The sequence below is a fragment of the Strix aluco genome, chromosome Z, assembly GCF_031877795.1.
Source record: "Strix aluco isolate bStrAlu1 chromosome Z, bStrAlu1.hap1, whole genome shotgun sequence".
NCBI classification, from domain to species: Eukaryota; Metazoa; Chordata; class Aves; order Strigiformes; family Strigidae; genus Strix; species Strix aluco.
In genome coordinates, this window is record NC_133971.1 from 24,224,448 (window position 1) to 24,456,909 (window position 232,462).

Below are 232,462 nucleotides of genomic sequence, written 5' to 3' on the forward strand. Positions count from 1 at the left end.
GTCCCTTAGGGCCTTTCAGAAAGATTACTGTCTCCACTTCACCCCAATGGGGGACTTTTCCTCTACGTGGGGTAAGTGCAAACCCCTTCCCCCTGGACACTGGCTTCTCCAGTTCACCCCTCAGGTCATCCTGGATGACTGTCTGTAACACAACTGAGAGACAAGAGATACAACATTTCCATCAGGGTGTACTTGGAATAAAACCCTTCAGATGTTGTGCCATGAATATACATGTACGTACCAAGGCCATTTTCTATCACATGAGTCATATCCCAATATAAACCCAGATGTCTAGTGACGAGGCTCCAGACAGGCTGTGGCAGCAGTCAGCCTGTGCAGAAGCTTTCTTGGTCTCTCCACCAGAGCGATATCGGACTCTGCAGCCAAGCAGATCAACAATTCATTACCCCACTTTTAGATCAAACCAGAAGGGACTACCAGATCTGACATCTAAATACCAGGCCCATCCAGATGGCCTGTGCTGAGACCAAAGTCTGCTGTTAGACCACACAATACCCTTCCTGTGAAGATTAAAATGCATGATACAGGCAGAGACTTTTTCACCAGTCTTTTAGCTGGCTAAGCACATCTTGCAGGCAAAGTAAAGCTGAGTTTATAGCTTGATCCAACAACCGCAAGGAAGCTGAGTGTCTCTCCACTGACTTCACTGAGCTGTGGATGCACTTTTGTGTCCACAGATCATCCTCTGCAACTTTGACCCTTCAAGGGACTGAGCAGGAGCAGAGAAAAGAACAAGTCTTCACCAGGCTGGCATTCACATCATTAGCTGAGGCAAGGTTAGCTAAAGGGAAAACGGTCCAACAAAGTCATCAGTTGATTACAGATGTGTTTTTCTCAACTGGCACAGTACAAAGTCACATCAACATCAGTAGCTTCCCTCTCTCAGACACAGCAGCATCCACACTTACATTGTCAACCACATTGTATTCGTGTAGTGCTCGTTAGCACTTCCCATACCTATGGGTGTACCTGGTTTGCCATAGCTAATCCTACTACAATTAGGAACACAGGTTATGAAGTTAGGGAATGGTTCTTGGTCAAAAGCCATACAGTTTAGCACTTTTGTTGTCCCTCTTTGGCACAAGTTTAGAGCTGGCCTAATGTTTACTAATGAAGTACAGGTGTTAGACTGCAGCAGGGCTTTGATCTTAGCACTGAGGCATTATGAGGCACTCCATCCAGCTCATCACAGGAAAATTCACATCTGTGGTGGATTTCCTCTACACTTTCCCTCTCTCCTGCCTTAAGTTCTCTTGAGGGAAGCCAGAACTCTAAATTCAAAATGTTAATTCAAAATGCACATATCATCCCTGGCTTAATTGATAATGCCCTTTTCCCATCTGGCATCAAGGTCAAGTATTTGTCTAGATGTATGTGAGATTCCCAGCTCAAACAGGGCCTTGTGCTGAATGCCGATCAGACAGATGGTACGGCCATTTTCCTTTCAAAATAGTTGATAATCTAGATATCACATGGAAAATGTCAGGTAAGCAGAACTGACAAGCGATCACAAAATGAACTGGAAAAATAAGCGTGAGGATAAAACTGAGAAGTTGCTGTATTCGCAGCTTTAAAAAAAAGGTTATTTTCTCACAGAAAATATATGCATTGTCTTTTGCCATACTGCAACTCACTCATCAGGCATTTCTGCTACTACTTGAATTTTTAAATTAAGGATACATTATTGAGTGACTTCAGCAGAATGAGGATGAACTCTCCATATTCAAAACTGGCTCTTCATGGGTAAAGCAGTATCTGCTTGCTTACCTCTGGGCACGTGCTTGAGCTACACAGACACGCTGCTTTCCATGGATACACTTCCATGCTGTTACACAAGAATTGGCTGATACAATGCAGACAAAAAGAGTCTGACATTGACCAGATGACAGATTTTACTTTCTCATTACAAATTTGAAAATCAAAACAAATGAACCTTTTCTTGTGGTATCATTCAAATAATAAACCTCAAACACCCAAATCTAAGTTCAGTATCTCTTTTTCACTGTAGTAACAAGGATGCCATGCAGTTGTATCCACCAAAATGAGGACATCAGAAATTTACTATGCAGCTTCTCTGTCTCATTTCCAAAAATAGATATTCCTAACATACTGAGTGAGAAACAGAGTGTATGCGTTAATAAACTGGTAATCCAGGATATCTAACTAATCACTGATCTATGAATACTCCTTAGGAAAAAATGGTAAGGGTTAGAAAAACCATAAAACAAATTGTAGGCTAGTGGTATTTCTGTACCTTGATAAACAATGCTGAAAATGTGCAGTCATAGCTAGATCAATGGGAAGTGAAAAAAGATAAAAATGCGAAGTGTTTGAGCTGTCTCACTCATGCGCAGAGCACAAAAAAGAAGAAAATCAGGAAAGCTGATGAAAATTCAAGTATGTCCTGGTCTAAAAGCAAAGACAAGCATATAAAACATAAACCCCAGTTACAGCTGTACTAACAAAAATTAGGGACTCGTAATATTAGAGGTTTAAGAAGGTTAGCAGAAATATTACAGGTTTGAGAAGGTTAGCAGAATCTGGTTCAAACAATCCAGAAGACATTTGTCTTCAGTTTCTAGGCCTTTGTTTGAAGTGTGATCCATGTAAAGGTACCAGTAGGGCTCAATTCCTAGGACAAATCTTTAGCTGCTCTAAATCAGCATTGCTGTTTCTGCTTTATGATGGGTTCTGAGATCCAGAAAGTGATGGTAATTGTAAATGAACTTTATAAGATATCCAGTTGTTTAGTTAGTTATAACTTATTGTTATTCTCAGAAACCATCAAATACCAGGTAGAAGTACAATCTAAATTGTCTGTAAAACGACCTCTGCAATGCTTCCTCAGGTAGGTACACAATCATTTCCATGTCTATTACCGGAGCTTTTGCCACTTTCAAGACAACAGTGAGATAAACATTTGAAGAGACCAACAGAATTGAAGTCCATTAATTCTTCTCTTTGCACTTACATCCCTGCAGTGATCAGAGCTTTTAACACAACTATCCACAAGTGCTGCAGATACCTCTATCGATGTGCTCTTGCACCCTCAGCTGCAAACATACAAGGCTTTTACTGCAGGACTCTGACAAACTCTGCACTTTGCACACCCTTTCATGTAAAGGGTTTCTTTCCCTCTACTCCACCCATACTTCTAGCTCCATTTTCTGGTATTTCCAAACCTTCATAGATGTTTGCCTTCTTTTAGGTGATTCCTGCAATCACACTGTTCTCTCCTCCCATAAGTCCACTCTCCTGTATCCCTTCTGTTGAGATATGTTCATGACTCACCACTTTCTTCTTGCTCTTGCAGTTTATTGCACAACTCCAGACTGGTGAGAGAATAACCCCCCAAAGGCATGTCGTTTTCTTCCTTTTCTTTGAAAAAAAGAAATACTGAAGTCATCCAGCTGCTCTCCTTTGGCAGTGGTGATGACAGTGATAATGAGAGATCAACAACAACAATGCAAGGTCAGTGTTAAAGAGGGGAAACATGCAGTGGAGTTATCCAGCCAGGAATAAATCTGTGACTGTATGAAGTATACATGTGGTGATCTTTTATAGCTTATATAGACTTCAACCTTGGAATAGGACAGCTGAAGCATCACAATACCAGACACAATTATGTCAGTGATGTTTGTTTAAATTTGGCAGTCTGTAGTTACAACTCTGTACCCATACAACAACTCAACCCCAACTCTCACCCAGAAAGAAGGAATCACCTTGCTCTCCTTCTGCAGCTACCAAAACCACAATGTAATTATTACTTGTCCTACAGCCTAGTAAGTTGCTAGGTACCTTCAAACAGCAAGGAAGCAAACACTGGTTAGCTTCTGTTACCATAAGCGATACTAAAATTACTTATGCTGGGTTGACAATGCACTTACAGACCCACCTTGGCTCAATGGTAACAGCACTATTGTAAATCTGAGATCCTTGCTGCTCATAGAGTTAGTTTTCATTTTCTCTTGCAATGGGACATATCAGAGGAAGATAAACAGCTCTGAAAGCAAGTCTCCTTGCCTTGCTCTCAGTCTTGGCATCTTCTGTCCTGAAAACCACCCTTCTAATCTGCTCTGAAGCTGCTAAATTACTGTGGCATTCTCTTGTTGTTTGTCTGCAGAAATAAAGATTTGCATATAAAAGTACTTTATAAATACATTTATGAGGGAGCTGTTTGTCTCGTATGGAATAGTAGAGTGATTCCATTTGCTGACTGACAAATTGTGTAGAGTCAATAAAAATGGACTTTATGAATGTGAACTGCAGAGCAAAACAAATAATGTTGGTATAAATGGCTTGAGATCCCAGCTCTAGTATTGTTAGCACACCCAGATCACCTTTTTCAGAAATCATTCATGATGTCAGTCTTTTGATTTCAAAGGACCTGTTTTTCCAGAGACTGGTATTTTCTTTAATTAAAAGAAAAATAAATCAGTCCCTTTACACTGTTTCATGATCTGCAATGAAAACCTCCAATCACTTTTTAAAATCTTCACTTTAATCTACATAAGAGGACAGAAATATTCCTATTCATGTCATTATCTTGTTTCCTGAGTAGACTAATCAACAGTGACTGGAAGAAGCATATCCTTAGTATCCTTAGTAATAAGGGCATGAAATTTTTGTTCCACTACAGCCATGTTAACTTTAATTCAGAGGAACTACTCAGAAATTTCATGCAGTGCATATTTTCAGGTAGCTTGCTAGGTCAAAGCTAAGTGCCAAACATTCAAAACCCATCCCTATTCAACCGAGCCTGTGGCAATAAATTAATTATGAAGGCAGAAAAAGGCAAATGTATTAGGAAATGTCCATTCAGCAAATCAGAAACACTCATTTGACAACAGAAAGGTAGTTCTGCCATAAGGGTGATGACATGTATGAAAAAACTGAGACAAGTGATTTTCTACCTGTAGTTGGAAAACAATGAACAAATACTACATGAAAATAACATCTGCACTTATTCTTGCCTGCCTTTCAATCACCTGCCTTTCAGTAAGATATTATCCTTACAGATCTGATGTATTAATGAGACTTTCTGTTTTTTCCATGACTGCTTTGGGATCATATGTTTTAGCTTCATGTCTGCTCTTCAAAGTACATGCCATGCCCCTTTCTGAGCAGAGATTATTTTACAGCTGGGAAGCCATGTGGTGTTTGCAGACAAAACCCATCACAAAACAACTGGCCCAGGAAGAACTACTGGGCTTGGCCCAGTCAAGGATAATTGCTTTTCTTCCAGCTGGGGTGAACAACTACATGAAGGGGGGAAGGTCATCTAGGAGAGTGAGTTGTGAGTAGGCTCTTTTGGGGAGACTGTTCTGAAAAAACAAAGAGTGGAGAGCAGTATGGTTGAGAAGGCAGCTTGCCACCAAGTGGGCTGATGAAAGGGACTTGATATGGTGAATTTATTTTCCTTGGAGAAATGATGCTGAATGGTCAAAGGAAAGAGTCTGAGCTGAACTGGAGAGTGCCTTTAAACACCTAGTGTTGTCAGTTACTTTTGCCTGGTACTTCTTATGAAGAAAATAACTGTTCCCCTCTCCAATCTGACCCTTAGCAGGTATGTAGCCAGCTGGGAAATGTTTCATAGCCAGAGCTTTTTCATTTATTTGTTAGCTTCTCTTCTGCACAGCTATGGTATAAGGCCTTCTGACTCTGGAAATCTGGTTTTGCAGTGCCATAAGCATTTGTATTCTATCTTAAAGGCTCCTCAGCATAAGATAAGATTCTTTTTTTCTTTTAATGCTGTAATATAGAGTTTGTATAATATAGAGATTTTTCTGTATTATCTGGGAAAATAGATAAAAACAAAACAAATTGTGTCCTTCCTGATGGTCCCAGAGAAGCTGTGCTGCCCCATGCAGTCAGTTCTCTGATGGAGCATCAGCAATGGCCCTTCTGGAGCCAGTAACCTGTTTGCCTGTTTAGATTATCTTCCTTACACAGAAATTAGAATACAGAGAAGGGCCTTAAATGTCTATCTGACTAAAGTGCAGCTGGGGTCCAGCCCCAGGAAGTGGTTCTGAGCTCCTGTGTCCAGCACATTGTCCCTAAGAAGCTGGTCATGAGGTTAGCAAGCTCTGGTCTCTCTAATGCCATAGTCCCACTATGGGCTGCTGAAGATCCGCTCCAAGACTGAGGACTCTTGAGATTTTGTAGTCACCTGCACAATGTTGAAGAGTCCCTATGACGCTGAGCTGGCCAACAGGGAGTGGGTCTGGACTTGCTCTGTAAGAGGATAGGGAGGCCCATTTATACATTTCCTTTTCTGCAGAAATGAAGTCTTCCTTAATTTTGCAGCCAGTGCTGCTCAGGAGAGCAAAGTTGATAACCTGATGCTGGCCAAAGACAAAAGTAAACTGTTTCTCATGGGAGGAAAACACTTGCAGGGGAGGAGTTCTGACACAAAGTGTTTTAAAATTTAAATCTTCATCAAATAAATTCTTAGGAAGCAGTTAAGGGAAAACTATTGGCTTAGAAGCAAGCCCTGAATTTCAAAACATGCCAAGAAGTACTTACTAATTGAGTTACACAGAGGGAGAGGCTTATCCTGAAGGGCATGAGCAGCTCCATGCCAAAGCGTATTACATTCTCAAAGAGTGAGGAAGGAAAACATTTCAAATGGTCCCTACTGGGGAGCAGCAGAAATTCTGGTTTAGCTGTGGAGGTTGTGGACATTTGTGAGCAAAGGACACAGGGGACTTTTTCTTAATGATTTCTGTTTTGTTTGAACACCTGATAAAAAATAGGTACTTCCAATTTACAGGTAGCAGAACTGTTTTGAGGTCTTGGGAGCGTTTTTATGCACAAGGGAAAGAAATGTCTATCTGTGAACTTCCAGTATTTCATGCATCACAGAGCTAAAGGAAAAGATTTCTTTCCTTCAGAGCAGCACCAATAGCCTCATTTTGCACACTGTTCTCATTTAAAGCTGCCTTCTAGAAGGGGAACCATTCTGCCTGCATTACACACCCATCTACATGTCTGTTAGAAACTGAAATAGGACTGTTCAGTTTTGGGCAGCTCTGCAGGCCAACAGTGTTCCAAAGCTGCGTGTACTTCTCAGGTGGAAACTGTGACAAAATAGGTATGTTCACTAAATAAGGGCTCTCTACAGAAGAAATAGGAACTTGTGCCAGGTCCTTGCACAGTGATTGAAAACTTGTATTCTGCTTCAAACCCCCAGAGATCAAAGCATAAAGTAACCCATGTGATTTTAAACTCTCCCAGGCCTGCTAGGCATTACAGACTACTACGGACTACTACAGACTATGGCCTTGTTATCAGAAGTCCTCTTAGCTCACCCCAAAGGATTCAGGCCTGTGGATGGAGGTTCTGTAACTGGTTATTACAGCTGCATTACCTGAGGACCTTCCAGTTCTTCGCTGCTGTCGTGAGCTACAAGCTCTAGTAGCTCTTAGCTACCAGCTCTGAGTGAGGGCTAGATTCACAAGAGGATTTCGGTGTTGCCAGGATGTTCCCACCTCTAACCAAAAGAGGAGAGTCTACCTGGGGCATCCTTTCAGAGAGAGGGCTGGTATGACCCTCTGTCTCTCAAAATAAAGCACGACGTAGTACTGTACCCCCACCTTTCCAACCTTATACTCTACCTTGGATGTTAGGAGTACCCCAAGATGTGAAGGAACCCAGGTTCAGCCTCCTTTTATTTCCTGAATGGATCTTGAGCTTGTGTTCCACATTGCAATTCATGAACCTGGTTGTCTTTGAGGGCAGGTAGGCCATAGACACACTGGGCTAGTGTCACAGAGTATGTAGATGAAGGCACTCGAAGCTGATGGCAAGCATGGAACTGACCTAAACATATTGGTTGGATTACTTTTACCTTCCCACATGTCAAGTTGGTTTTAATATCATTTCAGTGTTTACTGATATCTTTCAAAGCAGTCCGTAGTACTGATACTCTAAGACTTGTACTCAGCAGCTGCTGCTGAGAACAGCCTGTGCACATAGGCACATGTCTATGGCGCACCTCACCAACTGACAAATGTGTATGCTGTCATATTATTGTTTAATTTTACAACTCTTTCCCATCTCCATCTGCACAACTGAGGAGGGCTGAGATCAAAGGTGATGTGAAAGGGAAAACAGGAATTTGGCATGGAAAAACATATGAAAGTCTTCCAAGACACTGCAGCACAAATTATTCCAACTAGGGTATGATGGGTATTAAGCAGTAAAATGTGGCAGGTGGCGTATTAGGTGGAGTAATACCTCCTCTTAAGATAGCAGAGAGCAAAGGAAAATAACCCCTGTGTATAAACAGAGTGGAAAAATTGAAAGTTGAACAGTAATACCAAAAACCCCAATGTACAGCACATTAGAAATGTAAGGAGTGTGGGGATATCCATAGGGTTGTGGAGTGGAAAAGGATTGAGGGTGAGAAGGATGTGAGACAGAACTTTCCTCCTTTGGTGAAAGTGGAGCTCCTGTTACCTGCTCTCTGCTCTGTGCCAGGCTAAGGCACTGTGACAATTACACTCTCTGTCTGCATGCTTCATTCTTTTTTATTTTTTTTTTGAGAAAACAATCCCAGAACGCTGATAAGCTTTATCATTTATCATGTCAGTCAGGGCTCCAACAGAAGCCGACTGTCAGCACTTTCAAAGACGAAGCAAAATTTTCAAAACTTTCTAAAATCAAGAAGCTTGCATAAATGGAAAGGTTTGAAGCTCTACATCTGACACTCTCTACTTTCCCTTTGAGTTGATAGGGTTAATGCTTTTAACAACAATGTTGGATGAACAAGGAAAGTGGAGATTCACACCTAATCGCCTTGTTTCAGGAGCCTGGGATTTAAGATGAGCAACAAAGGACAGTATTAAACTTGCATGAAATGTGTTCATTAAAATGACTGTTTTACTTTTGTAAATAACTAGCTCCTTCACCATCTAATGTCTTCGCAAGGCTCTTCATGATCTGATTTCTTTGTGAACTTTGACAGTCTCTTCCCCTCCATTCCTCCCCTGCATTTGTGGGAAGATATATGCTCCTTCTCAGATAATTTAATATTCCTCAACGCATATAAATATTAACCAACACTTCGTAGAGTGGGAGATGAAGTGTTTACCATTCACATCAAAGTTAGTCAATTCATGACCCATTTACACTGAATCCCTGTTGGGGGTGAGGGGAAGGAACAACAGGATGAGGTAGAAAACAGCCCTCTGTGAATGTCTTTAGAGCACATGTTTATAGCAAACCTTTCTTGCTACACAAATGTATTTGCATATCCATAAGTAATAAGAATTAAGATACGGGCTTTGTTTGAACTCTTCTTGACATTTGATTTTCCATTAACAGGTGGGTCGTGGTTTGCATACTACGTTCAGCATTATTTGAATTCCCCAATCACTTTACCAAAATAGCTTAATAACTGCTTTCTGGGTCCTTTCGACTCCATATATTTTAACAGAAATAAATTATCAAAGATAAATCCTCTTTCCTGAATCTGTGTATTTCAGGGACAGCAAATGATTTGTTCAGTAGTGATTCCCATGTGCTGGTGGCTCTGAGAGTTGCCTGGGGCAGGCGAACATATCTGCTACGTGCATAGGATGACATTGAGCAAGTTTCTGCATTTCTTTGTGTTCAGGGTTTTTCCCCCATACTTGTAGGATGGGAATAATGTTGATAATGGTAATAAATGTTGAGACCTGGAAGGGCAAATGTTCAAGAGAGAACCAAGTAATTATTGTAGAAAGAGCAATCTTATTAATTTATCATTCACTCCACAAGCAAGTAAGTAGATGGCCAAAATTGCCAAAAGAGAACGAAAACCAGAACAGTGACCTCACTGACTTCAAACCAAGGCTGTGGATTTATTTCAGCCTTTAACAACGTACCTTACAGTCTGCATCTGCTTTCATCATTCAACTCACATGCACAGTGCAAACGAATGGCATGTTGACAATTCTGTTTTCTCCAGAGCATCCTTCCCTACTCAGCGATTTCAAGTAGTATTTGAGGTACCTAGGCTTAAAAATACAGCAAGAGATTACAAACCCCTCACTTTAAAAAAGTCCCAGCATAAGAGTTTACAAAGAAAAGAAAGCTGTTGCTCTGATTCAGATTCTGTTTTTATTCAGATCATCTGCTGGTAGGCAGGAAAAAAAACATCAACCCCACCAACCTGGGTAACATCTTTCTCCTCTTAAAACCACTGAAATTCCAGTCCTCCAACACCTGATTTTGTGGAGGAACATTTAATCCCTCGCATTTCTAACAAATTCTAAATTTGCATCTTGCAAATAACTCTGTTTTGAGGGGAGTGTCAACATACACAGACTCAGAAAGTCTGAAGAGAAGCCGATGTAGAAGCACTCCAAGTCCAGATTTGTGCCTTCGCCTCATTTTCAGCCACTGGTAGAAACGAAAGTCTTTACTTCCCTCTCAGAAGTTAATGCAGGGCAGGCGCTACCTGGTAGGCAGCGGTGCCTCGGAAGAGTTCTGGAGAGGTGCAGAAACACACGGCACAACTGACAGGTCTTATTGTTGACTAATGGTGCTTTTTTATGGTGAAAATGTAGGTGGCATTCATGCCCTAATAACAGACCAACTCGGCTGTTTCATTGTGCTCACTGTCTCAGCCTGAGCTCAGTCCTTAAGTGCAGGGGTCAGGAAGACCTCTCCTACTCCTTCCAAGTGAAAGTGGTTCCAGGAAAGCGACAGGACATTTCTGGGGGATAAAATAACACAGCTGCAATCCTGTCCACCCTCCTCTACTAGCCCTGAATTACATGAGCACAGTATTCATTTGCTGTAATAAAATTAAGGTGTAATCATGCTAGTGCTACTCACTTTCTTTTTGCCAGCAGGAAACTATCGCAATGACCCTTTCTTTCCTGCCCGCCTTGCTCCCCTGCGGTGTCAGAGGAAGGTGCTGGGTATGACCTTGGGGCAGGATTACAAAGAAGCTGGACGGCAGAAACGTCCCCTTTGTTATAGAGTTGCCGGGTTGCTATTGAGGTATTCATGTCTCGGGCAGGTGTTTAAGTTTTCTCCTAAGCTGCAGGAGGCAAAGGGGCATCCGTTTGTCTTTCTGGGAGACAGTGCCACAGCTTTGTCGAAGCAGGAGTCTTCTGCAGAAGCTGCAGTCTTCAGTGTCCAAAGCAAGCAGAGCGCAGGCTTCTGCCACTCCCAATTTCCATCTTTCATTAAACAATGACAGATTTTCTTTTGGGATTCAGGCTAGTGTGTGTCCAACAGCTCGTGGTGGATGTGTGGAGAGGTGGTATGGAAATGCCTTGGTCTTTTTCAGCATAGAGGTGCTGGCACAGGGGCATTGCTGGAGATAGAGAAGGGAAATTGGGTTGATGGAGGTCTCTGTGCTCTGTCCCATCTTGTCTTTCCAAATTAATTCAGAATCAGCCAGTGCTGAGGACTCACCTCCATGGCAGGAGTCAAGGCTACGCTAGGAGACAATCGGTGGCACCAGTCCTGAAGCAGCTCAGGTGGTGTCTTGTTGCCTGTCACCTTTCCTTCCTCATCCTCTCCTCATTTGAAGAAGCCAGGTGTTTGGCTCTAACTTGGCGCTCCTAGGGGACCTTGAGGCTACACAGTAGAAGAGCTGGAGAAAATCTTGAGATGTCAGTGAGCTGCCAGGAAGCTCCTGCTGCTTGTATAAATGCAAGGCTATTCTGACTTGTGGTAAAAGTTCAACTTTGCTCTTCAGTGAGGACTGGGAAAGACAGAAGGGTTGGAGCAGAGTAACAGTACTACCTGCTTCTACTCTGCCTGCTCCCTTAACAGTTAATCCTTTGCATTTTCTCTCTCATTCCCTGTCTATTCATTTCCCCTTCTTTTATCAGTAATCCGAACTTCTCTAAAATGGGTGAATAAATCATTACTTGGCCTAGGATTGTATGCAACAACCTCAGTATCCAAATTCTTTATATTCATCGCTTCCAAACTGATCTCTTTATCTTGGAGGAGTATGTGAATTGAGCTTGTCATTATAGAAACTGGGTTGTACTTCCTTTTCAAAGCAAGCCCCGCTTCTGGGAACACGTATCCGAGGAGCCACTCTGCAAACACTGTGTGTATTAACTTTTTTTTTTGTTCTGTTTTCCTTTTTTTTTAACTGACATTTAATATCCATTCAATTTTAGGAGAGATTTAGGGCTACAGTTAACTACTTAACTCTTTATCCCCCTTGGTATTGTCCAGCAACACCACTCCTGTGTCTCCCAAGGCCCTGGCTTTCCTTTCCCAGTCAGAAAGGAAAGGACCACAGACCTACAGGCTTTTCAAGGCTTGAAATCTAGACCCAAGTCTTGATTGGACCCTGGTTTTCTGGTGGCAGAGAACAATTTCTGTGTAAATTATTATGTATCTATTATGTATCTAGTAGATGTAGGGCTTGTGTTGATCCTTTGATCTGATAAACTCAAGTTCTCTTCTGATTCTGATGTCTCTGATTCCTACAGTCATGAGATACCTGGTCATAGCAGGGTCTCTGGAAGATCCACAGACAAATCTGATTGCAATGACCTAAAGAAGACACTTCTTTTGAAAATCCTGAGGTATTATAAAGCACTAGGGTATCAGGTTTTGGTGCATATCCTGAAACTGCTCTAAGAATCAATGTTCGGAAACAGCTGCTCTGTTCAGACTGTTGAGTAGGGGGTGTGAAATTTCTGATTGACAAGGATGAATCACCACTGCTTGTGACAGGTCTGTAGGAACCTGCTTCTGTTGTATCTCTAAGCTATCCCAGGAGATTCTGCATACCCTTGTGACACATCTGTCCATGTGCCAGGAAACAGTTCTTCTGGTCCAGATTGTACATCTGCCCCTTCAAAAGCACAATAGTGGTTGATACCAAAATGGACCGTGCCTGCCTGTGAAATGTAAATATGTAATGTCAAGGTGCTTGAAAAGCTAAACATGATCCTTTTGAGAACAAAGCAAGGAATCACATATATATAATAATTACATAAACTAGATATTTTTCCTAATATTTCTAAACTCTTCTAGGTATTCTGAATCTAATGAAGTCAATTCAAAGTAAAAGTATTTGTACCTGATAAAATTCCTATTCTGTGCTATTTGATGCTCCTGTATCTTATATTAAACCTAGCAGGGCACAAGGTGCTGATGAAAAATATGTAGGTTCTTCTCCACCTTCCCTCCTCTGTCTTCTACCCCAGCACTCATCAAAGAGAAGTGGCAGGGACAGTACATAGTCACTATATTTTTCACAAAGGAAGCATTTTTTAACCGAGGAACCAAACTTCAGTGGAGCCAAATTCTCTTTATTTTCTTCTTGCTTTCCTTCCAAACATTGTGGATGACCCTCTAACATCAACGGAATTGCTGAAGCGAATAAGGCAGAGACGTCTGATCACACTTTGGAGAAACCCTTGGAAGTCTCTCTAATCAAGTCAATGGTGTATTCTCCTCGTTCTTAAATGCACACCTTGGCAAGTCACAGTAAGATCAACTGCATCACAAAAAACCTAGAGAAGCCTTACATATGAAGCTGTTCTCAGAGGAAAAAATTCTTTCCTGCTTCATGCTTGTAGCTTGAGTCTTTTCTGAAATACAATTTTTCTGTTGACTGATAGCTAAACCTACCCATCAAGTCTTTACAATTTACCCTTTTCTTGATACTTAGACTGCATTAGCCACCTCCACAGGGCAGTAGGTAGTTGTTGGCAGCCATCTAAAGTGCTATGTAGCTACGATTGCATTTCTTAGTCTGCCTACACTTTGATTTGGCTGGCAATGGCTTGTCACCTCCATACAAATGGTATGAGTATATAAATACTTTCGGGGGTTTTTTAAGACCCCATTCACGGAAGGACATGGACCTGTTGGAGTAGGTCCCGAGGAGGGCCTCAAGAATGATCAGAGGTTGGAGCACCTCTCCTATGAGGACAGGCTGAGAGAGTTGGGATTGTTCAGCCTGGGGAAGAGAAGACTCTAGGGAGACCTTATAGCAGCTTTTCAATACTTGAAGGGGACATAAGAAAGATGGGCACAGACTTTTTAGTAAGGCCTGTCGCGATAAGACAAAGGGTAAACCTTAAAAGAGGGTAGATTTAGACTAGATGTGGGGAAGAAATTCTTTATGATTAGGGTGGTGAAATACTGGAACAGGTTGCCCAGAGAGGGGATTGATGCCCCATCCCTGAAAACATTCAAGGTCAGGTTGGACGAGGCTCTGAGCGGTCTGATCTGGTTGAAGATGTCCCTGCTCATTGCAGGGGGGTTGGACTAGATGACCCTTAAAGGTCCCTTCCGACCCAACCTATTCTATGATTCTATGATTCATCATCATGCTGTTGTTCAGGGTGGCATGCAATCCCTGCCTGGTGATGAGCTAGGCTGGCTCACTTTTTCCCCAAAACAGGAGACAGTCAAATGCATATCCCTTATTTAATAAGAGCTCTGAATCAGGCCAGAGTCAAAAATCACTGACTTTCCTTGTTTCTTGTCTCTGATTAACCAACCTTCTTGTTACGCAATGCATTCTGTTGTCTTTCATTTCTACTGAAAATTAAATACTGCAAAAAAACAGACGGAATCTTACTTTTTTTCCATCAAAGATGCAGTTTTCTTTGAAAGGAAGAGAAAGCAGAAACTATAGATTTCTAGTAAGTCACTTTCACAGTTACCACAATTATTTTCAGACACTGATGTGGTCAGTCCTGTGGGAACCCTGTGCTGTAAGGACCCCATGCATAGCTCTGCTCATCCAGGAAATATCCATGCACCTGGCCCTAAGTCACAGCAAGGCTGGCTGTAGAGCTGGAGGGGTTGTGCAGCTGGTTTACATTGATACAGTGCAAGATTTGGTGCAAAAATCTAGGTATCACAGCTGCAGATAGCAATGCAATGGACAGTAAATCTGAAACGGTCTGTAGGAACTCCTTTTCTGGCCCTTTCCTTCCTTGTAATGGTTTTAAAAATAAAAGTCGGTGCCAGTTCAGTCATCACTCATAGATAATTTCTTGAAGCGGGAAGTAAGCACTGAGGCTGGCTTTTCTGCTCTCCTGTCGTGATGAGCACTCGCTGACAGAATGAGGTTATTCTCAAATCATACCTTCTAAGGAAGTTATTGTTCCTGGCTGCATTTCCAGTTGTTAAACCCCCAGACTTCACAAGCAGCCTTTCTGGAACTCCATTCCTCACGCCTGATGGAAAATCTGCTTTGCCAGAAGAGTGAGCAGGTTAATATCAAGCCTTGTAAAATGAAGCAGTTACCCTGAATGCTCTTGTGTGTGTGATGCCACATTTCCCCACCAAACCACACAACCTCTTTGACATAAGCATTATCCAACTGCCAGATTAGTTCAGGTCCCAGGTTCCTGATCCACCGAAATGATCACTATGACTTCTGTACCTGATTCTCAGCTGCTGCACATGGATGTAATTGGACTTAACAATAATGACAGATGACAGTGTAATTAAACTCAATAATTACATCCCTTCTTAATAACCTACTTTCTAGAGAGCTGTCCTACAAACTTCAAATTAGTTTTAAATTTCAGGATCTGTACTATTGCATGCTAATCCTGTTGTTAGGCTGAGCACATGGAAACAAAGAAATTTACCTTGGCATTTGATCTGGTGTAAAGCTTGCTGCTTGGACGCATCACACTCACCTTTGAGCTCTGCTGCAGAGTCATGAGTAAGCAGATGAGCAGAGGGGGGGAAGCGCCTGTGCAAGAAAGAGGTAGAGTGAGCAGGGGAAGACGAAGTCCTTGACTGATATAAAGGCAACTCCTTTTAAAATGGCAGCAAGTGATTTCCTTGCTAAAGGGCTTTTAAAATTACTCCTACACTGGAGAAAAAGAAAAGAGTAATAGACACTGGCTGATATATCTAACAACAGTTTGTGACCCTAACATTGGCACATCAGGCTTTCCAAGCTGCTCCTAGTCCTTAAAAGTCTCATGCTTCATCACTGCTGCAAATGACTGACAGCCTGGACCTGGAACCATGAAACAGCAGGCACTGAAAATGGGTTAGGAGTCAAGGACATGGACGGTGGGATGGCAGAAGTGCAAATCTCTTGGCCCTTCCCTGGTGCAGCATCAGAGAGCAGGGGAAGGTCAGGCAGGTGAGAGCTCTGCTAGGGAGTGCTGCGCAGCCCCTGTTGCCGCCAGAATGGGCACCCGCATGGTGATACAAAGATGCTTGATTTGGTCCACCCAGGAACAGGGGTGGACCACTCCCACTCAGTCCTCCTGAGGTTGAGACCAGGCCGCACTCATATGGTGAAGGTGTAGCTTACGGGCTTTATTCACTGTCTTGCTCCAGCTACCATGCCCAAGTGCAGGTCTCCCTAACAGCTACCCCTGGACAGTCCCACTCACATTGTCTGCAGACTTTATTATGCCTTTTCCCATTTCTTAACCCTCCATTTCACCGCTCTTGTACCTTATGTCCACATCAGTCTCCTCCCAAATCAACAATCCACCTCAAATTACTTCTTCCCCACAGACACCAACTTTGGTATTTCTGATACTGTTACCTGGATAATCTTTACCTGATGTGATATACCTGATGCAGTAACCTGGGTATGGTAGCTTTTCAAGACTGCATTTCGCAAAAGGTCCTTAGCGCTCCCCCCAGTTATCTGTGGAGTTTGGCCATGTCTCATACAACTCTCCCTTAGCCACCTGTGAGACATGATCATCCTTTGTGGCACCATCTGTAACTTCTGTCAGTGTCTCAGACTGCTGTTTGTTATGTCCAACAGTTTCCTCATGTCATGTCCAACATTGTTCCATGTCCTGGTTAACCTCAGGCCAGAGCCCAGTCTGTGCTCTCATCATTTGCCTGCAGCCCTAACAGTGATTTTTTAGTGCAGGTCTTGTAGCATGAGTCTAAACAGCTCAGTAAGAGTGCTCAAATGCTCATCCTTGGAGATCAGACTAAAATGCACTTAGAAGACCTGTTCCTTTTGCTTTCCATCTAGCATGAAGAGGTCCAGGGATACATCAATGGATTTCATGATCAGAAAGACTTGCTCGACTCATGAGTGCTGCTGGACTTTAACTTAAGGTGCAATTGCAGCATGAACACATACAATCAAGTGAAAAACACTAAATTACAAACTGTGGCTTGTTTAGGCCACAAGATTAGGTCCCTTTGTTTTAAAATTTCATTGATACATCAAAATTAGTCAGCTATCTTTTGGCACAGGGGCTGCTCAACCTCCAAAAATGAAATACACTTTTTAAAACAGTGTTGAAAGCAAGCAAAGTGATGGAAAGGGAATGGCTAAAAAAGGATCCCATTGAGTATGAATGTTACCTGAAGAGAAAGTGCACTTCAACACGTTTGTACAAGAATGAAAAAACCTAATGTAAACTGAAAACACATGAAGATATACTGGGGGAAATCTTGCATAGCTTGGTTAGAAACTAGCAGCTGAAATCTAATTCAGCAAAATAACACAGTCAAGCTAAATTACTGTGAGCTGATACAAAAATATATAAATAGCAGGGTTACTATTAGCTAAATTGGTACATCGTTCTGCAGGACAATCTCTCCTATTTCCAAGGTCTGCAACTCTGACGAATCTGAACCACCACAGAACAGACCTACTCCCAGAAAATCAGGAGGAGCCTCATTTGTTAGAGCATTGAGTCTTGCTTGTGCTTTGAGACTGATTCTTATGCAAAAAATTAAAAAAGGCTTGACCAGACACTGAAGGTTTTATAGAGGTGTTCACATTTCTGAAATCTAAACGCTAGACTGGAGAGCAAACAGCTGCATGCTATGCTGACTCATTTACTTACTTGTGAGCTAGGCTGAGGATGTAGTCTCCACAGATTTGAAACGGTTGTTCTGAAAGCATAAATTTGCTTATTTTGCTAATGCCTCTTCTCTTGTGTAGAGATGTTACATTTTTGCTTGTTTGAATCTCCCTAAATGCTCATGCCTAAGAATGTTAAGAGCCTATGAGGCTTTTCTCCTGCCCAGCCAACTGTTCAGGGCATTAGGTCTAGCAGAAGTTTTCTCATTTAGGAGGTTAAATCCACTGCTCTTTAGTATGATGGATGATATTCAGAAAGCTTGAAGAAAATAATGTATACCATCTCAAAAAAGCTAGAATTTCACTATATTCTAACTTTTAGCTCATGTCTGAGCAATTAATTGGTGAGACATTCAAGCTGTACTGAAATAGTTTTAGTCTTCATGGCTGTCATACAGGTGAATTCCTTGTCCTTATTCCGGTCAAAAGATTTTTTGTCTATACGTCAAGTGGCCTCATTAAGGCTCCAAGCAGGTGGCAAGTGAAGTAAGTACCCAGCATCAATTTGAGAACTACACCTTGTGCTGAGTTTGTGTGGCACAGTTTTTGGTAGTGGGAGAGGGGGCTACAGCAGTGGCCCCTATGAGAAGCTTCTCTAAGCTCCCCTGGCTCCAAGTCAGACCCGCCTTCGGCCAAGGTCCAGCCAATTAGCGATGGTGGCTGCGCCTCTGTGATAACGTATTTCAGAAGGGGAACATGGGAGGGGGCTGGGACTTGTGAGAAGGAGTTACAGGAAGGACACCTGTGGGAACACTGAGGCTGGTGGAAGAGAGGGAGGTGTGCTGGAGCAGAGACCCTCCCTGTATCCCGTGGTGAGATGGCAGGGCTGCCCTCCTGCCACCCATGGAGGTCACCGGTGGAGCAGATGCCAACCTGTGGCCTATGGAGGACCCCCGGGACTCTGTGGGAAGAAGAAGTCCCTGCTGTTGTAGTTCAGCTCTGGGAGGACTGCAACAGGTGGGGGTGACCCACACCACAGCATCTTTACACCAGAGCATTTCTTTACAGAACAGGTTGTTAGTCATTGGAATGGGCTGCCCAGGGAGGTGGTGGAGTCCCCATCCCTGGAGGTGTTTAAGAGTAAAGTTGACTTAGCGCTTAGAGATATGCTGTAGTTGGGAACTGTCAGTGCTAGGTCAATGGTTGGACTGGATGGTCTTCTAGGTCTTTTCCAACCTAGACAATTCTGTGATTCTGTGATTCTGTGATCTTGAAAAGAATGTACCCCAGGACTCACAGGGGAGAAAGTTCATGGAAGACTGTCTCCAGTGAGAGAGGAGCCACGTGGAGCAGGGGGAAGAATGCAGAAGTGTGCTTTCCCCCCTGCCCCTTGCAGCAAGAAGTGGTGAACTGACTGCACACCCCATCCCCTGCCACTGCATCACTGGGAAAGGAGGTAGAGATATTGGGAACAAAACTGAGCCTGGGAAGAAGGGAGGGGTGGGACAGGTGTTTTTTAAGATGTGGTAATACTTCTTCCTGTCCCATTCTGTCTGTTAAATGTTGTTGTGTTTTGAATTAGAGTGATGTCTTTTTTTTTCTTCCCCTAACGAGCCTATCTTTTGCCTGTGACCATAATGGGTGAGCCACCCCTCTCTGTTGTTATCTCAACCCATGAGGGGTGGTTTTTTTTGATTGTTTGTTGTTTTTTCTTTTTCCTTCCAATTCTCCTCCCCATCCCACCAGAGGGGAGGAGTGAGCAATCCGCTATGTGGTGCTTTGTTGCTGGCTGAGCCTAAACCATGACACACCTGCAAAAATTAAGCACTGCATATTTCTGAAACTGCCTGTATATTTTTTTGAGTCTTTCAAATCCTATGTGGAAAAGCAGTTTATTCTTAAGATACCTGAGTAACAGTACCTGAAATAGTTCTTAGCCCCGAAATGGCAAATAGGTATTTATGTATCACTCACCCTGCTTTCTTGGGTGTCTTGGTCTTTGTCACGTTCCTGGACACACAGTGGGCAGATGCCTTCTGAGGTGTACAGCAAACGCCCCGGTCCTTGTGTGGCATGTCCCAGCCCACATGGACAAGGACTCTGGTGGGAGGAATTGCTCAGTTTTTCTGGAATAGGAGGTCAATGGCCAGAAATGTTTGCAAAATGATGGGGAAGGGGAGTTAATGAGATAAATCTGCACCTCTCTGAATCTTACACAAATGTGTGGGGAACTTTTCCCCATTGCTATTTTTCTGAATGTGCTGGCTGCTAGTGACCCACACAGGAGGAATCCCATGGATCTGTGTGTTAGGGCAGGACTTACCCAGCGCGGTTAACAATGCTGACCACAGAAAACAAGTTGACAAGAAAAAAAAACACAAACAAACAAAACCTAGAAGTGTACACAGGCCAAAAAAATTAGTTTAAGCAATGTAAAATTTGAGTTCAGATACTGTCCAAATAGAGGGTGTGTCCTGATTGGCTTTAAGCCAACAGATAAAGGGCAATGAAGAAAACTGTTGCAGTATGCATCTTGCTGTCAGACATTGTGGATTGTTTGTCTGGAGTGCTGGTTTTAGGCACATACCAGAAAAAACAGAGGGCATCTCCACTGAGGTGCAAATTCTGGTTTGTTCATCTCTTCCTGTACAGTAATTATGAACTTGCTGTTACCCAGATGGAGATAGTATGTTCTCTCTTGTTAACAAGATGATGCCAGAAAATTTAAGCAAACTAAAAAAAAAATATTTGAGGCATATAAACTCTTCACATGTGCTAAAGAAACAGCTAAGTTACTGCTGAAGCGTACTACCTGGCTACACCCACTCAGCTTGAGTTTGCCTGCCAGTACACTTCATTATTCAAGTGTAAATTGCTATCATAAAGCTATGAGATTATCTTCCCAAATTTAGGTATATCATACCCTATCAGCAGCCTTGTCTGTGTGTGTGTATGTATGTGTATACAGGTTTTCTTGCTAGAAAGCATCAATCTGATGTTGAAAAGCAGAAAGCTTGTTCCCCATTCCTTGAAGAGTGAATAATTTGGATTACTCTGTGTTGCAGGGTGCATTGCTCATTGTATTCACAGCCCTCTTGCCAGGTTGCTTTGTTACCATTCCCCAGGAATATTCTCCGTGGTGAAGGCTTCTTCTGTGTCACTGGCAGCTAAAAGATTTTCATACCAGTAGTAGCAATGTAACATGTTAAAAATTTGTCTATTTCCTCTCCGTGGGCTTTAACTTGTTCTTTATGCTTGAATCCTTTGTTCTCAGATAAGAAACTGGTCTTTGCATTTAGCCTACCAAGTATTTAATGAGGAATAGCAGCTCCCATCATATCTCCCTGTGGCTAAAAGAGTCCATCTTACAGGAGGTTTGGGTATGGCATTGTTTATGAAACTGGTCTTCCCTGAAGCTGAAGTGGAATACTGTTATCTTACATTGACGAAACAGATGGTGCATTTTCCTGCAACTAATTAGCTATGCAGTGCCTAGTCTGCAAAGAGTGAGAGGAAATCCTTGATGCCTCTCTGCTACTATGTCTTCCTGCCAGGTCTTCTGCCTGTGCAGCACACTGCCGTAGACTGTAGTGGTTGAGAGCTTGTTGGTCAGATAGTGTCCAGTAAAAAGTGGTGCTGACCTATTTCAGGACTTTGGCAATTTGACAGATTGCTCATAATTAGTCATGAGAGGCCTTCTGCTCGACTCAGGCATATTTGGCACGCACAGCTGAGATGGGAAGCCTCTCAGGCTGTCTGCTATGGAGACAGGCTTATGGTACCTCTACAGTCCAGCGAGGGCCTGGTGTGGAGTTTCACATCATAGCAGGGATGTTGCCTCCTTCCTGCCCCCTCAGGAAGTTCTTGGATGTGATGGTGGCCTACCGAGGTCCTCTCAGATCTTAGAGAAACTGAGTTTTCAAGCTGTGATCTAAGGAAGCTGTGTAAATCTAGATTTTAAGAGACAGTAGTACTACAGCAGTGTGCCCTGCTATTGAGACTATGATGACTGACATATTTACAAATGAGTACACTGAATTTTGTATCAGAAATATCTGACACCGTACAATTGGTATGGTTAAGTCTCTGGCTAGCGATGAGAGGTGTGTAGTGTAATTTCAAGACAGTGGGAGAAAATAAATCATAGTGAAAAGGACTCTCCCAAGTTTGAATTCAGTCCAGCTGTGTAGCAGTCAGCCACAGCTTTCCAGAGACACACCTGACTGACAAACTAACTGCTGCCTGACGTGCCAGCAATGGGCACCTGCTTAGCTTTAGGTGCTTTGCGGAGCTGTAGCCTAAATTGGTTAGGCAGACCTGGGATTGGTAACCTGCCAGTTCTGCTTGACAAGCACTTAGCAAACGTGATTCTTAGACAGAATGTACTCAGCTAAAAAAATCCCTAAATAAGTCCAAAAATTATTTTTTGTTGTATTGGTTGCAAACTTTGCATCTCCATGCCTTTAGACATAAATCCTGCAAATGCAGTTTGGTCTATGCATATGTTTGTTGTCATCTTCTCGCTCTGTGCACAGATAGGTGTGGGCATGAATTACATGCAGCTGTTCTGGTCAGTGAAACACTTAACAGTCTAACTGGATTCAAAAAGTTTTGTGGAAAGTCTATCCTTTTGCACACTGAAGAGAGTGTTGGGGCAAATCTATTGACAGATTATAACAACGAGGCCTTATGTTGAATTCTTATGCACTAAATTCTGATGTGACTTTGTCTGAAACCTTGTATGTATTCATAGTGGTGTGGAAAAGAGTCAGATGGGGATATCAAAGAGGTGTTTATGAATTAGAGGAAAAAAGCAAAAAGTGCTGATTCTTCTTTTTGAGGAAGTTGTCTCATGAAATTAACAGCAAGTAAATGCATGCTAAATATAGCAAACACTTTTGTTGTCACTATGAGCATACTACTACAAGACATGATGGAATGATGTATGATTGTAGGACTTTGGTAGCCATATGTCTCCTGACAGAGACATGAAGATTCATTGTGATCCCCTGTATAAACGGGAAACTGCTTCCAGCCTACAAGTTGTGCTACACAAGATCAGCTCTTAAAGGCTTATGGTAACACAGATTGTTCTGAATTTATGGACTGGATCTACTCAAACATTCAGGCAAGCAAACAGCTTTGAATGTGTCCTGCAATAAGCTTCAATGGAATGACTCACACTTTAAGAAGAGTCAGAACGTGAGATGTCTTATTGGGACTTCTTCTGGAACGAGGAGAAACTACTACCAGAAGCTAAAAAAATCAGTAGAAACTGGCTATGTGAGTCTATGTGGGAAGTACCCATGTGCTTGTGGTGAATGTCATTACACTCATTCTTCCATGAAGATTTACTGACTGCTGAAACATTGCAATCTAGTCTTCCAACTCCAATGCTAGATGAAGGAGCTGACAGACATCTGTGCCCCCCACCGAATTATCATTGATTAAAACCTAAAATTTGTTGCTTTTAGCAGTAAAAAATGAATCTTTTATTCTATAGTACATATCCTTACCTCTTTTTTTCTGCCTACTGTAGAGAGCTGCACATAGACCTTGCCCACAGGATTTCACTAACAAATGTGGGCAGGTATTCTCTCAGCAAGCTGGGCAACCAGTTTCAGTGCACTTTGGGTACCAGCTATGCTCCGAACATAGATCAAAACATAGATATCTACTGAACTCTAAGGAGATTAATACCTATCTAAATTACCAGTCTAGGTGTGCTTTCTCTGGGAAATGAATGCATACTGAAAGGTAGAGAATAGGGAATCTCTAAAAATCCCAGTCCAGATGTATGTGCTAAAACAAGATACTTTGATTGTTCTGAAGGCAACATATACTGTTGAGAGTTTGCACTTGTTTTTTGTGGGGTGGGGTCATGTCCCCCTGAGATGCAGAATGCAGTTTCTGCATGTTTACTATTTAGCAGGTAGAAGATTATTCTTGTTTACATTTCTCAGTTTGTTTTCTCTTTTGTTTGCTTGTTTTGTTCTCAAATATTCCTCCTATTAATATGTCTTCTGGAACTGCCTGGCCTACTTTAGGCTAAAAATAGCCCTCGTTGCTACTGCTATAGCTCCATGCAAACCACACAACACCCAAACTAGAAGAGAAAACCTTATGCCCTGCTGAGCTTCCCTGAAACGACTAGCAGGTCAGAAACCCGTATGACCAAAAAGCAGGAGGAAAAACAAATCCTGCCTTCCTGCTCTGCTTCTACTAGACTTCCTGATGGTGCAAAGTGACAAAACAGCAGAAAGGCGTGTCAGTGTTTTGGTTTCCCGCTGCCTCCTCCACATCCACCAAAGACAGTAGATACCACTTTTCTTAAGGAGAGCTGTGAAAGAAACAATGAAATTGCAGGAATGTGAAGCTGCAAATAAGACATTTTCATGTTAGTTTCCAAGCAGCCATTCTTTAAATTAACTTCATTGATCTGTTGAGTAAATATCGGTCTTTAGGTACAATCAGACTGATGCTGCCCATGCTGTTGCAAAACGAATGGGAATACCTCTCTCCCACAACTGAGACGACTTCAGTGGGCTGTGCCTGTGCTCCTGATGTCTTACAAAGGCAAAGGGCTCTGGATACATAAATGTTTTCCTCTGCATTGCAGCAGACAAAACTTAACACTTCTCAGCTTACATGGATGCCATTATATGACTTGTCTGCACGTGCCCCTCAGTCCATGTGGCCCACGATGCATGCTGGTGAGACGGGAACAGTCTGGGCTTTCCGGTGACCTTGGGCACATCACCTCGCTGCCATGTGGCACCGTGCTCGCCACCCATGAAATAGGGGTAATGAAGTACCCAGAAATGCTTCTGCACCCACCTTGGCAACTGAGGACCGAAACTCCATTGCTCCACAGACACCGATCGGGTTGTCCTGATTTACTCTAGCTTGCGGCTGCTACTTTTTTACACTTTACAGTGAAGGTGCATTGGCAAGAGCGCTTCAGGTGCAAGGGCCCGCAGGAGCGTGCAGCGGCCTCGGTCAGCAGCCCTGCCCGGCGCCCTGCGCGGCTGCGAGGAGCCACGGGGCCGGTGGCACACCAGCGAGGGGCTGGCCAGGGCCCGCACCCCGCCCCGCTGCCCTTGCCATGCCCCGTGCTCCCGGCTTCGAGGATCCTCTAAGCCAGAGCATCCCTGGGCTCGGGGGCACCGAGGCCGTGCCGGGTCCCCTCCATCGCGCGTTCGCCTCGCTCTCGGCGTTCGTTCCCCTCCCCGCCCCCTTCTCCTGGGGGTGCGCAGTCCAGCCCGTGGCGGTGCTGGGGGAAGCCACCGGAGCTGCGTGCTCCCCGCGGCAGGTCCGGGGCAGGGAGGAAGAGCAGGAAGGGGGCTGCCGGGCCGCGTCCAGCCTCTGCCTGGCAAGGGCCGACTTGTCCCTGGGAGGGGGGGGGGGGGTCGCGTTGCTCCCCGCCCCCGCGGCTTGCGGGATCAGGGACAGCCCGGGGCGGGGGGGGAACCGGCGGCGCCGGCACAAAGGAGGGTGCTGGGCCGGGCGGGGGGAGCGGCGGCGGGGCCGGGGGGGGTCTCGCTCCCACCGCTGCCATCCTCTTCGCTCCGCTGCCATTCCCTCCGCTCCACTCCCCTCCCCGCCGACCGCCCCTCCCCAGCCGGCCCCTGTCCCCGCCCTCCGCTCCGCAGCCGGGGCGGGCGGCTGGAAGCCGGGGCCGGCGGCGGGAAGGCGGGCGAGGGCAGGGAGCCGCGCCGGGGATCCTCCGGGCGCCGTGCGGGAGGAGCCGGCGGCGGCGGCCGAGCAGCCCCAGGCCGAGGGAGGGCGGCCCCGGCCCCCCCCCCTCCTCCCGTTCCGCGCCGAGGCGGGAGGGCGGCCCACGATGCCCGGCCGGCGGGCGCTGCCCGCCCGCCCGCACGGAGACCGGCGCCCGTAGCGGGGCTGCCGCGCCGTTCCGCACCGCGGGGTGAGCCGGGCTGGGCGGGCGCGGGGAGGCCGGGGCGGGCGGCGAGGGGCGGGTGGGAGCCCGCGGGCGGAGCTGCCTCCGGCCCCGGCCCGGCCCCGGGGGCGTTCGGGCGGCGGGAGCCGGGGCGACGCGGCGGCGTTGCCGCTTCCCCGCCGCCCTCCTGCGCGCCGCGACGGGCCGGGGCGCGGGAGCCCGCGGGCGCGTCCGGCAGCGCCCCCGGGACGCCCCGGCAGCAGCGCGGGGGCAGAGCCCGGGGGGCGGCCCCGGCCCGGGGCCGTGCGGGGCCGGGGTGGCCCGCGGGGGCGAGGAGCGGGCCCGGAGGCGGCGGCTGCGGGGTGGCCTCCGCCCCGAGAGCGGGGACGGAGCGGCGATTCCCGGCGGCGGCCCGCGGAGAGGCGGCCGTCGGGGGGGGGGGGGGCGGACGCCGCGTTCCCGGCCCTCCGTGCCCCGCCGGCGCTCTGCTTGCCCGGCCGCTCGCCCGGCTGCGGAGTCGGCGGGAGCTCGGGAGGGGCCGGCGGGCGCGCGGCCGCGGGGCGGGGTGGCTGCACTGCGTGGAGCGGCGATGCGAAAATGTCACTATACCGTGTCCCTGTCGGGTTTGGATGCTTTGAGAGACCTGACCCTGCATCTTGTCTCTCTAGGAAACCTAGGTGGTACCAAAAGGCAGAAACGCAGGCATTTTGATCAGCTGTCATTTAAAGCTTGCGGGTAGTGTGATGAGATTTCCTAGCTGGCATCTGAGGTTGTACAATAGTTTTCTTCATCCGTCTGGGTGAAGAAATAAATGTGTAAGAGTACTGGTCCTGCATGTTATATGGTCTTTGTGGGGGCATGAAGACACCTGGGGACAGATCAGGGACTTCAGGTGACACCCTCCCTATTGCGGATGAGATCGGAATGGTGAGGTGGTGGCACTGTGCTCAGAGTTTCTACTTGGGCACAGGCAAGGATGTTTTTTAAAGCCTTTCAGTTTTGTACAATGGGCTCTTGTGCTTGACTTGGGAGAGAAGGTTTCCGGAGGAGTTACTGCAGAAGGGGTTACCTCTGAGGCAGAGGCTACTCTGTGTGACTGCCCTCAGCCTTTGAATTTCAAGATCCAGTTTAGTCCGAGGACATTGCTTGGACCTCCCTTTTTTTTAAGTCATCTTTAGCTACTCTCAGGTGTGATTTCTTGGGGGGCTATTCCTAAAAATAGAGATGGGTAAGAACTTAGGGGAAGTCTTTTCTGCATTTGTCCATAGGTAAGTTTGAATGTATTGTGCTGGAGGAGAACTAGCTTTGGAGTCTTGACATAGGGGAGGAAAGAAAGGACAAAATTTACATCAGCTGAGGGCCTGTCAAGTACAGGGAGCTATGACAACAGCTCCCTACTACCTCCCCTAATTTATTTGTATTCCTTCCTTTCCTCAGCTTTCATTGCTAGCTCTCACGTGGCATATTTCAGTGTTGGCTTATGCTCACTCTGGGTGGAAAACCAGTGATGCTGAAAAACATGCTAAACCCACGTGTATCAACAAGGATGATAGTGCTATTTCTCCTTTGATGGCAGATGCAAACTTGTTGCAGAATATATAGACTTACTGGGCAAAACTGTGCTACGTGTTGATGCTTATTAACCTGTTTCAACACACAATAAAGACCATGCTTTTTTTTTTTTTTTTGATTGATGAGACATCAGAGGAGGAGCTGGTGGGGAACCGTATCCTTAATCCCTCAGCCATGCAGTCACATCTGCTCAGTTAGAGAACCTTTTGCTGGGTGTGTAATTGGAGATTTATTTTGACTGAACTGGGAGAGTTCAGTAGCAGAAGGAGATTTTTGAATTTGCAAGTACATCATAGCTGTATTTTTTTTTTTAATATTGTACCTTAATTTTCTTTGACAGCTTTGATCATCACGAAAAACTTTGCTTTTTTTTTTATTTTGCTCATTCTTCCCTGCCTCTTTGTTCAATGGTAGGAGTCTAGACACGCTTTGCTGTTTTGAGGGATTATTTTAAATTGGAAAACATTTCCATAATTGTTACTTCATCAGATCGTATGTCGTACTGATTAGCCTACTTTCTACTGCTCTAATTTTTCTTCTTAATAGTTTCTGCAGCCACAAATATCTTGCAGTTTTGTAGCTAATACAACAGCATGAAGGACGCGTCTTTTTCCAGTTGTCTTCAGGAGGACCTATTGTGAATATCACTTGACTGGGATTTGATTGTGAAATTGTCATTTTGTGGAACTAGGCCCTCAAGATATGCAAACTTCTCTAATGGAAACCAGCTACATATCATCAATGATTAAAAGAAACATTTTTAAATCCACTAATGCTGGCCTGCTTGTACTGGTTGAAGTTACGGTGAAAGACTTTTTATGTTGGCGACTCTTCAAGAGTAAGATCTGTCTTCAAGATTATTTTTCCCCGTCGTTGGTTCCTGAAAATGAAGGTGGAACAAAGACAAATTCTGTAGTGCTGATGCTAGAAACCCTTGTGAACCTCTCTTTTCTCTCTCTAGTGGCTTATGCCAAGCAAATCTGTGATACATTGTCAGTTCTCACTAGTTTTCACAGAAAGGTGCAGAAATCAGCTGTGCCACCTCGTTCTGAGAGACTGAAATCACAGTGGTTATTTCTTAGGAAGTGCGACCACTGCTGCTTATGACAGCTTAAGTCTTGAAGCCTTTGCTTGGCTTTCAGTCCATTCTTTCCCAGGTGAGATTCCCATCTGAATTAAACAGGTTCAGTTTTGTTGTGTCAACTTGGTTGGCAGCTGGGAAGTTAGTTCTCCAGAACTTGCTGCTGTGGCTCTGAGATGCTCTGTGCTTTGAATTTCCCAACTTTAGAGGAAATCCGTGCTCTTCAGATAGCCTGGCTTGATGTTACATTGAGTTCTGCAGACTTAGCCCTCTACTCTTCATAGGCCATGTTTTCTTTCTTTTTGGATTTTTCTTTTTCTCTTTATTTTTTTTTAACCTGATCACATACGGAAAAGTCTGGGTGCAAACATCAATCTGCAAAACCAGTTCTCTGAACACCCAAAGTTCTTGGGGTTTATAATAGGTAGATGTTGGGATGGGGCATAAATACAAAACTAATGACCAGCATGTTTATTGCTACTAGTGTGCGAATTTGGTGCTGCAGCTTACTCATATACCCTCTCTTTTAGGCATTGTTTGCTGGGTTTGCATATCCAGGGTGAAACTTGTTTTTCAATGGTGCTTTTCAGAAATGCTTGCTTAGCAGCATCTGAGAGCACAGTTGTGAGTGGCATTGTTGTCCATGATGCATGTCATGATTCTGAAAATCTCATGCTTTTGTTAAAACCATGCTACCTCCAATGTCTATTGGGTGGCATGAACAAAGGTTGAAAAGGAGACTACAGAATCAGTAGCTACTCTGAGTAATTGTTAGCTGGGTTGTTAGATATGGGGTCAACATTCACTCATTTCCTCCCTTTTTGGAAAACCTGCTCCCTTGGTAGCCTGTACCCTGCGCACTGTCAAAACAGTGATGAACAGCCTGTCTGTGTTGTCAACAGTCAGACCTCCTTACAGTCAGTAAATGCCTGAATCATCTGTAACAGTGATGGGGGCAATTCCGTGCATTTGTAGGGAGTAGAGGGTAGCATCATTCATATGGTAATCTTTGTTGTGCTACCTTTTTTTCTAATAAGCATGTGGATCACAGTCTGTTCATCCTCTTGAAATACCAGGTAACTTTCCTTACCCAGGTGGGTTTCTGTGTTTTATTTCAGAAGGGTCGAACTCTGCTACTGTGGGGTGCAGGACATCCCATGATAACGTCTGGTGTGTCTTGTGCAGCTGCCATTCTTTCTGGTTATAGTGAAAATCATACGGGAGTGATTGAGGACATAATTAGTCGGAGAGGGGTGGCCACAGGTGGGGGAATGGGGACAGAATGGGCTTATGTATATAAGGCAGTGTTTTGATCTGTTTTTCTGAAGGATTCATGCTGCATTATTCTCATATCTTAACCAGAACAGGAATTAGCTTCAAGGCAGATCCACATGCACAAATGTGCTAATCACTGATTTACCATGTCCTCTAGGGATCTGAGGACTAGCATAAATGTATAAAGGCATGCCGTTTGTTGCCAACTAACAGAATTGTATCTGCCAGATAGAGGTTTAAAGTTACCCATGGGCTTGGACATCCTTTGCATTTGGACTGAGGTTTCTGATTTTCTTGTTTTAAAGGTGTCACTTTTATTCATGACAATACAGTGGTTACGTTTCCACACATCCTTTACTCCTTTAAGCCACTTGTTTAAATAGCCTTGACAATGCACCTGTCCTTTGATTTTTATTTTCTTTTTGTTGTGCTCTAGCAAGTGGAGGGCTATTCTTTGCTCAGAAAAGTTTCCTATGGAGGAGCAACATTTAGAGTTAATGGCTCTTATTATTGATGACAGAGAGGGTTTGCAGAATTCAAGGCAAATGTCTGTGAGACATTGACTCTTTGAATTGCTCTAAGTCCACTATTAGAATCTCAGAAGGTGGAACTAATTTTAAAATGGAAGTTGAACTCTGCCCAGTTGCAAAGCCTCTCTGAGGACAGATGCTGTGTAAGTCTCAAGAAGCATGTCTGAATCTCATGCGTGGTGTCGCTGACATAGTCTCATCTGAGTGGACCTCAATGCCTGCTTAGAATTTTTTAAAGCTAATGGGCTTCTAGAGAAGTTGAGGGTTGGACCCTCTTTAGAAGAGCTGCCCTGTTCGGTAGCTCAAATGGGGGCATGAAGTTTCAGCGTGAATTTTCATATATGTTTCTTGTGCTACTTTTTACTGCTTTGCTGAGGCACTGGTGAACTCAGAATCCTACTTCACCATCCATCAGTATAAATCAATCAAAAGGAGAGGAGGAGGAGAAAAAAACCCAACTTTGATGGAAACATGCATACTGCAAAAGGCAGTTGTATCACATTTATATTCTGCTGTGTGCTTCTGTCGCCCACACTTGTAAAATACTCACTGACAACAAAATGAAGTATGTTTGGTTTCCACATATACAATAATTTATTGTATTTGCTGAGTAATTACGGGTAGTTCTTCTACGGTAACTTATTTTTCTACTTATTCCAGCCCTTCTTCCATTCCTAGTGCATGAAGGGGGGTGTTTAATAACGCATGAACTGAAGAGAGACTCAGTGTGTATTAGCTACGTATTTTTAAATTGACTGAAATATTTAGCAAGAAACTTGAAAAATATAATTTCATAAAACACAGCTGGGATTTTTGGAGCATCCCATGAGAAGCATTTATGGGAGAAAGGAAGAGTATTGGAAGAATGAAGAGTCATTGTAAAAGCATGCCTCTTCTTCCCTGAAACACCTAAATCATGCTCCTTTATGCTCGAAGCTTCGTTGTAATGCCAATGAAACTTGCTCAGTAACTGTCAGAATAATGCAGTTCCAATAGCAGTGCCAGATTTGGTTAAATGAAGCCAGAACTGTTTGCATAGTCTCATGCAGGAATCTCTCCCTCTCACAGAGCAAACCTGCTGTACACACTTGTGCTCTCCTATGCTAAAACTCTCTCGTGCCTCTCAGAGTACCTGGGCCCTGCTCATGAAATGCCATGCCACTTCAAGCAGACCTGACGACAAGCAGGACAGGGCAGCCTACAAAATGCAGGGCTGTGGGATGATGGCCCCAGTAGACTGCAAAGTGCCCCAAAATGTTATTTGTTTCTTTGTAAGCGTCATGTCCGCTGGCTGCTCTGAGCATGATTGTGCTCCTGATGAAGAGGTACCCTGGTGGGGTGTCTTATCAGTCACTGTGCTGGTAACGCTGTCCACAGAGGAGGGAAGATACACATGTATATGGAACAGAAGTGTTTGCACATCTTTTTGGTGTGACTTTGAGATAATGTCAGGTAGCTCAAAACCTTTGCTAGGTTGCAGAACTCTTGACTGTAATCTACCAAGCAGAAAGTGGAACAGATTTTAAAGAACTTTATATGAAAAACTAATTGACAGTGGATCATCTTCACAACTGGGGTATTCAGGGATTTGAGTTGCTGGTTGAAAGGGCTCCACTTTAAGAAATATGTGGTGATAGTTGGTATATTTCTTAAGAGTAGGACCAGGTCAGTCAGAAGACACCAGTCTCCAGTGTTACGCTTCTAACACTGGGCTGAATCAAGGGAATTTCAGGCCTCCCCAGTGTAAATGTAAGCCACAAGCTGATGAAGGTTTCATATCCTTGCATCACTCAGACAAATTAATCTTGGTTATCTCGAGAATACAGTGACTGTTATTTGGAAAGACATGAGAAGATGTAATGCAATTTGTCAGTCATGAAAGGCATTAGGAGTAGGTAATGTCTTTCAGCAAATACCAGAAAAATAAAATACTCTTCAAGAAATACCCAGCTTCCTGAGGCTTTCATTGAGACGCTGCTACTTGCTGGCTGCATGGGGCTGTGTAGTGCAAATGCAGACAGTATGCAGACATGGAGTGGTATCCTGGCTACTTGGTTGCAGGTTGGTTTTCTGTGCCGATGAGCATCAGACAGAGGGCAGCCCTTTGTAGGAGTCTGTGGTATTGGGAAAATGAGAGGTGGGTCTATGGGTTGTAGTAACCACATAGCTACTGTGAGGCTGCCAAAAACACAAGAGAAAAATCTTTGGTACGTAATCATTGCAGGCACTGCTACAGCAGTGAATGGAGAGAGGCCATTGTTTATGTGGGCTTATCACATATCGTACATCTTCTTCTGCTCTCATGCGTGCCCTTGTGCGTGGAGCCAGTGACCCAAGTATCTGAGAAACAACTTGGAAATTTTCAGATAGTTTAGATAAGGACAGAGGCAACTGGAAGGAAAGAAAATGAGAGGTTTGGTGATACTCGAGCATTATACAGAAGCTGTAAAGGCAATGCAGAGATAGCGTAAGGCCACATTAATCTGTCCTGCCAGCTGTCCTAAAGGAGATGTAATTCACATAAGCAAAACAGCACCTGACCCACCCACAGGCTGTCACTGCGTTCAGCTCACCTAGGGGATATTGGAGGTGTACAACTTACATCAGCTAACAGATTATGCAAGGCAGTTGCAGCATATAACTAATTCACAGGTGTTCAGCAAGAAAAGGACTGTCTGTGCTACAAGGAATGATCTTTAAAGAGAAGCTGTTCAAGGACTGTATGCCAGTCATTCATTTGTATGATTTGTATGAAAGTAGAGGAAATTTTGAGTAGAAATGGCAGGTCTATGACTTTGTTTTTCTTATGCAGGCAGTTTCCATAGCAAAATAGAATTCTGGAACATACACATTTCTGCCAAAAATTACTCAGTTCTGAAAAGTTTTGGCCCAAAACACTGAGCAGAAACATTATGCATACAATTTTGTTTTTTGATGTAGAGCTGTTTTTTGGAGGGCTTGTTTTATGTTTACTTAAAATTGCAAACATAAAATGATCCACCATTTTGTGTTGCATTAGGGGTTTTTTTGTTTTCGTTGTTTATTTCCAGTTGAGAGTGTGAGGGTTTATCTGTTTTTCTGTGTTTTGTTAGTGTCTTGAGTTTGGCAGAGATGAATGTACTTTTGACTTTGGTATCTAGAACAAGAGAAGGGACACGGACGTTGAAGTAACAAAAAGCGATTAAGGATCCAGTGAAGGTCCCCTATGTGTGCTTACTCTGTGTACATATCTGGGTTCATCAATTTGATTCTTATGGAGATTTTCTTGAGTTTGTGGTTCTATGATGGAAATAAGAGTTAAAGTAGGAGAGCTGGGAACTGGGAAGGAAATTGTTTTGGGTTGACCAAAGCCATAAACTGTTTTTCTTGCTAACAGGAAGAAAACAGGTGTTATTTCAGACATAATGAAATATTTTGTTTGTTTTGCACCACTGTTTTGTCTCTTTATGGTTTGCAGCTTCTTTCTGTAAAAACTTTCTTTTAGTTACCCAGAGTTCAATTTTGAAACTACCTGCTGGAGTTGTTGACCAAAAGCATGTCCCCAAGCCCTTTCACTGCTCTTTCCTTTGGATTCACCAGTTCCCGTAAGAGAAGGGAAAGCATGCAGCAGGTGTTCAACAGAGTAGCAGTTGTGTGAATTCGATGGATTGCATTTGTTTAGTATTGCCTGTGATTTCATAGGAAGTGACTGCATTCGTTCCTACAGAACAGGGACCAGACGGATTTTCCTGCCACTCTGTTAACAGCTCTTGAGATGAAAGATTGAGACAGTCTTTTTTTTTTTCAAAACTTGTAATAATCTTGTTGCCTAAGCATGACATCAGACCTCATCTCTGATCACCACAAGAGTCATGAATAAACTATTTGCATGAAGAAGTATTAATGTCAGGCTAAACAAAGAGTAACAGAAAGAGACTCTGGCTGGAATGGCAAAAAAATGAGTAAATATCATTGACTTTGTTGTCCTCCTGCTGGCTTTGTTCTCTAAATAAGAATATATAGGTCAAGGAAATGGTAAATAAACTTGCTGACATTTTTTCAATACTGTTAGCTCTGCATTTCCTGGCATGATACTCCGTATTTTCTAGTACATAATGATCTGCAATTAATCTGCAGTCATTTATCCAATCAAATGCTCCTGTCTTTGGAATCAACACCACTAGGGTGCTCAAAGGAAAACCAAAGCTCTTAGAAGATCAGCTAATCCATTTTGAGAAGGCGCTCATCCTGTAACTTCTTTCAACCCAACAACCCTATAAATATTTTTTCAGTGGTCAAAAAAATTTAATTATTATCAGATAACTGATGTTATTTGAAAATAATTAATATTGGTAGTATGTATTAATAGATGACATAAACTGTATTCCAACTTAGGTTAGACCGAGTTAACTTGGGGATGGATGTTAGTACCATTCCTGGTGATCTGGAGTTAGGACAAAAGTTGGAATATGTTGTTCCTTCAACACATGACTGAAATTTGTATTACTCATCTGTGTCCAGGATACTATAAATGTGCTGATCATCGTTACTCTAACTTACACTGTTGAACTGGGTTGTGGGAGATACTTGCTTTGAAAATTACTGTGTTGCTCATTGCCACGCTTCTGGCAGTAGCTGGAGATGTTAGTCTGCTATGTCAGTGCCCTCTTAGGACAGCACTTTCTCTTTGGTCTCTGGCTGATGCAGCATTGCAAAGGCAAGTTGACAGCCAAAGGGGAGAATATGGCAGTGATGATGATGATGATGATACACACTCAGTGACTGAAGTTTTCCACTGTGGACTTCAGCATTATCAGGAAGGAAATTTCTGACCAAATTTGCAGGGTTTTTTTTTAAAGTATTTTAAGTTGTTTTTTGATACCAGAAGTACCTACTTGATTGGTGTTTCAGAACAGACTGTTTTTTTTCTCTAAGTCTTCATTTGCTTACCAGAACTCACCTTGGCTAATGTACAACCCTGTTTTCCTCAGTCATTTCTTCTTGGGAAACTAACATCTTCATATCTTAAATTATTAATGTTGCCATCCTTTTGTAATGGTGAGGTTTCATTTATCTTAAGAGGAATTCCTCCCCTGGCTTCATTTATACAGTAGAGACAGTTGCTGCTGCTGCTAGAGACTTGGTCTGATGGATGTATCTCACAGTCCTTAAAGATGACTTAATCTTGTCCAAAGTTATTCATGGGGTTCTTGGCTGAATAACTCAGTGAAATGGCTTCACACATCTAAAATGCATGCACCAGAGAGCAGATGTTTGGTTGCATTACTCTTTTTATGGGGCAGGAAAATACGCTTGTGAGTGTGAGCGACATGAGTTCCAAAGACAGGAGGACTTCAGAAAATGGTAATTGTCAAAAGAATGGAATGATCTGTTGAGTAAAGGCTACTTTTCATTATTCTTTTGATACATATTTGTCTGGCTTCTAAATTCCTGCAGGGATCATGCTGATTCCTTATTTCAAGATGTTTTCCCGGGGATTGACGGCTAGCAAAAAAGCTGTTCAGCTTTTTTTTTTTTTTAAATCCCATTACACAGGTCTCATACTAAATTTTACCATGAAGTGCATGGAGAGCACACTTGTTAGTTGCAATGATGTGATGTGGAATGATTTTAAAAAATCTTATGGTATTGTGGAACAATAGAAGGCAATCATTTTAAAGCTGCCATTCCTCTTCCTTGGTATTCAAGGTAGGGATAGATAGCCATAGCAAAATACTGAGTATTACTGCTTGTAGAATTTCATTTAGCTCGGTGACCTTCAGCAGAAGCCGGTCAATGATGCAGGTAAGGGGGAAAAAAAAAAAAGAAAAAGGGAAAAATATTTATCTCTATTATGAAGCATTCAACAAGGGAAACAGGCAGGAATAAAACCTACGCTGTTTAGCTAGGAGAGGTGAGTGAGTCAGGCAGTAAATGGAATGTTAATCAGAACAGAGGGAGCACAGTAAGCATTTCAAATAAAGCTCATATCAAACCATAGGACAGAAAACCACACTTTGAGACTTTTGCATTCTGCGCCTCAGTGAAGAGGTAGTGTCAATACCTAAATGGATTTTGTTTGCATTGAATGACTCCGTGGGCAGAGAGAGATGATAGGAGGTCAGGATACCCGAGTCCTAGACCATGAGTGCAGGCCAGTGCATTTTATGTGGAGCTTTGTCCCTTGTCATCTCCTCCATCCTCTTGTAATAGAAAAAGCCATTTTTTCTCCTCTGTCCATGCCCTTTGTCCTGAAAGCAGAGGTGTCCATCTCAGGACTCAAATGAGTCATGTTTTTCTCCTTCATCCTCCTCAACAACATTCCATGTACCTGAACTGCAAGCTTTTTCAGTTTTGTATGAGTACTTGGGTGTGACTCAGTCACACAACTCTTCTGGGGTTTGTTTACTTATATGTATTCAGTGACAAAGCCTTCAACGGCCTGGCTGGCAAGAGTCAGGTCCTTTTCAGGTTTGTTCCCATCTTGGCTACAGGAGTTGTCTGATGTTTTCTCACCTTGCTTGGGTGTCCAGCCTTGGCCTTCCTTAATGTACTGGTCTTCTCAATCCTTATTTACTTTTCTCTCATAGAGTTTTGATTTCAGCTACCTGTGGTGATGACAGAAGGAGTAAACTGAAACTTCCTCAGTAACTGCATTATGTCAGGAAAGTAAACTGAGATTACTTGAAAGTATTAGTTGCAGTTTTGAGTTTGTTTTAAGCCTTAACAGCCTCAGCAAGAGACTCAGAGTTTTGGTCAAATCATCAGTGATTCAAGATTGGTATGTTTTAAATTATTTGCTTTTAAGCCTTCAAACAATCCTGCTGGAAGGTTTTCCTGATGAGTTGTGGAGCACAGAAGGTAATGGAAATATTTCAGTTCAGGTGAGTGACAGATGGGGATTAGAAACTAATTTTCAGAACTTCTATCTCCCTCTGTATTAGTGTAGCAGAAGCAGTTCATGCCCTGTTTTATCAGTTTGCTGTAAACTTTAGCTGAACAGTCAAGCAGTGACAGCTTGCAAACAAATGCTGAGGTGCTGGGAGGGCGTCGCTGTTATCCTGAAAGTTGTGCAAAACTCTAATGTATGCACAGTGTATCCATGTATGACGAATATGTGTTACCACAGATATAGCTGGACTTTCAGTGGGAGGGCAGAAAGCAAGTGATGTGATGTGAAGTGGAGGTGGAGAAGGAAGGGATTGAAATGGTGTAAATGGTAGTGGTTCTGTGACCAGCAGTTGTTGATGCTCACAGTGTTACGGGATGAAAGTTGGTCTCTGTTGCCATCCTGTTTTCTTTATACCTTCTAAGCTGAGCAGAAGACGGGGTCCCCCCACTTGGTCCTGGGGTCTGTACTCATGAGTATGTTAACACAGAATGTCATATCTCTAAACCAGTCCTACGCTGCAGAGCTGTTATATTGGGATTAAGGCCATGCAGCTTCTTACTAGTGTGTCTACAGCACTTTTATCTCTCCTCTGTTTCTGCACTTGGAACATGCTCTTGTTTGACCTCCTGTGCAAACAGTCAGGGAGTTTCATTCACTGGTATTTCAAACACTATAATGTATGTCTTGTCTCAGAAACATCTTCTAAAAAGGTAGCTTTATAAGTATCTTCCAGAGGAGCATACATTTCTCTTTCCCTCTTTCTGTCCGTGCATGAAGGTACAGTTCATGGAACTGATCTGTTGACAATAGCTTGGTTTGTTGCAGCTGGTGGAGTTATACGGTTTTATAGCAGAGGATGGCATGTCTCACTTGAAAGGTGAAATATAAGCCTGTGCAAGTAGCCTAAGTTTTATGTACCACACAGCAAAAGGTAGATTGAGTGGGGTGAAGTTAAGTCAAATAGAAAAATAATTGAGGCTTTTTTTCTCATTTCTGGTTTGCTCAGGTTAAGCAGTGATTAATGCAGGCACTTTCTGGTGGCTGTATTACTTAAAAATTGTACACCCCCCCCCCCACCCCACCCCCCCCCACCCCAGTTTTATCTTGCTTAACATAAAAATGGCTAATGCCTAAAACAATTGATTAAATAAATGGACGATCTTGCCTTGATTCCGGAAGTCTTCCAGGGGACAGTTCCACAGTGTATAGTTCTTGTGTTTGTTTATAAGCACTTACGCTGTGCATGCTGACATGAAATGAACACCAATTTATTGAGGCATTTCTCTTCCAGCCAAATGTGTGTTTGGCTGTTTTGAGTCAGCCCTCAGTATTTGCTCATCTTTTTTTCGTGTCACCTTCCACTCTGCTTTGCTAGCTGTGTCTCCCAGTCTCACAACCTAATGGAAAAACAATCAAATCAAATTAGCTTCTCTGACACAAAAAAAGACCTGGAGCTTGCTCAAATGTGTAGTCTTACATTGAAGAGCGCTAACACCAAGAGACTTCTTCAGGAAGTTTCACTTCTTGGTGATTTGGCCAGAAAGCAAGTGGTGAGGATACAAATTAGCTTGACAGAAGTAGAAAGGATGGGTACTCTGGTGCATTTAGGTCATGAGTCTTTACCTGTCTGTCCAGGGACTAGGAAGAGGCTGTAGGTAAATTTATTATTGTGTATTCGGGTACTGCCTGCTGAGCATCTGGAAGCTGCTGCTGTCAGGTGGGATATTGAGTGTGATATGTGACTGCTCTGATGTCTTTATACCAGTCCCAATATCTGTGGTTGGAAGAGAAGCTTATCTGCTGCTGAGTGGATACAGATCAGGCATCCAAGCTACTCACATTTTCAGTAACTACCTGCCTAATAATTAGCATCATCCTGAAGAGGGTACCTGGGAAGATCAGTCATAGTGTAGTCTGTCCGAGCTTGAAGAAGCCAGGGCCTTGAGATGAGTTGCTACAAGTGGTGTTTTGGTTAGATGCAAAGGGAGACACTGAATAAAAGAGTTAAAATGCTCTCAGTAAAAGCAGTGGGCATGTAAGTGAGAGAGATTTGGCTGAGGAATGGTGTTTTTAGCACACCATTTACCATAGGACAGGCTTCTGTAACCCTCAAAGGTTTACATAATATAAAGAAAATTAGCCTAGAAATGAAAAGCACTTAATTAAAATATTAGTCTCACTTTGCTATCCACTTATTACTATCATAGCATAGCTAAGTTTGTTAATGAGATATGCCAATTATAGATGTTTTCTTTCTCAAAACTGTAGGAAAAAAATATTTTTGAGGTCAGTTGCTTTGTCTTTTTATTTGTTTAAAAGAAGCTATACTTTTTAGGCTGGTTTTGAAAAATAGATTTTGAGGAAAGGACAATTACCATGGTCAAAATGAAGGAAAAAAAAAAAAAAAGCCAACTTTAGTATTCTTTTAATGCATGTATTTTAAACACAATACATTAAATTGAAATGTAGTTCCCTTCTGTGCATGATGAAAAGGAAGAAATGGTAAGGATTTGAAATTGAGAAAAAAATCAGTATTATGTGAAATTTGATCATGTGCCATACAGTCTTCTCTGATAGATTTTCTCTGAGACGAGGGTGTGTTCCTAACTAGCAGATTTAATTTTTTATCATAAGGCTGTTACATTAGTGTACACGATTGTCATACCACTCTTCACATGAGCACATACTTCAAGTAGAAGCATTACCCAGTGTCAGTTAAATTGCTGCTCCTCTCGAAGGCCTGTGATCTTTGGATAAAAGGTGGGAGAATATCTTGACACTCAAGTTTTTTTATTATCTCTGCTGTTCCTTGTGTGGATGGTTTCCTTTTTTGTCTGAAAGCCTGCTCTTTGACCTTTCTCCGGCAGTCCCACGAGGGCTGGCTCTGTGACTGTTGTTTTCTGCTGCCAATCAAGATCTACCTTCTACAACCACAACTGCACGCAAGCCTGGCTGGACACGCAGGGCCATGCTCTCCTGACACTTGCATCCGTGTAATTTATGTGATGGCTTGTAAAGAAGAGCAGAATTTAGCCCTTTGCATTCTCTAATAGATTGCACTTGCCCGTGTCATGGGATTCATTTTGTCTCTGTTTCAACCTCACCCTGAACCCTCTCGCTGCTCTTACCATCTAGCCTTTTACTTTGACTCTCTCTGTAAAGGCATCAAAGCTAACATCTTCTGTCCTTCTTGCTTCACAGTATGAGTTTGTTTGCATTGTCCTTCTTTTAGAGTGATAGCAAAGCTAATGTCTACAACTTATGCTGTGAAACATTTCGATTTCACCACAGTCACAGTGGGGCGGTCTATAGGAGTCAAGCAAAGCAAAGTCTGGCAGCTGTTTGCTTTCTAAACCCAAAAGAGGGAAAGTGTTGCCAGCGATGACTGTTTTGGAGATGTACAGCTATCTCTCTGTAAAGAGTAGCAGTGCTTCTTTACTCGTTTCATCACCCCTAAAAACATTTCACAGGAAATATTCCTGCAGCCAGCTAGAATCTTAAAGGTGAGATTATTGGTTTTAGAAATGCACTTTTTCAGAGAGTTCAAGTTTCTCAGTTACAGTTTCTAATTTCTGTGTGCTTGGGTAAGCTCATCATGCAGCAAAGAGAGGGATTAATAGGTGGTTTTTACCACCTGTTAAAAGGGTGGTTTTTACTGTCCTCCTCTCCTTGGTATTTCTGTGCTGTTATGCCTCTGTCCAGACAAAGCCTCCTGTTTCACCCCAGATTCCAGCAGCTAGCTCAGGTGGAAGTATCTGCTTATAGTAGTAGCAGAGGGCCCAAAATGAAAGAGTATTTACCCTCTGCTTGGGTGGTTTTGGTAGCGTCCCAGGAAGTGTCTCAAACCTGGTTCAGGTACATGTGTGAGGGCTGAAGTTGCTGGGGTGGTGGATGTGGAGGCAGCCTGAGGTACCTGCAGCTGGTTGTTCTGTGCAAAGCCATGCAGTGCCACACAAAGTCATGCAGTCTTGGGAACTAGGGACACGGTAGTTACGTTCCCCTGGGCAGGAGATAATGCTAGTGGAAAACTAATGGTTGAACCCTACCAGTGACCTTTTTTGTGGTTATGACTGTTGGATTGAGTATCCGCATAGGATAGTGGTGGGAGCCTTCGTCTGGGAGGTGGGAGAGCTGAGCTGAATCTTCACCTGCCTGACACTGCCTTGAAAACAGGCCATCTCAAGCAAAGGCAGTAAGCAGTGTGTGATTTGAGGTAGAAACAGAGCAGACATAACTCCAAAACCCTTTCTCACCTCCCCTTGCCACTTCAGTGTTCTGTGAGCATGCCCCTAGGTCTTTGGCCAGGCTCATCAGTAGAACAGCTAGTTTGAGGACACTGTTCAAAGCAACCCCAGCCCTCAAGCTGCTCTAAATGCATCTGCCCAGGAAATGGAGGTGTTTATAGGAATGGGAGCCCATCAGGCTGCATCATAGCTAAGCACAAGCTCAGTTGAAATGTCAAAGTCAAGAATTAGACCCCAGAGACTTGCAGAGAGGACGTTCGCCCAAGAGCATAGTGAATGCAGGAGCCAGTCACCTAGAGGTGAATTTTGTCACATGCTCTATCATGATTTAACCAGTCAGCAACAGGGTACAGCAGCCCTTGAAGGTCATCTTAATGCCATTTCTCGCCAACTTTCTTGTTTGACAGTGATGGCACCACTGGATGTTAGAGACCAATGTTTGGCTTACAATTCAGCACACCCTGGACTGTATCAGACCCTTGAAGTCTAATCCGTTATGCTTGCTTAACTTTAAAATAAATGTTTCTTCCATTTTGACAAGCTTCAGGACTGACATTGCTTTGCAACCTAGCAAATAGAAAAGCAGGTGGCTTGCTGCATCCATGATGAAAACCATTGAAAGGAGTTGTAGCTAATTTTGTTCCTTGTCGAGGACTTGAAATTTTTCAGTTAAGTGATAAAGGCCCAAATCTCAGTCAGGAACAAAGCCCTGGCTTCACTGAAGCTCTGCCAATAAAGAGTACAGCCCTGAGGATCCAAAAGCTGTACCTGGTCATAACAGGTTTGTGAAGAAGAAAGCAGGTGTAATATTTTGATGAGAGGGAATGAGAAGGTTAGCAAGGAAGGCTTATAGCACAGGGTAAATTTCTTGCTATCCACTTTCTTATCACTCTCAAGGAAAAACTGCTTGATTTAATCACTTTAAATATTTCTTGCATGAGGTTGTTCATTTGGCTAATTACTTTGGAAGTTTCTGTGTTGTCTCAGCAAGAGAGAGACATGCATTCACTTGCAAGTATATAGATAATAATAAAATCCTGTATCTGAACATAACCTAACCTTTGAGTGCCGTTTAGAAGTATGCTTTTCAGAAATTCAGTGTCCTTCTAAAAGCGGCTGCTCCATGGTCAGCCATCCTCTGTAGTGCACAGTGTTAAGGGAGTGGTTTAAACTTAAAGTGTTGTTTGTTGCTGAGTGGTGTGTTTGTAGAGCCAGTTGGTAAGAGGTGAAAGAAAATCTTGTTTCAGTGTGAAATACAAGCATTGACATCAGATGAAGCCTTCTGCTGTATAAAAAGATAAGCTAGGAAAACCAAATGGAGAGGAAAGCAAGGATTTGATCCAGTCAGATTTAAGGTGATTGAGAAGAGACCATTGACTCACATGGGGCACTGGGTGATAAGATGCCATCGGGGGTCCAATATTTGATGTGCTGGTTCCTTCACTCAGGTGGATGCCTGAGAGTGGTGGTATGCACTCGGGCTATTCTCAGTTTCAATACAAATTCCATTTCTCAGATTCAGTATTTTGGTCTCTGTCCTGTTGTCCTCTTTATTTTTCTAACCATCCAGCAGACTCACTAGATCCACTGAACTGCCTTATTTTCTGGTCCGGTTGTTTTATAGTCTCCATTCCAGAGCTCTGCTGCTGAAATTTGTTTTACATTGGCTGGGTTGGTATACCTTTTGTACCCAGCAAGATTGAATTTCATCTCCATTATGTATTCTGGATTATGCTTATGATGAAATATATTACATTTTTAAGAATCCATAACGTGTCATGTTAATCTCTTGATACCTAGCACAAGTGAACTCCCACTGGCTTCCATGCATATGCTCTGAGTCTTGACTGCATGGATTTATCAAAAACAAACATAAAAATATATGTAAATGGTAGGGTGCTTTTTTACTTGCTGTTACTTCCTTCAACTTTTGTATTTTTTTTCTATCTGAAACCTTATTTAAGGAATGCTCTAACACTATATGCTTAGCTGCAAAGAAATTGTGACATGTAAAAAGACAAGGCTACAAGCTCTGGTGACTTGCGTAGCGTAGGGGTAGCCTAGGCTGTGTGTTCTGTTTCAGGTGTGTCCAGATAGATCTGTGATACTGTACAGAGACCACTTAAGCAGAAAACTGCTCCTTGTTGTGCCGCTCCACTCCCTCATTCATACTTGGCTTGGTTGAACAGAAAGGAGATCTCTGGGAAAGTATCAGTCTGGGGAAGGAAGAACAGATGTGGTGATCAAAATACTGCCTTCAGAAGCAGAGACTCAGCTACTAACTCTGCTTCTGACCTTGCCAGGTTGTGGGTGTCATAGTCCTCTGATGGCAGTTGACAGCTATCTTCATAGGTTTTGGCCTCTGAAAAAAGGAGTTGCTACCACTGTCTTAGCTTGCAAGCTGTCATGAGGATACATGGAAGGGAGAAAGTCTTCATACTCTATGGACAATAAAGATGTGGTTATTGGTTTTACCTGTTAGCTGCGAGATTTTGGCAGCTTATAGCTGCTAGATTTTGCACTGGGAACTTAGAATAGAGTCCTTTTTTTCTTGGCTGGATTTTCTTTGGCTTTCTCTTACACATTCTCTAGGGTTTCTGTTACTGCACATTGTCTCTCCAACTGTGAGTTAGAGAAGTTGCTCAATTTCACCTTCCTAATAATAACATGAATCCAACAGCTGTAGCTTTAAAAAGAAGCCAGACTAAGTAGTGCAGGGTATGTGAAACTGCAAGGTAGTCGCAAGACAGGTGGCAGAAGGTGAGGGTGAAAGTGTCATCAGCCCAGATTGCCACTGATGGATGCATGCACAGACTGAAAGCAGGTATTGAGAGTTGGATTTTTTCCTGCCTCATAATTTTCTTCTATCCTAGCAAATAGATGTCCATCCCCCACACAAGGTGCAGATAAAAGCTAACTACTTCTGCTGGCTGATCTCCTGACGACTTTGCTTTTGTTGATGCTACTGCTCTGTCTTATTCTTCCTTCTTGTTCCTCTGCTTCTTGCTTCCAGAAACCACATATGCAAAATTCACTTGCTCCGCTGTTAAAGTGAGAATGCTATATGCAGGGTTTTTTAATGAACACTGATGAGTATTCTAGACTATCTGAAAGTACAAAGTCAGCCTTCCTGGTGTAAAAAAATTATTTTTTGTGTAATGGCTTTTTGAAAGATAAATGTTTTGCTTTCTTTAGAAAGCATTTTGTTGTTTAAAAACTGACCATTTGAAAAACAACTTCTGTCTGGAACTGCACTCATTTTTTTTGGTGGTCCGGAGTTCTTAACCAGACTATATCCATGTAATGCAGTAAGGCATCCAGGAAAGGGGGACATGCTGCCCTGAAATGGCACATATACAGTACTTCTTTATAACATTCTTTCACCTTCAGCCATTTCAGTCCAAGGATTTCCCAAGTTGGATGTGATTTCTGTGTACAGAGAAGAAAAGCAAGCATACTTCTACTAGGCTTTAATTCACTAGAGAGAGACCCACATGAGCAGGGAGAAACAGGGAAATAGCTGAAGCAAATTTATCTTCGAATTGGAGGTGACATCCATGAAAAATGTTGCGTGCTTTTTTTGCCTGGCCAAGCTTTGCCTACCAGTGTCTTCACAGCATTAATCACAACTGAAGGGTTCTGTGGGAAATCTTTTGCTCTATGTTAAGAAATACTAATGAGGATATGGACTTAGTGTTTTGTCCCTCTTCAGAGGGTTTACTTGCTGCAGACAGGGGAAGTCTGTCAACAGAGGGGTTTAACCCTGGAAAGGAAGCAAGTGCCTCCTGCTCACAAGATGTGTTTATTATCTTGTTGTTAAGGAGCCATAAGCATGAGATTGGCCAATGCTAACATTTCCAGTGGCAGAAGAGGCAGTTGTAAATAGCCTGACGTGTGGGCAAAGGACCTGTCTGTGCTCTTCTCTGGGATCTATGTTAATAAGAAGAGCAACCTTACACGCAAATTCAACAGTGAGAGAGAAGTGGTTCCATGTGGCAGTTGTGTGGTGACACAGCAGGACTCGCAGTAACTGGACATCTTGGATCTAGTGTCAGAGGGCATGCTGTTTCCCTCCTTCTGGGCAGGGAAGAAAGGAGGACAGGACAGCACTCCAGGGAGGGCAGGGAGACCAAAATGTCCATTATAGGGCTGTGATGCTGCCTACCTGGGTAAACTTTTCTTAGGTGCAGTGATCTGTAAGGCTTTGTGGAGAAACAGGTTGAATGTGTTTGCACTTAGGAAAGTTTTTCTGGTTTTCTGGTGTTTTGTGTGCTTAAGTCTGGAGCTTGAGTACAATGCAGATATAATTGTTGTCCTCACATTGCTTTTCAGATCACAAAAGGCCTGTCCTTACAATCCACAACCAAGAGTATGTAGTCACCTCTGCTGTGACCTCCACATAAACAAATTGCAAATGAGTTGGGGCCAGCCTGATTTACAGCCAAAGGCCAAATCCCCAGAATGATGCACTGATTATTCCTTTTTATCTCCAACCAGTTTCTGGTTTGTGTTTGCAATAGTAACAGGGTAACAGAAAAGTTTTCTTGTCTCTTATTCAAACATCCGTATGTCTGAAAGACTCTGTAAATCAGGCATGTTTAAAGCCAGACCTTTCTGGTTAAATGATGAGAGCTGAAATCTATTTAGAAACTCTGTTACAGACTTACAGCCATGTCAGTGTGCAAAAGCCTGCCTATAGTCTTGGAGGCATTATTTCATCTAGTGGCAAAGAGTGCTTTGGGGTGCATGTTGCTATTCACAGCACTGTCACTTGAGCATGCACGTGGAGCTTTGTGGGCAAGGTTTTCTGAAGCATCCAGCCTTGGCCTAACCTTCCTCCCCATAGCAATTGATGGTACAATTTGTACAGATGCCAGTGAATGAAGAGTTTAAGCCTAGTGCTGTAGAAAATCCTATATAGAGAAGTATTGTCACAATAGGGAAGCATTGTCACTGTCATCTTAGACTGCCTCATTCTTAACCATTTGTAAGGGAAGACTGAACCAAGCACTCAGACAGCATAGCAACGAGTGGAGGGAGAGACATCTGAAATCCCTGCATGGTAAATGCAAATAGCCAGCACAGTATTGTCAAAAGAAAGACCTGACAAAAGGTATTCACTGTCAAGTAATAGCATAAAATACTGTGGTGGTTGGAGTATGGCATATTGAGATGTTAACAATATTATGTTTAACAAACTTCTTGAACACATCCTAACTTTAAACTTTGTAATAGTGGACTTAAACAGTCGCATCAAAACAATGTTTGTTTCTTGAATTACGACCTTTGTAAATGACAGAGGTAGCAAGACCAAGGACAGTGCTACAATGTTCTGTTAGTTTTAACTACCTTTCCTTTGAGATTTAATAATGAGAGACATTTTATTTATATTAATCATCCCTAGCTGTGGCTGAAAATTGGATTTAATCAGGTCAACCCAAACTCACTAGTGCTTCAGTATTAGGCTTACTATTAGGATTAGTGCAGGCGCTCCATGTGCTTGTATTGCAAATCATCTTGTCTTTAATACCACACAGGAGTCCTTTGTGAATAAAGCCACAGTGTTAATCCATTCCTTGGCTTTTCAGGTGCTTGTTGGGACATAAGAAGGCAGCCTGTTGCAATGTGAATCCTGAGTGGGACACCGTGGTTCCCTTGAAGTCAGTGAGTGAGGTCAAAATCAAAACTTCCAGGCTCCTCTGCAGTTCTCATTGGAGCAGCACAGGCATTGCAAGCCTCCACAGGTACAGGTCAGGCAGAGCAGCTGCCTCAGTGGCTTCAGCCCTTGTTTTGGCCAGTTCTGCCTTCTGCAAATCTGCAGCTCCATCATTGTTTATGTCAAATCCAACAGCGATGCAGTGACCCAAGGAAATGTCTCTTCTTTAACTACAGAGACATAGACTTTGTAGTTGTCTTTTTTTTCTTTTGTCTTGTTGAATATGGCTGAAACTCAGCATCACTCTTCAACATCAATGGAAAGAAAATTACCACTATCTCTGTGCCATGGAGACATGTCACCCATTTCTCCTTATTCAAGGGTAGTGCGATTTCTTCCATCTCACTGAGGTGAAAAAGAGCAAGGAGGTTGCCACCCTGTCCCATCTCCAGCTTTGGGAAAGCTTTCCTGGGACCAGCAGATGGGGAATGGGAGAAGGATGAGAGGGCCAGAGCAGATGCCAGGGAAGCAGTGGGGCGGGCTGCCTGCCTTCCTCTCCCTGCAAGCCCTGACAGGGTGGACAGGCATGAATCAATGCCCTTGGAAGTCTAAGGCCAGGGAGTAAGTAGGTTGGGAACTGCTGATTCCTCCATTCCTACTGGTATCTGACCTGAGCGCAAATAGCTGCACGGTTTAGCTGACAAAAATACACTAACATCCCTTGCAAACAAGGCTTGCAACAGTCAGCTTGATTTTTTTCCTTCCCTTCTCCCCCTCAGTCACATCCTTTGTAATGTCTAAATAATAGACATAATACACATCCTTTGTAATATCTGTGTCAGCTTAGTTTCAGGATTCTGCTGAAGGTAGACCAGTGTCAGTGTCTCTGCTGGGGGATGCCCAGAGCTAGTCATGGCTGGTTCCAGACATCTCCAACCAGCTCCAGGCCTGGCAGTGGGTCCTTGGAGCTGTCTGGAACCAACCATGACCAGACCAGCCCCTCAAGCCACAGGCGCGGCTGCCAAAATGTACGGAAGAAAAGGCAAGAACACTGAAGGAGCAGAAGAGTGAGGAACAGGAGGTGGAAGAGCAAGGAGGGGCAAGCAGCCTGAGCAGCATGCAGGGCTGGAGCAGATCTGCCCTGCCACCTGCGGAGAGCCTGCACTGGGGCAGATTTCCTGACAGGTACTGCAGCCTGGAGGGAGAGCCCAGATCAGGGTAAAGAGTGAGCGGAAGTAGTGGCAGAGAGAGACTGCCATATTCTGACCACCCCGTGCCGCTCCAGGGAGTGTGTGTGGGAGCAAAGGTGTTGGTTGGTTTGTCTTTGTTTCTCATTACCTGAGTCTATTTTACCTGGCAAATTAATTTCCCCCCAAGTCAAGTTTGTTTTGCCCACCACAGTAATTGGTAAGAAATCTTCTTGTCTTTGCTGTGACCCACAAGGTTTCTCATCCTGTTTTCTTCCCCCGTCCTGCAGAGGAGGGTGAGTGAGTGAGATGCTGGATGGGAATTTGGCCCTTGACCAAGGTTAACTCACCACAGCACTATGCCAAGGAAGCACCTTTAACTCTCTACATAAATATCTTTTTCATTCTTAGGGCCTCTGTTAGGGTACAGTAAAAATCTGATTTCAAATTTTCTTTAGCAGTAGGAAAAAATAATCTCAACCAAGCAAAAAACTGATGAATTATTACATAAGAGCCAGAGGATATGGTTCTCCCCTCATCTGTGTGAGGAAAGTCAGAGTAGGTGATCTCAGTCATCTGCCCTGGCCTTTGAAACCAAAACTTCTGACCAGTGGCTGCCCTGAAAAACGTGCATAAAGGCTGCCTGGGTCTTCAGAGGAAAAAGTCTTGTTGTTACTGATTTATGTGAAACTCTTCTTCAGAAGTGTTTAAGGATTCTGTAAATGCTGATACTGCCAAGGCAAAACACGTCCCTTTTCCCAAACAGCTCATGATCACAGGCAGCAGTTTCCAAATAAGTCTGGTCATGAAGCCATTCTTAGGAACAGACTGGCCATGTTGACCAGATGTATCTCCTTCAGCACCCACCTAGCATCTGGGAAATGACCCTTGTGTACCTGTTTCATGGTTTAAGTGTTACTGATTTTTAAATTTTTTTTTCCTATTCTTTTTTTTAAAGAAAAAGAATGCTTCTTGTAGGTGTTCTAGAATCTGGCTAGTAAGAAAAATACCTTGAAATCAGAAGAGACTTAAATACAGATTTTGCCTTTTTATAATTCAGGGTTAGACACAAAGAAAGCAGTGACTTTTTAAACATATACTTTCTCAGAGCAATTAATTTTTGTACCCCTGGATCTGCCATTGAGGCTATGTCCTAGTTAGAGGGCAAGCTCTGTACTCTTACTGATTAGAGGGCAAGCTCTCTACTCTTATCTGTGCTAGAGAACAACAGACAGACACTGTAATGATAGTGTTACTCTGCATCCACAGGAGGCCTGTAAATAGATCGTGATTCAGGCAGTGATGCATGTCTAAATGCAGGCTCCATGGTCTCTCCCATTTACCCTTTGGCTATTTTGCAGTTGTGTCCTTTTGCAATGTCAATTACAGACAGTCTCAGAGTGTGCAGGTGGAAGTAGAAGCAGTATGTGATCCTAGTGAGAGGTGTGGGTTTTCTGCCAAGCGCCTGTCTGTATAGTCACCTACAAGCCTGCTGTCGTACTCTATATTGCTAGTATGTAATTTTTTGAAATACCAAGTTTTCAGCTTGCACACATACACACAAATCCACTAACAGCCTCCATCTATCCAAGTGTAAATTTCCAGAAGTATGAAGTTTCTTGACAGCTGATGTCAATAATATACTATTTCAATCACGAGAGTGTTCAAATGGGAGTGCTAAACATTGCTCAGCAAACCCTCTTTAAACACAATGGTAACAGAAACGTTTTCACTGAGAGACAAAAAAAGAGCTGAACTGCTGTAAATTGCAGTGATGTAAAGGAATAGCAGTAGGACATTGCTGTCTTCTTAAGCTGCTAGAAAATAGTAACTTATTCTGGTCTCAATCACAGCTCAGGTCTGGAATTCCTTTCATCTCATTACCCTTTGCTGAGTAAAAGATAAAGCAGTTTCAAATTTCAAAACAGATACCCTGCTGTCAGACTGGGGTAATGCCTTCTCAAATCTAAAGTGGAACATTCTTTAAGTGGGTCATTCTTTATCTTCAGACTTTGCTTGCCTTCAAATGCAAAGTCAGGCACCTGTCCTTACCCTTCTGTTGTTGAAAAAAAGCTTGACTGCATGTGGAGAAACTTTTGCATCTGTTTGAGAAGGTGAAATCAGAGTGGGATGTCAAAACTCTTTTTGAGGTGTATAGCTATATTTGGAGACCAGTACAGCTCATTAAAAGGTCTCTTTGTGTTCATATTTCAGTCCTTTCAGCAGTGCTGTAGTAGAGTTCAGAATTTCTATAAAAATATGGTAAGATATCTTTTAAAACTGGCATCATTGTTGAATGACAACAGCAAATACAGTCAACTGCCATTACAGTTAGATACTCAATCTTGTAGTGGTATTTTTTTTTCTTCTATTGGGTAGAAGTATTGCATAGTGCTGGGTTAGGAACAAGCATTATTGTGTTTTCAAGGTGGTAAAGAACTGACTATTTTTATTCTGATCATTAGTAGTAATCCAATGTGGTCTTTATTAGAGTATTAGCCTTTCTTTGTAGCCTTGTTTCCATGCAGAAGAGACATCTCTTGCTTTGAGAAATGTACAAGTCCATATACATAGGGTGTGAAGCATAGTACTCCCATTGCATTGCTTTTGTTGAGGCTTCAACAGAAAAAAAAACACAGACTACTTTCAAATCTTCCATAAAAGGGCATTAATATTAAGATTAGTCTGCCCTTGCCAAAAACATTTTTAAAAATCTGTGTTATCTTTAATAAATTCTTTTCTTTCTTTCAGTGAACACTAAGGTGTATTGGAGATTGTTCTAAAGTGTACCAGACAGAGCCTCAACCTTCAGTATATGTGCTAACAGATCCAGGTATAACTCCAGTTATTTTTGTGAAGCTGTCATTGATTATAGTGGGTGTTTTGTACAGCAATTGAAAGGTATGGTAATTGAAAGGTATATTGTGACCTGAAAAGAGTGAGTTACAGGCTTGCTATGGCTAGGTGTAGACAGTTGCCTGATCTTAGGCTGCCTATAAAAAGCCCAGTACTAGACCTATCAGTCTTGTCTCATGTCAGAACAGTAACTGACTGTAATTGGTTTAGTTTTGAGTTCAGGTCCCATCAAAAATGAAAAAAAAAATATTAATGCAAATGTCCATTTAATTTCTGTGGTTTGGACAGGTGAAATCTTGAGTTTGCGCTTTGCCTTAAAACAAGAGGAGTGCTTTCTTCTTATTCAGGTTTGTCACATAAAGAATTAGTTAAGGGGGACAAACTTTTGAACTTAAAAATCTCTTACAGGAGAACGGTTCCTCAGCTATGTCTTCTCGTTCTTCAGAGAGCCATGCCTCTTGTGTCTCCTCCTGGTTTTCTCATGAAGAAAATCTTACTCCGTATCATGGAGGAGATGCAGTGCAACTAGCAGAAGGTTGCATCTGTAGTTTAAATGTTTTTTGCAGGCAAGTAACTTAGATGAGCCAAGATAGAGTGGGATTTTCAACTGACAATGGCCTTACTCTTTTGTGCTTGCAGTTTCTGTAATATGAGTTAACAGTTCTGAGATTCTGTGTTTGTGTCTGTATTGACTTTGAGACCCTCATTTTGTCCAAGCTGGCCATATAATTTTCAGGAATGCTTATGCTGCTGGACTTCAAAATGAACAATCACAGTAAAGAAGTCCTTGAGCATCAGTAAGAAGCAAGGGAAAAGCTACAATGCTTCGTAGACCTCCCTAAAGGAGAAATTGCTTGTCATTGAGAAAGAGGCAGGCTAGGTTTATGGTACTAGACTGAAATACGGTTTTTCATCTTCCCTTTGGAAATGAAACAACTGGGGAACAGATCACTTCTGCCTGCTCCCTCTCAGGACAGGCCTTAGACAAGAAATCTCTCCAAGGTCTACTAAGAAATGAGTCTTTTGTAGACATGAGATTTGTTCTCAGCTCTGTCGTAGCAAATGCCATTTCATGGCATTCTCCAGCCCTTGATTCCAGCCCCAGCTGCCCTGTTGTGTCCCTTGCAGCTTGGTGGCACTGCTTTGCCTCGAGTACCACAAGGGGAAAGTACATTTCAAAATACACTCCTCTGTGCTAATCCTGTCCCCCAGGAAATGCCGTGCAAGTCCCTTGTCCTCATGCCCACTCCTTCTTGGCTTTTGGCCATGAGTTTGGGTTCATGTAAGCCAGTGCAATACCTTGGTGACTGCCTGGGATAATATCACGCATATGTTTCAGCCCTGCTTCTGTATTGGAGGAGGAAGGGATTTTAACCTGGGGTTGCTTCTCATGCTCAGGTTTAAGCTGTGTAATTCTGAGCCAGGACTGTTGAAATGGAAAAGGAGAGAAAAGAGGATTTTGTATAGCTATGTATGATCAACTTAGTCTTTCATGTTTCACTTCAATAAGAAAAAAAAATCCATGTAGGTTATGTTAGCTTCATTTTAAGACATGGAGAATCTTATCCCACTGGTTTGGTTGGAAGCATATTCTAATCCAATATGATTATATTGGTTATTATATAAGGAAGGTTATAACTTCCTTATGTTTCATTTGGCATAGTACACTGGATCTTGTGAATAGTACTTCCATGGGAAGTTGGATAAAATATTTTTGGTGGGATGGGTAAATGATATCATGGCAGGAGGATGACATAGAGCAGAATGACTTTTGTGAGAAAACAAAAAATTTTGCATTTTAAAAATGACAAATTTGACTTCATACCCTCTTTGGTGACTCTGCAGGGCAAGCAAATACAGCCAACAATAGCACCTGCTGCAGAACTGACAATGCAGCTCTCACAACCAGGAACTGAATCCTGTTCTTTTACAATGTGTGGATTAGGTGCCTGCTGCTTTTCAATTTTTTATTAATAAGGTGGAATGTAGGGTATTGAGAATGCTTGCTGTAGACCAGAATAAAACCGTTTAGAGAATGCCAGAAGTAAAGCATATTTCCAAAGCAAAAACCCAGCAGAAGATAGAGATCTGCTAAGTGTAAATTCTTTTCAAGCTGCCACAGATGGCCCAGCCTCACAGCAGCAGCAGGATGGGAACAATACTGTGTTTCCTTACAGTGCAAACAATGATGACAGCCTTCTTCAGTCCTTAAACCAGGCTGAGGAGCAGCCCTGAAGGGGAACTGATTACAAGCTGGGAGATATAAGGAATGCAGTCAGTGCAGTGTGAACACTTGCACAACACAGGTGTAATTAACAGCTTTTATATTTATGGACCTTGTTAATGAACTAGAATGATGAATTGCCATTCAATGAATTTCCAGGAACCTATAATGCAGCAATAGCAAGCAAATCTGTAAGACTTCTGATTTGTCAGAGTCATCTAGCCTTTGTCTGAGGAAGTTAGACTTTGGCAGTGTGCTGTACACTGTAGTCTCTTCATGATGAATATGCTTTGGGCACTGTGCCAGGATGTAATTATTCAATATGATGAAGTAGAATCCTATCTATTTATCCTGTTTATGCTTCAAAACTCATCCTTTCATTTTATTTTCCCACATGCCAAATGAAATTTAATGTGTTGTTATTTGAATATAATACTACAGTTCATATTATTAAATTGTACAAAAACATTTGCAGATGATAAGCTTATTGTAGACTGTCTTTGAAATGTCTTAATGGGAAAAAAAAAAAAGAGGTCTATTATTACTAATGGGTCCGTGTAGAAAGAAAAAAACCCATCTCATATCAGTGAACTAACAGGTGGCTTAATAGGGCCATGATCTGAAACAGGACAGGCTAGAATACATTGATTAAAAATCAGCAGTTTTACTCAGTCAGTACAGTAGCTTAAGGGCAACATGGTTTGTTTTTGCTTTAAACTGGAATGGGGCTTTACATTCTTTACGAGTTACAGGATTACTGTTTTTTTTAGAATGCAGAATGTTGCTGACATTTAAAAATGAACCAGCATAGAGCATCATCTGCATGCACTTTGTGAGAAACCGCATTCTCTAGCTTCAGTACACTAACTGTTGGTCACAGTTAATCTGAACTCTTTTGTCTGGTTGCAAAATCACTGTTAGCGTGAGTACGCGGTGTCCTTATCTATTGCACACTTTGCAGAGATTTATTTTCCCTTGTTTGATGGAGAATACAGCAATATAACCTTCACAGAGAATGAAGGAACCGAGTTTTGTCAAATATGTGGGAAGGTAACTGTGAGAAAGTTAATCCCAATTGATTTAAGCAAATGAGTTGGTGTTATGTCTCTTAGTCACTTTTGGCCATACCTTACTCAATTAAGTGGTTCCATGAACATTCCTGTGGAGTGCAGTTTTACTCATGATGCCACAGTGTGGCCATGACCTGCTTAGACTTGAGTATTTACAAAAATCTAGGCATACAGTGAAACTAGCATTTCACACGTGATGCCAGTGTAACATGTCCTCCACTGTCACTTGCTTTGTTAAGTAGTTTGAACAAGGAGCAAGATGAGTTCTGGTTATGTAACTGAGGAGAAGCATATAGAAAATAGTGCTGTTCCATGAGTTGGACAAGATACTGGTTCAAGTGGAGAGGTACACCTAAGTGTACTAGGGAAAGGGAGTAGCTGTGTAGGGTGGGGTTTCCTTTGGGGCTGGTTGTTTTTTGGGGGTGTGGGTTTTATGCCCCCAGAAGTTGAGCTTGACCTTTTTTCCCAGGCATTTTGAAAGGAAGGGGTCTGTGTATTTAAAAAAAAATAAATAAAAAATCTGACTGCAATTTAGAGGTTGGTACAATAGAGAATATATGCTGCATATCTATGTTTCTTCTCAGTATGGTATGAATTTTTTTCATCTTGAGCAAGAGTTTCTTTTCATGCTTTCACAACTTACCCTTTTAACTTTGGCTGTTGTCTCCATGTGTCAGACAGACAAGATCGGAGCAGTCACATAAGCAGGGCTGCAAAGGACTTGCTTTGTTGTTTTGTTTGCAACAATGTAACCCCAGTAATGGGTCACAAGAAGCCTTGTGCTGCAATGATGTTGTTGACTACTCTGAATTTTTTTCTAAAATAATTTGGGAAAAAAAACATCTTACCATTCCCTAACAGGTCTGTAGTGAAGAAAGAGTTTGATTGGGTTTAGTATGCCTTTTGGCATACAACCACTTGGCTGCACGTCAGTCAGCTTTATGGGAGTTGAGTAGCCATAGCCTAGCTGTTGTAATGTGCTTTTCCTTTTCGTCTGAGGGATAATGGTGTAGTATCTATCTCACAGAACTCTTTGGACAAGTTTCTTTAGACTTACAAATGCTGAATTATTAAAACATAAAATGTCATGAAGCTCAGAGATGAAGTGATGTACCTGAAGTCAGTCACCTGTCAGTGTGCTGCCAAGGGTAGGATCAGATACGGGCTTTCCAGAGTCCCAGTCAGATGTCCCAAATGCATAGGAAGAGCAGGCCGTTTAGAAAAAGTGCATAGCATTGATTTTGAGAGCATTGACCTCTACCTACAGAAGTGAAAGCCTTGTGCATTAATTTCCTTCCTTAGCAGCGGCAGGTGCCCAGCAATTGCGCAGGCAGGAGGATTCAAGGCAGGCAGGAACTCCCAGAGGCTGCTGTTGCTGGATGAGCAGCATAATCAGGTGTAAGCCTGAAGATACTTGGTTATGTTGTTCACTAGTTGGGTTGGGTTTTATTTGAATGCATTATAGACAATGTGCCAGCACAGCCATTTCCATGGAATGCCAAACACGTCAAAAACCAGAGGCCTTACAGTAACAAGAGGGAATGGTAAATAAATGTGTTCAAGAGTTTCTTCACTGAGTGTCAAACATGTAGAGCTGAAGGATTATTCATTTTCCTTTGTCAAATGTAGTGCTGTTTTTCTAAATAAATAGTCACTTCTTTGTATTGTAAGGGAATATGCAAATCTGAACACCATGACTTAGTGCACCCTCAGCAAGTTTGCCAAAGACACCAAACTGTGTGTTGCAGTCGACACACTGGAGGGAAGGGATGTGCTATCCAGAGGGACCTGGACAGGCTGGAGAGGTGGCCTGTGCAAACCTCATGAAGTTCCATAAGGCCAAGTGCAAGGTCCTGCCCATGGGTCAGGCCAATCCCAAGCACAGACACAGGCTGGGCAATGAGTGGATTGAGAGCAGCCCTGCGGAGAAGGATTTGGCGGTTCTAGTGGATGGAAAACTGACTATTAGCCAGCAATGTGTGCTCACAGCCCAGAAAGCCAATAGTGTCCTGGGCTACATCAAGAGAAGTGTGGCCAGCAGGTCGAGGAAGGTGATTCTCCCCCTCTACTCTGCTCTTGTGAGACCCCACCTGCAGTGCTGTGTCCAGCTCTGGGGCCCCCAACATCAGAAGGACACGGACCTGCTTGAGTGGGTCCAGAGGAGGCCACAAAGATGCTCAGGGGGTTGGAGCACCTCCCCTGTGAGGACAAGCTGAGAGAGTTGGGGGTGTTCAGCCTGGGGAAGAGAAGGCTCTGGGGAGACCTTATAGTGGCCTTTCAGTAGGGAGGGTGGGGGAACACTCTGTATCAGGGTGTGTAGGTATAGGACGAGGGGTAACAGTTTTAAACTGAAAGAGGGTAGATTTAGATTAGATATAAGGAAGAAATTCTTCACTGTGAGTGTGGTGAGACACTGGCACAGGTTGCCCAGAGAGGTTGTGGCTGCCCCCTCCCTGGCAGTGTTCAAGGCCAGGTTGGACGGGGCTTTGAGCAACCTGGGCTAGTGGAAGGTGTCCCTGCCCATGGCAGGGAGTTGGAACTGGGTGATCTTTAAGGTCCCTTCCAACTCAATTCATTCTATGATCCTGTGATATTTAGCAAATTCCACTGGCTTTTCTTTCATGCTTGGAGAAGATACCTGTCCTCTCAGGAGGAGGGGATGCTGTCTCTCTGCTTGTGGAAACGAAAGTGCTTCCTGTGGAGCTGTTAAGAACCCTGTTCCATTAAACCCAAAATATTTCATGAGATACACTGGCGTCAGTTAAGCTTTTATTATCATATATTTTACAGTTGGTCACTTCTGACTAGGGTTCGAGGGAGAAAAAAAGTCTCTGTGAGTGCAAACATGATCCTGAACTTCTAGAGCTGAAAATGAGCTATTTTAAGAAAATTTCATCTTGAAAATATAGGCAATTTCAAATGCAGAATGAAAACACAAGTTTACTGGTTTGCCAGGATACGGTTCATTTTGACCATTCTATTTCTTGATCTAGTGCATGGATATTAGAGAATCCTAGCTGTCTTACCTCTGTTGTGCTGTTGAGAGGAAAGGCTAATCCTGATTTGAGATAGAGAATCTTCTAGTATAGAAAGGATGGGAAATCACAGTATGGAACAGTTCTATAATACAAACATTGTATGCAAATACCATAATGTGAAGAAACTTCAGTAATTCAAAAGAGAATATAAACAGAATGAACATACAGAGATCTCAGACTGACAGGTCTTATTGATACATGAAGTGCTAACTCAGATAATATTTTCAGGCCCTTTCATTTTCAGTGCAACTTAAAATTTCAAAACCATCATCCTTTCTAACCTCCCTAAAGATGTGAAAACCCTTCAGTCACTCATAAGAATTAATAGCAAGATTTGCTTGGTGTACATATCTTCATGTGGGATGCCATCTTTTTAATTCAGTCCCATGTTATCAGATGAGGAGTGATAAGGGGTTGCATTTAATTCTGAGTTGTGTGCCTTTAATGTCATCACACGCCTGAGGTTTGAGCCTTGTACTGAAGCTGAAAAGTGTGGCTTCTAGCTGTAGAATATTTAAAAAGATTAATTCATTGTGTTCTGAAATTGTTAACTACAGCATTTCCATGTTTACTGCTGTTTCTTGCATTGTTAGCAAGAGGGATTTCTGGGAAGCTTCACACTGCCAGAAGCGGCTCTTTCTGAAAGCAATATATTTAGGGTTTCACTGGATATGATTGATACCTTGATCACGTATAGTCTCATCAGCTGACAGGTATTTTCTACAGACGAAGCTGTATTGTTGTACTGAATATAGTCCTGTTGTCATAGCTCTTTTTCCAACTGATTTCAGCAGGCTCAGGAAATGTCTGCTGTGTAGTGACCGGTACAATCAAAGGCATCCTTTTCAGAATGTCAGCATCTGTTTCAGACCTGAAAAAAACTGTGTTCTAATAGAAAATAATAGATTTGTTGTTCAGAAATTCCACTTGGAAACAGTGATTTGACTTTTTAAAATGAAGTGGCTTAGAAGAGTAAAAGGGGGCAGCATGTTGCTGTATTCAGAAGTGATTTACCAGGTGTGTGAATGTAATTATCCAACTTCTCTGATTTTTATAGAAAACATTAATAAAGATTGATGGACTCCACTGCATCTAATTACTGTGTCCAGTGGTTCCTAAGATGGTGAGCTGACTCAAAGCATAGCTGACAGAAGTCAAAATTTCTTTTTCTCTTTTCCCCTCTTAAGTTCTCCTAGTACCTGACTAATAGAAACTTGCTTATTACACCTGCTGTGTCCTGTTTAGGAAGGGCTATATGTGGCTATAAATGAAGGTATTTGAAGGAATTGTGATACTGGTTGTCATTTGGTTGCCTAACAACCACGTCTGAAATTGAGTCTTAGAATTTACAGGCAGTGACTTAAGATGATAAGTGAATCATTAGGATGAAAGGTCTTACATCTTCATTGTTCTAATGAGATGTATGTAAGAAGTTTATTATTTACTAATGTCTGCTTAGTTACAACTGTCAGAAGCAAGTCAGTGATAAGAACACATGGGATGGAATGCCAGCTAGCATATTCATTTCTACAGCGTTGAATACCAAAAATCTCAATTTGTTTGAAACCTTTGTAATTTCTCCTGAAATAAGAACAAATTTGGAATGACATCCATTCTGTTTTGATTTTTGGTGGGGTATTTTTCCAGTCACTGTATTTATTGTATTTTTTCCATTGTTATCTTTTTCTCTTTACTGGAGAACTGTGATTTAAGGAAAGAATGCACAATAAAGGTGGAAAAGACAAAACAAAAAGTTGGCAAGTGAAAGACAGTTTTCACAAAATTGTTTGGTAAAAATTGCCCAAAAAGTAACTTTTTTTGCACACCAGCAAAAAATGGCAGGCTTCCAAATTTCAGATGAAAAATTGAGGAAAATTCCATGAAAGCCTCTTCCAAATTCTTTCTTCCCCACCTTTTTCTTTGTTTGGAAAGCGTTCTGGACAATGCTTGAGCTATACAAACTGTTAGTCAGAAGGTGAAGATTAGCTAGAACTTTGTACCAGAGCAGGCACAGGGAAAGAGGGGCATTGGGTTCATCCAGTTGCCATCCCCAGGCTGGCAGCTCAACATAGGAGCATGTGAATATCATGTTTGTTGGAAGTTACTGTAAAAAAACTCTGTGGGAGATCTTAGGGAAGAGAAAGACTGTATTTATTTACAAAACTTCTGAGTAAGTTGATTTTAGTTGTATTCATTCTCTCATAGTTTTCATTTACTAATGTTCTCACACCCATGTATTTGCAGGCACCAAGACCTGCATTGCCAAGTAGTCTGTCCAGCACCACTGGTGTGCAACACGCAGGACAAGGGCAGCCAGTGTCTGACACTGCGTTACATCCCTAAGATCACTCTGGACTGGAGACAACACAGTAGATTTGGGACAGGTCTTTCCTAACTTTTAGGAGGCTGCACTTACTATGGAAATGTTCTGTGCAATCAGGATTTTGCTTCCTGAGGTTTCATTAATCTCAAACAAGGTTGCTGCTTGTTGTCTGTTTTCCATTGTTTGTTTGGAATATTTGTCTGTTTCTGTGGTAGGGTGGAAATTCTTCCATTGTTGGAGAAATGGCCTAGGCAATATTGCTCAGTCCTGCTGCCATCTTCCTGATGTGGGGATGGAGGTCATTGGTGCTGTGTGTGTGTCAGGGTGCAACCTTCTGGGCTCGGCAGAAAGCAATGTGTTCCCCACTTTTGCTCCTGGAGTTCATGTCCACTCTTACCGATACAGGGTCTCCCTTTGTTTATTCCCGTCCATCCAGACACACACGTTTATATTCTTATGTCATTTGTACCTACCTTAATGCTTATGTTATATGTCCAGATACATTCAGTCTAGCTGGCCATCCCACAGCTCTGTCAGTACACAAATTACTGCACTGTTTCTCAAACTTTTCTAAGTCAGAGCATTACCCTCTCTCCCTCCATTCCTCTTCCTCCCTCTCACTTCTTTCTCATGGTACAATCCTTTTACAGGAAGACCTTTGCAGAATGTGGTAATTTAAGAGAGTGCTATGCCTGGAGCTCTGAAAGCATTTTACAGCTCTGACTTCTGAAATATCCACATCTTAATTTACCTAAGTGTGTACTGCACTTTCCACTATGTCAGCAAAACAAAAAAAAAGGTGAATAGATTTAAAAATAGGCTTCTTTTATTTTTTCTTGTCTGATTTTTGTGGTAGCATAGTGGTGGGGTACTAGACTAGGATGTGGGAGACATGGCGTCTACTCCCCATGCTGCTCATCTCCTAATGGGAACTGTTGTTCAAAAATTAAGAATTATACTTATAACTGTTGTGATTTGGTGTGTTTCTTAGGAGTCTGTGAGTCTAAAATTGGGAGATAACACTTTGCCTGAAACATTTCATCTACTTTAGCACTTTTTTGTTTGCTTTTTAATTATGAAGTGGCTGCTTCTTCATGATGGTCTTTGCAAGTTTCTAATCATATGGTGAGGCAAAGCAGTTTTGCAGATCGACCCTCCTGGACTTGTATGTTATTTCTGCTTTGGGTCTTCATTTGTTTCAGGGATTTTTTTAAAATTTTAGAAACAAGATTTTATGGATTGGTTTTCTCATTTCCCTGATAAATTGAATGCATTTGCAAAATAAATGCTGACTTTAAGAAGTTTTGGGTTGCCTTTTTTTTTTTTTTTCTAGTTTTATTGCAGGCTAAATGCCTGGAACATATGGGTAAGCGCTGATCTTACTGAACATTTACATTATTCCCATGAATATACATAACTCCCATGCTGGATTTTATTCTGAAAACTTGCAGAATGATGAAGCCTTTGTTTTAAATGAGCTTATGTGTCTTGCATGAGAGGGCTAGTATTACCTTAAGGATCTTTAAGAACATATCCCATATATGAAAATCTTTTGCTGTTTAAAGATTGATCTGAAGTCTGAAATCAGCTGGAGCCTTCACTGTGTCCTCATGAGTGTCAAGAGACCAGCAATGCAGCAGGCAGGATTAAGCAACAAGCCCAGCAAAAAGCAAGGGAAAGACAGCTGAAACTTGCTCAGTGACAGCTGCAATTACTTTGTGTTATTAGACTCCTACAGCGTGCTGTAAAATCTGGGACGGCAGCTCGTGGTCAAAAAGAAGATCATATAGCTTTCATTAATGTGCCACAGGGCATATAAAGGCCTACTTTATCCCAGATAATATGTAATTCGTTTGTACCATTTGTGGCCTTACAGGTGCAGTTGCTCATAGAACATCACGTCCTGTGCCTTCAGTGCATTGGTGTAACCATGGAGTAACTGCAGATGTCAACTCGCTCATTTTACAGTTGTGTAATGCAGATCTGAATTACATCTACAGGGCAGAGGCTGCAATGATACTGCAGTTCACACAGAAAGATTTAAGCTGTGCTTTTGGCTTCACTGAACAATGTGATGGATAAAAGTGATAATATAAAGTGAGAGCAAGTTTTATACTTTGCAGGATTGTGAGACTGCATCTATTTAAAGCAGCTAGGGCTGAGAAGACTTTTGGAATGCAGTCTCTGCATTTGCTACTAGCTCACAGGATTTCTGCCTTCTTCAGGCAAATACATTTGCACTGTCTGAATACACTAGCTGCAGAAATCATTACTATTGGCAGAGTGAAGTTTGAAAAACTATTATGTGGTAATGAAGAGAAAGTAGTAGGAAAAAAATGCCATTGCTGCTGGCAGGCAAATGAAAAACATTTGGAAATGACACTCCAACAGAATCCTGCATTACTGTCCTTTAATTCTTCATTGTGATAGCAAACACTTAAAAAAGCACCCAGCCTTTTTATAATCAGGACTTTTTTGTGCTTTAAGGACTTCTCAGTACAGAAGTTGTGCATAGGGACATGGAGAAGAGGAGAGCAGAAGTAAAGATAATTTAAGTTATCCAGGGAAGCATATGGGAGCTTGTCTGTATGCAGCAGTTCTTAAAAGCAAAACTGAAGCGTTATGAGTCTATCAACGGTTTCTTTAATATATTTCCATTGCTCAGTAGTATCTGATGTTACATAGTTCATTAAAAAAGTAAGCCTCTGTACTGATTTTCTAAAATCTGCTATAAAACACACCTTCATATTCTAATTCTGTTGTTTCTAATTGCTTTTTTGTCCTTTCAGTTACTCCTGAGACAGAGCAAGTATTAGTAACCTCAAGTGACTTTGTCTCAGCTTAAATTGGGAAGTCTTACCCCTTTATTCCTGCTAAAACAGTTTTCATTGTTGGTAATTTGTCAAAGAAAGATATTATGCTTCTCTGAGACCAAATCAGATAAGTTGTAAGTCCACGGAGTGTAAAGAATCCAACCTTTCTGTGTGTAAGTACTTTTCCTTGGAGCATCTGACAATAATGATAAGATAAATCTGAGAAAGTGAAAGACTAGTAGGATCCAATTTCACTTTCCTGAAAGTTTTGCAGTCTTCTCTATTACAGAGCTCTATTTTTAAGATTATTCTTTGATTACAGGTCTGATCTGGCCTAAGGTCTGACAGCAAAGGTTCCTTGTTAGCTTGAAGGAGGGTGTATTTCATAATGAGGATCAGAGCTGAAGTGATGCTGAGCTCCTGCAGGTTCTCCTGGCATTGCCTCAGTGCCCGTCTGTTCATACCACATGGCCCAGCATTTGGTTTATGCTACCTTGGCTAAATGAACTCCTGGGATTTACAGTGTGGCTTCAGAAAACAAGAATCATATGTGAGATATTGGCTTTAAAGGTTTGCACATTTTAATTTTTCAAATACTAAGCTTGAGGATGTATTTGCTTACTGGCAAGTCCTTGTTTTGTTTCTGCCTTCTGCTGGGGGGTTTCAGTGCATGCACAAAACCCACAAGACTGACTCTTTAAAAAGGTGCTCAATTCCCTGTTGCTGACAGTAAGTATCATAGTAGGTGTTACCAGTTGCAGTGCAATGGGAATCTGGGTTCCTTGCAGGGTGGAATAAGTTGTATCACCGCCACTGCGAATGTGCTCTCAAGGTGACACATTAATGGCTTTATGCGATAGAAACCTGCATAATGCAAAAAAGGGATGTGTTTAACACAATGGTTATTCATATGAGAAGTGTATTTAGATGTCTTTTACCTTGCTGCAAACCCTTAAGTTGGAAAAGGATGCAAAGCTTGGCTGCTACTGAATCTGATGGTAATTTGGGTTTGAGTTTAACTAAGGTAGCATTAGGCCTAATATATTGTTCAGTTTGACTCCTAAACAAAGCCAAAATTCTAGGATAGATATGCTATCAAATATGTAGAATGTGTTCGCTTCAGTTTATCATCAGAAATGAGCAGCAACTGCTTTTAAAGTATACCTGGTTTTCAGTGCTGGAGAGCATTTTCCAAAACCTGAGTGTAAGGGATGTATTAGTCTCCTTGATTCAAAAATCTGAAATCAGGATGCTGCTAACTGCAGGACTGAAAAATGAGGGAAATGACCTTATCCCCAGCTCTTGGGGACTGATTTGGGTTTTCACTTGTCAGTAACCATTTCTGCGAGGCAGGGATGGCAGTCACCTGAGGTCATGCCTCTATTAAAGAGGATGGATGGACAAAGGGGATTGGGCTTTTATTGTTTCTTTCTATACTTGCAAAATCTAGGGACTGCCTTGATGTGGGGTAGAGTGGTGCCTGCCTTATTCAATCTGAAGAAAATAAGGAAAGATGAAGGGATGGAAGGATAGGAGGAAGAGAGACAGAGAGATTGGAAAAGACAGAAGAGAGGGAGAAAGTGTGTTTTTAAGTGAGACAGGAATGTTAATAGGAATAAATATAAAATCTTTATATTAATGCAGAGAGTATTTTGAAAGACCAGGATGTATGGCATATGTGGAGACCCCTTTGGTTTGGCTTTGCCTGTTTTTGTTAGAGCATTTCATTTGCTGTTAGTTACAAATCAAATTCTCCAAGGAGAACTGTAACAGGAGTAGAACAAGCAGAGAATTAAAACCTGGTCCCAGAGGTATATAGCCTACATTTCACTGGTAAGGGAAGAGAAGGGGGGAATATTCTGTGTTTGGGGAAGGGTGAGTTTTTTTCCATGTTTGCCATGATGCACAACAGCTGAAACAAGTAGTCTTTTTCACTGATGTTTGAGGCAAGACAGTATATTTACAAATACCAGCTAGAAGAACCTCTCCATTAGTCAAAACTACCTTTGCAGAACAAGTTACCCTTTTAGAAAGCGATCCTAGGGTTTTTTTGTTTCTGTTTTAACAGCCCTCCCTCTGCTTTCTAGAACCAAAGTGAATAGGAATCATAAAATATTAATGCTAAATATAGACAGAAGGCACATTCACCAACCCAACTAAAGGTTTACTGAGCTTGTGCTTATTATTGAGAACCTGTGGAGTCCTAAATATTTAAACTGAAAGAGATTAAGGGAAATGTGAAAAAATTGCTATTTCATGTACTCAGAAAACCCTGTTGATCCACAGATACCATGGTTAAACCCTCAAGAGGAAAGTGGAAGAAAAGGGACCGGGGTGAGAACTATGCTTATCTGTTTAATTTTGTATTTTGAAAATTAGAGCTTACTCAATCTTTCAGGGATTTTTGTTGCCTTTTTTTTTTTTTTTTTTTTTTGCTGATTAGAAAGGCTTTCACCCATAGTAAATGTACAGAATGTTGAAGCTGAAAATTAAAATGACTGTTTTGAAAATACATACTTCCAGGGGTTTGAGTTCCGTCTGCCTCTGACTTCTTTCCTCTCTTCTTTTCTCTGACAAGCACACACAAAACATGCTCTCTGTCAGCTCAGGATAGTAAAAAGGGTTTTTAACGTCCAAATAGCTTTCTGTTGAAGAGTTCTGTTTTTGAAAAGAATGCTTTTGCAGAGTTAAACTCTTCCTGACTTTAACGGCACTGTGTAATTGCAGTATGTTCTCTACTCTTTTACCTGATCTAATTTTAGGTGAGGTTTCCTCATGGCTCTTGGGAGGCTGTTTCACAGTCTACAGTGTGCAAGCCTACACTTACACACATTCTGTGCTTGCACCTAAAAAGACCATAAAAGAAAGCATGCAAAGAAAATGTAGCTGCTACAAGTTTGAGATTGACAACCAGTTGGTTTCTGTCACCTTTTTTTCCTCACTGCCAGTGTAGGAGGCAACTAAGTATTTGAACAGCACCGTTTAGCTCATTACCTCAAGGAACAGAGATCAGTGTCTTCAGCTGGAAAAGTTTCTTTGGTATAGGCCAGTGAAGGCTGTGATAGTGATGCACTCATTTCTGTGTGCCTTTTGTTTCTTTTGGCTTAGAAAATAGCGCTTTTTAAACCATGTTAAGCTTATCCAAACTGAAAATGAAACAAAAGCATCTGTTCCCTAAAACTTGCACTGATTTTAACTAAATTATTTTCCCATCACACCATAGGTTTGTTGGTCTGTGTGTAAACAAAAGATAATTTTATAAGATTGTCTGGGTAATGGGGCTTATTTTCCATCTATTGTTCTACTGCAGTGTCATACTAGCAAGTCAGACTGACATTCCCCCCCACACCTCTCTTCCCAGTTAGACCTTTGTGATTATCATCATAACTGGAGGACAGCAGGTTTTGTTAGTCAGATGCTGTTTTGGTAAATGTGGATGAGAGAATGAAGGCATTTGATTTGTATGGAGATAAACATCATAATAATCATGTTTCACTCCAGTGGTTTTAAATCAGCTAGGCAGCCTGTTCTTGGCAGCTCATATCCTGAGCTGTCTTCTGCAGTGTCGCAAAACAAAATGTCATTTGTGAAGCTGGTGTTAAATAGCCATTCTTCTATGCATGCAACAGCACTAAACTTGTGTATGGGGCTGGTCAAAACAGCTGAGCTTTAACAAAAACATTTCTGATTGCACTAAAAACCAAAAAGCCTTCCTGCGTTGCATCCACTGAAAGACAGGCAGAGATTTATTACCATGCAGAACAAAATGCAGGCATCTCCATTCTTCTTCTAGCCACCAAGGACCATGTGTGTAACATCTTGTGTTGATGATAAGGTTACACAAAATGGGTTAGCAGAATTATACTTCATGCTTGTCTTAAAGCCTTTGCTCCCAGAGTCCAGTGGTTACGTAAATCCCGGTCTTGCTCTTGTTTTTTATTTAAGTCCTATGCACAGTGCTTTCAATTAAGACCTTTATGATAGGAAAGTGTGCATTCCAAAAGCTCAAAAACCAGGAAAAGCTGAATCAAAGAGTGTTACATTAAAAAAATTTTCAGGTAAATATTTGAAATTATGAGCATCTTTCTCATGATTTTAGAATGCCAGTATCTAGTTTGCCATTTCTTACCTAAGGGCCCTTGAAAGTGCATCCAGCTTGCTTTGTCAAAATTGTCTAAAATATTTTGATTTATGGATAATAATCAAGTTTCATTACTTAGCAACAAAATCAATAAACATGGCAACTAAGGCAAAAAGTGGTGTGGAAAATGCATTGGAGAAAAGAAGACTTTTAAATCAGAGACAAAAATTATTGAGGTGAGAACAAGCTAAAATACCAGGGGAAAAGGCATAAGGTCCTGCATACCACCAAATCCTCCCACACCACTTAGTGAAATATTCTGTGACTAGTAACCTCAGATTGAATTTTAAAAAGTTAAAAAGAAATACGCATTTCAGGCTGATCAGATTTTTTTTTTTTTTAAATTCATCAGATGATGGGTTGTTTCCTTTTGTTACTCTGCAGCTTATGTAGGGTACAGGAATATACCTTCTATGCAGAGCCAAAAGTTTATTTTCTAATCTGTGTCTTAACAGTTTAGTCACCATGCATTGGTTGTTACTACTCTGCTTGAAATGATACTAGCAGTTCAAATTACCTATTTTTTAAGTAATTCCCTTTCATAACTCACATAAAACTGTTGTGTATGCTCTTGCCAGCACCTGCCCCTTCCCCTATGTTACACTGGGCCTTCCAATGCCCCTCTGGGTCCTTTGGTCAGTGGCTTCAGTCTTTATCAAGAAGAGCAAATGATGGTAAGCCATCGGCATCTCAGGTCTCGGCTGAAAGGAGAACACTGACATTGATGGTTTCATCTTGGACTTGCTTGGGGTTGTTTTTGTACCTCTCCAAACACAAATACTCGCTCTTTCTTTATGGGTCTGCAATTTCACGTTACATCTGAATTTATTCTCTGTGTCATGTTTCTCTTTTGTTCCCTTGTAACGCTGATAAACTGGGCTGCCTTGCTTTAATGGCCCACGACTGTTGCTGAGTTGTTTACAGCCCTGGCACCTCCAATATCACCCTGTGCCTGTGACTTCAAAGTCTGCTGTCATTCTGCAACTGTACTCCTCTGTGCTGCGATTTTATTCTAGGTTCATAGATAGTCTGCTCTACACAAAATAGTTTAATGTTAAGACTCTTAGTTGTAGAAATATAACAAAAGTGTTGTAGTAGTAGGCATTGCATCACACAATGGTGCAAAGCTGAGCTAAAGTGGATCAGGGGAACAGTTACCTCGTTGTTACCTGCTGAGACAGCCATACAAGATAAATCAAAGCTCCAGGCTGGCCAAGACAAAGCTGGACAAGACTGGAGGCATTGCTGAGGTCATACGAATCCTGTTGGCCTGTCACTAGTTATGACAGTATCACATTCATTAGTCTACACTTCTTCCTTCGGTTCTGTAATGCTACCTCTTTGAATTTATTCTTCAAGCTGCCTGTTCTCTTTATAGTTCTGTATTAACTGAATTCCTCCTAAGCTTGTGGATTTATTGAAAATTTGTGTGGATGAGTTACATGCATGTTAGGACTTTATTTATTGTTAGGACTGTGTGTTTTCACTCAGTTTAATGGGAGAGTCCTTCCTCTGTAGTGGGCCATTGATTAAGGGAGGTTTGTGTCACGTTGTTAATGAGAATATTAAGCAGCATGGATCTTGTGTGAATAGGACTGGGGACCCAATTATCACTGCTGAGTCCTGCTGTGTCTCTGGGGCTCTGCTTGGCTGGCAGTGGTGAATGGGGTTTAGACCTACTTTCTTTCGTAATCTTTAGGAGTGGGTGCCAGTTTGGATCTTTCACCTAATTTTTTTTTTTTTTCCACCTTTTCAACCTTTTTATAAGTCTCGGGCAAAGTCCTTGAATTTCACAAATCTTATGTCTTCCTTAACTGGGTATGTTCTCTCTCTAGATACGTTCTTCACCTTCTTGGCAGCTTATCTTTTCTGTTTCAGTGAAACCATGCTTGCAGTGCTCTCTGGCATTTAATGCATGCCTTACTTTTTAACCCTTCTGTTGTTTCTTCTGGCACCTTCCCTGTTTCCCTCCCTCTTTCCTCCACTTACTTACATCCATACTTTCCTCATACAAATCCTGATAGTTCTGTTGCAACACTCTTAACTTTCCTGAAAATATTGTCTGCTGACAGGCCTCCCCTTGCCCTTGATCCATGCAGAGATTATGTTAGTGTCAGAAGTATCAAACTGACCCATGTTCAAAATAACTTTGCTTAATCCATTATTCTGTATGTTAACCCAGAGCTCACTCATGGTTTAGCTACAACGCTCACTTTTGTCTTAAGTAAAAATGTGCAGTTGGTTGCTGTGCTGCTCTGAGTGCCCTTAATTTGATTTGAATTAGTGATAGTGAAGAGAGTTGATTGTTAGCAGTCACATGAATGTTTGAAAAAAGCTTCTAAAACTTAATTTGTTTTGGAATTACTTTGGTGGATTATCTGGTCTGGCAACAATCTGATAGATTATTCCAGGGAAAACAAAGTACTCAGAGAAACCCAGGCTTCTGTTGATTAGAATTTATTCCATTTGACCTTGTGCATACCTATCCTTGACAAGCAAATTCAACTGTGCTGACAGAAACACAGCTATAGCAATATAGAGGGCTTTATTTTTATACCCTGTGTGACCCTCTGGCATGTTCCTATCAGTAAGAGTTCACTTTTGTTGCTGTGACCATATAGGTGGTACCATGAAGGACAACTGAGACGTGGCCTAAGAGTGAAGTTGTGCATATTTTTGATGTCTGGCTTGTTCAGACTGCAAACTTCAAAAGCTGAGGTTTTGTTCCGAGGAACGCATCCTGCTGGTATCACTTGTGTTGATTTTTAATGATGTTTTCACATGAGAATGCTGAGCTAAAATTGTCTAATGTCTGTGAGGAGCCCTTCTAAAACAGTGATATATAAGCAAGTGTTTTATTCTTGTTTCTTGCTTTCTAGTCTGTACAGGGAGGACTTCTCCAAGAAGAGACCTGGACAGATGTATAAATCAGGTTGTCTTTTCCTGCCCCTTACAAAACCACACCTGATGATAGAGAACATGCTAGTTTAATAGTCGAATGAATTTTACTCCTCTGACAGCAATGTCTTCATAAAAAGACAATCTCACCCATCTGAAGTCACTGGCAGCCACTGGCAGTGGCCAGACTGTCCCAGTATTGGAACATGGAATGTCATGGAACTCCTTCTTACCACATCTTAAGATTTTGTGGTTTTCTGTGAGTCCTGCTATGTCCACAAGTCAGCACTGAGAGAGACAGAGATAACTGGAAAAAGCACTGTCAAGTATTAGGTTTGGACAGTGATTCTGCAGATGGCTTATAATGGCCATGGGGCTTATTTTGCATTGTAATTTATATGGATACTGCCATGGTGAAAACAGTATGCAGAAAGGGTTGGTAGCCCTTTCAGCTTTCTCAGAGAGATGAGAACATTGTTACTTTTCAGTTGTTTATTTATTTGTATATCCACTGTTGATTTAACTGAGTTGAGGAGATGTCAGACTACATGCCTGATCACTCAAGTTAAAAGATGGGAAAAGGCTATATGCTCGTGCATGTTAGCAGCCATTGCTCCGGTGCTGTATGTTTGGTATGATTGGCTGGAGGTAGCAGTTTCAAGTGTACTGAAATCTTTCCAAAGTTTTCCGTGCTAGAAATATGTGATGTATTAAATCTGATACTTCACACAACCCTTCTTTCTTAGATTCCATCCTGCTATTTGTCATTATCACTAGCACACTAAGTACTTTCACTCCTTTGTTAGAGGAGACACATTGTTGGTTTGCATCTTGGGGCTCAAATATCTCTTTGCAAACAGGTCCTGAAATGAAAAGATCCTTTTGAAAGTAACTCTCAAGAGAACAAAGCTGAAAAGTAATTTATATTTCCAAAATACTTGAAAAACTCTATCTTATGTTCCTCACTGTTTGGGGAAGCTGGCTGTGTTTAGCTGTCACAGTCATTCTCTTATGAGCAAATACCTCCTGTTGTGATAATTGTTGTATTGCTGATCTTGGGACTCTTTTATGCCAATCATTATTACTGTGAGCTTTGCTCCATGGGACCAGACTCATTACAGTGGATCTCCTCCTCCCCACTGTCATCCATCTCACTGTCAATTTCCTGCTGATTTTTTTCCTTTGTGCCAGGATGTGCAGGGAGGTGGGGTTTGGAGACATTCCAGTTTTGTCAGTAGGAGCAGGTAAAAATGTTCAGCTGCTGCATATAAGGAGAGGTCCTCTGGGTCCAATTCATATTTGTCAGCACTGGGAGAGTGGTTGCACACTCATTAATACCAGATCAGTGTGCTGTGGATTGCCAAGCAGTGGTAAATTCGTCTGGGTAAGGTGGTGGGCACGTGACTGCGATTCTGCTGAATTCGCTGAATGCACAGTCTGGCTTTTCTATGGTTTTTGGCAGCTGTGAGAGGACAGGCAATACTTGATTCAGAATACACCCTGCAAATATAGTTAACCAATGATCTTCCTTTCAATAATTCTCAATTACAGCCATGCTTAGTACCTGAACAATGCACGGAGACATGTAGCTCTGGTAACCTTGATCCAAGTATTTGGAGACTGAAAGCTGAATTTTTAGTTAAACTGAGATACAGTATTAGCTGTTGCTGAACTCTGTTATTTGTGGAAGTTTTATCCCTGCCATCAGTGACTGTACAATTAGCTCAGCAGTGCTTTGGAAAATTCATCCCTGGCCATTTTTATGGCAGCTGTGCTCTCTGCAAAGATCATTAATGCATCCAACTGCAAGAGGAGCAGAAGCATCTCCCTGTGGATGTACCTGTCAGTGGCAGTGGAGGGCAATTATTTGGTCTGTGTTTGGCCACTTTTAAATGATGAGCAGCTGAGACCAACTGGGGAAAAGTGTTTCACAAGCCCCTTGTGTGCCTGATCTACAGAGCTTGGATGTCTTTTGCAACACTTCCTGTGGAGAAGTTGACGCAAGCTAAAGCAGCTTTTTGTTTTGGAGGAATCAGAGTCAGTCCCTGGTCTGTTGGCCAAAATGCCAGCCATCAAACAGATGTTGGTTGTTTCTTTCTCCAAATACAAAGGTACGTAGATGCGTAACCGTGGCTTTTAACCTAAGCTGTGGCCATGTTGTGTGACTGATGCCTAGCTTAATAGATGGGATGGTACAACATCACATGGCTCCACTGGAAGCTCCAAGAAGAAACTTGCAGCTCTTACGATCCCGTCAGCTATTGAATAATCATAATTATGATGGAGTTGTGAATGGATAATTGACACATGACATTAACAGCTAAAAGACTGAGCCTCCATTTATGAAGTGCTGGTTTAAACTTGTGAAGAAATTGTGAATGGGACCTACTACAGCTCCTAATGTGCTCCATTCTATCCACTGCTAGTGACAACCCACAGACTGAAGTAATTTAATATTTTAGTTAGGGCAACAACAAATTCCTGAGTTGATGTAAGGTATATTTCTTTGGCCCATATAGAAGACACAAGTTCATCAAGTTGGTGGAGAAAGCAGGCAAGCCATTCTGGGAGCCTTCATGGCATACTGGGGCATCACTGAGGACCAGGTTATGTGTGTGTCTGTGGACCTGACAAGTATGTCACTTAAAATGTAGTAACTGATTTTTGGACAACTTGGATGATAAAAGGATCACAGGAAAAACACAGAGGAGGGAAAAGATGGTCTTTGCCTCCTTGTATTAATCTGGTTGGAACTCAACCTCAGCAAATTTGGGTTTAAGTAGGTGTCAGCCTATGCAGTGTGAGCTGACAGAGTCTGATAAAAACAGGTGAGAGTCTGAGCCAGGTGGAGCCAGACAGAAGCCCAGCCTTAGCTGATACTGGTTTAAAACGTTCTCATTATAGTCACAGGTGAACAGAGGTCTTTCCCTGCATCTCTCCCTCAATATACTTAGGTCCCAAATTTTATTTTTATTTTTACTCTGAGGAAGCTTTTCTACAAAGTTGGATAAAGAACAGAAAAACAAGGAACACCTATAAGAGAAAGGCAAAACAGGTTTACATCTTTTTACTGTTATGACTATTCAAGAGTGAAAGTGGAAGCTTGTTCATGCAGCTCCCTAAACATTCACTTTGTTGGTTTTCATAGGAAAAGATGACACACCTAGGGATGGGGGTTATACAGTGGTGTACTGACTCAGAATCCAGAGTCTTGCAGGACTGTCCTGGATGCTGACCAAGAGATTGCAAAACTGCAAGAAAAAGCAAAACCAAAACTGTCCTGTGAAGGAATTAGATGTGCAGGGGAATGGTGGTGAAGAGGCCGGATGAGGAACTTCCAACTGAAGGACAAAAAAGAGAGAGAAAATGAGATGGAACATGTAAATTGGGAGAGAGTAAAACTTAAGAATGGTTTGCAGTGAAATAGTAAGGTAAAAGTGCTATGCAGTACCAAAAAGACTGTCAACAGCTACTCTGAGGAAGCAAATGCTGGAAGAGAATGAGGCGATAAAGGCTGCTTTACAAGAGAAAGGGCAGTTAGTACATACAGAGACCTATGGTTTGACCTAGTTCAACCCAATCCCTCACTCAGAGTAGAGGGTCACATGTCCCAGTGCTTTTGTTAATGAGATACTGATAATCTTGAAACTGAATTTTGGAGCACCCTTTGCTGCTGTAAAATGAGAAGGTTAAGGAATAAGGGAAGAAAGGGTAATGTGCAATCAGAGACATATCAAATTGTTGTAAAAACTACTGAGCTGACCCCAGAATTTTAAACAGGCTTGACTGCAAAATTAGGCCTTTAAAATGTGCACTAAATAGCTTCTTAAAGAAGTATTTGCCTTACCATGGTGTTGTGATTTAATCCCAGCTGGCAACTCCAGCTGCTTGCTCACTCCCACCTGGTGGGATGGGGGAGAGAATCAGAACGGTAGAAGTGAGAAAACCTGTGGGTTGGGTTAAAGACAGTTTAATTGGTAAAGCAAAAGCTGCATGCAAGGAATTCATTCACCACTTCCCATCAGCAGGCAGGTGGTCAGTCATCTCCAGGAAAGCAGGGCTCCTTCATGTGTAACAATGACTTGGGATGACAAATACCATCACTCCAAATGTCTCCCCTTCCTTCTTCCCCCAGCTTTATATGCAGAGCATGATGTTGTACGGTATCGAATATCCCTTTGGTCACTTGGGGTCAGCTGACCCAGCTGTGTCCCCTCCCAGCTCCTTGAGCACCCCCAGGCTCCTGGCTGGTGGGGTGGTGTGAGGAGCAGACAAGACCTGGAGGCTGTGCAAGCACTGCTCAGCAGTATCTAAAACATCCCTGTGTTATCAACACTGTTTTCAGCACAAATCCAAAACAGACCCCCATACCAGCTACTATGGCTGAATGAGAAAATGCTGTGCAAGCTTCCACTACAACTGCTCAGTGGGTGGCTGTAAAAGCTGGGTTAGATGTATCCCCTGCAGCCACAAATCATTCTGAGGTGGTGCATTGACTTCTGCAAGGTTTAAAAGGAATATCAAAACTTACGTTGGAGGAAAGAGTATATGCCACACAAAAGCATATTTGGGTCAGAAGAGATTGTCAGACTGTCTGTGGTCTTATAAACCAGTGGTCTCCAAAGTGGGGTGCATGCCCCGCAAGGGGTGCATAAGAGAGTCCATTGAGGTGTGGAAGAAAATGTATTTGTACCATTAATTTTTAGAACACTGTTTATCTCATCTTTAGCTCATCCTTTTTATTTTCTATTTTTCTGTATATTTTGTAATTTACATAACATGTTAGTACAGTAGTACATGTATATGATTTATAAATTACATACATTGGGGGTGTATGCTTAAAATTTTTTTAGTGATCAGGTTCAAGATTACAAAAGTTTGGAGAGCGCTATTCTAAACAATGGCTGTGGATGAGATCTGCATATCAACTAGGCTGCATATAGAACAGCTGTGGTGAATGGAGTTGTTCAGGGGGGGCCTATAAATATGTGAAGTACATGTTCTGAGGCAGAACCCTGGTAAGAGAAACAGGAGTGTTTGGGAGGAAAATAAATGATTGTAAGCTAAAGAAAAATCCTAGCGCTAGGAAAGACAAAGAAGCAGTACAAACTGCTACCTTTGCAAACTGACTTCCCACTACTCTTGGTGAAAAATGGTGTCAGAAATGTGCGTGGAGGAAGAAGGTTGTGGCAGGAACCTTTCCTTAGCATGAAGGTCGCGGGGGGAATTGAAGCAGTGGGGCAGTACTTCAGTATGTGTCATTCTGGACCTTTTGGTGGAGGTCAGTACAAGAAAAGAAAGAAAACCTGGTGCCCCCAACCTCTCAGTCTCAGCCTAGAGCCATCTCTTGTATTTCTGGGTTTTGCACAAAGTTAAAATGTGGAGACTGGGGAAAGCCTAGAGTTCTGGTAGAATTAAGAGTTGATCAGGAATTAAAGTGCCTAGGAGCTGCTGGGTACTGTAATGTCTATTGATACAACAGAAAATACTGGATATCAGGAGCAGACTGCGATACCTGCAGTTAGGACAGCTATTCTAAGGAAGTAAATAGTGAAAGAGGATGAGGGGCTAAGGACTTGGGACCAAAGAAAGAAAGAAGAGGTGCACATAGAAGTAGAAGGAGCCAGGGTGCTGTGATTGCTGAGCTACAGCTGCAGGATCACACTGACCATGAGAAGCAGCCTACAGAGCAGGTGGTGGGCAATACACTGAAACCAGTTTAGTCTGAAACATGCCCTAAATAAGGGCTTGTGGGAGCATGGGCTGCTGCAGGGAGGGCAGAGTCTGCACAATGAAAGCAGGAGCCTCCATTGTGGTGTGAGCCTTGCATGTAGAGAAGCAAGGAGTAGGAAGTGTGGCATTTGTGGCTCTATAGCTCCTCTAGCATGCCTTCCAGAACGTTTTGGAAAAAAATGCAGAAACATTTACAGAGAATATCTGAGTGTTTTCAGAGGTAAAGCAACTACACTAAAATAAGAATCAAGCAGAGCAAATGCCAGTGATGCCAATATGAAAAAAAGGAGTTTACGCTCTCTCCAATCTTTGCCATTTTTGTCTTCCATAGTATACAAGAATATGTAATCCATTCCAGTGCTATGGATATTGTTAACTTGGCATTTCTTAGCTTTGCTTTCACTGTTTTTGTTTTGTTTGTATTGTCATATATACATATATTTGAATAGAATGATGCAATACTTATAGGTCAGTTGTCATAGCTGAGGTGACAAGAGAAAAATAGGAGCAAACTAGGGGAAACAGGAAAATGGATCAATTTTAAAAGCATGTCAATCTCCCAAACAGAAAAATGCTATCTTTGTGAGAATAGATATACTTCCTATTATTAATAGTGATCATGCTTAATAGATTAGTAAAATATGAATGCAGTGTTTCAGTATGTAGTCAAAAAAAGGTGTGTAAATGTGTGTGTGTGTATACATATCTTAGAGAAATGCCATTCTGTGCATTTATAAAATGTGACGTTTTGAGCACTACAAGCAGCAACTGTAGATCAGTTAAGTATAGAACTGTTTTCCATGATAAACTGAATTTCAACAGATTGCATAAGTATAGCATTACAACGTTAATGTGGTAACTGCACCTTTGTCTAATATTGTATATGGGATATTTTAAAATAGCAGTGTATAGATCAGTGGCCCTCTGATGGGCAAAAAATAACAGATGGTAAAAACTAGTTTCTTCTGTTATGCAAAACACTGTGTATGTGTATGATATGTAGTTCTACACAAAATTGCTGTACAAGATTTTTTTAGTTTTAAAGAGCTTATCAGGTAACTTTGGAAAATTAGAGTAATAGTATTTTAGAGGTGAGAGCTTTGCATCAGCTCAAGACACGATGTTCCAAATGGTCTCTTTAGAAGGATGACAGCAAACAGCACAGGGCAGGATGGGCATGTTTATAAGCCTATATCAGCTTTTAGTGTTTAATCATTAATCATATGCTCTTTAATCATATTTTGACCAAGCCCACTTATGAAATTGTTCCATTTATTTCCAGTCATCATCTGTCATGCAGTTTGTAGGCTCCAGTTTTATTTGAGTGTATATGAATTTGTATGCACATATACACTCATATGCGTATGTGTCCACAAAATATTATATCCTAACTTTCTGTATACAGTTTACCTGATAATTGGTGTGTATCTCATGAAAACTCTGTTAAAGAATGTGATTTTAATCACATCACACTCTTAGAAGTAACATTGCAGTCTCAGCTACAGGAATTTCAGAATTTGGCTTTGTATGCCACAGTTGCTATTTTATTTATAACAGTTTTGTTGTTTGTGCAGACCGTATTGGCTTTAAAAATCAAATGCTTAACAGGTCGGACAATGACCATGTGAGCTTCTCTGAAAGCTTTACAGGTGTCATGAGACAAAATCACACAGGGAAGAGCACAGGCCTCCAAGAAGACCAGTACTTGGCCCTAATCAGGAGCTTAACTCCATAGAAGGGTTTGCAACAGCCTTGCTGGATTCATAAGTGAAAGCCTGTGTTCTGCAGTCTGTCAAAAGCTGGGGAATGGGATTGTGGCCTTGTAGACAGACAAATGCTGTATTGCCTTTTCTAGTAACAGAACACAATTCTGAACTAAACCTGTGAGGACAAGGTTTTGTCAGATCTGCATTGTCAGGGCTTGTTTTGGCCTGCCTGAAGCTTTTGTTCTGGTCTTTTTAACTGTAACAGCAATCGTCTAACAAAGTGGTAGCTGTTATCTAAGCAGTTATTGCTTTAGCTTACTTTTATATGATTGTATAATATAGTGCCTATAGTTGGGAGGTGTTAATGTAGGGTTGATGGTTGGACTGAATGGTCTTCAAGGTCTTTTCCAACCTAGACAATTCTGTGATTCCGTGATTCTGTATTTGTCAACCTAATAGGTGGAACTAACAAGTCATTGTTCTGTGTAAAATGAACTGTCTGAACCTAGGATAAAAATGCATTGTGGAGAAGAACAAACATGGTATAATAGCAGAGGCCTTAAAACTGTGGGCACAAGGTGATAACAGAGCCAACAGAGCTACAGCCAACCAACCCACCAATGATCTCTAAAGGAATGCAGCCGTGGTGTGGGTCAAGCTGGTTTTAGGTGTTACAATGAGAGCAAAGACAGAATATGTAAAGTATACCACGTATAGCAAATACGAGTGTAACAAGGAATTGCAGAAGACTATAGAGCAAGCAAAGTGTAAGGTATATTAGAAAATGTATAAAAATAAGCCCAGTTGGATCCAAGACTAAAGAGGAATAAGGTCCCACCATCAGCATTGATGCCTTCCTACTGGAGAAAAGCTCAGGATGATGACAGCTTTCCATAAACCTCTCCCATCCCAGACTAAAGCCATCAGCCATAGGACTCAAGGAGGGGTCTGTGATGAGCATAACACCACAGAGAAGGAAGAGGTATTACAAAGTCTGTAAAAGATTTTTAACTATTTTTGGTTTAGTTTGCTGAATTTTCTTTTTTTCTTTTGGGTTTTTGTTTTTTTTTTTGGTAATAAATAGATCTGGACTAATTGTGTTTCTGAGGCCCACATAAAGTGCATGAGCTGTAGTACAATACTGTACTTAGAAGTGGACAAATTACATTATTCAGCCTGTAGCAGTTGTACTTACTTCCCTTGGGCATATAATGGACACAGAGGTAAAAAGAGGAAAGCAAAAAAATAGAGCTATTTTTCTTCACCCCGTCCTTTTTGTTTGTTTGTTTGTTTTGTTTTTGCTGTTAAGGAGAGCTTCTACCATAGTGTTTTGTATGAGGGAACAGAGCAGGTATGCCAGAAATCCTTTGTACTCAGTCCTTGCAAGAGATGAAGATGAAGGTGATGTTTATAAACCAGGTGAACAGATAAAAAGTCCGCATAAGATTGAGCTTGCTGCCAGGTTTGCAGAAGTGGGAGTCCGTGCAGTCCTTGTGTATCTCTGGCAGCTCCACTGCCAGTGTGAATACGGGAATATCAGAGGCAAGAGGTTGTGCCTCTGAATCTCAACACCAAAGGCTACAGTGTGGTGAGGCAGTTGCTTGTTTACTTTTGGAATATTACAGCTTGCAATCAATACTCACATAGTTTTGCTTGCTTGACCCTGAGGGGACAAAATGAACACATTTTTTTGCTGTGTAGAGCTCACTGGCTTGTGCCTATTACATGCCTAATGTCTACTATCAGCTCACCATGATTCTGAGTTGAAATTTTCAGTGCAGCATTCATCCCCTGAAAAAAAATTGGAAATAAATAGAAACATATTACTCACCCCATTTTCCTCTCCTCACACCGTATCTAACATAGCTGTACTCTGTTCATTCCCGTGCTCATCTCAATATTCCCACTGTTTTATCTTTACACTATGACCTGTATGAACACTCTCCCAAAGTGTTGGGTTCCTAAGTTATTGTAGCAGGAAAGTGGGAGGAGAGGAGTCTGGAAATTTTGTTGGAGATCTCCATCTGAGGCCTGAGAGTAGCTTGCACCTTGCACAAGCTTCTTCCTTCAAATAAAGGAGAAGGATATGCCATTGCTTGTTCAGCAAGGAGAGGTGTGAAAGGGCCATTCATTTCTTCTTGGTTCTCTTATAAGTCAGAGCATCCCATTGACTTTTCTTTCACATCTCTGTCAGCTGGATTAGTTGTACCCTGTTGGGAACTGAGAAGGAGCAGGGGCAGACTGGTGCTGGGACTGGTTGTGCTAGATCTGTTCCAGTGCAAGCTGCTCATGGCATCAAGGAAATCCCTGCTGGCCAGCTAAGGTGAGACTGTAACTGCTCAGTTCCTCCTGCACATAAAAAGGTCATTACTCAGTGATTGCACTCAAATGAATGAATCAGCGGCTTGCTTGTACTTAGGCTCAGCAGGGATGGCGTACAGAAAGACCATGTAGTATATATATTTGAAATATGTTTTTAATATTGGGATTTGCAAAATTCTTTCTGTGTTGAGCTGTAAAACTGTATTACAAATAAAGAACCATTACTTTATTCTTGCTGACACATAAGCAACCAATTGTTTTTCTAGTAGTGCAATAAATTTCAGTAGGACTGTTGACTGAGGATGTTTTGAAAAGAAAAAACCAAAACAACACTAGCAGTTTTCTGGAATAAAGTACAGATTTTCATCTGAATTAGGGAAATTTCTTTGGATAATTTTTTCTTATATTAAAATTAATTTTAATAATTTGAAAATAATGTTTTATTTAATATTAAAATATCTTCTGCAAAACCCTGAGAAATTTGGGAGGGGAGAGGAGGAGAAGTGTTTTCTAGAATCTATTATATTGATATCCCTTTATTAGGGTAGACAGAATTTTCAGTCTTGTGGTTTCCTGTCACAGGCAAAACTTGTGGTCTGTTTTCCTCATCTGCCTTCTATCGCATAGCAGTTTTTCTGTAGCTCATCCAGTTTTCCTCTCTGCACTGTTGCATCGTTACTCTCTGTATTCCATAACCTGGTGTTACAAAACTTAAGGTTATCTTCTGTCTTCTTCCTTCTCTTCAATGTCTTCCTCCTTTGCCACGAGTTCGCTGTGATAAGAGCCTGAGGAGAAGGCTGCTCTGATTTTTTCCTGTTGAAACTGCCCAGAGTTTCATCGGTGCCTGTCAGTGCTTTGCATGGAGAGGCACCAAATGCAATGGAATTGGTTTCAAATGGTGAAAGTCAGTCACAAGCCCTTCATGATAGTATCCCAAATATCAGGGGGGTCATACTTTAATATTTGGTTTCCAGCCAGAGCCTTGCAAAACTGACAGCTGTAAATAAAAAGGGCTCTTGACTCTTTTATTTGTAGGTTGTGCAAATGAGACAGTGAAATTAGAACTCTACAGTATTTTAAGACTGGTGATTACCATAGAGCTAAACAGTGTACCCACGTCTCAAGCCCATAATTAATACGATCAGTTGTGGTTCTGGATCTTGAATATGTTACTTCTGGAACTATAGACTGATACATTTTCCTTAAACTAAGCCTATTACTAATCTCTGGAATTCAGAATCCCTTGTGTCTATAAACTGCTACTTTATTGTGACCACACCTGCCAGTCTATTGCTATAAATGTCCTTAAAGATACATGGAGTTTTAACCAGTTAGAATGAAAAGAAATGACCAGTTGACTTTTTCATTTGTTCTGAAAAGCTCACAAGGCAAATTAATTAGTCTAAATCAAGATGGCGTGCGTTCAGGTGGATGGGTAAAGGCCAGAAATAGTCTTTTTCTTTTGCCTAAATAATGCATAACGATTTCACTTAGATTTACTTTAAAGTTTGAAGGGATGAAATGAGAGCTAGAACAATTAGCTTTTTTGAGTTAAATGAAAGTTAGGAGAGGATCAGTCTACTTAATTGCACAGATAAATTCACTGGTTTGGTTGGTTTTTTTTCAGACACTGCTTGTTAGTTTTTTTTCAAGAATTTCCTAATGAATCTTGTCATCAGATTGTTTCTTCATTTATCATGCACTGCTAATCCTTTTGCAAGAAAGAGAGAAGTGTTATCAACTATAGTAGGTAAAACTTTTTATTCACACTTTTGCTGATGTGACACCACATTTTAGTGGGTATCATTCAAAGCAATGCTGAGTAAGTGATATACTGAACATTTTTGCAAGGAATTCAGTGCCTCACCAAATGAAACAGGTCAACTACGATGACACTTTCAGACCTGCAGGACAAGGAAGGGTTTGTGGGTGTGAGAGAGTTCAAAATAAGGCTTGTGGCCATTTTGTTTGGCTTCCTGGATGTTAGCATGCACATACCTGCTATTTACAGTTACCTTTTGGATTCTACTCAGACAACACGTGTGAAATTCTGGCCAGGTAGCATCAATGTAAATTTTGTCACTAGCAGCTGTGGCATCAGGGTTTCACTTGCCTCCCTGCAGGGAGAAGTTGTTATGAAGCCTATGCTGTGCTGACATAACACTTGAACTCACTTGAAGATATAAGTGGTGCATATCAGTTATCAATCTGCCTGTCTATAGATTTTATACTGCTGCTTGTCACTCAGACACGGGATAATTCTCTACATGAAATTAAGAGCAAGGGAAAACATCCCTAACAGAATTCTTAAAATCTCTGGCATCACTATCTTCTGTGACTCAAACCCTGCTTTGCCATCAGGGATTCAGCAACACGTTTTTAAGAGATTTGTAGTTTAGGAATCCAGAGAGCTATTCATGTAGCTTTCTTCATAACAAGGTGGGGTTTGTACCAAGGATCATAATTTCAGATATGCTGTGAACTATCTTACTTAGGTATTGTTTGCCATAAAATGGTTCGCTAGTATGAGTGCAGAAATGTTAAAATGTGACCCCTGCTAGCAGAAAAAAGGCCAGAACTCTCATCAGAGAAAGTGGTTTTTTTTTTTGGCTTAATACTGAAATGCTCCAAAATTGTTTATTATGATGGTGAACATGTGTGGGTTTATTTTGTGTCCTGGTGACAGATTTTTGTTCTTTTACTCTCTATCATTAGTGATATATAGTTAATTTCTTGTCATTGAGCCTTGGAGACACATGTGAGAAGCACTTTCACTGACAGGCCAATTTCTTTGAATGACCATAGCTTAGATAGAAACCAGGTATTTATGCTGTTAAGAAAGTTTATAATAAATTTTATTCTGTGGTGAGATCTAGATCCAGTAAGCTGAGCTCCTCCTTTATCTGTTCTGCTCCTCTTTTCAGTGGTCATGCTGCTGATACAGAAGCGCTCTGGGAGACAGTCACTGACTAAGTCTTGAAACTTAGAACAGACATTTGCTGGTGATCAGCTACTAAGCAATTTCTCAGTTAACAACTGAAAATCAAGTATGACTCACACATGTTAGTCAGGGTTTGGACATACAATGTCATCAGTCTGACACCATGTTACTGGTCTGGTAGCCGTGGTGTTGGTGGCTCGTTGCCTCTCAGTTTATGGTGGATGGGCTAAAGAGTTCTTTGATGATGGGAAGCCAGAGCTAAATGAGTGTCTTCCCTCTTGCCCAAGCTCCATTGTGTATATACACATTTCCATAGATCAAGGGCAACTTGATCCAAAGAATAACTTTCTCATTTGTAGGTCAAAATCAGTGTGTTCTGGTTCATTGAGACAGCAAACTGACTGCCAGTTGTCTGATACCTTCTAATTGTTGCAGACATGGTACTATTTTCTTAGTTTTACTATTTTTATGCAGTAACACCAAGGAAACAGTCTGTTATGTTTCCATGCAAGGCAGACAAACCAAATCACAAACAGGTCTTCATGCTACAATGTCATTTGTATTTTTCCTCACACAATTTGGGTTTTGGAATGATTCATGCCACCACTCAGTGTTTCTTATTACTTTGAAAATACTAAAAATGTCTGTACTTCAGCCAGGAAAACACTAAATAGCCATGACTGCCTTTTGCAGGAAAATCTTACCTTTGATTTCTTAGGTCCTTTTGTACGCATTGATTAGGTTTATGTGGAAAAGAGCTTTGGGAAAGAGATTTTAACCCTCTATTATACTGTTGCAACCTGTTCAAAATTACATGCATGTTCATGTGAGGGTTGCACTGGGATAATGAGGTGCCTTTGGACGTGCCAGGGGGGAAGTTATGTAGAGAGGCTGTCACGTCTTGGTGTATGTTTGATCGTTGTTCTTGCAAAGTTGTGATGTGCATTCTGTCATGGTTTCAGTAGGGAAACCCAGTTTGCTTTCAATAGCAGGCTAAGGGAAACCTGTATTACTTAAATGGACAATGAGAACTGCGTAGTTCTTGGGCAAGAATTAGCAAGTACATTTCAAGTGTAGAGATTGTATAGTCAAGTGGATGGACCACTTGACAGGACTCTGAGAATAATAAGTCTTTCTTCAGCCTAGACATTGAATCATTGTGTGACATCTGGCAAATTGCTTCAACACTTCTGGCTCTGTTTCCCCCACAGGAAGTAGAGAACTCCACTTTAGAATGAGATCTGTAAGGGCTAGTGTAATAGATAATGGTTATAATGATACAGTTCTCTGCAAAAGCTTGGATAATCATCTTCAGCAGTGGCATTAGTTTGAATTTGTTTTCTTAGTTGAATGGAGGTTTGACATGTGCAATTTCATGTTTCAGTTGGGCAAATTAATCCTTGATGGACTGGTGGAGAAGTCTGAGTGATTTTTTCTGACTATTTTTCTGACTATTCTACTTTAGAATAAGTATTCTAAAGAATACTTATTTTAATGAGAATAAAGATCTTTATAATTTGAAGCCAATTGCCAACAGAAGGTTGCAAATTGTTAATGCAAGGTTAAACTAAATTACAAATGGGGAAATGCTTGCATTTTAAGTATCTTTTACATTGTTACAGAAATAACTTTGTGCTTCCTCATGTAACATTTACATTTTATTTTGAAACAATGTTAGCTGCTGCTGAAAAGATCATGAAATTGTATAGGTGAAGAGAGACAGGAAATCCAGTCCATTTTTTTGTGCTTGCATCACATGCTGGTACCAAATGATCAGTGGTTGCCCTCCTCAGCTTTGATTTGAGCAGATTTGGGATTCTGCAGTGATGTCCCACGCGTGCCAGTGGCTACGCTGCTGTCTTAGTCGCAGCAGTCACTGTATTTCAGGTTGGCAGTCTCTGAGCTAATAGCAAAAGAAACATGCATTGGTATTGATTAAACAAAACATAGTTTGAAAAATATGATAAATGGTCCCAGTTTGCTTTTCTGGATTGTTGATTTTAGTATTTTCCACGAGTTCCCAGATATCCACTGTAGCAATATATAAAGCCATAATGTTCATCTTCTCTTCTCGCCTATGCAGGACATAGCTTAAAAAACATAAGGGTGACCACTGTCTCCTGAGGAACAGAACAGCAATTAATTGGTTTGAGCACTGCTTACACAGAACAACGATGAGCTGTACTGTGTCTGCTGCAGAAGCTTATACTATGAAGGCTCAGCAAATGCTAGTTTGTCCTAGATATGTCCTTTTTGTTGTCTGCCACATGCTTGCATAAAAAGCTTTAAAACATACCTGAATGGGGCTTTTAGAAATTCTTCTGCTGGTTAGTAACCTGTAAGAGAATTCCTTTTTTTAGAACATTCTTCTTTCCTCCACTCTTTGACTCTCATTTTTCTTTTTCCCCTGGATGGATCCCTGCGGCAAGAAAATCTCTTCAGCTTGAAATCTTTTTTCTTTGCTGTCCTTTTCAGTTAATTTTCAATTCACTTATGTATATTCTATGTCTCCACTTGTTCTCCCGGGAGATATCAGACAATAACCTCCTACGCTGTAGATCAGGGGCTTTCTGAAAATGCACGTGGGGTAAATTGAGCAAGATGAAAACTAACTAATGCTAATTAATTCACAGATGTTGTATTATACAATTAAATATATTGTTTAAAGAATAGAAGCACCTGATAATACCAGAGCTACAAATTATTAATATTCCCTCTACAGTGGTCCCTAATTAGTTAGAGTAGGTTTGACCAATTCTACTCTCATGCAGTGCTCACATACCAGGCCTTTAAAGGTCACAGCTAGTGGGATCTACAAAGCCTCTTATAGTTTTGCTAACATGACTTCCTTAACAATTGAGTCAAATTGATAAAAAAAATTGAGAAGGCGATACCAGATGCTAATATTATAGCTGTAATTTCCTGTTGCTTTAGCCAGAGGCTTTGCACTATGAAAATTTGTTCAATGCAAAGAGATCTTCATGGATCGTAAAACAGGACTGTCACTAAACACTTGTTTTACATCTTATTATGGTTCCCTGATTCTTTGGGCAAAAGCGGGTTATCTCTGACTGCTCTGCAGACTGAAGCATCTAGGGATTGCTATAATCTGTGTTTTGCTGTCTGTGTTGCTAGAGAACTCACTGCCAGCTGGAGAGAGACAAAGATGGTGCTCCCACCAAGATCACACTGTTCCTCCCCTCTCCTCTTCTGTCAAGTGAGATGATGAAAAGACTTGCTATGACAAGCACAGGCTAGCTAAGGGTTTTCCCACAATCTGGGAATTAGCTAACCTGATCAGGCAACTATTTGGGCTCTTACTACTTACGTCTGACACAAATGTGTCATCACATAGGAGAGAAGATGACACATAAAATGCTTTCCCATAGGCAGTGCAGTTTTTTAAACCAGTGGTGCACAATAAGCTTAAAAGAACAGACATGGTGATACATATTTATGCCATCAGGACTCCCCTAGCATTAAATTAGGTGATTTTATATGACTACTAAGAACCCTCAGCTTCTTTGCTAGTCTGTGCAGTTGCTTTCAGTTGCGTGTTGAGAACGTTTCTTAAATTTTTGGGTTGGCTTGCAGCCCTCTGCTTTGATTAGGAGCACACAGCAGTCCCAGCAGTTGGAACTGAAGGCACGGCTTCAAGTTAGAGGACAGCGTTATGGAAAATCTTGGTTATTTCTAAGCTTGATCTGGCAAAGGATTCATGAAGGTGCTGAGGTATTAACATCTTTGCATTAAGCCATCTGAAAAACAGGATTTACAAAAAAGGTGCTGACAGAATATCTCCAGGATACAAAAACAGTTTCATGGAATAATGCTCTGTAAGCTGCTCTAACTGTTTAACCTACTATTCTACCAGGCACCACATGTTTGCCAAGTTAAAGGGAAAGCCACATGGCACAAGAGCTGGTGGTATGAAAAGTGTTGTTAAAAAATGAATGGTTGGAAGTTTTTTCCACAGACCAAATGGGGGTGGATTACTTTGTCTTTTTTCTAAGCAATGACCCTAACCTCTGAGATAAAACCCATTGTATCTCCTAAGTAAAGTTGAAATATGTTTGGAAAAACAGGCATTTTGAAGGTCCAGAATATTTGTATTTCAGAACTGGTATACAGTGTAGGGTGGGAGTGTCTGAAGCATGTCACAGGTAACATTTCCTGAACACTTTGTTTGAGGTGGAACTGCATTTTTCAATGGTTAATAGTTCAGAAGTCATTCTGACACAGGATCTGGCTTCACTGGAGTCACTATAGCTGTGCTGTGCCTAGAACTGTATTACAAAAACCATCATGTACATTGTGTATTTTACAGCTCTGAGTCAAATTGTGAAGAGCTGAGATAAGAAATACATTAAGTAGTTCATAGGTGGCAAGACAAGAGCCTGTGTCATGGTGCAGGTGGCAAGCACTGACAGCTGATCCAGCTCCTCAATCAAGATGTGTAACCTCTGCTGAACTCGGTGCTCTGATAATAGTATTTCTTCCAGTAACCCTGCTGAGAGCTGGTGAGAAAGCACTGACCCCTTCATGAACCTCACAGGCTCCATATGCCAAGGCTTGAATCGCCACTGAGATGCCAGTGAGGTCAAAGAGCCGGGGAAAGATGTTGTGCAAAGCATCCTCTGGAAAATACATGAGCTTCACCTCCTTCCTCTCCCCTGGCCCTGACCTGGGGAGATGCTTATGATCAGGGCAGGGCTTTTAAGTGAGTGTTGGAAGTGAGGCTGGGCCCACCTATATCTGTGCTCTTGCTTATGTGCTCACGGTAAAATTGATAGCAAAGGATTTCTATTCTCTTCTGTGCCTCATGCTCTGTGCAAGCACCTGGCAGCTCTGAGCTACATGCTGCTTCTTGCAGCCCCTCCTTCCCTGCTATCCTATTCCTCTTTCTAAAATCATTTAAACCAGACAGCTTCCTGATGTGTTACCCCATGCATGCAGAAAAGCACATGCACTCTCAGTAAAAATTCTCCACATTAGTCTTCTGTTCTCTCCTTTCCTACTTTTTGTGCTGTAGAGAGAGATTAAGTGTCTTAGTGCAGAGCATTATAAGGTTATGTTAATTAGAATAGCCAGTACCCTGAAGTAATGCTAAGTAGATAGGGTTTTGTGGGTTAATGTACGAATTTATAGCAGGCTAGAAAGGCTCTGCAGCAAGGGCCCAGACCTTTGTTGCATTTTTGTTGTACTTGTTGTTAGGGGTTTTTTGTGCCTGAGGCATGCTGTTGTCTTGAGCAGGTCACACTTCATGCAGATAAACATTTTGGTCATGTGTACAATTACTGTACTCTAAGTGTGTCTTTTAAAGTACAAGTTCATAAGTCAATTGCCAAAATGTCTTGATTTAGAACACACTGAAAATGTGATTTTACAATCCTGGGGAAGAAGCCTTTGTGTGAGAGTGGACTGTAATTAAGGAAAATAGTTGTACTCCTTATTGGTCCTTGCTCTGTAGATGATGCATCTTGTAACCTGTGTCTGTCTCTTGCTTTTGTGCTGCAAAGGGACTGCCTTCTTAGGTTATTTTGTATGACTATAGGTTAGACCTTGATGTTCTTTTTAGTCTGTATCCCTAGTCCAGTATGTCAGTGCTCCATGTTACGAACCTCATTGTGTTAAATATGGAGTTTGCAAAATATGTGAAACATACTGAAACACCTCTGTCTTTTCTTTTTCAGGATAATAAAGTTTTGAACAGTGCCTCCCCGAAAAGTGTGATGAGAAATGGCTTTAGGAAACAATACCCAGAGAAGTTACTCCATCATCCCCTGCTTCATCTTTGTTGAGGTAAGTGCAGCATTCAGTTGCCAGGCCTACATAGAAGGTAGCTCTGCCCTGAAGGAATTAAGTAATTTGTTGGCCATTTTGTTTGTAAGGAAGAATGGTTTCTTACTTGATAACATGAATATCCATCCTCGTACTCAGTGCCTTCAAGTCCTCCTGAAAACAGTCCTGCATGAGTTAGCCAGATCTTAGGTACAAGCATGCAAGAACAAGTAGATGCTCTGTTTTCAAGACTTGCCTCTACCCAGTTTATCTGCTAGTCCTGTGGTATTTGGTAGAGACTGGGCAGGAGCTGCAGATGTAGGTCAGCAGATGTGACTGCTCATCTTCCCATTTTTCCTCAGACCTGTATCCATCTTGCTGCTGCACAAGGACTAGACCTTGTTTAAGGAAATGTCTGATTTCACAGTCTAATGGTTCGTAGGCTTAGGAAGCAACACTCCGCTCTGATTTCAGTTCAGGCAGAACATAAAATTTAGATGAGGCATGCCTCTCCTTTAAGTGTAATGAAGGAGCCTGGGTAGCACAAGGGCTGTGAACTGACTAGCAGTGAAGTTACAGGAGTGGTTGTTCCTACCATGGAGTATGGCTCCACATCTTTGTTAAGGGTAGATTTGGGTTTTTTAATTGGCTTATTATTTTACTCTGTACAAATTGCTTTTTTGTGCTGCTTCTTCTACTTACACTAACACTGGTAGACTGGCCCAAAATCCGTATCCAAATCAATGAATGTTCAACTGGTGCTTAAAGTCTGGGATGGTTTTCCTGGCAAGTGGGGCAACTCCTGGTTTCTAAGGAGGGTAAAAGTTTCCATCAAATTTAAATGGTGAAGAGGAGATAACTGCCTGTGACTGACCGTCTTCAGAGCCTGATGTAGCTTGGATGTAATACTCACTCTTTGGCGTGAGTATTATGAGGTGACTTGTGCTCTTCCACAAGAGAAGCACTAAGAACAGTCAAAAGACTACTTGTGATGCTGGGTGTTGTGTAATACTTACCCCATGTCCACTGAAATCTTAGAAAGGTTTGAGTCTGCTGCAGCAGCAGGTGTAAAGGACACTGTGAAATGTTGCTTTCCAGAGCTCCTGAGCACTGATCTTTCCCCAGGGGCATCGGAAAAGCATGCAGTGGTATGCAGGACCTCTCTAACCCCAACTCACCTGGAGTCCCCTCCTCATAGCATCTTCTCCAGCCAGGAGATACAGTTCTCTTATATGCACTCCCTACTTTTTGTACTACCAGTTTAGCCCCCAAAACACAGTCAGATAATCCCTGGATGCTTAATCTAATGTAAGTAGTAGTTTTCCTTTTGACTTGGATGGGCCTTCCTTGCAGGAGGAATCTGACTGGTTGGAAGGTGGACAGAGGAAAAGCATAATAAAACCACTAGTAAAGCTTGGCATAGGGCCTTCCCAGCTGCAACTATGGCAGAGACCAGTGTGGGAAGGTGATTGAGCCTTGCAGTACTTCACAGGGATTTGTCATGGGCATTATGTTCAGCTTCCTGGAGAATCTCTGTCTCTGCTCCCCAGGGAAACTGAGGGGCTGTTCTGGCTGAGACAATGGGTCACTACTTTATCCCATCAGCTAGAGAAAGGAAGGTTAAAAAAGGGGAAAAAACCAGTAATAAGCTCAGAAGAAACCCAATAAACACCATGAGGAATAAGATGTCTCAAATTTCTTGCTTAAACAAGTAGCTCTGAAGACTTTTAGTCTTCTAAATGTATGAATGATGAGACTGGTTGGCAGCCTATGACAGAGATATAAATTGTCCTTACTGCAGACAAGACTAACATGAATATAAGAATAAGTCTTTTTACGGGAGGAAGAGGAAAGGATTTTTTTGCCCTGTAAGTGTACTTTCCTTGTCCTTTCATATATTTACCTTGCTGATTAAAGCACAATTTTAAATTAAAAATGAGTCAAAAGCAGAGAGGTAGTGTCTGAAAAGATGTTCTCTCTGCTACATTTGATGAAAACATGTATTTCTTCCCCTCTTTGTCCACAGTATTGATTTTTAATGTAGCACTACTGGAACTGCAAATTCATAGACTTATGTCAAGCATTGTAGCATTAAACAACAGGAAATCTAATTTCCTGCTGGGAATGCAGAGATGATTGATAGTAGCCATTTGGTCTGAAAAGTCCCTGTAAATCTTAAGGCACGCTGAAGGTGTTTTTCTACTGCTGTGCTTCTGAGACTAAAGGAAGTGCTTTTTAGATGAGCTACCCCAGACACCGAGCCCCATGCTGGATTGCCTGGGTTAGGATGGTCCCTATTTTTGTAGCTTTGAAGCAACCATGAGAATTGATTAGCTGTGTGACATCTTGCTGCAGTTGCTAAAGGTGCGTACAGGACAGCTAAAAATAAATGTTGCCTGCTTTCCTGGTAATACTTTCAATCTTGCAGCAGACATGTTAGGTGATCATGAGGAGGAGAAGAGATGGTCAGTAAATATTATCATAGGCCTGTTCCCCAGAATGTACTGTCTCCCCTACTGTCTTCCATGGAATGTGGTCCTGTGATTAAAAGCTTTGAGATACTTGCTCTTAAGAAAAAAAATGCTGAGCCTTGATCATCATGCCAGATGCCCTGCCAGTAGATGTTTGCTAACTGCCCAGTATGCAGTGTGCATTCAAAGAAGTTTTGATGGCAGTGGTGGAAATGAGGTGTCACAAACAGTTTGGACATTTTAAATACCGTTATGTTTCAGTCTGTACGAATGTGACACTTACTCACATTTCCTTTTTTTCCCATTTCATTTTCCCTACACTGAACTAACTTGTAGCAGTTAGTTATCATGAAACTTGACCTGAGGATAAATGTCTCATTATAAAAGCTTAAACCTTGTGCCTGACTCTACAAATTCCTTTTTATGTTCAAAGTATGAACTTTTTAATAATACAGCAATAGCATGTGTTGTCTAATCTGTAATGGCAGAAATGTTAAATCAAGGTTTTCAGTCCCTAATTAGAAACACAATGTCACATTATGAGTAGATTTAAATAGGGAATCATTAAACTAATTTTTAGCCACTTACCAAATCTGAGTCCCTCTCCCAAATAATGCAGGCAGCGTTCTAGATGGTTCTCTGTTGTGTTATAAGAGGTATGACTGTCGTGACAGTCTGTCATTTGTCACCAGATGAAGATTTGGTATTACATTTTATTAAACACATAAGCAAATAATTTGGACGTACAGAAGATTAATATTCTACTTTTCCCTGCCCCACTTTGCAGCATTGCTTGCAGCCACCATCAGTGAAAGGAGCCATCAGGCGCTCTCACCCAGCCTTGGTTTACATGTAAGAGGTTGCAAGAAGATGAAACCAATTTCATTCCTCATTCAGCTGAACATGTGCCACTGCTTTGAGCAGTGTACAGACTGCTGAATACCTGGTCCATGAGAACTGATGCTGTTAGCTGCTGACTGTTGTTAAATAGAAGTGCAAAGAGCAGAATGCCCTACTCCAGTAGCTTCCAGAGCCCTTTGGAACCAGTGATGGACACAGAGCATGCAGCAAAGGCTGTAAAGCTCCTAGCTGTTGGTATGCCCTGAATCCATTCCAGAAAATGCAAATAGTGCACAGCAGCCTGTTTGAGGATTTGTTGATGGCCAGGACTGATCACTAAAGTGGTCTTATGTATTGTAGGCAAGCATGAGAGAAAGTAGGAGAAGCAGCATCTGGGATGACAGGAAAAATTTTCTCACATAGTCTTACTTTTTCACATACTTTTAACTTATGGTGGCATTTGTTGCCAAAACTCTTTGTGGAGCACCTCCTCCCTCTTTCACCTGCTGGGACATGTGTGATAGAGTCCTGTCAGAAACATCTTTAATGATGTTTCAGCACAGCTGTCTCATTATTTTGCAACCCTGCTTTGCAAGGTTTGATCCAAGGAGTGTTATGTTACATCCTTCGACATAACATCCACACGTGTACTGACTGAAGGTGGGGACAGGTAAAATCACAACTGGCTGAGGTGTGTTTTGTACACAGTGGGCCCAGTTTTCTGGAAAGATAGTTGCATAGTATGAGTAAACAGCATCCCCACAACTATACATGACTTCAGGAGGAAGGCATGTGAACAACTTTTGAGCCATTGTGTCTGTTTGAATGGTGATTTTTAAGGAAGCAATAAGCAAGTGACACTTCCTCTTTTTCCTGCAAAGAAAACCTTCTCATCTGTTCTCTGTCAATGGCAGTTATAACTATAATGGCTCTCTAGATAATAAAAGGAGAAATTTATTCTGGAATTTCTGCTGATGCGGCACTTTCTACTTCCTTTTTCCCTCTCCTCCTTCTCACTGGTTTGAGGGCTTGAGTTGTTTCAGGATGTGAGGAGTCAGGTGCTTCTGAGGTGTGTTTTGCGCATGAAAACACTTCAATTTTCTGGCACAAGATTTAATTAAATTGTCTTAAACTGATCAAAGAGTTACTGAATACCAAGTGACTTTAATATGAGTGATGTATGTGCCACATTGTGCTTTATTGTGGATTATTGTAATCCTGACGTTGACAAGGTAGTAAGGGTATACTCCAATAAGCAACACCATTAAAACTTCAAACATTGGACATCTTTCAAATTCTGTAACCCGAACATTCTACTTTTTCACTCTAAATCCATTGTTCTGCCCTCAGGAAAGCTTTTGCAGGCAGAGTGGAAACTGTTTCTTCTTGACAACTTGATATATAGCACATTGCAAAGAACTGAAGATTTTGTTAGAAAAATATCTTCTCCCCTTTTCCCCCATGAATAAAATGAAAAATGCTGCAGAATACAAAGCTCTAGTCTTACGTGTATTCTGATGTAAACTTTGATTCGAACTGTAGATATGTTACAGTCTCATAGGGTCTCTTTCTACAATAAGTGGGGTAAATTTTCTTTTACTTTTTGGTTTTAGTTTTGGACAGATTGAATCATCTTCAAGTATCAGTTCAAATATAATTTTTAAAAATGTTTCTATTTATAGAAGCACAGAAGGAATGAATTCTTCTTTGCCTGCCTCCATTTTCCTGCCAGTATTTCATGTAGTCAAGCCAACAGCTGAACTACTCTTCAGCAGGAGAATTTCTGCAGTACTGAAATCATTTGTGTGAAACAAGTGCCTCTTGAACTCCTGTTTGTCATCAGCATCACAGCAGGGTTTAGGGAGCTCTGAAAAATAACTAAATTTAGAACAGTCATGACATATGCAGCACATTTTAATTCTAATTTTTTGTTTAGGTGTTCTGAAAACAAAAGATTTTGCACATTTGGGTGACTGGCTGGTGCCTTCTAATTTTGAGCAGTGTTCAGGGAGTGTGAAATGTCTTCTGTGTGCTGTGGTCCTCAAAGCAATATTTGAAAGAGGCATTGGATGAATTGGGAGTGACTTTCTTATTTGTGTTTCTTTTAGAAAAAGTCACTTCTCTCATAAGAAAAACCTGCTGACTGCATTAGAGCTTTATTGATTTGATTAAAATAGCATAAAGGACATACAAACATAGGATCACAGTTTTGAATATTCAAAATACAGGTTTTAATATTGGCAAGGTAGTGCCCAGTTCTAGAAAACACCAAAAAAATCCAGGCAGATTTTAATATAAACATTAACTAAAAAGGCATCCCAAGTTGAACTAACTTCGAAATAGTTGCAGTGATCAGTGACTCTGTTCTGTAGCAGCATCCAGTATCCTCCATGTGGGGCTTTTTGATTTTGTTTCCTGATGAGGCAGAAAAGAAGAATTTCCCGGTGGTTCGTGTGTGCCGGCTCAATCCTTCCCCTTGCTATAGGTGTCTTGCACATAGCTATTTAAAGCTCTTGTGTTGTTTCTCCATCTGTGCCATGCAAGCACTAGTGCTGTGCTGCTCCACTGGGATGCTGTGAGGACAAAATGCCCTGAGGGATGTGTCATGTGCGGGTGTTGTATAAAGTGCCTGTCATTAGATCCTCTAGTTAGACTGACTGTGTGAATTGATGGTGACAGATGCTGTGAGTTCGTAGGAACTCGTTTTATAGCACGGTGATGTTTCTGCATAATCCCCATGCTTCAGTCACTTCTGTTTCTTGGGATTCATTGTTTTTTATTTTATTCACTCAGCATTTTGTTGCTCTTTCTAAATGTGTCTTTATGTTCCCCATTTGCCACTCATTTCTGATTGTTTGCTTTGTGTCTCTACCACATACATCCTTTGTTCCAGATGACTGGATAACTCCATGTTGTAAAATTGGTTTAATCTCAGTGAATAGGTGTCTTCTGAATGTTGGATTAGTTTTTTTGAATTGCTAGACAGTTTTCATATTACCTGACTATAAACTAAAAATTTTTTGAAACAATAATCCTTCTAGGTGCTTCACAATTAGGCGGAGATCACAGAAAACTCATGGCCAAAATGGGCACTCTGAAAAAAGCAGATTGTTATTTGATTCTCCTTAACTTCTTGAGGACATCTTAAAATTAACATTAAGGGACTGCCCAAGAGGGATTAGCTGCTTTACTGCATTTTTCTTTAAAACGTAAGTGAAAGAAGGATTGTGTTGTTGCTTGCAGACACATAAAACCTATTTTGTATCCTCCCTCTTCATCCTGAAAATTTCCCATCTCAAATAATCCCTTTCACAGCCTGAATAGCATCTTAGGGTTTGCAGCAGTGAATTTGGTGCAGTTTTCAAGGAAGAGATGAAAGGTATCAAAAATTCTTTGTCTTTGAGTAATAAAAAAATTCACTTGGTAGTAGAGAAAAATGCTATGAACATACTGCTTTATCTGTTTCACTGTACCCTGAAACTAGCCAACACTTTTGAGAACTACTGAAATTTATATGATGTTGGTCTATATAGCCAGGTTTGTAAAAGAAGGAATTGTGGTTTTTTTAATGATGCAGCAGTTAGGGAGATTGAATTTGCTTTGTTTTTTAAGTAGAAATGCATTTTGCCAATGCATAAGTTAAAAAACCCCATAGCTCTAGTCAATTACTGCTAGAAAAACCAGTAATCAGAATTGATTGTATAGAAATGTTAAGAAAATTGGTTAGAAAACCCAATGCTATTTGTGCAAGTTTTTTGCATTGTATGTGCAGAACTCTATAAGCCAGGTTTGAAGCCTTCTAAGATGGAAGGTATTTCCAGCAATGACTGGGCAACTTTAATTAGGCTTAAAATAGATAACAATGTGAAGATACATATGACACAATATGTACCATGGGCAGCTATCTCCCAATGGGAACAGAGTGATATTATCAGTGAAAATTACTGCTGAATTTTTCCCTCCTTTCTTTTCAGAAGCATACTTAGATTTTTATGTTTCTTGCAGATTGTGCTAGAGCAGTTGATGTGTTACTTCGTGTTTGTTAGCATACTTCAAAGACCTGAGGGTTTTTCATATTTTCTCTCCGAAGCACACAATGTTGAGCTACTTATTTGCTCAGATATATGAAAATTTGGAGATCATTGCAGATGATTGCATTGCATTAGATCATTGCATTATGATATTATTGACTCTTCTGTGACACAGTTCCACTGTTTCCTCTGGTCTGCATCTGTGACCAGTTTTTTTCTTTGGTCTGTAGGAATATCCCTGCATTTATTTAGCATTATATTCAATTTGTACATTACATGAATTTTTTAAAAGGGTGAAAAGGAATTAGCATGGACTCACAAATCCATGCTAAGTAACCCAACAATCAAGCCTTCCCAGAACTGATCAGTAGGAAGAATCTGAGAAACCTCAGAGCAAAGCAAGATGCTTAAAGCATATCGCACAATATCAAACCCGTTCAATATTTTTGACAATGGTGTTGACATCAGGAGAATTTTCAAAAGTTAAATAGGTCTCCCTTAAGCATCATGTCCAGTTTCATCAGGCTTGCAAAGGACTTGTTTTCTGGCTCCTGACCAGCCACTCCAGACATCGAAAAGGAGGGGTTTGTTTTGGCAGTCTTACAAGGGTGACGTCAGGATCAGTCTTACAGCAAACAGATTCGTACAAATGATTTAGCTTTAAGGAAACTGGCATTTTCTGCCCTCTAGAAATTCCAACAGACCAGCTTTAGGAATCAGTCTGACAAATCTTGTGCTTCCTTTACAAACCAAAGGTATTACACCAACCTGGAACTTCCCAAGCTGCTGACAGAATGTTTTGTTGCCTTTGTGTGGGAAGCAAATAGCTATGAAACTGTGGTGTCTTCTCCCTCTGAAGCGCAAATGGATAGTCCAGTTACCATCCCCTGAATAACACAAAATAAATAAAGCTGTTATGAATGCAGCAGAATGTGGCAACAAATAAAATAACATACAGCTTTCTGGAGAAATTATACTGTATGTTTCCATATTTCTAACTCACCTGGCTGGTGCACCTCAGGTTTCATGATTTATTTCATGACTTCTGGGGCAGTCTGAAGAGAGGCCTGCTACTTCCCCTCAGTCCATCCCCACATACCAATGTTTTAGCAGTAAACATTTTTTGTCTGATGTAGTTTCTTATAGTGCACTTCAGTAATGTATTTCACCAGCAATTTCTGTGAGGTGTTGGATATAGTACAAGTAGGTCTGACCATATTCCTAAAGTCCAATCATATGCTCTTACATGGGTAGTTTTGCACGTGTCATGTATTTGTTCACAGCTGTACACTCAGTGGAGCTGTTGAAGAGACTATATCAAAACTGATCATATGCAGATGTGTTTGCAGGAAATATGTGAAAGAGTGGTATTGCTGGGAATCAATCTTTTGAAGGTTGTTACATCTTGTGCACATGATGCTAAATGGGCAGTCAAGTCTTAACACACCAGAAATCATCACTCGTGATGATGATTGCTTACAACAACGATTAGAGAGTGACCCTCAGTTTTAGGGTTCATGAGTCTTCATGGATTATCTTTCAGCTTGATGCCATGCCTAAAATAATACTTCTGATTCAGAAGTTCGGGCTTCATAAGACTTAGGATATCTGTATAAATATACAATGATAAATTGTATTAGATCTTCCTGGAACACTCCAGTTTTAAGTTAAAGAGTCAGGAATAAAAATGCATCTTCATCTTGAAAGTGATTTAATGGTCAAGATTTCTATTGCAGATAGATTTTTAGAAATGGTTGTTAGATGAATGATTAATCAATATTTTACTAAGCACATAGTCGATTTTTAAAGAGTTGTTGCACAGTTCGAGAAATCAAATGGTTGTTCATAATGGTCTGTAACTCTTACTTTTGGGTGATGTGTTTATAGTACCCACTGGGATTAAGATCTGCATCAGACTAGACATACATAGAATTCCGTGGCTGGCTGTGATCTCTAGCAGCCTTGCAGCAAAGCTTCTGCATGTTTTCAAAGAGTCAGTGCAAAGAGCCAGTGCAAAGAGCCAGGCTATTTTGCCCAAAAGTTATAAGCATACCCCAAGCCCCTGCTATACACTTCTCTCTCATGTCATTTCCTTATATGACCTGATCACATGAGCAGATGAATGGGAGAGCCCGTGTAATAGGGCACGTGAGGGATAGGCTTTTAGAAGTTTAAAATAAGTTTGAATAATTTATTAACTTTTCATAATTTTACAGCATTATTAATTTTTATAATTCTACAGTAATTATTGATGGGGTCTACCAAAAATGTGATGCAATGACATTAAAGCAGCTTGGAAATAATGATACAATTATTACTGGAGTTACTGTCAGTTTTGTCACAACTTCAGTAGAGTGAATTCTACAATTTAAAGGATAGACACATTCGGTCATGTAATGGCTGGATTATGCCTGTATTTCCTTCTCCCAGCTATTAAATGCTGCATGTGTGTCCTAAAATAAATAATCTATTATTGATCATGACTTAATGTCTTATTTCTGGAGTGTAGACTTTGCATAACTGAAAGGAGCAATAATACTAATACTACTACTAATAAGAAATCAATACTTGTTATATACTTCATTAAAACACAGAAATTTAGTGTGTGATTATTTTGTGCAGATGTACAACATTATTGAACTAATGCCACTTTTATTTAGTTTCAGCTATGTATAACAGTCTACTTGATTTTTCAAGACTCATTGTGAGTTTTGCATGCTTCATAGAGAGAATGAAGTTGGGCCTTTAAATCTCCTGTCAAAATAGTTTGTGGTACCTTGTTTTTCAATATCAATAATGGAACTATTGATCGAATTTCCATTTGATTTATTGTAGTCTCTAATCAATACTGCATTTTTTATAAAATTAGAGAAAAAACTGTGTAAATGTACCTCATAAATGTAATCTAGTTTCTTATTAGTGCCTGACCAATATAAGATTCCAATTATAATGGAGTGAATTAACCTTTCAAATAAATTGGATAACAGATTACACTTTTATTAGTTTTATAGTTGTGCTAATCTTTGACTTGGAACTAGTTAAATCAGTAGTCATCAGGGATCTTTATGATTTTATTTAAGCCAGCCAAAGCAAAAATCAGCGCAGCTCTGTTATAAAGGTAGGAAACGTACTGAAACTCTCAAACTGAGGAAGTTGTGGGAACAGAATGCTTTATACAGTGTTGGTTTCGTATGAATACATGCCAGCACTGGTTTATCATGGTGAGTTTCAGGCTTTTCATTCTTATTGAAAATGGCTTTCTGTAGAGGGAACAGTTTGGGACTTGGAAAAAACACAGAGTAGATGTGATTTGAGCAAGAAAAGCAACCAAGTGAGTAAGAGACCTAAGTCTATACTTCGAGTTAAAAAAAAGGTCATAGACTCACAAAATAATTTAGATGGGAAAGGATCTCTGGAGGTCTCTAGGCACAGCAAGGCTCAGAAGAGCAGAGGCTAGATTACGTTGCTCTGGCCATGTCCAGTTGAGTTTTCCTATTACCTTGCTAAGTAACCTGCTTAGTTTTTGAGTATCCTCATTGGAAAAACACTTGTCCTAATATTCTTTCTAATAAAGTGATGTAATATGTTGTGAAGGAGAAAGTGTCTAGGCCCAGTAGCAGTGAAAAGAGAAGGTAGGGTGGAACAAAAAAGATGGGTATCAGAGAAGCAGTAAAGGAATGAATCATGTAAAAAATCCTCCTAAATTTTACAGCTGTGTGCAGTTGGACCCTTAAAACCAGTTTTGTCTGCCCAGTATGAAAATGTGTGTTGATTACTAATAGTCAGTGTGTTGATTTTCCTGTCCACATTCTTTGTTGTAGAACCCAACAAAGCTTCCTGTTCCAAGCCTTGCCACCTCAGTCTGTTTTGTAAGTCAATGAGCTATATCCCTGTGCTGCTTTTTCCTAACATCTGCATCCTGAAGTAATTTCCATGGACTCTTCTCCATGCTATCCACTATTTAGCTTCTTACAAAAAGCACATATGCATCTTAATGCCTTCTACTACTGTGTCTTTGTTTAGTAAGACTGAAGGAGGTAAAACTGCCCTTTGTGCACATGGAGACTTGTTAAAGAGAATCTTGAGGAACATCAGTAATGTTAAATCCAGGTTCAGACAGACTATTCTTGAATTAAAACCAAACCTTGTCATGATAAATAGCAAATAGCATGATAAATAGTAAATAGCAAATAGCAGTATTTCTACTTGTTTTGACAGGGCTAAAGTTTAAAATAGAATGGTATCTTTAAGTGAAAAGTACAGAAGGGAGAACCAGAATCTAGGGATCTTATGAAAGTTTTCAAACTCAAAAGTTCTCCCTTCTTCCCTACCCTGCATTCACAGTTATGTAGCAAGGTGATTACAGATTCTGAAAAATGAAGTGGTTATTATTAATTTTTAATATGACTGCCCAGTTGTATGAAAGGATTGGCTCAGACACAACATGACTTGCAAGCAGCGGATGAGATTCAAAGTGATAAGGTAATTGTTTTTTTAAAAGCTTCCTGTTGAGTTGAGAAAATGTTGAACGTAAATAAAATGGCTTTTATAATGCGTTATACATATTAATAAGACTGTGTCCATTTATGTGAAGTAAAATGTGTTGGTAGTTTTCTACTTAATTTAAAACATTGTCTCTGTTTGATTCTTATGATTGGTCTAAGAATCCTGCAATCTTGATATCAACAGATAGTTTAATTTGGCAGTAACTCCTGCATTCGTCAATGTCTAATGACTGTAAACCTGCACTTCTGTATTAAATAACATTGGTCTGAAAGTACAGGCAAGTTTTGTGAATTTTAATGGATGCTGTTCTATTAATGTCAAAGATTCAGACCTCCAACTGCCTCCAGGGTTGTTGACTTAGAGTGAAGGCTTTTATGCGTGGAAGAACTAGGCAACGAAACAAGCATCTAAGAAGGTGATAGGGTCATTGTTAGAGCAAGACTAGATTTGATTTTCCATGTTCTGTAGATGGTTTTGGAATGATGAATTCTGGACTGCCTTGATACCGAGGGACTTGGTCACTTTTACTGGTCACAGCAGTCCAGCGCCAGGCTATTAGAAACCAAAATACCTCAATACAGAACACATCAGGAGATTTCCATCAGAAAACATTGTTTGGAACTCAGTTTTTTAATGCAATTTTTAATTTGGTATATTCACTGAAACTCTGGTAGTACATAACATGTTCCTCAAGCCCAGTTAGGAAGCAACTAAAGATCCTGGATTTTTAGGATTCACTGTTGTGGCACAGCTTGATACAAAACCCATACATTTACCCAAATCTGTGCCTGTCAAGGCATTGTCACCTTAAAGATTTCTCCAAGATGTTGAAGACAACAGGAAGGTTAGGGAGCTGCAGTTTGGGTTTGTGCAGCATGGCTCCTGCTTCTAGAAGACAGGCCCCCTGCAAGTCTGGAGGCTTGGTTTCTTGATGTTAACAGGGAAGGCAAACTGGGCAGGTAGGCTTGCAGGGTCTGTGGCTTTGTGAGATTTCATGGTCTGAGGCAGGTCGGCTTCTTGTGGACTTGGAGGTCCCCAGGTGCTGTAAGAGAAGCCGGTGACAGAGAAGACCACCCTGGCTAAACAGGGAGCTTTGGCTGGAACTCAGGGAGAAAAGGAAAGTTTACAGCCCTTGGAAGAAGGGACTAGCAACTCACAGTGATTACAAAGATGCTGTGAGGCTATGCAGGGTGGAAATCAGGAGGTCTAAAGCCCAGCTGGAAATTAATCTGACTTCAGCAATCAAGGATAACAAAAAATGTTTCTATAAGTATGTGAGCAGCAAAAGAAAGACCAGGGAGAGTATCCATCCCCTGCTAGATGCAGGAGGAAACATGGTAACAAGTGATGAGGAGAAGGCTGAGGTGCTTAATGCCTTCTTTGCCTCAGTCTTTAATAACGAGACTAGTTGTCTTGAGGGAATCCAGCCTGCTCAGCCAGAGGACAGAGACTGGGAGAACGACCCCCCTGCAATCCAGGAGCAGATAGTCAGTGACCTACTGCATCACATAGACACACACAAGTCTATGGGACCGGATGGGACACACCTGAGGGTGCTGAAGGAGCTGGCTGGGGTGCTCGCCAAGCCGCTTTCCATCATTTACCAGCAGTCCTGGCTGACCGGGGAGGTCCCCACAGATTGGAAATTGGCCAATGTGACACCCATATATAAGAAGGGTTGGAAGGATGATCTGGGAAATTACAGGCCTGTCAGCTTGACTTCAGTGCCCGGGAAGCTGATGGAGCAGCTCATCCTGAGTACCATCACACAACACATGCGGGACAACCAGATGATCAGGCCCAGTCAGCATGGGTTTATGAAAGGCAGGTCCTGCTTGACAAACCTGATCTCCTTCTACGACAGGGCAACCTGCTTATTGGATGAGGGAAAGGCTGTGGATGTAGTTTACCTTGACTTTAGTAAGGCCTTTGACACCGTTTCCCACAGCATTCTACTGGCAAAACTGGCTGCTCGAGGCTTGGATGGGCACACGCTTTGCTGGTTAAAAAACTGTCTGGATGGCCGGGCCCAAAGAGTGGTGGTGAACGGAGTTAAATCCAGTTGGCGGCCAGTCATGAGTGGTGTCCCCCAGGGCTTGGTTTTGGGGCCACTCCTGTTTAACATCTTTATTGATGATCTAGACGAGGGGATCGAGTGCACCCTCAGTAAGTTTGCAGATGACACCAAGTTGGGTGGGAGTGTTGATCTGCTCGAGGGTAGGGAGGCTCTGCAGAGAGACCTGGACAGGCTGGAGCGATGGGCTGAGGCCAACTGGAGGAGTTTCAATAAGGCCAAATGCCGGGTGCTGCACTTGGGCCACAACAACCCCCAGCAGCGCTACAGGCTTGGGGAGGAGTGGCTGGAGAGCTGCCAGTCAGAGAGGGACCTGGGAGTGTTGATTGACAGCTGGCTGAACATGAGCCAGCAGTGTGCCCAGGTGGCCAAGAAGGCCAATGGCATCCTGGCTTGTATCAGAAATAGCGTGGCCAGCAGGGACAGGGAAGTGATCTTACCCCTGTACTCGGCACTGGTGAGGCCGCACCTCGATGACTGTGTTCAGTTTTGAGCCCCTCACTACAAAAAGGACATTGAATGACTCGAGCGTGTCCAGAGAAGGGCAACAAAGCTGGTGAAGGGTCTGGAGCACATGTCGTACGAGGAGCGGCTGAGGGAACTGGGGGTGTTTAGTGTGGAGAAGAGGAGGCTGAGGGGAGACCTCATCGCCCTCTACAACTACCTGAAAGGAGGTTGCAGAGAGCTGGGGATGAGTCTCTTTAACCAAGTAATGAGCAACAGGACAAGAGGGAATGGCCTCAAGTTGTGCCAGGGAAGGTTTAGACTGGATACTAGGAAGCATTTCTTTGCAGAGAGGGTTGTTAAGCGTTGGAATGGGCTGCCCAGGGCAGTGGTGGAGTCCCCATCCCTGGAGGTGTTTAAGAGTCACGCTGACATAGCGCTGAGGGATCTGGTGTAGTTGGGAACTGTCAGTGTTAGGTTAACGGACTAGGTGATCTTCAAGGTCTTTTCCAACCTAGATGATTCTGTGATTCTGTGATTCTTGGAGATACCAACAAAGAGTCTTGTAGTCAGAGAAAGACCTGGAAGACATAACTTTTCAGAAGCAGCATGTAGCCTGGAAGCTTTGAAGTTGAAAGATATCTCTCAGTGAAATATTTTTTTGGTTTGAAATTAAATTTGTAGATTGCTTTTCAGCATGCTCTGCTCCAGTAGGATTTAGGTTAGGATGTAGAGTAGCATCAGCAAGCAGGTCTGTCTGAAGCTGTAAGACACCAGCAGTGCATATTCATGTGCTGCATTTCTGCACTCAGGCAGTGTAAAGCAAAGGCAGGACAACAAGGGAGCCACTGTGCACTGAAGGGATAGGGTACCTGCAAGACCTGCAACACAGGGGTCCTGCACTGTTTTCCTTGTGGTATTTTCAGTTGTCTGCTGTCCTTACATGAAAATCAAATAAACAGCAAGGCTGATCACATGCCTGAGCTGACCATTGTCTTGTAACCTTCTCTGCACTTCCCTGTTAATGCTAATTACACTGTGATTTGCTTGTGCAGTGCCACTGGAGATCTTTCTGTCTAAAGACATCAAAGTGCTTCACAGCTATTAAGAGGATATAGAGCTGATTTAGAAGAGAGATGAAAAGAGCTGCATTGACCCCAACCCAAGCAACCCTTGGACCCAGGAGGATGACATTTTTCACCAGTAGGATATAAGGCAGTTGTGAGCCAGACCAAAAGCATGTCTTGGCAGCAGGGCTCTGAACATCTGTGGTAAGCAGGAGAAAGCTAGGAAGGGATATAAAATAGGACTGTTGTATGGTGACTATCTCTGACATTGTGTTGGTACTGTCCCTGGTCAGAGGGAGTGTCACTGTATTTAATAACTTGTGATAGGTTTTTTCTTCCAGTTTTTTCTATAGTTGCTTTTTGAGCCCTTGTAAATTGCACCCATAATTCCTATGTCAGGGACTTTGACAGCTTACCTACGCCATCTATGTTTTTTTTTAATGTCACCCGATAGCTTCATTTAAAGTCTCCTACATCTAATGCTTGAAAAGACTGCAATCTTTCCCTGTTTACCTGTGCCTCTATGCCAGACACAGCCATTTGCACAGCAGTTTCTGGGCTCTGCTTTGAGACTTTCTTGATCTTCTGGTAACATGTTCTGGGACAGTCAGGGGAGTCCTGGGAACCCTTGGAGGAACATTAGGGTGCCAGTGAAGACAGCTAGATGAGCCCATGGCTGCTAGCATGCTCCAGCAGCTTCTGGCAAGTTCTGCCAGCTGCTCATGATCAAAGGGGGCTCTGAGCTTGCAAATTTTGAGTCCTGATCAAGAAGCGTCAAGCAGTCTTCCAGCAGGTACTAGGCAGAGGCCTCTGTAAGTCCTGGCCCAGAGCACAGCTCTCAGAGGCGGCTGTTTGTGCAGCAGCTTGCATAGAAGGTCTTTGGTAACTCTGCTCACACCAACACCCCTGTCCTCGGTGATGATGGTGATATGTAACAGGGTCTGGTCACCATCAGCCACTGGAGCAATTTCCTGTGGACAGTGGAGGCCTTCACCAGCACATGGAGCTGCAGAAGGAGGATGCAGCTTTGCAGGTCTTGGGCTGCAGAGGCACCTGGGGCCTCTTGCTGTGGCTGAGTCAATGGGAAATGGCCTTTTGGCCAGCAGCAGGGTTGTTCTCATTGAGGATCTCTGTCACCAAGTACATGAGCTGTGGGAAGACTGCTTGGAAGGGGATCAACTTGACCAAATGAAGCAAAGGCGTCTTTGCCAACAGGCTGGCCAATCCGGAGAGGAGAGCTTAAACTAATAGTGATTGGGGTGGGAGGGGGCAGATAATGACCAATAGTCATGTGAAGAAGTGAAGGAGCACGTTGGAATGAGCAGTGAAGGAGCAGGACTGAGCAAAGGGCCCAGCACCATGTGAACAGGAGGGACACTAATCAACAAAAGAGCAGTGAAGTGGGATCCCAGCAAACATAAGCACATAAGTAAAAAATTGACAGGGAGAGGTCTCAAGCCATTTCAGGGAAATCAGCACAACTGGATGCTTCTCTGTCACGCCTCATTTAATAGCTTGTGACTTGGGTTCATTGATTCCCCTGTGAGAGAACCAGATCTCTCTTCTCTCTCTCTCTAGCCCTCCCCCATTCTCGCCCCCCCGTCCCCCCACACTGATCCCAATCAACATCCTCTCAGTTTTGCAGGAAAAAGTAGGTTTTTTGAGCAGCAGGAGGTATCCCTGCCTGATGGTGGTAACAGGAGCCCCTCTGCCAGCAGCCTGTTCCCAGCACCAGCACAAAGTGTTAACAAAGAAAGCTCAGATTTGTAGCTGGTTTCCTGGCAGGCAGTGCAGGTCATACTATGAACAGGTTTTCCTTGTTTAGCTTATTGGCAGGTGTTCTTTGTCCAGCAAGTAGCGGTTTATTATTGGATTCAGTGTTTCAGCTTCACTGTTGCTTAGTTTGGGCAACATTCAAGACCAGCATTGCACACTCCAGCTTTGACAGTATTCAAGGCCAGGGATGAATGCACGGTCACACTCTCTGAAGTGGCTGTACACTGATGCACACACTGTGGGAAGGAAATAAGAGAAATTAGAGGTCTGTGTGCATTTGCAAGACTGTGATTTCCTTGGTGTCACAATGGTGAGGTGGGATAGCTCACGTGACTGCGTGCTGCCATGGATTGACAAGCTTTTTCAGGAAGAACAGGGTGGGACAGCAAGAAGGGAGAGTTGCACTTTATATAAAGGAACATCTGGGACACATGAAGCTTTGTCTTGGGATGTGTGATGAGCCAGCAGAGAGTTTCTCAGTCAGAATTAGCTGATTGACCAAAATAGGTGACATTGCTGTGGGTGTCTGCTGTAGACCATCTGATCAGGAATCAGTAGATGAGGTGTTCAGACAACCGGAAGAAGCCTCACTTCCACAGGCCTGGTCCTCATGCAGGACTTCAGCCACCTTGATGTTTGCTGGAGGGACAACACAGCAGAGCCCAAGCAATCCAGGAGGTTTATGAAATGCATTGATATCACCTTCCTAACACAGGTGATCAAGTTGCTCTACTAGACTTCATACTTACAAACAAGGTAGAATTTGTCTAGGATGTTGTCCTGAGTTCAGCTGGGATAGAGTTAATGTTTACAAGAAGCTGGGAGGGGGCACAACCAGCACAGCTGACCCCAGCTAGTCAAGGGGATATTAGATACCATATGATGTTATGCTCTGTATGTAACTGGGGGAGTTGGCCAGAGGAGAGGGAGGAGAGATCATGACTTGGGAACAGGCTGGGCTGAGCATCAGGTTCTGGGTGGTGAGCAGTGGCATTGTGCATCACTTGCTTTATGCATTCTTTTATTAGAATTGTTATTATTTCTTCTTTTCTTGTGTTGTCCTATTAAACTGTCCTTAACCCACAAGGTTTTACCTTTTTCTTCTGATTCTCCTCCCCATCCCACCAGAGTGGGGAGGAGTGAGTGAGCAGCCATGTGGTGCTTAGTTGCTGGCTGGGCTTAAACCATGACAGTTGTGAAGGTTGAGAATTCAAAGGTCAGGGACAACCTTGGCAGCAGTGCCCAAGATACAGTGGAGTTGAGGATTTTGAGAAGAGGGAGGAATCCAAAAAGCAGGATCACAGACCTAGATTTCAGGAGTGCAGACTTTGGCCTGTTCAGGGAACTGCTATGAAGAATCCCATGGGATCCAGCCTTGCAGAGAAGAGGCATCCAGCAGAGCTGGTTGATTTTCAAGGGTTACTGCCTCTACGCTCAAGATCAGTCCATTCTGATGAGCAGGAAATCAAGCAAAGGCAGCAGGAAGTCTGCATGGATGAACAAGGAGCTCCTGACTAACCTCAGATGCAAAAAAGGATGTACAGAAGAGACATAAACAGGGACAGGTGACCCAGGAGGAATACAGAGGCACTGTCTGAGCATGCAGGAGTGGGGTAAGGAAAGCCAAAGCCCACCTGGAGTTGAATTAGATGAGAAATGTGAAGGGCAACAAGAAGATTTCTACAGGTACATCAGCAGCAAAAGAAAGGTATTTAGGCCGGCTCCTAAATGGGTTAGGGAATCTGGTGACAAAGAACAAAGAAAAGTTTGAGAGGTACTCAGCGCCTTTCATGCCTCAGTAAGACTAGCCTGCAGGAATCCCAGGCCCTTTAGATTGGTGGGAAAATCTGGATCAAGGAAGCCACCCTCAGTGGAGGAGGGTCAGGTATGGCAACATTTAAACAAACTGGACAGAACAAGTCCATGGACCCCAACGGGATGCACACATGGGAGTTGGCTGGTGTCACTGCAAGCCACTCCTGAGTATCTTTGAAAAGTTGTGGTGATAGGGAGAGGTTCTTGAGGACTGTAAGAAAACAAATGTCACTCCTGTCTTCCAGAAGGGAAAAAAGGATGATCCAGGGAACTATAGGCTGGTCAGCCTCTCCTCAATCCTTGATAAGGCAATGGAACAACTAATCCTGAAAACCATTTCTAAACTCATGAAGGACAAAAAAGTGATTGGGAGTATTCAGCATGACTACTGATTTCCTAATTCTGAAGGGGGAAGGACCTGGGGATGCTGGTGAGAAGCTGAACATTATACAGCTATGTGCCGTTCTAGCAAAGGTGGCCAACAACCTCCTGGCTTGCATCGGTAGGAGCACTGCCATCAGGTCAACAGAGATTATCCTTCACCTCTGCTCATTAGTGGTGAGATACATCTGGAAAGCTGTGCTAGGCTCCCCAGTACGCAAGAGACTCTTCTCTGTGGTACCCAGGGAAAGGATAAGAGGCAGTGGGCACAAACTGAAACAGGAAATGGCATTTAACAGATTAGAAAGCTTTCTTCCTCTTGAGGGTGATTGAGCACTAAGACAAGTGATGCAGAGAGGTTGTGGAGTCTCTGTCCTTGAAGATATTTAAAACCCAACTGGACATGGACTTGAAAAACCTGCTCTAGCTGACCCTGCTTTGAGCCAGGGGGTTGGACTAGGTGATCTCCAGAGGTGCATGCCAACCCAAGCAATTCTGTAAACTACAGGTGACAGCCTGGCACCTTGTTTGTAGCTGCTGGCTTCATATAACTTATCTCATTCACCAGGTTTTCTTGATGCTGAGATAACTACTGTAACATGTGGGTTATAAGGAGAGCTGTATTTCAGTTTTACAGATTAGGAAACTGAGGCACAGAGTGACTTGTCCACAGTCACTCCTTTGGCTAGGGTCAGGATCTTAGCATCTCCATATGAAGTCTTTTATCCTGACCTTTGCTTCAGTCTGAGATGTGACTGTCTCAGATTTGTCTGAGAAAACCCGTGTGCATTTCAGTAGCTGCTAGTTGAATACTCACCTCTTCTCTTCTTTGTAAGTCTTTTCTTTCTTTAATGGCCCTGAACTATCAGCAGAATTTTTCATAACTAAAGAAAATAGTTTTCTCTTAGAACTAAACATTTATCGAGTTATAGCTCCACTGCACCAGCACAACATTTTAAAATATATTTTAGTAATAAATAAATGCAGTCATCTGTAAAGCTGCTGTCTCTGAAAGACAATTACTCAGCCTTTCCCCTTCTTCTTTTCCTCAGCAGGTAGCAGAATAGGAATATTGAAGCATTAGTCATTTAAAAAGGTGATAAAGTGTTTTCATGCATATGGTAAAAGGAGGGGGATTAAACAGATGCTTAAAATGTGTCAGAGTGCCATGCCACTATAGGAAAGAGAGGGAGAATGTTAGAGAGACTGCTGTAAGAAGTAGTTAATAAAAGAAGAACTTGGCAGTGGGGCGAAGAATTGAAGATTGTCATTTGTTGTAATTGGTGAAACTATGAGAGCGTCATTTATGAAGGAAAGAACTGTCCAGGCACACATAAGTAAGCACTCTCTGACTGCAAGGAGAGTAGAGATATGAATGCCTATCAGATTCTTCCTAACAGAACAGTAGTTTGAGCATAGCAAAAGAGCAATAAAATGTGCTCCTTTTTGGTATGAACCTGAGTGACTTGTGGAGTTACAACCAGTCTAGTGGAGGGAGAGCCCCTGCTGTGGAAAGACAGCTATGGCAAAGGTCTGACTGCAGCCTCTTGTCTCTGCACACACATTTACTGCTGGGAAATTATTTGCCCACTTTTAATGCCAAACACCTACCCAGACCACTTCTATCATTAATGAAGCTTTCAGAGAAAGGTCTAGCTGTTAAATCAAACAGCTTTCAAAATCAGTGGCAACATGGCCATTTGTTTCAAAGGCAGCAGAAAGGGGCCCAAGAATGTAGTGTCTAGGTGTTTGGCTTCTCTGAGGCTTTATATTTACCATTGGATTTTCTGAGTTGAGAAATATTGTAGAACAATAGTTCTGTTCTACCCAAGAACAAAACAGAAGTTACTGCTGTTCTTCAAAACCTCACAGCTCTCCAACTTGCCAGTCTACCTGCAGTGTTCGCTAAAATACAAATGTGAGTGTATGTACTGATTTGCTTTGGAGTTAAGCTTCCTTACTGCTCACATTTACATTGCCCAAAGTAACACCTTTTAAGAACCTGACAGGATTGGTTTATGATTGAGATTCTTTCCTAACAGGCAGATTGATGACCAGAACAAAAGAGATGAAAGTATGGGCAAAAATGTTTGAGAGAGCAGATTTGGAAAGTATTCTTGGTGTGAGGAAGGTGAGAAGATGAGCTCTCTGATGAGCTGTTTTTCCTAACCATGCACAGTTACTCTATGACTTTACTGTAAGGTTTCCCTCTCTGGAAAGGTTCTTCCCTGAGTCTTCAAGGCAGGGATGCTGGGGAGTGTAAAAAAAGTTTTCCCTTCCTTTGGTCAGATATGATCCCAGCAGCTTTCACATCTGCCAGCCTGATGGGCAGCTTTTTTTATAGCTTCTTTGGTCTTCCTGGAAGAGTAATGTGTGGATGAGGCGATGGCCTGTGGACCCCACGGCAGGTCTGCAAGAAGGTACCTCCTTTCTTCCAAGTAACGGATCAGGAATGATCTTTAGGAAAAGAAAGATGCACGGGGTACAAGAAGAAACAGCTGTTTGTTGAGAGGAGAGTATGTACTACTATGCAGAAAGCTATTCTGCTGTAGCACACCTTGGCATTTGTCTAGAAGTCAGGGTGGGCAAAAGTCCCCTCTTGACTATGTTTTCCCTTGAACATTCCTCAGATATATTGCTAGAAATGTTACCCAATCCATCATTAACATTTAAGTTTACAGTCTGAAAACAAGCACAGGGAAAGTAAGCATTGTGTTTTGGTTTTCACTTTCTTCAGATCTTTGTTTCTTTTGTATTTTGCTTTATCCTAGTTCTCCTTTTCACCTTATTCTCCCACTGTCAGTCCCTTCAATCTTCAGAAGGATGCTGGCTTTTCTACCTACAAGGACACATTAGAAATCAAAATACACCTCTGCATCTTCCAGATGAAAATCATACTGAAAAGATATATTATTTTGTTGTGCCAGAATCCTATGTCATGTCAGGATCTGTTGCTTCTTGTCATTTGAGAAATAGATTTTCCTGACATCATCTATAAAAGTGAAAGTAGTCGTTAGATTAAAATGCTTTTAGAGTGCATGATGGATTTAACAGCTTTTATGAGCCATTTGTACAGCGAAATACCATCAGTCAGTGAACCATTCTCAGGTTTGTATGGCACCTTGGAAATTGTTTTAGCTAAGGGTAGCATTTCAACTTTCCAGGGCAGTCCTTGTATAGGACACTTCTGGAGCACACAGTCTTATGCAAATAAAATGTGTGTGTGTGCCAGTCAAGTCCATATTTTGCATGGTATGACTGTGGTACTTCAAAACTAAATAAGCTGCATTTTTGAGTTTTGGTTACTGAAATTAGTCACATAATGAATTATGACAAGGTTTTGCAGTATTTGTCGTGCACTGGTTTATTCATGTCAGTATAGTCCAAGTTAAGAACTGCTGTCAAAAAGAATTAAACTTAAAACAGCCCTTTCACAGAAGAACACATCTTGTTTCCAGTTAAAGACAACTTCAACACCAAATTCTCATTAAACTTCTTGGAGTTGCTCTGAGTTTTACAAGACTTATTATTTTGCTCTATTGCAATATTTAAGTATTCCAGCAAGTTTCATGAATTCAGGTATTTCTGAGGCTGGAACAGACCATGCGGTAGATCCAGAGTGCTCTTCAGCAAAAAGCAAGCTGCATAACTTTATTCAGACAACTTTTTCTTGAATACAATGTCTTGTTCATGACTAAAGCACCTCTTTCATAACAGCCTCTCACATGCTGTGAAGATGTCATAAGGGGACAACTGTCTGTCCTGTCCTGTCCTGTCTACCCCCCCAGTGTATACCTCATTTGGGTTCTTGTGCATTACCCGAGTCCTGTGCTGCTGTAGCTGATCGCTGTACTCATAGGAGTGTTGTTAGGCTTTGTAAGTCATTGTAAAATCTGCCCTAAGCTCAGGGGAGACAGACTGAAATCCATTATGAGGAAGATAACTGGGAGAAGATCTGCTCTCCAGATACATATACAGTGCCTGGACTTACTCTCCAGGGAGCAGTTTACTGTCGTGTGTGCTGAGATACTGGACCTACTGAAATTTCGTAAAACATGCTTTCCATGAGGAGCCTGGGATAGGACATAGATTAGAGGGAAAAGCCTTGGTTGGCTCAGTGTTAGATGTTGACCTATTGTATTTTAGAACAGAATCTCATTTTTTAGAGGAGCAAACCCTGAATCCTTTGAAGCACAGTTTGGAGAACGGTTCTTTGAGGACATCCCAACAGACTGTTTACTGTTTTCTCACCCTGTGGGCAGTTTCATGAGATGCCAAGAACTCAGCTTGCACTTAGAAGAATCAGCGACAAATGTTCCAAGTCCAATCAAGTTCTTCCAAAGCACCTGTTTCTAGAAGTGGCTGGTTATATGGTCCTTGAAACATAAAAGTTTTTACTAACATGTCAGATGCTGGATTTCATGGAGTTGGAAGGACTTCCCTGAGCAAGTCCTGAAGATGATCCCAGGATTTTGTACTGTTTGTTTTGGGCAAGCCCTAGATATGCAGGATAACCAGTCCTGGAGTGTAACTTATTTTCACTCAGCCCCTGGTAGTCATATGTATCTGCCACCTCAATATCTCTCCCTTTCCTCTCCCTCCCTCCCTCCCTCCCTCCCTCCCTCCCTCCCCCTCTCTCTCTTTTGTTTGCACCAGCAAGTCTTTAAACTTGGGGAAACCTGGATAGGGCTGCTTTGAAAAAAAGTGCCTGTTCTTGTTATTGGAGGTGCTCTGTAGGTATTATTGGTGCTTGCACATGCCTGAACACTACGAAGCTCAGTGATGTTCTCTTCATTTGAAAATGCTGATTCTGCAGATGCCTTGATGGGCAAATCAAAAGAAGAGAAAAGAAAACATGTCCTTGGCTGCTTCTAATTTAATATCAGAGTAGTCAAAATATATCTATGCTCTGCTTCTGTTGCTAAAAAAAATCATTCAGAACAGATGCCATTTTAGTGCAGCATTTTTCTCCTAAGAAAATTACTTTCTGCCATAGTTTGTTGATCATTTTAAGGTGTTAAGTGCCGGAAGCAGCAGTTTCCTGGCTGTGTGCCATTTGGAACTGGATAGAGCATTAATGCCACCTGCTGTAAAGCCTCATGGGACCTGCTTGAGGGAAGATAAACACTATACTTGGGGCTTGGAGGTTTTAATAACACTTCGTAATAGTGATAGCCTTCTTCAAGTACAAAATAAAAATAAAAAATTAAAAATCTGATACATTCTCCCTCTTGACAGATGGAAGTTTAATTCTCTTCTCCCCTTGCTTGTATAAATGTCATCCTGACATTTATTAGGAAGGCTATCAGACTCAACATTACTCCATGTTTCTGGGGTCTTACAGGAAGATTATAGTACAAGCATCAGGTTTTGCTAAGAGAGGATACTTAATTTTCACACACAGAAGATAGCTGCCAATTTCACGGGAAGTTTAGAAGGCCTTTATTAACTATAGCTGTTTGAGGAACACATTTTGTTTTAATATTGGATAACTGGTTTTTGCCATAACAAAGGCAGCAGGCTGCATGTACCTGAGGAAAATATGTTAAGTGAATTACAGCATATGTATATGAGAGACAGAAAAAGTATAAGGCATACCGTAATGTCCCAGATATTGGAGTCAAAGCTAGAGGGTCTGGACCTGAAAGCAAGACCCAAGTCATTTTAGAGAGTAGTTTGCTACTGTAGCAGACAAACAGCTTAATGATCCCCATCCTTAATGTGGGTATCATCTGAATGTTGCTTGAAGTTCCAATGTTACTGTATATTTAAAACTATTCTTCATTTTTCTTAAAAATTACACTCCTGAAGTCAGGTGATGATGTGACAATCTCAACTTTAGTTTAAAAACATTAGCTAAATCTCCAGCTTTTTATTGTGGAGAAAAAAAATTACACTGCTAGCTCAAGGAATGTAATTCCTGTCAAAATTTTAACTTAATGGCCCGTTATGCTACCTATATGGACATACTGTGGATTATTGTAAATGACACATAGGTTTTAATACAGGAAGATCAGACCAGATTCAGTAACTTTTATACTAACAGTGCACAAAGTAAGAAGAAGATCACGGTGTGCCAGAAGTAAGGATCAACCCTGTGTAAAAGACCAAGGAGTAGAGCCAATGCACTGGTTATCTCTTCCTATTTAACTTTGACACCTTCAGTCACCAGCTCACTGCTAGATTGACCTTCTGATAGAGAAGCTTTGTGAATTGCCTTTAGTAAGGTTTAGGAAAAAAAGTGTATTCCTTCTGTTGTTTGTTAGTATAGGAACACTAACAAAAGATAAAATTCTACTGACATGAACACCTAGATTTATTCTTCGTAACTGATAATTGAAATTATCAGCATGGTTACTTTTCCCTCAGTCAGTGGAGAGTGAAATGGGCACTTTGAGGGAAAAATGATGCTATTTAAAAATTGCATTCTGGAAATACCTCTCTTCTCCAGGTTAGTAGTTACTGTCAGAGTGCAAGCATAGGAAAGTTAGGTATTGTCAGCCATTTCCTCAAACGTGCACTATCTGGTGTCAGGGAGCAACTGATGCTTGTGACCAGATATTCTCCATGGGTGTTGAGCCCACCTATTCTTCCTGCTGGACATAATTCCCTTTGAAATTGCTGGCTGCAAATTTACTGGTGATAAAATCAGCCTCTCTTTTAAACTACATAACACAGGGACAAAGTCTTCTTTTTAAAATCAGGATGAAGCCCCCAATAGGTTATTAAATGAATTGCTGCTATCAGCAAATGGCCTGGAATTCCAGCTGTACTTTTAAAAATGAGATGATCTTGTGAAAAATACAGGGGAGAAACCAAACATATTAAAAACATAAAACACTGCAGACTATGCATGGTTGTTTGTAGTTTGGCATTTGGAATTTAATGTTGCATTAATGCCCCCTGCTGTTAAACCTTCAAAGATCTACTCTGGATCAAGCTCAGTATTTAATAGTACTGTGCTGCAACACTTTCCTTAAATTAAAAAAAAAAAAATCCAGCATATATCTCATCATAACTGGATTCATTGTAAATAAATCACATTCCTTTTAACTCTGCTCCATAACAAGGCCTGTGCTGTCACAAAAAATGAAACAAAAAAGTCCTTAAAATTGTCACATATGAACCCTTCCTACTGTTAGTTTAATAAAACGGTCAAAGTGATGTAGCATGACTGTGTAGGAACTAAATAAAGGAGAGAAGGAATCTTTAAAATTTCATAAAGAAAGCAGATTATTTTAATGAAATATAGCTTGCCAAAATAGAGAAATTGAAAGAAGTTGAACAGATGTATTGCAATTCAGGGTTATACAAGTGGGACCTAAATGATAGGCCTTTTCACAGCATTTATCTATTTTCTAGCTAAAGAAAAGATATCATTAGTATTGATTTTTATAGAGACTGTCTTGCATATGGCAACACAGGTATTACCTGATTCCATAAGAGAGCTGGGGATTCATTTCCTCCCTCTTCAAGCCATGGGGGAAATGCTTTTCCTCTGCTTTTAGTGATTAAAAAGACACTATTGTGTTTTCTCCAGCTTCCAGCACCTGTGCTGCTGAATATTTCCTCTTTGTCCATTCATGTCCCTGCCTCCCTAGGTACATAAAATCTTGTGCAAGTGTCCGTAGCATTGGCTGACCACCTAAAACTTGTAGGGACATCCACCCCTGTGTGTCATTCCCTTTGAAGAGAGTGAGGAGACCTGTGTTGTCCCTTTCAAGCATCAAAGTGTTTAGCCTTTCACAGGCAGAGCCCGTGAAAAGAGGCTGTCCCAAGGCAGCCCAGCTCGTCAGGAGTGTGATGAATGCAGAGAGAGCAGGGTCAGGCTGTTACAAGACAGAGTATTGGGCCCACAAACCCCTGGGTGGGAGCTGGGCAGTGGTGGGAGAGAGACACTCCTGGTGTCCTGTCCTCCCTGTGTGCAGGGTCCCAGGCAAAGATTGGGCATTCTGCAGGGAAACTTGATACCTGCCCAAGCCAGCACTGCTCCCAGTCATCAATAGCTTGCACAGATACTGCCATATTAGTGCACAGAATTGTACATTTTTCCCTTTCAGCAGGAATCCAGAGAGATTGTGAAGGGAGGAAGACTGTTGCAGCTCATAGCTATGTGGGCATGTCATGCAGCAGTGGTATATGCACATGCATACGGTACACTTCTGTATGTACCATAGTATTGGAAAGTTAGTAGAGCAGAGCATGTAGGGAAGGGCCAGAAAATTTTGTAGCATGAAAGCACTGATGTTTAAACAGTGAGAGGGGTCTGTGGGTTATTGTTCAATGGTGTTCCAGCTTTACCATGAAAACAGAACTAGGAATGCTAATACCCCTAACTTCTGTGCATTTGGTACAGGATCTGATGCATTAGCCTGTGGTTTAAACAGCTACAAAATAGGTGGAAGTGCAGACCTGGGGTTATGTAGATGTGTACAGCTTCTTGTACTCAAGTCACTAACACCAGGAATTAAGAGTAAGGCAGGACTGGTTGGGAATTACCCACTTTACACTTAGCTTGACATACAAGAGAAGGCAGCAGTCAATCAGGCCTACAATATATGTGCTTTCCCTTAGTGGCTCTTAAACAGGCAAGGTAGCATCATCATTACCAGCATCCTCAGGAAACAGCGTGGCAGACCTATAAAGAATTTTCCGTTGTTGTTTGTAAAAACATTTTTAATAGTCTTTGAATGAATTGGCCCTTTTCTTATAAAGGCAGTGGTCACAGATTACAAGTCAGAAAAGGAAAAAAAACCCAATAGGACAGAATTGTTCATCCACTATTTCGTCGGAAGCAGGTATGTGGTTCTTGGACAACTGCAGCATGAGATGGCAAATGCTTGCACACCCATTTTGGCTGTAGCAGACAGTCAATAGCCCAGGATTTGAAACAAGGTATGTACATCTCTTGAATTTTCCCCATCACAAAGGAGGAATGTACTGAACAAGTAGGGTATGTAGGATAGAGAAAGGAGGGTAAAATGCTGTTGACATCAGTAATCTTTCTCAGTTGATAATGTCGGTGTCAGATTTCACTGGATCTCGGAATATTTGTCAACTGTCTGAGGTTTTTTTGATAGGGCAGTATCATGTGATGCATTGATCTGGTACCTTGTCTCCTCTCAAGCTTACACAACTTTCAGTGCTAATGTCTGAGGAATCAGCCTAAAGGTTAGAACATGCTCTAGCATCTTTGTCAGCAGTCTGAGAGGGAGGGTAACCAAGGAGTTACCATGTTTGTTCATGGCATGTTGTTACTGTTTCCTCAGAAGGGTGGGGGATGTTTTCCAAGCTCTTCTCACTCCTCCTGGAATGGCATGTTTCCATCTACTGTTGCAATACCTGTAGGAGTTGCCCTTGCCAGGCACCTGCCCAGGAGTACCATGAATATGAAGGTGGTCTTCCTTCCATCTTCCTACAGGTCCCAAAAGAATCAGTCGGGGAGACAGAAAAAAAAAGCCATTACAAGCAAATCCATCTCTAGTGGAAACCCAAAATAACAGTGGAAGTCATATGAAGCTTAGATTTTTTTGTCGATATGGAGAATTATTGACTTTTAAAAGACAGATGCCAGGAGAAAAATGTCTTTTTAATTAATGGTAGTACCAGAGGATTATAGCTGGAGTTCAGAAAACTGCCAGGTCTGCATCGGTCTTCTAGCAAACACTGCTTAGAACAAACTGGACGTGTCTCAGATTATTCCTATCCTACTTGGGTAACTGAGCAAATGCAAAGATACTTGTCTCTGATGCTTTGGTTTGGTTCATTTTTATACTCAGACCTTGGCTACATATAAACTATTACACTGTTATAGTACACAGCATGGCGTGTGGGTAGGCATCCCTCTTCCCTTCAAGCTGACAGTTTCAGCCTGTGATCGATCCATGGATCACAGTTACTTGTCAAAGAAAGTGGGCTTAAAATTTATTATATAACAATCACTGGTAAAATGTAAGGGTCTACAAACTGAAACGTTGAAAAGCATTGCTTTAAACTAAGAGAGTTGGAGCAGTGTGTAAAGTGGATTGAGTTACACCTGATAATCAAGATGCCTCATACTGTTATTTGATTTCCTACATCTGAAGAACTTGTACCGGTTACACCATTTTTATGCTTTATGTCTCTGTTGCCGTTAGAACTGTACTGCTTTAACTACACAGTTAAAACTGAAGAAATCTGGCATCTTTAATATGGATGAGCTCTTAGGTAACATTAAGTTTATGTGGTGTACCACACAGAAATTCTTCAAGGACCATAATAAAAAGAAGCTGAAACAGTTTTTAACCAGGTATCAGTATCTTTAGAGGCCATGCTATTCCCACAAAACTTACTTTCCTGAAACAAGTGCCTTAGGAAGATGTAAAGTCCTCTTCTGTCTGAGAGTGTCTTCTTCAGCCTTAATATACCTAGTCCTAACTTAATTGCTAAAATGGTAAAATAATACGTTCTTGAAATGGACTTTTAGGAAGCTCTGCAGAGACTGCTCTGATTTCTACACAGCTCCAGTTTCAAATGCCTGTGTGTGCTAATAACCCCTCTGCCTCGAAGCTGCTTTCCAGCTTGTGCCACCATGCTGACTGGACTGATAAACTCCTGTAACAAAGCCATGTCTGGTAATTGGCTGCTCTCAGAACTGCTCCACAGACTTTTCTGTGCCACAGTTGCATAAGAAAACTGATTTCAGAGTCAGATTGCAAAATCAGTTATATTAGGTGAGGGAGAGAAAACACTGAAGAGTGGCAGCTTGGAAAGATCATTGGCTTTCATATTTATTCTGACAGTGTGAAATATATGGTTATTAGGCATAATTAAACCATTCACTTGGAATTAATTTCCGATTAAGTGGAACTCCAATACAGGTTGTTTTTCTCCCTGTCTCCAGGTGAAGTATTTGTTCATTACACATCCATCTAGCTGCTTTGTCTTTTTTTGGTAGTATTTTCATAAAAAGTTGATTATTTGCTGCATCCAATCGCTTGGCAACCTAAAAGATTATGCAGTTGGCCAGATCGTTATCATCCATTAAAAACATTGCTTCACTGCAGTCAGAGATTGTAGGAGCCTTTAATGTCTGATATGCTCTTCTTTTTTCTACAGACCTGGATATGCTACAGAGGTGTGAAGGTGAAACCTTTTAAGGCATGTCATTTGTGATAAAATGGTACAGAACAGATATTTAACAAACTGCTGTAGAGACTGAGCTCCTGCTGATCCCTGAAGAATTCATACTGCTGACTGCCATTAAAGCTGATGGGAGATATGTACCTATTACCCTCACACCTCAGTGTGAAAACAGGCCTTTTAGCTGCCAGCACATCTGGATCAGATGGAATTCTAATTAATTGTTGTCTCCATCGTCTTTGTTATTTGTAAGGATAGGTTTGTCTGAGGGGTTAACATTTTCTTACCACTTGACCACTCTACAGGGTGAAAATGTAGACCCTTAAGAAGTTATAGTTGGTGTTTCAGCATAGGCAATTTGAGGAGTCCTGAAAAAATTCCCAGAGACAAACTGTGAAAAAGCTTATCAAAATAGTTGTTTTAAGTAAAATTATCATGTAATAATACAAATCCAGTATTTTCCAGGAGTCTGTAATTCTTCTGCCAGTACTGGAAGGAAGTTTGATTATTTCAGAAAATAAAATATAACTAATGGGATGTTTTCTTTCTCTAGTTATGTCAGGTACAAACACTAGTGGTAAGAAATCTCCATTAGGTGACAGATGATTTAGTAAGTGGATATCAGTTGGCCACAAATAAATACAGACAACACTTACAAAAAAATCCTTGACCCCTGAACCATCATGAGTTTATGAGGCCTCACCCTAATCAAGATACTTCAGGAAACAGTCTCAGTAATTTTTGGACAGAGGCTTGATCTGCTTTTAGAAAGGTAAAAGCAGGTCATGAAATTTAACAATCCATGTGATTTTTTCCAGTTTGCTGTGCTTCTAATATCACTCTGATGCAATCGCAAGACTGGAGTTCCCATATCCAGTGAAAAAAATCCTGGCTTCCTTCACGGGGAAAGACCCGGACCCATCCATGGGCAAAATAGTCTGGGATGCACAGTTAAATATTTCTGATATCATCCAGTAGTAAGCAAAGGCACACTCTTAACAATTCCCTCCAGCAGTAACTCAAGAGCCCTGTATGTAGCTAACTTGTTTTCATGGCAGACATAGGCTATGACTGTTGAATGCTTCAGTGTGTCTATTCCAAGAGTCATGTTCTCATCACCTAGCTCAAAAAAGCAGACCAAAATTTTTCAGGCTTTGCATAACAATTGGTTGCTAGAGTTTATTCAGAGGGGGAGGTGGAAATCTGATTAAAACAGGTGGAACAGCACCGTGTGTCGAGAGTTGAAAACACTCGCAGGTTTGTGGTGCTCTGCTCCTGAAATTGTGAGTTTCAGTTCATGAACTGAAAGCCACTGAAGCTTGCTGGAAACCAACTGAGGAAGGGTATCAATAGGTATCTCATTGACTGTATGCTAAGGAACACTTCATGTAAAATACTCGTTTGGTTTCTTTCAGAAGGAATAAAAATGTAGCCTCTTATGTTATTATTTGTGTGCAAGAACCATTTTCCAATTATCAGTCATGCACATTAAAGGCATTGTAAGATATATTATCAGTAGTGTGTGGGAAGGCTGATAAGAATTTACCTATTTATGTATAAATACCAGCAGTACTTGGGGGTTTTCAAGTTCCTTCATATGCATTTGCATTATGATTTATATGAATGGCACAACACACAGCAAAAGGAGATTTTTGCAGTGGCCGTATGCCTGTCTCACAGGACATAGAGATTGTGTGGTTAGAGAGTACACAAGAAATTTTTACAGCCTCTTCCTTTTCTCCCTCAGTTTCTTGCTCCTCTATGAAGAACTCTGGGGAGTCTTCAGTATAGGCTGATTGAAAAGCTCTGCCTCCCACTGTACTGTCTTTTAACATTAATCTCGTGTCTTTTACAGCTTTATGTCCCTTTCCCAAGTGGAGTTGGCCTCTTGCTTTCTTGTTTGCAAAACAGGGGCCTCTTTTCTGTGGATAACAGTAAAAAAAAGAGAACTTGTTAAGGGAACTGGGAAGTGCTTTGCAGTGAATGAAGACAGTGTATGCAGTCTGGGACTTCATTTCCACTATCTGGTATTTTAATAATTTTGTTTTAGATGTGCAGTGGTCTCTGAGTTACGCTGTCAGAGTATTAAGGTGAAGGGGAGGTTTTCTGGATGTATCCCAGTAGCTCTGGGATTAGTGTGACTGAATTGTACTACTTATTCTGAAGATTCTCTTTCTTTATACTCAGGACACAAACTTACGCTAATACCTGATTGGCACCTGCAACAAACAATTACCAATTGCCCAAAGAAGATTGCAAGACTTGCTTCGTATTTCTTGGACAAAAAAATCACAGAAAGTGATTTTTTGCTTGCAGAGAACTCCCACAACTTAAAGAGGAGCAAGGGTGTGCAGCGATAGGAAGATCTACAAGGACAGAATCAGTGTGGGCTTGTAGAGTAGTGCAGAATTTAATGGTATGGTGAGGGACAGCTGTTAAATACTACAGAATTAATCCATGTAAATAGCTGGCTTTGAGGAAAAAATACCGATTGTTTGAGTCCAGCTTGTCAAGCCTGATCTAATATCAAGCAGGAGTTTTTAAATGGGACTGAATCAGATACATGATGTATTTCCTTAACACTATCATGAATGAGCTTCTGCAGAATCAGGACCTAAACACATATCATTGAGCTTTTTCATGTGCAGATTATTCACTAATCCAGGACAATCTGGCCCAGAAGAAAGGTAGATATTGGCTGTGCCACAGGCTCTACTGTGACCTAAGGGCAGTCATTTTATCTCCTCTCCTTTTGCCCCCTCTCTGTAAAATGGTGATAAGAGCATTTTCTTATCTTACAGTGGAGTAGTGATGATAAATATTAAGGATTATGACATGGTTAAATACTGTGGTAATGAAGGCCATTAAGCACCTTAGACACTTCTATTCATTGACTGCTTTTCTAAAGTGAATTATTGAGCATTTTTAATTTTTCCCAAGTAAACTCAAGGAAATTAGTTGATAAGGATTAATAAATAAACCCTGTAAAATGTCAGTGTTAAACTGCATTGTGTTTTCTGAATTATGTAACTGGATGTTTTGTGTGCTTATCTTAAGTCAGCCTACCTGCTCTTCCTCACTTCTTCCTTCAGTGACTGTAAACCTGAAAATAGGGAGGAAAGGCAAAGTTGTTATCTGCTACAAACTGACTATGGCTACAAAAGTCAGGGTTTTGTGCATTTGTCATTTTAGGTCCTAGTGTTAGAAATTGAAAAAGGTTAGGGGACTGAAGTTGATTAAGGCATCTGTAACCAGTAAATCAAAACAAATGTTGGGGAACATTTAGGGTACCCATCAAGGGAAGTGAAACATATGTTTGTGCTTAAAGATAAAGAAAAAATTAATGAACAGTGCATTGGCCAGAGTCCTACCGCCATAAGCAGTTCTACAAGGAGTCTGCAGAGATGCATCAGGAGCCAATCCCTTATGTACACTTGTACCAGCACCAGTCCCGAGAGTGGTTCCATGGGTCACCTCAGCCTGGCCATGGGTCCACCCCCTGGCCCACCTCGGCTGTGCAGGGTTGGTCCCTGAACTTGGGCCACTGAGCACTCCCATTCCAGGATGGCTGCAAGACATTTCTTACCTCATCACCAAGGAAAACTTCACTCCCATGCAGGCAGTTCTTCTATCTCAGCCATCCCTGCTTCCAGCCAGTTTGACCTGTTCTTGCAGCTGGGCCTTCTTGCCCTCTGTGCTGGATCATTCCTTGGTCACAAATTACCACTATTGAGCAGTTGCAATTAAGAATTTGTTCTACACAAACAACCAAAAATCTTATTCATGCCACAGTAAGAACATATGTGAAATAGTCACCAAGTGGAAGGGAAAGAGGAAAGGAAAAAGTAAAGGTAAAAAGAAAGTAAGTTCCCCGTGTTTCTGTTTGCCTTTTGCTGAGAAGCTGCTTAGAGCAGTGAATACTCAACATGAAGCACAGGAACGTGCCACACAGATGTGGTCAGGTCTTCAGTGACTGAATATGCAGCAAAAATTTTGGTCGCATTCATGGTAACAGCTGGACTGTTCTTTTTGTACCTCACATCATCCCTTGTCATCATGGTACTGTGGTAGGGTCTGTTGAGCTGGTTTCCCTGAGACGGTGGGCATCACCTACAGGATCTGACTGTTCACAATTCAAATCTCTTTTTGCAGATAATATGTTTTTTCTTTCTCAAAAGAACAAAACACAGAAATTGAAGTGTGACCAGGATTGGGTTTATTATTGAGGTATCTGTGGTGTTGTAGGTCAGTATTGACATAAGTCAGACTAGAGCTGTGTTTTATATGCAGGAGGGGTTTTCATGCAGCACTGAGGCAGCATTTGGCACTGGGAAGGTCAAATTAGTTGTGCAACCACTGGCTAGAGAGCACTTTGGGTAAGTGAAATTTTCCTCCCATATCAAAAGACTGCATTTTCTGAAAAGCCTTTTTTTCTACATGACACCCAAGGGTTGTAAATTCAGTACCTGCTTTCTCCCTTTCCTATTGACGGGAAAAACCAGCTGTCTCTATTTTACCATGTCCTGTTCTCTCCCCTGTGTATGCTGACTGGGGCTGGCAACCTCAAGTATATCTGGGGGTGTGTTTGGGATAGGATTGGTGGGTCAGATTGCTTCTGGCAGCCCTGAGTTTATGAGGTGCTGGAACTAAGCTTAAATACCTCTATATCCAGGCATCCTGTAATCTCAAATGTGTTTATCTGGGCATGTTAGGTAGAGTAGTGATAGTGTCATTGCCTTCCTCTGATGTTAATTTTTAAATCTGAGTTGCCCAAAGTTGATTAGGAAATCTAAAGCTGCTCAAAGAATTAAATGTGGGTCTTCTAAGTCCTTAATTATAGGACTGTTTATAGGGAATCCCCCTGACTCATCCAGGATGCTGTGAAGGTCTCTGGGAAATACACAAATAACAGCATCTTCCTTTATGTTTGTTAAAAAAAAAAATCCTTTGGAGCAGGTATGGGATCTTGAAAATGTCAGGATAAACAATGAAAGTTGAAAAAAGTACATTTTCAGTTACATATTTAAGAAATTGAATACTCTAGCAGTTCCATCTAAAGCTATTATTATATGATCCAGATAAAATTATGTGAGAGAATACATTTGTTCACATACCTGTAGAGGTAAATATTTTATAGGAAGAAATACACAGACTAAGTCTTTTGAGTTTCCAGCCAGTTCCAGCTGTCTCCAATGGAAACTCCAGGACATAGGAAAAACATGAGTGGGAAGGAGTGGCAGAGAGCAACTGCCCTGTACTGACCATACATGGTTAGCTTATAAGCAGTTCATTGTGGATGTAGATTTCAAAGTTCTGGATCTTAAAGTCACTGAATCATCAGAAGTAAGCCAAAATCTTCAGAAGACAAATGCTTGATTGACATTTTATGTTGATGTATTACATTCGCACTGTAAATTAGGGTGGGAGAAAGAGAGAATATGCTTTTTTTTTTGGAAATAATTATGTAGACTCCTAACTGCTTAAGCCTCTAAAAAGGGACTATGTGCTTTGTCTATATAAATTTCACTTCATACCATAATTCTGGAAATGGCAGCAATTGATATTTGAATCCATAGAGCTAACTGGTTGAGCTAAAAACATTAAACAAACCAGACTGTATTTTCCAGGGGTGGAATTAATCTGTGGTTTTTAGAATATGGCTACAAAATTATATTGTTAATTTTGAAGGTAAAAAATGGGGGAAGGTGCAAAATCTCTCAACTTTGGCTTCACTTTGCCATGCTTAAGTCTGTCTTACAGGTTGCTCAGGGAGGCTGTGGAGTCGCCATCCTTAGAAATACTCAAAAACCATCTGGACATGGTCTTGAGCAACAGACTTAAGGTGTCCCTGCTTGAGCAGGGGGTGTGGAACAGGTGACCTCCCAAGGTCCCTTCCAACCTCAACCACTCTGTGATTCTGTGATCTACTTTGATCAGTGATTTCTCTCATTTCATGTTTTTTTCTAATTTTAGTCCAACACACACTCAGATATACGATGACTTTAACGGCTGTCTGGTGTGTCAGAGCATATACGCAAGGTTAGGCCAGAGGAATGTATGGATAACTTGTAAGTTTATCTTTGAGACAGAGTTGTCAAAATTATTTTCTGAAGGTCTGTTGTTACAATAATCTCATAGCAACAGAGTTTTGATGCAGAACTCTTGGAGGCAAGATACTAAAACCAAGCCATTTTGGAGTTCATTATTTCACTTTATTATTATTATTATTATTATTATTATTATTATTATTATTATTATTTTCTATAGTGTGGCAAGATAATTTGTATATGTGACAACTTTTGTAATAGTGACAGGAGACTCTAGTCTCTATAAAGAGAATTCTGAATCAGATCCTGTAATTGTCATAATTTCTAAATCAATACTGCTATTTTTGTAAATGATGAGGAATGTGACATGAGATTTCCTTTTTGGTCTGGCAGAGAGGGAACAAGACTGATGAATTAGTAGATTTGCTTAATTTCATGAAGTGAGATTAGTGACAACCTTTGTGATATTGTTTCGAGATGTGTTGTTGAAGCAACTCGACAGAGACACTAACAGTAGCTCATGTGAGTAACTGTGGATATATACAGAAAAAGTTGATAGCTGAGGTTTTCCAGCCAACCCATTTAGCCAGCAGTAAACTACTAAAAAAGAGATAAGAATGGCTTCTTGCAGTTCCTATGTGTAAAGATGAAGATCCAGATTCAAGCCAGAGTCTTTTTCAAAAGCAGTTGTGATGGAGTGGGTAAGCCAGGCAGTGTACAGTAGCCCCAACTGGTTGTTTGGAGAGTCAGGATTTCTGAGTAGACTTCTAAAGCTTTACTTGTAAGCAGTGGCTCCAAGGAAGGCTGAGTGGCAGGAGGCAGATTTCCCTCTGGATGAGTCTTCATCTGTGACACAGAATCTCTTCTGGATTAGCACAGGGTGCACATTCCCCAGCATGGGTTTACAGCTGCAGCGGCGAAGCATTTTGGCTTTAGCTTCCTTTATCCTTTGTAATAATCCTTTCCAGCTCCCTGCCACTGTGCGCAGGTTTTAGCTTGTCACTACTGTTGGCTCCTGCAGTGCTGCCCCTCGTCCTGCTAGCTTTCATTGATCGTTGCTGCCATTGACACTCACATGCCCTTTGATAAAGTAGCTGTCAAAGCTCCTGACCCTCTACAAGCCACGTTACTGACACACTCCTATCTGAGACATTCATTAGGGTTGTTTGCCAAAAGGTTTATGTAACAGATGTAAAGCAGACGCGCAGAAACACACACACGCACACACCATTATTGCAAGGGCTGTCGAGGTGACGATAAAGGGAGGATGGTCTGCAGGACTAGAGTAGCTCGAAGGCATAGCTGCATCTGTTAAAAACGCGACTAATGTCTCTGTGTGACCATGCTGTATTTTCAGCTTGTCATCATGGCTGGGACTGTTCTGCTCGCCTACTACTTCGAATGCACCGATACTTTTCAGGTGCACATCCAAGGTTTCTTCTGTCAGGATGGCAATTTGATGAAACCATACCCTGGAACTGAGGATGAGAGCTTCATCTCACCTCTTGTGCTCTACTGTGTGCTGGCTTCAACTCCGACAGCTATTGTAAGTATAAGAAATTATTTTAATTCTACATAAATAATATCAATAGTCCTGTAATATCTTTGTCCGCTCTCCTCTCTTTTCAACTGTAATTGATTTACGCTTAGCCAGGTCTCTGTTTAGCCTTCGCCTAATATGATCTTCATGAGTTATCTCCAGAAGTAATTTTTCTGAAGTAATCACAATGCAAGATTGAGGGGTAGAGCTTGTTAAGCCTTTTACAATAGCTTGCTCACTTCAGTGATTAGTTGTGAATTGCCTGGGCTCCAGACAGGCACTAATGTCAAGGTGATGTATTACTAGAAATACGAAAACAGGATAAAGCTGAAGTAAAACCTGGGTTGGACATGCAGTATATCCAGGAGTATTTGCTGCGATATTAAAAGGACTGTTTAAGGGCTTTGAAAGGCTTAGATGAACAGAAAGATGCTGAATACAAAGAAAAATATGAATGCTATTTCCTTTTTATTTATAATCTCTGTTTTTGGCAGTCACATCCACTCAACTTTTTTTACCTGATTTTCTTTACTATCCAACCAGTAAGACACAATACAGCTGTTCCAAGCAGATGAAAATATTCAATTAGCTGAGTACATACAATTCTAAATGGATTATTGCAGTCAATGATGAGCAAAACTTTGGCCCTTTTCTATTTTCTGTGCAGAAAGTTGCAAATTTCACAAATAGCCAGCTTTGCTACATTTGTAATTACTTTGATAAATTCCTATCAGACTGTGTCTTTATGTACTTTGTTTTATCTCTTTCTCTTTATTTCTTTAGTATTTCTTTCTTATATTAACTGTGTTTTGCATCCCTTTCAAAAGTTGATTAAAGCTGTACATGATGTATTTACTTGTGAAAGCTGAATGCTCCATCATATTCCATTTTAAGTTTTGGTCTGGAGTAATTTTAATGCATGAAACAGTGTGTTCTTAACACAGAATGTGGTAAGAAATATGACAGGGATCTGCAGAAGATACTATAGTTTTTGGTACAGGACACAAACAAGTAGGGGTTTTGAATTGGATTACATCATGAGTTTATGAAAATCCTCTGCAGTAACAGTGTTATTTTCTGTATTCAAACTCAGTTGAACGTTAAGACTTTCATTTTATTTTGTGCTGCAGTGATAGATGATTTGCAAATGAAAAAAAAATTATTACATTTCTCCAACTCCTGCTCCCATAAAAACAGTGCCTTGTTTAGGAAAGTAACTTTCACAGGTGGTGTTTGTAAAGGGAGATTGAGTGTCACTACCATGCCTTGATGCCATGACATGGAGTCAGTGGGAGGTTTGTCCCTTGGTTCAGTGATATGGGATTGGGTGGGCAAGTGGTAATAAAAATGTTGCTCTTTATTCGGATCTTCTGTTTAAATCCTTGCTCTGGCAAAGTTTGCTGCAAACCTTTCATGTTTTTCTCCACTGGATCAGTGTTTTCTTTCTTTTCAGTGACCCGAGAAATTTTTCCTAGTTACTCTTATTTATGAAAAGCTGAACTGGAGTCTTCTTCAGGAGATGAACAATGCTGGTTTTGTAGTTTCCATAGCCCATCTTAAACACAAAGAATGAAAGACTGTAGTGAATGTCAAACAAAGTTTTTGGGTGTGGAAGAGACCTTCAGCTTAAAGCTATGTGGAGCTGGTGTGACTATCTCATACAACGCAAGCTGTGCAGAAATGCTAGCCTGGGTCCAGAAGTACAGTAATCACCCTAGATGATTGGATCCAGTGCTGGATATAAGCCAGTACGCTCTGCTTCTTGGGTTATGCTGTGCCATTACACTGGCTGTACTGCTACTGGAAAAGACATAGTCAGGCAGCACAGGGCTCTTTGCACCATGCTTCATTGTGATCTCTATGTACAACCTCAAGGAGACAATAGATCAAACTTTCCTGGGAAAAATTTTTCTTTACATTTTTAATGTAGTGTGTATGAATACATTATTTAATGCATTATTTGTATTATTGTATGGTATTATTAATATTTAATGTATTATTGCTTAGTATTGAGCTAATCTTCAACCAGAGCATATGTCAGAGGGATCTTTTTATGTGCCCCTGACTGGTGCTCAGCACAATGTAGTTCTATGAGAAATTTAAGTTTATTTCTCATTCCCATCTTTTTCTGAGAGACTTTCCTCTCCTTGCAGGCTAATTTCAGACTTTTGCTTCAGCTAGTAGCTGACTGCAGACTGAGTTTTGGCAACGATCATTAATAGAAAGCTAGCAAATGAGACAGAAAGCGAGCTCAGAGTCTCCCTAAACTCAGTCCTTGCATTGCACTGCTGGTCAGACCACTCAGAGTGTGAGTATCCTCAGCTGTCATGTGGTACCGAAATGGGTTCTCCCATCATTCAGACTGTCACAGTCTGGGAAGAGATCCAGTAGAATCTCCCAAGGATTTCAGTGAAGGTGCAGCCATTTCTATTTATACTGTGATGACTGTACTCTCTCTCAAAAAAACCCAAACCAAAAAACCCCCCACAAATGTAAGAACCCACACAGCTGTGCTTTGTGGGAGGGAACTTTGCATGCATTCACTGTTAGTTAAGTTGTAGCCTCACTCTTTACACTTTGCTCTCATGAATAATCACTGACACCCTGCAGTTCCGCTGTGAAGAAGTTACTTAAGCCAAAGGTAATGCCAGTCCCTCCTGACAATTACTTGTTTCTTCTCTGCAAGACACTTGTTGCTTCACTTTCTGACAGCAAAGTGGTTGGTTTGACTAAGAGGATTTACAGTAGTGAATGTGGTCTCTCTGTGTTGCCTACATATTGCCACTGTCCTGACACCTCATGGCATAAGAGGAGTGATTATTGTTAGAAGGGCTGGAACCCAGCAGTCACAAGGGAGCACTCATAGTATTAGTTAACAGTGTTTCTGGAGCTATGAAAAATAGTTTAGGAGTCAGCACAAGCTCCCTCATCTGAGACACGAGCAGTGTTTAAGTGCAGTCCTGCGTGCACAAGTCTGGAGAGGACTCAGCGCCCTGATTTCAGCATAGCTGTGAGGCGTTATAATGCTTGCAAGTCAGATGGGAGCATCTTTGTGAATTTAATGGAGTATCTTTGTGACTCAGCCATTTGGTTATGACAGTGGCCATGGGGAAAACAAATGCGTGTATTTTCTTTCCTGACAACACTCCCCAGAAGTGCTGTTGTGGGTTGGTACCACTGTATGTGCATTTCCCTGTACTTTTAGTGGCAAAATAAATGAGACCAGCCTGTTTTCTGCAGTTTTATTTGTTCTTGAAACGTGATGCTGCTGACTCTGTTTAACCATTTATTTCTGCTACACTGGGTAGTTAATCATCATACATCAGAATTACAAAAGTCTTTCAATGCTCCTACTGATAACCTGTTAGTCTCCGATAATTAGAGTTTCTTGCAAGGGGAGATGCCTGAATCTCATGACAACACTGTTAAATAAATGAAAATCATGTATGCCTGACTCCGTTCTGTGAAAAGCATTTTTCTCCCAAATGTTCCACTGAGGATAGGTCAAAGGCTTTCGTCTGCCTTATTCATTCTTAATTTTCTGAGTGTGGTAGTATTAGCATCTTTGCAGAAAAGTAATAGGATATGGTGAATTTAGTAATAACCTGCACCTACATAAGGAAAAATTTGTTTTTCTTTAAAGAAACAACTGGCCATTGTATTTCACCTTTAGTGATTGATCCACTGAAACATACATCTTCAGACTCAAGTAGTAAATTTCGCTGTCAGCACTGGTAAAAAGGGAGTTCCTGGAATCCTGTCTGTTTTGGATTGAACTTGTAGTTGTCTGTAGGTTCTGGTGCCTCAAAGAGCTTCATAAGACATGTATGATTTCAACTTCATCTCATGCCAGTTGTTTCTAATGCCTTTTTTTTTTTTTTTCTCAGAGACTTTCCCCCTCTTGCAGGCTGATTTCAGTTGTACAGACATTGTTGGTGGTTGGTTATTGAACAGCTGCTAAATTTCCTGCATTCCTGTCGTCATGCTGAGATGGGTATAGGAATACTTTCAGCCTGTCTCACGGTAAAGTAGAAGCTATGGTTAAATCATTTTAATTTTTGCAGACAGGAACGTACCATTCTTGACAGTCATGACAAGCACTTGGGTACTGTAGCTACCAGCCAGTTTCTGGGGGCCAGGAAAGGGGAGTGAGTAGAATATTCATCTCTGTGGCCTTGTGAGAATAGCACAGAACTTCGGTCTTTGCCTTTGCTGCATTTCAAAGTATCGTAAATTTCCAACTTTCCAAAAACTGCTTTTGTCTTGGGCTTTAGGTGGCCTACAGCAACATGTCTGCACATTCGGATAGCTGACCTCTGCATTACAGAGCTTTAGACAGACAACCCCTCATTTTGGTGGCTAGAGATAGTTCAGGAAGGGTGAAATTAACCAGAGAATTATTGCATTTTTTTTCAGAGTTGGAGGTCTTAGAATGCAAACCTTTTTCTGGAGGTAAATATAGTATGAGTATTTTACTCAGGTATATTTCTTGTGAAATGTAAAAATTAAGAGCAGCTTGTAAGTTTAAGCACTGGAGCTTGAGTTCCATGGTCATGTCTGGTGAACTTAAAAGTGATGTGTCCCACAGCAGCATGTTATGCAGAGCCTAGGAGAAAACGTAGTATTTCAATGCACTGTCAAGTCAGAAATATTGGGGTGGGGAGGGGTAAGAAATAATTCTTTTAATTTTTGTCAGTATGAGAACTTTATGAAAACAGTGTTTAAAGTGGAACAAGTTGCTTTGCACAAACAAAATTTTCAAGCCTTTTCCTTAAAAATATTGTGGGATGACTCCACCACATCATGAATGTCTCTCAAGACTAGCTTTCCCCGTTATGAGCTTGTTGCAAATCCACCAATTCCCCAGCTGGTACTAAACAATCCTTACAGAGTTCTGAGCTGCTGCCTGCACTGCTTCATCCATTGTGATTTGTCTGCCCGCCTGAGAGAAGCAGAGAGGCTTAGGAGCAGAGCCAGCTCACTGAAATGAATACTACTGAAGAGCAGCAGAAAGCTTCAAGGGCACCGTTCTTTGTTTCCTTAAAGTAGAATAGCAAGTGCCACTACCGTTTTCACACAATCTTCGATTTCTTTCCTTCCATTTCCAGGGAGGAAGTGGCAGCCTACATGTAATTGTTAACTGGCCAGTGCTACTAATTTGTGCAAGGGAGTATTTGTTCTCAGATAATGCTGGAATCAGTCAAACCAAACTGGTCTCATTATTAATTAGAAGATGAATTACAGGGTTGATCAAATCTACTTGAAATGGGAGGAAACTGTTCAAACTTCTCCCTAAAATTTGCACTTACATCCTAAGCTTCAGAAACATCATTCTTTTAGATGGTTTTCCTATTCTGTCTGCCACTTTGCTTCCTTGGTTTTAGCTTTGTACAACCATGTTATTACAGTGATTTATTTCTAGAAGGCAAACCAGGGAATTTCTGCCTGTGTTGGCTGATTCCCCTGTGGCAGCTCAGCAGCAGATGCCGGGAAAACCAAGAGCAGCTAATGCAGCTCAGAGCTCTGTTACAGTAGCTTCTTCCCAGCTTTTTCAGGCAGAAATCCCTAAGCTCTGCTGTAGCCCACAGGCTCTTGTGCTACAGTGTCCTGCCCACCATGCTTCACCCCTGCACAAGCACAGCAAGCTGGACAGCAGTGGGGAAGAGAGATCAGTGTCAATGCCTGGAGTGTCCCTTACTCCTTGTTACGGAAGAAGGCATCCCTTTTCCAAGGAGATGTTTCACACATGGCGCTCGTGTGGTCCTGGCTTTCAGGGCTGGCCTCCATTTCAGCTTGGTCCCTGAGAGGGGGATCTGCACTCAGGGACATTTAGCTATACCTTCCTTTTATTGTTGGGAAACAGCTGGGGTTGCTCACAGGGCAAGACTGGAGAAAGAGCCCCACTGCTTGTCAGGTGTCCTCTGTGAGTGGTGGCTCATCTCCCTCTTTTTGAGACTGGCCAAAGGCCCAGCTTGGGAAGTGGTGAATGACAAGCTGGGATACATAGGAGTGAGGCAAAAGTGTGCCCATTATGCTCTGTAAATGTTTATCTTTTGGATTTGCACACCATTCTGGAAAATAATAAATACACCTTGTTGTTTGGTGTAATGCTTTCAGATGCTTCTACTGCCAGTGTCTCCAGGACTTCGTAATGGTCCCGGTCACATGCCAGTTTCTGAGGAACAGTGCAGAACTGTGGGAAATTTCTTCTCTTGATTAGAACTTAAGTATAATTATTTTAGACAGTTTTACCACAGTAGATTGGGTTTTTTTGAGTACAGTGATAAGGCAGTTGTGGGTTTTGGGCAGGCTAGAATCTAAATTGTGGATTTCAGCCCTTTTGACTTGAAGTAAAAGAAGCCAATTTTCTTTTTCTGGAAAAGGACTTTTAACTGATCTTTGCTGTTGTTTTCATCAAACAACCAAAAAAACCCCACCCAAAAACTCCCACAAAACCAGAATGAGATAATAAGTAATTGAATGCAGATTAAGGTTTTGTCCTCAGAAGATTATGGGTGAGCTGGGTCTGCAGTGTTCAGCTGAAGTCATTGCTGCATTTCCTCTTATAGTTATGCAAAATACAGCATTGATTTCTGTGGGCTAGAGAAGACCTGTCTAGATGGTGATGGCAAAGGTAAGAGAGTGTCTGAGAAAACTCTCAGAAGATCCCTAGTTCTCATGACCATGGTACTGATGCTACCAGGGAAAGCCTCTGCCCTCCCAGGCAGGCTTGGGTCAGGGTCCTGGCTGCAGATCACAGCAGAAATACTGTGTCCTGGAGAGGGTGCCAAGGCAGATCTCAGTGACCACTTGCTTCCTAAGGTGTCTTTTCTCAATATGAATCTTGTTTAGTGTTTGCCGCCCAGGTTTGACTATGGAGTCTCAGCTGTGCAGTGTCAATATTTGACTCTGTAGGTAGCAGGTAGGATGTCAGATCAATAACCCTCAGGGCCTAAGGCAAACTGCAAGGGAGAGCTCAGGAATTAAGGAACTAACAATACTAAGTGAAAGTCAATATGAGCCATGTTCTTAGTGGGGACTGTAGACGAGGTGAAGACAGACTGTTCAAACCACAAGAGGCAACCCTGCAATGGACACAAGCTGCAAGAAAAGAAGCTGATTAAATATTAAGAAAAATCTTTTAACTACGACAGTAGTCAGACGCTGAAACAGTGCCCCCCTAGAGGCTGTGGGATCTCTGTTCCTGAAGACATTCGTAACACAACTGCTCAAGGCTGTGGTTTGTGCTGGCCCTGCTTTGAGTTGGGGTTGGACTTGAGGCCTGTGGGGCCCCTTCCCAGCTAAATTACTGTGTGATTCTGTGCCTCTGCATTCTGTAGTGGCAGGGAAAATTTTCTGCTATTTAACTAATGACAGATGAATGGAGCCATGAGTGCCCATGTAGAGCCTGAAGAGTGTCTCTCTACCAACAGGCAGCTGTGCTTATGCAGTCCTCAGATACATCGTGATGCAAAAGGGCAGAATGGCTTTTGGCCCAGGGCAGGCCAGTGCAGATGAAACACCTCCTGGAGCACTTTGCAAAAGTACCTTTTGGTGAACAGGCCTGCTTTTCCCAGGGAGAGTTTTGTGGAGTCATTTTGAAACTGGCTGATTGGGGTTGAGAGCCCCATAACCCTCATCTGCTTATATTCTCTGGTTTTGAGCGCTCTGCACATAGCTTGTCTCACAGCCAGTGTCTTGTGTGTATCTGCTCCTCCCCTTGGCGACTGTTTGAATGGTGCAGACTTGATTGGTTCTTTCTGTTTGTGACATAAAAAATGTAGCCATGCATATCCTTATAGAGGATTTGGGAAATGACATACAGCTTGCTGAAACCTCCCCAGAACTGAGAGTGGTGATGTCCCAAGACTCAAGTTCCGTTTTGTTTGCTGCCAGAGATTTTTATGTGTAACAGTGTGCCTCTGGATGTGGTTTCTATGCAGAAAGTGGCGTTAACAAGGATTGACTGTGTCACAAGGATGCTGTTAGAGTAATCAAGTTGAAAGATTTAAAAACTACCAGAAATCAGAATAATGTAAACTTAATGCATGGAAAAGACAGACAGATCCTGTCTGTACTTCACATAATTCTTCCCATTATGGGATCTCCAATCGTCTTGCTGTGATTGGAAGTGCCATGAGTTGTACGTTTTCATGGGAAGCAGCAGAAGGACGTTGTTTCACAGGGAGACTTCAGGCAGTCTCGGGCTGTGGGCACAACTGTGCTTCCTGCATCTCTTCTGTGCACCCTGGATGACACTCCTCCTTCTTCATGTGTGGAATTGCAGCCTGAAATGAAAACTGCGGCAGCTTTCACACAAACCCAGTGTTTGCTCAAAGTGTGAAAAAATAGAAGAATAGTGTTTTCCCATTTGTCGCCCCTAAGTGTGTGAGTGAATCAGAGGACAGAGGGCTGTTTGAGATGCAGCTTCCACCAGCAGCGATGCGGGACTGCATGGAGGCAGTCAGGCCAGATCCCACTGGAGAAGAGGTGCAAGTAGTTTGGCTAAGTTGCAGTGAATCTGTAGTGATGTTTCAAAGGGAGGTGGGGAAAAAAGGAGGAGAGACTGGGGCAGTGTGACTGGTGGTGAGCCAGTTTATGCATAGGAACCAGGTTGTGTCACTCCACATGCACAGGAGTTTGGAGAAACATGAGTAAGGAGGAAGATTTTGACTTCTGGAGGAGAGGTAAGCCAAAGTGTGGCAGGGGAGTGGAGCAGGGGTGCAGTCCTCAACTTTGCTAGAAGATTTGAATTGATGTACAAGGCTAATGTCCTGAATGAGAGCAACTAGTAAAAGGAACAAAATTCTTAAATCTGAACCCATCCTTGGCTGTCAGCACTGTCATTCATTACTTTTCTAAATGGAATATAGCTCTTCAAGGCTGCCCCCCACCCTCACCCCACTCCACAGTTCCTCCAGGACTGCTGCTCCAGGATGCCACTCTTCTGTAGCCTCCTCTTGGTTGAAACCCAGATTCATTCCTGGATAGTTTATCTTAGTATATCCTTACAAAAAATAGCTTTTCTTGATGTTTACCCCAGTCTATTTTTAGAATGCAGTTGTGCAAAGAATCATTGGCAAGAAGACTGTGAGTTCATCAGAAGGTGTATAGGAAAAAAAATAATAAAAAGATTCCATGTCCCTTTAAAAGCAATAGTTACATTGTTTTGTTGGTTAAATTGATAATTAAATTAACAGACTGCTGGTAATCTGTACAGGAGTGCAGAAAATATTGGCTGCTCATGTTGTACTGAGACCTTGAAAGAGGAAGATGTGGTATTTCACTGTCTGAAAATGTCAGTTCACAAGTTGAAGGACTATCATTTCCACATCTATCATGGACAAAAAGGCTGTTAAAGAGGAAAATGGGACAGATCATTTTATCCACCTCTTTGCTCAGGAGGAGTCAGCAAATAAGTAAAGTGTGTGCAGCAGAGGTTTTTGAGAGCTGCATGTTGAGGAGCAAGAATTTGGTGACACTGCCAGTAATGGGAAGGCAGGGCAAAAAAGTTTTCTCAATGGAGAGGCTGAGATCAGCAGGGGAAAAATGACTGCTACGTAGGTATTTCTAATTCATACTGGAGCTTAGGGGCATAATCATAGTATTTTTACCTAATAGTAATATGAAAAGGAATGTAAGCAAAGGTGTCCAAGCAACATAACCTCAGTGTAGTTGAGCTGCTATTGCATTCAGGAAACCAAGAGCAAAATCACATCCAGTGGCACTACCTTTGCTTCCTTATTGCCTACATCACCTCAGACCTGCTTTCAGTCCCCAACCTCCAGTGCAATTGTCTTTCCGTTTCTACTGTCTAATTAAGCCAGTATGATACAGCAGTTCATTAACCTTGTATTGTTTTCCCAAATGGATATACAATAAGTAGTTTGCTTGCTGTTTTCTTTTTCCACCTGTATCTGTGTATCTATATTTAGATTTCAGATTTAGAACTGAATTGTACCAATTCCTGGGGTGCTGATTCTGTTCTGGCAGAAGCTAAGGTAATTAACAGTGTCAGTGATTGATTTTGGGAGGCCAGCTGGACAACTTGGCTGGATGCAGACCCTGCTCATGCAGAATCATCAGGTTGTAAATCATGAGAATCAGTGGAGTTACTTGACTTCAGAAATGCCTGGAAAAAAAAAAAATCAGTTCTTTGACAAGCTATTCAGACCACATTCCATTTTGCACAGCTAGATTAGCTATCAGAACTAGGTGCCCAGGCCCACACTGAATTTTTAGAGAACAGCAAGGCTCATTTTCTAGAGCCCACATTAAACGTACAAGGAAACAAAATCCTCAAATTCAAAACAAAAAACTAAATTCAGTGGCAGAGATGGCACCACAAGAATAGTCTGGTTGTGTTGAATCATTTTGTATCACCTCACAAATGCAGCATCATTACTGTACACCTAAACTGTATTAAATCAAAGGTACTTAAAAAATCACATTTTGGTATGCTATAGGAAATCTGAGATAACTCTGCTTAAATCAGTGGAATGGAATTGAACAGATTTACAGCCTGGCAAAATTTACTCCTAAATCTGAGTGAACTAATCTATCCACATGGGAGTTGCTAGGAGTATGCCAGACAACTAAATAAAATAAATACAGGAATTGAAGTGGGAAAACATTCAGTTAACTCCTGATGCAAAGGAACTTTAATAATGGATGTGTTGTTAAAGGAGGACTATTAATATGTTTTGTACCTAAGTCTCTCTTATTTGAAAAGTTTGGGGTTTTTAAAGTCCACTAACCCATGTCTTCACAGAGTAGAATTTCCTCAGGATGTGAATTGTCTCTCAATGTGTACATACAGTCCCAGGCAGACAGAGAGCCAAAGCATTAATTCAAACTTCTGAACGTTATCATAATTCAAATAATAAATGGTTTGAAACAGTGTCACTTTTAAACTGCTTTAGTGCAGATGGTCTTTTTCTTAATTCCCAGCCCCATAGTTAGTGAGCTGAGCTTATTGAACTGCTTGCCAATTCTGTTAAGAGCAGATGGAGTGAAACGGGATAAAGGCAATATTTCAGTGCAGCTCCCATGCATTGGCTCCCACCCCCAGATGCCATTATCGACATACATTTTACAACTCCACATCTCTCACCATCAGCGGTTAGAATTATAAAGAGGTTGAGCATACTTGGCTTGAATGTCAGTAATCAATAAGGATGCTCATTTGGCTTAATAAGGATAAATTGTTGCCCTTGAAGCAACATACCATTCCGGCAGTCAAAGTGAACTAAGACTAGTTCCTTGATGTTTATACTAACTGTGGGTGTCTGTGTGTATGTGTGTGTGCGCACACAATTATGTTATGCATTTCTCTGACCATTCCCTAGCACTGTGGATTCCTCTTGTGTGTCTTTTAATTCCCTTGAGTGCTCCCTTTTTAAAAGCTCATTTCTTCCACTTCAGGCTGGCTTTTTTTCCTGAAGACTTTCATTATAAACTCTGTCTTTCTAAAAAGCTCCCAGTTTCCCCTTCTAAAGCCTGCTGACAAAACGTGATAGGTGGGATTTTCAGAAGTGCCTGCTGTGAGTGGACTGTTGCTACCTCTAAAGCCCTTGATTAAATTCTGTCCAGCTTTAGCTAGGGCAGACAGACCTCTGTGCCACAGACTTAAATTATTCTGAGTGCTTAGGAAATACTGATCCTACTCCTATGGGAAGCAGTTATCATTTTTATAGAAATCATGAATGTTCTGATCACAAAAAAGTACATAATACATAAACACAGCTACAAGATCGATGGATCCCTGGAGACTTCATTTTTGATGTTTTAATAAATAAAACAGGACAGTAAATAAAACAGGCTAGAAGTCATCCTTTGTCCCTCAGACTAGTTGGCATGTGCAATCTGTGGCCAAATGGCTAAACTCCTTCTGCGTAAATAGCAGTGGCTGCCTGCAGCTTTCATCATGGGACTTGTCCTGGGCACTTTCTGAGACACTGTTGTCACCAGGCCAGTCTATGTCAGGGACCATGCTAGCAATGTCACAGTATGAGTGACTGGCCATGCTGAACCCATACCCTGGCACTTTTTACTTCATTAGTACAAATATGATGTATTTGTCCAGAATTTTCACTGACCTTCCCAAAAGGGATATCCTTCATCTAAAATTCTTTTCAAAGTTGGCAGGAGCTCTGTAACCTATCTGGCAGACTCAGGCAAATATAAGTTTGAGAAGGTATGGAGGCTGCAGGAAGCATCCAATATTGCTGAGGCTTGCTGGTAAAATGTGGTGGTGGAAGTCTGCAGTTATTTTCCTCTTCCCCGGATGTCTTGAAGCCTTCCATCCGTGAAGTCTACGCTGTCAGTAAATTTTAAAAGCTAATAGCAGGACATGCCTAATTCCATGCCAATTTCAGTAAAAATGGGAGCTTCTGTGAGCTATAGTATTTATTAAAGCTGTCTTTGCCCCCTGTATCCTAGGAGTTAGTATAAGAAGGCCTAATATTTGCAGTATCTTGCCACTGAGTGCAAGAATGACAGATCCTTGTCTTGGCTGAGAGCTGGGTCTATGTCAGTTCATCGCAAGTGAGTAAGTGTATCCTCACTGTGGAAGTGCAATGTCCTGAAGACATTGTGTAGTAGTTTCTGTGGGCTGGAACCAGTCATCCATGTTTTAATGTTTGCTCATGTCATTTTTAACCTTCTGTTTCTTTCCCTTCCCTGGCAGATTTTTATTGGTGAGATATCTATGTATTTCATAAAGTCAACCCGAGAAACCCTAATTGTTCAAGAGAAAACTATTTTGACTGGAGAGTGCTGTTACCTGAATCCACTGCTTCGAAGAATAATACGTTTTATAGGTAAGCACCCTGAGCACTGCAAGCTTAGTCCCTGTTTGCACCAAAAGTGAACAAAACATCCTAATAATCTACACCACAAAATAAATTAAGCTGTGAAATCTTTGCAGGCGTCTTCCACCTTAAAAGGATAGTCCCCCTCAGGATTTGCAAGGTAATGTTCAAAATGTGCCATATCATACTGTCTAGAGCTGGTTTATATCCTATTCTGCTGAGCTTAATACTTCTGGACCCTTGAAGAAAGGTTATGCCAATCAAATCCTTATATGAATAATTCCATCATTGCTAGTCTGTATGAGCTTCCCATTTTACTTACAAATTGGTGCTCACCAGGCCATCTCTTCGGCATTTTTCTTTTCAGCTCTAAAGTTAACATCCATAGCTCTGCCACATGATGTTCAGCTAAGCACAGTGTAAAAACACCCAGAGCCCTCTTCAAAATAACATTCTTATTTTAATTGTATTTGGTTTTTGTTAGAGCTTTCGTTCATCGCTGAGAAATGAATGAAGAAGTTCTGTTATAAAACCATTTGGAGGTTGCTTTATATGGTGCTTGCAAACCACTATGCCTCTTCACAGTTGATTAGTGGAAAAAATGCCCACAAGACTTTACTGAGGGGACTGTCCCATGGTTATTTTGGAACAGAAGGAGGAACAACATTGCGGCTTCGGCACTGACACAGAATCTGGTTGTCGTCTGAAGGCTTTCCAATTCACAATCATTTAAGGTTACCCAAACTGCACCCCTGTGTTTAGAGATAAGAAGGGCTGGTTGCTCACTTACTCCTTCCTTGCAGCAGCACAGTAAGAAGAAGGCAGCTCTGAACTGCATGTGCAAGGGGCTCTAGCTTCCCTCCTTCTTACTCGTTCATGAGAAGTCCCAAGTTCATGCATGGAATGAGATGGTTTGTGTTGCTGCTGGCATGGGCCACTGCCCAAGAAGGGATTTGCCACAGAGCACCTCCCTCCCTGTATACTCTTAGAGGTAAAGTTACACACTGCATCTTACAGAGAGCTGGGTCTGAATTCACAGTCTGAGTTAAAAGAAACAATGAGGAAAAAAGCTGAAAATATTTGGATCGCTTCTTCCCTGTCACTGCTGAATTTCTGAGCTTTATCTGGAAGAAAAATATATGCTGTGACTGTGGCAAGGGTTGTATTGAATCCATGGAGCACAGCCCTAGCTCCAGGCAGGGATACTTGCTCAGAGTATGGAGTTGAAAGTCTTACCCTGTGTTAAGGTTTTCATCAGCAGCAATTACGTGCTGGAAAGAAGGAAGAGCCCTGGTTTTCTTTCTCCCTCTGCTCTCTCTGTGCCTCCTGCTTTATGCATGGAAGTTAAGAAATGAAATGCTTTTTTACCTTCTGCCACACTGGGGGTGGAGACAAACCACCTGTGGTTCATTCCTCAGGCCTGGCCTGTGTGCTGCTTATGCAAACAAAAGACATGGGAATGCAGTTAAAAGCAAAATACCCTTAAACTTCACATAACCTCTAGGATATATTGATGGATAGTAAACTGCCATTAAGAGAGAAGCACCATATTGGAGTCCACTGGGCCACTCAGGGCTGTTTGACTGTTTCAGCACATTCAGCATGTTGCAAAGTCCTAATCAAATACTCTTGCCTGCGGGGTCAGCACTAAAAGAGCTTAGACCATGAAGGCTAAGCACTTGCTCTGTGTGTTTTCTTATAGTTAGCCTAATTCTTAAACATTTATCCTATTGTTTCTCCTCTGGTGGAAGAGAAGAGGGTAGCAATGGTGGAGTGGACTCTCAGAGAGCAGTAGGATATGAGCCCTGATAGAGAAATCAATCTTGGCTTTGCAGCTATATTTTATTTCCTGAGAAAAATGAAGTTACCATTATTAGAAATGGCTTAAAGTGTTTGTCTCATCTTAAACTACACTGATTGTTTGCTTGTTTTTCTTCTGAAACCTCCTTCCTCAACAGTAAAATGAGAGAAATGGAGTTTGTTGGAAAGTGACTGAAATAATTTATGAAAGGAACTGAAAATAACTGCATGTTTTTCACTGACATTCCACCTGTATTTTGAAAGCATGACATGGACTGAGCAGCTGTAACCCATGCTGGATGATCAGGGAAGTTAGTTCCATACAGCAGCTTCCTTCAAAAAGAGGCTACCTGGATGCTTGACTCTGGAGAGACTAAGGTTGCTCATACATGGATTTCCTTGCATGTGTCTCCTCTTGCTAAACTTTAGGGCCATAAGTTGATTAAGTAGGTTGTCTTCCAAGATATCCCAGGAAGCAGTCTGGCTTGTTGTAAAGAAGTTTGCTGCTGTTTCAACATACACTTTCTCATTATTTGGTGTCACTGGAAGTGCTGGCCCAGACTCAACTGCTGAGGGCTGCAGTACTCTGCAAAACAAGTCATGGTTGAAAACTTTATCATGCTCTGACTGTGATGTATATTGATCACTGTAATTCCCCTCTTTGCAGTTCTGCCAAACTATGCCTTATGAAAATCATAGCTATGTGCAGCAATGAATTCAGCTAGCAAGAATTTAATGGCTGCAAACTGATTACATATCATCTAGTCTCTGGAGACTTTGAGATAGGGTTGGCTGTAATTGATTTAAAGGCTGTAACACCAGTGAGCCCGGGTAGTGGTGGAGAGTCCCCTGTTGGTTTTTGTACCTCAGGAATCCATCTGTTCAATGGATTTGTTCAATGACCTACCACAGCTAAGCTAACTGACCAGAACATGAGAATGCAGTGATGTGACTGCCAGGTTTTTAGAGGCAGACAAATTGCTGGTGAAAGGCTTCACGGAAAGGGCAACTAGCCCTTGCTCTTCAGGGTCATACAGCTGAAGTCCGTGATGCCACAGAGAGAATGGAAGAACATGTATCTCTTCCAGACTTTGATGCTGAGGTATAATGGGAGATGATGTCATCCTGCCTAAGAAAGAGCTTTATCTTACTGTGCTTACTCCAGCCTAAAGAGCCTGGGAGTGAACTTGAGTCCAAAACTTAGCATATGCTGAGAAAAGATGTAAACAGTGCAAGCCACATGGGAAGAAGACCTACAGCCTCTACAGTTGGTTACTAGCAGAAAGGATGGACAGAAGTTAATTTCACTTACATAAAGCCACTCCTTCCTCTCATCCACATGTGTCACATAGTCTGGCAGCACAAAAAAGCCTTAAAGAAGGAGCAGAAGCTATTTCTGGAAAGGCTTCCTGGCTTTTTGTTACTGTCCTGGCTCTCAGCTCTGTTTTGTGTGTCAGGAGCAGCGAGAAAGAAGAGGCTAGAAGGCAAAGCAGTAAGCAGAATTAACTGGGAGAGAGACTAATTTAGGCCAGAGATAGAGAGTACACTATACTTGCTGCTAGTCTGTTTAGCTTCCCCAGAGTCCAAGAAGGAGGAACTGAGGATCGGATTTGAACATATCTTTACCTCCAGTGAGAAAGACCTTAGGCAAACTAAATGTGCAAACCAAGAAAAGAACAAACAAAGCAAGTCCTGTTCAAAAATACTGAAGACAGACAACATGAACCTTAAGTCCTTCCAGCTCCATCTCACCTGAACTAACACTTGCCTTGGCAGAAGAATCTACATCTTCAGCAGCTTCAACTTCGAATGCTTCAGTTTTAATTTCTCCACTTACACCTCCCCCTAAATTGCTGCCAAAAAGTCCTTCAAGAACAAACCCATAATTTCTGGGCTGCCACTCACATGCTACTCTAACAGTCTTTCTCCTGCTGAGCTCCTTGTTTGGCTGTTCATCAGTGTTGCCACCTCCAGCTCTGTCTGTTGCTTTTGGTAACATAGACATCTGCCCTGAAGAAGAATCCAGCTCTCCTCGCTCACTGTAACCTCAGTAGAACCCTGTCTTCTCCCTGCAACTCATGCTCAAGCTCTCTTTTCTTCCACCCTGAATCTGTCTAGTATCAGTGACTGCTTGTTAACTCCATAGAAACTCTATTACAGACATTTAACATGCCACCGATTTGGAACAAAACAACAACAAAAAAAACAGAAAAAAAATTTAAAAAAAACCCTTGGGAGTTGTAGAAGAGCAGCTGAAAAGACATAGGGAAGAGAGAAGTGAGAAACCCATGGGTGGAAGTGGGAATGAGGTGGTAGAAGGCTTCATTAGAGAAAAACCATGAAACCCTTAAGTGACAAAAGAAACAATGCCTTGAAGGGCTCATGAGACATCATAGCTGTGCTCTTTGGTAACATATCATCATGTCTTCTACCCAGTGCATTTATTTAGGCACTCCTCTCTCTCCCAGTGCCCAGTCAATTATGTGATTTTGTCATACTCAATCTAATTTGTTTGGAAAACGTTCATATTATACATGAACACTCACACTCTCCCAATCCCTTTTCCACCTGCTATGTTTTTTAAAGATTAGAGTTTCAGTGGAGGGAGCCCCTGGAAGGAGTCATGGCTCTATGGAAATGCTGATCCTCAGCCCATCTCTGAAGGTTTTGCTCTAATGGTCCTGTGTATCAAATAAAGCCATACATTTATAGTTCTGTGACTCAGACTTTGCTAAACCACCCTTCATCATTATATCTTGAAGGGTGCTGTTAAAGGAGATCTGTATCATTAATCCATTTTAGAACTAGAGAGATGGGAGTTGCAGGGAAATTTATTGTCTGTTGCCATGACATCAGGAACGGGCTCAACAGCAAGCTTCTTCCCAGCACTCATAATCTGATCCCAGGGTTGGCTTTGATCTCCTAGTGAAGACCCCACGAGGTTCACTGCTCTAGGCATCTACTGCCTCTTGAGTCTGCCTGCTTCACCTGTGAGTGTCCTGCCTAGACAGTGTTCCCTCAAGACATAAGAAGGAAGACATGCGGTCTGAGCATGCAAGAAGAAATTCAGTTCCCAGTGCAAAAGTACTCTGAAGCCTCAGGACTCCTCCCCACAGACACAGGATTTGTTTTGTCCTTGCTGCTTCACAACTATCAGTTTTCATCTAGACAACAGCCAGCTGAGAGCCTGGCATAAAAGGGAACAGTAAGGTTTGATTTGTCCCCAACACAGTGACCTGTTTCTCATTGTGGAGGTTCTTCAGCTATAACAAAGGAGTCCTACAGTAGTTTAAGCTGCTGCAGCAGTTTAGATTAGAGGCAACACACCCAAACACAGCTTTAGCCCTGCTTAAAGGCAGCCAGTTAATAACAGAACATGCATAGTTTCACAGTGAACTTCAGATCCAAGGCAGACAGAAGGATAAGGTCAGGCAGATTATGTCCTGCAGCTGCCTAGGGAATCAACATCAGAGCTCTGTATCTATCCGATTACAATAAACTCAGTATGTGTATAAATCTTGTAAACCTTTATTTGCTGAACTAAAGCCTTAATTTGCTGAAATAAAGCCCTAATTTCATTATTTAGCTGCCCACTGTGAGGTGTCACCATGCTTTAAATTAAGCTGTCAGCAGAAGCTGATCTGTGCCATTTGTTAACTACAAATTATGCAGGTCCAAAGTAGAAGCCACTGGTAACGAATTCATGAACCACATTGCATTTCTAAATATCTGAACTGGAGAGAGGCTACTTGCATGTTATCAGGGCTTTGCAGGTATACAAATTAATCATGTTGATTAGAAACCTAATATAATGAAATGCAACACAATACACACTCTAGTCACCCTGCCAAACTGAGTCAGGGAGGTCTGAATCCAGGGATCCTGGGGATATGGTAGCAGCTGTATATAAACAGACTAAATCCTTGACTGAAACCATTCACAAAATAATGCTAAAATAATTTATAACTTCTATTTTCAATACAAATGATAAAGTAGAACATGAAAGCAAATGCAAGATGGCAAGATGTTAACAAACTACCGAACAGGAAATTACTACAAGACGTGGTGAATAAAAATACATGCTGAATGTGGGGAATAAGGAATAAGGATATGTGGAAAATATGGTGAACAAAAAGTCTGTGAGTACTAAAGTTGGGAGACAGGGAGAAGGGGCAGAGGCCCAAGAAACAACCACTCTGGTTTCTCAAAGGTTCAGCACCTAAGTGGTAAATTTTGGCACCAGAAATTTGTAATAAAACTGCTGGGAGGGGTGGGGAGACGAGGGAGGAGAGATGATGTGACTAAAGAATAGCAGTGCAGCACCAATATTTTAGACAGAAAAACTGCTCCAAAGCAATCGTGCACCACTTGTTTGACCTGAAAATCTTCAGAATAAATGTCTATAGAAGCAGCTATAAAAGATAAGAGGTAGATGGAACAAATTGCAACATATATCAAAGTCTGATGTTTCCAAGCTAAGCCAGCTTTTTTTCACTGATAAAGGAATTGATTTTCTAAATATAGGGAATATAGCAGGTTTCACCAATCTAGTCTGCAATAAAGAACTTGATGTACACTGGAGCAAGTTGAGAGGCAGCCCTTTGCCACAAAAACAAATGTCTACCAATGTGCAGAATTAATTCCTGGGCCAGGAAGCAAGAAGAAATTTTGGTTCTGCTTCCTGTGGACAAAGAACCAGGGAGGGATTTAAGACAAAGCCCAACATTCAAGATCCCCACTAAACTCAGGAGGGGAGAATCTTAGAAAGAGACAGCTGCTGAGGGCTTGAGGAAAACAAGGAGAGAATAAGCAGAGAGCATGGTTGGCAAGATAAGAAAAATCAAGGAAAACATACCAAGAGAGTTTCAGGTTTTTGGTTTTGCTTAATTCTTTGCTCCACTATCAAAGTGCAAAAAAGTGCTTCATTCTGTATACATGAAGAAAAAGCAAGAGGGGAAAAAGGCTCAAGTTTAGCAACCAAATCCAAAAGATCCCACGGAGATAGTATGAGAAGAGTACTTATCCTTTACATCACCAAAAGAGCATCTGGAGTTTGATTCCCTTTCCTTACAAAATCTAGGTGAAGTAACTATAACTTTCTGCTTGTTTTGTGGAAAGCCCATTTAGGCTACTATTCTTAAAACGCCATCTCTTCCCAGCAACTCTAGTTACAGAGTCAGGGAGGGAGAAAAACCCTATTTGCCTGTCTAAAATTTGGGAATAGCAACTCTCAAGAGCTCTCCATGATGTGCCTTGCAGGGTCAGGAAGTAGTGTTCATTTTTCCTGAAGGAAAAGGATTTTTTCTCATCCTTTTGAGTAATGACTGTAATGACTTATAAGGCAATATTCCAAGGAGGTCAAGTACTACTTTTTGCAGGTACTCACTTAAGACTCTTGCTCACCCATCTGGACCAAAAGAAATCATCAGATGTGGAGCTTTTTCTGAAACACCTCAGTTCTTGGCATGTACTTAAGCGATCAAGACCAAGGGCCAGACTGCCTGGCTCTTAGGTTTCCTCTAAGTATTATAAAGGCTGGGTAATAATCCTCACTGCATTCTCTGTGATTTGCACAGTGCATCAAAAAGATGCTGTTTAATTCAAGCTGTGCCAAGAAAATTTAAGAATTTGGCCAAAGAGCCATATATAAAACGTAACTTGGCATAACTTGCTGTTTCACCAGGCTGCCTTTTTCCTTTGAACTTACTTTTGCAGTGGCTAATGTAGATGAGGAGTTCCTACTGCCAGTGGAAAACCATGGATTTAAGATATTACCAGAGGGATAAAGGAAATAAGAGAGTGGTGTCAGTGCTCTCTTCATTTCCCTTTTAAACACAGACACTTAGCAGGATAAATGGGAGGAAGACTGTCATACCAGTAAAGAGACAGGAGCCAGTCCTGCAGTCTAGAACCACAGGAAGGCAACCTCCTTCTTTGACCACCACTGGCTTTATAAATCCATGATCACACATCAGTTCATTAATAATGAATGATAATAAACTCATGTAAAGAATAGTAATAAACTCAGTCCCCGAAATCATCTCCACTGTGGTAACACTCCTTCCTAACCTTGGGGAAGTGTGGTAAGGACAAACTGCTCTGCGCTCCTGCAGCCACTCTAGGCTGCCACCCAAGGAGAGGACTCTTCCCATCAGTACCCAGTGAGGAATTTGTGTGACAGCACAGCTGTATCAGTCACAGCACACCGTCTCTCTGAGCGAGTGGCACTGGCAAGCCGCCGTTGATGCTCATACAATGAATCCAATTTTAGTTATGGGTTTTATTTTGTGTTACTGTGTGTACAAGTGTGCAGATAGGCCCAGAATGTTTAGAAGGACCTAACTCTGTCAGCTGTAGCCCTTCTGCTTTCTATTAGCTGCATGGTGGGTGACAATACCTGCAGAACGATCCTTGATTCTTGATAATTTGATGTGAAGCATCTTCTGCTGCATTATATTGCTGACTCCCAGGTATTTTTTGTTTCTCAGACTATAGCAGTCTTTTTTTCTTGTTTTTTTTAAACTCGGGTCAGATAAGCAATGAAGTTGTTATAACCATGGTGGTGCCAGCTCTTAAGATTTTATCACCCCACTCCTAAGGTGTTTTCCCTGGAGCTCCAGCTCTTGGTCATATTTAAATACATAGCAATCTAAGCTAATTTATAATTTAAATGACTTCTGCTTACAGAGCTACAGGAGGGAGAAAGCAAAAATATATGCTCTTCAACATTCCTGCACCAAAAGTAAATATTCATTTGTTCTAAATTTTTTTGACACTTTAATCCACCTTAGTGATGGGAAGGGGAAAGGGGAGCTGATTTAGTCTTTTGGAACATTTGCATTTGGCATTTCTGCAAACCTGATGTTCCTTTGATATGTAGGCAGTACATGCAAGTAAAAAATCCTCATATATGATCATAACAGCTGTAGCGGGTATTGGTAACACTCATGGGGACTCAGTGGAGGATATGACAACTGCAGTATTGAGCAACATATGCTCCACAACCCTGAAAATGTTCCTGCATTCAAGTGAATGCTTGCTGCTACAGCATTTGTGGGTACGTGCTCCCAGGGACATGAGCTGAACTGCAGTTGTGTGGAAATGTCTTCCAGACCAAAGCATCAGGATGTTTCCCAAAGGACCTACCAAATATTACTAGCTCAGGATCTTAATTTTTCAACATCAGGTGGTGAATAGTCAAAATCCAAAAGGTACTTGACACTAGATACTTAAGTGTAGTGTTGTGTCTCAGCACTACACTGCTCTTTCAGGTTCAGAGCAGTTATATTACCATTTTCTGACCCAGATGTGGTAAAAAATACATAAACATTTTTAGCAACTCATGTGAGTGACATGCAAGCTGTGAGCCTTTGTCGTAGTGAAAACTTTACAGGCATAGTATAGGTGCAGTTTTCAGTGAAATCTATAGCTCACAGTTCTGTTCAGAGCTTGAATCACAAAACTACTTGGGCTATTGTTTTCAGCCTGTTTCTAAGTCCTCCTGGAGTTACTGAGTTAAGCACCTGTCAGAGTTAAGCATGCAGTCTTCTGTGTTATATCTTTGATGCAGGACTCTGCTGGAGTCAGCAGGGACTTTTTCCAGGTAATGACTGCAGGGTTTGGTCCCTTACCTGTTATTATGTCTCTTCCTTTCAGGTACCAAGATTTTTTTTAAACCTGTTTGAATAATCATTATTTTTAACCTTTCATCACAGGAGTGTTTGCATTTGGACTTTTTGCCACTGACATATTTGTAAACGCTGGCCAGGTTGTGACTGGGAACTTGGCTCCCTACTTCCTGACTGTATGTAAACCCAACTACACAGGAAACGACTGTCGCACCCACCACCAGTTCATAAACAATGGCAACATCTGCACTGGGGATGTGGAGGTGATTGAAAAGGCAAGGAGATCCTTTCCATCCAAACATGCTGCTTTGAGCATCTACTCAGCTTTATATGCCACGGTGAGTGCCAGTGATGATCACTAACTTGTATGAGAGGTTTCTGTACGTGCATCTAGATGGGGCTGTTTTTCTTACAATGGGTTTTTGAAGAAAAAGAGGATGGTTCTGGGGAGGGATTTCTTCGTCTGTAGGAGAAAATCCCTTTCTCTCTCTGTTTTACCAATCCTAGTATAAGCAAATCAAATGCTTATTGCTTTTAAAGCACTTTATGATGTGGAGGCACGAGGTCCTAATCTTGTCTTTGCTGCTGGTTTTCTCAGAGGCCTTTGAGTATGTATTCAGCCTCTTCTTCTCCCTGCCCCTTGTCTCATAAGCATTAAAATGAAGTTAATGCTTAAATGGCACCTGGATCACTGCTGTTTCTTTTGTTCACATGCCATGGGTTGTTGAACATTTAAAATGTAAATTACGCCATTCCAATGGGAGGCTGAACTAGGCTGGATTTTGCTCCCCATGTTTAGGACCTGAATTCCCTGTGCAAAGAAGGTTGTAATAGAAGTCAGTGCCAGAATTTTGCTGTTATCACAGAGAAATGAACCTCAGCTGACATCTTGACAAAGTGACACTGCTATCTGTCAGGAAGGAAATTGTCTGTCTTGATCCTGGTTCTGCCCTAAGCTAGTTACATCCTTTCATGGACTTTCTGTGCCCAACTTTCGTTGTTTCCTAGGAAGGCAAGTCATCTACAAACGGACTGATTTCTACAATTGAAGGGGAATAATACTTTTCCTTCCTCAGCTTAAGTCCTCAGTAGTTCAGTGTTTCTGAGCCCTAGTCTTCCAAGAGTACCTGTGATGGGCTTGCACTTCTCCCCACATAGGAAGATACCATGTGGAACCAGGACATGGAATTACTTCTGAGCCACAAGGTCATAAAATTCTGCCCTTAAGGCATTTCAGTCCAAATTTAGCCCAGTTGTCTGCTTGAAGACACCCTTTAGCACTAAAGGTGTTGTCACTTTCACTTGTCTTTTCTCTGCCTGTCAGCTGGGAATAACATGAGCATTACCTGAGAAATGCAGTGTTCAGATCTAGCTTTGCTTAATAGTTGGGCTGTGCACAATGTTTTGAGAAGTGTCTTGCTGATTCTAATATGCATGATAAGGTGGGCTGCTGAACATAAAACACAGGGTATTTGGTTAGTAATAGCTTTATTTTGCATAAAGCTGAAGATTTGAGCCATGGAGCAAGAAAAATGAAACCGGTTGAACATAAGGCAGGAGAATGGAATCATCAGAGACACTGTCATTGTATAAATGTCTGTTGAGATCTGGGAACCTCCTCCCATCACTGAACCTTGAGTATCCTCTGCAGATGTCTCTGCACTGATTCGTTCATTAGTCTGCTAGTGACAGTACTCACACTGTGATTGGTTTGGCTTTGTGTTTTGGGTTTTTTTTAATAATCTGGGTTTTATACTTAATGAAATAGACTTTTTCTTGTCACCTGCCAAAGAAGCTGAGGAGAACCCAAAGCATCACTTTTATGATCTCTGCAAGCAGAGATGAATCTTGAATGCCTGAAGTAGGGGAAAGAGAAAACAGCCGGCAGACCTGGCTTCCATACTTGCACAAAAGTTAGAATGGCATCTAATTAAGTTTTATTAGTCTCCCAGAAGTATTGCAGGAAGAGATGGCAGCCACTGTACATAGCACATGCTGCCGTACAGTTAGAAACACATGCTTCTAAGTACCTTTCCCAAGGGAAAATGATAGGCTAGAAATACTCCTTAATTCATTAACGTTCCTGGCAAAAATCAAAAAACAGATGATAAAGTCATATGTTGCATATGGTTATCCCAGATACATCATCTTTAAACAACTGTTACTTCATGCTCTTCTGAGAAAGGTCATGGGAGAGTCAATGACAAGGACATCTAACAGATCATAGTGTTCAGTCTGAACATGGAAAATTGAAGTATTTCACCAGCACAACTGGAGGACCTCTTATTTTAGAGACAAGGTAGATATCCTTGCTGATCCTCCTGTTTGCCTCTGGAGTGAAAGAAAGAATTGTTTTACAGTCACAACAGGGTCTCCACAGTTGAAAGATACGACTAATCACTTACATTGAGTAGTAGTGTTTTTAGGATTCTTCAGCTAATCTCGTGCCTAGCAGCATCCACAAGTAATGTTTTCTGTCACCTCTTTCTGGTTAGAAGACTCTACCTCATCAGACCAGATCATGACCTGGCATCTGTCGTTTACACCTGGGTGCGTTGCTTCTTGACTCAGTTAGAGTGACACAATATACTTGGACATGAAAGTGTCAACATTTGGGAAATTCCGAATTGCAGAGAACACTACAGCAAATCCCTTCTGCAACTCAGGTCACTGTGATCCCACCAATAATTTCTTCCATTTCTGCAGTAACACCTACCAGACTCATCAATTAAATTCAAGTCCTTGGCACTTAAAGCACCTGCACTGAGCGTCTAGGAGACTGCATTGTGTTCTACAATACACATCATTGTCAAAGGCTCTGCATCTCTCTTACTATATAAATTTATGGTAAAGGAAAAGGTTGTCTCTAAAGCTTGTAGGACACAGAATTTTCCAGTATTGGTATGAAATGGTGAACTTTCCAAGGAAAATAAACTATCACAAATCTCCGCACTTTCTGCTGAAAGGACAAGACAGACTTCTTCCACTTTGCCTTTCTCATCATACATATAGCATACATTCTAAATATATGCATATAGTTGCATATATATATGTATGTCTATTTTAAACTTGCAAACAGAAAAGCCTCCTTGGCTGTCTATGCTTTTGTCTGTCTGAAAAAGATGGGAGAGGAATTACACACAGGATGAATGCTACTATCACACATTGCACATTGCTAAATACACTGCTTGAGTGTACTGATAAGAGCACAGTAAAGAAGCTGAATAGATAATTTATATAGTTAAAGCTTATGTAGTTTATTTTTTAATCTGATTTGTTCTATTTTCTTCACATCTTTTTATATTCACTTCTTTCGTCCCTCTCCCACCCATCAAATAACTGTTTTGACATTTCGAGTTTTGTAAATATATGTACCCTGTATATAGCATTGTGGGAAATATTCAAAAACACCTGCTGTGTGTAGGAAGTGACTTTCACTTAGATTTTGGGCTCTTACACAAAGCTTTGAAAACATGCTCTAAGTGAAAGGGTAAACACATTGTGAGAATCTTAAAAAATATCTTGGCTTTAGGGACCAGGACCATAAAGATCAGACTGCAGTGACGGGGAAGTTTGACCAGAATGGAGAAGCTCTCCCAGTTAATTTCTTAGCTCAGTGTGTGATTTATGGATGAACTGGAACATACCTCCTAGGAAAAGAGTTTGTCTTGTTTTCAACCCTCCTCATGAGGGTTTAACAGATTTCCCCCTGGCAATTTGTTCACGTGGTTAATCACCCTCGTTGCTGAAATGTTCTCTTTACTACAAGTTCACGTTTTCCTGCCAAGATGCATGAAACTTCAAATACATTTGATACTTCCCATCTGTAATAAGGAGAACTCTCCCATGCTGCTAAGCCAAAGATCCAGCTTCATCTCATACCTGTAAAAAAACAAGCATGTGTGTGTTGTTCTCTGTGGCTAGGGTTTGCAGCTGGACTGCATTCTTAAAGGTGGTGCTTTTCCTTTGGATGCTGTAAACCGCAGCAGTGCTTTGGTGGGGAACAGAAAAGCAGTCCAGCTCCCCATTTCTCACATGAATTGGCTTCTGCTAAAAGAAATGCATAGGGTGAAAGGGTGGGTGGTAATTATTCACACAGTGGCAATGACATTTTTTCCTGTTGTTTCCAAAGAAGAACCTTAACCTGTTTTGGTGAGTCAGGTGCAGCTCAACCTCCCAGCAAAGACTGGGGCGAGATTGCCGCCTAGTGCTCAGTTGCTAGCTGTCTTTTCAAGGCATGTGCTGCAGTCAGGTGTTAAGTTTGAAAAACAACGCAAGCAGGAACCTGTTGAGTAGCTTAGCCCCATTCCCAGTGCTATTACACACCATAACGTTCCAGTTCATAAATCGAATTCACCTTTAAATGATGTGCTCAGCAGCACATCAGTTAAGGGCAGAAGATTTCACTTCCCCAGGCAGAGCTCTGGCACATTCAGCTGTTAGTCTAGTACTGCAGTTTCTTGGCAGGTGAAAGTATAACTTTGCCTAGCTACAGGTTTGGAGGCAGTCAAATTTGCCTTCCCCTTGTCAGCTTCTCTGGCCTGTCCCTTTCCCTTCCAAGAGGTGTTTGCTGCATCCTTCTTCTAGAGTTACATATTGTAATGGGTTTAGGGCTAATGTTTTTAACACCAGCCAGCGAGGGGAAGCCAACTTGGGGGGTGGAGGGGACGTTCTGTGGCCCACTCAGGAAGAAGGGAAAAGAAATATGGACAGGGAGAAAGTTAGAGTAAAAAATACACACAATGCAGCAGAATAAAGGAATAATTGAAAGGCAGTGAACAGAATGACCTTGAGAATGGCTATAATTTGTGCTTCTTGATTGCAAAACTATGTGCTAGACCATAGTGACCTCTGTATACCTGGCTCATGAAGAAAGGGACAAGCATTAAAACACAGTAAAATAATTGCCCATGGTTGCCAAATAGATCGAATGTGAAGCAAGCTGTGCTGGTAATTGCAATTGGAAGCACCAGGCCAGGCCTCTCCAGACTTCCTTCAGCACATGCACAGGAAAATCCTGAGGTAGCTTCACCCCAGCCAAGCCATTGTAGTCTTGGCCAGAGACTGGTGGTGTGAACCAGCACAGTGTCCTTCACTGCTGCAGCAGCAGCAGCAAAGAAAAATTCTCCTGGGTCTCCACAGTCCTGCAGTGTCCCGCTCTGAATTCAGTGCCACCCATGGCAAAGCGCTCAGCAGTGCCCTTCCCCAGAAGTGAAATCATCCTAGGGAAAGGTGATGTTTGTGATCTGCAGACAGCACAATCAGAGATCCCAGTTGTGGTGTTACTGCAAGTGTGATTAAAACAATAAGGATCTTCTATAGTCTTTTGTTCAGAAGAGTAACTGAACCATATTACCATTTGTGACAACTAAAGAAGGGTCAAGAATGGAAATATTTTCAGCTTTGGTGGTTTTACTGTTTTTACAACAAGATAACATTTTTTCTTTACAAATAAAAATGCATCTTTTGATATTAAACAGTGGAAGAAACACTTCCATGGCTTGTAATGTTTCCATTCTCCAGCAGAACAGGTGTTTGTACTTTCACTGGATCAGATCTACACTATGTGAATGAGGTTCATTTACCACCTGATTGGTAATGAGAACCAAATTAATTTTTCAAATGTATCTTCCTGATTCTGTTTCATGTATGGGAGGCAGTGTGTCATCTGGAGACATTTCTGGCAAACGTGTTTGACATATTTGCTTTGCTTATCAAAGTTTTGGAAATCCTGCAGGCATCCATACTTCCTTGCTGAAAAGGATTTTACTGAATTGTTTTGCCATCAGGCATGGTTTGCTTGATCTTTGTCATTTTGTGGCTCTGGAATTAATGAGTGGCTGCTAATTGTGGCCCACATGGTTTCACTCTGTCAAAATGAATTTAAAATAAAATACAAACTGCCAAAAACATATGGGCTTCATTAAAAATTACTCAGAGCACAGTGAAACTTCGTGCTCTGGAATTACATTTTCAGAAATAACTTTGTTTTGAAAGAAATCTCTCTCATATTCTGTGTTTCATTTCATCGTGCAGAGAAAATGTCTGGAATGGTTTCTCTTAATGTCCCCTGTTTCTTAAACTTAACACCACGTAAGAAATTGGAGCAGCTAGTTCATGTGGATGCTAAGCATTCGATCATGTGCACGTTACAGTTTCTGCAGGGTTATAAACATAAATTCTTGACTCCCTTTGCAAACATTTAGTCTCTGAGTGTACATGTTTGCTAGCATATGAGCAAGTATTTGCACCAGTTACGAAGTCAGTAAAACTGAGCCTGTACATACCAGCTCAGAAAAAGTCCAGTATGCAAATGCAGTTGATGGGATATTTGACATCCTGAAACATCACTTAACAGTATCTGTTTTGTTCTTTTAAAAGTGTTCTCTGAATTACCTTAAGCCTCTTCCTCCATTTCCCAATGCTTTTTTAATGAATCATGGTTTTTTTCATATCCTTGCTGATTTAGATTTTGTCTGGGTGGAAAAAGATGTGTTCCTGGCAGAGTCTCTTTTCATTTTTGGCTTGCCTTTGTTTCAGATGTACATCACAAGCACAATTAAAACAAAGAGTAGCAGGCTAGCCAAACCTGTGCTGTGTCTGGGTACCCTGTGTGCTGCATTCCTCACTGGGCTAAATCGAGTTTCTGAGTATCGAAACCACTGTTCAGACGTGATCGCAGGCTTCATCTTGGGGAGTGCTGTAGCTCTGTTTCTGGTAAGCCCATCAGTCCTGCATTCCTTTCAAAAATACCTCAGTTTAAAAAAAAATAAAAATTACTGTTCTCTTGTGGCCTATTGCAGCTGGTTAATCCAGTTGCTAAGAACTAATTCTAGCCCCATCATCGGAGAAAATCCTAATAGAAAATCAGGTTGATTCTAATTAATAAGGCTAATATGATGACATTTGTGCATTGTGTATATTTCAAGATTATTTTAATTTCTGTACATGTTCTTACTTGACCTGTCCTGGAAAATGCTTTAAAGATGCTGTAGATTTCAACTAATGTCAAAAGGGGAGCATGCCTGAGACTTCTTCTCTGACAACCCTGTGTTACAAAACCCCACTGTCTGGCCTGGTATCTGGCAAAAATGTAGGATACAGGGTGTTGGCTGGGGCTCTAAGCAGTGGTCCTGGTTCCTCATTTTGTTTCAGACCGTAAAAGAAGTGCAATAGAAAGGAAGGTCAGGATAAACTCCCTGGGAGACAAAACTACCTCCCTTTGCAGCATTTGGAGTTGAGCTGAAATTGATCACCGTCTCAAGGGATAACCAAATGTGTTAACATATCTCAAAGGCCTTCCCACAGAATCTGGGAGCAGCATCTCTCTGGACCTCAAATGCTACTTGTTCCGCTGTTGGCTGTGTGGTTTAAGTGCTTGTTTGGTGAGAGATCTCTGGCTGAGATTTACCCACACTGTTACCAAGATATGTGCCAGGCTCTATTAATCAAATTATGCTTCAGAACGATCTACTGCATAGCAACAGACACTTTATCCCTGTAATCAGGAGGGATTAAGTTTCAAAGATTCCTTAAATCTAGATTGTTCTGTCACTGATTTTTTTTTTTATTCTGTACTTTAAAAAAAACCTAACAAACCTTCACATATCAACCATACCAACACATATTCCCATGTTCTCTTTAAATAAAATGATGTCGCAACCTCTGACCTGAATCTCGTTGTCTTTAATTTAAGTAATTTGTCTGATTCCCACTGGGAGTGGCAGTTTAAATCTAGCCCATACAATATAAGAGGCAGTCACCCCGTATGTCTGGTCAGGACAATCTCTGCGCTCCCAGTAGCTGTTTCTAGTAGCGACAGCCTGCTTCCAGCCACATTTTGGCCTTGCAGACCTTCTGCCACCCTGCAAATGTCACAAGCCCAATTGCAGAGTGGTGGAAGGGGTCTCCCCAGAGCTTGGAGGGGAGGCGTGCTGTGAGATTCCTGCTGCCAGCACAAGACTCACCCAGGCCGCAGCCTGCTCCTTGCAAGGAGCTGGCTGCAGAAATCACTCTTGACAGCAGATGTGTCGGCTCCTGTATGTCTTTTTTTCCACTGTGTTCCCAAGTCCCAAAGTGCTATGCATGTTTGCTCTTACTAGCATCACCATATGCGTGCCGTAAGTCTGGTCATGCACAAGGGAAGGGCTTGTGGGATAAACACCACCGCAGTTGTGCTGGAAGTATTCAGGAATGGTGCTAGGTGAGCTTGATGTCGTCCAGATGTGAGGTAGATTCATCCATCCAGTGAGCTGTTTTCACTGTTTGGAAATGACAGTCAGAGTCTGAAGGGAGTATTTGGCCAATAAAATCCATCATCAGGGTAGTCTATGGTTCTGTAATGATAAAGCAGACATGGGAGTCTCTGCTGTATAAAATGTAAAAAGGCTGAGAACCGTTCATCACCTCAGATTACAGGCCAGATGAATCCATTTACCAAGGTATTCCACCACACCCAACTATGTCAGTAAACACACTGTAGCCCAGGGCTGAGATACATGATGCCTTGAACCAAACCCCATGTTCTTTGCAAAAACTGGCAGTTGTGAGACCCCTGATGGTAATTCCTGTGAGTTCTTCCTGGGGACAGAACATGCTAACCTCACTTTTTTTTCTTCCTGTATTACACAGGGGATATGTGTTGTCCATAACTTTAAAGGCACTCATGGAGCTACTTCTAAACCGAAGCCTGAAGACCCACGAGGAATGCCACTAATGGCTTTTCCAAGAGTGGAAAGTCCTCTGGAGACATTGAGTGCACAGGTACTGTAAAGCCTCTCACCCAGATCAACATCAGACACATTTTCTGTTATGGCAGAGGAAAAACTAGTTGAATATATAACTACATGGGAAGCTGGTTTTATTCCTGACATTAAGCCCATTGAACAAAGTGAATTTGCATCAGGGGAGAGTTTGTTTTAAGGCATTTATCCCTTAAACTACCAAATACTGTAGATCTTCTGCCCCTGTGCACATCCAAAGCTAAAGCAGTAGGATTTCATATGCCTTTGCGTATTATTTGTGATAACAAACTTTCGCTTAGAAGAGTAGAAGACTGAGAGAAAAGTAAAGATCTGTCTAATTACACTTTGGAATGCTTTTGGATGTCTTAAGGATTTACTCTAACATTCATAACCCAGAGAATAAACTATGCTGTTCAGAAAAATATTATAGAGATTAGTTTTTTTATCCTTATTACTGTTCAGTTTCTTCTATAAGAAGAAGAAATCATACTGTTTTCTATCTCTAAGTCATCAGAAGAGAAGTTAATAGCATTCTTCCAAGTTTCCAAAAAAATAGGCTAGCAGGAGCATCATTATTCATGGCATTTCTGTTAAACTACTAACTTCAAATGGCTTGTGTTAGTGTAACTGAATCATACTGAGTCCTTTCTAAACAGACAAGCAAATGCCACCTGCCAAGAATTTCTGGGAACAAGGAGGAACTGATGTTTATCAGTTACCTGAAATGGCCAGGTGTAATTTATTTGTTACTTCATTAGATGTCCTGTCATTCCTGTGTACCTGGTGTATGGCAAGATCAATAGTGACTTGTTAAACCTTTTGACAAATACACTGAAAATAGGAATTTAAAAAATGGAAAAGACACTGTTTCTAATGCCTGGAAATACTTTGCTTAATTGAAAAGTCAATTTTGATAAGGTAAAGATTTGCTGGAAGATATTCAACTAAATCTTGAGATCTGTGTGCATTAACTGTTCTCTTGGTGGAGTTGCAGTCCGGAAACTAAGTGCTGCTTATATAACCACATAGCATCATGTATGACAGAAAGGATGAACAGATGAAAATATTCATAGACTGTGAGAAAAATTTTGTCTAGTCCGCTATTTATAGCTTCTGGGTTGTGACATGCAGGTAGGGACTAGGCCTTAACTGTTGATGTCCACTATACTCAACAAGGTAATTTTCTCTGATTCAGAGTATCTGTCTCTAAATGACCATACATCTACCTCGCAGGAGTAGATAGGGAAAAAAGTGATTCTACTCCGAAGCTATTATAAACAAGCTCTTGGGAGTGGCTGCTCATTACAGTTTCTTCGTATAGAAGTGCATTGCCCTTCTCTGTGCCAATTTCTGCATCCATTCCCACTATTGTTTTGCCTTGCACCCACACAAACCCTGCAAATGCAGCATGATCCAAGGATGACTCAGTATTGCCACTTGAAGTCCTGGACATTGGCTTCTAAGGTTAAACTAACACTGTTTTCTCCTAACAAGGACTTCTGTGTTGTTATAGATCTGTGGCTGCATGTGTTTTGGCATAATGACCCCATCTCTGTATGGTTTTAAGCTCTACACATTCCTTAGTATCAAGCTGTGTAGGACCTACATGCACACATCACATGAAGCCAAACCATGGCCTTTAGGCTATTCATGGCTCAGGACAGATCCACGGTATTAGTTATGTGACTGTATGAAGTGCTTGAGCCTGTACTGACATGTCCTCCTGGGCAGGATCCAGTGCAGTTTGAAAGTCTCTATGGAAAAAGTCCCATCTTGTTTTTCAAGCCTGTGAGTGTTCATAGCCCAGAAGCAGGGCTTTTGAGTTCAGCGTTTCTCACCACGAGCTCAGGATAGATGGCAGTCACATTTGAAGTGATCTCTTCATTTTAAAGCCCTACATTAGCTGGGCAACAGATTTTATTAATGAAGGTTTTTCTCATTCATTTTACACGCTAGGATATGTAAATGTCAAAATGTATACAAATGTTCACGTGTTTGCCTTTTCCTCTTTGCAGAATCACTCTGCCTCTATGACTGAAGTAACCTGAGATGGAAGACTGGCGACCGAAGCTATTTTTTATTACCCTCCAGTACAATAGTCCCAAGACACACAGTTACTAAATGTCTAACTGTGATGACCAGTATTATGTCATGTCTAGTTAGAGGCTAATGTTTTGTACTTTTTTTGTATGAGGAAGTGATGTAGCTTGCCCTGATTTTTTGTCAGCTTTAATATTATTATGCCAGAATTTAAAAGCAAAATGGAAAAAGAACAAAAAAAAACTTTTCTTGTTTGAAGTGTGCACTGAGGAACTACATCTATGGAATTGTTGATGTTGTTATGTGATATTTGTACACAATTTTTTTTCATTTTTGAATTTATATATCTTGAAAAAAAAATAATTCACTTTTACCTTTTCTTACCATAAGAAGTGCTTCTACCAGTGGGTCAGATTCTGATCTGAGTAAGCTCAGCATAGATCTGAAGTATTTGCATATATTTAATTCAGATTAAAATACTGGTGATCAGAAATCTAACCTGGATGATACTATCAACAAGTAATAAACATCCATCCTTGATTCAGTGAGCTACTTAAGCATTCCTTAGCATTATGGACTTCAGTTAGCCATCCAGTTTCCAGACTGGTTGGCAGACTTGAAGTATGTCCTTAAGCATCTTACTGAATCAAAGCCTGATTGTTCTGGTGTGGGTGATTGTGCTAGTTATTGAAGAATAACTAAAACAACGTCCTCAGTCTGCAATATATACAGACTGGACATGAAAACTTATAGTAGTAGCTGATAGCATGTGAGCTGACTATATCATCTCCCTAGATCTCCATTCCTCCCCTAGGCCCAGCTAAAGCTCCCAGTGAAACCTGGCTTCAGGAATTGACTATGGGGATATACAGCCACCACTGTGGAGCTGAGGCTGTGCTTTGTGCTTTAAGTGTTTCATAACTTCATCATAGATTTGTGGGGTAACTAGTAACACTGGTGCAAAGGAAAAGCGACACCACTTCTCCAGTGGAGTGGCATTACTTGGCATTCAGATTGGCATCACCAAGAAGCCAGTTTTGCCCCAGCAGTGTAGTTTTCACTGAGGGGCTTTGGCAAGTGAAAAAAAAAAAAAAAACAAAAAAACCCACAAAAAAAACCTGACATGGTCTGTAGTAGCAGTCTGTATTTTTGTAAATTCTGATATAGAATTTATATCAAAACTGCTATTTTACAGTTTAACAACTTTAAGAAAAAAAAGACAATGAAGTGTGGGTTGGGGGTGGGGGAAAAACAAAAAAGAACCAATTTACAATGGCTAGAACTGGGGCAAAGGCTTCATTACATGACTTTTCACTGTTTCTAGGATTTTCCTGCATCTCATTCTTCTAGCATGGTGATAACTGCTGTGTGTCTCCTTTAAAGAATGGAGCCTCTGTCTGTACTTTTACTGGAATGTTTACCTCACATTTCCATGTTGGTTCTTCTTGGCTTTTTTTGTATATTTTTTCCAAAACAGATGCAAAAAAAATTAACAAAAAACCAAAATACGCCGTCTGGTCTCTGTCATTTCCCTGTGACACAAAGAAAACGCGGGATGTCTGTTTGTGCCTGGTCTTGCAGTGTTTCTTCCAGGTTGATATTTTCTTCTGACTCTACTGATATCTGCTTCAGTCTTAGGATTCTAAGGATCAGACTTGGGCTATGCAGGCTTTTTGTGAGCATGAGGAATCATCGATAGTGTTCTGGGTCCCTCACTACAACTGTGACCCAAAATCTACAGGGAAAAGGTCTGGATGACTGGTTAGATGAAGCTAGACCTATCTCACATATTCACTGCCTCTCCCCTTGGCTAGCTCTATGTGTTTGCTACCATTTTGGATTTATAGGACCCTCAGCCTTTTCTGGTTGACAGATGACCCCCTGCACAGGACATTTAAACCTAAGATCACATTTGCTTTTCCCAGGTACCTTTCCCTTCAAGAGCAACGTCTGTACACCTCCTGGAATCTGTGATGCAGCAAAAAAACAGTCTTTATGTAGCCTTTGGATTATTATCCATCCTTCTCAGCTGGATGGCTGTGGACTCTCTCTGCACCCCAGCTAACTCCCATCTGACAGGGAAGTGGGTGCCCCTGCAGAGCTGCTGTTCTTGATCCTCCCAGTGTGCGTATTTTGATCCTGGGCTGTGCAAAGGCTCTGGAATGTAACTCTTGGAATCCAGAAAACCACCCGCCCCTGTCTTAATCAAGTACCTGAATGGAGGGAAAACGGCCACATCTCATGGAAACCAGAGGTCAGCATTAGAAATAAAATGTTCACCCTCCCCCAAACTTGTCTGGGTAGACAGTGCTGATGCCCCCAGAGGCTGGCAGATGTGGTGGTGGAGGGCAGCCTCCTCAGCTGGTTGTACACGTGCAGGAGTCTCTTCGTAGTTCACTGCAGCTTTCTCTCATTCATGGAGACACCAGTCCACCCAGTCCGGATCCTAGTCTCTCTGTTAAGAAATGCTGTCCTAACCTGGCTTCTTTACATTTTTGATCTTCTCTACTGGTTCTGCCTAAAACAAATGAGGATCAGCCCTCCCACAAACTGCGTGGGGGGGCTTTTATTTTTTTATTATTGAATTCAGTAGAAATTAGGTACTTTCAAATGCCCAAGGATCAAAAAAATCTGTTTAAGCACCTAGAAGTCATAGCCCTTCCATGGCACAGGTGTTCTCTCCAAGACTTTGATCTCATTTCAGACTTCTGCTTTTTCAGCTTGTTACAAGCAGCTAAAAGTTTTGCATCTCAAACACCTGTGTCTGATCTTCCCTTATACTTTAGTCCCTGCAGCTTCTCACACAGGTGTGCTGACAGAAGCATGAGGTTTGCACCTCAGAGGGACTAAGTATCTGAGATTAGGAAAATGGCAGTTTGACTCAACTCAGACACAGCCAAACACCGGATGAGGCAGCTGTCATGCTCCTTTCTTGTCTATCTTCTCTTTTTCAGACCTTTTTTTCGCTCTTCTGATCACATTACATGAGCTACAAAATTACATACTGGGAGAGACAGAAAATGGGGGGGATAAGCAGAAAGTGCAACTACCACTGAAAGTGTTTTTTTAGATAATGAGTACTAAGAGGAAACAAGGGGGTGTAAGTATCTCTCCTTTGATGGAAAGAAGACATAATTTCATTAAAAAATACTTCCAATTCATTGCTCCCAAACAGCCCCTGAAGCAGGCAAGATAAGCTACAGGGAAGGGATTTGTTAACAGCCAGCCTTCCACAGTGACCAGCGAAACATCCCCAGTTCCCTCACGTTCACACCACAATGGAACATGTCGTAGTACACTTAAGCTATTCTCTTAATTCCCCAGGAGTCAAAAGGAGAAAAGAATGGGTTTCTTAAATTTCTTCAAAGCTTCAAGTGCTGAAAGCAGCACTTGAGAAGTTTGCTGAATAAAGAAACTGAGCACTGTAACAGAAAAGCAGCAGTTCCTAAGTGTACTTCAGGTATTTGTAAGTTAAAAGAAGCCAGGGGAGTTAGGGTTCAGGAGAACAAGTGGTCTAACCAGGGTATTCCTGGATCATTCCCAGAAATATCATACATACAGAATCTAACCTCACTGTAAACAGCCTGTTTTGTAGAAAACATTCACAAAGTACCTACCACACGTTTCTCCGACTGTTGCATTGATTTTCTTGCCCTCCTGATTTCACTGCTTGCCTCCTCTGATTAAAAGCAAACCTACACCATTACACGGACAGAAAAACTAACATACAGCCATGTTTTACCATAGCTACAAAAAAACCTAACAGCTAACCTGTAAGAAAAACTAGTTAATAGCTATTAGAAGGAGCAACAGAATGTATAAATATAAAAACTGAGTCCTCTGACAGAAATGGAAGAATTCTACAAGCTGCCTTGATGACAGCTGTTTTTATAGGGCTGTTGGAGAGTTTACCATTACAGAGTTATGAGACTTCAGAATTCCTCTTGGCACTATCTTCATGTAGTAATTTTGAGTAGAAAAGCATTTTTATTTTAAGATGCCACCTGTGATGGCTTTCAAAAATGTTATTGCTGACAGGGTCTTCTTTTCAATCCCAAGGGGGAAAAAAAAAAAAAATAAAATGTTGGCTTACCTCCCCCCTCCTTCTCCAGGAGTTTGCTGGCCCTGCTAGCCTTGGTGGCCAACTTGAACAGGGCGCCTGACACAGCCAAACTTCACTCGCTAAAGCCCATTACAGAGTCCAGAAGCAAAGACAAGAAGTTTAAGAGGTGCAGGGAAGAAACTGGGGAGTTGGTCCCCACCTGTTTATCCCCACTGGATTCTCTAATTGTTGGACAGCACAGTAAAGGCCAGAAAGCATACATGAGTGCCATCACTGACTACATGGTGTCACTGTTTCACAAGGAGGACTTGTTTTTTTTCTGTGATTCTGTATAAAAAAACAGAAACAATGAAACCCAAGGACAACTAAGAGAACTTTTATTAGTGATATTCCTATATTCAGTTGCTACCACAATGAAAGGGCTCTGCTTCTGCTCTGCAGTCCTGCCTCAGGAACACAAGCAAAGCAAAGTGATGCTTTGTGGTGCGACTCACTGCTCCCAGGTAATCTTCACGTTTGGGGGTAGCTCTGCAGCACACAGTTCATCAAATTTGGACACATCCTTCACAGGAGTGCTGTAGAAATTCAAGACATCCCCAGCACTGCACATCAGGTGGAGCTGTGAATTGGGGACAGCATGACCAAGTTCTGCTGCCAGCTGCGCCAGGAGGCGATACTTTAACCTATTTTCTTTGAGGGGTGTCTGCTGCCAATTATCAGGCAGTGAAGGTCCAAAAATCTCCCTGATGTGAGACTCAAGGCAGCTCTGTATATCTGCTGGAGGAAGATAGCTTCTGCTGCGTGGTGGGGGACAGATCAGGCTGGGTTCACTTTTCTCTTCTTGAATTATTTTCTCTGCTTCTACTTCTTTTTCCTTCTTCCTGTTGACACCAGACAGAAGTATTTTCAGTCTCTGGGCTACTTAAGACTGAGTCAGAGCACACTTCTATACATAGCCTTTTAATATCGGACTCGGCCTAGCCTGTAGACAGTTTATGCATCCTGTGGACAGAGCAGGTTTGTTATGCATGCACAACAAAAACGCACATGCTAAATGTTTGGTTTTGCCCCAAATGCTGCTCACAACATAGGCTGTCTCTATACAGCAACCACCTGCCCAGATTATTTTATTGGTCTGAGTGGAAACAGAATTTGAACCAGATTTATGACTTGTTTTCCCAGTTACAGCTCCATTTTCGAATTTGCTGTGAAAAGGAAGGAATAACAAAAAATAACCACGACTACAAAAAAAAAAAAAAGACTAGTTTTAACTAGAAAATTGAAGACTATCTCAAATTGACTTGCTCATAGGCCACAATCAACAATACAAGCATGGTTCCCCTGAAAGTTATACAGAAACGATGACTTTCCATTGCCACTGTAGTACTGCCCTGAAACACCTCTTTTTTCCACACCTAGAAAGATCGTTTACCACAACAGCATTAAAAAAACCTAACTCCGCACCGTCACACCCGCCCGCTGGCGGGGCACCCTCCTTGGCAGGGACGCGATGAGGGCGCTCGCCGCACGCCCCGAGGCCTGCGGCCCAACGCGCTCTGCAGCACGAACACCGAGCCCTGACGGCGGCGGGTCTGAAGGACCCCGGCCGCAGGCCCCGCCCGGGGAGGCAGCGGGGAGAGGGGCGCAAAACCGCCAGCGCCCGCCCCCGGGAGCCGCTCCCCCCCCCAAAGCACCCCGCGTTACCTCAGGCCGCCCCAAAACGCCCTGCGCGCCGCAGCGCCGAGGCCTAGCCGCCCGCCCGCCGCCCGCAGCGCGGCAACAACCGCCATCTCGGGGCACGCCGAGCCGCTTCCCGGCAGCCCGCGGGGCGTGACGTACTTCCGGCTCGCCGCGCTGCCTCACGGGAACCGCGGCGCTGCCGCGCGGGACCGAGGGCGCCCGCCCGTTAATGGCGGCCGTCGCCCCCTCAGTCCGGGGCGGGCGGTCACCGCCTCACCAGCGCCACGCCCCCGCGGGGCGGGTACGGCAGGGGCCGTGCCAGCAGGCGTGGGAAGGAGGTTTGGGAGCGGAGGGTGTGAGATTAAAAGAGCATAAAGTGGGGACATATGTCATCACCTTCTGCAACTTGAGAGTCGCTGTGTGGTTTTGCCAGTCGCAGACTCTTGGCAGCTGTCTTGGAGGTTTTCATCCCGTTGCTGGTGCTGTCAGCCAGCCCGTTTTCACAGGGAGTTTGTTCTGTAGGCCACGTTTCTGACCCGGATATGCAATCATATGAGAACATCACTCTTCCTATTTTTTAAAAGGATTGTTCATTTTTAAGAACAAGAAATAACGCTTCATCTGTACACACAGCCTTGCTTTGATTCATGGTAGTACGTTCAGCAGACGTCCGCTTGCTCCGGTCACAAATGTCTCTGTCAAAGGGAAACATGAGGAGTCTGGGCACAGCTGCCAGCTGCATCAGGCACAGCATGTGTGATAGATGTCCAGCAAAGGAGCAGGAATTATTTAGCAAAGCTACATTTTAGTTTCATAAAGTGAAGAGGTTTCTTTTGACAGTTTGGAGAAACGTTTTTTCCACTCTTAAGTTTTAAGAGAAGCAATCTACATAGATCAGAAGATCAGTGGGATGCTTCTCATCAGGAGCAGGGGTTTATTTGAACTCAGGTGCTCGGAGACCTACAGGACCACAGCTGAACCAGAAAAGAGGTGGTGTTCCTGATACTGGTATCGGCCTCTAGAGTGTTAGCAAGTCTCCTGCTCTTCATTCATGGTCAGTACAGGCTAAATGCATGTATTAATTATGCAGTGGTTGGATCCCTGTGAAGGAGTTTGGTTATTTATTGCCTCTGTGAAAGACTGGTTAGTAATGCAAAGCACACAAGGAGGTTACAGGTCAGTGATTTTGCCTGTTTTCCCTCTCCTTGCTGGCAGGAGCAGTGGGTGCCGGTGACTGGAGGAGCAGCCTGCAGAGCGGGGTGGCTCCAGCTGCGCAGGCTTGGTCTTGGGTGGCCCTGAAGGGAGAGGTGGGGCATCTTCTGGGTTGTGTGGTCTTTGCTGGTTGGCGGGCTGCTCCGAGGTGTTGCTAGTTGATTGGTGTAGTGTGTTGCCAGGCTAATACTCTTGCATATTCTTATTTACTTAGGTCTGCTATTTCTGCCACTTATGCCTTTTTTTCATAACAGCTGTCTCATTGCGCTTCAGCTAACAAAGCTTACATCTCTAACAGGTACATAGCAATATACCAAAGGTCAAACTGTGGGCCTTCAACATCAACCTAATTATTCAAGCTATGCCAGCAGGGTAGGCCAAGATGCCTCCTTGCATGTTTTACGTTAGTTATTGTGGAAAATACCACTGTAAAAGCGCTTTGGAATAATAGTTTTTGCACAGCACCAACTCAACCAGTGCAACCCTAACTCAGTGTATAGCAGCCTCATTACACCAACCATGATTCTCCAGAGAGAGGACAAGATTCTGAAGGTGTGTTATTTATCTGTGGCTTGAGTCCTGTGCACTGCTTGCCATATACATCTCTGAAGTTTTCTCAGTGTCTGTCAGACTTCTGTTAGGAGGATTAACCTCTCCAGCTGTATCACTATTGGATTGTTTCCCTTTTATCTCCTCAGGGTTTCCCAAGCTCACCAGCAGTAACACTTTGTGACTTAATCTTTGGATAGGCTACTAAAAACCACAGATGTGTGAAAGAAACTGTAAAGTTTATACAGAAAAAAAATTTGTGAGATAAAGATTAGTTTTCAATTACTGTTTTATTCCCATGATTGAAGACACAGTCAGGTTTTGTAATTCAGATTTTGGCTGCAAAATGTGGTAAGGGGCAAGGGTATTTATTTGAATTGATAGGGAACTACTTAATCTGCCTGCTAATCTGGGGTTAGGTTTAAACCAGAGGGAGAACAGGTTCATGATTCATTGGCAGCTGTTGTCTGTTGTATGGAAAGAATTCCCCTTCTTTGGAATGGGCAGATGAAACAAGAATATTCCATCAGTAAATTGTGGGAGTGAAGGATGGAGAGGAAGCTAATCCATTTTATCCCCAGTTTTGTTAAGGGTAAGGGAAATTAGATTTCTTTGTTTTTCTTTCATTTCCAAACATCTTCCACCTTGTGAAGAGAGACAGGACGAAGGAAGGTTCCTGTGCTTTCAGTAGGTATAGCTGGCAGTGAAAAGTGACTGCATGGCAGCTGTGTCAGTCTTTCCAGACATGACATACTGTCCCCTGCAAGCCAAACTGTTGATCTGAAAAAGAAAGAAAAAGGAGGGGAAACCAGTTAGCTTGGAGTAAGAAAGACAGATGTGGAAAGACAGCAGGAGTAACCAAATGAGGCAAAATTAAGAGGATAACATCCCTGGTCAGCCTGAAGCACCAGGAGGAGTGGGGACAGAGGAGATGTATTGTCACCTTCCTTCGTGGTGAGCAGAAACTCTCTGCACTGGGAGAAGGCCTCATACCTGTGCCCGCTTGCGGAAAGCCTCCTGTGCAGCCTTCTTGTTCTCGCTTTTGCCCACCCATGCTGCCAGGGCAGAGGCTTGCAGGGCTCTCCCGTATGAAAAGGTCAGTTTCCAAGGCTTAGGCAGAGGGGACTGATTCATGGCGTTCAGGTTGACAGAAGCCTCCTCTTCACTCTGACCTCCAGACAGGAAGCAGATTCCTGCAAGAAAGAGGTTTCAAGGCTTAGAAATGGAGTGCTCCAGCCACCACAGTCCCTGACCTCTACGTGCCAGAGGAGCAAGCCTGTCAGATGTAGGACCAAAGCCATCAAGAGTGACAGTGTGAATGGATACATAGGAATGAGTCGGAAATCACCAGGAACGGCAGCAGGAACGGTGCGGAGAAGAGTAGTGACAGTTGCTACGGCTACATCCTGAGGGGTGTACTTCTTGGGGCAGGAATGCCCAGCCGTCACCATGTTGGGTTTCAGCAGTGTCCCTTCAAGGTACACATGATGATCATTCAAGGCCTTGTAGACAGCAGCCAGAACCTGAAAACATGAGGGTTGAATACAGACCTCTGCTCAAATCTTCACCTCAACCTGCTGTGGAAAGACAGCTTATTCCTTGGGAGTGTGAGAAGATCAAATTGAACTTTGCCTTCTCATGCAATTTATCACAGGGGTTGCAGCCCCAGAGACATCACTACTTTTGAGATGACCAGTATACCACTCCCAATATTTACGGGATTTGTCCCTGCAAACTGAACTACTGAAAGAGGGGTGGTTTTGCTCCCAATGCATCTTTTTGAGATCAAGAATGCTTATATTGTCAGTTTGAGTGGAAATCCAAAAGCATGGATTCTACTTTCTCATTTGCTTTTAACTCATTACTTGACCACAAGCCACTCTTTAATCATTCCCAAAGCACTCATTTCAGTGATACAGTTATGAAGTACCTTTTTGGTCAAAACTCTCTGACATATGTGAATGCACTCTGTGTAAGATTAGCTACTGATTTGTGAAGGGGAGGAGAGGGGCAGGAATCTCTTACCTTTTCTGTGACATACTGACAGCGCTGGAGATCATGGTCTCCATCAGGCAAGATCTCTGGCTCCACAATAGGCACCAAGCCATGCTAAGAAAAGAAAAACAGGGAGATCTTTGGGGGTGTGGAAGAAAAACTGTCCTTGTTGTCTATGCTAACTTTGGTGGTATTCCTTCTTGCTGCACTGCCCTCTTCCTCATCTTTCCCACAACCCTCTCGGAGATCTGCCCTTCAAGATACCTAGCATGTTATCGGTGAGAAGGGGCAACAGCATCTCAGGAAAGGTTGCTGGAGGATAGATACCTGCTGACAAATGCTGGCATAGCGTGCCAATGTGTTGGCATTCTCTTGGATGGCGAGTTGAGAGGGTGTTGTGCTGGTGATCTTCAGCACTGCACGCCACTTGCCAAAGTCAGCACCGTCCTTCTTGTACTGGGCACAGCGCTCAGCCAGTCCGTCCAGCCCTGCAGATGAAAGAAGAGTGCTTCACTGAGAGCAGTTCTTCACAATGTAGCTCTGAAAAGTACCATGACACCAGCCAAGGCTGCGACTCGGGTGAGTCACCCCATGGCTTTTGCTGCACCAGGCATAGCTTAGGCTCCTTAGAGCTCTCCTTACCTTGGATGGTGGTTTCTCCATTTGTTCCTGCTAGGGGTGCTGTGCCTTTATCCAACTGTGGAGACCAGGAAACAGGAAGGGTTACAGAGGGATGGCGATCAGTCCCATCCTTATTTTCTTACCCATGGCTAGTCTGTCTTTGCAGGCTGACTGTGAGTAAAGTATGGGGCTGAACACGGTAAAGGTGCAAAGAAGGGAAATGTTGGAGCAAAGGGGAAGAAAAGGAGTGAATTGGGTAAGAGGAAGGGGCAGTGTGTAGATGGCTGCAGGGAATGGCTCAAGAGCTCTGTCAGATGTGGAAAAGGACTGGATTTAGGTTACTGCATGGATGGATTTAATTGCAGTGAATGGTGAGCAGATGGGAGTTGGTGGATGCAAAGTTCCTGCATCAAATGCAGATGTGCCCTTGGTTAGTTGTACAAAAGCAATGCAGAGAATGGTGGCAGAGATCCTCCAGTGTTTTTAAAAACAAGCACAAAAGACAAAAAGAAGTGTCTGGCAGGAGAGAGTGTAGCCCCATATATAATTTTCACTGGAGATGGGGTTTGGATTACACTGCCAGCCAGAGATGTACAAATGCTCACCTTTATTCCCACCACAATGCCTTTTTCTTTGATGAGAGCTGGAAATGGCTTTCCACTGCTGTCTTTCTGATAGAGAGTCTCGTGGAAGAGGATCACTCCCCCAATGCTCTGATTGATGGAGGCATCTGAAGAGAAGAGGATCTCTCGGAAAGCCCGGCGATTCTCCTCTGTGTTCTCCACATTGATCCTCTGCAGCCTGTTCCCCATGGTACCTAACGAGGTGGACACAGGTCAGAGAGTTGTTAGGCTTGCCTGGCCTCCTGGTCCCAGTATGTAGTAATGAACTGGGGCTTCAGCTCAGAGCTTCTCTTCTCAGTCCACAGTTTGTCAACTTTTGTTGCTGTAGACGAAGTCCAGCCTGGCAGAGGTGTTCCTGCTCAGTCAACAGTTTTTAAGTGTTTTAATTTATTCTACTGATTTCAAAGATGAAGCAAACTTAAAAGTCTTGGGTACTGCTAATTGATTGATATCCAAAACTCACCTACTGATTCATCTGCAGCTAAGATCCCCTTTCCTGAAGCCACAATCCGCTGAGCAATATCTGAAAGAGCTTTCTTCTGCTCCGGAGACAGCGCTGGGAATTGGTGGGTCATGTTGTCTTATCTGTGGAAGAGAATTACTGTTACAAGCTGGGGGAGACTGTATACACAAACTGTGAATCAGAGACCCCACTCAGGTATTTCTATTGGAGGGCTCTTGGTGCTTGTCTGGACCCTGTTACCACAGACACATGCTCAGAAATCCATTCGAGTTCTTCTTGGCTTGGTGCACCCAGCAAAACCAGAACAAATAAATGCAGAAGACATATCCTAATGCATCTTTCCAGCACCAAAGTGGGAAAGACTCTGCATTTGCATGGGAAAGAGATGGATTTGCCCAGAAGGTCAGTCTGTCATAAAAACATGCACCAAACTAACAAGTATGTTAACTGCTGACTCTGCAGACTTTTTGGTCCCAATCAGAAGAATGCCAGTTATCACATGGCTTACCTTTACACATTTCCTAACAATGCCCTTCTGCCATTCCCTGGCCTGTGTTGGCAGTTATTTGCTACTTTGTGTAGCTGACTTTCCACGCCCACCCTCCTGCCTTGCTTCCTAATTCTCTCCTCCCCATGGCTGCTCTCACAACTGTAGCACATTGCTTACTCTATGTAAGACCTGGGGGTTTAGGGTGGTTCACCACCCATTTCTATCTTCTCAGCTGTGGCAGAGGCTTATCAGCTGCAGATGTCCAGCACCTGAAATCCAGGTTCTGTCTTGTTATGACAAAATGCTTGATCTTACTCAAGTTTTGATTATATGGCATTATATTACAGTTTCTCAGATCATCTGAATAGTCCAAGTTACTTCCCTATGTGTGTAAGCCTGTGAGCCTGAGAAAAAGAAGACTCTCTTCCCTCTGTTTATCATATACTATAGCTAAAACAACACCCAATGTTTTATCAATGGGTGGTAAATCCACGAGATGAATCATTAAAGAAACAGAAAAGATCTCCAATATCAATTTTCCTCCAGAGAGGCAGGCCCCTGACCAGTGTCTGCATTTTCGATTGCCAAACTCAGCCTTAGAGAGGAGTGAGAACATGCCATTTCCTGTTTTACCGTGTGCCAGAGATGGCTAGCAGATATGTTTCTCCATATAAGCATGTACGCGGCCAGGTCCTCCATTCTTTTTCCTAGCATGCAGATACGTTGCCACAGAATCCTTGTCTTATCCTCCCTGCTGAAGGGCCTAATGGGGAGAAATGGTCAGGGGTCTAGCTGCTACTCATGGCAGGGTAACAAGAGTTCTGTGCACCATGCCAAATGGTGCCAGATTTTTTCTGGCAATATGCCATCACTGTACTGTGATAGCTATAAATCTGTGTCTCTGATTTATAGTTGAATGTACTTTGGTATGGGTAATGTTATTGTGCAAGATTCAAATGGCATTGTCTACCAGTACAGACCAGTCAGATGCAGTGTCCAGATGTCTGCTTTACCTTTCTGTGAGTTGTTTGAGACTAGAATTCATCCGATGCAACTTATCAATGGTGAGTCATTCTAGGTATAGAGGGAATTTGAAGGAGTGTGTGATGAAGACTGCATCAGATGACGGAGGGTTCCCTCCTTTTCCAAGCACTGAAATGCCTTGCTGTGCTCCTGCAGAAGCAGGCTTTGCTGATCTCTGCTCTGTATGCCAGACTGTGGCTAGAGCTCTGGGAAGCATCCTTCTACTGTGGTGACCAAAATTCCATCACTCCCCGCTCTCATCCTGTGCAGCCCACCTAAAAGAACTTGAAGAGCTGTTGTTTATGCCGTGCAGCTAATTCAGTTCACCTGTAAACCTCCTCATCCCTCACCTGCTTTCTGTGTCTGATACGTTTCTTAGAAATAGGAAACTGGCTTGTTACTATGATTACTGTAATAACAGTTTGTGTTGTAAGCACTTCAGTCAAAACCATAGCACTGTTAAATAAATTGCTATGCAAAATGATGAGGAATCACTCCAGTAGTTCACAGTCTCCATGGAAAAGACTGGAAAATTGTGATCTGGCAAGAATACAATCTTGTCCAAGGTCAAAGCTAATGAACTGCTAAATCAGTAATAGGATTTCAGAGTTGCAGTTCAGAGGTAATGCTACAGCACGAGTAGATGTATCCAGATAATCTTTAATCCAGCTAGCTGAATTACAAGATCATCAGTCACTCTAGTTATGTTCTTATGGGTATACTTTCTCTCCAGCAATGCGATAAGCAATGAGACTAATGTCTGTTGTATCTTACTTGTTTCCAGTGTTTCCATAAAGATAACAAAGAGACAGTTATCACTCAAAACCAGCCTGCAAAGCAAATTGCCAAAATACGGAAATGCAAGTTTTCAGTGAATAATGCTGCTCTAAGTGAATACTCTGAGAGACTGAAACAATACAGTGTAGTTCCACACTGATGAATTGGAAGACAACAGATTAGTTTCAGTTTCCATGCAAGTACCTCATTGAGTGTGAAGGAGTAGGTGGAGATTTGCCAGAAGACTCCCCCAAATGATCTGTAAGGCCATGGTGAGTGTTTCTCAGCTACTCTGCTGAGCTACAAGGACGAGTAAAATGCACAGTGTTTCTAACTGAAATGGTGAAGACATGAATGCAAAAGAGCAGTTGTAAAGCTGGTGATAGCTCTAAGATCCAGGATGTTCAAGTACCCTTGATTTCAGACTTTATTTTTCTGTGATTCTTCCATGGCGAGCATAATCTCTGAGGATCTTCCTCGCTGAATTCAGAAAGGGTGTCTCTGCTGTAAGGTACTGGTCTGAGCATTTAAAGGCGAGTGGAGAAGTCTTACACTTCAGTAACACTTCATACAGCTGCCTTGTAAAGAATAAGGTCCCAGCACATCCACAGAAACATTAACGTACCCCCCTTAAAGAGCTGGATATGTCACCTTACAGGTCCTGAGGTAAAATGGTTGTGCCCACGCAGCCAAAGCCAGGCAGAGCATTTCATTCTCCCAAGAGCGAAGCCTATTTGCCATATTATTCTGCTTTATTTGTTTAATTTGACAACTTTTCCAGGCAGCAAAAAGCTTGAAAGAACTGTGTTCTTAGCAACAGTATCTATGAGTTGTCCCACCACTAAAGTTTTTCAAGAAATTTTATTTTTATTTACCCAGTTTAGGCTGTGGGCTAGTATCATAGTGTCACAAGCTCAAGTGATTTCACATTGATTTGACATTGTATGAATACAATGTATTCTCTTTGTGGTAACGCTTACATAACATTTTTAAAAAGTGGAAGAAAAAAAAACCCAAAAGAATAAAACTGCACAGAATGCATAAAACCCCCAGCTGTATGGCTACCTTAAGTGTTTGTCAGGCTTCAGCAGTTCCTTAAGCAAACGGAGTTCTTTGTTCAGCCCCCAGCCTGTGACCAGCAGGAGGTGGGGGTGGGAGGAAAGGGGACAGCACAGTTGTAAAAGTAAATATTGCACTGCTGAAGTCTCAGGTTTTTCTCAGCTACCATAATTGTGGACTGCACGGGAAATATCTTCATGTATATCAACACAAGCACTGCATCCTGTTAATAGTGAGAACCAAAGGGCAGAGGCAAGACGAACAGCAGAAGGAACAGTTACATTCCACTTCAGGTCATCTTAGAAACATTAATACTTCATTGACGTCTTTTCTTTCCAACCACCTCAAGTGACTGGCATCTTCTAATCTTACAGAAAATCTCACCTGATTCCTGGTTTGCAGACGTGAAAAGATTGGATTAGAATCTGTAAATTTTTCTCTTGGGTCTCTTCATTACCTTCTTTTATAAAATTGGTTCCAAAAGTGCAGGACCAAACTCTCAAAATATGGTTTGTATCCCATGCGTGTAGCTTTTCCTGTTCAATTGCTAGTAAAAGCCCCTCAACATCATCTCTGACAGTTAGCAATACAAACCACATGTGCATGTTGTTGCACTGTGCACACAGGAGATTCTGCTTCCAAAGAGCAGGGTTTGAAGAAGCAAAGGTTGCATATATAAATAGATAAATACAGTTGATGAGGAGAATTAAAAGTATTCAAAAATTTAGCCCATCACATGCAGGCACAGTGTTGCACCTGACGGGATTTACTCCATGTTTATACTTGTATGTTAAGGAGAGACAGACACATAATGAGTTATACCCCATATATTCTCTTTATAGTGGATAAATCTACTTATTGGCCTCACTTCTCTATGGAGCTCCCTTAAAAAGCTATTTCTAAGTAAGTCTGGTTACTTAGACATTGGGCAAACTGATAGGTTTGAAGGCTGGGCAAGGCTGGCCCCATCCTGCTGACAGAGCACATTCTTATCTAGCCTGCAGATGACACCAAGCTGGCAGGACTAGTTGATATGCTTGATTGCTGGGCAGCCATCCAGAGGAGCCTGGACAGAGGGCGGGAAGAGGCCAATAGGAGCACCATGAAGTTGAGCCAGGACAAATGCCCAGACATTGCCTGGGGGGGCAAAGTCCTGGCAGTGATCCCACCAGGCCTAGTGGGATGGGGGAAGAGCTCTTTGGAGAAGGCCCAGGACCCTGTACAGGCAGCAAGCTGAACAGGGGCCAGCAACGAGGGCTAGCAGCATCCTGTGTGAGCAGGGGTCTGGCCCAGAGAGCAAGGGGAGGACAGGGACTATCCCCCTCTGCTCAGCACTGTTTAGATCACATAGGGGTACTGCATCCAGTGTTGGGCCCCCGCAGTACAGGAAAGACACTGACAAACTGGAGTGAGTTCAGCAGATGCCACTGAGAAGGTCGGGGGCTGAAGCTCTGTGAGGGTAAGGCTGCAGAGCTGGCTCTAGTTCAGCCTCAAGCAGAGATGGCTTTGGGGGCACCTCTCAGCAACCCCCAATACCTACAGAGTGATGATCGAAGAGGCAGAGCCAGTCTCTACACAGCGGCATGTGACAGGAGAGTGAGAGACAGCAGTCATAAGTTGAAACTAGAGAGATTTGGACTGAGTATGAAGAATTTTTTTTCACTATTGGGACAGCCAAGCAGAGGAGCAAGTTGACAGGCTGTGGTGTCTCCATCCTTGGAGGCTGCCAAGACCCACCCGAATAAAGCTGTGAGCAGCCTGGTCTGACCTTGTGTCTAACCCTGCTTTGAGCGGGAGGTTGGACTACTATTACCCTGTGACTCTGTGTGAATACTTGCTCTAGGGAGTTGAAGTGGCAGCTCTGCCTTCTGTATGTATGAAGGAGGTCTGAGGGAAGAACAGCGTGTTTTTCCCTTCACCTTTGCAGTGGGAGTAAAGGTATAGCAAAATGTTTCATTTTTGGATTCTAAAAAGTGTCAAGGGTATGGGAGAAAAATATATTCAGACAGAAGTCTGCAGCAGATGTTTTTGATTGACATAGTAATTTCACCATCTTGATAGGTCCTTTGGGGCATATATGATGGTAAATTGCCTGGTTGGTTTTTGCTCTCTTATGAGGGTGGGAACAAGGGTTTTTTCCATCCTCATGCTCTGTCTAGGGACCTTGCTTCAACATCCTATCTCAAGTGCATGGGACTATGTGAGACCTGCAGTTCCCTGTCCTGATTCCCACATTAGCCTCACAGCTATACTCAAGCCCTGAACAAATGTACCCCTATTTCATCCCTCTAGCAAGAATGAAAGGAGGTTACGTACACAGGGACCTGGCCTCTGCAGTCAGTGCAGAGCACTCCTGGAGCACTCAGGATGGCTAGAGATGGCTGAGGTTAGCAAGAAGCTGGTTTCTTGGAAGTAAATGCAGTCATTAGGGTGAAGCTGCTTCTCTCTCAGGGCTGGCCTCTTCTCAGAGAAGGTAAAAAAACGCTGTCAGACTTGCACAAGAATTCAAGTCTTATAATGCCAGCAGGGGAAGCTGGGTAAAGCAGTGGTGAGTGTTTCAGGTGAGCTAAATAGTTTTGGGTGCCAGGCACATGGGATAGTTGAGAAAGTGGTGGATGATCCCAGACTTGGTAAGGATTTGAGTTTGTTGAGCAGTTTTCTGAAGCTGTCTGTTCACAACTTGAAAGGATACAACCTAATGTAAGAGCAGTTTTTAGTTTCCTGGACTGCAGACTACCTCACATCCCCCTGCCAAAGAATCTTATACACCCTACTGCACTAATGCTTGAGAAGAAGCTGCACAATGAACACACATAATTACACTTCTGTCAGCATTGGTGTTTGTCAGGACCAGCTGCATTCTCCAGTCATTCGCTCTTCTCCTTGCAAAATATAAATTTATGTACTCCACAAGCATAAACAAACACATACAAACCAAAGCAGTAGAAAGCAATGCAGGTATGTTATTGCTCTAGTCCCCTTAGACTAAGGATTCACTTACTCCAGGAGTTCTGAGTGACTAAGCTAAGTTAGAAAGCCAGTGTTAGCAGCAAATGGGTCACATTGGAAGATCACTGCAGAATGGCTGAGTGCTTATTTCTTGCAAGCTGTTCCTGGAACAAAAAAATAAAAACAAAACCAAAAACAACTCCCCAAGCCCACATTAGATAAACACATTGTGTCTCAGCTGCTGATATACATACCACCTCTACCGTTTAGAAATGAAATTATTATACTTACCTGTTTGTGGATAGTGCTGCTGCTGCTACAAGCTTTTGGTGAGGTGGTTGCAGCCGAAGAGACCGGGTCCTTCTAATCACTAACTTTTATAAAATTCTTGACAGGTTTTTTTTTTTTTTCCTCCACTCCTTCATTCTCCCTCCTCCCCAGGCTGGTTGGGGAGATGTCATTGCTCGAGATTGGTCATTGGCTGTCTGACCAACCAGTGGAACCTAGTCTCACTCCTGGTGTTCCTCCCCTTTCCCCTCCCCTCTATATATAAGGCCATTCAGGATGTGGTGAACTGAGGTGTTTTCCAGTTATTTCAAGTTATGCCTCCTCTTTCTAAAACAGACTGAAAAGAAATACAAGAAGAACCATGGAAATTGTTTACAGGGATCTTGTGCATAACTTTCCATTTAGGGTTAGATCTTTTGGAAGCTTGTACTTAGGAAACTACACAGTGCAGGAAGGAAGAGTAGAAAAAAAATGCAGAAACAATGCAACAGATCCTTAATTGACATGAGTTACTATAATTTCAGTGACTTCCTATTTATTTTCCTCACTCGAAAATTTGGCAGAGAAACATATTTTCCAATTAGTATATGGAAAGGCAAAATGTGATGCTTACAGTATCAGGGTTAATGAAGCTGCAAGTTTTGTTTTCCTTTAATGCAGTGTATGTGTGCGAATGATAGTTATCAGAAGAAATATGTCCAGATTGAGGTGCACAAGTGCAAGTCAAATTTTCCACCAAAATCCCATTGAAACACCTACCCATATTACAATTACAGTTAGTCAGTTGCTTAGCATTTTTTTTTCTGTGACAAATGCTAATGCTTTATAAACAGTACATCAGCATTCCAGTTTATATGAAATCACTACAGTTTTTCACTAAATCCAGGTAGATAGACTTGATTTCCCCTCACCCCCCCGCCCCATACTGCAGGTCAGTACTCCTGGAGGTAAGTACAGCACAGGGACTGTTAAGCAAACATCATGCCCTCAGCAACAACACGCTCTGACCTTGGACATTAGCATGTCTTTACCACAAAGACCCAGTGTTTGCCTGAAGAATGACGTAGTTTCTCCATTTGTTTGGCACATGTAGTGACACCTTTAGCCTTTACATGGACACGGTGAGACATGTGATTTCTCCTCTCACTGAGCAACACTGTCTTCATTAGGGCACTTCCTCCTTGAGCCTACCTCTTCTAGAGCTGCATGCCAAGATCAGTGCCTGTAGTAAATCTTAACAGTTTACATGCTGACAGCGGTAGCACTCTGTGACAGTCAGCAGAGAAACCTCTGAAAAATCTGAGGATACAGTCCAGTTGAACGCCTTGCGCTTGTGTTGTTTTGTTTCCTTTAATGTCCTGTTCCATAACTTTTTTGCTGAAGAATGCTGTGGCACATAACATGGATATAAAGCCTTCCCTGCTTTACAGTGTTTGCTTTATATTCCATTTTTGCTATCCTAGCAGAAAGATGAACCCCATAGTGTATTAAAGTTTCTCCACCACAAACAAGAGGCATCTAGTATGGATTAAAAACACTTTTAATGAAGTACATTATCTAAGAACCTCTTGAGACCAAGAAGGTGCCATACTGATGAACTTCTTCAGGCCCACAGAGAAAATTAGAGTTTGAGTCCCATCATTCCTGGTTTGGTTAGAAGTTGTCACAGGTAGGAAAGTACTTGGAAGTGTTCTTTTTCCAGTGTCATCTGTGATATGGTCTGACAGGCTATTAGAGAAAATGTGGGGGGAGTCTTCTTGGAAAAAATAGTGTCTGACATTTAGAAACCACTTCAGATAATCCCCTCCAGCCCACCTTGTGTTCTTAACTCTTTCAGAAGTATATATATGTATTTCCATGTGGGTAATGGCTAGTATGTGCCTTTCTAGTCCTGAGCCAGTATCTGGCACTTCAAGCACTAGGATTACAGATCCTAGCAGAGATTCAGAGGACTGAGGAGAAAAAAAAGTGAATGGACATGATGGTTAACTTTTTCACTTAATTTAGGAATGGAAACCTTTTCAGGCAAGAATATGGAATGAACAATCATGCTAGATAATGTCACTGTAAGGTTCAGTAGTATTAACATGCGGACCTATCACTGACCATGCTGTGCAGAAATTAGTAGTAGATATTAAAACAACACTGGAAAAGAGTACATACTTTCATCATCACAGCTACATAACCATAGTTTCAGGATAATTATACGTCTATAAATGAGGTTATAATGGTTTTGCGCATCCTTAAATGATAGGAGTAAGTTTTGGGGGGAGGGGAATGCAGTGTACTGGCATTTAACAAAGCAACTAACCCATCCCATAAAACATATCAAATCACTGACTGCACTAACTATTCTATGTCAAAGTTGGTGTATTATCCAAGTTGTAAACCTATCTCATTGAGTTAGTGTTTGAACTCATAGTATAGCCAACTCAGCTTTCCAGTGACCCAACTAATTTTGGAATGGTTTCTTTTTTTGTTTAAGCCTTTTTCAGAGTAATGTGATGCAGTCATAGGGCTGTAGCTATCAAGAGGCTGTCTGCTGGTGTGAGCACCCTTGTTAGAGGTAGCTAGACCTAGACGTTACTTTTGACAGAGATTGAATTTGTGGCCATGGACAGCATGACTTTGGTACAGGCGCTGCAATACAGGAAGACGAGGACACCTTCAGTGGACATGGAGTGGGAGGAACACCAAAGCCCTGGTGGAAGGTGTGTTCAGAGGAATAACAATGCTGATCAGGAATCAGATTTGGAGGCTTCGGGAAAATAGGAGGCAAAGAGAGGCAGAGATCACACAGATGAATGTTAAGGAGTACAGATAACAACTTTGTGACAAAGTGGCTCAGTAATGGCATGAAACACATGCCCTTTTGTAGCATCTACTGTTGTGTTGCCACCCATCTTAGTGGTATCTGGGGTTTGTCTTCTGCAGTTTGTAGGGCTGGCCACACAAGCGGGGTTTTCTGTGGGAGTTCAATTCCCAAGGAAGCACCAGATCTTCTCTGCCTCCCTAGGGTTCCTCATCCCTCACTGCCCCTGGCATGGAAAGAGTGAAGTACTGCAAAGATCCCAGGCTGAGGATAAGGACAGGGAGAATGGGAAGGGAGGGCAGTTGAGCTAAAGAACAAGTCCTCTTAGTTATTGGTATGCTTACAATAATATTACAGACTATTGCAGTGATTGCTGATCCACTTTTCTAGTGAAGAGAAAAGTCTTTTAATAGAGCAGGGAAGCAGGGATTACTAACTATTTTTTGATAGTTTTGGATGTATGAGTATTGATTGCTTAAATACATATCTAATTAGATATGGTGACTGAAGTTTTTCTGCATGGATTATGGCTTTTTTATATGTTAATGAGAAAGCTGATATAAATAATCTTGTAATATAAAAATCTTTATAGCTCACTCATATCTGTGTTTGAAACATCACAGCAGACAAGATGCATAACTAGTAAGAGAGCTTAAATGTTCATTGTTGTGCGTTTTATAGCATGGAAACAGAAAATGGTGATCAGCCGTAAAAGAGATGGATAGTGTTAAAATACAAGAATCTAGCATTTCCTCTCACAAATGTGGCATGGAGTAAGTGAATTTTGTATTTGAATGGCTTGAAGATTTTGTAGATGTTGACTTTTCCATCTGAAATTACCATACAAAAGTTGACAGAAGTATACATTTAAAAATGTTAAAGATCACTAAAAACTGTCTTTACAGGTGGCTTGGGTTATTATTTAGGTCTTAATTTGTGGTTTGCTGTCTTGAGTTTGACAATACAAATACTTGATTTTCATAGTTGTTAATGTAGTTGCTGTCCTTGTTATAGCCAACCTTGCTGTCAAAGGATCTCTCAGTTCTGCACTGAAGTTTTGAGTGAAGACTTGCTGGATGAAGCATGTTAAAATCAGTGGAAAGCCTTGTTTAAAAGCAATAGGTAAAAATTTTGGAATTCCTTGTGTTTCTTCAAGTTGATGATTGTTTTTTCTGTGTGTTTCTAGCAGTATCATTTCAATACTGATTTTGCCTTTAATTACTCATATTAAACAACATTTTAAATTAAAATAATAAGTAAATGTGAAGAGAGACAAACTGTAGTACATCTGAGAAAGAAAGAAAGATGAAAAAGAAAGAAACGGATGAAGCAATTTCAGAGATTACATGGTCACCAAAAGAAAAATGAAAAAGTTAAAGCTTCCCTCTGCACTTCAGTAAATTAAGTACCATTAATCTTAACAATTTGGTATGTGGTCAGACCTGTAAAAGGGTTTGAAATTTAATGGAAAAAAACACTGGAAGTTGGAAGAATGTCTAATATGCATCCACACGAAAAACACCTGGCTCTGTGTGCCCCAAGAGAGTGCTGCCTGCGTGATGGGGTTAAAGTCTAATCAGAGCAGACTTCAGCTGAGTGGAGTCTGCCTCCTCCTCACCTCTCCACACTGTGCTGGATGTTTCCTGTTTTCTGTACTTTGCAGTCTTGCTTAACTGTCACAAAGTCCAGCTTGTTCATCCCTATCTAATCAGAGGTATTATTTATCAAGTGGTTTGTTTTCCCCATTCACCTACAGCCCTCACCCCCGATGCAGAGATCCTGGCCTTTAACCCCACTGAAAGAAATCACCTGTATTTCTGGCTCCACAGCGGTGTCTGCAGACACGTACATCAGGGAGGGTATGGAGGGTGTTGGGGAGAACAGACTCAGGCCCACAGAGAGCACTGAGGGGATTGCACAGTGAGGGTTTGCTTGCTCTTTGTTCTTTGTGTCTTAAAGGTGGGCTGCAACAAACACCATGACTTGAAATTGAAAACCATGCAAGCACATAACATTACTGTTATCAAAACCCAAATCTTTGTAATAATTTCAGTAGTGGGGATAGCAAACAAGGACACAACTTTAAATCAGGATGCCAGTGGCAACTTTTCTGGACTGTGCAAAATAGCTGTAACAGGGCATGAAGATAAATGCAGTAGTGACACTGGTCTCTATGCCTTTCTGTTGACATTTTGTTTTTAAAAAGCAAGTAGGCGAACAACTGGCAGCTATAATGGGAGACACTTAACTGTTTATTACCTGTTTATCTAAGCAGCTCATAGTCCCCCCAGAAAGCACACTTAGGTGCTGCATGTTAACACTGGCATACAATTTGCAAAATATGAACTACAACAGATGTCTGAAGTGGACCAGTTTTCTGAAAAGACCATTGTAGAGGTGGTTTCTGCACTGCTGGAGGAACATTGGACACTATGGCAGACATTCAGAGAGAAAGTAGACACTGGATACATAGCTGGCCAGAGGCTTACTAACAGAGCAAGTAAATATAACACTATTTTTCTTCATCAGCATTTAAAAATCACCAGTGGTCACACAGCTGGAAATGTGGCATTCATAGCTTGCCATGCAGAACAAAGACTTGGGAGTGGACATTGATATTGCTGACTCTTAGCCTATAGGTGCACGAATAAACTGCCTGATGGAGTGGATTCTCTCATAGCATGAGCTGTCAGGACAGATTGTGGAAATGAATTTACTCTAGCAACAGAGACACATGCAGTGAAGAAGCACAGACCATGGCATACCTAATTCTATATGCATTTTTGGCAGATGTGTGTTTTACTGAAGATTATTCAGAACCATATGTTGGCCCCTGCCATCTGCTGAATTTGGATACGATGTCTATAAAGCTGGTGTGCAAATACACAAAAAGAAACTCTTAACTTCGGGAGAGAAACTGCCAGTGCCTTTGCAACTACAACTGTCTCCCACAGAAATTATTCTTTTTTTTTTTTTTTTTTTTTTTTTTTGTGAAGTATAGCCTTTCTATGCAAAAGTATACTACAGTTAAATTCCAGCACATAGAGCTTGATTTTATCTCAGGTCCCTATTAAAATGCTTCAATACTTGATTGGAGAAGGACCTGAGCACCCTGGTCTAGTAAGACCTGTTCTGAGTGGAGAATTGGACGTGGGACCTTCAGAGGTCCTTTTCAACCTCAATTGTTGTAGGATCTGAATTATTACATCCATGCTGATGCATGAACATAGAAGTACCTTTCTTAGTCAAATATAGTAAGGAAGGAGATGGATCTTCCCATCAGGAAAACGAACAGTGGCATACAGAAAGAAGAGACAGTAGAGTTTTAATAGAAATATTGTTTATTTGGTAGAAAGTTTGCTTGTAAGTATCTTTAGAAAAAAAGTAATTCACCCTGCATCCAGCCAAATTGCTATTGAAATATCCAGTCTGGTGATTCACAGCTCCTCACAGCTGAGAGTATAGCTTTTTCCTTCTCTCTTCAAAAGCAGTGCAATCTCCCAAAGACATTGATATCTCCTCTTGGGCTTCTAATCTAATAGAGACCTATCAATTTATGCTTTGTCTTCGGCCAGAATCATGCTTAGGTTGGACACGCCTTGGAAACAAAGGTAGTTTTTGTTTAATTGAGTAACTTCCCCTGAATTGTCTTGGACAATAATGCCTTGAGTCCTGCTGTCTGGCCCATCAGGAAAGAATCCTTTTGTGCAAGCAGTAGTTGCTGCTTCGAAAAATAGTCTCTGAACTATTGGGAATGAACCAACACCTAAGAAAATCCATACTATTTGTTTTAGAAATAGTCACTAAATTTGTTTTAATGTAAATAAAGCCAAACTCTGAAGGCCACACTTCAAGGAGTTAATGCTAGGCCTTGAACTTATGTAGCCTGAGATACAGCAACTCTGCTCTGCTCCCCTGATAGAAAAGGGAGGGAAGAGGTTTGTGTGTTTGAAACTGCATTTTTAGCCTGAACTGTGGAACAAAATCCAACAGGAATTAAGACTTCACAGTATCCTCCCATTTTCTGTTCCAAGATGAAGTACCCTTCTCTGACTTGTTATTTCTAATAAAGCATGTGGCACAGAAAACAGAAACAAAAATCAGTCTACTTATGAAAGTTCAGAGGCAGCAGCAGAAGGAACTCTTGCCTGAGATGTCATATTGGCATGGTGGGCACTGAGCAAGTACCTGAGTAACTCTGAAATATCCCCCAGCAGGCTCAGTAAAAGAAGCACCTCTGTTGTAAAGGTGAATTGGGCACTTAAGGAAATTATTCCAGAAGGACCTGACAAATTTATTAACATGCTCCTTGCACAAAGGAGTTCGTTCTCAACGGGCTTATCTGACACTCTTGCACTAGCAGGTTCAAGCTGTAGGCCCTCTGCATATTGTTTGGTGTCTCGGTCAACTTCTCTCATCTCTTATGCCCTGAAAATTGTCTTATAGTTTAGAAGGAATGCCTCAAATTTATGTTCTTAATTTTCAGCTGTGAAGCTCAGCGAAATTACTGACCTCCCCTGGACTTGTGGGATGACAAATAAAGTACTACTGGGCAAACAAGGAAAATAACTTCAAGACAAATGGGTAAATCATTTCCCACATCAAAACATTTATTAACTGCATATAGTTAGTTGGTTTCTTTTCTGAGGTTTCTTTCTTTTTCTTCTTCCTATTTCCTTTCTCTGTCCCATATATTGTACTTTGCTGTGAGATTTTCTTTGCAAGAAGGAGTATGAATGGATCCTTATGAAAAGAACAGGGCATTGTTCTGGATTTGTATAGTACAAAGATAGAAAAAGAGTGAAGAGAACGCACACTGCACTGAAACATTCACAACTGAAAATGCATAAACAGGTTGCGTTTCCTCACACACGCAGGCACTTAGTGGAGTAGATATACAGTCATGTTCAAATCCTGCTACCTTAACCATACTACATTAAAGCCTGAGAATATGTTTGCCCACCTGCCACTGGGTGACCACTCTGGTATCTTTGGGATTTTCAGCAGCTGGGAATAAATTGTGGTTCTGCCTGTGCAATTTTTCCTGCATCCCCTGACAGGAGGGGTGCCTTGCCTTTGGAATGACATGGAATCCACAAGCAGTTTTTACTCACATCTGATTTCCAAAGGTGTTAGAGAAGTACCCCAGCTGATTAGTAAGAGGGCAAAGTGCTGCTCTGTGCTGTGAAGCCATTTCTCTGCTAACTTGCATAGACACCCTTTGCGTGCTGACAACTGTAGGTTTGCAACTTTCTTGGTGTCATCTCTCAGGTGTTTTATGTCTCTCACATGTACAACTAGACTTGTTAAGAGCTTAAGGTATAAATCACCTGGGAGAGAGTGGGGGAAAGAAAATTCAAAGCTCTTCCTGCACCAAAACCAGAAAACCAAACAACTCCACTAACAAAACACAACAAAAATATTGTACTTGGTTCATTCCAAAGCTAGGAATATGGTTTCAAAAATAGTTCAACCAAACTCCAGATGTAAGTGAATTTGATTCAAGGCCCACTAAAGTCAATGTGGACTTTCATTAGACCTTAACTTTTTGATGCCAGTTTTAATTCTGTATGAGATCTGTCATCTGCATGGTTTTATATTTAACTGTGCCCACAGCTGTGGTACAGAGTACCTATCCCAAACGCCTAACAGCCAGAGCACATTAAGTTAACGTATCAGTATCAGAGTGGGCCCTTGATGTGTTGTGCTATTGCTTGTTTTTATGAACACCTAACTTCGTTTCCTATGGGTATTTAGCTTGCTGCCAGGAGCAGAGAATGAACCACTTAGGCTGAGCTGTGAATTACAGCTCCAAAATGAAACAAGGATCATGCACAACAGCAGCACCTGATCTAATCTTTCCTTTGCCTCTGTGCTGATAGGAAGTCAAGGTAAATTCATGTTGAATGTCTAAGTCCAATCAGCAACTGATAAGGCCTCTTTTAATGACCTGGATCCACTACAACTAGTGATGATGCCAACCAACAGTAGTTATCCTGTGTTTATAATGTCTGTAATGTATCAGTGAAAACATGCATTTGTGACCTGGCTGTGTAACATCAGTGGCTGTTGCTCTTTTCCTATTCCCACCTTAAGAGTTGACCATTAATGAAGCAACAGAGGCTTTGTTTTTAAGAGCCTCTGTTCCAAGAAAAAAAGGAGTGGGGAAGGGTGGAGGTGCAGATAGGATCTGTAGGGGGAGACAGTAACAAATAAGAGGCTTTGGAAAATTTGAACAATCTAGGTGAAATTTGTGAGAAAGTTCACATAAACTACTGCTGCTTTTGAAAGGTCTGCCCTAAACCACAGCTTTGAAACAGAGGTCAGAGATCAGACCTTAATAAGGGTGGGAAAATAAGGGCTTTTCCTCCTCACTAGCTTAAATCTGAAACATTCACTTTATCCAGCTTTCTGTTGCCCTAAGATGAGGATTTCTGTAAAAAATGTAAAGGAGAGTAGGCAGTATAACTGTTTATACTGGTGTGAGAACTTTTCCCTAAGAATGATAAAGGAGAGTAGACAATCCACACCCTCAGCTGGAATCCCCACTCCCCTTCCACATTGTTCACGGTGATCAGTTCCCAAGTATATATATTAAATAGGGTCTGCACATACATAAGTTTATTTTTTAAGAAACTTTTTTTTTTTAAAGACGACTTATTCTTTGTCCACCTGGCGGCACGGGATGCCCAGTGTGAGTAGCACACCATCTGAGTTCTACCCAACTTATCTGTGCTTTGTGTCTGGAAAGGCATGAACAGCTCACAGCAGTTTTGGGTTGTCATTTAGCCGAAGGCTAGAATACATTCCCACATGCCGGACCAGGTTGGGTTCCACCACGTAGGCATTCTCCCCCTTAGTACGCAGCAGGGAGTAGAGGGCAATATCCTTAGCAAAACCCTGGCGGCAGTGCAGCCCCTTCAGGTAACCTAAGGCACGGTGGGCAGATGGAGCGGAGAAGAGCATGGCAGGTGTGCAGCACTCGGTGACTGGCACAATATTATAGAGTGTGGGGGCCAGCCGGCGCAGCTCCAGCATGTAATGCCGTCCCACCAGCTCTGACAAAGCCATACTGTACACAGCAAAGAACAAGACCATGGGCCAACTGAGGCTGGGGCGCCCAGTTGCCCAGGAGTACACACAGTTCAGCACAGGCCCCAGAAACATGCCCAGACCTAGCCACTCAAGGATTCTCATGGGTTCAGGGTTGAAGTAGCGCTGAAGCCTCTCGGGATGGTAAAGCTTGAAGTAGAGTGCGTCTCTGAGGTATGGTTTGGAGAACCGGTCCAACAAGAGGTGCTGTAAGACAGCGAATATCTCCTCCTCTGGTACAGCATCATCTTCCACTATGAGGATGTATTCTGGGTTGTTTGCCAACAGCGACTGCTCAAGGCAGAAGACATAGTCCTGCTTCTCCTTCTCAAACTGGTTCACGCTGGGGTCAGGGTTCTCTCCAGTTTTGTCACGACTGACCATAGGAAAGAAGCTGCTCAGCAGCCTGACATCCTGATGGCTACTGGGGTCTGACTCCACATTACAGATGAGGATGCGGTGGCTCTGGCAACGTGCACCACATTTCTGGAGGAGGCGGTGGAAGCGGGAGGCCACTTGCAAGACATAGTGGAAATCATTCCGCCTCTGCACAGTGATAATGGTGACCAGCAGCAAGGGCTGGAAGGCATCACTGCCAGAGGCCTCAGAGGCATTTGGTATCTGCAGCTTCTCAAAGTAATGCAGGGCAGCCTGGCCCTCCTGCTGGTTCTGCTCCAGGAACTCCTGGCTCATGGGGTTCAGGTGCCAGCGCCGCAAATAGAAGTAAGAGTGGAGGAGCCGGTGGCAAATCAAAGGTGCGAGCACACCGAATGTCACCACAGTCAGTGTGAGCAGATGGATAAAAGGACTGGACCAACGGCACCACCTCCTAAAGAGAGGCCAGGCTTGGTGTAACATGGCTGGTGCAGAAGGAAAGCACCCCTGCTCTATTCACGCCCTCATTCCTTCACTTCTGATGCATCCTCCCTGGATTACAAGGTATCACTGGGGCAGCCGCTGCCAAACCGTTAACTATGTGTCCAAGCCTAGAGAGGAAGAGAAAAGACAGTTAATGAAATAGGAACTGTCAGAGTGGGAAGACGGTGATTTGATAAACAGAAAGCTGAGGGCTAGTCACTGAGTAAGCCAAAATAAAAGGCCCCTGAGGAGTCCCTTGTGGTGGGGGCATCACAGAATTGCTGTGGAAGGTTGAGGAAAGATGGGCCAAACTTAGTTTCCAGAAAAGTACCCCAAGGCCTTTTCAGCATGTAGGAGCTCTGATCTGATTTAGCTAGATAGGACTTTGTTGTGTTTGTTACTATGCTTCAGATGCTAACAAATGGGGAGCATGGATGCACAATGTGTGAAAATCCCTTTCTGTTGAAGGCAGAGAACTTAGATACCACTGGTGCTAAGGGAAAAGCCACTGCCCGAGCACTGACACACTATTCAAGGAGTTGCACATACACCACCTGAGACTTTCACGGCTAGGACTGGAGCCCCTTCGCAGTGGGCGACTCCAGTGAGCTGATGGGTGCCCCTTCTGACTCCTCACATGCACACACACTCACCCTTGGGCACTTCCTCCTCCCTCAGGCTCGAGCCTAGGTTTCCCGAAGCAGAGCCTCTGACATGACATACGTCAGGCAAATTTATTGATTGGTACAGCTCGAGCTGGATGCCTCTGGAGAGGGGCCCTGAACAAAGAAATCCCTGGGCAATTATACCCTTACAATCTAAGTTCCTCTTCCCTCATGCGATGGTTCAGTGCAATAATAATATTTGGGTCTGGGGTCTTCTTGTTTCTCAGTGGATCCTTTTTCTGTCTTCAGGTGGGCCATTCCTTATCTCAAGGATGCAGCTTCTGCCAACAGACGTGATGACCTTATTTTTCACAGGATGCAGCTACTGCTGATGGATGCATTTTTCACAGGATGCACCAGTCGTGAAACTACATGTAAGTTCTGCATAAGTTCACTGCTTGTAGCCCAAGGTTTTATCAAGTCTTGCTGTTAATGCTATACAATGGATTACGTTTGAGCGAGGAAGTGACTATATAATGGATTCTGTTAAAGCTACTCTAACTGTAAGACCTGGGTCACAGCCAAGAACCAAAGCCAGATCTCTTGTATCTTAGCCTAGCACATATTTGAGAGACAAACTTTTACCTCTATAGAATGACACGTTTCCCTTCTGTTCCTCACACACTTCCAAACGCATGCTTTTTTACTTTACTCCTCAGAGCATGAAGCAAGATAACAAAGATACCAATTTACTTCACTAAGAGCATGTGTACACTAAGTGTAATGTGTGTGTGTCTCTCAGCTGTCTCCTCCTCCCTAGACCCTGTGAAATACACAGTCACAGCAAGATTAACAAGTTGCAATTGAGCCATTGACTCATATTTGTTATTTGCAAGTTTGTATGTAAAATTAAATGCCTTTATTTTAAAACTGAAACTTCATTTTTTTTTAAATACACACTTTAAGCAAATATCCACCTTCACAAAAATTAGATTTTGCCATGTTTGGCTTCTGTTCTGCTTCTCTGGGCTGTCACTAACACCTAACAGCCTGGCTGTCAGAAGCTTGCACAAAATCAGGGCAATTGGCTGTTAAAATGAATTCTCTTGTGCCAGTAATTTCCTTTTTAATCTGCTGTTTGACTCTCACTTTTACTTTTCATCCTTCTTGTTATGAATGGAGTTATTCATGCCCATGCCAGCTGACTGACTGTGCACTGGTGCTCCCAGTCCAAAATGTTACCCTTTTTCTTCCTCTGCATTATTGTCTGAAGCAGCCTAAGCAATGCTGGTTGGATGGAGAGAAATCAGGGCTGTGGCTTTTCTTCTGTCTCAGAAGAATGGACCATGTAGAAGAAATAACTCTGAGGACACTGAGCAAGGTCTAACTCAGTGTCTCCTTCAAAACTGCATTTATTACTGTAGTCACAGATTTGCTGAATTTACCATTAAGAGAACTGCTTTCTACTGCCATATGGGAATCTGACAATCTTACGTGAAAGCCCTTTCACTAAGATTAATGGAAAATATAGAAGAGTTATTCCAAATATTTGTTAGAGACCAGGCACTTCATGCTGTGAGATATCAAACCATCCTTGGATAGACCGTGGCATCAGTGTTGTGCTATCTTATGATTCACGAAAACACAAGATTTCAAAGATTTGGTGTAATTATACAGAGATAACAAATTTACACAATGATGCTTGAGAATCTGCAGTGTCTTCCCATATAGCTCTTCTTTTTTTTTCTTTCTGATTACACAGTCCTGTTTCACAGACACTGTATTCTATTACATCAGTGGACCTTGTAAAGGCCTTAAAGGTGATGGCTACATTTCAGCCAGCTGCCAGATCCAAGCCATGATGATTCAGGACCTGAAGACCTGAAATCCATCAGATGCAAACACCTGGTGTTTAAATGCATTTATCTATCCAAAATCCAGGGCTTTCCTCTTCTCATTTTCTGCTAACCAGTCACAAACGTTAAGGGAACATACAAATGCAGAATCATATTCTCCAACTCAAACTGGCATACTTCTGAGCTTTCCTCTTGATGTGAGCAGCATTGTTGGCACCGTTGCTGAGCCAGCCTCCAAACCTGAAAGTGAGGACCACAGTGGGAAAAGGAGATGAAGAAAAGCTAAAAGGTAGTTTAGTTCTCAGAGAGTAAAGAAACTTCCTTTCCATCTGCCAGTTATGCTGGAGATCTGAGCTACAAAAACTATAAACCTGCAGTGAGTTCTGTAGCTCTCGGGATATACACTGAGGCATTAATAGTCCCCACCGAAACAAAAGGAGTCCTCCCTCATACCATCTTCTACTGGAAAGGGAGAAATGGGTGTCATGTCTTCCCTGCAGCAGCAGAACAGCTGGCTGGTGCCCAGCTGAGCTCTGGGAGCTGTGGCCTCACGAGATGAATCAAAGAGAAGCTTGCCTGAGGTCTTGCTCTTCTGCAGCCCGTGTTGTTCAAGGGTCAGGCTCACCTGCACCACGAGAAGGTACCTCCCAGCTCCCTGTGGGTGGACTCCCTTTGAGTCTGCAGCCGGCCAATCAGTCTCCACCGGCCCAGCCTGCTGGAAAAGTTGTGCTGGGACTCCACCTACTGATGTCACACAGGGTCCTGGCACACAGCGGGTTGGTGAGGTGGTGCAGGTAAGCACCACCCTCTCGGGAGGAATCTCCTAGCTTCACACAAGGAAGTAGCTAACTCTGAAAAAGCACACAGGACTGGCAGCCAGCCATGCAGGTCACGGTCTTGTATTCACAAGCGTTTCTGACTTACTCTGGCTTCACCTCATCTGTAACACAACTGAAGATCTCTGAGCTCTTATTCTCGTTTTGCAACTCAGAACACATCAAGGAAAACAACCATCAAACAGGCACTTCTGCTCCTCTCCAAATCCTCCTCTGCTGCCTAGGCTGTTAGCACTCACATTGAGTGCCATGCTCTTTATCAGTTTATTTGCAGAGGAAAAGGCTGTTTTGATTAGGTAAATGGAATAACCACACAGGGTAAGAATGGTCAGGAGCATATTCAAGTGGGTGAAATACTCTAATTCATGCCAAAAACAAGCTGAAGGATCTTGAAAAGAGGGGAGACACTGACCTCCTCCCCACTCTTTAGCTGCAACACTTGGAACCAAGGAGTTCCAAATCTAGATAGAAATTTCTTGCATCTACAGAGGTGAAGTCTGATCTGCAGGACTTGAATCCAGACTTTCTGGTCAGGTTGTTTTCTAGTCATTAGGGTGGTTCTGACTTTACAGAACCTATTCTGTTTGTAGAAGCCATTGGTATTGTCACTTCCTTTTTTAGGGGAAAAAAAAAAGTCTTTGTTCTTCTTTAAGTATTTAAGTGGCATTTCTGACAGAAAAAATGTTTTAAAAGAAAAGCAAGGATCAGAATTGGATTTTATAGTGCTTTAAAAAAATTGTATGAATCCTGAATAGTAACTACTTTGCAACCATGTAAATACTTGCAGTGGAAGCCAGCCACTTTTATATATCTTCTGCACAGAACCGAGCCCTTGCTTAAACACATTTAGAAGCTGTGGCAATACAAAGCTTGTTTCTTTGGTTAGATTCTCATGATGAAGATTCCTTCCAGAAACATCTGGTTCACCTGGTTCCAAATCCACATACTCATCTTCATTAGTCCCCTAATTACTTGGCTGAATTTTCAGTAGAGTTCAGGAAAAAGTCACCTCTGCACACACTGAGGAAGAACAGAAAAATTAGTGACGTCCCCTTTGGGATGCAGAATACTGTCTGCTGTTCTGGTGCTTTAAAAGACAAAGCTGATTTTCTGTCTGCTCCAAACTCCTCTCTGCAGAGGTATTCCTGCAGGCAGGCATTCCTGGAACAAAGCTTTCTATGTGTTTCAAAGCTGTGAAATTTTAGGAGGCTCCTGGATGGCTAATGTAAGAGAGGGCATCTGTCTTCTATTGCCTGCTCTGTGAGACAAGGTATTCCTTTATGATTACAATATTAAATGATTCCCTTTTGCCTAACTACACTTCTTTTCAGTGTCAGTGGGAAAAGCCATTCCTTTCCTAAAATAAAAACAGCTGGATGAAGTCACGTGGTCAGAAGCCATCTCTGTGGGAAACAAAGGTAGGCTCTCACAAAACGTCGTGGAAAGGCCAGCTGTTACAATCCCCACCTCAGTCATAACTGATAGTAGTAATGGTGTTCACACAAGTTGTAGTTTTGACTTACGTGTTGATCCTATAGTGGCATCCCAAATTGAAACCTTTGTGCAAAAAACACTTCTACACCCCAACCTAACATTGTGCAGACAAGCTGCAATCTCAGGACCAAGCTCCTCTACTAATTAACCCTGCCTGGCAGAGACAAGAGCTTCATCTTGGCTGTGATATTGTTAGTGCACCAGCAAACAGTCCTCCTTGAATCTGAGGCAACTGATGCAAACTTCACAAAGTCATGAGGAGCCATACAGACCTCCTTCTGTTTCATATCTGCATGCTGACAGCTGTGTACAGATATCCTCAGCTTCCGAAACCTGAGGTCCCTACTATGAGCTGATCCCTATTACTGGACCAGATGGCCAGCTTTTCTCATCTGCAATTCCTCTTGTTTTCTGACAGCTTTTAGTAGGTCAGGTGCCAGATACTATTTTTGCAGTGTGTTTGGGCTCGCCTTGAAAACAGCAGTGTCCAGCAGAAGCCAAGCATTCACAGACCTGACCGTTAGATGCCAAACTGGGAGTTGAGCTCCCTAGAAAATACAAACCATCCTGGCAAGAGATGTGCTTCTAAAATCATTCAGCAGAACCTTAGTGGTAAGAGCTTAGCAGTTGTTCTTTAATTGCATTTTACTATCAGGTACCAATATATCACCTCTTCTACTCCAAGCACTGCTTAAAGCAGTTGTCATTATGTTGTTTCCAGACAATGAATGTCAAGTAAGTCAGGCCATTTCATTTAATTTTCACCTAAAGTGCTTCCTGCTATGGTAAAGACCAGGGCTGCTGGCGATGCACTTGATATCTCAATTCTCTTAGAACTTTACTTTTTGTTTCTTATGTTTTATATACTAAAGGTAAAACACTACTACAGTCTAACAGGTTAATGATAGCTTGAAGCATAAGAGAAGTGGCTAGGGAGGTGGAGAAGGTTTGGACTTGGCACTTTGCAGGACTTACATGGTGTAAGAGGTAGAAATCAATGGCACAACTGTCTATTTTGATCTGCCATTCTTCAGAGCCTCTCAATGAACATACAAACCTTTTCTATCCAAGGAAATGGAATTTAACCACTATTAGAAAAGTGAAAATGCACAGATACACAGGGAGTTAACCCTGTCCAGTTAGGAAACTCCAGAAACTGCAGAATTGCATCTTGAATGTAAATTTACAGATAGGCTGACCTCCTCGTTTAACTGTAGTTAACTTTTACAGGTTGTTCAGAAATTCAGGGAGCACAGTCTGAAAACTACTGAACTAAGAGGCAAGGTATGTTGATGTGGCAGCTGGAAGATACTTTCTCCACTTCCCTTCAGCTAAGAAGGTAAAACTATGCCACCAATAAAACAGGCTATGAGCTGAATATGTATTAATTACAGACATTTCCCCAACTTCTGTCTTGCTTCTCATGTATATTAATTTTCCTTTGCCACATAAATATGAAGTGAGCGCATTATTAACACCTGCTGACTTTCACCTGGCTGCCTCCCTGTTTTGCAGGAAAACAATATTCTTCCCTGTTGCTATCAAGCAGCAAAGTCAGCATTCAAGTCAAGCGGGAGTTGAAGGCAGCCTTGAAAGAGTACTGCGATAGCTTAACACAGACTTAAGGCGTTTTGTAAGGAGCTGTCTTTTAGCACCAAAGGTTTACATGGCTTTAAAATTAATAATGTCTCAATTTTCTTTTGTGTCAGATGTAAGAAAAAAGGTTATGTTGTTAGAGAATTTGATAATGATCTGTATAAAAACTGCTGCGTATTTTCACACAGGAGCCCTCCAAAATCTTAAATGTGGGTTTTGGTTTGAGCCCACTTGTGCTTTAGCATAAAATTTACATCCCTGTTAAAAAAAAGAAATATTACATCAGACAAAGCTGCTGCTAATAATGGCACCAGCTATTACCTTTAGCTGTCTGCTCTTGGAATCTCAGAGCTAAATGTGCACTGACTCATCAGAGATGCCACAGATCATTTGTATTTTAACTCCTTGTGTCACAGTTTTTTAATAAAATAAGACCAGGGCTCCTGCATGCAAGATACTCTGCACAAATATAGCATGAGGCAGTTTCCACCTTAGTGGATCTTCAGCTTAAGAATATAAAAGTTAGAAGAGAATCTGTTTTTCCCACATATGTAACTATCAGCCTGGTTTCGTTGTCATGAACAACTAGCATTTTGTATTTTAACCGTACTGGTAATCCACACAGGTAAATTATCTAGAATAGCTATTGAAAAAACATCTACTAAATGTGGTATGTTGAAGTAATAGCAATTCTTTGCAAATTAAAGCAATCTGAACAGATGAGAAAGAACAATTCTTGGTCTTGGAGAAGTCTGTCCAGAAGGAGCTATTCCAGAGCAGCAGGAATGAGGTATCCTAGGCAGCTATTGTGCAAAATCTCCTTCTGCTGTATCTCTCCTACTCAATTTCTATATGCAATTGTGTCAATGGGGCTTGCTAGGAAAAAGAGCAACGTGCAGATTAAATTAGCTCCCCGAGTATCTGTGATTTGGGTAGGTGTGACAGGGACACCCACTCTGACCGAGTGAGCAACACTTTGGTTCAGGCATCACTGACAAACCAGCCCTGCTGTGGTGAGAACTGTGCTAGGCCATATCTTCTCAGGAGCTAAGGAGTCTAGACCACATCACATCAGAAGCTAACAGTACCAGCCTGAGCCAGGACTAGACAAAACTACAAGGAGCTGCTATAGCTGCACTCCTGCACATACACCCAAGGGGGATATGACTATGAGTGAATCACTTTGTGCTATAGATATCTGAAGCCCCAACCCCACTGAGCTCTCTGGACGGCCACGGGCTGAGTGGCGGTCATCTCCCCTTGAGCAGGGACGCCTCTCAAGGTTACTTCTTTATGTTGAGAGACCCCTTATCTGGCATCTGATATCTATAATGAGGAAAGCACATTTTACTTTAGGCCTAAAAGTATATTGTATGCTAGCAACATCTACATATCCAGCTATACCTTAAATATTAGAAGTATAGAAGGTAGCAGAGTGTTTGACCGTAGTCTAACCATCATTTAAATCATTGCTGAAATCATCAGTTAGATCATTTCAGTTACAATTTCATTACAGCTTATCAATAGTGTTAAGTCATTGTTAAATCACTGTTTAATTATCATTCAATTATTACTTAATCATCATTTATCATTTAACTATCAGTCATTAATTATCATTTGATCATCATTTAATCATTAATAAAACCTTAGTTAACCCTACAATCATGACTTCTCTTAATAATTTGTGACAATAGGGCTGGGGGTTATGAACAGGGGGGCAGGGGGTGAAGAGGGAAAGAAAAGGAAACATGGTAATGGATGCCAATGCAGAAGATGTTGCAGCTTCACCATTGTTCATTTATGACTGTAAGGAATAAAACGCAGTAATAAGGAAATAGGATATTATTTTTGTGAACAAAGGCCTTTGATGATAGGGCTGTAAGTTTCCAGTTGGCATAGGTCTATGTAACAATAAAAATGCAAAACTGATTCAGGTGATAACCAGAATATTGATTCTAACCTCTGAAAGAAAAAAATGTTTAGTCATATTGATAAACAGCATTCCTCTTTTAAGAGACACTCTCTACTAATGTTAAAGAGTAGTACTGACTTTTCCCTCTATTCTGAGGAATACACAATCTTCCTCCCTTTGCCCCTCAGTGTACGAAACAGACTAGTTATCCTGCATAGAAAGGCAAGGTAAATGGGATGCCCTGGTTCTGGGGGATACTGGTGAAGAAAATGGAATAACTACAGTAGCTGAAATACAGTCTGTTATACAGTTAGTATCACCCTTGGTGGACAGACAAGCAAGCAGCAGATTTCACATGTGCAGGAGGGTATTTCTCCTGGTTTTTGTGCTTGCAAATGCTTGCTGAACCTGGTGTGCCTTTATGGCAGCCCATTGGTTGTACATAAAATTATTTTTCTCAACAACTGTATGAGAACAAGCCAGGCTCTGAATCTGTAGTTCATGTTTTGTTGCACCATCAGCACAGCTGGAAATTCTCTCCACAGCCTACGATTTTCAGTGTCAGTGAGTTCAGTCCTTAGGTGTGCCTCTGCCCCTTTGGGAGAGCTGCCAGATAGGACAAGGTGACCCTTAAAGCACTGGGATTAACAGCTGTTACATTCGTGATGATGGTCAAAGAGGAGAGGGTATTAGATGAGAAAAGGTGATCCGCCCTCCACTCTCTGCTCTCCTTGCAGAACAGCAGAGACACAGATGGTATTTCAGTGTGCCCAGTCCTCAATCCCCTTGCCCAGACTTTTCACCAGAAAAATTCTGCCCATGCTTTCACCTCGGCCGAGGACTCTTTTGGGTGGCACCAAGCAGAGCGTGGAAGCGGGATGGGGTTCTTCCTCGATTCCTTAAGAGTTTCATTCACCTTCCCTAACGGAAGGGCCGTTCCTCTAGGCCCAGCCGGGCTCAGGTCACCGTCTCTTCTGCTTGTCACCACGTATAGTCACATCCTCAGGGCAAGCACAAAACACCCGTTCCCTGGAGACTTTCCACCTCCCCCCTCGCTCGGGTGCCTCAGCTACGGCAGCTAAACCCAGCTGGTGCCTAGAAAGCTGGTGCCCTTCCCCACTGCCCACCAGTCAGGAGCTTCTCGTCAGCCTCCCCTAGAGCTCGGTGCAGCTGGCAGGACGGACCGACACCCCCCCCCCCGCCGGCGGAGGGCCGCCCCGGGCAGTCCCCGAAGCCACGCCGGGTGAGGACGGCCCCCTCTCCCCGCGGCAGAAGCGACAGCCAGCCCCCCGGCGACAGCCCGAGCCACGCGGGGACATTTACCCTTTCCTGCTCGGCATCAGGAGCGTCCCGCAGCCGGCAGGAGAGCCGGGCTCCCCGCGGGCCCCGCACCTCCGCTCCCCTTCTCCTCGCTGCCGCCGGCGGGGGGTCCATGCAGCTCCGCTCTTCTGATTGATCTTGCCACTTTGCTTGTTGCTCACTTCTCCGGCAAATTTTTCTCCTCCCTCCCGAGCGGCGAGGGTGGGATTAAAGACACCAAAGCCTAAACATGTGACCACGCCAGCACAGAGATGCTCGGAAGGAGGGGAAGGGGAGCTGACAAGAGTGAGAGACCGAAAACCGGAGAGGGGGAAGGTCTGGAAAAGCAGGTTAAGAAGCAAAAGGCGACCTGCCCGAGCCCCAGAAGGACTGCCGAGGCAAAGACCGCAGCGCAGCCGGAGTCCCTCAGTCCTGCTTTGTGGTCCCCGAATGCTCCCTCGGGCGCCCCGGAGCCCTGCGCTCCGCCACGGCTGCACGAAGCTGCCCGCAGCCCCTCCCCAGCCAGGATTTCAAACGCGCTGCAGACATGTGTCGGGTGTATTCGGCGGCTCCGGTGGCCACGCCTTTGCGGCACTGCCCCGTCGTGTGCCTTCTGCACGGCTCCCACCCCTCCCCAGTCGGGAGCTGGTTTATTTTCTGGACTCCAGCTCGGCGCCCCACGCCGAGCCCTTTGCCAGTCGTCCAAATCACGGTGCCTTACTTTGTGGGGAGAAACATCACCCCCCGCATGCTCAAGTGGAAAGTCAGCGCTCCAGAGTTACCAGCAGATTGGTTTATGGGCATGTCAACCATGATACGTAGAAATGCTAAGCTTTCACTGTACTAATCTGTATTCACTGAAGTGGGGAGGCTCATCAGCTACACCAAAATTTGTATCGGGCTGTTCAGGATCCAAAAGATCATAAACTGTCCCAAAAGTGCCTCTGACCTGTTCATTTCCCCTCCCCGTTTTCTCTCTGTTCCATATCCCTGTTTTTCTACACATGTGACCATAGTTGATTAGCTACAGTTACCTGAAATATGCCTCAGAGAAAGTCTTCTTTCATTGTAAGAACTCCTTAGTTTTGTGCCTGCAGCTCCAGAAAAAAGTGAGGCTCTGACCTCTCTTTAGGAAAAATCTGGAAAAAAGACAACAAGAAAAAAAAAAAATCCCTTACACTGTTTCAGTAAAACACTGTGTTAAGCACAGCTAGAATTTTGCTACAGCCCAGTCCTGTTATCAGAAGCTTCTAGCATGATGCACGGTTTTGTTTTTTAATTTTAATGTATCAATTGATATTATTCCCTCTAATAAGCATTAGGAACAAAGAAACTCAGTTATGCATGCCTGTGATCCTTCTTACAACTGGCAACAGCTATCCCTCAGCTTCTTATTGAGGAGATGATGTAGATGAAGCCAGAAGAACAGTAATGCTCATAATAATAATACAATCAAGCATCACATTTGGGTTCCTATAGTGACTTGCTCTCCTAGAAGAAGGTGAGGCACACTGGAAGGTCTACGAGTTTACCTAGATGTACATCTGCAAATAACAAGGAAAGACAGTAGAAGAAAGCAGTTCCTCAGGTGATTTGCTTTTCAAAATCCTTCTTTGCTGACCCCCTCTGCCTCTTTTTCTACCCGTTCTTAATGACAGTGATTCATCTCTACCTTCCACTTAAATGTTCTCATGACTGCAAATATTGATGCACTGGAAATGCAGTAGATCCTGGAACAGAACAGAGGCAAAAGAGAAAATGAGAGTACTGGAGGTGGGAAAGAGATTATGCATTCCTGGGAGGTCCATCAGCATGTTATTCCCGGGATTAGAGTTACAGAATTTGTGAAAAACAACATTTTTTTTTTTTCGCTTCTATGTCAGTATGTGTGTGGGAGAGTGACTATTGAGTGACATCAGCAGAAACACATGTCACATTGCACCCAGTATTATATTTCACATGGGGTTTCAGCCAGCAGAACAATTTGGCAGTAATAAACTAAAAGGAATGGGCCAGAAGGCCTTTTCTTTGGGAATAAATGTTTAGGTAATTGTGAGGTGATTGTAATTTGTGAGGAGCATTTCTGTATAGTCTTCTCTGCTCCCACTTCGCTCCCTTGCCTGCTTTTCAGGGAACACTTGACTTCTATCCTTAAACACTTGTTTCTTTAACACAGCTTCTGTTAGACCCGAAAGACTGAGGGAGAAAAGTCACAAGTGATTTCGGGGCAGTGGCACAGTTCAAACAACAGCCTGACTCCTTATTCTTATCACAGTGCTGTGTCCTGCTGCGCACTAGCATAAGGGAGGCTGATCTGGCTGAAAAAATAAACCTTTTCTTATGAAGGATTATTTCTTAGCCAGATCATCTCTTCATTTCCCCACGCCAAATGACTATGTCAACACAGCAGGGAGGGGTCTGGAAAGCAGAGATGAACATTTGGGGACACAACCACTCATGCAGTAACCTAACTGCAACCTGAAATGCTCCAAAGCAATTGTTACTTCTGAAATTATTCAGCCTGTACAGTAACAGGACAATACTTTAAAATTATAATCACAAAAAAAATCCTGTGGTGAAAATTATATCCAAGTAGGGGAGGTTCAGCACAGCCATTCAGATCCAAGTGTTTTCTGTTGCCAAAACAGCCTTCCCCTCTGCCATCCACTGTAACAGCTCTCACAGCGTGGAGCATTTGTGCAAGGAAACGGAGCTAATACTTTCGTTTGCTTCTCTTTTCATAAACATGAGTGTTAGAAGCAGGACAAGCTAGGCAGGTGATGTTTAGATGCCTGCACAGTGCGGAAAACCACAGAGCAGAAATTCATGGTCTTGGGGGCTGCTGAATTGAGAAGCTGAGTTTCTTATGGAGTTGTGTCATTTGTGCCCTATGCATTGCTGTCAAAATATCCTTAGCTCCTGTCTCATGTTCCTTGTGCCCTCCCAATTCCTTAGGTTTCCTCCTACACAGTAGTCCTACTGCTTGTTTTCACCAGAAGGCAAGGGCGTGAGGGTGTGCACACTCTAGTTGATTTTGAGCTACATGTGCAGATTATCCAGACAACAAATCAAACGTACAGGTTCCTGTTCTGGGTACGTTGAAGGCTTTTGCTCAGTGGGATGGAGATGTGGGTCTCTGCTGTACAAGAGACTGCATGAAGCATATAGCAGCAAACATATTTGAGTCTTACCTCCTTCAGCCAGTTGCAATGAAATTTGACAAATGTGTTCAAAATTTATTAGGGACAGGGAGAGAGCTGTGAAGAGCTGGGAAATAAAAGAAGGGGGAAAAAAAAGATAAAAAAGAATGGGAAAGAAAAGATTTTGTAAGCCTGGTGTCCTTAGGAAAAAAATCCAAAGTGATTGCATTCTAGCAGGAGGAATTAATAGTATGCTTAGCATAACATGTTGTACCAGTATGTTTATAACCTGGTCAGGCTGTGCTCCTTCTACAAACACTTTGAGAAGTTCTCCTGTGCAGTGACAGTATTACTCCTTCACATTCAACTATCAGATGATAATAATTATCTGGTTATTCCTGTACCGTCAGCTGCACAGTAAGTTTATTTTCCTTGTAGGTATCTGCTGTTTACTACAAAAGCTCACTTTAAAAATATTTTTCTTCTCTTGCTACATATTTATAGAAAAAAAATCAGAGTAAATCAATAAATATTTCCTGCTGACATTATGCTTTTTAAGAAGCAGAAGACATTTCTGATGGCTGTTTTTAATAGGAATACAATATTGATGATAACCAAATTACATACAGTGGGTTTCTATTTTTTCTTTTATACTCGATATTGATCACCGGAGACAAAAAGTGTTCGAAGTCCTTTGTTGTTTACTGGAGACACAGTGAGCTCATATGTCAGGGCTATTGTGTTTGACTTCAGACAACAGTAGTGAGATGAAATACAGCTCCAAAGGGGATGAATTCACGCTGGCTTAGCTGTCTAGGGCACATTAATGTTCTCTGAAAAGCTTGAAATATTTTGATCTCCTTTTCATCCTGGTCTGTGCATTTGGTTATCTATTCAGGACTGAGCACTCTTCATATATTTTCCAGGCCTTCCCTCTATACAGCCTCCTATATACAACTGTATTCCCGACTTTTCAGGCTTATACCAATACCTAATTCATCTTGCAGATACATTATTAAATACTGTTCATGTAGTCTGTGCTACCTAAGCTTCACATGTCTGAAGGTGACAAAAACACACTTATTGTAGTCCAGTTATTTTTAGAAAGTACTGTACACTGACACACAAAGCTTTTCTATGCTTCCTTTTCTTCTCTGATCAAATCATCAAGGTTTGACTGTTTCTAGCAAAACATCAACATCAAGGTAGGGCTGTTCATAGCAAAAAAATACCCATGTGAGCTAACATGGCGATGTGTTAAATGATGGCAGAATTTTAGAAGGACCTCAAGTGTGATTGCACTCAGAGAAATGGATGTATCTTAATCGGTGTAGTGTATATGCTCTGGTAATCCAAATTCCTATTGGTCTTGCTCCAACATTCTGACTCTTGCAGACTACAAACTGAGTTTTTCAAAGAAAGGGACAGATATTTTAATTTAGAAATAGAGTCAAGTGGCTCTCCAAACTACCTGTTAAAATACATTGGCTCTCATTACTTGCTCTATGTTGCAACATAGAAGAATAGTCTGGAACAGCAGATGCTAAAAAAAAGAATGGGGTAAAGAGGCAAAACACAAGATTTCCAAACTGAGGGTCAGATGGGAATTATCCCCCAGGGACTGCTGGAAAGCTTTTAATTTTCCCTTGCAGAATGGAGTAAAGTTATTGTGTATTGTCACTGGGCACATTTAACTAACAAATTCTGTGCCTGTGTGAGAAGCACAGAGCGTTAGTAATTTCTCTGCTGTCTTTCACTGCAAACTTTAGGTGTGCATTTCTGGAACTAAAGGTCTTCTGCTAGCATGAGATAAAAGACCCGTCTAGCTGGGAAGTTTGGGTACCACTCATACAAGGTTTTAACTACACAAAGACTTTCAGGAAAATTGTAACAAATTATGGTTATTTTAAAACTGCTTCAAATCTCTAAGGGACAGCACCATTTGAAATTCAAGAGGTTTAATTCAGTTTAGCTGAATGGTCTCTGGAAGTGAAAACAAAGTATATGATAACCTTTTTTCATTCTACATAATAGTGTCTGTACAGGATTTAATACAGAGACTAAAATAGTTCACTTTTAGTTCATAATTTTAACTTATTCAGATTTTTTTTTTTTTTTTAACTTTAGGCAAGTCCTAGTAGGCCAACTAGGGACACTGGCCTTACCTGAAAAAGGACATAAAAGGCTGTGACTAGTCCATGATCTAGAAGGATAACCTGCTATAATACTAGGGCTACATTGAGTAGTATAAAGATGCAAGAGCCTTCTCTCAAGTTTATTTTGTAAATTCTGTAATTTTCACGCTGACAAGTAATTAATAATTTCAGATAAATCTCATTTTCCTTTTCCAGTCTCATAGTGCAACAGTATAGAGCTTACCAAGATACAAAGCAATTTCTGAAGAGCAGCTTTTTAAAATTTAAGTGTATCTGCTAGTACGGATAGTGAACACAGGCTCATTTTCAGGAAACTCTTCATAGCACTGTTTCTAGAATCATTTGCACACAGAAACCCTCCACGCACAGACTGAAAAGGGGCTGTGCTGCCCATCAACAAAACCAAAAAGCAAACACTCAACCTCCTCACTCCATTTGCACGGCTTTTTATTTTTCATGATCATTATTGCAACTGGGCAGTGAGGCAGCAAGGCAATTGCTAGTAATCCCTGTTGAGACTTCTCAGTCTTGAGTTACTCACTGACTGGAGTCTTTCATTCCTTCTTTCTTTAGATTGGTTGCAGGATGTTGAGGGTGTCAAGAGAGCGAGCAAGAGAGTGAGCAAGCACTTCTCTATAGTCTTGACTTTTCATTGAACTCCTTCCAGTATTTACCTTTCTGTATCTCCAGGGCTGTCTGGTTCTTCAGGCACTTCCAGTGTGAGTGGTGCTGGCAATCAGTCTTCGGCTTATTATAGAAGATTGTATTTATGACTTACTGAGCTGTGCAAAAGCTACTGTTGTAACTGTATAGTTAGATCATATGCAAAGCTCATATTTGGAAAACGTAGGGGGGGGGGGCATCCTTGTGAGTTACAAACAGGAAGGACAAGTAGGTAAGGCATGTTTAACAGACCTCATTATTTCCATAAAATAAAACCACTTAATCATCTTTTACATTCACCCCTATATTCTCCCTTTAGCTTATAGCATCAAGTGTTTCCCTATAAGATGATGACAATTAAGGAAATAACATGACAAAACAAAAGTAAATGAGAATTTCTGTGCAGAATATAAAAGCCACTTAAACATTTCTATCCAAGTCAGTTCTGGCCAGATGACAATTGGAATTTAATTCCTGTACCTGGGCAAAATATAATTTGTATCTCCCTTCCCAGCTCTGTGTTGTAAATATTCTACTATGCTGTAGGATGAACTTAGATGAGCAATAATTAACTAATTTTACTTTTTAAAAAAAGTATTACAATTTCTTTTTGCTTCAAAGGACCAATGATCAAAATAGCAGAGTAAGACAGAATCATCTGGGAGTTTGTAGCCAGTACATGAGGAAATTAAGGGGGTTAGGAAGTTTAGACTAAGCCCTTCATGCTATTTATTTATTTATTGTGGTTGTTTTTGCAAGGAAAGAGCTACATTTGCTTTGAAGCCAAAGACCTTCACGCACAGATGACAGGATCTGGCACTTTAATTTGGAAGTATGTTCTATTAACATGCATTTTCTTTTTTTTTTGGTTTTTTTTTGAGACTTCCCCTATGTTTCCTGTCATGATCTGATCTGGTTGGTAGGCTCTGAGCATATGTGCAAGCTACCACAGGACACACTAGGGGTTGTGTTTCACACCTACTCTTCTGTGGTAACTGTCACTGGGTTATCATGAAGTAACTGCATGAAGTAACATGAAGTTCCAGTTTACAACCTAGCATATGAAATGCTGAATTTATGGTGACACAAAAAGATACTTTTTCCACAGAGTTATTCATGGCAAGAGCTTTTCTCCATTTAATTTGGGGTCTGGTTAGCTTTTTTACAGCAGTTACGTCCCCTGTGAGTGTTGTGGATACTGTTTTGCTTTGCCCATTCACAGTAGTTGCCTGAAGATGGCATTTTTCTAGCTTATTATCTTAGGCTAGCTGGTTCTTGTGACGCCCAAGTCCATTTATCCAACCTCTTTCCTTGTGTATGCAACTTGCAATCCCCCTTTCTATGTGCCACTGACAGCATCAGGAGATGACTGGCTGAAGCTCTTCCGTTGCCACCTTTGGCATAAATCTGTATTGTGGTATTTCCTCAGCAGAGTTCAGGGCACATAACCTTTCCAGCAAAAGAGAAGATTTGTCTTACCCTCAAGGGCAGAGCCTTCTGTTAGCCATGACCTCAGAGCGAGTTTCACTAACAGGTTTTAGTGAGATCACCTATGACACCATGTCCCATATGGCCTTTTCTCTAGGAAGCAGCACAGTTCTGCCAGATGAAAGATCATTTTAGGTACCATCCCGACTGTGTCAAACTTCCAAATTTAACTACATACCTGCATGCTGCCTGTCCAGACACATCTGAGTAATGTGCGAACATTTCCCAACACTGTATCAACATCCTAACTTACTGAAGGGGATGCATTTCAAGACAACGTGTTGGGCTTTCATAACAAACTTTGGTATATGTTACTACTGTTACAACTTGAGGAAGAGCAAATATTTGCGGTATTGTACATCCTTTTGATTTGGAATAGAGATTAACTGGTACTGGGCGATACTCAGCACAGCCCTGGTCACAAGGCTGTGCAAGTCTTGTTTACACAAGGAGCAGGCAATCTGAGTGTCCTTTTGCGGTCAGAGCCTTAGCACATTAACATTATGAGCTGAAAATTCTCTCCTCTGTAGGCTGTTCCTTGTACAGCTTTAGTTACTCAGTTCATCTCTGGGTCTTTGGTGTTTTTCTTCATACCAGTCTCCCCTCTGCTCATGCTAAAGCAAGTGCACGTGCTTTCCAAGAAACTCTGCATTCATTCAAATTCCTAATCAGCTATAGTTTTGAATGAAGTACATACTTAACTCTCTTACAGCAATTTCAAGCGAAGGACTGCGGTTGCACCTGCCAGTTTCAAGAAAAAGCAACCCTACCTGTCACATTTCTAGCAGATTCTAAATAATTGCGGATTGCTGCAGGGCATCCTCCACAGTTCCTTTTCACTGGCATTAGATTGCTTGGCTCTCCCAGTTTCTTCAAAAAAGTATCTCTAGTATTAATCCAAGTATTAATAGTCCCTCTCTTTCTCTCCTTAGTGCTCATGTTTGTGCTCGTATTTTTTCCCACATCTGCTGAATTGTCTGTGCATAACAATTTACAAGGACATTACATTAATCTATAAACACCACTAAGAGGAACAGCATATTCCTTCTACTGGAGGGGAGCAAGCATCTCTGATCAGAGGAAATGACTGCCAGGAGTTAAGTAAAATCAGAGTGGTAATGGATGGGAGGAGGAGGGCAATCTTTGTGTCTTGAGTTTTAAGGCTGTGTGGAAAGCCATTTCTTTTTTATCATTACAGTCTAGCTGGCTGCAAGAACCTTCCCTTTTAAACCCTGTTTTAGGGCAGGCCCAAACACAATGCGGTATGCAGTGTATAAACAAGCAGCTCAAAGATCAGTTTCAATGCTTATCTAAAGCACGGTAATTAAGATACGGGAAAGGAACGTACAAGAGTAGGAGGGTGCTTTGCAGGAAATGGCATTCTCTTTCCCTGTGGAGGAAATGCTGAAACACGTAGAGATAAGAGACACAGATGTGAAATTCAATAAAAGGTTGTGACTGTCTCCATTTCAGTTGCAGTTTTCCTGTGATAATGTAAAGCTAGTCTGCATGGGATCAACACCTGAGAAAAAATATGTAGAGAAGAGAAAAACCCAGTATAGAGCAGAGGCAGGGAAAACACAAGGACTGAAAGCTGTGCTGACTTGAAGACCTGATTTGAAGTACATTCAATTCCATAAAAAAGCTCCTTTTGGTTTCAAACATTTTGGTCAAGAACTGGCTGCACTGGGAATCAATGACTTAACAACATTTTCTTAGTCAGTTAAGGCGTCTCCAGAGCAAGGAAATGCTGTGGGTGGAAAATGCATTAACAAATGTTTTGGCTTTTTTTTTTTTTTTTTTTTTTTTAATAGTTAGGAGAGGTTTGAATGCAACATTTGAAAAAAATCCCCCGAGGTACTCCACGTTTCCAGTTCTCTTTTGTGAAGTTTATTTTATGCTACAGTACGGTGTAGATACAGACTTCAACCAAGCTGGTCAACTTCCCCATCCCAGCTGCTCTTACACTTGCTCACAAGGCGGCAGCAGCAAACTGGCTCACCCAGCTCGTCCTGACAGCTGCAGGTGAAAAAAAAAAAAAAAAAAAAAAATCATAGGTAAGCTTTGTATTTCATTGAGGGACTCAGATGTTCATTCAGCCTGAAGTCCTGTCGTGTATTACTAGGCTAGTCTAGTGCTCTTGGGCATAGCAGCCCAAGACTGGTGATTTGCAAGGTGGGGACTGTACCTTTTTTGCATTTCCCATTGGAGACTGCTGCTGTGGAGATGAGGAAAGCGAACCCCGCACCTGCACAAAAAGCTTGCAGCTGCTTAAGATACAAATCTACTTTAAACTGATAAATAAAGCGGGAACTCTGCGAGCCTGATGATATTTGTAGGTGTTTTCGTGCTTTTCTACAGAGGGGCAGAGATGAAGATACGAAATCTAAAATATTAAAATTTTACGTTAAACCTGCATTATCTAAAATTCAATCTTAGTTGGAGCTAGCCCTGCACGGTATATGTATTTTTATATTTTACATACGTAAACGTTACCTGCATTACAAAAGTTTACCTACACTTTACCCGCGGAGCGCCGCGCGGGCCGGCGTGGAACGGGACTAGGGCCGCAGCCGCTGAGCGACCCCTCGCCCGCCCCCGGCGAGAGGCCCGGCCCCCGGCACCCTCCCCGGGCCCCGAGGAGCGTGCGGCGAGCGGCACCGCCTCCCGCGGCTGCCCGGCGGCTACAGCCATCTCTCGTACGGGTAAGGGCGCCGGCGTCAGGCGCCGCCGCGGCACCATGGCAACGCCGGCCATGTCGAGCGAGGGCAAGCGGCAGAGCGAGGGGCATCCATGACGGGTGAGGGCGAAATGGCCGCTGGAAGGGGCGGTGCTGCGTGACGTCTGCTCAGCCACACGCGGGATTGGACCGCCGGCGGCGGCAGCGACTTCCGGTGGGCCGGAGCAAGGTGGCGGCGGAGGCGGCAGCTGGTTTTGGGGCGCGTGTGGGGTCTGTGGGGCGGCTGGGGCGCGGCGGGGGTCTGGGGAAGGGCGGGCCGGGAGGCAGGGGTGCGGGGGAAGGGGGGTTCTTGGGGGCGGGGGCCGTGTACACGCGTGAGGGAGGGGACGGGCCTAGGGGCCTGTAGGTGTCGGGGTGTCGTGGGGAGGAGCGGTGGATGTGGGGCTGCCTGCAGCGGCGGGTGCGGGGTTCGCGGTGCCCGGGGCTCAGTGCCGGAGTGCCCGGAGGTGCGCAGCGGGGGGGATGTCCAGCTGTGGGCGCGGGCGGTGGCTGGTGGTGTGGGGGGCTCCGGAGTGTGCGTGGGGCCAGTGGCAGGAGCGTGGGTGGTCCCCACAGAGCGTGGAAGACAGGAACAGTGTTAGGACACGTCTCTGAGTGTGTGTGGGGATAGGCGAAGTGGCTCCCTACCTGTGCTTGGGGAGTCAGTGGCGGTTTGGTGTGGGTTTCTTGTTCTGTGGGGAGAGGAGTCTCGGGTGGGCGATGTGGAGCTTTATGCAGTGTTTCTGGGGGAAGTCTCTGAGACTTGAATGGGCGGCCACGACAGGTTTTTGTGGTACTCTAAAGGGCTGCGGATTATATGAACAAAAGATGAAAATGTAGAGAGTGGTTGGTGTGTGTAGGAAACTGAATGGTGAGTTTTGGAAGTTTTTTTGACCAGAGGTGCCACGAGCATATGAAAGGGCTCAAACACAGTTGGTGGGCATGGGTTGTACACAAGTGGCTAAGTGGGAAGTTTGCTCTCTGCAGGAGATTGTTGGTGGTCAGAGTAGATAACTTTTGGCCAGTGGTAGATGTGGGGAGTGCCAGGTAGAGGTGTAGTTTGGTCTCTTCGTTAGACGGTTTTAACCGTAAGAGGGGGATTAAGTTGAAGCTGAGTCCCTGGTAGGGGAGGACAGTCGATCTGGTGAGTCAGTGTGATCTTTTTGGGGAGAGGAGAATATGAATAGACTAGGACTGAGAGTAAGGTTGCATTCCTAAAGGAAAAAGGGGTCTGTGGTTACGAAAAATTAGTGTGTCAGGTCCTGGTGTACAGTACGTAGGGAAGTGAGTAGTGGGGAGAGGGGGAGCTAGAGCTCTGAGGGATGGTGTTAGGAGGCAGCAGCAGAAGTATTTTGTCTGTGGACAAAAAATATGAATGTCACTGGTGTCTTGCTGGACTGATAGGTAGCAGATGTTTTTAGTGACAGCTGTTCCCCCCACCCCCTCCAGTGGCCTAGTCATTCCACTGAATGCCCACTGAATTCCGATGCTAAAAGGAGAAAAACGGTTAAGTGGAAGTTGTCTTTGTTTATTTTTTATTTTTGACGTGTATTTTTTACTTATTTTAAAAGGCAGGTTACAGGAGCACTATATGTGCTGTTTCAGTAACTCATTTAGAAATATTCTTTATATTATTTTGCATATGATGAAGGGCAGTGCCAAGCTAAAGTTCTTGTTAAGTGATAAGATTTGGCAAAGCAGTGTACCAGCTTAATCTTAAAAATACTGTCGCCTTATTGCTTTCAGTAGAACTGCTCAAGTAAAGCAAATACATGAGAACTGGCAGGTTCTGTTTGTAACCCTTGGTTTAACTGTAAATGCCATTATAGATTTAAATGGAACAATACAAATCTTACTTGTATGGTCTGCATTTCATTTACTTCTGGGTTTCATTTAGTTTAGAGGTAGAGAGGGATCTGCAGATTGCGTTGGCACAGCATCAGTGCATATGGGAGAAGAATGCTGCTTATGTCTAATGAAGATCTAATTGGTTTCATTTTCCATCACTTGCTGCTATATTTGTTTTGGAAAGCATTTAAGGAGATATTTGATATTTTGCTAAATAATATTTTAGGGAACTGCAAGAAATACTGTTCAAACATAAGAAAAAACTGTTTTAATGCTGAGGGTCATCAAGTACTGGGATAGGTTATGCAGAGACATTTCAGAGTTTCTATCCCTGGAGATACTCAGAAGCTGACTGGATATAGGCCATTGGCAACCTGCACTGGCTGACCCTGGTTTATTCAGGGGGATGGAGCAGGTGATCTGCAGAGATCCCTTCCAGCCCCAACTATTCTGTGATTCTGTAACTAGTAGTCCAGAGCTTTTCAGATTGCATTAATTTGGGAATATATAATCTTCAAACATGTCTGTGTCTCTCCTGATACACGGGAAAACTCTTCAAATGGGTCTTTACAAATCTTGTCTTGGAATCACTGTTCAGTTCCATAGGATTTGTAAGATCTCTATGTCTTTCAGACCTCATCTTCAAGGTATTGCTGCCCTTGGCTTTGACTGAATTTGAATATTGATATAATAAGAACAGTTTGGTTGGCATGAAGTGAACTGGTGCCACATATACACAGTCTCAGTTGCTTGCTAAAGTCTAACCCAGATCATTTTAGTTAATACAGAGAGAGATCAAAAAAGCAGAGACTGACCCTGCATGAATATTTTTTCCCAAAGACCATGATAAGATACAGTGCTTCCATTTCAACATTACAGATCAGTGGATATTTTTCCCATCAACTCGTTGTTTGCAGTGGTAATCCTAGTGGTGTCTTTTAAGACTTAATGTTTGACCAGTATTTTCCAAAACCTTTTGAGTTATGTGGTCTGTACTGTGTTGAGCATCTTGTTACTGTGATGGATCAGTATGTTAAAAACCCTAAATTGAGTTGATTGTGTTGGGTGTGTGTTTGCTAGGGTTTTTTTAATACTGTTCTTTAATGTTCAGGAAGAATTTAGAGAAGGTGGAAGTCTGTATGCTTTCGCCACCATGTCTGGAATTGGCAATAAACGGACAGCTGGAGAGCCTGGTCCTTCTGCACCTCCAGAGAAGAAGGCGGGGGTTGAAGATTCGGGGACTACAGTGGAGACCATTAAACTTGGTGGCGTTTCTTCAACGGTATGTCTTCCTTGCGTACCCTCACTCAAGCTCTTGCATATTTTTCATCTGGAAACAAAAATATTTGTCTGCTTTCTGTGTGAGCATGGTGATCTGGCTTGTGTGAAATGTGCCTTGCCTTGTGCTTCTGCACAGGAGGAGATGGACATCCGAACCCTACAGACCAAGAACCGGAAACTAGCAGAGATGCTGGACCAGCGGCAAGCCATTGAAGATGAGCTACGGGAGCATATTGAGAAGCTGGAGCGTCGGCAGGCCACTGATGATGCCTCTCTGCTGATTATCAATCGGTACTGGAATCAGGTTAGTAACATGCTTTGTTATTTTATATACACTATTCTTTTGTCTCTTCTTCTGTTTCACTGCACACCTTTTATTCACATCCATTCTTTGTCTTGTCTTCCCTGTTTCATTATTCAGTTTGATGAAAATATCCGCATCATCCTTAAACGCTTTGACCTGGACCAAGGTCTTGGAGACCTTTTGTCTGAAAGAAAAGCACTGGTGGTACCAGAACCTGAACCAGACTCGGACAGTAATCAGGAGCGCAAAGATGAGAGGGAACGAGGTGAGGCACCTGGCTGGGGACAGTGGAAAAGATGAATTTCACCCTTTCTAAAGGGTGACAGAGTCTCTCTGGTTGTGAAGACTAGCAATATGTTGCACACTTACTTTTTTACACCTCTTTCTGTTCCCAGGTGAAGGACTGGAACCAGCATTCTCCTTCCTAGCCACTCTGGCCAGCAGCACTAGTGAGGAGATAGAATCTCAGCTGCAGGAGCGTGTTGAGTCCTCCCGCCGTGCTGTTGCCCAGATAGTGACAATGTACGACAAGCTGCAGGAGAAAGTGGATGTGCTGTCTCACAAGCTGAATAGTGGAGGTATGACCAAGGTGCTGATCCCTGGCTGATACTCAAGAATCCTTACCTACTCCTGTCTTAGACATGATTCTGCATTGTAAGCGTTAAGGCCTAGTCCTTCTCATGCTCATTGATTTTTCTAAAATAAATTAGCTTAGCTTTCCAAACTCTCAATAACCAAAACCTTTAATAAAGACTAATACTGTATGTTAGAAATGCATAATAACTGCCTCTAAATTTGAATGCTGAGAACTCTGCAGTGTGTTAGGCTAAGGAAAGGCTTGTTCATGCACCTGGTAGTTACATATTACATTTGAACCTTATCACTCAGCTGTCCTCAGCCATTGAGTAAACGTCTTCATGCTTACAAGTAAAGAAGTGAAATCAGTATTGCAAACTGATGTTGGACTCCTTCTCACTTGCAGTTTAGTAAAAGGTGTAGGAATAACCAGGTCCTCTGTTTCCACTGAGCTTTGGACAAAATGGTAGCCATCTAACGTCTTGGTATGCCAAGTGTAGCCATCAATTTTGAACACAGCAGAAGAAAGCCAAATGACTAGCTTCTGAAAATGAATGTAGCAGATACAATTGACACTCAGATGACTCTCTGAAAAACTTCATTAGCTTAAGGTTAGAATTTTAATCTTTTGAATTAAAATTCAGGTGGAATATCAACTCATCCTCAGTTTGCCTTCTGTCTAGAGTGCTCTAATTAAGGATACTTTAATCAAGGAGCTCTGGCAAGTGTAGCACTGGTGTAGCAAAGCATTACTGTCCTTAGTTGGCAGTCTTAAACTCTGTAGTAGCATTGGCATTAGTGCAGTGTGAGCCTGTACTCACTTGTTGTTAATTGTCATCTGGTATGTTAGCTCAAGCCACCTGTTGTTGCAGTAATTTAATCTGCTTTAGGGTGCCACTGGGTTACAAGGGCATGTTTTGTGTTGCTGGTACTAACACAGTTGGAATGATCTCTGACATTAGGGGATGGCAACTGACAATCAGAAATGAGTAGTATGTTAAACTGCAGAGCCTTTTGCTTAGTGAATGCAAGTCAAAGCCTTGTGTGGCTGGAGATCAGACCCTCAGGAAGCACCTGCTGGAGCGATACAGTAAGCAGAAGTTAAAACCAGAAATTGCCTTTTCTGTTTTCTTTTTTCTCTCTTTGCTCTTTAAGAATTAAAACTAGTCTTCCTTGATTTCTGTTCATTTGCTTTTCTTTATGTGTCTCTCAGATATTTCATTGATGGAAGAAGCAGTCCTGGAGCTTAATACCTACCTCTCACATGAAAATGGACGGCTGCAGGAGCTGGCTGATGTTCTTCAGGAGAAGCACCGGATCATGTCTCAGGAGGTATAAAAAGGAGAGAGAGAGAAATCTGCTTTTAGAGTCCTGCTTAGAATAATTTTTGTTTGCCGGTATTGGGTTTGCATGGTAAGGTTTTGGTAGCACGGAGCTACAGGGGTGGCTTCTGTGAGAAGCTGCCAGAAGCTTCCCCTGTGTCCAACAGAGCCAATGTCAGCCGGCTCCAAGACGAATCCACCGCTGGCCAAGGCTGAGTCCATCAGTGACAGTGGCAGTGCCCCTGTGATAACATATTTAAGAAAGGGGAAAAAAGACTATGTGAGAGCAATTTCAGCCAGAGAGAGGGGTGAGAACATGTGAGGGAAACAACTCTGCAGACACCCAGGTCAGTGAAGAAGGATGAGGAGATTCTCCAGACACCGGAGCAGAGATTCCCCCGCAGCCCGTGGTGCAGCCCATGGTGAGGCAGCTGTGCCCTGCACCCGTGGAGGTCCATGGTGGAGCAGATCTCCATCTGCAGCCTGGGGAGGAGCCCACCCCGGAGCAGGGGGATGTGCCCGAATGAGGCTGTGACCCCGTGGGAAGCCCGTGCTGGAGCAGGCTCCTGGCAGGACCTGTGGCCCCACGGAGAGAGGAGCCCACGCTGGAACAGGTTTGCTGGCAGGACTTGTGACCCCGTGGGGGACCCAGGCTGGAGCAGTCTGTTCCTGAGGGACTGCACCCCGGGGAAGGGACTCATGCTGGGACAGTTTGTTAAGAGCTGCAGCCTATGGGAAGGACCTGTGCTGGAGAAGTTAATGGAGAACTGTCTCCCATGGGAGGGACCCCATGCTGGAGCGGGGGAGGAGTGTGAGGAGTTGTCCCCCAGAGGAGGAACAGCAGGAACAAGATGTGATGAACTGACCACAACCTCCATTCCCCATCCCCCTGCGCCACTGGGGAGTAGAGAAATTGGGAAGAAGGGAGGTGTGGGGGCAAGGTGGTTTTCAATATCTGTTTTATTTCTCATTACCCTACTCTGATTTCTTTGGCAATAAGTTAGTTTTCCCAAGTTGAATCTGTTTTGCCTGTGATGGTAATGGGTGAGCGATCTCAACCTGTCCTTATCTCCACCTATGAGCCTTTCATTACGTTCTCTCCTCTGTCCAGTTGAGGAGGGTGAGCAATAGAGCAGCTTTGATGGGCATCTGGCATCCAGCCAGGGTCAACCCACCGCATTACTATAGCTTGGAAAGCAGGTTATTGCCTTGGAGAGGGACAGGAGCAACACGGTTTGAAAGTTGTGTTCTGAACAAAGGTTATGGAAAGGGTGGTTGTTGTGGAGAACTGTACATAGATTTTTCTGTGTAATTTGGATTGATTTGCTTGTTATATCACTGAATGAAAAAGTATAACCAAACCAGTGAGTTAAATGGATTTAACTTAAAAAGAAAACAGAGCCGAGGAAGTGGTAAGGTGATGCTAAGGTTGTGTAGACATCCAAGACCCTTGACATGACATCTGTGTCATTTCAGATTCCTTGTTTTCTCTGCATCGTGTATGAAAGTGTAATGACATTAATTATAAGATGATCCCAGTCATTAACAGATTCGCATTATTGGCAGTATTTGTTTCAGAGGTTTCAGTTCCTTTAAAAACTGTGTTAACACTGGCCTTGCTCAGTGTTAGATGACCAAGCACTTCAGTGATCTGTAGAGTACATGAACATGTGGATTGAAAAGATCTGAAAAAAAAAATGCTGTTAAATAAGCTGAAGGTGGCTGCCTCTGTTCTGCCAGATATTACCAGCTTCTTGCTCTTTCTTCATTTTCAGTTTTGTCTTATTCTCATTACTGTGGGATTCAGCCAGTGTAAAATTCAGGACAATTCATTGGGTAGTCTGTAGCCAGCAAAAGATGGGTGGAAAGCACATGAATCCAGGGTATGATGTATAAGAGGAAAATTAATACTGAGCAGTCTCAGAAAATGTTGATTTTATTCAATATGCTGGCTGAAATGCTCTTTTGATTGCAGTTCTCCAAGCTGCAAGAGAGAGTGGAGACAGCAGAATCTCGGGTGTCTGTTCTGGAGACTATGATTGATGACCTTCAGTGGGATATTGACAAGATACGCAAGAGGGAGCAGAGGCTCAACCGGCACTTAGCAGATGTTCTGGAAAGAGTAAGCACCGTCCTCTTTGCCAGGAAACCAGAGAGATGGGTGTAGTTTTGAGATGTGTGACATCATCTTATGGTACTATGCTGTGAGAAGGGAGAATCTGTGGTGTACCATCTTTGATCTTGAATATGTTGTATCAGCAGTCTTGGCCTTTAATTGGGTATTGATTAAATCTGTTGCTTTTTTTGCAGGTGAATTCGAAAGGCTACAAGGTATATGGAGCTGGGAGCAGCCTCTATGGCGGCACAATCACCATTAATGCCCGCAAGGTAATGTCAGGGGCTTGGTTGTGGGCAAGGGGAAGAGTAAAGTCAAGGAGAGCTTGTGTACAGGGCCATAGATTGGAACAGAATTTAGATACCTCCTTTGCCACAAATCTGTGTGACTCTGGGCAAGCCATTTTGTCTGTGTACAAGTTTCCTACCTGTGAAACAGACCTGATGGAAGTAGACTCTGTCTCACTTGGTAATGTTACCTGACAGTTAAGTATGTAATTTCTGTTACTGTATAAACAGTTGCTTAATTAGTACCCTCAGTAGATACATTAATAGTAGGATTTACAAGCCATTTATCCCCAACAGTTTGAGGAGATGAATGCAGAATTGGAAGAGAATAAAGAGCTTGCTGGGAATCGCCTCAGCGAGTTAGAGGAACTACGCCAGGATCTTGAGGAAGTAACCACACAGAATGAAAAACTCAAGGTAAGACATCTGTACCTATTTGAGGATGAAAGTGTTCTGTATGGTTTGTTGTCCTCTGTCTTGCTGTTCTGTGTCTCCAGAAAACCTGATGAATGCTATTCTGTGCTGTACTTGCTCTTTAGCTGGGTTATATTTTATACAAGGTACAATTTAGCAAGTTTGTGGGACTTAGACTTGCAGTTCAGTGCATTGGTGACACCATGTGGTTATCATTGGAAATTGTAATGGTTTCTTATTTCCTGTTTTTTATTCTGATCTGTGCAATACATTCCAATGATGTCTGGGTAAAACTAATTTTACCTCTTTACAAGTATTGACCCCTCTTCCACTTCTCCCCCGCCCCATGCAAGTGGAACCAGACAACTGAAGAAATCGGGCAACTTGTGTAGGAGACATAGGCTCCAGAAAGAGTTGAACTTAAATCTTTCCCTATGTGGTAGAATGGACAGATAGGAAACAGCGTATGAATTTCTTATGCCTTGAAGGTGGTCATATAAAAAACTGTGACTCTAGTAGATAAGTATATGATATAGAGAATAATCTAAATTTTATCTTGGTGCTCAATAGATCTGATAGCCTGTTACAAGAAATGTCTGAGCTGATAACCTAAGTTTCAATAATGAGATTTCAGAAACTGTCTGGAGGCACCTTAATTCTGTTTATCCACGAGTTTGTTTTAAGAGAAACACCATGTGGCTTACAACTTTCTTTTTCTCTTAATTAGTGTTAAACTGTATGTGTGTATCTTTGTGTCCATTTCACTGCTGGTAGTCACAATCAATTGCTAACCTTTTTTGTAAGGAAAATTCAGATTCTGTACTTCTGCTTTCTCTGATTTCTCTTTTTTTCAGTCATTAATGTCTCTTGTGGATAGAAGGCTGACATAATGACTGCTTGCACACATATTTTCTCTAGTTTTCTGTCATACTTTTCTGTATGTCCATCTTTATTGATTTAGGTGATTATTGTTTTACAGTAAATCCATTGAGAGGGTATATCATGTTTTCCAAGCTCATATCTTTGAGAGAAACTATTTCAGAAGCTGAGAATCATGAAACTTCTGTCATGTGACTATGAAGGAGAAACAACCTAGTGCATACAGAGAAAGCAGACTTTTTTAAAATTGATACTGAAGCATATCACATGTATCTACTTCACAGCAATGGTATTAAAGTGCTACTTTTGTGTTTGTGGCAGCTTGATTCGCTGTTCTCCTACCTTGCAAAATAGATACCAAAGGCGAGATACTTTTTTTTTTCTGTGGTGTTTTCTTGTGTCTTGACTAGGTTGAGCTGCGACGAGCAGTGGAAGAGGCTGTGAAGGAGACCCCAGAATATCGCTGCATGCAGTCCCAATTTTCTGTTTTGTATAATGAGAGTCTCCAGCTGAAGGCACATCTTGATGAGGCCCGAACTCTACTTCATGGCACCCGCACCACACACCAGCGCCAGGTGGAACTAATTGAGGTAGCACTTCTGCTGCATCAGACTAGGGAATGTTGTCATCCTGTTGACCTTTGCTGCTGGGTCTGGGTGGCTCTGGGAACATTCAGGAAATTTATCTTCCTGGCAATAATTCATCTGTTTTGTTGATACTCATCTTGCGTTGACATGGTGAGAGATACTTCAGGGTCACAGCACCAAGTTCTGTCCCCTTCTTACTCCTCAGAGGGACGAAGTCAGCCTTCACAAGAAACTACGCACAGAGGTGATTCAGCTGGAGGACACACTGGCACAAGTCCGCAAAGAATATGAGATGTTGAGGATAGAGTTTGAACAGACGCTGGCTGCCAATGAACAAGCAGGTATGGAGTTTTTCTGCTGTGTTTAAAAACACAACTTTCCCCCCGCCAAGCCAGTGCTCTTTAGAAGCTGCACTGCAGTAAAACACTTGGTTTGCTTTTTTGTCTGTTGAATATTTGTTCTGGCAAGTTTCAGTCTCATGAAACAAAGCTCTTCACATGTTTTATGGGAGGCCAGTTCTGTGTTATCTGACTTCCTTTTAGATGCTGCAAAATACATACATTTTGCTAATAATTTGGTTTATGACAGAGAATTTTGCATTATTAAAAATTACTTTTGTGGGGATTCATTTACAAGTCTGGAATGACAACTTGAATAGGAAACCAATAATTTTCAAATTTCATCAGAGGAAATAAAGGAGTTTTCTGAAGTAGTATTTAAATTTTGTAGCATAACACGTTTCCCTTAGGAACATGGGAAGAAAGTATTGTTAAGGGAAAATTAGAACCGGGAATTTTCAAGGACTTGTGATTGCATGTAAACCTGGCATGAGTTGTTTTCTGCAAATTTGTTGTGTTGCTCTGTTGTGTGGCAGAATGATAATAGTCTTATTTTGGTTCTTTGTCATTGTTACTTAGTTTGTTCTCCATCTCCATGAAAGTCCTTGCAGAAGGTTGGCAAAAGTGTGGTTCATTGCAGTTGTGTTTCTGTTTTTGTAGGTCCAATTAATCGGGAGATGCGTCATCTCATCAGCAGCCTCCAGAATCACAACCACCAGCTTAAGGGAGAGGTGTTAAGATACAAGCGTAAACTGAGAGAGGCCCAATCTGACTTGAGCAAGGTATCAGAGCAGGAAATGCCAGAAAAGAGCAGAAAGTTCTTAGGAGAAGGGAATGCTGTCACCCTTGCCTGCAATACCAACCTTTCTGATAAGGCATGCAGGATGCAATGTAATTTTCGATGGAGCTCTGCACTCTGCTGCTTCCAGTTACCAAATGAATGGTCATCTTTTGTAGCTGTATAGTGTTTCATGACAGGTGATAGCAGTTATGGAGGGGGCAGGCAAGCATGGATCTGGGAAGACAAGGGAAGGGGGATAAGGTAGATTTCTGGCTAAGAACTTAATGGTTTGTTTTCTGTGTCTTCTTTCTTGCTATTCCACAACAGATCCGCTCTCGCAGTGGTAGTGCTCTCTTACAGTCCCAGTCCAGCACTGAAGACACAAAGGAGGAACCTCCAGAGATCAAGCAGGAACCTGATGATCCTTCTGCCCAAGTGTCTGTCCCCAAGGCTGCTTCTGAAGATGTTAATGAAATGAAGGCCAGGCGAGATGAAGAGGAACGAGAACGAGAGAGACGGGAGAGGGAGAGAGAGCGAGAGAAGGAAAAAGAGAAAGAGAGAGAGCGAGAGAAGGAAAAAGAAAAGGAAAAGGAACGAGAGCGGGAGAAGCAGAAGCAGAAGGAATCTGAGAAGGAGAGAGAGTCCAAAGAGAAGGAGAAAGGGAAGCATGAAGATGGAAGAAAGAAGGAGGCTGAAGTGATCAAACAGCTGAAAGCTGAGCTCAAGTGAGAGTTGTACCTCCCTTTCCTGCTTGAGTAATGCCCAGACTGGGGTGTTTGAGATGACTTGTAGCTTGCTGTTACAAAATTAGCTTCACTGAAGTAAAGTGAGAGGCTTCTGGCACCCTCTATATCTGATTGTGATTTGGACAATGTAGTAACATTTCTCCTATGACAGCCTAAAGCATGAATTATCAAACCAGATACTTCATGGTGTAGGTCAAGTAATCTTTATTTGTTGCTGCCATAACAATTGTGTAAAGTTTTACAGCAGCAGCTTATTAATAAAGAGTACAGTAGTCTTCTGTGTCTTGGATCAGTATCAAAGCAGAGATGGATAGTTTGTTGCTTACTGTTAGGGTACATTTCCTCCTCACCACGCTTCTCTTGGCTTTTCAACCCATATACCTGAACATGTTTCTTTTTGGCCTCCAGCCTGTACTCCTTGGCTATTTTATGTTACCAGGGTAAGATGAGCTAAGGATGACTCCATATGCGTACCATGTGGGAGATGGAGAGGATATTGCTCTGACTCTCGTGCTGGATATGTAACAGTGTAGCTTTCCTGCTGTGTTCTCACAGTTATCTATCTCCCTGTCTCCAGGAAGGCCCAGGAAAGCCAGAAGGAGATGAAGCTCTTGCTAGATATGTACCGCTCTGCCCCCAAAGAGCAGAGAGACAAAGTGCAGCTGATGGCAGCTGAGAAGAAGGCAAAAGCTGAGGTAAATCTCATTTCTCTTCCCTTTTCCTCTCAGCGTGTAACTTAAAACTTCTTTTCGGATACTCTGCACTTGAACTGTGTTGTTTTTGTCTTCAAAACTGGAGATTGTTCCTCTTCTCATCTTTGTCACTTAGAAGAGAGATTGGAATGGTCTGGAGATGAGGGAGGTTTTGGGATGTGCTCCTCTGGGAAGGAAGGGATGATCCCTTTGCCCAGACTGAGGGACATGGTTCTCACTTTCTCAGTTGTAGATTCAACTAGTAGCGAAGCTGAGCATATGTCCCAGGGATGTACACACACAGAGAACACTAACACGGCCAGTCAGACTGCCACAGACAAGATGCTGCCTTCAACAGCATGCACATACAGAACTCATAAAACATAAACATAGACAGACAAGTCCCCTTCCTCTTGGCTGGGAAAGATAGAATGTCACTACTGCAGATACATGCACCACAATCTCTAGGTTCACAAGTGCACACACATTTGTAGATCCTTCAAGTAGCAGCACAGCCCCTCTGTCTGGTACCCCTGTGATCCTGGGCCCTCTTACATTCTTCATATACAGGTCTCACCTGTAGCAAGCACTTATTCCATGCAACGCACATATACAGATAGGGTGGAGAGTTAGATTACACAGAGATAGTTAAGAAAATATTTAATAAGAAGATGATAGAAGATAGGACAGGCTGTGGCGATCATGCGCAGGGCTGAGCCGGACTCGGTGTACTGACTGCCTACGTTTTACAGGTGACCAGCTCCTTTTATACCCTTCTCTGTTCATCCTTGTTCTCCCTTCCCCTGCTTTTCACTGCTGTGTTTGTACAGCTCTATCAATTCCTGCAGCCCTCCCAGTCCAGGATCTACCTCTGGTTTACAGTCTTACCAGTTGCAAAGTCCAGGTTGACTTCCTGGAAGTGGTGCCTGTAGTTTCTTGGTAGCCTATCAGCTATTGTGACTGGGGAGGTTTGTTTCCTGTCTTTGTCTCCATGTCTGTTTTGTCAGGTCTGTGTCTCTGTATATTTTGTTTCTGGTTTTCTCCCCGTGCCCTCTGCCTTAGTTTCCCAGTTTACAGGGTCCACAGTCAGATAACCTTGCCGGAATAAACATTCTCACACTCTCACATGCTCTGTGACTGACCAGGTTTGGTTCTCATCACTGCCTCCCTTACCATTTGTCTGTCATGTTCGTCTCTATGTTTAGTTTATGGCTTCCTCTTTTTCTTATTATCCCTTTTTGTATTGAAAAAGGTCCTTGACCAGATGCCCTTAAAGGAGCAGATACTCTCCATCCACATACCCTTACATATACAACTGCAAGGCACTAATGTTCCTACTGTGATAAAACATGCTACAGAATATTCAGAGGTTTTGAAATCAAAATGGGCTTGCAGCCCATCTTAATGGTGCATCTGCCAGTAATACACTGTCCTGTTGAGATGGGTTTCCTTTTCCCATGCCTTGAAGGCAGTTTTTCTGATGTTACAGAGAATTGTGGGGAAAACAGGCTCTTAACAATGTTTAGGCCACATTTTGTGTTTAGTGTCATTTCTGTTTTGTCCTTGCTGTAGCTGGAAGAACTGAGGCAGAGGGTGAAAGAATTAGAAGACAAGGAGAAAAAGGAGAGTAAAAAGATGGCTGATGAGGATGCCCTCCGCAAGATCCGAGCAGTGGAGGAACAAATTGAGTATTTGCAGAAGAAGCTAGCCATGGCTAAGCAGGTAAGAAATTTCTGATGTGTTCTGTCTTGGCTGGAGCACCTGGGAAGGTACTGCCTTCAGGTTATAGCCAGGAAGATTACCTGAGAGAAAGAATTTCTGCCTCTGTATGTGCCAGAGATGTCCCTGTTTATCAAAGGGGGAAAAAACCCAACTAGCCCAAAAACCAGCAATGATCAAAAAAACCCCACAACACCAGGGTGTCACAAACCTCATGGTGGGGGCTGGTGGGGAATATTTAATTGTTTGTGGCCTAGGTGAAGAGCACAGAGGAGAGATGACTGGATCAGCCTTTAGGGGAGGAGGTTACAATTTCTCTTTAAAAGTGTTATCTGCACAGTTCATGTAATTAATACATGTGCATGGTACCGTGACATACCTTCTTCCACAAAAAAAAGGCTTCATCTAATGGTAAGAAAGCAGGACCACCACAGTGGAGGAGAGGCAAGCCCGTGACTTGAACATGTACTTTTTTAGAACCCAGATTCTTATGGTACAGAACTGTTCTATTCTGTCACTTCATGTTGAAGTGGCCTAAGTAAGTTTAAGGGGCTTGTCAGCCTGTTAGGTGGAAGCTGTTGAGCTGTCCACATGCAGAATTCTTGGCCTGGTGTATATGACAGCTATTCAGCTAGCTGCATGAAGCTAGGAGGTGGTTTCTGCCCAGCCCTGGCAATGACTGTGCCACAGCTGATTTTACCAGCAGACGAGCCACAGTCTGTGAATGCTTGTGGAGGTGACTGTCTCTTTTCTACACCTTCTAATACAGAGCATCTCTGCTGTGGTGCAGACTTCCAGGGAGCACTTTTTTTCTGGTTGCTGGGAAGATGCTGTTGTCTGATATGAAGACATCTTCCTTCATCTGTGCTAGGTTTGGTGTCTCTGAGTAAAATATTCAGGGTCATTGCAACGGGTACAGGAGATAGTTTTTCCAGAGCCTGTGATCCTTTTGCAGGAGGAGGAAGCCCTGCTGTCGGAAATGGATGTCACAGGCCAAGCCTTTGAAGACATGCAGGAGCAAAACATCCGTCTGATGCAGCAGCTGAGGGAGAAGGATGATGCGAACTTCAAGCTGATGTCAGAACGCATCAAGTCCAACCAGATCCACAAGCTGCTGAAAGAGGAGAAGGAGGAGCTGGCAGACCAAGTTTTGACGCTGAAGACACAGGTAACCTGGGAGAAGGAGAGAGGACAACAAAACTGATGGGGGAACGTGGAGGTGGTATGGGTTAACTCTGGTAGGCAGCTAAGCTCCGCGCAGCTACTTGCTCACTCTCTCACAGTGGAATGGGGGGGAGAGAATCAGAAAGGCAAAAGTGGTGGGTTGAGATAAAGACAGTTCAGTAGTTGGAGGAAAGCTGTGCACACAAGGAAAGCAAAACAAGGAATTCCTTCACCACTTCCCATGGCAGGCAGGTGTTCAGCCATCTCCAGGAAAGCAGGGCTCCATCACCTGTAACGGTGACTTGGGAAGACAAACATTGTAACTCTGAACATCCCCCCACTTCTTCCTTTCCACTAGCTTTTATTACTGAGCATGGTGTCATATGGTATGGCATATTCCTTTGGTCAGTTGGGGTTAGCTGTCCCAGCTTCTTGTGCATCATCAGCCTACTTGCTGGCAGGCAGCATGAGACACAGAAAGTCTTGATGCTGTGTAAGTACTGTTCAGCAATTGCTAAAGCAGTAGGGTGTTGTTGGTGCTCTTTTTGGTCTGAAATCCAAAATACAGCACCATATGAGCTGCTTATGAAGAAAATTAACTGTATCCCTACCGAAATCAGTACAGGAGGGAATGTTCCCTGAATCAACACAGGTATGCTGCATCAGACTTCAAAGGGACCTGTCTAAGTAAGAAAAAGACATTACTGTATGAGTATAAAATGTCCTAAAGGTTCATTGCTATGTAGAACAGGAGGGAGAAGGAAAGCAGGAAGTAATTTTCCTGTCGTAATGATACTTCTACATATATATTCTGCCATCCTTGGAACCAAGGTGGAACTGTTTATTCCCTGGCAGCAGTTCTCTAAGCCAGCTTACAAAAACCAAGACATCTTTGTTGGAAGTACTTGATTGCTAAGTTTTAAAGTGTTTATTGGAGAAGTCTGGATACTGTTCTTAAACTGCTAGAGCCTCTGTGTTTAGGGAGAGGAGGTAAGCTGAAGACGTACTCCTTGGTGATGAGGAGACAGGGATAGTTTTAGCGTGCAGCTTTAATGACAACTCTGAAAACCTGCAGAGCCTGCACTTCAGTCCTGTACCTCCTCTCTCCCTTTCCAAGGTGGATGCCCAGCTGCAGGTTGTACGTAAGCTGGAGGAGAAGGAACACTTACTGCAAAGCAGTATTGGAACAGGTGAGAAAGAACTAGGTCTCCGAACACAGGCCCTGGAAATGAACAAACGCAAGGTGAGTGATTGCTTGATTTCCTCTTGGATTGTAAGGTGGAGGTGTTTTGTGGGAAGCATGGAAGGATCCTAGCTCTCACTGGTATTATGGAAGCTGATATTCCCTTGTTTTGGGCTAGTATACCAGAGGGCCGAAGAGTCCTGAAGAGAGTTCTGATTAAAGTATTATAGACTGATGTTTTCTTTGATAAGAAGGAGCACATCATACATGTTTCTGTGGAAGTCTGATTAGGGAGCTGAAGTAAGGTGGCTTTAAAAGGAAACCTATTGTGAAAGATGAGGCAGCAGTCAAATGAAGTTAACTGGGATCAAAGCTTGTATAGGAAAGATGGGGTAAGTAAAAAGAAAATATGGCTAGGGAATGTTAAGACCTTTAACAAATATCTAAGATAATAAAGTAGGTCTGTTATGAGTAAAATAAGACTAAGTTTCATGGTTGATGCTGCCCTTGTTATTACATCTTTAGTAGAAATGCAGGAATGACATCAAAACAGAAAGTAAAGCAGAAACACCACTGTGAAGAGGAAATGGGTGGAATTCAACACAACCACTTCTGCTTAATATCACAGTCCGTGGTGTTGAGGGAACTTGGCTGATAGATTCATTGGTGCAGGGCCAGTTAGCAAGTGATAGGAGAACTGGTGAAGAGAGAAAATGATTAAAAAGTAAATATTTATCTTGCAGTTCTGTCTAGTTCAGCTATAGAATGCCTCTAAACAATTTATTAGAGAAAATGTAGAAGGTGAAGGACTGAAAACACTTAACAAGGAGAGAATTGTGTGGTGACAGTATTTTTCTAAGTGACTTGCATTGCAATGTGACGGAGTTGGCTCTACTGAAGAGGAGTGTTGAAGCTAAATGATTAGCACTTAACAGTAATAAGATATTTTGCTGTTGAAGTAATGTTTAGGGATCAATTCCAGTTATTCCATTTGGAAGTACCAAAACTAGATTGAAAAAATAGATCTTCAGCAACCCGAGGAATATTCTGTGAGCAGTCTTGGATTGCCAGGCAGAGGGACTTGAAATCACTAGAACTCTTTTTCCATGTTTAGCACTTCTGTTTTCTTTTTCAGGCCATGGATGCAGCCCAGCTTGCGGATGATCTGAAAGCCCAGCTAGAGCTGGCTCAGAAGAAGTTACATGACTTCCAGGATGAGATCGTGGAAAACAGAGTAACTAGAGAGAAAGAGATGTTCAACTTCAAAAGGGCTGAGGTATATATGTCATGTACAGTCCTTCAATGTCTGTCCCCTTGTACATTGAGCTTGGAGTGGGTTTCAACTACGCTACTCTTTTTGGAGTCCAGTTTCACTTTGATTTTAGCTTCATCAGGTCTTGGCTCTTTCAGGTTTTGTCCACTGATAACTGGCAATACATGTGGCACCAGATAATAATGTCAGTTCTTTGTGGCACCCAACATGGGGCAGGAGGAATACAAGATAATGGTAGAATTGGGAGAGGTAATGGACAAAACATGGACTGAACCTTTTAGTGGAATACTCATGGGAATTTTGGTTGTAATTGTGGTGGAGGGAGAAGGGGTGGATTGTGTACTTTCGTTCAGTGTTGTGATAATGTTAGTTTAATGTGGGAAAGTTTGGTTGTTTGTTGTATTGTCTGCTGAATGTGGATTTTAATGATAATTCTTAAATATGTGATTCACAGAGGTAAGGGGTAGAATGTATTAGGGCTATGTGTGTGTGGCAGCGATTTTGGTAGCAGAGGAGGGGCTACAGTGGTATCCCCTGTGAGAAGCTTCTAGAAGCTCCCCCGGCTCCAAGTTGGACCTACCTCTGGCCAAGGCTGAGCCAATTAGTGATGGTGGCTGCGCCTCTGTGATAATGTATTTAAGAAGGGAGACCTGGGAGGAGGAGTGGGAGTTGTGAGGAGGAGCTGTGAGGGAGATACCTGTGCAGACACCAAGGTCAGTGGAAGAAAGAGGCAGGGGGGAGGTGTGCTGGAGCAGAGGCCCCCTTTGCAACCCATGGTGAGAGGGCAGGCTCACCCGCACCTTGCAGCCCACGGAGGTCACTGGTGGAGCAGATGCCCACCTGCAGCCCATGGAGGACCCCACACTGGAGTAGGTGGCTGCAGCTAAAGAAGACTGTGACCCCGTGGGGGACCCATGCTGGAGCAGTTCCTTGCTGAGACTGCAGCCTGCAGGAGGGACCCACACTGGAGCAGTTTGGGAAGAGCTGGAGCAGTTTCGGAAGAACTGCAGCCAGTTGGAGGGACTAATGTCAGAGAACGTTCATGGACAACTGTCTGCTGTGGGAGGGACCCCACGCTGGAGCAGGAGAAGAGTGTGAGGAGTCCTCCCCCTGAGGAGGAGGGAGCAGCAGAGACAACGAGGGATGAACTGACCACAACCCCCATCCCATGCCCCGCTGCATTACTGTGGGGGAGGAGGTAAAGAAATCAGGAGCAAAGCTGAGCCCAGGAAGAAGGGAGGGGTGGAAGGAAAGTTTTTTTTAAAGATATGGTTGTATTTCTCACTGTCCTACTCTGATTGGAAAATTAAGTGGTGGTGGTGTTTAAATTAAATTTGATGTTCTTTTTCTTCCCCTAACGAGTGTCTTTTTCCTGTGATCATAATGGTGAGTATCCCTTCCTGTACTTATCTCAATCCCTGAGCCTTTTGTTTTATTTCTTCCTTCTCATCCCTGAGGAGGAAGGAGTGAGCAATCCCTGTGGTGCTCAGTTGCCCCCTGGGCTTAAACCACTGCACATGGATATGTTAGGGAAGACATTAGGGTTAGTCCTGCCTCGGGAAAGGCAAACCCATTTGCAGGATTGTTTTGGCTCAGGGACCTGGGTGTACTTGGTGGGTGATGCAAGAGGACAGGGAAGTTGGAAGGGGATTTGAGTTTAGGTGAGAATAGCCATTGAATTAAATAGTATGATGTTAATTGCAAAGTAGCCCTGCTGCTGTATGTCATCACTACTGCAGTTGCTGTGTGCCATATCAATTGTATTACAGTAAGAATCACCCTAATTGATGAAGGATGGACTTTGTGCGCTTGTTGTGGTTTGAGCCCAGAGGGCAACTGAGCACCATGCAGCCAATTGCTCAGTCCTTCCCCCTCAGGGATGAGAAGGAGAAAATAAAAGGCTTAGGGATTGCGATAAGGACAGGGAGGGATACTTGCCCATTAAGGTCATGGGAAAAAAACCACTCGTTAGGGGAAGAAAAGGAGCATCAATTTAATTTAAACACCACCACCACTTAATTTTCCAATCAGAGTAGGACAGTGAGAAATACAACCACATCTTAAAAACACTTTCTCCCCCCCCCCGCCTTCTTTCTTCACAGGCTCAGCTTTGCTCCCAATTTCTCTACCCTCCTCCCTCTCCATGGGTGCAGGAGGGCAGGGGATGGGGGTTGCAGTCAGTTCATCACCCGTTGTCTCTGCTGCTCCTTCCTCCTTGGGGAGGACTTCTTGCACTCTTCCCCTGCTCCAGAGTGGGGTCCCTCCCACAGGAGACAGTCCTCCATGAACGTCCCCTCACAGTCTTCCCGCAGGTTGCAGCTCTTCCCAAACTGCTCCAGTGTGGGTCCCTACCACATGTTGCAGTCCTTGCAGTGATGAACTGCTCCAGCACAGGCTTCCCGCAGAGTCCTGGTCTTCAGGCACTGCCACCTGCTCCAGCGTGGGGTCTTCCATGGGCTGCAGGTAGGCATCTGCTGCACCAGTGACCATGGGCTGCAGGGGCACAGCCTGTGCTCTCACCATGGTTTGCAGGGGAGTCTCTGCTCTGGTGCATCTCCCACCCCTCCCCCCGCCCTTTCTTCCACTGACCTCGTGTTTGCATAGCTATCTCCTTCACAGCTCCTCCTCACAACTCCAGCTCCTCCTCTCAGATTCCCCTTCTTAAATACATTATCACAGAGGCGCAGCCACTATCACTAATTGGCTCAGCCTTGACCAGAGGCGGGTCTGACTTGGAGCTGGGGGAGCTTCAAGAAGCTTCTCATAGGGGCCACCACTGTGGCTCCTCCCACACTACCAAAAACCCCTCCACACACACAAACCCAGCACAAATCTCTGGTAAATCCGTTGGATTATTGAGGATGAAAGTATGAGTGGAGTTACTTAGCCAGGTGCACTGTTGGCCAGGTGCTAGTTCTTTTTGGTCCCTGAAGAAGCTGTGACAGAGAATATACTGCTAGTTTATTTGGTCTCTTTATTTTTTTTATACAGGAAGATATTTCTAGGTTACGCAGGAAGCTGGAGACCACTAAGAAGCCTGACATGGTTCCCAACTGTGATGAGATATTAATGGAAGAAATCAAGGATTACAAGGTGAGTAGCTGCTCTGTCAGCTTCCCTCTTTAACTCTACTTTACTCAAAAGGCTCTGTAGTCATGTTTTCAGTATTTGACATCTCTTATCTGTACTCTGGAATTGTAGCCCTATCTTGCATTGAAGAAACCACCTTCTCCTTATGAGTAATGGAAGGACTTTCATCTTCAGTCACCTTTTCACATACCTAATGAAATGCAGTGGGCCCTCACTATAATGTTCTGTCTTGCAGGCCCGCCTGACCTGCCCATGCTGTAACATGCGCAAAAAGGATGCTGTGCTCACAAAGTGCTTCCATGTCTTCTGTTTCGAATGTGTGAAAACACGCTATGACACCCGGCAGCGTAAGTGCCCCAAGTGCAATGCTGCTTTTGGTGCCAATGACTTCCATAGGATCTACATTGGTTGATTCCTTCCACTGGAGTGACAGAAAGTTGCCGCTTATGCTGAACACCCAGCCTCCCTCACTTTCTGTGATTGTCACCTTTGGGGCAGTCACTGCTTCTGTCAGCTCGTTTGCAGTCTCTTCTGGGAAGTGTGGTTAGGGTATGGAAAGAAACAGATTCTGGATCTTGGTTCTTTTCTTGTCCCTTTTCTTTTATTCTTGCCCTCAGTTTTTGTGGATTCTTTGTGCCTGAGAGGACATTTCCCATCCATCACTTTCACACTGCGAAGTTGGGAACATCTCACTCAAGTCCTGCCTTGATGGGATGGAAGCGGACTTTGGTGCAGCAGACACAAACGAGGCCTTTATTTGAGGAGTTTGCTTTGAATGTTAATTATTAAATCCCATCAAGGTATGGTAGTGTTTCTGAGAGCACCTGGTTTCCCACTTAAAGGGCCAAATAACAAATGAACAGGTACACCTGTAGGCCTCAGTGGAGTGACTCCTTGGACCTGTATTTTCCTGACTTAGAGCAAGAATCTGTGAAGGCTGGTGGATTAGTAAACATCCTCCTTACCCGCCAAAAGTAAATGCACATATTAGTGTCCAGAAGAGGAGAACAAGAAGGTGTTGGAGAATCTTTGAAAAAAGCATTCCACTGATGAACCCTGGTTGATGTGGACATCTTCCCCTAGGTTGAGGCATTGCTGTCATTGTCCTTAGTTTCCAGAAGAGAATTTTAGAGGTTACTTCATTGCAACTTTGACACAAAGATTAATCTTGTAATGCACACAATCTAATAAAAGCTGTTATCTGGGTTATTTTTCTGGTTTTCTTGCCTCTGGTAGTATCTCTGCTTCTGTCCTTTGTCCAGTTATTGGAAACATTTTTCACAAGCTTTAAGCTTCTAAAGCAGAGATCAATTTCTTCCTTCCTCTGCTTTCAAAAAATGGTTAACTGAAACAACCTTTGTCCTTTTGGCTGTATCTTCACTACCTTAATCCTGACAACAGAAGGGTCAAGATGCTGGATTAGTTATACAGTCACTTTGTCATGGCCGCTGGGAATTTTATGAAAGGACATGGCATAGGTCTCTATGCTCCCTGTAGTGCAAGGCTGTATTTGAAGTCCCCTCCTAACATCACAATGCAAAGTCATTTATTTACAACATTCTTTCACAGGGCATGGTGCTTTTCCTGTAAACTTAATTTTCTGGGAAGGTGCAACTGTCAGAGGTTTGTCTCATCTGTGTCCCTTCCCCAATTCATAAAATCTGTATTACCTTCCCGTATTCGCTGTAGGAAATAATAGAAACAATAGTAAAGTGAAAGCAATTAATCATAGACTCTTATATTATGCATTATTATTTTTATCTTTCTGAAAACATTCAGAAAATATGAATTCAATCTTGTAAATTATTATGAATCCTGAAAAGTGAGAAGAAACACAACCCTATTTTTGCAAGGGGAAGCTGGAATGCTGGGAGTTTGTGATATGATTTAAGTACTGTTACAGCAGAAGGAAGAACCCTCTGCTTTCATTGGACATTGCTCTCTGGATTACAATTTGTGATGTCAAGTTGGAGAAAGAATGGTGCATTAGGAGTATTGATGATAGATTTTGTGGTAGAAAAGCTTGTTAATCAAAAGCAGGACCTGGGTCACCAACAACCACTGTATCTTCAAACAGCTTTGCTCTAACAGCAGACTTCCTTTTACAGCTGTGAACAACGGTCTGAATTAAACAGCCCTTGTAGAGGTGTCAAGCCCCTTTACCCTTTCTCAGTCATTAGGTCATGTTGCTTTTCTACTGAAAAATCAAGATTGAAACTTTTGTGTGTATATTGGCAGTGTTGGGTTCACTCTGGTCATGGTAGAAAACAAAGACTTGAAACAGTCTGGGTTTGTTTCACAGAAGAGGTTTGAAAACTCCTCTTTCCTCACCAAGAAAGAAAAATATTTTCTTACTTAAAATAGTATTTTAGTTTAAGCTCAGGAAGTCCTTGAAGCTCATTTTGGAAGTGACTACATTTCTCTCTGTGCTTATAATTTAAACATTGAGAAACAGTGGAAAATTTTAGATGGTGTTTTGTCTTGCCAGAATGAGGGGAAGTAATGAAAAGTTTATCAAGACCAGAAGTATTTTGGGGTAAAAGAAGGGAAAGGGAGAAAGTATTCTTTATCAAAAACCTGTTGAAATTCACTGTCTGAGACAGAATAATTAATTGTAAACAAAACCCCTCATCTACAGTTTTCTGTGCATCTTGTCATAGCCAATAGTCTCCCCCAGCTTGTGCAGTTTGCAGGCTTTGACATGTGTGTGTGATAGTCCCCACCCCCTAGAAAGCTGTGGCAATCTTTTTTCTGTCTCCTATGGGATCAGGCTGGAGCAATAGTTCAATAAGAAAGTAACTGCCAAAAGATGCCTCTGTTAGGCAACAATAACTTGGACCTTCTCCCAGAAGTCTTCTAGTTGGTGCTGCAGTAATTTAGAGCAATTCCTATTCTACATTAGACATGGGAGTAGCCCCTAAGGTACCCACCAGAAATAAAATTTTTGCTTAACATTTATTAGGTGGTTGATGTTTTAGTTAAATTTTTGTTTTTAAATGAAGTGATTTGTTGAAAGGTTGGGTGTTTGGATTGGAACTTTGAACTAAAACACCTTTTTGTTTAAGATATCATTAGCATTTTCAATACTTTTTTTCAGAAAAAATAATTTTTCTGGGCTCATGCATGTAGAGATAAAGACATAACAAACTTGATAGACATACCCATAAAACTGGGATGAAATACTTCTTTCCTAGTGTTTGTCTTACAATAATGACAAGAGCAGTGTTTATCTGTTCTAACCAAATGATATTGGAGGTTTTAAGGTACTGCATGTTACACAAATAAAAAGCTCTTTCTGAAAAACTGATTATCTAAATGAGGGAGGGAGGGTAAGGGAAGGCAACAACAACAACTTGTGTGACTTGCCCATAGTCATCTAGCTTGTCAGGAGCAAGGAAAGGAGGGACATCCTAGGTCTTTCAGACCTACCTGATATGCAGGGCTCTGGATCCCACTTTCCTGTTTCATGTCCTAATTACTCTTTCCTGCATTACTGACTATATTGAAAGAAGCAGGTGCACTTGCTGCCCAAAAGCAGAGGCTGAAGACTGAGCAGAGAATAGAATATGAACTCCTCTTGATGAGGCTAATTAGTCTGGGTATCAATGCTATAAGCTTTTAGTGGTCCATGCAGAGCTTTTCATTTGCAAGTGTTTGTCAAAGGTTAAATGTGCAAAAAGGTAGAATGCCTTTTTCAAACCCCAATACACAGTTTCAGATCTGCCTGTAGCCTTTAAACCATGCCTGGTGAGAACATCACTCCTGGCAACATTCATGCAGGTGGCTGGAGGTGCAGAGAGTGTAAAAATTACTTTGGTGATATATCTGTAAGACAGAGTTAATTCTGACAGTGTTACAAACGTTCTTTTTCTCTGTAATATGAGATGTGTTGGGAAGTGTTTAAAAATTTATAGAAATCCTGTTTAAATAACACAGTCAGTTGGGTTGATGCAGTATTTATTCAGATGATGAACAGCTTACCCTTCCTTCCCCTCATCATCCAGGTGCGAGGGAGCTTCACTCAGTACATTGCATTTGAAACCGCACCTCTCATTCTCCTTCACAGTGAGCCCTGGTCCACAGGGAGGCTTTGGTGACTCCCTTGGACTTGGGTGGGAGCTTGGTGTCAGAATAAATCATGGATCAGAGCCCCTTTATGTCACTTTGGCTGTGAGCAAGAACCTTATTGTCAACTGAAGACAGAGAATATTAAGGGAGTAGTTTTGCATTGGTAAATACTTCACCTTTGGCAGTAAATACTGGGTTACAGTACTGCCACCCCTCTCTTCCCCTCATCCTTGCTCTGTGCCACCATGAACCCATCCCCACACATCTGCCAGTGCAGCTGTTTGCATGTCTTCTCTCTGGGTGGGAGTGAAAGCCAACTGGGGCTCAAAAGCAGACAGAAGTGGTGGGGGTTTTTTTGCCAAGTTATTTTTAAGCTGGGTGAGTTCCTTTATCACAGTCACAGAGCAGCCACATCTGCA

At 42.3% G+C, this 232,462-nt stretch overlaps 5 protein-coding genes across 14 annotated transcripts; 2 read left to right on the forward strand and 3 right to left on the reverse strand.

Annotated features, from left to right (window-relative positions):
• The first annotated feature begins 25,427 nt into the window (after positions 1-25,427).
• PLPPR1 (phospholipid phosphatase related 1) lies at positions 25,428-160,563 on the forward strand. Of its 3 annotated transcripts, none has more exons than XM_074813210.1 (8): positions 25,428-25,685; positions 87,833-87,941; positions 125,851-126,039; positions 138,722-138,854; positions 148,361-148,611; positions 154,814-154,990; positions 156,905-157,036; positions 159,033-160,563. In XM_074813210.1, exons 2-8 carry the CDS (start codon positions 87,879-87,881, stop codon positions 159,063-159,065), a joined length of 978 nt encoding a protein of 325 aa, XP_074669311.1. In that variant the 5' UTR covers positions 25,428-25,685; positions 87,833-87,878; the 3' UTR covers positions 159,066-160,563. The 3 variants fall into 3 exon arrangements, with proteins under 3 accessions (XP_074669311.1, XP_074669313.1, XP_074669312.1); XM_074813211.1 differs by lacking the exon at positions 25,428-25,685 and adding an exon at positions 50,893-50,907; XM_074813212.1 differs by lacking the exon at positions 154,814-154,990.
• Positions 160,564-163,480: 2,917 nt separating this feature from the next.
• On the reverse strand, positions 163,481-165,036 carry MRPL50 (mitochondrial ribosomal protein L50). Its single transcript, XM_074812186.1, has 2 exons — positions 164,825-165,036; positions 163,481-164,001 (listed from the first exon to the last, which is right to left on the reverse strand). The coding sequence occupies exons 1-2, from the start codon at positions 164,908-164,910 to the stop codon at positions 163,611-163,613; spliced, it is 477 nt and encodes a 158-aa protein (XP_074668287.1). The 5' UTR covers positions 164,911-165,036; the 3' UTR covers positions 163,481-163,610.
• A 1,796-nt stretch (positions 165,037-166,832) lies between these two features.
• ALDOB (aldolase, fructose-bisphosphate B) lies at positions 166,833-176,987 on the reverse strand. 2 transcript variants are annotated; one of them, XM_074812379.1, is made up of 9 exons: positions 176,853-176,987; positions 170,264-170,385; positions 169,783-169,994; positions 169,199-169,253; positions 168,884-169,044; positions 168,587-168,670; positions 167,910-168,084; positions 167,555-167,754; positions 166,833-167,341 (listed from the first exon to the last, which is right to left on the reverse strand). In XM_074812379.1, the coding sequence occupies exons 2-9, from the start codon at positions 170,373-170,375 to the stop codon at positions 167,246-167,248; spliced, it is 1,095 nt and encodes a 364-aa protein (XP_074668480.1). In that variant the 5' UTR covers positions 170,376-170,385; positions 176,853-176,987; the 3' UTR covers positions 166,833-167,245. The 2 variants fall into 2 exon arrangements, with proteins under 2 accessions (XP_074668480.1, XP_074668481.1); XM_074812380.1 differs by lacking the exon at positions 176,853-176,987 and adding an exon at positions 176,614-176,731.
• Positions 176,988-186,260: 9,273 nt separating this feature from the next.
• PGAP4 (post-GPI attachment to proteins GalNAc transferase 4) lies at positions 186,261-197,844 on the reverse strand. 4 transcript variants are annotated; one of them, XM_074812377.1, is made up of 2 exons: positions 197,234-197,844; positions 186,261-187,739 (listed from the first exon to the last, which is right to left on the reverse strand). In XM_074812377.1, the coding sequence occupies exon 2, from the start codon at positions 187,609-187,611 to the stop codon at positions 186,424-186,426; it is 1,188 nt and encodes a 395-aa protein (XP_074668478.1). In that variant the 5' UTR covers positions 187,612-187,739; positions 197,234-197,844; the 3' UTR covers positions 186,261-186,423. The 4 variants fall into 4 exon arrangements, 1 of the variants encoding a protein (XP_074668478.1); XR_012621619.1 differs by lacking the exon at positions 186,261-187,739 and adding an exon at positions 189,867-190,312; XR_012621618.1 differs by lacking the exons at positions 186,261-187,739; positions 197,234-197,844 and adding exons at positions 189,867-190,312; positions 190,649-190,703.
• A 9,676-nt stretch (positions 197,845-207,520) lies between these two features.
• Positions 207,521-229,184, forward strand: RNF20 (ring finger protein 20). 4 transcript variants are annotated; one of them, XM_074812014.1, is made up of 20 exons: positions 207,521-207,565; positions 210,335-210,505; positions 210,641-210,808; positions 210,926-211,073; positions 211,204-211,386; positions 212,598-212,716; positions 214,682-214,828; positions 215,017-215,094; positions 215,407-215,526; positions 216,813-216,992; positions 217,195-217,330; positions 217,988-218,109; positions 218,436-218,833; positions 219,432-219,549; positions 221,119-221,268; positions 222,221-222,433; positions 223,547-223,672; positions 224,748-224,888; positions 227,877-227,978; positions 228,211-229,184. In XM_074812014.1, exons 2-20 carry the CDS (start codon positions 210,377-210,379, stop codon positions 228,385-228,387), a joined length of 2,955 nt encoding a protein of 984 aa, XP_074668115.1. In that variant the 5' UTR covers positions 207,521-207,565; positions 210,335-210,376; the 3' UTR covers positions 228,388-229,184. The 4 variants fall into 4 exon arrangements, with proteins under 4 accessions (XP_074668115.1, XP_074668114.1, XP_074668117.1 ...); XM_074812013.1 differs by having other exon boundaries at positions 207,545-207,606; XM_074812016.1 differs by lacking the exon at positions 207,521-207,565 and adding an exon at positions 207,575-207,599 and having other exon boundaries at positions 210,339-210,505.
• Positions 229,185-232,462: the final 3,278 nt, after the last annotated feature.

Excerpts from the sequence above, each read along its gene's own strand:
- PLPPR1 (XM_074813210.1), top strand. The coding sequence starts at position 87,879 with ATGGCTTTAGGAAACAATACCCAGAGAAGTTACTCCATCATCCCCTGC. Across the intron at positions 87,942-125,850 it reads CCTGCTTCATCTTTGTTGAG|CTTGTCATCATGGCTGGGAC; the intron begins GTAAGTGCAGCA and ends CTGTATTTTCAG. Across the intron at positions 157,037-159,032 it reads TGGAGACATTGAGTGCACAG|AATCACTCTGCCTCTATGAC; the intron begins GTACTGTAAAGC and ends TCCTCTTTGCAG.
- MRPL50 (XM_074812186.1), bottom strand. The coding sequence starts at position 164,910 with ATGGCGGTTGTTGCCGCGCTGCGGGCGGCGGGCGGGCGGCTAGGCCTC. Across the intron at positions 164,002-164,824 it reads GCGTTTTGGGGCGGCCTGAG|GAAGAAGGAAAAAGAAGTAG; the intron begins GTAACGCGGGGT and ends TGGTGTCAACAG.
- ALDOB (XM_074812379.1), bottom strand. The coding sequence starts at position 170,375 with ATGACCCACCAATTCCCAGCGCTGTCTCCGGAGCAGAAGAAAGCTCTT. Across the intron at positions 169,995-170,263 it reads AGCTGCAGATGAATCAGTAG|GTACCATGGGGAACAGGCTG; the intron begins GTGAGTTTTGGA and ends CCACCTCGTTAG. Across the intron at positions 169,254-169,782 it reads GCATTGTGGTGGGAATAAAG|TTGGATAAAGGCACAGCACC; the intron begins GTGAGCATTTGT and ends TGGTCTCCACAG.
- PGAP4 (XM_074812377.1), bottom strand. The coding sequence starts at position 187,611 with ATGTTACACCAAGCCTGGCCTCTCTTTAGGAGGTGGTGCCGTTGGTCC.
- RNF20 (XM_074812014.1), top strand. The coding sequence starts at position 210,377 with ATGTCTGGAATTGGCAATAAACGGACAGCTGGAGAGCCTGGTCCTTCT. Across the intron at positions 215,527-216,812 it reads CACAGAATGAAAAACTCAAG|GTTGAGCTGCGACGAGCAGT; the intron begins GTAAGACATCTG and ends TGTCTTGACTAG. Across the intron at positions 222,434-223,546 it reads TTTTGACGCTGAAGACACAG|GTGGATGCCCAGCTGCAGGT; the intron begins GTAACCTGGGAG and ends TCCCTTTCCAAG.